The sequence below is a fragment of the Tamandua tetradactyla genome, chromosome 3 (assembly GCF_023851605.1).
Source record: "Tamandua tetradactyla isolate mTamTet1 chromosome 3, mTamTet1.pri, whole genome shotgun sequence".
Classification (NCBI taxonomy): Eukaryota; Metazoa; Chordata; class Mammalia; order Pilosa; family Myrmecophagidae; genus Tamandua; species Tamandua tetradactyla.
This window is the reverse complement of record NC_135329.1, coordinates 193316359-193548613: the sequence shown is the minus strand read 5'-3', so window position 1 is coordinate 193548613 and position 232255 is coordinate 193316359. Positions and strand designations below refer to the sequence as shown.

The following is a 232255-nucleotide window of genomic DNA, read 5'->3' as shown; positions in this document are numbered from 1 at the left end:
GCTCCCAGAATTTTGACAGAATTGTCAGGGGTGATAAAATATGTAACAAGTGATTGGAAGGGCCTGGACTGGGAGGCAGGAGCAGATTCGGGCCCCTGGTGGACCAGGAATTAGCCCTTTAATTGCTGAATTGAGGGGAGGCCTGGAGGGCCAAGGGAAAGACTAGGGTCATTGAGGTGGTAATTATTTGTTTCAGTTTACCCACAGGAACAGTATTTTTGTACCTTATAACTAGAATGGTTGTGTTGGGCATACCCATAGAATAATAGAATATCTGTTCTAGCTATAGTCTCCTCTCCTGAATCTTTTTTTTGAATCTTGTAGGATTTATGCTTTAATAAAAAAAATCCTACCCCCCCCCCCCTTTTTAGTGGGGGGTTTTGAAGGGAGTAAAAGTAAAGGAGTATGTTCAATCCACATAGGAGGATTCAGCTGGAAGTATCCAGCGCACCTGTGGACTTGGCTTGCCTTGTTTGCAAAAGTGCAGGTTGGGCAGGGAAGCTGGGATGAGCCACCAGCTGCCAGCTTGGTCCTCTGGCCTCCACAGCCTGGGAGCCGGTCTCCTCCCACTCGCTCCCCTCCTCCTTCACCAGTTATCTTAGGTATGGCCCTGAGGCCAGTGGCAGGACAGAGAGGTGTGAAGCCAGCTTAAGAACAACAGCAGAAGGCTGGCAGGGCAGACCTAAGGAAACACTTCCAGTCCTCTAAGTTGTGAAGCTAGAGAAGAGGATAATCTGGGGAGGCTGTGGGGTCTCCCTGCTGGAAGACACTTGAGGCCTGGAGGGGCCTGGTTGGTCTGGCCTGGAGGGAGGGGGCTGGCTGGGATGACCCCCGTGGAGTCTGCTACCTGACCCCATGATCTGTGCTCAACTGATCACCCCTTTGTCACCTCTCTTCCCCTTTCCATCAACAGAAAGCTTCTCCCCGTGGGGGCTGGGTTCCCCTTCTGTGGGACTAAAAGGGAAGCCCCCTATGGAAGAGGAAGTTTGTGGTAGGGGAAACAGAGAAATGAGGGAATTTGGGGGCCTGGAAAGAGACTTAAGGCCGGGAGAGGCCCCATGAGGTGGCTCACTGGGGGCCCAAGGCTGGAGGGAGAGAAATGCCTCTTCCAGGGAGATGAGGGGCTGGGGGGCCGGGTGGGGGGAAACCCTTACCTTACCTCCAGGGCAGCCCCCTACTGTCATCTCATTACAGTCCAGCACATAGACAAAGAATTCCCTGGCAAGCAACCTTATTTGCATCCTGTTTTGCGGCAGATTCACATGTCAGCATGATCATCTGGGGTCCAAAATGACCAGAGAGTTCCTTAAGCACCTGCTTTTCTCTTCTGGAGGGTACCAGTCTTTCTCCTTCCATTCTTCCCTGTCCTGATCCCCCATTCCTTGTCCCCAGGGCCTCCCTCCTTGGCCCTTTTCCTCCAGGCACTAAGCTTGCCTCATGGGGGACATGTGTTTTATGTATTTTGCATGCTGTAAACTATTCCTTTGTTTCCAGGCCCATTTTTGCATCCTTCCTTTAACCCTAAAGGAAATGTGTCCCCTTTCTAACCAAGCCCAAGCCCCTCCTTACAAATTTTGAGGAGCAATAATGAGCTCATCAATCCCCTAGTAAGGGGCTCCTCACTTTGGCCTGTGCACTTTTGGCTCGGTTGCCCAGAAACAGAGAACTCAGGGAAGGGGAAATCTAGACAGAATGAAGACTGAGTGGCCCAGGCGAGGCTTGGTTCATGAAGGGGCCTCTGAGAATTGAGGTGCAGATAACTGGAAGGGAAGTTGCCTCATACCCCAGGAGATCTTAGATGGCTGTGAATTGTAGGGATGGGCTTTTGGTTTCTGCCAGGAAAGCCGTGCAGGCAGTGCTGGGCTAGGTGAAGCTGGAGACCTTGGGACTGGAGAAGCAGTCTGGGGAACGTTTTCCTGCTAAGGCGAGTAGGGACTTCTAAAAATGAGGAATTATGCTGAGCCATAGAAAGTTGAAGACTTTAGGGTTGCTGTTTAGAAGAGGAAAGCAGGGAAAAGTAAGGTAAAAGCAGGGTCTCCCATTCTGGCAATGTGGTACCTCACCAGAAGTTCTGCCTGTTGTCTACCTTGAGTATTTCCTGCTTTACTCCTGGCCCTTTTCTTCTGGTTTGTCTTTGCATGGGGAGAGGGCTCAGGAAAGCATTACTATACTTCTTCTCTCATCTCTGTTGGTAGCTGTCCCAAGTGTTCTCCCTTCTTGGGTTCTAGCCTCTTTTGGGCTCACACACTCCCTATCCCACCTTTCTGGCCTGCTTCCAGCATCTCGTAACAATGCTGTTTTGGACTCCTGGCTCCTCTTCCTGGCTTCCCGGCTGGTGGCGTGAACAGCGTGTTCCAGACAGGTTGCTCTTGCCCAGGGTTCTGGTGGGGAGCCTCTGTCTGGTGGGGGTGGGGCGGGCAGTGTGCATCTGGCAGACCCGGGAAGGGTTGCCGGTGAACTTGCTTTTGCAGTCACCGCAAGGTCCTCCTCGCAGCCTCAGGTTCTGAGATATTTACCAGTAGCTTCTGAGGGGCACTTCTGATTCCGCCTCAGGGAGCATTTGTCCAGTACCTGCCACGAGTCAGGTCCCGTGCCAGGCATGTCACATTTAATTTAATTCTCACAACTACCCACGAGGTTAGGATTCATGTCTGCATATTACAGAAGAGGAAACAGAGGCTCAGAATAGAGGAATAATCTCCCTGGGTAAAATTATGGCCAGAATTTGAATCCTGGTTTCTTTCTGGGACTCTTTGCTTTGTGTCTGGACCCTTCCATGGGGATGGAGGGCAGTGCAGGAGCTGCTTCTTATACATTTTCTCCTGGCACCCTCCTCGGGGCGCTGTGCCCTAAGCTTAGTCCAGGGGGTTCCACCTGTTGGCCTCCTGGCCCCGCCCTGCCTCCCGAGGCTGTGTCCACAGCTGCCCAGGGGTGGTCCTGCCCTGACCTGCCCAGAAGCCACCAGGTAGAGGAAGAATAGAAGGTACCAGGGGCTCAGCTCAAGGGATCCCAGAAGGGCCTGGGAGCCTTTGGGGTGGAGGGAAGAGGAGCCAAATGGTCTCCTTCAGATCAGGGAAGAGTGGAAATCTGCAGGCATGAGCAGAGCCTCCAGCCTTGATTTGAGGGAATGTGGGAATTTTATCCAGTCTGATGCGGGGTCCGGCCAAGGTGCCCCGAGGGGCGGTCTCTCATGGAACGGTGAAGGTCTCACGTTTGGGTGAGCCTGAGGTTCCCAGAACTTGTACTTGGCCTGAGCCCTGAGCCTACTCTAGAGCAGGAATCCAGTGCCCTGATTTCCTTGGCCTGTGGTGTCTAGCTCTTGACCAGAGGAGTCTCAGCCTGTGCTCCCCTCTGTGTCTGTCTAAGTCCCTGGGAGCCCTTCCCTGCTTGTTGCTGGAGCTTGTGGACGAAAGGCCATTCCTCAGTTTCCCTGACTGGCTGCCCCTGCGCATTCTCTTCTCTATTCCTTTCCTCTCCTCTTGGCTGGTCACCGGCCCTTCACTGCTCTCTATGAGCTGAGCAGGAACTCTCCACCACCTTCCTCTGCTTCTTTTCTTCCCCCTTGCCTCCTTCCCTTTTGTTTTGCTTCTTCGGCCTTTTCTCCAGTCACATCAGCTTTCTCTCTCTCCTCTTTGACGCCCTCACCTCAACCCCCTCATCTTTTCCGTCTTTGGTTTTCTCTCTCAGAGGCTCCATTTCCCTTCCTCGTTCCTGTCCTCTTCTCGGTTTGGGGGTTCCTGCCACGTGGGGCTGGAGGTAGTCTGTCCTGGTGGTCTGGCCTCTCTTGCCCTTTCTTCCCAGTTCCTGGCCCATCTCCAGGGCACAGGCTGAGGGCTTTGGGGTTTGTGGGGAGCTGAAGTGTCCTGGGCTCCCACTCCCCCAGCCCCTCCTCACATGACAGCATAGTCTGGAGGGTGGACCCAGGACAGGGGCATGGGGTTGGGGTGGTGGCAGTGGATGGGGTGGGAGGAGGTTGGTGGGTGCAGAACAGGGGGAGTAGTTGGGGGTCTTAAGTGGGTGGAGAACCTGGTTATCCGGCTCTATCTGCCGAGCACTGTCTCTGCTCATCTCTGTGTCTTTTCAGTTTCCAGGACTGGGGCCTTTAACTCAGCTCCTCTCCTGCTGAGCCTCCCACAACCAACCACCCACTCTGTCCAGTTCAGGGGCTGATCGGCCAGTGGGCTGGTTTCCCAGTAGGGGGAGGGGGCTGTGATGGGAGAGCATGGGGGTGGGGTGAATAGTAATTGTATTAGCTGGTTCTGATGCAACTGGGCTTTCCAGCCTGGGGCCCTCCCTTGTTCTTCCCCCCTTTCCCTCCTCCTTCTTCCTCCCTCTCCTCCTGCACTCTCCATTCATCTTGCTCCCTCTCCCAGTTCCATCAGAATCAATTAGACAGTCCCGCTTTAATCTCATTGCAGGAGTCTGGGCTCAGACCCAGCAGCCCAGCTCCTAGGTCTGCAGTCTCCACATTGGGCCCTGCAACAAACGCCCCAGGGGCAGAGGGATGACCTGGATGACCTCAGGGCCTCTGTCCTTATGTAACCCCCTCCTCAGATGTTCTGGCTTCTCCTGAGCAGGACCCAGCTGCCCCAGGAGGGAGCCCATGGGACTCCCCAGTGGATCGATACCCACTGTCACTCCAGGCCTACCCTCTCCCCTCCCCCACCCACCGTTTATCACGTCAGCTGCTGGGCAGTGATGGAAGTTTGGGAAGGGGCCCAGAGGATCTGGGATTCTCAGCCTGGAGAATAGAGAGGAGTGGGGGTGGGGCGGGGTGGGGCGGGGGGCTTGAATAATGAGCTGCCATCGTCTGAAGGCATTTATTGTGCAGAAGAGAGTGACCAGGCTGTTCTCCTTCCCCAGGAAAGACAGACTAAGAGGACATAGTTTGGGATTTGAGAGGAAGGATTGGAGTTAGGTACCAGGAGGAACTCCCTGCCTGTCCGGAGTCAGAGACCTGGGTTAGTGGTGGTGAAGGGGAGAAAGAGAGATTACGGTCTCACTTCTTGGTGATATCTCTAAGAGGAGAGGCATTTTCTGCTCACTCCACCTTGCCCCCCTTCTCTACCCCCCACTGCCCCCTCCTGCAGAAAAGCACTGTCCCAGGAGTGGGGGGGCCTCGATCCAGTCATGGAGCTGCCATTTTCTGGCTGTGTGACCCCAAGCAAGTCACTTTACTCCTCTGGGCCTCAGTGTCTTTAAGTATAAATTGTGTATGTACTGAGGGGTGTCAGGGGAAGGGGTGGATCTTTTTCAAGTTTAGCTAGACTCAGCGCTGGGCATTGGGGAGCTTGTTTCAGAAGGATGGTGAGATGGGGTCTCTCACTGGGAGGGTGGGTGGGGTGGATATGTGTAAAGACCTCACATTTCTGGCTGCAGCAGTAACAGAATGCCAAAAACGACAATCCCATTGGCCCATCATCTAGGGCTGGATGAGGGACTCCGTGGATTTGGAAATGGAGGTGGCCTTCCTGCCTTCTTTTTCTCATTCATGCAATCAGCCAACCAATATAGCAAGTAAACTGCATTTATCCACCACATGCCAGGTGCCGTGTTAAGGGTTGGGTGGTACAACTGTGAGCGACTGTTAAGGTCTTCTAGGAGCTGACCTTCTGGTGGGTTGGGGGCTGAGACACTGAACAAGTGAGTGAAGAAGTCAACAGAACTAGTGTTAAGTGCTAAGAAGAAATGAACATACTGGGGACATAGCCAGGAACTGGGGTCTGGAGGGCATGGTAGGGCTTTGATGGGTGGTCAGAAGAGGCCTCCTTGAGGAGGTGACATTTGAGCTCATATGAAATGGCCCCCTGGGTCTCTGGGTCCCCCTATTCTGCTGCCAGGAGAGAGGACTTGGGAGCCGGGTGTGAGTTCTGGGTCTCATATATGGCTGGGCAGTTCACCCACCAGTGTGGAGACTAGTGAAGTCCATCCCTGATGAGGTGCTGAGTTCCTGATGAGGTGCCTTAGGTTCCTTGGGAACCCAGCTTGGGAGGTAAATCCCAAGTGAGGGCCCCCTGGGGTCCACAGGAGGCATCACTGTGGCCAGGTAAGGTGAAACTTTACCTCTCCAGTTGTGAGAAAGTGCAGGAGTGAGAGTGGGGCTTGCTGGAGCTGTCCCCATCTGATGGAGGAGAAAGGCTGTGGGGCTCCCTGGGGAGTGGCCTCTGTGCATCTCTCCCTGGGTGTGAAAGCGAGACCTGGAGCCTCCGATCAGATGCCCAAGCGATTCTTCCCTGACAGGAGCTGCCTTTGTCCCCCCACAGACAAAACCAGCTGGGGGCTGTGGCTCTGGGCGCCTGGGACAGAAGACGCTCTGTGCCTACCCAGAGCTGGACCAGCCTCCTCCCGTGGCCTGTCCCCAGCGGGCCTGTGGGCTGTGACCTGCCCTCTTGTTTCCTTGACACCTGTGCTCGGCCGCCTCTGGGAAGCTTCCCGTCCTGCTTCTGCATCTCAGGGGGAAAGGGGCCCCTCCTGGCCCTGAGCCAGGGAAAACTTGGGAAGAAGGACCGAGAACAGCCCCTTCTCAGCGAAGGTGGCCTCCGTCCCATCTGGCTGTAGGCTCTGGAATCTCCTTCCTGGCTGCTCTCAGAAACTCGTCCGGTATGGAGAAGGAGTTCCTCTTCTCTCATGCCCTGGCCAGACCCACAGTGGAGCCCCAGTCCCAGTCCGGACTCGGAACTGGGGAGAGGAGGGGGAGGGAGGAAGGAGGGGCTGTGCCGATGACAAGAAAGGCCGGGAGAGCCCCAGGCTCTGTGGACAAAGGCCAGGTAGCATGGACAGGGGACAAGGAGTCCCCAGCGGACTGGCGAGCCCTCACGAGGTAGTGATTAGTTCCCCAAAAGCGCCACTGGGGAGGGAGAGGCGAGGAGCTGGGCAGCCCGCTGGTGGGCACCCACAGGTAGAGAGGTTGGGGTCAGACATGAGGCCTGCTTGGGTCCATCCCAATCCCTCACTCCCTCCATAGCTTTGACTTTTTGGCCTTTATACATGGTCCCCTGTGTCTGAGCATCTGTGTCTGGCCTATTACACGGAGGCTTGAATCTCTGTCCTGGATGCTCTGGGGTATGGAGGGAAGATTTACTCAGAATCCACCAGGTGCTGGATACATTTTGAGGGAGAAAGGGGATTGAGATTGAGATGAGACCTTTTAGGATTATAACCTTCCCGCCCCCTGCCCCATGAGTTTTGGTGAAGGAGAAAGTTGAGTGGAACCTAGAAGTTTCCAGAAGGCTCTAGAATGGAACCTACATCCAGAGAGGGATACACAGGCTCTGCTTCCTGGGACCTCCCAGCCTTTTCCCGCCATCAGAGGGGAACAGCTCTGGGGATCCTGCAGTGGTTTCCCCAGGATTCTCACTTTCCCTGGTGATAAAAACGGAGGAGAGGACTTGTGACTCAGATGCGGTGCCAACCTTGCCGAGGGCAGGGCTGCGGTTCACTCATTTCTGTGTTCTGGCAGGGCCACGTGCGTGGAAGCAGAACTCCCATGACCTTCAGGAGACTGGATACCTGGCATGAAGCTATGTGGGGTGTGGGTGGGGCCAGAGTCTGGGAAGGGAAAGCTGGGAGGAAACCTCAGGCAGTGAGTGACGTGCCTGACTACACGCCTTGCCAGTCCCCCACTCTCCCCTTTGGAGGGGTCACCTCTGGAGGGTCGTCGTCTGAAGCACATCTGCTGGGTGGTAGATGGAGGTGAAGGATGCTCTGCCCTTTAGAGCCGGTTTCAGGGGCTCAGATGACTTGCCTGTTGGGAAGGGTTGGGTACAGTCATCACTTCTTTCTCTTTCTCCCCATCCTCCCTCCCTTCCTACCTTTATGTGTGTTGAATGTCTTTCATACTCAGAGTGTTGAGAAGACTTGAAGAATCTTCTTAGGAAAAGTCCTTACGCTCTGCTCTCTTAGTCTAAGCAGGGCTACATAGTAGCCAATCCTATCTGAGGAACTCCCCCCTTTTTTAAAAATTCAACAAGTGACTCTTTTCAGCCAAACTTCATTCCATTTGCTGTGGATTAAACCCTATTTCCTCTTGCCTCATGCTTTTTCATTTTATCTGGTACCTGGACAGGGAAGATAAAAGACACCAAAAAAATGTGGGGTTCCCCCCACTGCAGGACTGGAACTGAATTCAGCAGTGCCAGGCACTTCCCTGGAGATGAGGGGTATGAATAAGGGTGGGGAAGCTGCTAGAGATGGGCTAATGTCATTGGGGAGGGGCTGCACTTCTTCTCCACCTGCTTGCCTTATGCCCCTCTGCAGCTTTCACCCAGAGCCTGCATGGGAGGGGGTGATGGTGGCCCTCTCCCCGTGCTTGGGGGATTGTTAGGGGCTGGGGACCCTCATGTCTGCTTTTCCCCCTCTCTCCATGCACTCATCACCAGGACTCTTTCTTCTTCCTCACTGGTTGCAACCCTTTGTCCCCACCCAGTCTCTCCCAGTTTTGTCTCATGAAGTGGGTAATGGGATAAGGCTTGAGAAGTCTGCTGGGTTTGGGGAAGCTTGGGGGCAGGGTGAGCTAGCTGGGAACCTCTCAGTTTCCTCAGCCTACTCATCGGGGAGAAGACTGGCTGGAGCAAGGGAGGAAGGGGATGGAGAGACAGCATCACCTGGAAAATGGCCCTGAGATTGGAAACCCAGACAGGACCTGGGAGTGCAGGCAGCCAAGTCTTGGAGGAGGGGGACCCAGCTGGAGCTTCAGTGGCCTGTTGCTGCAGAAGTGGCCCTGGCAGTTCCTGTGGGCTGCAGCTCCCCCTCGCCTTTCTCTCTGGGCTTGGCTGGCTGCCCTCCCAATTTCTCTGCACCAATGAAACCAGGGGTAAATCTTGTGGCTACCTCTCCAACTCTCCCATAGTCTGGGGGTCTCCCACCTGTCTCTGCCTTTGCCTCTGTCTGTCTGTCTCTCCCTCTCCAGCACCTCCCTCTTCCCTCACCTTAGTTCCAAGGGTCACAGTATGGTGATCCCAGACAGTATTCCTGAAGGACCTCTGCCCCACTCACCTCAGTGTACACTGTGTGAGTGAAGCAGAGGCAGAGAAGGGCTCTGACCTCTGAACCTTCCTGCAGGCACTATGGCAGTAGTAGAGGATCTGGGGCAGGGGAGAAGGTCAAAGATGGGAAGTTGAGTTCCCTGAATCTGGAGCCAGAGGATTCATTAGCTGGAGGCTGCTTCTCCAGCTCTCATTTCTCTTTTTTGGTTCAGCCTTTGAGGTGGGGCCTCTTCCATCCTGGGCAGGTGTTGGGATGCTCAGAGTTCCCTCATTCTTGGAGCTGGCAGGAGAGAGAGGCAGCCAGGGGAGGGTGTGGCCAGGGTCAGAGGTTGAGGAGGAGGATGGGACCTGGTCTGAGTGATGTACAGAGCATTTCCGTGTGCATTCCCCAGGCGCATGATGTTTCTGCTTCAGTTGGGGAAGCCGGTGGTCTCTGTTTAAGTTAATCACATTATGCTCTGGACAGCAATATGGGAATTGGAGTGAGATCTGGAGAGAGTCCACATACATGCACGCGTGCGCGCAAACGCGCACACACACACACACACTCACACACACACACACTCACTGCAGCTTGGACCACACTGCTTCTGCCTCCACCGCCCAGGCTCCCATCCTTACTACTGCTTTCTCACAGGTGGATGCCTCAGCCCTGCCCCGGCCTGCAAGTGGCTGGGGTCCTGGCGCCGGCCGGTAGCAGCCCGCCCGCCGCTGCCGGGGAAGCTGGCAGGCTGAGGCTGTCACAGCAGGGGAGGAGAGAGGGAGCCACTGGAGGAAGTCCCCGAGGGTGAAAACGCCTGCAGCTGCCCGCGCCTGGTGCTGGGGTTGCGGGGGAGATGGAGCCACGTCGGGGCTAGAGGGGCAGACCCGCAGGCTGCTCCTTTGGGTTTGGGGATCAGGGAGATCCCGCTTGCCATCCCTCTACCTCCTGCCCTCAGCTCCGCGCCTGGAGCAGCCAGTCCTTCTCCCCGACCCAGAGCCAGAGGCTCCCACCTTGGCACCCAACATGACTCGACTGAGCTGGTGCTTCTCCTGCGTGATCCGATGGGGCAAGTACTTCTTCTCCTGCCTCCTGCCCCTGCGCTTCTGCCTCTGCAACCAGGTAAATGGTCATCTGCCTTACCTGGTTCTCTCCTACTCCCTCAATCTGTCCATTCTCCCCAATTCCTGATATACCACCCACCCGTCCTCAGAGGCACACCATTTTGACCGTTGCCAGCCTGGCTCTCATTAGAGTCTGGGGGCTTCTGGGGAGCTCCCACCCGTGCTGCGTGGACCCAGGGCGGGAGCGGCAGCCCCTCCCCCAGAGCACACCCTGGGTGTTTTGAGATTTGGGCCAGAAGTCTGAAGGACACCACCTGTATTTGTGGAAGAGCAGTGAAGATTTGGGTACATAGGTATGTTTCTGGAGGTTTTAAGCTTTCTTCCCAAGTTTCTGTGGACAATGGAAGGTAGGTTCCTGGAAACCTCCTTTTTGCCCCACTGGACTCTGGTTCAGCCCCAGAGCTCTGGCAGGGAGGTGACAAAGTGCAATGGAAATGGGGAGTGGAGCCGCTGGTGGATGTCAGGAGGGATTTCCGACCTGTTGAAGAGGATAGAGGAACCAGGGAACTGGACAGGGAGGATAAGGGATGGAGGGTGGGGGAGCAGGGAGGGGACAGCAGCTGGGTTAGCTTGGTGGTGGGGACGTCTAGTGGGGTCCTGCAGTGCTGTGGGTGAGCGTGTCCTGGTTGAGCATTTTTCTCTGCTGGGATCCTCTGGTTGGCAGAGGATGTGGTGTGTGTGTGCTGGGAGGGTGGGGGGCATTGGGGAGAGGGTGGAGCCAGCAGAGTAGAAAACTGGAGAAACTGCACAGAAGCTTACATTTGTCCAGTGGGTTGCAGGGACAGCTCCAAGAGCAGGGTCTAGAGTCTCCAGTGAGGGGGAGGATCTCAGGAGCTGGGGGTCCTTTGTGGGGGGGCGATGGTTTTCTGATCACTCCTTTAGGGAACTAGAAGGATCCCTGGCACATGGTGGGTGGGCAGTACCCCAGTATAAGTGCCAGCTTTGGAGCTGGTCTGCCTGGATTTGAATTCTGACTCTGCCACTTACTAGCTGTGAACCCTTGGGCAAGTTACGTAGTCTGCCTGTACATGAGTTTTCTCACCTCTAAAATGGGGATCAAAAAATATCTACATCGCTGGGGTTGTGGGAGGATTAAATAAAAGAATGCATTTAAGGTATTTTACCCAGTGCCTACACTAGTAGGTATTCAATAAAAATTATTATTATTATTCCTTTCCCCCAGTGGTGAACTTCCACCTCCCTCCCTGCAGAGCCTCAGGCAGCCAGAGCTGGGGCATGTTGGGATGAAGGGGTTTCTTCCAGTATCCATTCCTCAGGGAGGGGAAGGATCCCCCAACTCCATAGGAAGCTTGAACTTTCAGTTTTTCCTCTAAGGTGCTGCCTCTAGGCCTCAGTTTCCCTCTCTGCCACTCCGCAGTGGGGAAAGGTGCCAGCAGTCTCCCAGTCCAGTCACCCAAGGTGCGCTTTGAAATCTTCCAGCCAAATATATCCTCCCTGGGGATTGGCTGGGAGGCAGGTGCTGCAGCTGTGGACCGCAGGACTGGAGATCCATCCACATTCCAATGGGCTCCGAGTTCAGAAGCTGCAGAGTCCCAAGTTTCTGGATTTGGGAGACGGCAGCCTGTGTTGGGAAATGGACAACCAGGACCAGGTCAGTCGGACACTAGGCTGCTTAGTCGTTCCCCCTCCTCATTTGCAGAGGTAGAGGACACAGAGCGGGTGGGAGCCTCCTCAGCCTACCCCCATCTCCTCTGAGGCCAGGGTTGAAGCTGGGGGTGGGGGCTGGATGATCAGCTGCAGCTACCTCCCTCCAGCCTTTGAGGGACCTGAGTCAGACAGGAAATTAGAGCTGGGGGAGAGATCGAGATCACTGAGTTGCGCCTTGAGAAGGATCTTATTAAAAACTGTTGGGATTGGGCCCAGACACTGTTCCCACCCAGGGTGCTGGTGATGGGAGGTGGGGGCAGGAGATTGAGTGATGTACCTTCCTTTGTCAGCTGGAGAAACTGAGGCTCTGACAGGGTCCCATTGGATCTCTGCCTCCCCTCCCAGGGAGCATCCAGATTTCTGGCATGCAAAGGAGCAACCTCAGCCTTGTACCTGAGGAGTGGGGGTTATGGAGCAGGGGGGAGGGCCTCACCCAGCCTGCATGGTGCCTTGGTGGGAATGAGGATGAAGTGCCCCATGCTCTATGCTCCAGGCTATGCATCTCATGTCAGGGCTTGGTGAGTGGAGCATGGATGGGACCTCAGCCCCCACTTGCCCCTCAACTGCATGCTTGTGCAGTGACCCTCCTGTGCAGCGGTACATGGCAGCCCTGCCAGGCACCTGAGCACTCAAGAATTCAAAGGCCAAGTGTATATGGGGGCAGGTAGCAGGGTGAGATAGGATGGTCTACCTAAAAGGGTGGCCCTATGGGCAGCAGGGACCATATCCTGTCCTCAGGCAGACCCCAGTCTCCAAGGGTTGCTGGGTCTGTGGGCTTTTTCCTTATCTTGGCTCTTCTAGAACCACCCAGGAGCCAATAAGGCTTATCCTAACCCATACAGCAGCACCATCCCCAGATTCCCTCTACCTGCTTCCCCTTCCCCCCAAGCCAGACCTGAGTCTGGGCAGCTGCCCCCCATGGTGCCAGTTCTTGTATAAGGAGTAGGGTGGGCAGCTAACTGTCACCACAACATGGGAGCATAAACCCTAGTCACTGTGTGACTGAATTGCTACAGAAGCAGCAGGAAATTCCTGATTCCTATGAGATTGGAATCAGATTCCCTGGGCTCCATTCTCATGCTTATTAGCTGTGTGATGCTGAGCAAATTGCTGAACCTCTCTGAGTCTCAGTTTCTGCCTGTGTAAAATGAGGTTTGCTAGGAGGCCTGAAGGCAATTCCAAAGTCAAGTGTCTGGTTGGTTAAGAGTCATCTTTTTGGGGTCAAGGGCTGAGGGGCAGAGCCTGAGGGTCAGCTGGGCTGAAGGTCTTTGGTGCCAAATTCCTGTAGCTTGTGCTGTCAAATCTACAGTTGGAATTTGGGGAGGAGTCACAGCCCCAACTCTGTGCCCCGTTTGATGTGAGGCACCTGATACCACTCAGAGGCCTCAGGATGGGTGGCAGTGGGCTGCAGCGTTTGCAGGAGAGAGCTGGCAGCAGGACTTTACCGGGACCAGGGCCAGGCAGCAGGGTGCTTAGGAAAACACCTAGTACCTGAGAGTCAGGAAGCCAGGTCCCTGCTGCTGATCGGCACTGCGCCTCAGGCAAGTCAGGCCATCTCCCTTGACTGGGTTTTCCCATTTGGATTAGGTTGGAGGTGTCCCAAAGGTCAAACCTGACTAGTAGGCATGTTTAATTTAGCCTTCAGAGTGGTTTAAAACAGAAAAAAGAAGCCAACATTTAAAACTTTGAATTTTTTTTCATATTTCCTGTAAAAGATTTTATATAGAAATATAGATTTGGGGCTTCTCTTGACAGATAAAAAGACGAGGCAGTGTGGGATCATGCGGGCCTCAGTGACTGGAGCTGAGTAGTGGGCCTCCCCTTTATCTGGGGCCTGCCATCCGTAGGGGCCCACAGACCCTTTGACTCCTTCCTTCATTTCCGTTTGGTCCCGCCCCTGAGCTAGCTGAGCTCGGTGGTCCTTCCAGGTTCTGACCATGGGATTCTGTGACCTGTGGTGAGAGAGGAAAGGCTTAATGTCATAATAGGTGATAGGCCAGAAAGAAGAACTTTTTGCTGCACAAGTGCCAAAGGATAGGAAAAATGGACTGGAGGGGGCTTGGCCTGGGAAACTTGTGATGTTGCAGGAGGTGTAGCTGCAAGGGCACTTGGAGACCATCAGCCTCATTATTTTGCAGGTGAGGAAACTGAGGTCTGGAGAAGGAGATGCCAGGCTCAGGATCACTTGGCCTCATTCCTGCCCTCACTCGCCCTCCCTTCTGCTCAGCCCACCTCCGGGCTCACTGCCAGCCCCGCAGCCTAAAGTCCGGACTGTTTCTTCAGCTGGCCTCTGAGCAGGGAACTCGAGGGCCAGATCAGGGAGGTTTCTGTCTGCAGAGGGAAGGGTGGGGACTTAAACACAAACCTGCTGGAGAAATGGCCAGGGAAGTGGGATGGCACAGCACTGAGTGGTGGCCGGGTTTAGAAGAAATCCCAGTGTAGAAAACCCAGTTGCCTTCCCATCTCCTCTCCTGCCTCCCCGTGTGTACTGATGTCTGTCTGTGTGTGACAGGCAGACATCCCTAGGGGGGGATCCTGAGATGAACAAAACTGTTCCTGCCTCCGGAGAGCCTACAGCCTGAGAGAGGAGGCTGCAGGGCTGGGCAATGCGAGGAGATTTCAGGAGGAGATGGGGGCTGAGGATTGCACGGTATCACAGGCATCCCAAAGGCATGGAGGCATGACTGCCCAGGGCACTTTCAAGGGGGCCAGAGGGGAGAGAATGAAGGCTTGCGAAGGAGATAGTAGAAGCTAAGAGTGGGAAAATATGTTAGGACCCATTGATTGACTGATTGATTGGGTCTTCAGATGTGTCTGATACCTGTTGTTTTCCAGCGTTTGTGCTGGGCTCAGGACAAATTCTTGCCCAAGGATCTTTCCTTGTGGGCCGGGCCAGGGGTGGGGTGTGTCTCCCCAGGATGTGAAGGAGGGATAGTGGGGAGCAAGCCTGGAACAAGGTCATTACAGAGACACCTCAGGTGGCAGGGCTTAACTTCCCACAGGGAGGATGATAGCGGGAAGGACTTCCAGACTGGGAGAGGTTAAGTGCAGTACATAGGCCTGGAAAAGAGGGGTGGGCGGCATTCTGGGGGCAGGATTTCTCCAAGGGGACTCCCAGCTCTACTGGCTTCAGCTCTTATTTTCAACCCCAACTGAGAGGGGCCCGGGGGAGGGAGTGAGCCTGGGGGCTGCCGGGCCCACTGGGGCCTCATGGGAGACCAGCTGAGAAGGTGTCGCTGTGACTCGGTCTTTGGTCCAGTTTTCTAGCGTTTCTAGGAAGTTCCAAGGTGATTTCTCAGAACTCTTAGGATAGCTGCCGGGAGAGACAAGTTGGATGACACCAGCAACGAAAAGATGTGGGAGCAGACATAGAGAGGTGGGTGGGGGTGGGCTCTGGGATGTCAGGGCTTAGCTGGCTGAGCCCTTGAGCTTGTCAGGGGTTGGGGCAAGCTGGCAGGGCTGGTGATGGTGTGTAGGGGGCTGGACCCAGGGACTCTCAGAGGAGGGCTCCTGAAACACTCCCCACCCTCACCCACCTTTTGCTTTTCCAGCTCAAGGCAGTGGGGAGGGGGAGGGTTTGCAGGAGTGTCCATATGGACCATTCTCAGCACGGGGGCTGAGGACCGGTGTTCCATACTTGTCAATTGCAGTGTTGGCTGGACTGCCAGTTGAGCCCCAGCAAACTTGGGGCAGGGGTGGCTGGGGTAGGGGGTAAGGGAGGGGCGATTCTGGCAGGGTTGCAGGGTGGGGGCAGAACTTTTCCCATTACATAGCTCTGCAGAAGGACTTGGAGGGGTGTAGAGAGGGGACCCTGATTCCTTGCCCCATCTCCTTTACTAGAACAAAGACTCTTAACTTAGGCACCTGTGCCATGAAGAACCAGAATCATCAAAAGGATTGTCAGTCCTTTGTGCAGTGCACAATCTGCACATCTGCACATGACAGTCCTTTCTCAGCTGAGAGCATTTCCCTCTCAGGGATTCCCAGGTAGCTGTCTTGGCTGGACCACGGGCTGGCAGCCAGGTCCACTTGAGGTGAGAGGCTGGTCGTAGAGATGGAACCTGGGGTTGCAATGTGTGGGGTGCTGACGGGTACTGCCAAGGGCATCGTCTTGGGTGCCGGGGTGGGGTGGAGTGGGGAGGGCAAGGGATTTCCATGTGGCCTGAGCCTGGAGAGCATGCTTGCCTGTATGCGTAGGAGCCCAGCCTGGTCAGTCAGTCCAGGAAAATGGTCTTCATGTGCCTACTCTGGGTGGAGCGCTATCCTCAGCATTTGTGTGTTTATGTGAGTTGGACTACGTGTCCTAGTGTGTATGTGTGTCCACAGAAGGGCGTGGGGCTGAGCTTTCTCTCCCCCGGATGGCTCCAAAGAGCAGAGTGGTGATTCACCAGCCCTCACCCACCCTCGCTTGGTCCAGCCACGGCCAGAACATGGGGGGAAGCGAGACAGGGAAGGCTTTAGGAGGATTTTACTGGGTTCCCCTGCATTGCTCCCTGGGAATACACTTGAAAGTATACCCTGTTTTCTTCCCACCCTCTAGATCCCTGGACAAAAGTGGGGGAGAGGGGAGGGGAGGGCTGGTGTTGGGGGCAGGGAGACACTGTGGGGGAGAAGAGGCGTGTGGAATGGTGGGACAGGAGAACCGGGCCCAGGGCGGGGGAGGAGGGGCCGAGGAGGAAGTGGGGAAATGCAAACCAAATGTTGGCCCAGGGTACCGGCAAGAAAAACAGACTCTCGCGGGAGCCTGGAACCTAGCTCCCTTTAAGAAGGGCAGGAAGGGCTGGGACAGATGTTTGGAGAAAAGAAAGAAAGAAGGAAAAAAAAAAAAAGAAGTAGGAAAAAAATTGGAATGAAATCCACAGCCTGGGGGCAGGGCCATTCTGCCTCAATCCTGGGCTGGATTCTCCTGTGTTAAGGCCTGTCCTGGGCTCTGAGCTGGTCGCCAGGGCTCCAGGGCCCATCCTAGCTGTGCATGTATGTGTTCCCAGGGCAGGAGGACATGCTTCTGTACTCGGATAGGAGGCAGGGGGCTGAGGAACTCTGGGGCTCACAGTGCCGGGCAGACTGTGCCTTCCTGGGGCTGTCTGTCAATGATCTGGAGGCTCCTGGCATGAAGTCTCCCATACTGGTTTGCAGGGGATGAGAGGTCTGCAGTGAGGAAAGCGGACCCCAGGCCTGCCAGCCGCTGATCAGAAGACAGGAGGGGCCTTGGTAGCTCAAGGGGGTTGTGTGTCTTTGGTGGGGGGGTATGGCTTTGGGGAGCCTTGCCTCCAGTAGCTGTCTCTCTGCCCTATCCGCTTCACACCCTCTGCAAAGCAAGGCTTCTGATCCCCAAGGCCACCCAGTGGAGCTTGGGAGGAGGGAATGGAGAGGAGGCTGGGACAAGGGGGTGGAGTGGGGAGAGGAGGAGGAGGAGGGAGGGTGAGCTGGAGGCAGGCAGAGGAGAGGCCCGACAGATGCTGGCTGAGCCTGAGCAATAGCGGTTAACTCAGAGAGAGCTCCCCACTGCCTGCTCTGTGGGGGCCGAGAGCTCAGGGGGGGGGGGCCGGTTGCAGGGCTCCGGACGTGGTCGGAGGGACGGGACCCACCGAAGATGACGTGGATCTGTCTGTCCTGCATGCTTTGGGTAGGTCCGGCTGCTTTACTCTGGGATTGCCCTCCTCTGTGCTCCACCTTCCACCTTATCCTTAAACCGAGAGCCTGAGGTGGGTGAGTGGGTGGGGAGGGGTGTCGGCAGTGAAGGAGGGAGGCCTCTCTGCCACTGATGGACAGCAAGACAGACTGATTTAAGCAGACCCTCAGTCCCTGGTTCTATGGACCAGTACATCACACACACACACACCCCCCGCCCCGCTACTGAGTTCATGGGCTGTAAGTAGAAGGAAGCCATCAAGAAATTGTTTCTTTTTTTCCCCTCCCCACCCCTGCTCCCTTGCAATGGGGTGAAAATTCTCTGTCCCCCTCTGTGGCTAAGCCCAAGACTTTGAGGAAGGGGCAGTAGTGTGGATGGGGGCCTGGGGAACAGGAAATATTGACCCAGAAAATCAAATCTGGAAAAGCCAGGCAGAGAAGAATTCTGCATGGATCCCATCACTCGTATCCCTTCTAGACTGGATTTCAGCTCCCAACTGCTGTTATCCCTTCCTGCATAGCTCCCGCCTCCTGACTGGGAGGGAGCCATGGTCTCCTCCTTTTCCCCACTTTCCCCCCTTTCTCTTTTGGCCCCAGATTCAGGAAGGGGTGAGGGTGTCTGGGGGTGGGATGGGGAGCACATGGTGAGAGCTAGTCTGCTTCCAGGCCAGTGATGGTGGACAGAGGGTCCTGGGGTGGGGGAGAGGACCGACTGCTGCAGGGGGCCGGAGGCAGGGGCAGGACCAGACCCCTTCCTTAGGAGGAGGCAGCCCCGGCACTGTCGGGGCTGGGCAAAGGCATGCGCAGGGTCAGGCCGGCGGGGGAGTCATCCCTGGCTGAAGTTAATGTCCGTCTTGGAAAGAGTGATGGCTGGCTTGGGGGAGGGGGCTCCAGGCCTGGGATCCAGATGTGGCCTTGCCTGCCCCTTTCCGCCAGCCCTCAGAGGGCCCTCAGTCTAGGCAAATCCAGGCCGAAGGTGGTGTTGGGAGATCACACTTGGGCCACCAGGTGTGCTTCTGGCAGTGAAGGGAAGAGTGGGGAGGAGGCGCTGGCATGAGGGGGTTTGGGTGGAGTACTGGGCTGCATGTGGGCATGGGGTCTGACTAACAGACTGGAGGTGCTCAGAGCATCGTGCATGGAGGACAAGGCAGTGGTTCACTGGGCTGGGGTTGACACCTACACAGTGGGGCCCTTGGCTGAGCTCATCTCCCCAGTCCATTCCAGCTCCCTCTGACAGGTCCTGGGAGGTCTGAGGACTGTGTCAAGGATGTATGTGGGGCAGCAAGGCAGCCCTGCAGTGGGGAGGCTGGCCGTTAGGCTTCCAGAGCCCATGTGCTTTAGGGGCCACTTCAGCCGGGAGGTCTTAGGAAAAGTGCTTCACTGTAGTGAGCCTCAGTTTCCCCATGGGTGAAATGAGGATAATAAAAGACGGTTGTGTGGGGGGGGTAGCCATTAGATTCTGCATGGCAGTGCCTGGCACATAGAGTGCCTTAGAGATTTAAGGCCCTGCCTGAGGGTTGGAGGAGGGGTACTGGTGACCCAGGGCTGCTTCCTTGGGCTGCTTTAAGACCCTGCCTTCCTTCCCTCCCTCTGTGAGAGAACCTGGCAGACACCTGTGGGTGGAAATGGGAAAAGAACGGTGGGCCTTAGTGCTCATCCCCAGGGTGGGCTGCAGTCTGGAGGTGGAGTGGGAGCACGGACCAGACAGAGGGAGGAGTCCCAGCCACGTCTGGTTCTTGTTCCCCCACCCTCCACCAGCTGCCCGGGGTAGTTGTACCTGCTTTCTTCCTCCCTCCTGGGTGAGCTTCTGCTGAGCTAGGGTATGTGTATGTGGTGGGGAGTGGAGGGGTAGATGGAGGCCCTGGAGACTCCGCCAAAGGGGCTGCTGCTGCTTTGAGAGGGCATCTGGTGGGTGGGAAGTGTGTGGACTTTCTGGGGTCAAATCTAGTTCTGTCATTTACCAAATGGGAGACCTTGCACAGAATGGTTCCCTTCTTGAGCCTTGGTTTCCTGATCTGCAAAACGGAGAGAGTAGTACACAGTACAAATGGCTAGGGGAGAATGAGAAAATGTGTGTCTAAGGATCAGGTGCCCAGGCACACAGTAGGTGCTCAGTAAATGCCAATCCCTCTCCCACTCCCCAAACTCCTGTCTGGCCCAGGGGATCCTGGTTTCTCAGACTTGACGGGGGAAGCTCTCCCTGGGTGGAGTGTTGTGGGACAGGGCCTTACCCCGAGGCTCTGTGTCCTCTGACTGCCTGGATACTCTGTCCTGCTAGTGTGGGGACAAAAACTGGCTGGGTCTGTGGCCTGAGCGAGGTAAGCTGAGGCATAGTCTGAAAGAGGTAGGTCTTGTGCCCCAGTGTGAGTGGATATGCGTGCACATATTCTCACACAGGGGATGGCTGCAGACATTTTGTCCAAGAAGTAATGTATTGGCAATGCATAGTTTTAACAAGCTCTAGGAATAAAAATCACTTTATTAGCTCAGGAGCATGGCCATATTTTATGCATAACTTGATTTGCTCATCAAATGCTCCCATTTGCTGTTACATATTCAAGAATGTTTTATTTAGAAAATAATTACATGCCTATTAATTGAGGCTTTTTGTGGTAGTGCTGATGGAGTTAGAACTGCAGGCCTTTCTTTCCAGAGGGGCTCACTCTGTTCTCAGGGACTGGGGAGGGGCTCTTTAGGGAGGGGCTGAAAGAAGCACAAAGCAAGGGCTGGGAAGCAGATCCAGCCTTGGCCCTGCCCTGAGCAAGCTGCATGGCCTCAGGCTGGACACAGGACTTTTCTGGATCTCCCAGGGGCTCGTATGCTATCCTCTAAGGCCACTTCCAGCTGCAGACAAGGATATGTTCTGTTTTCTGGAGTTGGTGTCCTTCTCAGTGCTAAACGTACAGTTTTTGTCACAAGGGTCCCCATGAGCCCCCAATTTCTCATGTGCAGTTCCTGTCATGCAGGCCCCAGGCTGACTGTCAGCTTCCTGCTTCCTCCCTCAGGAGTTTCGGTCACCTGGAAGGGCTGTGCCTACTTGGGGCATCCTGACCATGGGTTTGGGGGCTGGGCTGGACTGCTTGAGACTAATCAGGGTCTGAAGCAAAACCCCCACTTTGCAAATTTTTTCAAAATAATATCGGGGCACTGCTTTTGGCAGTGTTGAAAGGAGGTGTGGTGCTGCTGGCTGAGTGTGCAGTGTCTGTGTCTGGACCTTGCCTGGATCTCAACCTGACCCTGCCACTTGGAAGCTGTGTGACCCTAGGAAAGTAGCTTCTTATTTCTGTGCCTTGGCATCCTCACCTCCCGATAGGGTTGTTAGGTTTCAAATGAGCTAATGTGCAGATACATTTAGATCAGTGTCTCTCATATAGCAAGGGCTCAATAAATGTTAGCACTTAGTTATATGATGGCACATTTTCAAGGCCATGCAGCAAGTTGGTGTGAGATTTAGGACCTGGATCTCCTGCCTCCCCATCCAGGGCTCTCCGGTCTGCAAAACTTTAGGGTAGGGCAGGTGGGTTAAATGGATGGGGCCATAAGAATGATGTGAATGGCTCAGAATGTGGGGTCTGGTTGTGCAGTCAGCCTGCCCAGTGGTCAGAACTGGGGCTTGATACTGGAGTATGAATCCTGGCTCTGCTACTTCCTTGCTGTACAGTCCTGGCAAGTTACTTAGCCCCTTTGTGCCTTACCTGTGGACATATCCTTGACTTACCTAATTTGCTTTGAGTCTTACTATAATTCTGGGAGGTGGGGGGGGGGATCAACAGCTCCAGTATACAGCGAAGGAGACCTAGGGAGGGAAATTGCCCAGTCCCCCCATCAGTGCTCCTGAGAGGGAGAAACTGTGGGTTGGGGGGTGTTAGAGCTCTGGGTTGAAAGAGGATTGGCGGCAAGCACCCAAAGGATAAGTCTGTGACATTGGGGAGGTTCTGTAAAGAAGAAACTGTCCCAACATTTGGCCATCCAGTTGCCCACCCACCCATGCACCCACCCACTCGTTTCACAATAATGATTGAGTTCCTGCTTTCCTCAAAGGGCCTGCAGACATTGGACAAATGATTGGGGGTGCGCTGGGCATTACCAGGAGGGCAGGGGAGGAGCCAGGAAAGACTCAGAACTCAGAAATCCAAGTGCAGGTAGGGGAAATAAGGGAGGGGAGTAAGACAGGGGTGACAGGGCCAGTCTCTGGCCCATGAGACAGAGGGGTCGGCCACTAGTGAATCACCTGATGACATAACTTGTCAGGGCTCCCTGAGGTTGCCACAGACAGGCAGGAGTCAACCGCCTTTTGGACGTGATATGGCCCTGAGGTCAAGGACTTGGGTGTCTGTTACAGACAGCCCTGGCTTTGGATCTTAGCTTGATCCTGCATGACCTGCATGAGCCAGGGCAAGTTCCTCAGCATCATAGGATGCTGGGGTGAGGATTAGTTGTGAGAATCCAGGTCAGTCTTTTGGCATGGCACCTCACCCTGTGATGGGGGCTGAGACCGTCAACTCTCCAAGCCCCTCCCACTCCGGGAGATCATTTCACTTCAGAGCAGACAATGGGACCCAATGCTAAGGAATGTTGGGGGTCTGCCTTGTCAAGGAGCCAAGGAGAGAGGAGCTGATGGAGAGAGTTGAGGCCACCAGGTTGTATCTTGGGCAAAACTCACTTGTCTTGAATCTCAGTTTTCTCCCCGGTCACATGGTGGATTGTTCTTCAGGAAATGTTGGCCCCTGCTCTCTTCCCCTCCCTGGGGATCCAAGAGTACTCGGAATCCAATAGCTTTTTCCTCAGCCAGGTGATACTAGCACCTGATGCCGGTGGATAATGAAGAGGGTGACCCCGTGTTCTCTTTTCCCTAAGAGGCCAGTGGAAATGGGGTATAATTGCAATAGAGGGAGCAGAGGCTAGGCAGCAACTCAACCCACTTTGGTGCTCCAGGTGTGTTTTGAGCTTCCACAGCACACGGAGCAGGGCACCCAGTGCCTGGGAATAACCCAGCGCACACTTGAGGCATGATAACACATATCATAACTCATATTTAGTCAGTGTCTACTATGTGTCAGGTTCTCTTGTAACTCTTCCACAGGCATTTTCTCATTAGATTTTCATGAACTCTATGGGGTGGTGACTTATTAGCCCATTTAACAGATTAGAAGGTGAGGCAGAGAGGGGCTCAGCAACTTGATCAGGGTCACCCAGCTAACAAGTGGGGAAGTAGGCGAGTCAGATTGCATCAGGTGCTACGATGGGACACAGAAAGCACAACAGAAAAAAAGCAGGGGATACCCAGGCAATATTCCTGCCAAAAACGGAATCACAAGGAAACAAGCAGACAAATCAAAATGGAGAGACATACTGCAAAACAGCGGGCCTGGACTCATCAAAGGTGCCAGTATCGTAAAACACAAATTAAACAGTGGAGTAATGTTTCTAGATGAAAGAAGATGAGACTCAGCAACAAAGTGATGGGATCCTGAATCCAAAATACAAAAACAGAGACCCAGCCTTATTGTGACAATAGGGGAAATCAGAATACGTACTGAATGTTAGATAGCTTAGATAACATTGTTGGTTGAATTTCCTGTGTGATGATTGTGTTGTGGTTATGTAGAGGGGGGAGACAGAGAGAGAGACAGAGACAGAGAGAGACACACAGAGAGAGAGACTTCAAAGGTGGCAAAATATCAACAGCTGGTGAATCCAGGTGAAGGCACATGAGTTTTCATCTTTTCTGAACCTTTTAAAATTTTCAAAATAAAAAAAGAAGACAGCAGGTGGGGAGACTGATTCTGACAGTGGTGGAGAGACCACTGGGAAGACCTCCCAGAGGGGATGAGGTTTGAATTAGGCCTTCAAAGGTGCCTAGAAACTTGACCAGCAGAGAAGGGGAGGAAGGGCCTTCTGGGAAGAGGGAACAGCACAACCAGGGGCTCAGAGGTGGGGCCGGGTGGTCCGGGGCTGGGGAACATGGAGCATGGGTGCAGGGCAGGGTGTTGGGGAGTGGTCTTGAGGACTGAGACTGGCTGGGTGGGCTGCGTATGTATCAAGGCAGCTTCCCCTGCTGGCTCAAGGCTGTGGGTGGGGAGGGCCCTGGTGGCGGGGACCCAAGAGGCTGTTGCAACTTCCCTGGTGAGAAGTGACAAGGCCTCAACTAGAGCAGAGGCATGGGGATTAGAAGGCACACGAGGGCCAAGAGAGTGTTTAGGAGGCAAAATTCACAGGCTCTGGCAACTGTTTGGATTGGGGGCTGGAGGGCAGGGAGGAGTTGAAAATGACTCAGAATTTTCCACCTAGGGCGACCAAAACATTAGCTGGCTAGGGGATTCAGTGGAAGGAGGGAGTGGGGGGAGGAGGAACTTTAGTGCATATGTGAAGGTGGGATGAGTGGGGGGGGGAGCTTGAATTTCAGGTGTCCTTGGGACCCCTAGAAGCCAGCCTGTAGCTCCATCAGGGATCTGAGTCTTCCCAACAGAACTGATGGCAGATGCCAGTCAGGTCCTAGCGCCCAACCTAAGGTTCGAGATATTGAAGGGTAGATGGCCAGGAGGTAGGGAAATGGTAGAGCTGACCCTTTAGACCTGTCCTATGCCTGCTGTTTGGTGACACCCCTCTCTCTCAGTACCAAGGCTGGGGAGCTGACTGCTGCAGACTTCTGCCCTCTCCCTATGATTAAGGCTGTGTGTTTGTCTATAGAAACCCTAGTGGGTACAGAGCTGGGGAATCCTTCTGGGAAGGGGTCAGGAGCTCATGAGCTGGGGGACCCCTGGGACTTTCATCCCCCTCCATCACCATCACGTGCCCTATTGCTGCTCTGGCCCCATGGAATGGGTGGGGAGGAACCAACAAACAGCTTTTCCCATCCCAGGGCCAAGGACTCCCGCCAAGGCTGCCCAAGCCAGATGTGCCGCACCCCTCTGGCTGGGCCACGGATTGGATCTGGCAGGCAGGGTTGTCTGGGAGGGAAGGATGCAGGGAGGGAAGGGAGAGGGTACCCCCGAGGGCAGAAAAGCCCTCTGATAATGGGTGGGGTTGTTGAAGGGCTAGAATGCTAAGCAGGGAGGGCAAGGAGGAATAACTTCCAGACTGGGACCCCCTCTCCTTTTCTGGGCTCTGGCTCTCCAGGGAGGTGGGTTAGAACCACCAGCTCTAACCTGAGTGTCTGTGTCTCCTTTGCCTCGAGTTTCCCCAGAGGTCCATTAGGAGCCAGCTCTCCCAGCGAGGGAGGGCCCTGGGGTGTGTTTTGTGAGTTTGTGTGCCACTTGTCGAGAAAAATGATGATCATTGTCATAACAAGCCATTACCCTTGAACGGCACTTTGCACTTTATGAGGCTCTTTCACGTCTTCTGCCTGTACCAGCAGAACAACCCTGGGGGAGGACAAGGTGGGTGCCAGATACCCTGTATTTTTTTTCTTAGTCCAAGTTTTACCATCCAATTGTTAAGAAGCCCTTTTATCCCATTGAGTCTAAAGATGCCTCGTTGTAGCTTCTCCCCACTTGTTTTTATTTTGCCTTCAGTAGCTTCAGAGATAATGGCTGGACCCTTCTTAAAATAACAGCTCCTTCAGATATCTGAAGATAGAGGGCTTATCCACAGTAAACTTTTCCCTCCATCATCCTGGGAAATGTTAAAATCCCTGTGGATGGCTCATTCCACAAGACGGCCCCATTTTATGGGGGGAGCCATGGCCAGTAGAGTCAAGGTCATGACCCTGAGACCACCAGGTCTCATCGGACATCAGCATGTCCCACCCCAGTCTCCCACCTTTCATCCCAAATCATCCCATCATTTCCCCCACTCTCTTGGCTGAACCCCTCATTTTCATTTGGAGAATATGAGACCCAGTGAAGGCCCGCTGATGTTCTCAAAGCCGTAAAGCCAGGAAGACAGGACTCCAGACTCCCATTTCAGTGCTCCTTTAGCTACAGAGCCAGGACAGGGGTGAGAGGCCATGAGTGAGGCCAGAGAGGTTATTGGAAACCCTGCTCCTGCTCCCAAGCCCATGGAGGGAGAGATTTGTAAACTCGGTTTTAAGGGGCCGGACAGGCAGGGAAGGCAAACCCGGGGCCAGGGGAGAAGTCTGGGTGTTTGCTTAACACTGTTTTCTTCTCATCTGTTGTGTGGGCAGTGAGGACTCTTTCCGGAGACTCCACTGCCTGACTGTGCTTTGGGGAGGAGGCCCCTTTCCCTGGGCAAGGACTGGATTTGGGTCGTGGGGAGAAAAGTCTGGGGGAAAAGCTGGAGTGGGGAACGCTGCCTGATTTAGTGGGGTGTGAGAGGCAGGCTTGAGGGGTCTACGGAGTTGGGTTTTAGGGTCTCTCTGCCTGCCTCTCTAGGTTAACTCAGCCCCAGGTGCCCACCTGCTCTTCCCCCACCCCAGGCCCGGCTGCTGCCATTGACCTTGGGCTGGGTACCCCTCTGGAAAGGCCTCCAGACAGAGGATGAGAAGGGAAAATAGAGGTAAGAGAACAGAATGGAGGGGTGGCAGATGCTGGCTCGACTACCCCTCCTTCTGGAAAGGGGAACACCTGGTAAGGCCCAAAGCTGGGCGGTGCCTGCCCCCCTTACCACGACCCTGGCTGAGATGTGGAAGCACAGCTGCTAGAACCCCAGTGCTGTGTGATATCAGAACCCAGGGGTGGCCGGCAGGACCTGCCCAGGAGAACCTAGCTGCCCAGCCCAGCCACCATGGGCCACTGCTAGGCCCCTGGCCCTCACTCCTGGCTCCCCATTCTGATCTCTAGGATGTTGCCTGGGCTTTGGTCTCTGCTCCTCCCCACAGTCCCACCCCCCACCTCCTCCCTGTCATCTCTGTCTGCCTCTCGATTTGAATTTTGAAACAATCTCAAACTTCACAAAATGCGGGGCAAAGAACTTTTCTTGGAACTTTTTGAGAGGAAGTTACCAAAACAATGCCCCCATTGCCCCCAGATACTTTCCTGATTTTCCTACAAGGGCTTTCTCCTGCTGAACCCGACACAGCCATCAGAATCAGGAAACTGACACTGATACATTGCGACCATCAAACACTTTCCCAGAGATTGTCTTGTATGGCCAAAGAACCCAGTTCAGAAGCAGCTATTGCATTCAATTGTCATGTCTCTTTAGTCTCCTTCTGTCTAGAAATCTCATTCTCTGTTTGACATTCATGACCTTGTCACTTTTAATGTACATTGCAGAATGTCCCTCCATTTGGGTCTGTCTGATGTTTCCTTGTGATTAGATTCAGGTGGAGCCTCTTTGGCAGGAATATCGCAGGAGTGATGTTCTATTCTTCTAAGCGCACCCTCTCAGTGGTTCACAATTTCAATTCATTCCATCGCTGATGAGACTAACTTTGATCACTTGATTAAAGTGAAGTCTGCAAGGAAAAGTTACTTTCTTTCCCCTTTGTAATTTATAAGTGTAATGTGGGAAGGTACTTTGAAACTATGTAAGTGTCCTGCTCTGTACCAAATTTTCAATTTATTCATTTCTTTCTATATGTGTGAGCTCATTTGAGCTATTACTATCATTACTCATTTTGATGCTCAAATCTTCCCAGACTTGGCCAGGGGGAGCCCTTTCCAGCTGGCTCCTATATCCTTTTCTCTGTCTGTCCCTTTTTGATCCTCTGGTCCCCTTTTGAGTCTCTGTGTGTCTCTATCTAATCTTTCTCATTCTCTGTGTGAGCTTGTTAGTTTCCCTCTGTCTCTGGTTTTATCTTGGCCTTTTTTTCCCCACCCTTTCTGTCTCTCGTTGCTTTTCTCTGTTTGATGTCTGCTTTCTCTCCCTCTCTTTCTGTCTCTCTATACATCTCTTTGCCTCTCTGACTTTCTGCCTCTGAGTCTCTCTCACTGTGTCAATTTTTTCTTTCTCTGTGTCTTCTTGTGCACAGTCTTGACAGCATCTTCAGAAGGAGTCCCGGACATGTCTTCACATAGAGTCCTGGACATGCCAAGTTTCTGGGACACTGCCATACATCCTCCTCTGAACACCCAAAGTTGAGAGTGGGGAGGCTCCTGAGCTGGGTGTAAGGAGAGCAACGTGCGAGTGGAGATTGCCACCTTCTCGCACTGCAGTGTATGTGATTCTGCCTCTGTGTGTGTCCTTGTACATGCAGAAGGAGGGTTAGGAAGTTCTGTGCCTGGGAGGGAGGAGGAAGCGAGCTGCTGGTGTCTGTCCTGCCGGCCCTGCTGCCGAAGCTGGAAACAAATCAGGTTAGACACCAGGGTGAGGCACCCGGAGAGTCCCCCAGCTTCTGCCCAGGTCTGACTGCTCTGCCCTCTTCTCCCACAGCCAGAGGATCTGGAGGCCCCCAAGACACACCACTTCAAGGTGAAGACCTTCAAGAAGGTGAAACCCTGTGGCATCTGCAGACAGGTCATCACCCGGGAGGGCTGCACCTGCAAAGGTGAGCAGCTGGTTGGGCTGCGGAAAGGACGGGGCACGTTCTCTGGGACGTCTGTCCTGTGGCCTGGCCCAGGTTAGGCTGGATGTCCTGGGGGTCTGAACCTGGTGCTTTGTTCTCATCTGGTGGGGATGCTGAACTCATCAGTGTCAAGCCTGTGGATGTCTGTGGATGACAGATGTAAGGTATGTGGATGGCATGAAGAAAGTCTGTGAAAAGCACAGAGATGGCATGTGAATGGCACAGTGTGGAGGACACGTGGTTGTGGGTAGTGAGTGTGTTGATGTGTGGATAGGTGTGGAAAATGTTAGTTTGTATGTGGTTGGTGGGTGGAGGGTGTGTGTGGGCCCGTGGATAGTGTGTCGTTGGTTTGTGGAAGGGGTGTGGTTGGCATTGGAAGGTGTGTGGGTGGCATGTGCCTGGCACTGGGAGGACTGCAGAAATGCCTGGCCCCAATCCTCCTTCGTGGTAGCCTCTGGGTGAGTTAAAGAGGTCCCACATGAGACTCAGTGGAGGACCTGTTGGCTAAGGGGTGCTTTTACAATCACTACCTCACGTACTCTGTTTGTTTGGCTGTTACTGTTGTCAGAGAAGTCAGTGTCTTGTTCCATATCACACAGTGAGACCAGTAGGAACTGACCCCGCTGCACCCCATGTCAGCAACTGGCACCATCACCCATCAGCTGCTATGCCAGAGGCCTGGGTGTTACTTTTGAATGCTCCCTCTCCTTCACCTGCCATCAACCAACAGGGTTCCCCAAATATAGCTCCAGTCATGTGCAGCTCTGCATCCCCCCTCCTCTTTCAGGCTGCCGTTAGCTCTCACTGGGACAACTGCAGCAGCCCCCTTTGCTGTTTGCTGACCCACCCTTTTCAATCGACCTCCCCAAACCAGCTTCTGGTGGGACTTAATAAATGTAAATCTAGTGACATCATTTTCCTGGTTAAAGCTTTGGGAGCTCACTACCCTGAAGACAAAGCACAGACCCCTTCCCGTGGCTGAGGCCTGGCAGGAGCCACCCCTTGCCCAGTTCTCTGCCCCATAACCCCTCTCCACTTCCTCCGCTCAAACCTGCTGCACTTCACATGTCCCAGGCTTTGCCAAGCATGTCAAATATGTCAATGGGCTGTGTTCTCTCTTGCCCTGGAGGCTTTCCTCACGTGGTTCTCTGCATTCTCCTTGCCAAAGTCCCAGCAGGACTGGTAAGTCAAGCACCAATCTAGCGAACGATGATTGAAGTGCTTACTCTGCCAGGGGCTTATATGCATGTTCTCGTTCAAACTTCTTGGGATCTGGAAGGTTCTGGTGTCACGTCCATTTTACAGATGAGGAAGCCAAGGCCCTGCCACTTGCTGAGGCATGTAGCTCCTGGGTCGGAATCGGGTTTTTAGGCCTCTCGGGGAGGGGAGGCTTCCTGGAGCTTCAGCTGGGTGTTAAAAGTAGGAGTAAATGGAAGTGTGTGAGTGAGTGTGTGTGAATGTGGATTCCAGGCAAGGCCTGCCATGGGGAGGGTTTTGCTCCCTAACTGAAGGGGTAGGACACCAAGGATGAGTTTACGGGGCCAGTAGGAACTGTTGCAATACCTAAAGTAGTCACATGGTGTCACCCTCCTCCCAAAAGGTCTGGCGGTGACCCGTGCTGGTTTTGGGTGGGAGCTGGGAGAATTGTTGAGGTGGAAATTCTGCATTTTGTTTGGAACTTCCAGTTCCGTCGGCCTACACACATTAGCCCTTGATTGTCCCCTAGTTTCTTTCCAAGTATGTCTCCCTCAACCAGTGACCCCCAGCAGTGCTCTGATAGGAGGCAGTACAGGGGTGTGGGGAGAAAGAAGTCATGGGACAGTCTCTGTGTGACCTTGGGCATGCCTTTGGACTTGGTCTCCCATGGTTCTAAGTTCCCCAGCTGACCCTGCCTGAGGCCTTTTGTTGAGGACGGGATCTGTCCCTGTGTGAGTAAAGTCTCCCAAGGTGAGGGAGAAATGGCCCTGTTTTCACCGGGATCAGAGCCTGGCTCCGCTGGTGTGAACTGGAGGGGAGGGCTGGCAGCTGGCGGCCAGCAGGTAGCCAGGCTGGTTTGGCAGCTCTGGCCGGTGTTGTCGGTGGAGGATGGGGAAGTTGGTGGGAAGAGGAGGGAAGAAGGCCAGGACCATCCTCCAGAGATGCCACCAGGTGTCAGGACTGGGCCACAAAAGGACCAGGTCCTGGGCCTGGGAAAAGAGAGTCTAAGGCTCCTATAGAGGGTGCATGTGCCTCCTCAGCAAGAGGGCTGGGGTCACTAGACCCAGGGGCAGGGCTGGGGGCCACTGAGCTCACTGGTAGGAGATGGCAGGAGTGGACCAACTCAACTGTGCTTTTAAGGGTTGTGGTAGCTTAAGATGGACAACACCCTTCATCCATCCATCCATCCATCCATCCACCTTTCCATCCTTCCCTCCCTCCCTCCTTTCCTTCCTTCCATCCTTCTATTGTCATAATATATGGTTATACGATTGTTCCTTGTTTGAGTGGGCAAGTGTGGACTGAGGTCCAGCCCTTGTACTACTCACCAAGCCCAGTTCAAAGGATTAACTCTGCTGCCTGTTTCCTTTTCTGGTCATCAAGTCTTGGGCTGCAACATGGCAACCTTCTGGATTTAGTGGCTGAGGGGTGATGGGTGGCGTGGAGTACATAGAATATCAAGGCTGTGAATTCAGTGCCCACAGGGCTTACGGTATTGAGGGAACTTCTGCTGGAGAAAGGGGGCAGTTAGGGAACTTCCATAGAACTAGAGAGACTGGGTCATTTTACCCTGTTCTCTAGCTTGGAACACTCTTCCACTCCCCACCTTTTAGCATTTTACTGTTCACGCAGGATGAGGGAACAGTGGCGTGAAAACCTCTGGGAGTTAGTCCTGGTTCTGGGAGATCCAAAGACAAAGAACTAAGGCAGCAGGACGCGTGGGCTTAACAGGCAAAGAGGTCACTGTGAGACTTTGGACAAGACTTTCCCCCTGTACAATGGGGTTGGTAGTAAACTCTGTGTCTGTAAGTGAGTATGAATGTTAGGGACCAAGGCTGCAAGTGAGGGTTACAGCAAGGTTGAGGCAATGGGAGGAGAAGAGGCACAGAGCCTTTGCTAGTGATCTGGGTGCTATTTCTGGCCTACTGCTAAAAGGCAGTGTGACCTCAGATAGGTCACTTCACGACTTGGGCCTCAGTTTGCTCATCTTTAAAATAAGGGGACTGGGCCAAGAATATTCATTGAGGACTAGACTAGGGCATGGAAAATGCCCTTGATGAATGCTGTTAAGGAGGGATAACTCCCTCAGTGTAGGCCAGTTACTTTACCTCCCCTCCATGCCTCTGTGCCTCCACCAAACAATCATGAACTGTGTTCTCTTCTGGACTGGATGCTGTGCCAGGTACTTGTGCTAATACCCATTTCCTGACCAGGGAAGTCACACATGCATTTAGACAATCACAGTACTTGGTGGCAAAGTTGACATAAGGGTGTATGTGAAAGACTGTGTTCTGACTCAGTAGATTGTTTTTAGTTTTCACCAGAGGAGGCATGCATAGGCTGGGTTTTGAGTGTAAGAGCTCCTTTGTCCAAACAGCAGGTTTCTCACAGGTCCCTGAGGCAATGCTCTAGGGGAGGCCCATGGGTACTGGGGTCTCCAGAGGGAGGTGGGATAGACTCAGAACTTTGGCTACGGGCCTAGTCTCCTGGTAGGCTGAAACCAAAGGGAAGAGACCAAAATGCCAGCTCAGAAGCCCAAATGACCTAGGTTGGGGCCTGATCTGGGACCCAGACTTAGACCACCTCCTTTCTCAATGTCTTCTGGCCAGCCTGGATGGCAGGGAGGGGCAGGAAGGAGAAGACAGTCACGTGCATTCTCATCAGCCCTTTATGGGACAAATCTACTCAGCAGCCCTCACTGGTCGGATTCGGGGAAGCATTATTTCAGGGAGCTCTTTCCCCTCTGTTTCCTCAAGAAGACCCTAGCTTCCATCCTTTGTCTGAGGACCTCCTGGGCAACTTGATAGGGTGAGAAGAACCTGACTCACACTGCCTGGCTGTGTGAACTTGGGTGAGACACTTAACCTCTCTGGGCCTGGCTTTCCCCTTTCTCTAAAATGAGGTGGTTGGATTAGATTAGAACTGTGCTCTGAAAGAGGTATAAGTTTCTTTGGAGGTATTTTAGAAGCCCAAAGGGATAAAGAAGAGGGGAAGTCTAAGGGAAAGCTTAAGGGGTCAGGTGCTGGGACCCTTCCTCCCTCCAATAGGAGCAGCGCTGCTATTTCTTTTTTTTAAACATTTTATTGTGTAATATAACATATATACAAAGCAAGAAAGAAAAAAGCAATAATTTTCAGAGCACTCTTCAACAAGTAGTTACAGGACAGATCCCAGAGTTTGTCATGGGCTACCATACCATCCCCTAAGATTTTTCCTTCTAGCTGCTCCAGAATATAGGAGGCTAGAAGGAATAAATATGTATTTTTGTATCATCCCATTGACTTTTTAAAATATTTATTTATTTATTTATTATTATTATTTTTGAAAATATTTTTATTGACATATTTTCACAAACATACAGCCCACATATGGTATACAATCAGTGGTTCACAATATCATGACATAGTTGTATATTCTTCATCATAATCTTTTTTTTATGAAACATAACCACATACAAGCACAAGCATTCTTACCATATGATCATTCCATTCTTGTTATAATATCAGTAACTCACAAAATCATCACATAGTTTTATATTCATCATCATGATCATTTCTTAGAACATTTGCATCAATTCAGAAAAAGAAATAAAAAGAAAACAGAAAAAAATTCATACATACAATACCCCTTACCCCTCCCTTTCATTGGTCACTAGCATTTCAATCTACTAAATCTATTTGAACATTTGTTCCCCCATTATTTATTTATTTTTAATCCATATGTTCTACTTGTCTGTTGATATGGTAGATAAAAGGAGCATCAGACACAAGGTTTTCACAATCACACAGTCACATTGTGAAAGCTATATCATTATACAGTCATCTTCAAGAAACATGGCTACTGGAACACAGCTCCACATTTTCAGGCAGTTCCCTCCAGCCTTTCCATTACACCTTAACTAAAAAGGTGATATCTATATAATACATAAGAATAACTTCCAGGGCGGGCCACAGTGGCTCAACAGGCAAGAATGCTTGCCTGCCATGCCAGAGGACCCGGGTTCGAAAAAAAAAAAGAACTTCCCGGATAACCTCTCAACTCTGTTTGGAATCTCTCAGCCATTGACATTTTATTTTGTCTCGTTTCTCTCTTCCCCCTTTTGATCAAGAAGGTTTTTTCAATCTCTTGATGCTGAGTCCCAGCTCATTCTAGGATTTCTGTCCCACGTTGTCAGAAAGGTCCACACCCCTGGGAGTCATGTCCCATGTAGAGAGGGCGAGGGCAGTGAGTTTGCTTGTTGTGTTGGCTGAGAGAGAGAGGACTCATCTGAGCAACAAAAGAGATTCTCTGGGGATGACTCCTAGGCCTAATTTTAAGTAGTCTTAGCCTATCCTTTGTGGGGTTAAGTTTCATGTGAAAAACCCCAAGATTGAGGGCTCAGCCTATTGCTTTGGTTGTCCCCACTGCTTGTGAGAATATCAGGATTCTCCATTTGGGGAAGTTGAATTTTCCCCCTTTCTCGCCATTCCTCCAAGGGGACTTTGCAAATGCTTTTTATTCACCGTTCAAATCATTCTGGGGTTTATCGGGGCATCACTCTGGACAAACCAACAACAAGCTCTACTCAACGTTCCATGTACTTAATGGTGTTCAATTAAGCGGTCCACATAAGTTATATTAGGAAATGCACTAGTCAAAATATAAATTTTGTACCAAATAAACATTTTTTGCTTTAGTCTCACACATAAGTTAAAGTTTTAAAATATGAATTAGCATCTATTTTCAACACCCAGCAGTATTGATATTCTTTTGTTCTTCCTCATACAAAACATTTTTAAATTTGTACATTTAGTCACTATCATTGTATACTCTAGGCATTCCTAGATTATACTATCTCAGTCTTTATCGTCTGCCTTTCCTTCTGATTTCATTTATCACATTGACTTTTTTTTTCTTTTTTGTGAAAAATAGTACATATACACATAAAAGCAATACATTTCGAAGCACAGTTCAGCAATTAGTTGTATAACAGATTTCAGAGTTTGGTATAGGTTACAACTACACAATTTTAGGTTTTTACTTCTAGGTGCTCTAAGATACTGGAGACTAAAAGAAATATCAGTTTAATGATTCAGCAATCATATTCATTTGTTAAACCCTACCTTCTCTGAATAACTCCACCATCCCTTTTGATCTTTCTTTCCCACTCTTTAGGGGTATTTGGGCTATGGCCATTCTAACTTTACCATGTTGGAAGGGACTGTCAGTAATATGGTGTAAGGGTATAGAATTAGCTGATGTTCTGGAGAGGCTGGGTCCTCTGTATTTCAGGACTTATCTGGTCCAAGGACCCATCTGGAGGTTGAAGGTTTCCGGAATGTTATCCAAGTGCATGGAACCTTTGTAGAATGTTATATGTTGCCCTAGGTGTTCTTTAGGATTGGCTGGAGTGGTTTTGGGTGGGGTTTGGCAAGTTAGGATAGGTAGCAATGTCTAACGCATGCTTGCATAAGAGTGACCTCCAGAGTAGTCTCTCGACTCTATTTAAACTCTCTCACCACTGATACTTCATTAATTACACTTCTTTTCCCCCTTTTGATCAGGATGGAATTGTTGATCCCACAGTGTCATGGTGCAGGGCCGGACTCATCCCTGGGAGTCATCTCCCACACTGCCAGGGGGACTTTCAGCCCTGGATGTCATGTCTCACGTAGTGGGGAAGGCAGTGATTTCACTAACATTGAGCTTAGAGAGAGTGAGGTCACATCTGTGCAACACAAGAGGTCCTCCAGAAGTAACTTGTAGGCATATCTATAGGTAGGCTAAGCTTTTCTGCTACCTACATAAACTTCACAAGAGTAAGTCTCAAGATCAAAGGCTTGGTCTATTGATTTGTGTGTCCCCAGTGTTTGACACTGTATCAGGGGGATTATCTGATGGTGAAGTTTAATAGTTCCATATTTTTTTCTCCCACCCCTCAAGGGACTTTGTCAATACTTTTTGATTATCTGCTTACTATACTCTAGGATGTATCCAGACATTACATTAAGCTATACAGGATTAAAGGCCCTCATTTTTATTCTGGGCTCCTTGTGTTTCAGTTGTTCAAATTAGCTATGCAGACAGACAGTTAGAGTATGTGTTACAGAAAATTTAGGTTCCAGACAAAATAAACCTTTCTTCCTTTGGTCTCAAAGTGTAGGTGATTCTAAAAGACAGAGAATGTCTTCCTTACCCCCTGTTTTGAATTACTTTAATCTCGACCTGTTCAACTTCATTCTTATCTCTAATTACCAGGTTATGAATATATGAAACAGATTCTTGAAATCCAGAAATAATAATTACCACTCTGGACTAAATGTGTCTGCTATAAGAACTTACAATCCAGTTCCCTGTTTTCTTATAAGCATTTTCTAAAGGAGACCATACAATAATTGTTCTTTCTTTTCTGGCTTATTTTGCCTCACCAAATGTCCCACAGGTTCATTCACATCATTGCACAGCTCTGCTTTTAACTGTTAAATTTATCAGAAAGCAGGGTGGTGTAGTTGTCTTGCATTGACTCAGACATCCTGGATTCAAATCCCAGCTCTGCCATTTACTAGTGAGGGCTTGGGCAGAGTGTCTCACCTCTCTGACCTTCAGTTTCCTCATCTTTAAAATGGGACAAACAGAAATACCTCCCCAATAGATTACTGCAGGGAGTCAATTAGATAATCTAGGTAAAGTTTCAGAACTCTAATGAACATCATTATTGAAGTTCCACATAAGAGGCAATCGGAATAAAAGCTTTGGATACTAAAACAAAAGTTTGAAAACCACTGGATAAAATGATCTAGAAGATTGCTGGCTCCAACTTTGAGCCATACCATGTCCACTTCCCTTGCCTGATCCTTGGGACACCTGCAGCGCCCCCTATGGTGACGAGTGAGCAGGGCAGGGCTGATGGTGCGATGGGCAGGTGGGCGGGTGGCCGGCCTGCCTCTGGGGCCTGCCAGGGAAGGAGCTGCGGCCGGGCCCCGCGTGCGGCTGTTATCGCGGCAATCAGGTGCACACCGAGGCTATGTGCTCATTTTCCAACCGAGTCCAGGAGGAAAAGGCCATTTAGATCCCAACAATGTTGGCTTCCTGTGTTCCTGAGAGGCAGGAAGCCACCCCAGGACAGAGAACGGGCTGCCCAGCTGAGGCGGGAGCGGGATCCAAGGACAGGGGTTGGGGGGACAATTCTCACCCCTCAGGTAGCCTAAGGACCCCTCCCCACAATAAAGCTCTCTGCCCTCTCCCTGGCTGCAGGCTGGGTCTGGCTGGGTTGTGTTGACACTGGCCGGTGATGATGGGTCTCCGGGTCTCCAAGGAGTTTTGAATGGATAGGGTCTTTGGCTGCAGAGGGCGCTGAAGGCGGGCCTGTGATGACAGGGCCTTCCGTGGGAGCTGGGGAGGGGCTGATGTCTGCTGCGGGGGAGGGTTTGACCCTGAGGTGTGTGTCCAGGGAGGACTCAGGCATCTGAGGGATGGCAGGAGGGGGGCGGTTTCCAGCCTTGGTCTCCCACCGCCCACTCCCACCTCTGTAAGTGGAGAGACAGTAGCGTGCAGAGTGTACTTCCCTGTCAACCATAGGCTGGTTGTCTCCTCAACAGTGTTTGGACAATTTCAGGGTCAGCACGGTTTTGGGGGGGGGGGGGGAGTGGCTGATGATTTGGTGGGGAGACTGGCCAGGGTTACCCACAGACTTTCCTAGCTGGAGGGGGAATTAGAGGCCATCAGGTTTCAGGAGCTTCCAAGCTTGGGCAGACAAATGGGTGTAACACACTGGGTGGGGATTGGGGGGGGGGATGCTGGGGAGGGGGCAGCAATCTGGAGAGGGCTGCTTTGCTCAACTTAGAAAAAATGTTTTTGTTTTTAAACATCTAGCAATCTAATGAAGACAAAGCAGCAGGCCACATTCCCCTTGGGGCTGCCAGTCTACTGTCTTATTTTCAGAGTAGAGTCTGAGAGTAGACCCAGAGAGCGTGAGTGACTTGCTTCAGATCACACAGCTGTATGTATGATAGCAGTAGGGACTAGATTCCAGGTCTCATGAGCAGGAGGAGGGGGGCTCTTCCACATACTAACAGTGATGCTCCCCCTTATATGGACCACACTCTGTGCCAAGCCCAGATATTACTCATTCAATCCCCACAACAACTCTAGGAGGTAGATGCTATTATTTCCACCATTTTAGAGAAGAGGAAATGGAGGCTCTGAACAGTTAAGTAACTTGCTCCATATCACACTGCTAGTACATCACATGCATCAAGAGCAGGGAGCCTGGCTACATGCAACCAGGTGGGTGAGTGGGTGGATGAACACCCAGGGAAAAGGGATCTTCTCCTCCTAAACCCCCTTACTACCTACCAGTCCCCCCACCCCGCCCCCACCCCCATCCCAAGCTTGATCACTGGTGGCATTTGCACTGTAGAGACTCGGGCAATATTGACTGACTCCCATGTTTCCTTGCCCAGGAGGGCCTGGAGTAGAAGACTGGGGCTCACCCATCCTTGCTTGGATTTTCTGTTGACCTTGAATGTCAGCCCCCATCCCAGGGCTTTAGGCTGGGAGGGTCCTTCTGGTTTCAAATGTAGTGGTCCTCATCTGTATGTCAGGCCCTGTGCTAGGGGAGGGGCAGGATACAAAGCTGCAAAGTTGAACATAACCTCCCTTTCTGCCTTTGAGAAGACCATTGTTAGATGCCAAGGGGAGAGCAAAACATAACGGAATATATGGCCCTCCAAGATGACAAGAGCTCTTTCAAGGGATATGAGCTGAGGACTTTGGAAGCACAGAGGAGAGAGGGACCACCTTTGAGTGTCTGATTACCCGGCAGAGGCGTTTGAACTGGGCTTTGAAGGATGTATATGTATTCATTATTCTATGCCTGCTCCTTTTGGTCTCAAAAGCCCATTTGGGGAGAAGCTAGGAGTTTGATGTGGCAGGAAAAGATCTCTTTTGGGGAAATGGTTGGAGGTGGTGGCAAGACCAGGCCATGTAAGACTTTATAAGATGTGCTAAGGACTTGGGCAGAGGGTTCTAAACATGGATGTGATGTGATCAGTTTGCACAATTTGCACTTGAGAATGGTCTATAACTCTATGGCCTGAAGGGAGACAGGGCTGGTGAGGAGATGGGGGCAGACAAAGTATAATTGGTCTGAACTGGTGCAGTGGTAGGGGACTGGGGAGGAAGTCAGGGATTTAATAGCCTTTCTGGAGTTTTTTTCTGGGACATGATGACTAATTGGTTGGAAGGGTAAGGAAAGGGAAGAAAGAGTTAAAGAGGGGAACGTGAAAGTTTCTGAGAGCAAGGACGGACTCAGGATATGGTCTCTGGTCTTGGTTCCCAGCATCAGCCTTTGGCCTCTTGCTACCCGAGTGATCCTGTGCTTTGGTTTTTATATTAGTTATCTATTGCTACATAACAAATGACCGCCAAAGTCAGTGTGAAACAAATTAAAAAATTACTGTATCAGATAGTTTCTGAGGGTCAGGAATTCATGCATGACTTAGCTGGTCACTCTGGCTCGGGGGTCTCTCAAGAAGTTGCAGTCAAGAGGCCAGCCTGAGCTGCAGTCATCTGAAGGACTTGAATGAGAAGCCACTTCCAAGATGACTCAGTCTCATGGCCATCGACAAGAGGCCTCAGTTCCTCACTGTGTGGACCTCTCCATAGGATTGCTTGAGTGTCCTCCCCAAAGCAAGTATCCAAGAGACCAAAGCTGAAACCAGAATGCCTTTTAAGCTTTAGCCTCAGAAGTCAAACAGTGTCATTCTAGGATATCCTGTTGGTTACATAAACTAAACCTGTGAGGGAAGGGCATGAGGCATGAATTCAGTAAGAGAGAAGCACTGGTTGCTGCCTTGGAGGCTGGTTGCTGCAGATCCCTTTGGATAACATATTTGGATGTGCCATTGATCTGGGAAGTGAGAAGCCAGCAAAATAGCAGACCTAAGATTTGACTGACAGCAAGAGGGATAGAGGTTAGAGAGGATGAAACACTGCCCCATGAGAGAGGACTTGAGAAAGAGGATCAAGCATGTGTAGACTCTTTCCTGCAGGGGACTCAGGCCAAGAGGGCTTCCTTGGGGTTGAGGCAGGTTGTCCTGAATGTATAGATATCCATTGACTGGGGTTTGATCACACCTGTCCTTCTTGGCCTTTACACTTGAGCTTAGTGTCTGAGCTCTTATGTCTTCTGGGCTGTGAGGTGGAGAAAGATCTTCCTTGCTTCCCACTGCAGAGCTTCCCAGCTGCCTGCATCCCAGCACAGTGGGAGCATTTATTGCACTGTACTGCAATTGCCCAAATGCCTCACCCTTCATGGGCTCCTTAAGAGCATTTGTTGAGTATGGGCTCACTAGGTGACAGGCAGGTCATTCACTGCCAACGGTGCCTGCCTGAGAGAGCAGTGGAACAGCCCACACTTGTCTCATCAGGTCTTGCACCCTGGCCCGGGACTGGGTTTGCCTACAGAAAGGGCACCTTCTTGTCATTCTCACAAAGTATTCTCCCCACTGCATGTTCATGGGGCTAGTGAGCCCTGAAGGCAGGACTTTTCCTAATTGGCACAAGGATGCTGTCTGAGCCTGCAACTTTGGAGCAAGCCCTGTTCTAGCTGTTGAGGACAACAGTGTGAATGTGGTTCTAGCTGTTGAGGACAACAGTGTGAGTGTGAGTGAGACAGGCATGCTCCCTTGCCCTCCTGAGTCTGATGTGAGGAGAGATACTGTACATAACTTAGCAGGAAATCACCTGAGAGGACTTCAGATTGAAAATCATGCTACAGAGGAAATAATGGGGTACCAACAGATAGTAAACTGGCGATCAGGGAAGGCCTCCTTGAGGAGATGGCTTTGAATGGATTCAGAAGGATAAGGATTCAGGCCTATCAAGAATGGAGTGCTAGACTCCCTGGCTGCGTGGGAGATGGCTCCCAGGGATGAGTCCAGCCCTGGCACCGTGGCACTGTGGCATCAACAATTCCATCCTGACCAAAAAAGGTGAAAAGAAATATAACTAATAAAGTATCAATGGCTGAGAGAATTCATAGAGTCGAGAGGCTACTCTGGAGTGACCTCTTATACAAGCTTCAGTTAGATATTTCTACCTAACTTGCCAAATCCCACCCAAAAGCATTCCAGCCAATCCTAAAGAACACCTAGGGGAATATATAACATTCTACAAAGGTTCCATGCACTTGGATAACATTCCGGAAACCTTCAACCTCCAGATGGGTCCTTGGACCAGATAAGTCCTGAAATACAGAGGACCCAGTCTCTCTAGAACATCAGCTAATTCTATCTCCCTACCCCATATTATTGACAGCCCCTTCCAACATGATGAAGTTAGAATGGCCATAGCCCAAATACCCCTAAAGAGTGGGGATGGTGGAGTTATTCAGAGAAGGTAGGGTTTAACAACTGAATATGATTGCTGAATCATTAAATTCATATATCTTTTAGTCTCCAGTATCTTAGAGCACCTAGAAGTAAAAACCTAAAATTGTGGAAAAGTCTGAAATCTGTTCTACAACCAAGGCTGAGAGGGGGATTGAGATGATTTGAGGGAGATGCACATAAACTCCAGGGGAGAACTTCAGTCAGGTCCAACTCAGCAAATATTTATTAAGCTTCCACTATGTACCAGGCACTGTGCAAAGTGTGTGTGTGTTTGCAAGGGAGAGAGAGCAGGTCCCTCCCTTGCAGGAGCTCAAAACACTACGAATAAAGGTGGTGAGAAATGTGTGCTCAGCAGAGAGAGCTGCAGAGGTGAAGAGGACCTCCAGACAAGGAATGCCGGGCTCCTTCTTGAAGCCTGGGCTTTGGTCAGCAGAGGCAAGCGGAAGGTTCTGGTCTGGCTGGGAGAGCCTTCCACACTCAGGTCACATGGCCTGGGGCTTTCTCAATTCCTTGTTCCTTGGCCAGGAGGCTATTGGTGTCAGACAGGGATTACCCTCTGGAAGGAAGCTGCCATCTGGGGTTGGGAACGGTGGTGGTGGGGAGAGAAGCATGGAGACTGGAAGGATTGGTGTGTCCTGATGTGGTCAGGAGTGGGTATGTCTCATTGAAACCAGGGGTGGAGAAGTCCCAGAGTTGGAATGGGTGGCTGGTGGGTCAGGGAAGACTTGCTCAGCAATGGCTGAGTCACAGGTCTGAGCTGGGGTCAGGACTCAGTGCTGGGAGGACAAGGGCCAGTGACCAGTTTACCTTCCAGCTTCTGTTCCACTCCTACTCAATCCATTATGCCAGAGACAAACCAGAAGCTCTTTTGGGGGGAGTGGAGCCTCTTTTGGCTTCTTCCAGCCTTAATTGGTGCCTCAGTCTCCCTTTCTGGGTTCTGCTAAGAATTAGGCTGGCTCAAAGCTGGAAGGAAGTTGGGTACTGTAGATACAGGTGGAGGGGATGTTGGCTTGTGACTCTGGATTATGGCTCGGGGTCAGAGTAGCTTCCTTGCCCCCTCTCCCCACTCCTGTTCTCTAACCAGTGCCCCTAACCCACCAGCCTCAGCAGGTCCTGGGCAGCCACCAAGGCCCAAGTCAGGGCAGAAACTGCTCAGGGAACCCCTTGCCTCATCTGTGGGACCTAGTAGGTTGAGGGGGGTTAAGTAGGAGGGGGGCACCATCAACCCCCTCAGTGGGGTCCCAGGGCTAATGAGCCCAACAAGGCACTGGGAAGGGGGATGGTGGATGAGGGGGGCAGGACTGGGGACATTCCAGACTGAGGGAACCTGATAGGAAATTTGATTCCAGCTTCTGGTAGTGGGAGGGTGGAGCGAGGCCTGTGTGTGTGTTTCAACTCATGTACATGAAGTCTGTGAGTCTGTCAACGTGTCTGTGTCCACGCATCTGCATGAGAGCTGGGCTGGGGAGGGTGTGCCATTCTTTGAGTCTATGCTGGTGCCTCCAGGTCAGAAGATCTACTTTGGTGTATGTGTGTGCGGCCTTAGGTGTGCATAGGACTGTGAGTGATGTATGTCTGTGTGTTCACTCTAAGAAGTGATGAGTGAGTGTGTGTATGCGTGTGTGTGCCCTCTCCTGGGCCAGGAGAGCCGTGAATGTGATCGTGGGTCTCGCGTGTTGCCTGCCTGCCCGTGTGTATTTTTCCGCGGAAATGTCTGACGCCCCTGGAGCGGAGGTAGAGGAAAGACCCCTTCCCTTTATAGCCTGGCCTGGCTGGGCATGGCGCCTGGGTTGCAGCCACATCTGCCCCTGGCGGGGGTCCAGCGCGGGGCGGGCCCCTCCCCTGTCCTCCCCACCTTCTTGCGCCCGGAGGGGCTCTGGCGAAGGGGGCTCCGCGCCTCCCAGCCCGTGGGTCCGCAGTCCCGGGCGCTCCCGCCTCGCAGGCCCCGGGGAGCTGCGGCAGCCGCACCCCCCTCCGCCCCCTCTCTCTCGGTCCCTCCTTCCCTCTAGAGAGCTGATTGCAGGCGGGGGTGGGAGGAGATTTCGCCGGAGTTTCCATTTCATACCTCGCGGCTACAAACTTTCTTTCTGTGTCTCTCCTTCTTGCAGTCTGCAGCTTCTCCTGTCATCGGAAATGCCAGGCCAAGGTAAGGGGCCACTGGCCGGTGGGCCTGACGTGGGGCTTGGGGACCGGGCTGGCTCGGGGTCCCGGCACTGGAGCGGGGGCGCCGGCGGGGCGGGGGCGGTGCCCCCGTCGTCCCCTCCTCCTCCCTTTGTTTATGCAAAGCGCCAGGGCCCGGGAGCGGGCGCAGGTCAAGGTGAAGGGGAGGGCGGGGGTGGGGGGGCGGAAGAGGGGGAAGGGCGGGTGCGGAGAGGATTCGGAGAGGGCAGTGGGGGGAGTCCGGGGGATCCAGGTGGGGGCCACGGCTTGCATTCTCGGCGGCTACTGGAGCTGGCGGGCTGGGTGTCTGCACTCGGAGGGAGGAGCCTTTGAAGGTATTTCCCCTGGTTCTCCAGGGGGTGTGTGTTGGGGGGAATGGCTTGAGAAGGGATGGGGGGGTTGCATGTCATTTGGTCAGCCTAAAAAATCTCCGGGTGGGACCACAGCTACAGAACGCCAAGGGCGGAGGAGAAAGTAGATTGGGGCATGGGGATGAGGAGGAAAATGGTCAGGACCTTGCCCAGCCTGGAACATCCACAGTCACTTTCCCACCCCTTTTCTTTGGCCGGGTCCCACTTTGATCCTCAGTTTCCCCATCTGTGTTTCCCGGCTCCTCTTGGTGGAGAGAGAAACTGAGGGAAGAAGACTAGCCGGATTGCTGGGACTGGTGGGCCAAGGCTGATGGGACCCTTTTCAGTCCATCCTAGCCAGGAGTCGGGGGGAGAGGTGTTGGCACCTGGATGGGTTCTGAACCTGGGAAGGAAATTGTGTCAGATGGGTTCAGCTCTCTCTGGATGTGGAACTGCCCTGCCTTCCATTTCATAGGCAGCCAATGTGCATACGTTCCCCCTTTATAGCTTATACCCTGCTTGACCTCTCACCCTCGTCTTTGTTTTCCACACTTGATCTTTCAAGAAGGTGGAGTTCAGTGAATGGAAGGAGCAGGGAGGATGCTTCAAAAAGAGCACTGAGTAGTTGAGTCCCAGGGCATCTCATGGTCTGCCTTTGATGAGCTGGGTGACCTTGAGCAAATCATGTAACCTCTCTGAGCCTCCATTCCATCCTCAAGGGTATGGGAGTACCAAGCCTGCTTTATGTGAGGAGTAAATAGGATGATGTGGGTAAAGTACCCAACCCACACAGTAGGTGCTCAAGTAAGTCATCGATTCTTATCAGTAGGTCTAGGTTGCTGGAGGGTTGACACGATGCAGCAGGCTGGCTTTGAGGGAGTGCTGATAGAGAAGGGGTGCTGCAGGCAGGCTGCTAGAGAATCCACTTCTTTCTGGGTGACCTTGCTTGAACAGCCTTCTGGGGCATCTTCCCATCTGCAAACTGCAGGTTGGAATGCTTACCTAGCAGGGGTGCAAGAGGCCTGGCTCGCAGTAGGAATGTCCTCTCAGTGGATTTACCGTCCCTTCTGTTGTCTTCTGCTTTTATGGCTCCTTCAGCCTTTTCTCTTGGTGGGGAATGAGTTTCTGTTCCTCTTTCCATCTTCCTCCTTGGTCCATTCATTCAGAGCAGAGATTTTCCTCCCTTAACTCCTGAACCTTCCAAGGTCCTTGCTTCTCCTCAGACCACCTTCTCCCTAACCCCTTCCCACACCTTTTTCTCTTGGTTACAATTAACATTTGTACAATGCTTTAGACCTTAGAAATCACTTCACATGCAATATCTGATTTTATTCTTTTAATTCCATCAGAGCAAAAAGCACAGGTTGAAAGTTCAGAAGGAGCCCAGAAATCATCTCTAAAGCAATGAGGAAACTGAGGCACCAACAGGTTAAGTGACTTCCCAAAGTTCTCACAGGGTATTTCCTCACCCATCTCTATCCCAGGCTTCATGCTTCTTTTTCATTGACCCTGATTGTCTACTGGCAGATATTTTTTTACCCTTTCCTACCCCTCTTCCTTTTGCTTTCCATCTCCTAGCAGCAGATTACCTTTAGAGACGATAAGGAGAAAAACTTCCTAGCAGTAAAGTATCTGAGGGGGGGGGGGGGGTAGGTGGCCCAGAGAGGCCCAGACAGGAGTGACAGAATATGGTCCCTTGTTGAGCATCAGCCTCTTGGGTGGAGCTAGAGGGATACCAAAGATGATCTTGAGTATGCCTGAGTTTGGGTTGCACCAGTGTGCAGCTCTCCAGTTCTGCCCAGCCAAAGAGACCAACCAAGGGGAAAGAGGGTGGGCTGGCAGGGTAGTGGCCAGATATACAGGGCTTTTTATAGGACTTTTCTCCCTAGGAAATGGGACCCACTGGTGGTGTGAACTCCAACCCGCTGACAAGAATCTCCTGGAATTCACAGCTCTTACTACTATCCCACCCTTACTTATCCTCCTGCTGGGAACTGTGACATGAGCCCTAGAGCACATGGGAGAGCTCTGTACTCTGGATTTTATACCCTGATCAACCTGGAAGTCATCTTGTTCGCACTGGTCCAGGCAGGGTTCATGCACTGAATGTTTACCAAGCCCCTTCCAGTTGCCAGGCACTGTGCTAGGTGAGCAAGACAGATACAGCTTTTGTCCTCACAGAGCTTACATTCTAATAGGGGAGACAGACAATCAATAGGCAGACAGGCTATGAAGGGAACCAGCTGACTCGGTGGGGTGGAGAGTGATTAGGCTGGGGTAGCCCAGGAAAACTTCTCTGAGGAAGTTTTTTGAGGTGAGAACCAAATTATGTTTCATGGTGAGCTGAGGGATGGAAAGGCCTCAGGTGAGATGACTTTGCCATGCTTGAAACCAGGTGGTGTGGCTAAAGAGTAGGGAGCTTGGGAGCCCACTGGGAGTGTTTGAGCATGAGACATGATTTGATTTCCATTTTGAGAAAGCCACTCTGGCTCTGAGCAGGGAGATGGGCCGAGAGGCTGCTGAAGCTGCCCAGGTGAGAGAGGATGTGGGCACAGTTCAGGGAACTTACAGGGAAGCTGATGAGAAGGTGTTACTATCTGGGATGTATTCCAAGTAGAACCCGAGAGCCTGATTGATGGACCATATACTGGGTGTGAGGAAAAGAGAGGACTCAAGGATGGCCCGCAGGTTTTTGGCCAGAGCAACTGGGTGCATGTGGTTCTGTTTACTGAGATAGATGAGGTGCGTGTGAAATTGCTGGGGAAGTAGGTGCCAGGATTTCTGCTTTGCTTGGTCTCTTATTTCATCGTTCTTTTCTGACACAGTGGGAATTTCCTGGTGACGTTGAGCCTCTCTTGTACTCTCAAGTTCGGCCCACTCTGTCCACCCCACTAGTGAGTGGCTAGTTTGAATGCCTTAACATGCAATCTTCCAAACTGTTCCTGTGACACAAGCCCATGGCTCTGAGAGGGACAGTCCTAGTTTTAGTAGACACACTGTTATTTCTGCAAAATCCTATTCATTGCCCAGGTCAGCTCTATTCAGTATGGGAGGGGCCTACATACAAGCACAAATACCAGAAGGCAAAAATCCCTGGGGGGCCATGTCAACGGGCAGCTACCACAGATGCCCAATGTGATGGGGTATCTGGCTTTTGGAAGGTTACGGGAATGGTGGGAAAGGCAGAGATGGGAACTCTGACATACCTTGGTTTGAACTCTCCCCCTGATGCCTTCCAGCTGTGTGAACTGGGCTGTTGAGGGATTAAATATACATTGGCATGGAGTGGTCACCTGCCTTGGAATGACTGATGGAGATTGAAAAGGAGCCCAGAGAGTCGGTGCCCAGTCTTTGCCTCTTTTTTTTTTTCCATCTGCCCAATTTTATTGGGAATGAGAGCACTGTAACTACTGTCAAAGAGAAGGGAGCCCAGGGGCTCTTCCCACACCAAGATCCTTCAGAGTTGAGCCAGGGAAGGGGATGTGGGCAACAGACCCCTTTCTCAGGCAGGGTCATGCTACCACCCTCAGCAGGACCTCCTAAAAAAGCTATATCCTTTAGCTCAGTGCTTGGCACTTAGGAAAAGGGACTGACGAAGACAGCATTAAGAAGATAAGCCCAGACTCATCATGATACCCACTCAGTCAACTGCTTTAGTGCTTCATCTTCATCTGCTTTGGGAGCTGGCTCTGCAGGCAGACGGGTAGAGGGTACACTAGGCAGTTCCACTGAGGGTTCTTCCTTCTTGTCGTCCACATTTAACAACTCTCGGGCTAGTTCCTCCTGCTCCAGCTCCTCTAGCTCCTCCAACAGTTCATCCTCATCCACATCATCTCCCAAGCCCACAGGCCGAGATATGGCATCTGAGATCTGCTGGGCCACCTCCTGTTGTTCCGTGATGTCAGCCATCAGTTCATCTACCTTGTCAATGTCCATGTCCTGGTAGGCCTTCTTCATGCCTCGGGCAGCAAGCTCCATGGTACAAAGCACTTCTGCATTGGTGGTGGCATTCTCCATGGCTTCACGCTGAAATTCCAGGGTAGACAACGTCCCATCGGTTTGTGCCAGCTGCTGTTCCAATCTTTTCTTCCTCCGCAAAGCCTGCAGGGCGGCTCTCTTATTCTTTGTCCCATGTTTCTTGACTATTTGTAGCTCCTGTTGAATCTTCTGCTCCAGAAACTCCTGTTTCTTGATCAGTATTTTCTCTGTCTCCTTTAGTTTCTGTATTGCCTCTTCAGGGGTTGGCCCCTTCTCCTTCTTCCCCCTCCCGAAGAGCCGGCCGAGACCACTCATCCCACTCATCGCGCCGCTCGCCTGCGCTCGCCCGTCCCGCCTCCACCCCACGGCGTCCTCCACACTTCCCCAGTCTTTGCCTCTTGGAGCTGCTTGAGAGAAGATGCTCAGTGCTGTCAGAAGGGGTCTCATGCTGGGTCATGGTAGATGTTCAGGAGATGTTGATTGCATAAAGAAGGTTGAGAGAGACAAAGTTTGCATCTCCAGATCCAGGAATGGCGCCTAGCACACAGCAGGTGCCAATAAAGCAATAAAGGGTGGGATAAAGAAATGTTGAAGAATGAGCAGCTCCTATCTAGGGAGGGCCTAAAGGGCCAGATGAGAGCAGGAAAGAAGTAATAGCAAAACCACTCTATTTTTTGGGTGCATGGTCCGGGAATCAAACCTGGGTCTCCCTCATGGAACGCAAGCATTCTACCACTGAACCACCCATGCACCCCAAAACCACTTAATTTCCCACTTCCCCAAAGTCATCTTATCTTCTGACACCGAGGATACTTCAAATAATTAACAGTCATTTATATTTTTAATGGTGTATAACTCACACAGCATCAAGTGTACAACATTAATATGCAGTTTGATACATTTTTCCATAAATATGATCCAGGCCAAGATCTGGAACATTTCCAGCATCCCAGAAACAGCACTTATGCTCCCCTCCAAATCAGCATCCCCCAAAGGTAATTGCTTTTCTTGCTTGTATACATTTTTGTCTATTTTTGAATTTCATATAAATTGAATTGTACAGTATGTTTGCCTCTGTGTCTTGCTTACTTCACTCAACATCACGTTTGGGAGGCTCATCCATGTTCTTGAGGATTGCAGTGGTTTGTTCTTTTTTATTGCTACGTTGTATTCCATTATATGAATAAGCTATAATTTATTTGTTCATTCCACTGTTGATTGCTGTTTGGGTTATTTCCAGTTTTGAGCTAGTATGAGCGAACCTGCTGGGACCTTGTAGCCACCTGGTTTTGCAGAGACCTTCACTAATGCTTTCTCTCATGTTCAAGTACTGTGAGGTGAGAGGGTATACCGTTTTACAGATACCGCATTTGAGTCCCAGTGAAGGCAACCATCTGGGCTAAGGGCGCTTTGGCACAGTGCTCTTCTGTGTGATCCTGGCACTCCCCTGGGATAAATGTGTGGGGAGCAGGTGAAAAGGGAAGAGAGTGTGAGAGCAGGTGAGAGAAACAAGAGAGAGACAAATAGAAGAGACTGATTCAGGCACTGGAAACTCACTATAGTTCAGGGAAACCCCACCCTGCAGCTCTCCCCTAAATCTCTTGAAGGAGAACTCTGAACTTCCCTTAGTCCCCTAGAGATCTTTATGCATTCCTAATTGTTTCTCTCTTGTTGAGAGTTTAAAATGAATGGCCCAGGGCTTGTCTTCCACCTTTACTTTAACACATGCTCAGTGTGCATGTACACAGATTTTCTTCTGGTTTGCTTTTCTTTTCACTCCCCGGTTATATGACTCCCCAACCCCCAGATCCATCTTATTTATTTATTGAACTCAATTTTAGAACAGTTTTAGAGTTACAGAAAAGTTGCAAAGCTAGTATCTCCTACCTAGTTTTCCTTAATCCTCAGATACATTTTTGAGAAATACTTTTCTCACTCCTGGTTTTCCCCCCAGTTTTGAAACAGCAGTCCTAGCTGACAACAGCAGCTCCTACCAGCAAAATGCTCTTTGTCTATTCCAGGCCAGACTATAGCTAAAGGAAAAGAGCAGGCAGTTGCTAACCAGGCACATTGTCCCCAGGCTTTAGTCACTCATCAGCTTCCTCTCACCTACTGTTTCCTTCTTAGCTCTCTCCCACCAGGCCTGCGTGTCCCAAGCACCAGCTTGGGTGGAGGCGGGAGCCTGTGACAATGACTGGGTCTCCTTCTCTGTGCCAAAGGGACTTAAGCTTGAAAGGAAAGGAAATCCAATAATTAACCCCCACCTTTCAGGCACATTACACATCACCTTTCCTGTCTCAGTAGAAACACCTACAACCTGCCTTCAGGCTTGTATTTTCCTGCTACAAGAATAGCTGGGTGGGAGCAGGCTTGTGGTTCCAGGAGGCTTTGATTTCTCTGAGACTAGCAAAGCATTAAGCTCGTGGGCCTTGGAAACAGACGGCTGAATTTAAATTCAGGCTATATTTGTGACTGATGGTATGACCTCAGGGAAGTTATTTAATCCCTCTGAGCCCCAGTTTTCTCATCTGTAGCATGGGATTATAAAATAGGAGCTATTTTCTCTAGGGCTCCTGTAAGCACTGGGAATGATAGTCTGCATAAAATGCTAGGCTCAAAATAAAATTATCACAAAAAGTTGTTACTTTGTATTTGTTATATGTTATTCTTCCTGCCTTCTACCTCATAAAAGGTGAGGAGAATCACAGAGAGACCAACAGAGCTTTCTGAGGGTGGTAGTAGCTGGACTAGATACTTGCATATGTTTTCCCTTCTCTCTCTCCATTATTATGGGAGAGTGAGGAAACTCTGCAGGTGAATACAGTGTGTCTTTTCCTTGTTGGTCTGCCTCAGGTAGGCACCTGAGAATCTCTACCAGCGATGCCCAACCTTGGCTACGTATTGGAACAAAAACATGTCCTCAAAAAGGTTTGTATATAAATGTTCACAGCAGCTTTATTCACAGTAGGCCAAAGCTGGAAACAACCCAAATCTCCAACAATAGGTGAATGGATAAACAAATTGTGGTTTAGTGGTACAGTGGAATACTACACGGCAATAAAAAGGAACAAACTGTTGTTATGTACAACAGTATATGTGGATCTCAAAAACAATAGCTGAGCAAATGGAAGCAGATATAAAGAAGTATATACCAGTGATTCCATTTATATGATAGTCTAGAAAAGTCATATATAGTGAAAAAACTAGTTCAAGGTTACCTGGAACCAGGGGAGGTGAGAGGATTTCAAAGGGGCTGAGAAAACTGTTTTGGCATGATGGAAATATTCTATATCTTGATTGTGGTGGTGGTTACCCAGGTATATATTTGTCACAACTCATTGAACTATATTCCTTCAAGAGACACATTTTTTATGTATGTACATTTTACCTCAATAAAGTTGATTAAAATAATAGCTCTGCAGGTGAATCCCCTATGTGGGTAAATTTTTTTTTTTTTTTTTTTATTAATTAAAAAAAGAATTAACAAAACAATTAGAAATCATTCCAATCTACATGTACAATCAGTAATTCTTAATAACATCACATAGTTGCATATTCATCATTTCTTAGTACATTTGCATCGATTTAGAAAAAGAAATAAAAAGACAACAGAATAAGAATTGAAACAATAATAGAAAGAAAAAAAAAACAAAAACAAAAAACCTATACCTCACATGCAGCTTCATTCAGTGTTTTAACATAATTGCATTACAATTGGGTAGTATTGTGCTGTCCATTTCTGAGTTTTTATATCCAGTCCTGTTGTACAGTCTGTATCCCTTCATCTCCAATTATCCCTTCTCTTTTTTTTTTTTTTTTTTAATTAACGGAAAAAAAGAAATTAACCCAACATTTAGAGATCATACCATTCTACACATGCAATCATTAATTCTTAACATCATCACATAGATGCATGATCATCATTTCTTAGTACATTTGCATTGGTTTAGAAGAACTAGCAACATAACCGAAAAAGATATAGAATGTTAATATAGAGAAAAAAATAAAAGTAATAATAGTAAAATCAAAACAAAACAAAACAAAACAAAACAAAAACCTATAGCTCAGATGCAGCTTCAGTCAGTGTTTTAACATGATTACTTTACAATTAGGTATTATTGTGCTGTCCATTTTTGAGTTTTTGTATCTAGTCCTGTTGCACAGTCTGTATCCCTTCAGCTTCAATTACCCATTGTCTTACCCTGTTTCTAACTCCTGCTGAACTCTGTTACCAATGACATATTTCAAGTTTATTCTCGAATGACCGTTCACATCAGTGGGACCATACAGTATTTGTCCTTTAGTTTTTGGCTGGATTCACTCAGCATAATATTCTCTAGGTCCATCCATGTTATTACATGGTTCATAAGTTTATCTTGTCTTAAAGCTGCATAATATTCCATCGTATGTATATACCACAGTTTGTTTAGCCACTCTTCTGTTGATGGAGATTTTGGCTGTTTCCATCTCTTTGCAATTGTAAATAATGCTGCTATAAACATTGGTGTGCAAATGTCCGTTTGTGTCTTTGCCCTTAAGTCCTTTGAGTAGATACCTAGCAATGGTATTGCTGGGTCATATGGCAATTCTATATTCAGCTTTTTGAGGAACCGCCAAACTGCCTTCCACAGTGGTTGCACCCTTTGACATTCCCACCAACAGTGGATAAGTGTGCCTCTTTCTCCACATCCTCTCCAGCACTTGTCATTTTCTGTTTTGTTGATAATGGCCATTCTGGTGGGTGTGAGATGATATCTCATTGTGGTTTTGATTTGCATTTCTCTAATGGCCAGGGACATTGAGCATCTCTTCATGTGCCTCTTGGCCATCCGTATTTCCTCTTCTGAGAGGTGTCTGTTCAAGTCTTTTTCCCATTTTGTAATTGGGTTGGCTGTCTTTTTGTTGTTGAGATGAACAATCTCTTTATAAATTCTGGATACTAGACCTTTATCTGATATATCATTTCCAAATATTGTCTCCCATTGTGAAGGCTGTCTTTCTACTTTCTTGATGAAGTTCTTTGATGCACAAAAGTGTTTAATTATGTGGGTAAATTTGAGAAGCATTGATCTGTAGCCTCTGAATATCCACGTGTGTCCTTACTCTCTTGGTCAGCACAGAGAACAATGCCATGTGCTAGTTCTTTCTGTGGTGGTTGGGTCCCTTAACTCTTTTTTTTAATTTGCAACAATTTTATTGCAATATAATGCCATTGAATTTAATGGTTTTTAGTGTAGTCAGAGAGTTTAACAATCACCACCACAATGAATTATTTTTCCTTTTTTAATATATTTTTTTATTACGCTATACTTCACATAACATAAAGGTCACTTCAATGGTTTTTAGTATATTCGCTATGTTATGCAACTATCATCACTATCTAATTACAGAACATTTCATCATTCACCAAAAGAAACCCCATCCCCATTAGCAGCTAGTCCCAATTTCCCTCTCTTTCAATGCTGTGGCAACCACTAATCTATTTTCTGTCTCTATGGATTTGCCTATTCTGGGCATTTCCTATATATGAACTCATTCAATATGTGGCCTTTTGTGTTTGATTTCTTTTACTTAGCATATTGTTTTCAAGGTTTATCCACATTGTAGCATGTTTTAGAACTTCATTATTTTTCATGTTCAAATAATATTCCACTGTATGGGCATACCACATTTTGTTTATCCATTCATCAGTTGATAGACATTTGGGTTGTTCCACCTTTTGGATATTATGAATAATGCTGCTATAAAAATCCATATACAAGTTTTTGTGTGGATGTATGTTTTCATTTCTCTTGGGTGGAATTGGTGTCATATGGTAACTTTTTTGAGGAACTGACAGACTATTTTGCAAAGTGCCTGCACCATCTTACAGATCCAGCAGCAGTGTATGAGGGTTCTAATTTCTCCAGTTTGTTATTTTCTGACTTTTTTAATTATAACCATTCTAGTGGGTGTAAAGTGGTATCTCATTGTGGTGTTGATTTGCATTTCTTTGATGCATAATGATGTTAAGCTTCTTTTCATGTGCTTATTCACCATTTGTACGTTCTCTTTGTAAAATGTCTTTTCAGATCCTTTGCCCATTTAAAAATTGAGTTTGTGTCTTTTTATTATTGAGTTATAAGAATTGTTTTATATGTTTTAGATAAAAGTCTCTTATTAGATATATGATCTGTAAAAATTTTCTCCCATTCTGTGTGTTGTTTTCTCACTTATTTAATAGGGTCATTTTAATTTTCATGAGGTCCAGTTTTATTTTGGTGTCACATCTAAGAATTGATTGCCAAATTCAAGGTTGCAAAGATTTAGCCCTATGCTTTCTCCTAGGAGTTTTGGATCTGACATTTAGGTCTTTGATTCATTTTGAATTAATCTTTATACATAATGGAAGGTAAGGGCCCAAATTCATTCTTTTGCATGCAGCTATCCAGCTGTCCCAGCACCACTGGTTAAAGATTCCTTTTTCACCATTGACTGGTCTTGACACCCTTGTTAAAAGTCATTTGACTTGGGTGCACGGGTGGTTCAGTGGTAGAATGCTTGTCTTCCATGAGGGAAGCCCGGGTTTGATTCCTGGACCATGCGCCACCCCCCAAAATTCAATTGACCACAGATACATGGGTTTATTTCTGGACTCTTACTCTATTTCATTGCTCTATGTTTATCCTTATGCCAGTATCACAGTCTTTATTATTGCTTTGTATAAGTTTTGAAATTGGCAAATGTGAGTCCTATAACTTTGTTGTTCTTTTTTTTTTTTTTTTTACAAGATTGCTTTTCTGGTTCTCTTGAGATTTCGAATGAATTTTAGGATCCCTTGTCAATTTCTACAGATTGCATTGAATCTGTAGATTAATTTGGGGAGTGTTGCCATCTTCACATATTCAGTTTTCCAGTCTATGGGCATGGGATGTCTTTCCATTTATTCAGACCTTTACTTTCTTTCAACAATGTTTTATAGTTTTCAATATATAAATTTGCACTTCATTTGTTAAATTTATTCCTAAGTGTTTTATTCTTTTCAATGTGTCTGTAAATGAAATTGTTTTCTTAATTTCATTTTGGGTTGTTTCTTACTAGTTTATATAAATATAATTGATTTTTTGTGTATTGGTCTTTTATCCTCCAACTTTGCTGCACTTCATTAGTTCAATTTTTTTTAAGTGGATTCTTTAGGATTTCCTATTTACAATATCCTGCCATTTCTAACTAGAGGTGGTTTTACTTCTTCCTTTCCAATCTGGGTGCCTTTTTATTTCTTTTTCTTAGCTAGTTGCTCTGGTTAGAATCTCCAGTATAATGTTGAATAGAAGTGGTAAGAGAAGACTTCCTTGTTTTGTTTCTGATCTCGGAGGAACATATTCAATCTTTCACCCTTAAGTACAATGTTAGTTGTGGGTTTTTCATAGATGCCCTTTATCAGATCGAGGAAGTCCCTTCTATTACTAGAAGGGTATTTGATTTTGTAAGGGCATTTGATTTTGTAAAATGCTTCTTCTGCATCTATTAAGATGATCATGTGGTTTTTGCTTTTTATTCTATTGGTGTGGTGTATTACGTTAATTGATTTTTTTTATATGTTAAATCACCTCACATTCTTGAGATAAATTCTGCTATGTTATAGTGTATTATTCTTTTTATATGTTGCTGATTGTTTGCTAATATTTGGTTGAAGATTTTTTGCATCTATATTCACAAGAGATATTGGTCTGTAGTTTTCTTTTCTTATGATTTTTTTGTCTGATTTTGATATCAAGATACTACTAGCCTCATGGAATGAGTTGGGTAGAGTTCTTGCTCTGCCTTTTGGAAGAGTTTGTGAATATCTGTTATTAATTCTTCTTTAAATGTTTGGTAGAATTCACCTGTGAATCCATCTTGGTCCGGGCTTTTTTTGTGTTTGGGGGTAGTATTTTGTTTACTAATTCAAACTCTTTACTTGTTATAAGTCTACTCATATTTTCTATTTCTTCTTGTGTCAGTTTTGGTACTTCATGTATTTCTAGGAATTACTAGAAATTCCATTTCATCTAAGTTATATAATTTTTGGCATACAGTAGTGCCCAGTTTTCCTTCATAATGTTATGGGACAAAGGCTGTTTATTCTTCTGCCCGACGTTCTCAATAACCTATTCCTGAGACACCGGGGTTTCAAAGAGAGAAAGAGTTTATTACTACACATATAGCAGGAGAACAGACAGCCTAAAGGCCCCAAATCTGTCTCCCTGAGTTTAGGGGGATCAAAGTGTTAAGAATTTTAGCAAGAGGAGATGAGGTCATTTCAGAGAGTTTAGTTTAAAACAGAGAAGGAGACACGTGTTATCATTATCATTTCAATAGGAGAACGTAAGATGAAAGGAGGGGAGGCAGAGCTATCACTTCAGTACTAAAGGTTTAAACCAAAAGAAAGAAGTAGTTAATGGCTGACTTCATTAGCATTAGGGCCTTTGCTTTACAAGAGAATGACCAGCTCTTACAATCACAAAGGCACAAGATAAGGGCTTTTTACACCCATTTCAGATATCAAGGCAGCTGGACTACAGTTCAGAGATCTCAGGTACTTCCCTGTCTACTCCAGCATTCCAGAAAATGAAAAGGAATTTTTATATAATGATTTACTAATCAAAACCATCCCTTATTTTAACTGATTTTTCAGTTACAATAATAATTTTTATTTCTGCAATGTTGGTAGTAATGTCCCCTCTTTCTTTCTTATTTTAATAATTTGAATCTTTTCTCTTTTTTTTCTTGGTCAATCTAGCTAAAGGTTTGTCAGTTTTGTCCCTATCTTCTCCCTTTCTCTGTTTTTGTCAAAGTAAAGAACAATATGTTTCAGATTTAGAGGTTACCACATGCCAGACTTGTGACTTCTGCTAAAAATTTGTCTCATGGTGAGAGTGGTCACACTGCATGGGGCATTGCCCCGTCCTGTGCCCCATCTAATTATGGTAGACAGACTACATGACATCCTTTTGGGGCTATCAGCAGTGCTTCACTACTGTTAACACTTTGTTCAGGTCATAGCTTTGAAGTTCCAATCCAGTCAGTTGACTCTAGTCATGCAACTGTAGCCCTTGAAACTAAGCTGTGCATGCTTTCAGCTTTTTGGAACATTCATAGTCTAATAATGGTGTACTCTTTTTTGTTGTTGTTGTTCATTCTTTTACTCATCTGTCCATACCATGGATAATGGGAGCATAAGACACAAGGTTTTCACAATCATACGGTCATGTTGTAAAAGCCATATAGTTATACAATCATCTTTAAGAATTTAGGCTACTGAAATACAGTTCATCACTTTCATGTACTTCCCTCTAGCCACTCCAATATACCATAAACTAAAAAGGAATATCTATATAATGCATAAGAATAATCTCTGTGATAACCTCAATTCTGTTTGAAATCTCTCAGCCACCAAGACTTTATTTTGTCTCATTTCTCTCTTCCCCCTTTTGGTCAAGAAGTCTTCCCCAATCCCATGATGCTGGGTCCTGGCTTATCTCTGGAAGTCCTGTCCCACGTTGCCAGGGAGATCTACACCCCTGGGAGTCATGTCTCATGTAGTGGGGAGAGCAATGAGTTCACCTGCCAAGTTTACTTAGAAAGAGAGGCCACATCTGAGCAACAAAAGAGGTTCACTGGGGGTGATTCTTAGGCATAATTAATTATAAGTAAGCTTAGCTTCTTCTTTGCAGGAATACATTTCATAGGGGCAAACCCCAATGTCGAGCCTCAGCCTATTGAATTGGTTGTCCCCTGCAAGAATATCAGGAACTCCCTAGATGGGAAAGTTTAATATTTTCTCCCTTCTCTGCAGCCCCCCAAGGGGACTTTGCAAATACTTTTTTATTCTCTGCCTGAATTACTCTGGGATGTATCAGAGCATATCTCTCTTTCTTTTAGAGAGTTCTTTGTTGTAATAACTTTGTTTAGAGCCATTGCTTACTGAGTATCCTCTGCATGAAGTCTCCTTGATGCTCATGTAGCTTAATCCTTCAATCACCACCTGCAAGGCAGAGGTAACTGACCACACTGTCAAAAGAGAAAATTGAGGTGAAGTGCTCTCCACCAGTCATGCAGCTAGCAGGCAGTGGAGGTGGAGTTCCAGCTCAGGTCTATCTAGCCCCAAAGCCAGATGGCTTTCCACTTTGGCAGGGGCCTCTTCTGCTCACTCTGGACCTCTCCTCTCCATGCTAAGGCCCATTTTTTGGTTTCCTCTTTGCTGAGGCTAAGATGCCATTGTCACTGTTTCCTCACATCACCTGTCATTGAGCCTCAGCATCACCTGGGGAGCCTGTTAAACATATTCCTGACACCCTGAACTTTGGTTGTTTGGGTCTGGGGTTAGGCCCAGGGATCTGCATTACTATGTTACACACCCAGTGATTCCGATGCTGGGGTCCCAGACGGCACTTTGAATAACCAGCATTTGCCCTGGAAACTCTCACCCTCCTGGGCCTTGGCTCCCAGGGAAGCTATGGACTTCTCTGGTCTCTCTGTTCTGCTGCTTTAGCTTGGCTCCTGTTTCCCCTGGGGTAGGGGAAGAGGGTGAAGTGTATCTCTGGTGTGAAGTCTTTTCCTCTCTGCTTTTTAAAAGAAAAGTTGCAAGAAGCCATATCCCCTCCCCGCCCCCCACGGCCCTTCTCCTGAAGTTCTGACTGGCATAACAAAGTCAGGACCTTCAGGGGCTAATAAGTAGCCTTGGAGCATGTCATATGCACACATACATAGACACACACTACTCCTCTACGGCAGGGAGGGGGGCAAAGCTCTGGGAGAAGGTGACTTCTCATTTTGTGGTTCCTGAAAGGTCTTGTACTTTTACTCTGGGCCTGTGAGAACATCACATGAGGGTTTGCTGCATCTGAGACACATGAGTTAGAAGGGAGGTGGGTGGGAACCCAGGAAGGGAGAGACGGGGCATATGGGAGATGGAGAATCACAGCCAGAGAGAGAGAGAGGAGAGGAAAATCCTGGGGGCCTGTTGAAACAGGAAATATGGTGAAATATGCTAGAGGGATAAAGACTGCCACATTTCCAGTGAATGTGAGGAATCTGGTGAGGGTGAGCGTCTATGCGTTTGGTGTCTCTCTGCACCTTGGCTGTTTCTAGCGCATACCTGCATACCTCGGGGGTCTGAGTTGTGTGCTAGAGCAGGCTGAGCAGGGGGAGGGCGGCTTTGCTGGTGGACTCCTCCTTCCCAGGGCATGGTGAGCCTGGCAGGTAGGAGTTGTAGCCCCCATTGCCTCCCGGGGCACCTGCCTTTGGCCAATAGAAGCTGCCAGTCTTCTGCTTCCTACTAAACTGCTGAGAACCCAGCCTCAGCTTCTGCAGGCGCCTCTGGGCTCTACCTGGAGGCCAAGACTCAGTCTTAAGGAGCTGGAGCCTCTCTGGCCTGAGCTTAGGGGGTCTGGGCTCTGCCATTTACGTGAGCCGTGTTATACCAGGCGAGTCATTTAACTGCTGAAATTTGCAGTTTCCTCATCAGTATACAAATAGTGATCTTGATAGCATGCTGCCCTTGCAAGGTGCAGATTAGATGTGAAGATTAGAGAAAATGTAGGCAAAATCCCACCATGTGATACGCTCTTGCTCAAGAGATAATTCTTATCCTGTTATTCTGAGAACCTAGGCCAACAGACAGCTAAATGTCCCAAACTCCAGCAGCCAACATACTGGGCTGGATCCATGAGAATGACCATGGCTTCCTCCTTGACGTCTCCCCCGCCCCCTGCTCCCTCCTGACCTCGCTGTCTGCAGCCCCCGGCTGGCACCCACGCTCACCTTCCTAGCATCTCTTCCCTTCCCCCATCTGCCCATGAAACCTCTGTGCCCTCTCTCTGGGGTTCTGGCCCTGGCTGGTGAGTCATTTTGCCACTGCCCCCTGCAGCGGCAGGCCAGGTGGGATGTTAGCAGGGGGCCATTAGGAGGAGAGGGTGTGTGTCCTGGGGCACAACAGAGCACAGAGCCAGTCACAGATTAACCCTCTGGCCCGTTTCCGCTGGTGCTGCACTGGGGCACCCATGCGAGGGTGTCCAGAGGTGTCTGGGTTCAACTCAGGTTCTGTTTGAGGAAGCAGGGGAGGAAGGTCACTTGTGGGTCACATGTGATTGGCCGAGCCCCAGGGGAGCTCCTGTGCCCTGTCCTGTTCGCAGGAGATCACGTTGGCATGAATTCCACTCCATGGGTGGCTTTGCAAAGCGTCTATATCCTTGCACACACAGGGTCCCATTTGTTTTAATCCTTAAAAGAGCACTAATGGGCCCTCATATAATCCCTAGGGTACAGAGGAGGGAGCGTGCAATACACTCACACAGCCTGGAAGGTGGTGACTCAGAAAAAGGCTTGATGAGAGTGTGAACTGGGGAGGTGACAGTGGTCAGTCTGGGCCAGTCTGTGATGTTTTCTCCAACACTTACTATCCCTGTCAGTTGGGCAGTTTTGCCCAATTGCTCAAATTGCTCAGCTTCTTTGTAACTTGGGTTCCTGATCTGTGAAAAATGTCTTTAAAAAGAATTGTGTCTTATAGTATTATTGTGAGAAATAAATGAGTTAATGTATATAAAATGCTTCCACACTATCTGGCAGATAGTAAATGCTTAATAATGACCAGCAATTATCACCACTGCTTCCCTGTGCCTGGAATCTCAAGACAGCTGTGTTTGGCTGGGTGGAGGGACTGTACGTGGACTGGCTCTTCTGTCTTCCTGAGCCAGCTTGAACCTCCAGGGAGGTCAGTTAGCATGGTCCCCACTGGACTGGGCTGCCTTTTGAATTGGCAAGCTCTCAGCAGCCATCTTGGGTGGGGAGGAAGGTTGGACCAGGGGCAGTCAAATTTTCCTTTGTTCTTAGATTTGGGGGGTTGGGAGTTGGAGATAGGTTTGTTTCTTGCTTCCCCTGTTACAGTTGAGTGGCCTTGGACCATTTTCTGGGCTGCCCTGTTTCATCTTAAAACTGGGGTCATAAGACCTTCCTGCACCGTGATGGTGATAATGAAATTAGCTAAGGTATGGAGAATACTTTACAGCTCCTGGTGCAGGTGGCCAGCAACCCGTGATACCTGTGGTCATAGTGGTTACATTGTGGTTGTTATCCTTAGATACAGAGTCTGGCTTTCTCCAGTTCAAGGGGAACATCTCCCTTGGATCTCGGAATACCTGCATATTCCACCTGTGGCACCTTGTTCCTAGTCCAGGAACAAGTATGCTTTGCTCCTCGAGCAGTCTGCATTCTTCCTCCCTCTGTCCTTTTAAATCTGTCTATCTCTCGTCTAATTCCCCAAGGCGTCGGGGGCCCAACTTTCTCCTCTGTTCCTTCCCAGGTCAACCCACTCTTCCTTTCTAAGGACCCAGTTCTTTAGCCATCCTCTGGCTCTCATTCTGACCCCTAATCTGTGTCTTCTTTAGGACCCACTTTTTATTTTGAAATGATTTCAGAGTTACAGAAGAGCGGCAAAATGAGTGCAGACTTCACCCAGCTCCCCCTCATGTTAACACTTTACATAATCATTGTAGAGGTATCAAAACTAGCAATTCACATGGACCTGATACCACAGCCCCACATTGCATTTAGTTGTCATGTCTCCTTGTTCTCTTTCAACCCAGGACAGCTCTTCAGTTTTTCTTGGTCTTGCATGACTTTGGCACTTTTGAAAAGTCCTGGCCAGTTATTTTGCAGAATGTCAGTTGAGTTTGGTTGATGTTTTCTTATGATCAGATTGAGATTATGCAATTTGGCAAGGATGACCACAGATGTGATGTACTTTGCCCAGGACATGTGTATGTCAGAGGCTACATGGATTTTTAACTTGGGGCATTTGGCTAAGGCAACCTCCTTCACTTTTCACCATAAAGCTACCGCTTCTCCCCATTATAATGAATAAGTCTCATGTGGGGAGATATTTTGAGACTATACAAATATCCTATTTCTCTTCAGACTTCGGCCACTAAGTTTAGCTTTCACCTGTTTCTTTTCTACAACAATGATCACTATGGCAATCATTTTGCCAAGTGGTGATTTTCTATTTCCATTACTCCTTCTACACTTATTAATTGGAATTCTACTGTAAAGAACTGTCTCTTATTCCCGATTTATTTATTAATTAAATTATTCATGGATGGCAGTATGGACACCTGGTTATTGATTTTATTCTGTAGGTTATAATCCAACACTACCATTTTTTTTTTCCATTGATCAAATAGCCCCACCTATGGCCATTGGTAACTCCTCCGAGTTGCTGGAATCCAAGGCCATTGGCCTCCCTTGTTTTTATACTAACAGTTACTCTGTAGGGGCATGAAAGCTGTTGTGCTTTCCCTATGCCACATGATTACTCAATACAGCCACACTGCTGGGGTGTGTGGGGTGGATGGAGGGGAAGGATTCCAGGGTCCCGGCAGGCTGACTTGGGGTGGAAGTCTGTAATTCTGTCCAGGCTGCCTTAGTTTTAAGATTTGACTTTTGATTCCTGCCCTCCACGAGAGCTTGGACAAGTTGCTCCTTTCATCTGTAAAATGAGAGAATCATCAGAGTTCTTGGGTGGGTGGAGGATCAGAAGAAGGATTTTAGATGTCTGCTTTGAAGCCAGAGTGAGAATGTCCCCTCCATAGGCCTGGCCTCAGGTACCTACGAGGACTTGGAAGAGACACCCCAACCTTGAATTTTCAATTCTTTTGGGGACACACCTGGGATTCACTGGCCTTTGTGGAGAGGCTGTTGTGGTGTCCAAAGAGCAGTTTCTCTCTCTGATCTGAACAGTTTGGAAGAGACTAATCAGAGAAACCAAAGTGGGTTAACCACATAATGCAGGCAGGCATTGCACACATGAGTGTGTGTGCGTGTGTTTGTGTGTGCGTATTGTGTGTATGAAATATCCTGGAGGGTGGGGTATGGGGAATAATTGGGGGTACAGGAAGACATCATTCTGGGGCTTGATGGACTTCAGCAAGTGGACTGAAGCTGCTGAGCAAAGCTCTCAACTTCCCTGAAGTTCTTTAGGCTGCTGGGGAAGGCAAGAGGGAAGAAGGAGAGGCAGAGAGAGGCCTGACTTTCCCAGAATTCTGGAAGATGTGAGAAGCCAGGGAGAAAGGGGCCTTCATGTAAAGGGAAATGTCTAGATGTATCCTCAAAGACCTCACCTGCTGATAGGGCCTCGCATTCCTTCCATGTCCCTATGTGTCACTTGTCCTCCTTTCCATGAGAGGAAACTGAGGCCCAGGATGGTTAGAGATTCATCAGAAGGGTGGGTACTAGACAAAATCCCTGGGGGTAATAAAATCATTTTCTTGATCTTTGCAGAGGAAAACTTAGGAGGAAACATGTTCAAACTGCAGCTAGAGGGAGTTGGGTTAGTTTTGAGGAGGTACCTTCTGGTAGTGGAGACCTGGGAAAGGAGAATGCAGGGCCTAAAGAGCGGCTGGGACATTTTACCTGGAATCTTAACAATAGCATCAGCTGCATTTGGCTAGTGGAGGGCTGAGCCTTCCTGCACTGCTGGACTGTCTGTGCATGTATATGGCGTGGGGGGTGTGGGGGGTGGGATGATGAGCTGAGCTGTCTGGCTCCTGGAAGGAGCATCGTTGGGTTCCAGCTTGCCCTGCACTGACCTGGGAGCAACATCACGGGCCAGTGGTGGGCCCCTCAAGACCCATCTGTTCTCTTGTGTCACCTTGGTCCACCCCTGTGAACCCAGCCTCTGGGGCCGTGACAAGAACCAGGAGATGGCTGCTAATATCAGCTGAGCACCTTGGGCAGTGACTCTTGACCATCCTCAGCCTCAGTTTCCTTATTAGTAGAATGGGTATAATCAAAATACTATCTAGCATGCTGGGGTGCTGTGGACAGCTTTGTAAGTGGGGTGCATGTCCCATGCATTCCCTGTTGGAGTGATGAATGAGGGCACCTGTCATGTGAAGCTGGCGCTCCTCCTGTCTCCCACTCACGGGGCGAGTTAGTGGAGGCTCTTGTGAGGTCTCCCAGGTCCCCTGAACAGTGTGGCTGAGGGGCTGTGCAGCAGTGGCTGTACAGGGAGACCTGCCACTGCCCTCTGCAGCTGCATCTCCTCTTCCTCCTCCCCTCTCCCCTTCTTCCTCCTCCCACGTCCCTCCCCCACCATGTGAGGATGATAAACACTCTGCCCCCTGGCCCAGGAGGCCTCTCTGAATAGGGCCTGACCTCAGCGGCGAGGCATCTCCCCTCACCCCCCACCCTCCCGCCGGCCCCACATTCCTGGAGAGGACAAGGTTGAGCTGCCGCCACTCACCCCTCTCTCCTTGGCCCTCAGCAGCTTCCAGTTGCCTCCTCTGTAACCTGCCAGCTGCTGCCCACCCTTCTGCTCCCTTCAGTTCAGCCCCATCAGAGCCCTGACTGCCGAAGGCCCCAAGTGTGGGTCTTTGATAGAATAGTTTAATAATAATAATAATAATACTTACCATTTATTAAGCAACTAGGGATCAATCTCCATTGTTAAGCACTTTATGTAGATTATGTTAGTAAATTCTTAAAAGAGCCCATGAGGAAGTTGCTACTGTCATTCCAGCGTTAGAGGGGCCACAGGTGTAAGGTAGGAAAGAGGGGGAAACTGAGGCTCAGAGAAGTCAAGCTGCTTGTCCAACATCACACAGCTAATAAGTGGGTGGAACCAGGACTCCTGTGCAGTGAATCTCCCGATGCCGACAGCCATAGCACTGAGTTCCCTCAACCCAGGAAACAAGACCCTGTCCTGAGAAAGAAGATGCAAGGGGGGCAAGACTTGCTTAGGTACCTGTGCCTCACTGGGACGGTCTCGGCTGCCAGGAGAGAGGGATGGGCCTGAAAGTGGTATAAATGGAGACTTGTTTCCCATATTTATTTCTTCTCAGTTTCCTAGAGTTGCAAAGTTAGAAACCCAGCACACAGGTGTCCCTTTCCAGGATACTACCCTAACCCTTTTGTCTTCAGGCCTGTTTCAGGCTCTGCATAGACAATATAGGGATTCCTTTATCAGTGCTTCCCCCATGAACTTCACATGTTGACAAATTGCACTCATTTCTCCATTTTTATTAATTGAACACATTTTGACTGCCAACTAGAGCTTTCAAAAAGTATGGAATAACCTACCTTCTCATAATGAGTTGGTATAATTCCAGCCCAAAGCACAGAAATGTGAATTTTTGAAATTTGATCAAGGCTCAGAGCCTTCCATTTCTATCATCCAGTTCCTCTAGTAGTCTAACCTCCATTCAACTTGCTGCAGTCATGTCCTTTCTCCTGTGTTCCGTATGGTAATCGTCTGGGTGCCCCAACCTAGTGTGCAGCCCAGACCCTCCTTGCCTTCCTCTCCTTCCTTTTCCTCAGACTCTATCATTCTTATCTTTCTAACTCTTGTTTTCTTACCTCTCTGCTGGACTCCAGTCTCCTGCTGGACTGGACTGGTGACCACCTGCTAGACAGGGTTCAACCAGTGCAGGCTTGGGGGTCAACGAGAGGTGGGCTCACATCCTGGCTCTGCCGTGCACCGTCCGTGGGACCTAGGGAAAGTTGCTTATCCTCTCTGAGTCACGCTTTCCCCATCTGTAAAATGGGCGTGATGATGTCTATGTGAGAGGCTGTTGTGGGGGCTGAAGATCATGGGAAGAAAAGAGCCAGCCCCGAGCCGCCCTTGATAAAGGGCCTCTCTTGTTATCACCATCATCACGCCCCATCCCAGGTTCCTGCTTACCCACCCGTAGCTTGCTCCAGCCTCCAAGACTGGGGTCTCAGGCATGGGCCTCATGCGGATGCAGCTCTGGGCAGGGGGCTGGGTAGGGGACCCCCACGCAGAGGGGAGTTTGGACGAACTCACTGTTTTCCAAACTGTTGTCAGTCTCCTATTTTTCCCATATCCACTGAACGCCACCTTGCACTATTGCATACTTCATATTTTAAGAGGTGGCTTGCTCTTTTAACCTTTTACTTATTCTAAGCAATAGCATTTATGGGTTTGACTTACATTTGCATATGTAAATTTCCCCCTAAATACATAAATACTTAACTAAATATTAAATAAATGTTATCTAAATAAATAAATGTTAAAATAAAAATGTTGGGCTGTGTTTTAAATTAAAATTATTTCACCACACATCAGGAAAAAAAAATCAGATGAACTTCTCTCCCATATATGATTGTTTTGATTCTTTATTATGGAAGACATATGCAGAAGCAGAGAGAACTGTGTAATGAACTTCCATTCCCCAGCTTCAACCATCAGCAACTCGGCTGTTTTTGTTTCGTCTCTCCCTGCACCCCCACCTCCTCTTTTTTGCTGGAGTATTTTTAAAGCAAATCCCAGACATGATATCATTTCACTGTAAATACTTTAGTATGTATCATTAACAGATAAGGACTTTTTATTTTAACCTTATTATAATACTGTTATCACAGGCAACACAATTAATAATACTTTCTTTTTTTATTAGAGAGGTTGTGGGTTTACAGAAAGATCATGCAGAAAACACAGAGTTCCCATATCCCCGCCCCCATAGTGTGGTACCTTTGTTACAGTTGGCGAAAGAATGGACAATAATTTCTTAAGATCATCTAATACCCAGTCTGTGTCTGGTTTTCCCTGGTGATCTCAAAAATGTCTTGTTTTAGTTGAAATCAGGCAGGTGAACTGTAAAACTGTGCTTGATTACCCATTTTCAATTTAGTTAATCCAAATGTATCTACAGGTCTCATGGTGTCATCTACCTGTCTTCTCGCCAATCAATTGGTGATAGGTGATCAGTTTTTCCCAGGGGTCCTTATTTCATACTTTTCTGTCCTTCTCCAACAGGAGTCTCTGTCCCGCTGGATGCAGGGTCAGGAGCCCACTGTCCGGCCCCTCCCCTTCCTCAGCCTCCCCCATCTCCCAGGCTTTGGCCTTTCTGTCCTACCTCTGTCCTCTTCCCTAACCCCAGGACGGAGAGGGGCTCTGGAAGGGCCTGGGTGCCGAGAGACAGCGGGAGGAGGCTGGCACCTTGGATGAAGTTGGGCGGGGAGGGAGAAGCTCACGTGGCTGACTCCCTCGATGCCTCATCCGATAAATATTGTGTCCCTGAGATGTCCATGTAAGGTGGCCTGGCTTACTCAGGCCTGGGGCCAGTGGACAGCACTGGAGGGGCTGGCCATGGAGTCACATGCTTCTGGGAAGCAGTCGCCCCGGGGTGATTGAGGCTTTGTGGGAACTCATGCCCCTCTTTCAGCTGCTCTCCCCACAGCGGCACCACTCCCCTGTGCCCCTGTGCCCCTGCTTTCATGGCCAGCCAAGGTCCTGCCCTCTCTGAGCTTGGCCGGCTGGTCTCAAGCTTAGGATGCTGCTCTGATCCTCTTGGCTCCTAGCTCCTTGGGGCTGGGAAAGTCACGCCCCGGGGTCCTGGTTCTGCTCTCTTCCTCTCCCCTCTTTCTTACAACGTCCCACTCTCAGCTCTGCTGGTTGGCGTGGTTGCCTTTGGGGATCCTGAGAGCAAGGGAATTTGGGCTCCTCTTCCCAGCTTTCTCCCCGAGCTCCTGGGCACCTTTGAGGAATCCACAGCCCTTCTCTGGGCTTCAGTGTTCTCACTTGAGAAATGATCTCAACTCTTGACTGCTTTATTCCCAAGAAGGACACTTGAGATTTAGGTGTGTGCGTGCGTGCGGGGGCGCAGACTGGAACGGCAGCGTTAGGACATCGGTTGGGCTACTGGGGGTGGGGGGTGGGGAGAAAGAGACTGAAGGACGGGACCGACAGAACTTTCCAGCTCCCTATGTCTCTATTGGACCACAACGCCTTCTCTCCCTGCCTCCTCTTTCCTCTAGTACCTCCAGTTCCACCTCCTCGTCTTTGTCTCTGCTTTTCCTCTTCTCTGTTTGACTTTTCGTTCTGTATCCCTGTGACTTCTCCCTTCCCTTGGGACTCCGTACATTCACGATGTCCTCAGGTCCTGCCCTGCTCCCCAAGCTCCAGCTCTTCATCCTAACCCCCCAACTCTAAAGTCCTTTCCCTCTTGACCCCACGGATGGGAGAGCCCCTTTCTCTAACCTCTCAGCTCCCAAGTCTTTTTCCCAAACCCTCTGTGACTCAGTGTTTTGAAGGCCTTGCTTCTTGTTGTCCCCTATTCCAGGGATCCCCCTTCCCCCTCGAGATAGTTGCAGATGCTCAAGAACAGCCCCCCAAAGCCTGCCGCCTCTTTGGGGTATCACCCGTGTGTGTGTGTGTGTGTGTGTGTGTGTGTGTGCGCGTGTGTGTTTTATCGAGAGTCCTTGGGCTGGCCTTGAGTCCCAAGCTTGTAAGGAACGCAAGTTTTTTTTTTTTTCTCTGAGAGGGGCACTGTCCCAGATCCATCCAGTGGCAGTGGAGATACATGATTCTAAGAGTAGGTCAGGAGGGAGGATTGCTTTGAGGTTGTGGAAAGAGTCCTGGCTTAGGAGTCTTAAGACCCGGGCTCAGGTTCCGGGACTCATCCTTCCTAGTCATGTGGTCTCAGTGGCTCCCAGTCTCCTGTCCCCGGCCTGGCAGGGGCCAACGCCATGACGTCATGGGCTGTGGTGAGGATGAGATGAGATAAGGTGCTGCAACGCCGCTGCAGGAGGCCTGGCTTAGCTCCCCTGCACCCCGGGCTCTGCCTGGCTGTGTGCAACCAGCGGGGAGGCAGTCCAGTGCGTGAGTGTGTTTGCCTGGGTTGGGGGCATGGAGGGGCAGACAAGTACAGACCTCCTCCCTGTCCTTCCTGTGTGGGTGTCTCCGAGGGGAAACTGAGGCCCGGAGCAGTCCTGGGGTCCCTGGTGAGGGAGATGCAGAGTAGAAGGGAGAGCCGCAGGCCTCCAGCCAAGGTGTCTGTCTGCGGCGCCGGCTTCTGCAGCTCCTCCAGGATGGCGCTGCGGGTGGGTGGAATCCACAGGGGTGAGACACTGAGTCCGGAACGTGCAGAGGATGCTTGAGGCCGCTTATCTCGGCCCAGGAATGTGCTACGGTATTATTAGCCAGCAGCCTTCTCGCCTTTGCAGTAACCACCGGGTGGCACGGCAGCCACCTGTCCAGCTCTGCTTGCCCAGACAGCCTGCGGGGCACTGTGCCAAACCTCCCGTGGCAGGAACTCAAGAGATTGCCCGTGTGCCAGTGTGTGTATTTGTGTATGTGTGCAAGCACGGGAGTGTGTACATGGGACAGTGTGTATGTGTAGTTGTCTATGTGTATGTGTCTGTATGTGTGTGAGTGTGGATGCAGGGGTGTGTGTCAGTGTGGCCCTATGGGAATCTTTGTGCATGGGAGTATGTGTGCAAAGGGTGTGCATTGCCTGTGTGTGTGTGCATATGTGAATTTGGAGTTTGAGTGTGCTTGTGTCATGTGTGGGTGCCTATGTGAGTGTGTACATGCCTGTGTCATGGGTGTGTATATATGAGTGAATGTGGGAGTGTGCATGATTGTGCGATGTGTCAGAGTGTGCCCCCAGGGAGCCTCGGGAGCAGGAGGGAAGCAGAGGACCGAGGAGAGGCCATGGAGAGAGGGACCTAGGGAGGCTGGCGGGGGGAGGAGGGGACAACAGACACAGCTGTGCAGCAAGACAGGACGGGCCTCTGAGGCTCCTGGCACGGGGGCCTGGGCCCTGCCCTCAAGTGGAGTCTCTAAGGCAGCATGTAGTCAGAGGGCTGCGTCCAGTCCTGGCTGCATCACTCATCAGCCGTGGGACCTGGGGCAAATGGCTTCTCTGCTCTAAGCCTCTGTTTGCTCATCTCTAGGATGCTGCTTTGCTTCCCTCTCTGACTGGGATCTGCCGGCAGGAAGGGAGAACCCCAGCTCTTCCCCCATCTTGTATAGCAATGAGAGGGAGACCCAGAGAGGGCATGAGAAGGCCTAGGGCCACCAGGGAGCCGAGCAAAAGCCATAAGGAACCAGCCCCCTGGCTCCTGGCAGCTCTGGCCACTGCACTGCATTGCCTGCTCATGTTGCTGAAGGGACAGTGCCCTGCCAGGCTGGGGAGGGAAGGAGTATCTGGCAGCGCTCGCCTGGACCAGCTGCTGTAGACAGCACAGGCCCTCTTTGTTCGCCACGCAGCTTCTTACAGACTGTCTTTTTACCTCGCTCCCTTAACACCTCTTCTAGGAGTCCTCAGCTTTTGGATTCCTCTAACCCAGCCATGAATTCTGACTCTCACAATGGAAAGCGGAGGCCAAGGCAGAACTGAAGCCCAGGAGAGGGACCCACGTGGAGCAGAAGAGCTGGCCACCTGGCTCTGGCCTAAGCCTCTCCAAGTGGTTGGACTGCCTTCTCCTCCCAACTCTGGCCAGACGGGAGTGGAATTCCTAGGAAGCACTGGGCCCATTTAGAGTTGGGCTCCCACCTGCCCTCCCTCTGCCCCTGCCAGCACAACCCACATCCTCTCCCTCTGACCTCTTAAGCCTCCCCAGACCTCCCAGGTGCCAGGACGGCGGGTTCCCTCCAGGGTAGCAGGTCCAGGGTGTCGCCAGGAGTGTGGAGGTGGGAGTGGGCACTTCAGTGCCAGGGCATGATGGGGTGGTGTGGGCAGAGGCAGGTGAGATCTGCCAGGATCCCCCAGCCAGGGCAGCCTGTGATTGCCCTGGATACCAGCCAGAGAAGACTTGTTTTTTTACAACCACCACCAACTACCCAGAAAAAAAACAAAAAAACAAAAAACAAGCAACAACAACAAAAACAACCACCAAACTTTTTTTTTTTTTTTAAATCAGCAGTTAATGGCTGGGTGGCTGTACATTATTAAACAGACAGCTGGAGATCTGCCAGGGTAGGTTGCTTGAGCCAATATTTATGGCCTGAACACAATGTTCCTAGGAAAAGAGTCAGCCATGGGGTCCCTGGTAAGGACCACCCAGAGGGAGGGGCTCCAGCTGTTGCCACTCAGCCTGATCAACCTTCATACTGGCCTCTGTTCTAGTCATCCTGGAGAAGACAGGACCGTGTGCACCTGGAGCCCAAGCATCGTTTACATCCTTCATCCAGGTCCTGTGGGTCACAAGCTGCTTGGCTTCCTCACCAGCAGGGGACTCGATCTACTTTTTCCTTCCTCATGCTTAAGTGAATAGGAACTCACTAGATACTGGGAGCTGAGGTTCCTGCTTCCATCCCCAGATGGGTTAGGCTAGAGTCCCCTCTCCTGGAGGCCTGTGTGGTTCAGGGGCCTCGGCATTTGATTGGGAGCCGGAGACCCTGTTCTGTGGCTGACTCCACTGAGTTCCTCCCTTTGGTGATGTTGAGAGAGCTGCCTGTCCTCTCTGGGTCTCAGTTTCCACATGGCATAGAGGTTAGGGTGCAAATTCTGGGTTCAAATCCCATCATCACTGCTTGGTTGAGGTCTGAACTTGGGTAAATGTCTTCTCCTCCCTGCCTGAACTCCTTCACCTCTACGCAGGTGTGTGGTGAGGAGTAAACGAGCTAAAGCACCCATTGGGTGCAACAGTGCCTGGCACCTGTGAAGTGCACATTAGCCGTTATGGTCTAAACGGATTCCCCCTCTGGTTTTCTGTTCTCAGTGTTCACAGCACTCAACACTCTTAGTGCTGTGCGTTTGTGTTTTGTGTCTTTGGTGATCACCTCCTCCTCTAGACCACGTGCTCCTCGAGGACAGAGGCACTGTCTGGTTTTGGATGTGTTCTACCTGCAGCACCCACCTAGGGCCTGGCCCACTGGAGGCACTTGAACAGCCATTGTTGAATGAATGGGCAAATGAATGAAAGAATGGGGGCCAACTGGAAAAGGACTAGATCCAGAGAAACAAGACCTGGGTACTTGGAATGCAGAAGGGTCCAGAAACTATGAGAAAGCTGGGAATGTCCAGCCTGTGAAGCAACTAGTCAGGGAGATGTGAGTGATTGGGTGTGATTTTTGAATGAAGCTTTGACCAGGAGCCACAGGAAGCATTGGGTGGTGTGAGTGCCTTGGGGGTAGGGCCTGGTGTGTGTGGGCAGAGGATGGTTGAGCATGTGTCAGGGCAAGGAACATCTGTACTGTGCAGGATATTGGCTTGCAAAGCCCTGAGATCCCTGCCCACACGATGATGCTGGTTCAGTTAGAAGAGGAACAGCTGGTGCCTCTGAACTTCAATTTCCTCATCTATGAAATGGGATCAACAGTGGTCAATACTTGTAGGGTTGTTGGGAGGATTAAAATGAGTGATTACCCACAAAGCTCTAAGAACAAGGCCTGGCACTTAGTAAGCACTCCATATATCTGAGCCATTTCCAGACAGGGACAAAAGGATAAGCAGGAAGGAGAGATTAATCCTAACTTGGGTGGGAATGGGGTGGCTTATTTGAAGGAGGAGATGTAGGAGGATCTAATGTTTATGTAGTACTGCTCTGTGCCAGACCCTGTACTCCAGGCTCTGAGGGGTTAAATGACTTGTCCAAGGCCACATAGCCAGTAAGTGGGGTAGCCTGGCCTCAAATATGGTCTGTGCACTTCCAAAACCTGGGCCCTCTCCCCTCCCCTCCTGGGCTTTGGTGGGATGGAACCAGCTTCCTCTGATTCTTGTATGCCAGGAGGGACTGCACCTCAGTTTACGCTGGAGCAAAGCGGTTGTTGTTACCCATAGGAGGGGAACCAATGTACCCAGGAAGGATGTCTTCCCCTCCCTGACCCTGAAAGTGCTATATAATTAAAAAAAATAAGTCAATAAAGTGAGGGTGGGCTGAGGAGTGAAATTATTGGTATCCCATTCCCATGGAGCACAGGGCAAGGAGAAATGGTTAAAAGTAGCCAGTGGGGTTAGATATTAAGGAGAAGGAACAATGAGGGTGTGGATAGCCGAAGGACAGATTGTAGGGGTGAGGGACAGAGAGATGGAGACAGGGGAGAGTGGAGAGGAGGAAGAAGACAATGCAGGTGATGAGAGAGAGGAAGGAAAGGGAACAGGAAGTAGAGGAAGAGGAGAGGAAGAATGAGGGACCAAAAGTTTGGTGGAGCCCAGGCCAGTGGTCAGCTCCGAGCTTTGGATATGGGTGCCTAGCTGGGGCCAGTCCCCTGGGACTACTGGGCAGTAACATGGGGGAAGGGTTAGGGGGGAGGCTAGCTGGCCAGCACGAGAAGCCACTGGAACAGCATGTGCAAGCCAAATGTTCAGCCACCCCCAGCCAGGTAGTGGGCACGGCTGAAGGTCAGCTCTCTGGAGTGGCCGAGAGTACCCCACTGATCAGCACCCTCGGGCCTGGGCCTGTCAGGATGCTCTCCCATCCCTGGCAGCCTCTCAGTTCCTGGCTGTTTCTGCCTCTTGGACACTCAGCAATGAATGGGAAATGGTCTCAAGCTTTAGGAAATTTAGAGAAGGAACAGAGAGTTTGTCCTGGATGCTAGGTGGAGCTGGAGCCTAGGTCCCTAACCCAAACAAAGGACCAAGAGGGAGAAGGCTTAGCTGAGGAAAACTCTTTGGAGGAAGTGGCACTTAATGCTTTGTAGAAGAGATCCTTATACTAGAAAGAACTTTGAAGGCTCCCTGGTGCCTTTTCCGTAATAGGCCTGGTGCATGGACACTTGGCCTCTGTTTTAAGGGTCCTGTAGGACTCTAAGAGGTCAATTGCACAACTTCGATTGTTATAATGACCTAAAATTTATGTCCTTCCCTCCACACATACCCCAGCCCACTCTATGGTGCTGGTCACATCCCCTCCTCTCTCTTTCCCAAGTCAATTCATCAAGAATTTGATGATGCATCCTTTCTTTATCATTTGAAATAAATAAACATTTATCATCCAAAATGAATACAGAGGCTCAGTTTCTTTAACATTTCTTTATACTTTCACTCAACAAATATTTGTTGAGTGCCTCCCACTGTACTTCTCTGGATGCTCTTTGGTTTATAGAGTTCCAGTATAGAACCCAGCATTTCTCATGGTGTCCGAGAAGCATGGAGCAGACCGACCTCCTTTGGTCCAGACTCTGTACCTCTATTAATGCAGTCAAAAGTGCATGTGGTAAAAAAAAAGTATGTGTGCCTTTCAGGGGCAGTTGTTACCTACTGTCAGTGGAACTGTATTTCCATTTTCATGAAACCTTAGACCTTTCTCTGCGTGAACCTTTAGTATGGGTTTTCAATGACTTTCTTTTTTTGGTTTTCAATGACTTCTGAACCCTAATTCAGGCCTTTATGTTTAACCTAACCCCAGAGAAACGTTCCCTTCCTAATTCTGGCCCATTTCAACAATCAGATTTGCATTTCAATTCCATTTGGCATCTTAGCTTTTCCTTCTGCCTTTTTCCCTCACTCTGTACCTGGTAAGCCTTCCTTCTAAGTCTTCACCTAAGTTACTGATAAGCATGTCGAACAAGCCAGGGCAGAGGACAGAGCCCTTTGGCAAGTCAGGAAGCTGACATTGATCTATTAATCAACACCCTTGTGCTTGCTGGCTAGGAATCCACTCCGCTTTCTATCTTGTCTTCAAGAATTTCATCACCGGTCCTGCCAACACTTTTCTGAAATCCAGATAACCTAAGTCTGGGGGATTCCCCTGTGTAGGTCTAGTCTAGGAACATGGTGGACATGGGGCTAGAATGGTGGACGTGGTCACATAAGGAGGGGTCACAAGCTCCCTGGAAGGATTCAGGCTGATGCCGGTCACCATCTCGGGGGTAGGCCTGAAGACAAGCTGCACTGGAGGCAACTAAATCCCAGCTTTAACGTTTCCCATTCATCTATGAGTGTCCCAGGAACTGACTGGCTGCCAAGGATGGGACAGCATCCTGACAGGGCCAGGCCTAAGGGTGCTGATTAGTGGGGGTAGCGCTGGCCTCTCAAAGAGCTGACCTTTAGCCATGCCCACCGCCTGGCTGGGGGAAGATTCACGTGGGAGATGAGGGGTTTGTGTGCAGTGAACTGGCACCAGTAGCAACTTTCTGCTGAGGACCATCATCTGTGGAGAAGCATGCTCCCAGGAATCTCCCAGGGGACTTTAGAGGTCATCAGATAAGGAGACCGAAGCCCAGAGTGACTGAGATTTACTTGGGTCACAGACAGCATTGGCGGCACCCCTCCTGGCTGGAAACTGTTGGGGTCAGGGAGGGAGGGACTGCCAGCTGTGTTTTGGGGACAAGCTGTTGGCAGGTCATGTCCTCCATCCTTTCCCAGCCTATCCAATCCTCTGTCCTCAGAGTGCAGGACAGACCTGAGAGTAGGAAGCTGGAAAGTAGAAGGCCTGGCACTCTTCCCTCTCTGGTTGAGTGTGTGGCAAAGGGCCTACATGTTGGGAGATGCTGGGAATGCATGCAAATGAGATGCAAATAGAGGTTGGCTGGTGAGGAGGGGGTGCCTTGCTCCTGCCTCAATGTGGCCTGAGTTTTAAGGATGACAAATAGCAGAGGAAGCCGCCAGAGCTTGGACTGTGGAACCAGCAGAGGAAGGAAGGAGAGAGAGAGAGACTTTGCAGGGCAGCAGGGGTAAGGGTGTGGCCTCGGGGGTCAGCTCTGGAGGGAGTCCTAGTGAGGGAAATGCCAGAGATGATCCCGAAATGGAAGCTGCGTGTGTGCCTGGGGGGCAGTTCTAATTCAAATCTGGCTGCAGGAGGTGTAGTCTGTGGGGAAAGATGCACCCAAATGTAAAGGCATTGACACACGCCTAGGGTAACTCCCAGAGCCTGCTCCCAGTCAGCTGTGTGTTGGGCCCAGCAGGATTCTGAGGACCCCCAGGCCCTCATGGGAAAGAAGAGCTGGGTCCAAGTGGCCTCTCCTTTAGGGATCTGGGTCTGTGGCCCTGTCTTCTCTGTGACGTGCAGAATAGAAGAGAGTGGGGGCCAGCTCCAGCGACTCCCTTGGAGACCAATTCCACATCCCCCTCCCACCAGGTCCAGTCATGGGAAAGCTGACCCCACCCTGGTGCTATGAGGATGCAAGAATCTGGCCTCAGGAGAGAGGGGGGTTATGGTGATGTCAAGACCTGGATTCAAATTCTTCCTTTTTTATCAGCTTCTCTGTGATTTGGGGTCAATCACTTAACTGCTCTGAACCTATCTGTAGGACTGGGGAAAGAATCATATCCAATCTCCAGTTTTAAAGGGGAGGGGGCTACATGGGAAATGTTGGCACAGGATAGGCTCTTAAATATTGATTAGAATGAAATGAAGGAACAGACGAGGGGCAGCTCGGAGTTACCCTCCCTTGCCGTTGCCCACCTTGTCTCTGGGACTGAGGGGCCCATGGCGCCATCTTCACAGGCCTTTGAGGGGAAATAAGTGGGACTCTGGGGCCAGGGACAGCTGGATTGGGCCCTCCTGGACCTTGGCCATCTTCTCTTGGCTTTGTCCTTGCCTTCCCTTCTCTGTGTCTCTGACCCCTGTAGGCCCAATGGAAGGGCCTAGCTTGGCTCCTGGCCCCAACACGCACTGTTTGTGTTTCCCTGCTCCCTGCACTGACTGTGCTCCATGCTGCTATCCCGCCACCCCCAGCTCCGTCCCCTTCCTCCTGGGTCTCCGTTTCTGACCCCTCTGTGTCCCAGGCTGTCTCTTCTTAGCTTTTCTGCCATCTGCTTGTCCTGCTCTGTCTTCGTTTAACAAGCATCCATTGAACGCTTATTAGATGCCAGGCACTGCCTTCTCCATTCTTGGTTCTGTCTCTCCTCACCTCTTTGCTGTCTTCTTCTCCCCTTCCCCCACCCCTTCAGCCTCCTGCCCTCCCTTCCCCCAGCTCCGCCAGGCTCTGCCGCTGGTATTATTCAGTTTTATGAGAAATCCCCAGGCCTACCCCTGAATGGACCAGCCACAACTGGAACCAGATGTGCAGTCCCGTACAAGGGAATGGGAGAGAGGGAGGAGGGAAGGGACAGGGTTGGCTTAAGGATGTAGGGAAGGGGTTGGGGGATGGGAGATGGGAAACCCTGGAAATCTTGAGTTCTCATTGGCCAGGAGAGGAGAGGCAGATTTGGAGGAGGTTTGGGGAGAGGAGAGGAAGGGGGCTGAACAAACTTCTTCAGAAATCAGTTCTTCCTGCGTGTGTGTGTGTGTGTGTGTGTGTGTGTGTGTGTGTGTGTGTGTGTGTGTGTGTGTGTGTGTGAGAGAGAGAGAGAGAGAGAGAGAGAGAGAGAGAGAGAGAGAGAGAGAGATTGAGAGTGTGTATGTGACTGATAGTGGGACTGATGCTAGGGAAAGCCAGGGGTGGATGATGGGCTGTGGGACAGCTCTTGGAAGTAAGGAGGAAGACTGCTGTTTTCTTTGAAGTCCTCCAACCCCTTGATTTCCTCTCTGTGTGGTTTCCAGAGACTTGCTGAGTTGTGGTTCCACATCTAGGTACTGGAACCAGCAGGAAGGAAAAGAGGGCGTGATGGTGGGATGGGGATGGAAACTGTAACCTCCAAGAGCTCTTTGAGAACAGCCCGAGGAAGGGGTCTCTCAGAGCTCTTTGGACCAGCCGCAGACCTGGGAGTGGGTAGGACACCTCCTGTGACAGCCACATCTGGGTATCAGTCTAATCTGTTGTCTCTAGGCTGTAGCAAAGACAGTTGTTTCTGTCTGTGATCAGATAGCTTTGGAGATAAAAGTCTACATGTAATTATCTTAGTACAGCCTTGTGCAGAATTAAGCATTGTAAAAACGCCCGTATATTCTTTTAACCAATCATCCATCCATCCATCCGTCACCCACTCATCTATCTCTCTGTCGTTTATTTATTCATGCCATATTTATTGAGAATCTACTAGGGGCTTACTTTGTGCTAGGCAATGGACAAAGTAGGAAAAGGATGAACTAAGTTTTGCTCAGCCACTGGAGAGGCAGAAGGGCACCCAACCAACTGTATTTCATGACATTACATGAGCAGAAGCTGTGGGTGCCCAGAGGAGGGGACAGTGCTACTATGTGGTGAGGCTGGGAAAGAGTCCATGGAGGAGATGCCTTTGGAATTGAGCCCTGAAAGCTTATAGGCAGGAGAAGGAGTGATGCGGTGATGAAAGGTATGGAAGTCAAAGTTGGTTCCAGAGCATGGGAACTTGGAGGGATGAAGGGAGAGAAACCTTAAGAGGCACGGAGTGCTCTGAACGTCCTGTTACGGAGCTTGGACTGGATATGCAGGTAGCGGGGAGTCAGGGACTATTTGATGTCAGTTACAATGATAGAGGGGGTGATATGAAGGGAAAGGATGGGGAGGAAAGTGCTTCCTGCTCTTCTGGCGACCCGAGAGTAGGAGGGCGCTTCTAATTTTATAACATACTCCTCTACCTCATTCCTGAAACAAATGAAAGAGCTGAAACGGACACAGAATCCTCTAATTTTCCTCATCTGCCCCGGGCCAATCCAAGCTGCTGGGGGGCCCTTAGTTTGCAGGGTCTTGTGTGGGGGGGAAGCTGTTAGGCAGAATAAGGCTCTTAGGAGGCACCCATGCCCCAGATTTGGGGCCAATGAGTGAGGACGCCAGATTTGGGACTGGGGAGGAAGGGCCCAGATTCTCCCATACAATCCACCAGTTCTCATGGGTGTGTTGGGTCGGACCACAGTTTTTCCCATCTCTGGGCAGTATCCACACTCTCTCTGATTGAGGCTACTATCCAGGCTGCTGGGTTTTGAGATGCAAGAATCTGGGACTATGGGAACTCTGATTGTCTTCCTTTCCACCCGGGAGGGGGTGAAGTGAGTCGTCTTGCCTTGGGTGCAGGGATGGGTGACTGAGGCCTCATCTCTCCCTCCCCCATAGTAGTGTCCTGTGAAGGCTCTCCTCCCCCTCCCCTTAGGGCTTCCCTGTCACTGATGGGGAGGGAGGCAGCTCTCCAAAGTGCTGACCATCTCCCCGGGGCTCTGGCCCCAAAGGGAGCAACACCTTTCCCTGAGGCAAGGCTGCTTATCTATCCCCTGTCTTTTTTGTCATTAGACAACTGAATGAATAAAATGAGTGAATATTAAACTGGAAGGGTCCTTAAAGACCATGTGTATAGCAGGGGACAGCGAGATCCAGGGTATCACACACAGGGCAGCAGGGATGGGAACAGGCGGGATGCTCAGTCTCCGGACCGGCGGGAGTGGCTAGGGGCTCAGCTCCCTGGGGACAGCCTGGGTGTGAGCGCCACCTCCACGCCATCCTGCATGGAATTTAGCAGATCACCTGGTCTCTCTAACGTTACTTTCTTCAGCTGTAATAACAGGGATGATTAGAAGATTAAGTGAGAGATAATATGCATTTTGTACCTGACATACAATAGGCACCTAACAAATATGACAGTTCTTTTTCCTCTCAAAATAAGCCAATGTACTTCTTCGCTTTGATCATTTATGTGCTCAATTTTCAATTCACTTTTCCCCCAATATTTTTATTATGGAAAATTTCAAACATATAGAAAAGTTGAAAGGATTTTATGGTAAATGTCCTGGATTCTACCATTAACACTTCGGCATATTTGCTTAATCACATATCTTTCCAGCTCTCCATCCGTCTATCTTACTTATTGTTGCATTTCAAAGAGACTTGAAGTGTGCATTTCATTAAGTAGAGTTCAATTCACATCACTTCCTTTGGAATATACAGTCACAACTGTCCTAACCCAGCTGAGAAAAAAAGCAAGGATTGTTATCTCACATTTGACAGATGCAGGAAAAACTGAGGTTCCGAGGTGAGATTCCTTCAGTCATGAAATGAGTTGGGAACACCGTAAAGCAGTGTTTCCAAAGTCGGGAGCTGTTATAGTTGTTGTTGTTATTATTATTTTCTTTCCAAGCATCCTTTCCCATCTAGCAACCCTCTGGCTGTTTCTCTGCAGCTGTGACTCCTCTATGGGGTCCTGAGCCTGTAGACATCTTGACTCCTTCCTGCTCCCCTTTCCCTACCTCTGCCCCCCAACCCCTCTGGCCCCTCGCAGGGAGGCTGCTGGGCCGATGGCTGAAGAAAGGGTGCGGGGAGGTCAGACTTCCTGGTACATCCCTATCCATGTGTGTGCACCCAGCCTGGGAGCCTGGCGGGGCTGGGTGTGTGCATGGCTGATGGAGTGCCGCAGGGGTTAAAGGAGGCGGCGGCGGTGGCGGGGGCTGGCTGCTGGCTGGCTCCGGGAAGGAGGCGGTGCACCACTTGCTCGCCCGCCCGCCAGGGAGGGAGACTGGAGAGCAGAGCCGTCCACTCAGTTGCTCCCAGCGGTGGCCCTGGGACCAGCTCTGCTCCCCGCGCCCCACTCCCCAGCTGGACACAAGGCTCACTCACCACCTTCCTCTTGGCAACCAGCTTCTTGCCAGTCACAGCTGCTGCCCCGGCCACTGTCCACCTCCCCTGCCCTGCTGAGCCCCTTGGCCCAGACACACACCCCACCCAGAGGCTTCTCTACCGGAAAGGTGAGTGTGTGTGTGTGTGTATGTATGTATGCGTGTGCACGGCACACGGAGTCTGCCAGCCTGCTGGGCTGTTAGTACTGGTGCTGTCAGCCCACTGATCTGGGTGTGAATTAGGGGAAAGTGTCACATGTCGCTGGGCTCACAGGTCCCTCCAGCGGCCAACCCTGTCAGTCCCCTGCCTTTGGAGGCGTATGTGGTTCTCCGCAGAGATGTCTGGGGTGCGGTTGTCACAGCTCTGAGAGAGAGAGAAGAGTCAGGAGTTTTGGTTGCTGGGAAAGTTGCTGGTGTCAGTGGCTGCTTGGGACTTAGAGCCAGCAACTTGGAGTGGGGAGGGATACGCTGACCAAGGAAGGGGACAGGGAAGGGCTCTCTTCTGCTATCTGCCTGCCCATCGCTGGCCGGGGCTGAGTAAGGGCGAGGGTTGCAAGAGGGGTTGTGTATTTTCTCTTTATTTATTTCCCTGTCACCCACTGGAGCAGCTCTCCAGGCACCTTCTCTTCTTTGGGGCTCTCCTACCGTAGTTCCTTTGTGTGGTTTATGGACTTTGCCACTTGCTCCCACCCTTCGTTTCCCAGGGGGCTGACCGAGGCTGGGAAGGTTAAGTTAAAAACACTTTCTCCCACTCCCTCCAGCTAGGGTCCCTGTGCCCTTGCCCTTGGGCACAGGCTGGCATGAGTGTCTCCTGCCTATCCCCCACCCCCAGCTCCTACTCCTTCCTTACCCCTCTCGGCAGAAATGGCTAATCCAGGTGGTTAATGAACAGACACATGCAGCTGCTTTTCGCCCCCCTCTTCTTCCTCTCTCCCCAACCCATCAACTCCCTGACCCCCTGCTTCCTTGCCTGCCACCCCTTGCCAAGCTGGAGAATCCATAGAGAGCTAAACTCAGGGTCTGTCCCCCAAGTTCGGGAATGGGGCCAGAACTGTCTGCCCAGATGTTTTGGGCTGACCACTGTCCTAGAAGAGGAAATTGGGAGGCAGTGACCAAGGGGGGGTGTCGGAGAGGAACCTGCTGTGCTCCCCAGGATGGAGGGGAGGGGATAGAGTGGAAACTGGGTGGGGGAGGAACTAATTTGGGTAGGGCAGGGGGGTTGGTTGTGGGGTGGGGTTAGAAGGGGCAACTGGAAACTAGGGTCCCCGCATCTATTAGTGACAGAGCTTCTCTTTTCGCTGTCTCAGCTGCTCCTTCCCCGAGGAGTCAGACGGGGTAGGGAGGGTGTGGGGTAGGGAGCTTCCTGAAGCTGTCTGGGTGGGGTGGGGACCATTGTGGTTCAGACTTGGCCCTCAGTTGTTCCTACCCCTTGTTGGCTGCTACTCCTGTTTCCCCCACCCCAGCTCTCCCCCAGGACCTCAAAACTTGCTACGGATGAGCCATCTTCTGCTCTGGCATCTCTGGCCCAAGGGATGTGGGAAGGGGGTCTGTACTGGGTTCTGAGTTGGGTGAGAGTGCACTACATGGGATCAGCATAGGGGATCCCAGCCTGGGGCTGGCCTGGACTTTCCTGCCCACAGAAGGCAGGAGCTAGAGAGCAGGGACTGGGTTGTGTCTTGGCCTAGTCTATGAGAACCGCTAGAAGCTGGGGAGCCAGGATTTTTTTTTTTTTATCAGGACTATGAATTCTTGGGAGGTGGAGGAGGTAATCTGGGAATCTCTGCTTCCAAACTCCTGGCCTTGAACCCTTCTAGTGTCTTCCACATCCCCTTATCCTAGACCTCTTCATAATTCACTTCTCTTAAAACCCTAATTCAGAATTTCCCATGCGGGTGGCTGTGTCCAGGAAGTATAAACACAGAGAAGCTGGGGGCTAGTTGGGGTGGGGATGGATTGGGATGAGGATGAGTTCAGGGAAGGGGTCACTGTTTTGTGACCGTCTTCTCATTCGGATACGCAGTGGCTGAAGCCTTGGAGTTTGAGGACCCTTAGTGCCCTGCTTTCACCAGGATGGCAAGTGGCAGATTGGAGTTTTGTTTGGTTGAAGGAAGTGGGACCCCAGTAGCGGGAAGCTTGGCTCAGTTTAGCAAAGGGCTTTCCGATAACTCAACCTGGTCTGTGTGAGATTGGGCTGCCTTGTAAGGTAGTGAGCTGCTCGTTCTGGAGGGAGTTCAGACTGAGGCTGGACAACAGCTTGGAAGGATTCCTGAACTGGGATGTGGTTAGAAGAGCCGACCTTTAAGGTCTCTTGGGATGCTGAGGTCCTGGGATTCTTGGAGTCGGGGAATTCTCTGACACCAGAATGGGGGACCAAGGAAGGCTGTGGCCTCTGGCCTGGGGCGTGGACACAAATGGAGGACTTGCAGGTTTCTCTTCCCTCCCCAGTGTTTGGGGAACAGAGAGCTTCTTGCCTGGCTGGCACTGATACTGGGTCCTTCCACCCGTGCTCCCCGCCCCTGCATCCATTGCTCAACCTGCCCACGAGGTCTGCCCCCAGCTGCTTCCTGAGAAGGTTCTGAGTCCTTCCGATTCCTCTTGTCCCACCCTGAGCCTTGCCCTGCTGGTTAATGCTGGTAAGGCTGGAACAGACCTGTGGGCTGCATGACAGGGAGTGGAACGGGGGGCGGGGGGAGGGTGGACAGCAGCTCCACACGCCTCGCCCCCTGCCCCCTGTACGGTTACAGCCCATACCCCGGATGAGGCGCTAACTGGTGCCAGTGTGCTGGGCACGTAAGTGGGTGCTAAGGTCGGGTCTCTCCAGCCCCTGCACAATTTGGCCTCCTCCCAGTGTGCCCTCCCCAGCCCGTCCAGAGATGCCGGGCAGAGGAGCAGTTATAAGTCCTGAGGTGTAGAAAAACCCAGGGCCATGCTCCTCTGAGCCTCACATTCCAAATTTATAAAATAGAACTGGGTATCCTCCAGTGGTTTATGTAAGCAGCAGTGGGGGGTACAAGCCAAGGGCGCTGTTCTCAAGGGCCTCTCAGGCCACCTCACCTCCTCCCACCGCACCTCCTCCCACCTCACCTCCTCCCACCTCACCTCTCCAAATCTGTGTCCCCGTGTTGGTCAGTGAGAGGGGGAGGTGTGGGGGGTGGGGCTGGGGGGTGGTTTAAAAAAGGTTTCTGAAAACGAAACCCTGGAAGGGTGCGTCATGGTGGGCTCAGGATCCACACTGGGTTCCATCCGTCCTATTCCAGGTCTACCCCAGACCCCCTGCAGCCCCTTCTCTGCGGATGCCCTTTGACCCCTTTTCTCCTTAGAGAAGAAGGTGAAGGGATTTGAGGTCACCCCAGTCAGCCCCCTGCCTCCTGTCCAGGTAGGCCTCCAGTCCTGGCCAAAAGGGGTTTGGTTATCATCTGAAGGGAAGCCCTTTCCAGTGTCTAACTTCAGTCCTTTATCTCGAGCAAGATGAGGCTGCTTAGTTAGGCCACTCTTCTCTCTGGTTCCCATGAGACCTGGTTTGGGAGGGAGGGGTGTGGGGAAGGAATGCCAGTGTCGAGTATGCTGTTGGCCCCCAGCAGGCAGGACTGAGAGGGGGTGGCTGGCAAAGCCTCCCTGCACAAGACGCTTCTGGCTCTTGGCTTATTTCTGGGGCCATGAGTCTCTTTGAGCCCAGAAAGAGAAACTGAGGCCCAGTCAAGGGGTGTGATGGGCAGAGAAGACAGACAAGGAAGGCTCCTAGTTTGGACTAAATTAGCAAATCAGAAATGGGCTGGGGGGAGAAAGAGGATAGCTTTCAGAGGCTAAGGAGGTGGTGGGAGGGGGAAGAATTGGCTTCCACTTCGTCCCCAGTCGCCTCTGGCTTTGTGGCTGGCTGGCTGGCTCTTAGCTTTCCCTGAAGCTATTAGGTGTGCAGAGGTGTGAGCACAAGCGAGCTGGAACGAGAGTCGTGGCGGGGGACAGGATTGCCAGCCTCATAGCCTGTGCCCCACTTCCCTGGTTGCCCCCTCCATTATGCAAGGTCATACTTGTTCCTCCTCTCCTTCCTTCTCTCAAAGTGCCTGAAGCACTTTCGCAGCCCCTGAAGCCAGAGACTCCCAGGGTGTAGGGAGGCCTCTGCTCAAGTTGGTGGCCTTGGCCATCTTCCTACTTGTTCCGCCTTGGTTTCTTCACAGAAGGGTGGCTGCTCTGGTCTCCGTGGAGTTGGAGCTCGTGGTGGGAGGCTGGGGAGGGAGAGGCAGGTGGGCCCGAGCCAGTCCAGGGTACTGCCTCCTCAGGGCCAATCTGGGCTCTGTAATCCCTGCCTTTTTAGGGCTGGAAGCCTGTAGCTCAGGCCTGGGTGTAGAAGGCAGGAGGGACTGGCCCAAAGGGCACGGTCCGGGCACATGAGGGAGGGTGAGGGGCCACAGAAGTGTCTGGGTGGAATCTGTGCCCTTCTGCCATAGCAGGGGTCCCAGTCCTCATCCCAGACCCCCAGGAAACTTCCCAGGACCTTCTCCAGCAAATAATATGGGACCTCTCAGCTTTCCCCCTCCTTGCAAGCTTCTGTGTGCTCACCTGCCTTCTAGCTGCATCCCAAGCTCCTGGAGAGCCAGCCTGTGCCCTGTGGCCCCCTGGCCATTCCTTGCTGAGCTGGATGGAGTGCTGCTGCCCACACATTGACAAGTGAAGGGCAGGGCCTTGTGGAAACTTGTGAGACTGGGAAACAGAGCAGTAGCACTGGGTTCATGACAGGCAGAGGATGTGGTGCTGGAGTCAGAATGCGGGGCTCAGCTCGTGATGACCCTGTTCACTAGGCTATGTGGCTTTGGCGGTGTCCGAACCTCTCCAAGCCTCAGTTTCCTCACCTGTAAGGTGGGAGACTGATGTTGCTGTTGTTCTCCCAGGGGCCAGAAGCTTGATTGAGCTTTTTCTCCCTGCCTGTGGTTATTCCCTTCTTAAGATGGGGAGAATGGAGGTCAGCCGGTGGAGGAGGTGGTGGCATGCTGGCATCAGAGCTCAGGGAAGGTGTTTCTTCCTCCTTCACTCCGTCTCTCTGAGACCTTGTCCGCCCAGGCAGCTGACGCGGATCTGTGTTTATGGAGGACTTTGAGGAAGTTGCCATCCACTATAAACAAGATGCATTGTTATAAACCAGCCCAGGCTCCCCTTCTTGGATGCCATCCCATCCCTTGGTAAGAGCCACTGACTCGGAGACTCCCAGGCCTGGCAAGGACCTGACCCAGCCTCCAGGCAGGATACCCTTACCAGTGGCCTATACCCAAAGAGGTGGCATCTGCATTTTAAAGTGAGGCCCCCAAATAATTGCTGCAAACTCCTCAGATACACTTCTAGGTCTCCCTGAAGTCTAACTTGCATCCCTCTTGCTGCAACTTCAGTGCAGTCCCTTGTTCCATCCTCTGTGGTATTGGGAGTGTTGAACTATGCCCAGCATTTTCCTGCATAACATATAAGCTGGGAGCTTTGAACGTGTGGTAAGGAGGGCTCCTGGCCCAACTCCTTCCCTGCCTTACCTCTACCCTCTAGGCCTCTGTCTTCTCTGGGGTCCTCTGCTTTCTGGTGCCCCTGACATTCCTCATTAGCAGGGGTCAGCCTTCAAGGCCTGCCAAGCTACACTCTCCACCCAGCCCTGGTTCCCACCCAGGGAGGTTAGGGTTGCTCCAGGTCGGGGGTGAGCTCCATTTCCGCACCCCTGGCCCGCCCAGTTGCAGCTGCAAAAGACATCAAACATTTTTTTTTTAAGAGAAAGAATGGTCTTGGGGTTGATGATGATGACAGCTGGGGAGGGTTCCTGAGCTCCCTGCCCTATCTTCCTTCCCCTTCTTAGCCCCTGCTCACCTCTGCCCCATTACTAGACCAATGCTCACCTTGAAGTGGGCCTCACCTTTGACCCTTGACCTTGGCCAGCCCTGAGCCATCCAGTGGTCTACCATGACCCTTTATGGGGAGCAGCCCATTTGTTCAGCACTGGGCTTAGTGCTAGGGTGGTGGTGGTGGGATGGGACCAAGAGCTTCATGGGCAGGGGGAGAGCAGTGGCAGATTTGAGCCTAGCCCTGGCTCTGTCTCTGGGCTCTAAACAGGTCTCTTCCCTCCCTGAGCCTCAGAGTTCTCACCTTTAAAACAAAGGACAGGGGAGGCGACAGGTTGGAAGAGTCCATCTCTCCCCACCAGAGCCTCCCTTGGTTCCAGACTGCAAACTTCACCTTGGATTGACCTTGCTTCCCTCTCCTACCCTGCCCCCACCTCTGGCAGTCACTGGCAGGAAGTCCTGCTGATTAGGGCTCTAATCACCGGCTGAGACTCCCAGAAACAGCCTAGCTGGTTGAGCAGAGAGGGGCCAGCAAGCCAGGAAGGGGGTGGGCACGGGAGAAGTCCTCACCAGTTGGGCTGGGATCAGGGACCCTGGAAGCCTGCCTATGATTGGGGGTGGAAGAGATGGTCCTGAGCCAGGCGTCCACTCCTTGGTCCAGAGGCATTGCCCATGTGCTCACTCTGGAGGCTGTGAACAGCAGTTGAGCCCAGCTGAGCACATAGGGCCCCCTGATCATTTGCTTTAAAAACCTCTCTGAGAATCCATCCTGTACCAGGCATGGTGCCAGGTGTGGTACTAGGAAGGCCAGGGAAGCATGGTCTAGCAGGAGACAAAGCAGGTGGGCAGAGGGTTCTGCCAAGTGCAGAGGATGTACGTAGCAGGGAGCAGTTCGCATGTGCTGATGGAGTGGAGAAGGCTTCAGAGAAGAGGTGCCATTTGAGGTGGGTTTTGAAGGTTGAAATGCAGCTTTGCAGGGAGGAAAAGCTCAGGGAAAGGCATGTGCAAATGCCCAGTGGCATGCATGGAGGGATGGCTATAATGGCTCCAGTCCCATGTCTGAGTCAGACAAGTTTGGGTGTCTGTCCCAATTCTGTTTCCCACTAAACAGAAACAGTCACAAAGCTATGTGACTTTGGGCTAAGACTTAACTGTCTGCATCTATAAAATGGGATTAATGTACCAACCTCTTAGTGTAAGACTGGTGGTGAAATGAGTATTCAACTCAATGTCTGGTACAGAGCAAGCCCACAGCTTAAAAATGGCATGCGTGGGAAAGAGTGACTTTTGAGAAGAGGCTGGAGGTGTTGCTTGGGCCTTGGCTGTGGGGAATTTTCTAGATCAGGTTAAAGAGGGAAGCAACAGAGTTCTCTAATATAGGAGAAACATGATGAGATTGTTATTTTGGAAATTGTTTTGAGCAGCTGCAAAGGCTGTATTGAGCAGTGGGAACCTGGGGACATAAGCCAAGGTCAGGAGCCAAGACCTGGGTCCCCGGAGTCCCTAGGTTTCAGATTCCTTGGCCCCAGGGCTGGGAGATCCTCTCCTGAGTCACTTCATCTCTCTGGGCTTCTTTCCTTTGTGCTGCCCTCACTTCCTGGATCCTGAGGCTGAGCAGGCACTGAAATCTTCTTCCAGGAGATCTTTGGGCCAGGAGAGAGCGCCCTCCTTGGCTCTTCACCCACAAGCTTGGAATGGAAGGACTACAGCAGGCAGGAGGAGAGTGGACTGCAGGGAGTATGTTTTTCTAAGGAGCCAAAAGAGGGTCCTTTTTGGGGAGTCTTTTAGCATCTGCCTGGCACACAGTAGGCCTTCAATATTTTCTGAATGAATGAATGAAGAGGAATATTCTCTAGCAGGGGTGGAGGAGCCTACCTCTTCACTGGCAGAAGGTGCCTGGCCAAACTGTAACTGACCTGGTGAGTGTCAGGACCACGGCTGCCTCTGCAAAGCCCGGATGTTGTGGAGTATCTCACAGGCCAGGTGCCTGGCTTGGGAAGAGTGGGAATTTTAACAGCTTTGTCTTCCTGGATCAAGCGCCCATCATGAGGCAGTGTGGTATGAGGGCTCCAGTCATAAAGCCTATGGCCACACAAACTGTGTTTGAATTCTTCCTAGCTGTGACCTTGAACAGCTTACTTAAGCTGCCAGTGCCTCAGTTTACTCATCTGTCCAATGGGGAGAAGTGTCTGCTTGTACCACATGCTGTGTAACCTGTGGGTTTTGCTGCAGCTGTTACTGAGATTGCGCTGATTGGGGCAGGGGATAAGGACCTCTTGGCAGGGGTGAGTGCAGCTGTCCTGTGGGGGATGGGCTAGCCCCAGAGATAGATGAGGCTCCTCTGGAGGCCTGGAAGTAATTTGTCAGTGGCTCATAAGCTGACTCTGCCACTTCACATGTGGCTGTAATGCTGAGGCCCTCGGAGCTGAGCTGAGCGTGGGAGTGGAGGCAGCAGCCAGGCCCAGATTCCAGGCTGGAGCCCAGGGAGAGCCAGGGAGGGGAGAGGGAGGGGAGAGGTGAGCAGAGAGAAGACCAGGGCTCTCCCAAGTCCCTGGGATCCTAGGAATTCCTCCTATCATCTCCTGCTAGAAGTCCTGACCTTTTAGCTCGAGGGCCCTCAGAGGTCATTTGGATCATCCCTCTGCCTCCTGAGCAGGACTGTTCTAAGTCTGTGGCTGGAAGTCTAATGGCCCTTCCCTGTTAGAAAGTGATTCTTCTGCACTAATGTCCTTGCCTTCAGATCTCCCATTTCCAGTGTGGCAGGATAAGTAGCTGCTTTACTACAGGAGGATAGACTTCAGGGGCTGATTCCTAGAACAAGTGTAGCTCTTTTAGTGGGGAAGGACCAGTGGCCAAGAAGTCAGTTGGCTTGTTTCTAATCCCCTTTCAGCACTGTGTGATCTTGGGTAAATCACCTCCTCTCTCTGGGCTTTACTTTCCTCATTGGTGAGATGAAAGGTCTGCATTAGATGCATTCTCTCTTTCCATGCAAGTGCTGGAACTCTACAAGTTCCATGAATCTTCTAAGAGACTTCTGCCCTGAGTGTCATTGGAGGGGCTATTGAGCATGGAGGTGGGGGCCCTGCAGGGCCTTGGGGCATCTGCTGGAAAGTCAGCTGAGATGCTGGGAAGGTCCCTTCCAGTCCTGGGGTTGGAAGGTTCTTTCTGTCCAGTAACTTCCAGGTGCTGCGTGGTTTCTTGGAACAGAGCAGAGGGCAACAGCTGTCAGGGTTGAGCAGGCCAGAATCACCTGAGTCTCTTTCCCAGTAACTCAGGTGGGGATATGCTGGCAGGATTTGAGCAAGTGTAGGGAGCTGGGGAATGGGGCAGATCTGCTAGCATCCTCCTCTGGCTGCTGTAAGGGAATTAGAGTGGGAGGAAGTGATGTACTGGGGACGGGGGACGGAGACAAAGTGAGTAACAGTTCTGAGTAATGGCTCAGTGTCTTTGCTGGGCAGGTGTCTCCTAGACTGCGTACAGCTGTCTGGGGCTCCGGAAATGCCCCCCAGACACTTAGCCATTGAGTCACATGGCCTGAACTTCCCTGGCTCTGCCCTTCTTAGGAGTTGAGGGTCCAGTTTGGCCTGTGGGCGCATAGGCCCCTCCATGTTAGCTCTTCCTTTCATCTCTATATTCTGACAGTCCTGGGACCCATTGCTGCCCCTGTGTTGCCTTGTAAGCACCCGGGTGACTTGGCTTCCCTGAAGGAGCATAGTATTTATAGTCTGGCTCTCCTGGGTTTGAGTCGCAGCTCACCAATGCATAACAGTGTGACCTTGTGAATTTCAATGGCCTTGTCTGGCAAAGGTTATTGCCTGTTGTATATATAGTTATAAGGATTAAATATGATAAGGATTAAATTTGAACTACAGTGCATTGTAGTTAAAATAATATGGCTGTCCCACAAGCCCTCAATTCTGTTTTCCTCTCATCACCTTCACCCCCCAAATTCCTGCTCCCGTGCCTCCATCCCATAATTGTTAGGTTGTTTGTTCTCCAGATAAGCTCCACCCCATTGGTTGTGCATCTGTGCCTCTTATTTCTGACACCTCCTACCCAGCTTCCCACCCTGTGTGCTGTATCCCACAACCAACTCTTCCAGGATGGGCAAGAGGCTGGATGGGTTGTCCAGGTGCCAGGGGGGATTTGTCGCTTGCCCAGGCCCCAGTGGGGTGGATAGCCTCCTGTGAGCACTTTGAAATGACACCCTTGGAGATCTCATACACTTCAGAGACCCAGGGCTGCTCCTGCACCCAGACTCCTGCTGATTCATGTTCTCCCTTCCTCCAGCCTGTACCTAGTCTTTTGGTTCCCGGAAACCGGCTGTGCTCTGGCTACGCACACTGCCCCTGTGAGTGGGTGCACTGGGGCCTGGTGTATTCCTACCTGTGTCTCGTCTCGGGGTGGGGCAGGGGGCTTCAGGGAGTGACTTTGCATCTGGAGCTGGCAGCGGTCCGGCCTCCTCCTCACTGTGTGCCTCGGGGTGTTCGGAGCTGTGTGCAAACACAGCAACCCTGTCTCCAGGTCTCTAGTCTCTATCTGATCTGACCTTTCTCTGTCCATTTAAAATCTGCCTGTGCTTTCCTAGCTAGATAGAGCCCGGTCTTCCGCTGCCCCTCCCTTCGCTGTCCCCCTCCCCCCTTCCCTCCAGACCTGGCTTCAGATGCGTGCATCTCGGAGGTCCTCCCAGGAACAAGGAAACGTTGCAGGGGGGTGGATATGCGTCAGATGGAGCTGAACAATGCTGGTGACAGCGGCCGCCTCTGTCCTTCAGAGCTGGCCTCACTTCAAGTCTGTGCCGCTGGCTAATTGGAAATCAGAGGGGGCTTCCTGCCACTTGGCCACAGATGGCTAGAAAGAAGCAACATGGTTCTGGACTGCCCTGCCCTGGGGACCTCCTGCTTCCGGGGACTTCTGATGCAGCCTGGTCCAGCAGAGAAGATGGTACTCCAGGATACCAGGACCTGACATGCTTTCCTTATGCCTAACAATTGCACGAACTCCTCCCACGGCTGGCATTGCGGCCCAGGAATTTTCTACATTAGTCACTTTTCAGATAACTGGAGCTGATGCCATGTAAAAGTTGGAAACCAGAAAGAAAGGTGGATTTTTAATTTTTTTTTATGGTGAACTCTTCCACGTTGTATTATATTGCGTCAAGTTCTCTTTGACTTAAGGTAGATGGGACCTGAGAAATCAGCTACCTCCTCTCATTCTGTTGCTGTTCCTCAGTTCCTCCCTCTGTAAAATGGGGAGAAGAATAGAACCTACTTCAGGGTGGAGGTGAAGATTAAATGGGCTGGGATACTTAAAACACTTAGACCTGTGGCTGGCACAGAGTTGGCACAGTACCATTTATTCCTCTAGAAATGAAGAGGGTGGGGCAGAGGGAGGTGAAGAGACAGCCCAGGCTCAAAAAGAAGGGAACTAATGCTAACTGGCATTTTCTCCAGTGTCATCGTAATCAACTTCATTTGGTACTTCCAACCGCTGTGCCAAGCAGACTTCCTTATTCCTATTTTACAGATGAGGAAATTGAGACTCAGAGAGGTTAAATGAGGCCACAAGAGTTGGTCTGTGGCAAAACCAGTATTTGAGCTTATAACTGACTTCCAGCCCAGTGCTTTCCCTCTCACCTCTTGCCCTTTAGTTGGAAACTCATGGCCCCTCAGTGTGCTCAGGAATTTGGAAATGAATATCCCCAGACGGAAGGTCTCATGATTTTTCAGAATTTGGAGTTGCTCCCCATACGGGGGTTTGGGTTAGCTGCAGAGCAGTCTGGAGTCAGGTGATGAGACAAAATGACCTTTGGAGGCTTGGAACAGAAAGGTCCCAGGTGGACTTTGAGAATACAGATTTTTCTCCTGATATTATGAGGTTGGGTTTGATTTTCACCCTAAAACAAAACAAAACAAAAATAATAAAAAATAAAAAATAATAAAAAATTAAAAAAAAAAAAAGATTTTCACCCTGTTCCTTCTCTTGGCAATCCCTAAATTCTTTAGAAGGGAGTTAAGTGGACACTGGGAAGGACTTCCTGATCATCTGCAGCATCAGGCAGCAGAATGTCTGAGGAGGCCACAGCAACGTAAGACATTTCTTCCAATCTGAGATGTCTTTTTACATTTTATGCTTCTGAGATTGATATGCATCTTGCAATTGATGTGTGCCCCCTAGTGCAGCATTTTCTCCCTCAAAAGCTGTCATCAGATGGTGTCCCTCAATCATGGGAATCTTTGAAATGAGGATACAGGGTAATATTATGTGAGAAACATATTATCCTGGTCCCTGAGCAGAGAATGGCCTGGTTTAAGAAGACAGGGGAACCCCTAATGCCTGTGTGGGGTTGAGCGTGGCCCCCAGCCCTGGGCTTCTCTGTTTGGGGCCTGGCTCAGCCCTCACCGTGAAGGCCCCACCCCCAGCCCACTCTATCATCACCCGTGGCCTGCTGGGGCAGGCAGGCATTCCTCAGCAGTTCCTGAGACCTTTGGCTCCTTGGGTTTTCCCACTGCTCTTAGAGTTTGTTCCCATGCATCCTTCCTGCCTTGCTGCTCTCGCACAGCTTAAGGTCAAAGACTTTTGTCCCTTAAAGTTCTCATTTAGGGACAGCAGCCCTCAGTGGGGGATGGGGGTGGGTGGGCAGCCTCCCTCTGGGTGCAATTCCTGGAAAAACAGATGGACTTGAATCCCAGTGAAATAATAGCCCTTGTCATCGTGCCATTATGGCAGTTACTGGGCTGTTTTATAATTCTCTGTTTACATGCCTGTCTCCTCCACTGGACCACAAACTTCCCTCCCAGGCAGGGGCCATTCTTCTTTACTGTCTCCCAAGTTGAAGTCCAATGCTAGGCCTGGCACTAAGGAGGCACACAGTAAATGCTGTCCAATGAATGCCTGGTCTTCCTTCGCCTACCGGTTCCCTCCTTACCCCCAGTTCCACCAGAACCTTGACCACAGACCACAGCCCTTTCCTTGCCCAGGTTCTTCTAGGAACTTCCTAGAAGTTGGGTTCTTGGTACTTCCAGTAGGAAGTTGCTGCCAGGGGCCACATCACCCAGCACCCTGCTTCAGATGGAGCAGCCCTTCTCTTGGCTTGGAAGAAAGGGTGGGATCTTCCCTGCTCTTTGGATCTCAGGAGAAGGCAACTCAGATGCCTAGGTATCTAATTGTCTGCTCCACACCTCTGCTTTTGTAATAGAGCCCTGCTTCCTTTGGGTTCCCAGGCTGGAGGCCTTAGTGCTGTCCCACTCTCCTGACCACCCCCCCCCCCCGCCCCATTCCTCCATCTTCTTAGGTCCTCTTGAAGCGCCCTCATTATTGCCCTTCCTCTGCGTCCTGCCCCAGCTTAGAGCCCCCCTATTTTCCCTTCAGCTGCAGCAGCTTCTTCCAGGAGGAACTTGTGGCCCCCTCCCCTGGCACATGCCCTCCTCACAGCTTTAGGGCATCAGGTCCTCTCCAGGGCCCTGGACATTTGCCGCAGCCTGACTTTCCAGGTCACGTACAGTGTGGCCACCAGCCACCGCAGGGATCTGCTCTCTCCATTTTGCCATGTGCACCCTTGGCCCAGCCAGCTGTTCCCCTCCCTCTTTCCCACCCCTGGCAGCTCCCTGGCCTAGCCCACCTCAGAGGCTGTGCCTACACCAGCCTCTTCCTAGGGTCCCCGGCTGGGCAAGGTGCTGTGGTTGGGGAGGGGCAAGGTAGAGGGGAGACTTTGGGCACTGTCAGAGTGGAACTCTGGTTCCGTTCTTACAGGCGTGGGGCCTTGGGCTGAGCTCATGATCTTTCCAGGCCTTGCTTCTCCATTGTAAACCGGGGCTGATGATCCCTACCTCAGAGGATAGAGTGTTGACTGAAAGTGAACCTGAATCTGGCTTTCTCTGGCTGGAGAAGCAGTGTGGAGGTGGAGTGGTGGTAAGGCAGATTGGAAGGGGAGACCCAGCCAGGTCCCGGAGGGCTCTGACACCGTATTAGGGCATTTGGACTTTATCCCAAGGAGCTGGGAGTCACTGGAGGGCTTAGGTGGGGAGAGACACAGCTGGGTGTGCCTTTTAGAAAAATTCCCTGGCTGATGAGTGGAGAAGAGACTGGGAGGAAAGAGGAGGGCAAGGAGCTTGGTGTAGGGGGCAGTTTGGATAATTTATCCTATGATTAAGGGGACTCGGCTGGGAGGGAGCACAAAGAGATGTTTAGGGGAGGAATCCACCAGGCTGGGTGGGAGGGAAGGGGGAGGGAGGAATCAAAGAGGATATTCAGGTTTCTGGCTTGAACAACTTGGGGTGGTGATGTGGGGATTGTCACTGGCCAAACTGGGGAGCCCAGGAGGAAGCAGAAGTGGGGACAGGACTGTGAGTCTGGGATGCTGACAGACAAGTCCTGGACCCAGCTGTGCCCTCTTGCTCCTACTGGTATGTCCCTTTGGTGCTGCTTGGCCTGCTCTTGGCTTTGCCTATGGCCCATCTCCTCTCCTGCCATCCCTGGCTTGCTCTCTTGAACTCCCAGGGCCTGGCATCCAGCTACACTGGTACCAGTTTGCTGAGGCCAGTTTCTCTGATTCTTCTGCCCAGTAGGATTTCTCTTAAGAAGTCTGCCCTAGTTGTGCAGCCTCAGTCCTCAGCTTCACTGATCTTGGGTGTGGGTGAGTGTGGCCCCAGGGCTGGGCCCTTGAGGTCTCAGCTTGGCTTTCAGGAGAGGCAGCTCTCTAGGGAAGATATTCTGCAGTCTAAGTCTCCAAGGTGGGCTAGTCTGGGTGCCCTCTTAGGCTAGCTGCAGTGGTCTAGGCCCCAGGGTGGAGGAGCCCACAGCTTGGTTTACTCACCCTCCGCCCCTTTCCTGTTGCCAGAAGCTAGCTGAAGCCCACATGCTACAGGGCTCTCGAAGGAGTGGTCACACCCAGCTCTCCCTTTCCTCACTCAGCTGGGGTTATCGAGTGGCCCTTGTGGCAGGGTTGGGCCATACAGGTCAGAGCTGCTTGATGTGGGTGTGGTTAGAGGTCAGGCTGGTGTTTGCCTGAAGTGAAACTTCCCTGTCTGGATTGCCTACAATTTGAGTGGGTTGTAGAGCCTAGAGGCTGGCGGTGGGGTGGGGTGGTGAGTGGGTGGGGCCTGAGAAGAGGGTCCTCGAGACAAGAGGGAGCCCTCGGAAGAAGCAGAGGGCTGCTGCAGCTTTGGGGGCAGGTTGATTGGGTCAGAGGAGCAAGGCCCTGGTGGGTTTGGGGAGGGTGGAGCCTGGGGCTCTCTGGGGCTCCCTGTGCAGTGTTGCTGAGGTGCAGGGTCTGAGCCTGTCCTGGGTTTGGGGAAAGGGCCAGGCCTCTTCCTTGTCGCTGCCTGGCCTCCTGGCTCTGGGAGGGACTCTGCCCTAGGCCTCTCCTCCCATCCCTACCCCCCCCCCCCCTGGGCTCGAGGTGTCCCTGGGAACAGGCCCCTTCTTGCCTCCAGGAACTCCATGTGCTTCCTTTCCTGGTCCTAAGCAGAACTCTATATAAGGGAAGGAAACAGGCTGGGGAGCAGGAGAGGCTGAAGTGAACACTGGGGAGGGTGTGTGGCCTGCTGGGGAGGGCATGGGCTGGGGAGGAAATGGAGCCAGGGTAGTGGCCATCTCCCCCGACCCCACCCCCCACCCCAGGGCCCCTCCTGCTTTGGGGCCTGAGGCTCAGCCCAGGACGCCAGTGTCTCTGAGTCATGCTGGGGCTCCTGGGGCTCCTGTGTGGCCCCTGGCCCTTTAAAGGCAGAACTAGTCCTTGTCCTGGCCCCCATGGACTTGGCCTTGTGTAGCCACCTGTCTTTTGAGCATTCTCAGGTCCTGAAGAAGGCACACCTGCCTCTCACCCTGCCCTCCAGGATAGCCACTGTCCACTCCGCTCCTGGCTTGCCCTTCTCTGGCTTGCGTGAACCCCAGTGCTCACTGCCAGGCTGTGCACAGGTGAGGGGAGTCTGGCTGTTCCCTCAGTCATGGGGCATGACAGGTGAGGTCCCTCTGATGTCTTATTGTTTGGATCATTCTAGACCCCTCTAGTGCTGCCTCAGTGACCAGGGCTCAAGGTCCTTCGGAGGGGCCCAGAGGACAAGCAGTAGGCAGAGTGTGGGCAGGATGGACACACTCTAGGAAGGACAGGGGGACAGCTCTCTAGGGGGGGCAGTGGGGGAGTGGTGCCCTTGCATGAGCTGGGTGGGGACAGGAAGTAGGCTGGAGGGGGTCTCTGCAATGTGTGTTGGGGTGAAGATGTGGGCCTCGAGGTTTCCGGGTATCTCATGGCCCCTTGCCTCTGGGCTTCAGGGCTCCTCTTCCCCTGCCCTTTCTTTTTCTCCTCATTATGGTATTATTATTATTGTATGTCTCACCCCCTTCCCACCCGAGGCGGACCAAGATTTCACCCCCCAGGCCCTACTCGAGGCCTCTTTACCTGGAGTACAGCCTCAGCCTGACCCCTCTCCTACTCCGGGACCTTCTGTGGCTCCCTAGTGCTGAAGGCTAAAAGCCTTAACTCCTTTTCTGGACATTCGAAGTTCCCCATTGTCAAACCTGGAAAGACAGTTTGCGGCCGATCCTCTTCTGTCCATTCCCTTTGATGCCCCCTCTTCCTTCCCTTTACCCATTTTGTAAAGTCCCAGCCAAAGGTGACTTTCAGTGGTTCTCTCAAGAAGCCAGGTGTTGTCTATGCCTCATTCATGTGGTTATTTCCACCCAGAGTGCCCTTTCCCCATTCCCATCTCTCCAAATCTTACCCATGTGCTGACTGGGCTGCAGACTCAGAGCAAGGCTCCCGGGGCCCTGAGTGAAAAACACTGAAATGCTTCCCACCCTTTTGGGGCTTATGAGGTGACTAGGGAAGACACACAGCTAATGAAACAAGGGCACGGTGTCCTCGAGACCTGGCTCACACGCCCTTCGCTCCATGTAGCCCACCCGGGACCTCGAAGCTCTCTCTGCACTGTGCCCTCCTGGCCCCAGCACTTCGCCACTGCATGTGCCTTCTTTGGCCGTGGAGGCAGTGCGATATGCTGGGAAAAGCAGGTATTTCGAATCGGGCAGACCCAGATGACAATCCTGGCACAGTCACATGGCAGCTGTGCCATTTCACCATCTCACAGGCTTGTTGAGGAGACTGACTGAGAGCATGTCAGATGCTAAGACCTACCTCCCCAGGGTCATAAAGGGATAATGAGTACCAGAGGCTTAGGATAGTGCCTGGCAGACACTAAATTCCGTCATCTGCCATCACTTCTAGTACTACCAGCTGCTCAGCCTTGAGCAAGTTACTGAACTCCTCTGAGCCTATTCATTTCAAAACCTTCAGAAGTAGATTAAATAGAATAACGTGTGGAAAGCATGCCCTCTGCTGATGCACAGCAGGTGCACTACAGCCCCAGTCCCTTCCCTTTTGTAGGCCCTTGGTGCCACTTGGGGCTGGGCACTGGGGTTGCTGCCTCAGGAGTCAGCAAGACCATCTCTGCCCCAGATGTTATTCACAGACCTGTCCTGTCCCCAGAGCCGGGTGGGGGTGGAGTGGGAGCTCTCTGCAGGGGTTCTGGGCCCTCATGTGACCAGGGCTGAGACAGACCTTAGCTCTTCCTCGGGGCCCTGAGAATGGAAGTGCCACCTAGTTGGGTCCAGGTCCTGCCATTGTCAGGGTAGTGAGGTGAGGGGGGCAGGGCTAGGCAGGCACCTGGGTGTTTTCTAGCTCTGCCCAAGGTCTGATCTGGGGCTTGTTTGCCAAGAATACTTGCCTGGAGGCTGGAGAACAGGATTTCACCTCTTGCTGGCCTCTTCTCAGCTGATGGACACAGCCCAAGCTGTGCTTCTTGACCTCTTGGGGTTCCATTTCTTCATCTGTAAAGTGGGAGCAATACTGTGCACTCTGCAAGGTGGGGTGGTCTCAGAGATCTCTCAGAGATGGCGACATTAGCCACACTGGTGGCGCATAGCGGGTACTTAACAGACAGCAGAGACATTTATCACTGCTGGCTACAGGCTGCTCTCTTCTTCAGACCTTGAGACTCTTTCATTCTTTCAGCATCCATTTAGTGTGAACCTACTGTTCACCAGTAGGTTCTGTGGCCAGGCTCTGTGCCACATGCTGGGGCCACTGGCCACCATGATGAACGGGACATGCTCCGTGCCCTCTTAGAGGGGAAAGCAGATCCTGGACAAGGGGACAAGCATACCTGTAATTACGAATTGTATTTAGGCCTGTGAAGAAGAGATTTGGGTGCAGGAGAGAGAAAAATGTGACTGTGTGTCTAAGGGAATCGGGAGGCCTTTTTTGAGATGGTGGCATTTAAGTCACAGTCAGAAGGATGGGGAGGACCCACTATGCAGAGAGGGAATAGTGTTTGCAAAACCCCTGAGGAGGGAGAGAGCTTGGGGTGGGAAAGGACCTTGGGAAAGGACCCCAACCCTTGCATCTGGCTTTGCATCCTGGACAAAGGGGATGGGGCACTGCATAAAGACAGGGCTCGGGTCATGCAGGGGGCTGCCTATCTTGGCTGCCTCTGGTCTGTTTTAGACCCTTGCATGCTGGGGGAGTCTCTACGGGGGATGCCCTGTTGTCGACCCTGTGTCCAGGGACTTTTGAAGTTCAGGAAATACTAGTGGGTGGGGGTGCTGATGAAGGGCAGTCATCGGAGACTGGTCTGGGTCTGGTTACAGTTTCCCCTTTGTCATCTGCACCCCCAGTTTTCCAACTTGGGCTCCAGAGCTAGACAGCTCTGCTGCAGTGGCCTTGGGCAAGTCAGGACTGTGACATGTATGTACTTCGTCCATGCTTTATTAGGAGCGAATGAGTTCGAGCGAAGTGCCGGGCGCAGGAGCACACGCCTCGCCACAGTCACCGAGCACTCTGACTGTCGTCATCATTAGTGACTCTCGCAATTAGTGTTTACAGGAGAGTCAGCGTAACCGAGAGGGCAAGTGTCCACAGCCAGGCTGCTGGATTTGCATCCTGGTCATTCTCCCTAATTACCCTGTGACCCGGCACAATGCCTCAGTCTCCACCTCTACAGAGCAGGGATAATAATCTTTGTGTGAGGCTCGTTCTGAAAATTAAATGAGTTAATTTATGCTAAATGTGGAGAGCAGTACCTGGTATAAAGCAAGTTCTATGTACGTGTTTGTTGCTATTGCTGCTTTTACTATTATTATGTTATTCAGAGTGGGAAGCTGGAGCCTAAGTTGTACCAGCTCCCTGGGAATGGATGGCTTGTTTCTAGTGCTGCAGGGGAAGGAGGCTCACCTGAGGACTGGTTTCCTGGGTCTGTGCCCTGGGGAGGCACTGAGACCCCTGCAGACACCCCAGAGCCTGCCCCCTCGGCAGAGGCTGAGACCCCGGTGGGCAGTAGGGGTGGCCTGGGCTGACACCAGAACTGCAGAGTGGCCAGGGGCCCTGGCACATTCCAGGCTCCTGAGAGGGTGGCCAGGGGCCAAGGTGCCGGAGGGAAGGAGAGAGCCTTTTAAGGCAACATTTCTCTGCTTAAGAAAAAAAAAAAAAGAGGGATACAAGAAACATTGAACCACACAACAAAGTTAGTGGGCTGGATGGCCGGCCGGCTTGGAATGTGCAGCTGTGGGTGGAGGGTGGAGGGGCCACTGGGGGACAGCAGGCCGTGAGGGGCACCCAGGCATCAGGCCTGTAGCTGGGGCTTGACAGTTCCCTCTCCGATTCAGGTGTAAGGGGGTGCCTCTGCTTTGGGGTAGGGGGGGACAGGGAAGGGATCTGGGTTCAGGACACTTGGGCCCCCATTCTTTCTACTGCTTTATGATGGGTCTTTGAGAGAAGCTTTTGTCTCAGGGAACACCCATCCATTCTGCCTCCACCCCAAATGTGCCCATTATCCTCTACCTCCCTTCCTCAATCCCCAGACCCAAATGGAGACTAGAAACCCATCTTTATTGAACTGTGGGGAAATTGATGGGGATGGACAGGATGTGCCTAGATGGGGGGAGGGGGGGGGCTGGTGGCAGGAGTAGGCAATCTCCTTCCTCTTGCAGCTTGTTCAGGGTCCCAGCCCAGCCCCAGCTCAGAAGGAAGGAAAAGACCAAGGCAGCTGTCCTGAGTTGCTCCCTCTCCCACCCCAGACCTGAGGGGCCCACGGATGAGAGAGTGAGTGGGGAGAGGGAGCACTGGAGAGCTGGGTCTGCAATACTGAAACCTCACAGTCCCCAGAGTGGGGTTTGGGACCGAGGGGTGGGAGGTACCAGAAGGTTGCCAGGCAGGGACAGCAGTGACAGCAGGGACAGGCTTCCATGTAGGAAGCCACATGGGCCACAGCCAGCTCCCAGGACCCTCCTTTCTGTCCCAGTCTGTTGCCTCCACCCCAAATGTACCTATTATCCCCTGCCCATCCCAAATGTACCCCCATCCCACTCCTGGACCCTCTCCCCATAGTGGCCTCTCAACACAGTTGCTCATGGCTGGTGTTTAGGTGTGTTCAAACCCTGGGCATCTAGGGGCATCCCCTCATGCTTCTTCATTCTTCTGAAAGGGGGCCATGAGTGATGAGATCCCCTTTATATCTTGTCTTGGGATCAGATTGCTTGGGTTCAAATTCTAGCCACTTGGCTGTGTGACCTTGGGCAAGTTGTTTAACCTTCCTGTGCCCCATGCACCTCAACTAGGGATAATAATAGTAGCATGAAAAGATTAAAGTTAATGCAGGTAGAGCAGTTACAATCATCTCAGAGAGTATGTATTCCACACGTGGTAGATATTGTTCCTTTTTTTCTTTCTGGTCTCTCCCAACAATCCTGGAATAATTTTGTGCGAGGTCGATAGATACTAAGACTTAACCCAGCCTCTTTGTTGGAGAATGAGCTGGGCATGAGGCTATAGCATGACTGGGTCAAGAACCCAAGAGTGCCAACTCCCAGCCACCTCCAGAACTTGGGGCACCACGTTAAGCATCCTGGTCTGGGCTGCTGGGACAACAGAACAGGGTTCTGGATGGAGAGAAGACCCAGCCCAAAGTGGTCAGCCTGCGGCAGCCAGGGCTGGGGGTCCCTCCATAACTGTTTTGCCGGGATGATGGTAGTGGGTGTTGCCCACTGACTCTAGAGGCAGCCATCCCCTTCTTTGGCAATCCACGGTTCATGCCCAGACACCCTTATGCCCCCCCCCCCCCCCGCCCCCTCGATCCCCTCTCTGGGCCCCCTGCCTAGTGTTTGGGTCGTGAAATTAGAGCCAAGGTTGAGGACTGAGCTCCAAAAAAAACGTGTCCCAGCTAGAAAGAAGGAGTGCGTTGAGTCTCTGATAAATGGCCCTGCTAATTGTCAGGGTAGTGGTTTGGCTGCCTGGCCTGGCAGCGGGAATGTTATCTCAGGGAAGGGCTCAAGCAAGCCCTCCTTCCCTCCCTGCCCTGCTTGTCCTCACCCTCTCCCTCCCTCCCTCTGTCTGGAGGCCCAGGTTGCCATCTCCTCTGCATGAGAGAGGAAGATGAGGATAATGAAGTTGATAACAATAATGGCTTGCCCATATGGGGTGCTTTTGCCCCCTCAAAGCCTTCCACATTTATCTGTGACTCTGACATCTGTCTCTGGCAGAGCTGGCGAGGTCCTTCCCCGACCTGTCAGAGCCGGTAGGGGCTGTCTGCAGGGCTGACCTCTAATGAGATACCTTGGCATTGAGGAGAGCAGAGGAAGTGACTTTTCCTTTTCTAGAGATCTTAAACATTTTTGTTAATTTGGATTTGAAACAAATCCTACTATATTACAGAAAATTTAGAAGATAGAATAAAGTGAAACATCTTTACTAGTAGTAAATTATCACTACCTTAACCCAACAATTATTACAATGCCAGTGCACTGACCTCCATTCTTTCAGCTTATGTCTATTATTTACAGAATCGTCATAGTGATGTATGTTTCATTTTTGCCTTTTGTCCTTCCCACCCCTTGCTAAACATTATTACCTAAGCATTTTTCCGTGTTGCAATGTAGTCTTCTGAAGAACTCCCAAAGGGGAGGTCTCTGTGTGTGAGCCTGGGGAAGGGCAGTCGAGCATGGAGGTGGGGGTGGAATGACTTCACAAGGTCCTGGTCTGAGAGATGCTAACCTTTCCCTTTCTCTCTCCTCCCACAGGTGGCTGCCCCCTGCATTCCTCCTTCCAACCATGAACTGGTGGTGAGTGACAGTCATTTCTTGCCCTGCAGGCCCTACCTCTCCTCTTTTCTCAGCTTCCCAGCAGCTGCGTAGTTTATATCCAAGAATCCTGGTAGCAGGGCTGCCGGGCAATTAGGGAAGAAGGAGGAGGGGGCGACGTCCCTGTTCTGAGGCTCAGCTTGGAGAAAGTGAATCATGACTTTCTTTCTGATGAGACATGGAGACCTCTATTTCCAAATCTTGAGACTGAGGCCCTCGGAAAGACCCATAAAAGGGCATCATCTTGGGTGCCTCCAGGGCTGGGGAATGCTGTGGTGTCTTCTTCCATCTGCCAGGTCTCAGGTCAGGTCCCTTGAGTTGGGAGGGGGGGACAGATGGCGTGACCCAGAGTCCATCCACCTGGGCAGTGGCCTCTGTTCCACCTCTGAGCTCCTTGGCTTGACTCGCTTTTCTTCTTGCTCTCCATTACCCCCAACCAGGCATCCAGAACAGCGTGGACAGGGTCACGACTCCCCTAAGTTGTGGGCTCTGGAGAGGGGGCCTGTTCCAGACTGAGTCCAGCTGTGCTGATTTGGAATGTTGGGAGTTTTTCCTTCCTGCCCTCTTTGCCTTCTTTCCTTTCAGCGGCTCTTCCTGCTCCCTGACCCACTGCTGGAGGCTGGCAGGGCTCTGGAGGCTGGTGGGGAAGGGTCCGCATGTGCACGTGTGTGCGCGTGGGGGTGTGGGATATGTGACAGAGGGTGTGTGGGCCGAGAGGGGGCCCCAGGCAGCTACAGGTAAGTGCATACCTACGTGGTGACTTGCTCACCCTGGACACCGGCCTCTCTCTCAGGTGCCCGGCCTCCAGCCCTGGCTCTGGCACTTGCGTGCCAGGTAATGAGGGGCCATTCCCACCCTTTCTGGACTTCAGTTTCCCTTTCTTTTAAGTAAAGGGGTTGAACCAGCTGCCCCAAAGGCCTTTCCAATGCCAATAAATATTCCCCGCTCAGGGTCATCAATGGAATGAAATGATGTATGAAGGGGCTGATAATTTCTTAGACCCTATATGGGCCGAGGGCACTGCTACTGCCCCCCGCACCCCTGACCAGGCCCTGCAGAGCAGCGGCCCCTCCTCCCCATCCTCACCACGGGCAGCCCTTCTGGGCCTCAGCTCTGCCCAGCTGTGGAGTGTTATTCGCACACAGCCCCACTGGCTGGGGCCATGACAACCATGGGGGTGGGGCCAGAGGGCAGGCCTAGTGTCTTCTCTCATTATTCCAGTTGAACTACCACCTCGCTGTTGAGAACAGAATGTCCTTGGCTGGTCTGGGGAAGCTGGGGGGTCCAGGGGTTAGGGACCTCCAGGCAGAAGCCAGATGCTTGTCTCATGAGCTTTGTTTACGTGAGGAGGGGTCAGGAGTTGGGACAGAAGGTTGGCATTCCAGCTGGAAGGACTGCAGTTAGATACCAGAAGGTTGTGGAATGCATGTGTCTCTGTGATGTGCAGGGGAACTCTGTCCTTCCTGGGGGTGGATCTGCCACCCAGAGATGAGGGGCTGTGATCCCAGATCATGTTACCACGTTCCCCCAACCTGAGCCAGAGACTACCTCTCCCAACCCCGATCCCCACCTCCCATCCCCACCCTGCAGTGATGAAGAGCGCAAGAGTTCGACTACCTTCCTCTGGATTCCAGAGGATTCCGGCTTCCCCATCTGGGTGTGTGGCCTGGGATACATTGCTTAATTTCTGGACCTCGGTTTCCCTCCTTCAGAATGGAGTTAATAATAGTCCCTACCCATAAGGTTATTGAGAGAATAAAATGGGCAAATTCATCTATTTAATTAAGCCATATTCAAAACCCTCCGGTGGCTCCCAGTTCCCTGAGAGTAAAAGTCCAGGTTCTCCCATTGGCCTGCACAGCCTTACCCGACAGGTTCTCTTTGACGTCATCTCCTTCTAGAGACTCTCTCTCTTACTCTGCTGCAGCCACACGGGCCTCCTTGCTATTTCTTGGACACCAGCCATGATGCTACCATGGGGCCTTTGCACTTGCTGTTTCCTGTCTTTAACACCCTTCCCCCAGATATCTGCCAGGATCTTTCCCTCCTCCAGGCCTTTACTCAAATGTCAGGCTTTCCCTTCCCCTGTAACTCACTCTCCCTCTCCTGCTGCCTTGACCCTTTAGCACTTATCACTATCAGATCCACTGCACAGTTTACGCATTTCTCTTGTTTAGGGGCTGCCAGACACACACAGGCATGCTCTCCCCAAGAATGCAAGTATTGTCTATATGTTTCCTTTGTGGCTGTGGCACACAGTAGGGGCTCAATGCATGTTTAATGAATAGCTGGCACACAGCAGGTGCTGAATAATCGGGGCTGTGATGACTTATTCCCTGGCCGGCTGGTGAACCGGGCCAACGAGTTCTATAGGCAGCGGCTAAGAGGGGAGACCTGCTCTGTCACTGTCCCTGGGAAGAGGGAAAGTGGCCCAGGGGAAACCCAGAGAAAGTTTGGCTTCCCTTAGAGAGCACTCAGCACCTGTTTCCTCATGGGTGGGCGAGGCCAGCGCTTTGAACAGGTTCACAAGAGGGAGGAAAGGGCGGGTTTGCATTTTTCCTTCCTTTTCCATTTGCTGCCTGCCCTTCAGCCTCGTCGCTCTGGTCTCTGGCCATCCTGCTTCCCCCATCCCCCCATTCCCCTGCGCTGTGTGTCTGTCTGTTGTGCTTTCTCCACACCTCAGTTTGGCTGGGGCTGTCCCTCTGGCCTTCTCACTTAAATCCTTTCCCCGTGGGTCTGGGATCCTGCATCCCTGAGGATGCTTTCTGCCTAGCCTCTGGGCACTGCTGGCCAGACATGTTTCTAGCTTGTGCCCTGGCCAGCCAGGGCAAAGTGGCTTAATCTTCAACCCATACTTTTGTCTTACTCAACAGATGTTGCCCAAGGCCTTGGGTAAATGGGTCCTAGGGTCAGCTGCCCTCTGTGGGGTCTAGCGATGGGGGCAGCATGGAACGGAGAGAGGGCTTGTTTGCCATGGGACACTCCTGATCCTTGGAAAAAGCTGAAGCAGCTTTACTCAACTTCTGAAAAATAAGAGTCAAAAGGCATTTCCCGAGGGTGATGGCCAAGGACAGTGGCTGCCAAGGCTGGCCAAGACCGAGCTATTTTGCACATGCAGTCTGGCATCCCAGGCCTGGCACGTCTGGGCTGGGGACAAACCGCATGTGCTGCTTCTCCTTGCATGAGGTTAGCCCCACAACATGTGCTCAGCACGTCCTTGTGGTATGACTCGGAGGTTGTGGGGGGTACCTGGGGGTGGGAGGTGGGGTGGGGGATGGGACATGTCAAGTTGTTTTCACTCTTAACAGTGATAATCATCACTAACAGTGATAATAGCAGTAGCTCAAAGTTAACCCTTGTATAGAACTTGTTATTTGCCAGGCTTTGTTCTAAAAGCTTTGCACAAATAAACTCATTTAATCTTCAGCGAAGGAGATATTATTATTATCCCAGTTTCACAGAGGAACTGAGGCCTAAGATCACAACCCTATTCTCAAGGGGAGCTGGGATTTTGACTCCGTGGTCTGGTACTAGAGTCTGCTCCCCACCTCAACCACTAATAATGACACATGTCACTCTCACCTGCAGAGCCTGCTTGCAGTTTTCAAAGCCTCTTTCCTGACATTGGGTCATGTGGAACCCACAGTGGCTTGTGAAGAAGCCTGGGCAGATGGGATCCCATCTTGGGCAGGCAGGAGGAGCAGATTGTACCAAGGAGCACACTGGAGCTCAGAGATGCTAGCAAAGGGCAGGGCTGGATCAGGAATGGTGTTTTGAATTCCTGGTTCTGCTATCCCTCCTGGTTCCCTCAGCGCTTGCTCCAGATAAAATACCTGATATTGCCAGGTGGTCCCTTCTCTCCGTACAGAGCAGACAATTCCAACTAGCTAGATTCTCTACTTGCTTGGGAGCCTGGAATTTAGAGAAGGGTCTATTCATCTGTCCATCCTGCCAACAGACACTTATTAAGCATCTACTAAATGCTAAGCACTTTGGGGATGCTAGGGTTAGAGGGTTCTTTTCTGATAGGGTGTCAGGCCTTCTTGAAAGTAGGAGGTGGCGTAGACATGGGGTCACAGAGTTGCCAAGACTTTAGACGCCATCTAGTCCAATCCAGCTCTTTTGTAGATGAGGGACCTGAGGCTTTGAGGTTTGCAAATGACTTTCCCAAGGTCACCAAGGGTCAGGCCCAGAACTGGAAGGCACTGTGCTGTCCCATGGTAGGAGTGGGGGTGTGATGCTAACCGGCATTGGAGAAAGTACCTGGAGCTGCCGCATCCCGAGGCTGCCATGTGCATGTGCTCTTCCTCAAGGAGACGGGTGTCAGCTGAATTTGAACTCCAGGCCCTGATAAGCTTCACTCTAGGGCACTGAGTGGGCCACGGTGGGCCTTCTTTGAGAAGTCATGGCAAATGGGAGTGATGATCCAGAGCCTTGATTTTCAAAAGGGAAATTCTGGGCATTGCATTCTGGAGATTATCCACAGAGTAGTGAAGAAGGCTGCAGAGCCCACTTTCTCAACACCTGGAGCTATTCAGTCCAGAGAGGGCGTATATGAGGCAGGTACAGGAGGGGACAAGAGCACACTGAAGGACGAATGGACTCATTTTTTATTGTTCTCCAAAGTGGAACTAGTAGGCGCTAGTAGGTGAAGGTTGCTATAAAGAGGGGGAGGTTAGGAGGTCAGGAGGTGCTCCCTAACATCTAAAGCAGAGGTGTCGGGGGGAGTAGAGGTTCTGTCATTGGATGGCACTGAGCCCTGTAAGGTGTAAGGCAGGGTGCTGATAGGGGACTCCCTTCCTGGGGGGAGCTGCTGGGTGGGCATCCACTGAGGGCCTGCCCTTCGGGTGGGCTGGGGAAGGATGGGGTCACGGGGCCAAGGCATTCCTGAGGTGCTGAGAACCTCCCTGGTGAGCATAGGCGCTTGTCCTCCGGCAGAGAGAGAGAGAGAGAGCTCCAGAGCCATCACGAAAACTGATTAGGTGCCCACTTCTGGGACTCTGACTGGATGCAGCCTTGGAGTTCAGGGAAGGGAGCAACCTGTTTGTGCTGAGAAAGTGGGAGGAGCTCACCTCCTCTTCCAACTCCAGGGTAAGATTTGAGCAAATAGAAGTGAGAAGGGTTGGAGGAGGCAGGGTGTTCCAGAAGGTGGCAGGACTGGATGTCCAGCGACGGGGTGGTGGATCTTGTCTCAGCAGGGCCTGCCACATTCTTGATGGCAGGTGGGTGATAGGGACAGCTTGAGTACAGGAGCGAGAATGACCTGGGCTTGTGTGGTGGGCAATGAGGAGCAGTGAGCAGGGGCTGCACCTGGAGAAGAGAGGGCAAGTCAGGGCAGGGGGTGAGCTGGAGGAGGATGGAGTCAGTTAATGGAAAAGTCTAAAAGCCAGGTGGGGGAACTCGAACTTCATGTGCTAAGCACTAAGGGACCATTATGGGTCCTTGAGTGAGAGAGTGTCCCAACGCAGGGTTTTAGAACTGGGGGTCTAGCTCGCTGTGGGGTGGCTTGGTAGAGAGGAGGCTGTGGGAGGCAGGCCTGGCCCCAGTTGGAGGCTGATGCAGATGTTCAGCATGGGGTGGAGACGATTTATGTGAGATTGGCCAGAGAAGCCTGGAGGAGGGACCTAAGGAAGCACAGCCTGGGCCCCTGGCTGAGTGAGGGAGAGGGCAAGAGGAGGTGTGAAATATTCTACCCTGGCCCAGGGCCAGGGCTGATGAGAGCATGTAAATCTCCTGGGGTGGGGGTGTTCACAGGTGCCCAGCCTTAGCCAGGAGTTGGGTGCTGGGCCCCTGGGGGTTAGTGGGGGGTGGGGGCTGAGCACAGGAGTGTGCTTGCCCAGGCCCTTCCTCGCAGGGGGAATCACGTATAACTTTCCACTGAATCACAATGAGCCGGTTCTTTTCCTCTGGAGGCCTCCGCCTGCCTGGGAGAGGATGCGAGCCCTGGAAAACGTTCACCCTAATCCTTTGGGTGACCCAGGCCCTGGCTGCCAGCTTCCCCTTTGCCCTGCCTGGCTCAGCTCTGCCTGCTCAGCCCCCTCGGCCCTGCCCGTGGCCCTCTATGCTGCCGCCCCCATGCACTCCTCCTCTGACAAGATGGTGGGAAGCAGCTTGCAGGGAGGGCAAAGCACTTTGAAGGTGCACACCTGAGCTCACACTGACTTCCCCTTTTGTCAAAAGGGGTTCAAAGTGACTCCTTCTAGGGCCCTCATGCCAAAGAGATAATGCTCTAGGACGCACTAAAGTACCCGCTTTTTTCCTCTGCGTCCTTCTCCTGCTGCTGCTCCTAGCTTGTTTTTGTTATTATTGCTGTCGATTGTCCGACCTCTCAGGGTCCATAACAGCGCCTGCCACACTCCCTCTAAGTGCCCCTTAAATGGCATTTCCCTGCCCTTCCCATTTGCTTTCAGCCCCCTCCGTCCATCTGCTTATGGTCCTATTTTTGGAACAAGTAAGCCTGGAATAACTTTCTCTGGGTCCTAGGGCTGAAGATATTCCAGCACCTGCCCAGCCCTGCGCGGCTCCCATCTCCTCTCCTTTCCCATAGGCAGTGTTGCTGTGAACTCATGGTTCCTTGCCATGGCAGGAGCTGTGATGTCACGGGGTCTTCTTGGCCTGAAAAACTGCCTAGATTCCAGGCATCCCAGGGGGCAGGAGCACCGAGAGTTGGAGGGGTGAAAGGGGGAGGGTGCGAGGAATTTCTGGACGGAATGTTCCTCCGGAGGCTGAGTCCGCATTCTGACCATCCCCCTCCCCGTAGCCCAGCCCTGGGCACCTCCCCCCACCTGCTATGGGCCTTTCCCTTCCTCCAAAACACCAGCCTACAGATACATTTCCCCAGCCCACCCACCCTGTAGGCCACCAGCGTGTCTGACTGCGTGAATCTGCAAGCTTCCTCGCAGCCACTCCCCAGCCTCCTGCAGAGGACAGTAACGCATGTGTGGAGAGAGCATGTGGGCCCTTTTATTGGAAAAAAAAAATAAGGAAAGGATGTGCAGCTTCCCTTATCCAGCCTGTGGTTCACAACCCCTCAAATTCAGGAAGTTCCTGTTGATGTCTGATCTCAGTTTCTCCTGCTGCAGCTCATTTCCTGCTCTTCCTAGGGAAGGGTATTGAAGAACCCTCTTCCAGCTGAGGACCTGAGATGGAGAAGCTGCCGCAATTAGTCAAGTATCAGAAAGCTTGTTCCAAACAGGGGGGTGGTTGATAAAGAGTGAGGGAAGCTGAAGTTCATCTCCAGGGACAAGAGAGGGAGATAAAGGAAGCAAAGTTCAAATACCAGCTCTCCTATGTTTTAGCTCCATAGCCTTGGCCTGGGTATTTGGTCTTTTGGACCCTCAGTTTTTTCAACTGTGAAATGGGGCCATGCTAACTTCACAGAGAGGTATTGGGGATGGATGAACATGGGATCCAAGAACCTCCTACTATACCTAGGACAGTGCTGGAGCTTAATGGGTAATTGCTTTGCATGGCTATTATGAAAAGGCATCTCTAGACCAGGGCTGGGCCAGGGCCATTGCCTAAGGATGCAAAATTTGAGGCGGTGCTCGCCCTGAGAATTGGGCAGGTGCACTTGCAGGGACCTGAGAGAGCATGCCTCCTTACATTCTAGATGTAAGGTTGCCTCACTTGCATCACCCTAGTCCTTGCCCTCCTCCTGGGCTAGAGACCCTGGAGCAAAGTCCAATTAGCGCTAGGTCCAACCCTGCTCCCTGCTCCCAAGCTGTGTTCAGAGTTGTCCTAACCTGGGGGAAGTCTGGAAGACCCCTGGCAGGGCCATCAGTCAGCTGCCCTCAGCTTTAGAAAGGCTGAGATCCTTCAGCTCCAAGGTTTTGCTCTGGGGCTGGGCGCTGGGGTAGGTCAGGGTGGGAGTGGGAGGGGTGGCTGTCCCAGCTTGGACGTCCCCCTGTGTGAGTGAGCCTGAGAGGTAAGGAGAAGAGCCTGCAGGGAGGATATGGGGCAATGAGGGGAGCTCGGCAGGGGGCGTTTCCATGGCCTGGGTGCCAGTTCCAGCCCTTCTGTAACCTGACTGCGAGAGACTGGCCAGGTCAGACCTGTCTGCACCTGTTTGCCCATCTGTGAAATGGGGATGGATGGAGGAAATGCGGTCTGAAATTCCTCTCAAAGCTGGTATTTTGAGGGGTGGCATGCCAAGAATGTTGTGTTTGCATGTATGTGGGTGCGTGCTGGGTGTAGGGAGGTACTGGCCAAAAGCTCAGCAACGTGGATGCCAGGGGCTTTGGTTCTAGGGGTTCCAGGGTTGCCAGATGTTTCGAGTCAATGCTGAACATGGTAGCAGGGCAGGGGACGATGGGGAGGGGACTCTCTGGGTTATTCTTTCAACACGCATTTACCGAGGGCCTGCAGTATGCCCGGCAGTGTTCTAGATTCTAGGGTAAGAGGAACTTAGTAGGGAGGTGGACTCAAAACAAGATAAGTACAATGTATTTGTATGTTGGAGAGCAATGAGTTATAAGAGGAAAATGAAACAGGGAAAGGGTGAAATGTGTGTGTGTGTGTGCGTGTGTCTGAGTGTTTGCATGGGGGATTGCAGCTGGGTCAGGTGACAGTCGAAGCTTAGTGAGTCTCAGCCAGCAGAGCTCTGGGGTTGCTGCCTTGGGAAGGGACAGCTCTGGGTGGCCTGGAAGTTTCTAGTCAGCCCCAGCCTCCCTGCAGGGCTGGGGTGGGGCAGCCTTGGGGGAGACCCCACCCTCAGTTTCCTTTACCTTTGAGTCCCTGGCCTTATTCGTTCCCAAACAGCCCCAGGGCTGGCAGCTGTGGGCACAGCTCAAGAGAAAGGGCTAGTGAAAATCAGGACTTTGCTCCTGGGAGATTGAAGGTTCAGGTGGAGGGGAGGGCTGGGGAGCCTGGCAGGCATGTTGGGCTGTTTGTAAACAATGCAGGAAATCTCTGATGTTTAGGTCTGGAGGGATTTTGGAAATTTTTAGTTCCTCCTAAAGCATCTTGAGCAGTGAGTTGAAGGTATCGGAGAGGATTGCTGGCAAACATTGGCCTGTGGCTGGCCTCCAGCTGGTACGGGGAAGGGGGCAGAGGGGATGGTGCTCGGATGATTGCTGGCAGAAGAGAAAGTTTCTCTTGCACTGCTGAGGCCAGAGGTTTCGAATATTGACTCTGGCTCCCCTGTCTGGATTGGGCCAGACCTGGGAGGGGTGGGGCAGGACAGTCAAGACGGGGCAGGGTGGGCTGGGAGGGGGCATTTGAGGTGATGCCTTGAGGTTGGGAATAATCAATAGTAACCATAGCAAATATTCACTGCGAGCGTGCTGTGTGCGGGACCCTCTTTTAAATGCTTTATCTTGTCTAATCCTCACCCTGGGCTGTAAAAACTGCTTAGGGCTACGGCCTAAACTGACCTGCTCTAGGCCACACCGTGAGTAGCAAAATCAGGCTGCCAACACTCATCAGCTTAGACCAGTAGCATAAGCTTCACCTGGGAACTTATTAGAAATGCAGATTCTCAGACCCCCCACAGACTGCCTGAATCAGAAGCTCTGGGGAAGTACCTGACCACCTGTGTTTTGAGTCCTGGAAGTGACTCTGATGCATGCTCCAATTTGAGACCCCCTGGCTCACACTTGGAGTTGGGGCCAGTTAGGAGCTTTATCTGGAAGTGGGGAGGAGAGGCTCCCCAGGGACCTGAATGGCCCAGGGCAGGCAGGTAGTCTGTAACTTCTTCGTCCCTCCCATTTCTGACCTTTCTGGTTCATCCTTTTGATGGAGGCTGGAGAGCAGGGTGGTTGAGAGATCTGGGTTCAAATCTTAGTTTTGCTGCATAGAGTCTGCACATAAAAGGTCACTGTGACCTGCCTTCCGGGAGTTTCTGGTCCCCAGGAGATACGACAAGTTCAGACAGAAGAACATTGGACCATGTAGCAACGCCAAGGTATCCACATGGGAGTCACAGTGTCCTGGCCAAGAAGAGCTAGGCTGGGGGTGGGGAGGGGCGGGGATGGCCAGGACCTCCCCACCACCCTAAAGGACCCCTCAGGGAGGGATGGGAGGGGCTGGGTTGTTGTAGGAGGCTGAGGGACGAGCTTCAAAATGAGCTGGAGAACCTGGTGGGGACTAGCAGGCACTTTCTAGAGCTCAGGACTCAGGACCTGGGGGGATTTACTCGCTGCCCAGTGGCCTGTGGCTCAGGAGTGGAGGCTCCAGGAGGTGCCAGGATTAAGGTTAGGGTTGAGCTGGTGGATGGGTTGGGATTTGGCAGTTTTGCTTTTCCATCCTCAGACTCGAGGAGTGGAGAGAAGGGTATACTTTGGGAAGAGGGAAGGGAGGGGCTGGGCTGGCTGCTGGGCCTCCCCACACTCTGCCTTTCCTGTTCTGTTCCTGGACCCTGTCCTCTCACTACCATCCCGAGCTGGTCCTGCGCTACTCAGGCAACCTGAATGAAGTTTCATTCCCTGGAAAGAAGTCGGCCTCAGTCTCCCCTCTTCCAGGCTGGAGGGGTGAATGCGACTGGGCCATTTCCAGAAAAAGCCCTGCTGCTTCCATGCCCATCTTGGCCCATTTCTCCTCCCTGAATGCCAGAACCTTTCAGAGGTCATTCTGTCCTCCCCCTGTGTTTAGACACCAGCAGCTCCTCTTTTGGTCCGAGGGATGGGGTTAGGGGACAGGGGTTTCCTATTCTGTGACCCTCTCTCTTATACCTGCTCCATGCTTGCCTTCCCTTTCCATTTGTTTCACAACCTTTACAGTTGTTTTCACATCTTTCTGCATGATTCAAGAGCTCCTTACCCATTTACTGAGTTGGAAATGGAGCCCTAGAAACTGTGGTCCACTTGGTCTGGTGAGTCAGGAGGTATACCTGTAATAGCAAGTTCCTCTTCCTCTTATGGGGGAGCCAGAGGAACCCACTTTTCGGGGAGCACTTCTGATGGTCTGGGCAGGGGAAGGATGGCTCTGGTGCAAGAGACAGAATCAGTCTGCAAGTGTTTATTGATAATCTACGAGGCATGAATCATGGTCCTGGCGTGGGGGTGCTTGTAGCTGGGTTGAAAAAATGCTGCCTTCAGTTTGTTTCAGAGACAGGTGGTATAAAAATCACAAATAAAACAGGACCTGGGAAAATAAGCCATATGAGATTATTTACATGCTAAGGACCAGATAAGTGGTGCAGACAACAAAGCTCATTGTGGTTCAGAGGTGGGGGAGAGATTCCCACTTGCTGAGATGGTCTGGGAGGGCTTCATGGAGGAGGAGGAGAGCTCATAGGTAAAGAGGAGAAGCCATTCCAGAAGCCCAGGTTTGGATGTGGGAATAAACAAGGCAAGTTTAGAGGGCTGGTGTGAGTGGAGCAGAGCCTTTGTTTATGGTAATTGAGGTCTGTGAGGGGGGATTGGCCAATGGTGGGGGTCTCTACATGCCCTCTGAAGACTTAGGACCCCGGCAGGCCTCTCCCATCCCAGGCTGCAATGATTTTGTGCAAAGAGCATGAAATGTAAAGCCCCAAGGCTTGTGTTCGAATCCTGGTGTTCCTTTTACACCCGAGTCTCCTTGTCTGTAAAATGGAGCTAAAAAGTAATAATGGCACTTGCCTCACAGGGTTCTCATCATGTCAGTAAGGCAGTGTAGGCAAAGATGCCTGGATCATAGGTATAAAAGCAACTCTTTTAGTTGCTCCTTGATCATCTTTGGAGGGGCCAGTGTCTGTGAATCAGAGACAAAGTGCTGACACTTAGAGTTGGGCCTTGGTGAAGGTTTATGGAATTGGATCGTTCTAGTCTCAGTAGTGTTCCTTCTCATTTTCCAAACTCTGCCTCCCAGGCTTGAGACCAGCCAGGCTGTGTCTGAGTCTTGGGTTGGCATCGTCATCTCTGAGACAGATCTGGTCCTGCCGATGTGTGCTCCGAGGGCTCACACCTCCCCTCTCTTTGTCCACAGCCCATCAACATGGAAAATGCACCGAAGAATGTAGTGGGCACGGTGAGTGATGGCGAGATGGATGGGTTTGGGGGCAAAGCATGGGCAAGAGTGCAGAGGCTGGAAAGCAGAAGCTGGGTTTGGGGTAAAGTGAAAAGATATGTTTGGGGAGATTCTTCTGGAGTAGGTTTGGGGAGCTTGTGGGGAGGTGATGGGGTGAAGGTTCCCATCCTTCTGGGTTTGGAAATTGGTTGCTGAGGGAGAGGGAGGGCTGGGTGTGGGATCTGCAAGGAGAGGCCAGTGATTAAATGTGGGCCTCTTTATTAAATATGTAGAATGTGAGAAAATGAGGTGGATCTTTCCAAACACATCTGTCCAACTGAGCGAGACAGTTTCTTCCAGGCTGTGTGGAAGATGAAGGGAAGGAAATGGGTGGGCCCAAGAGTAGTGAAACTGAGGCTAGCAGCTGCAAAGAGTCTTCTGGCATTGGTTGGTATGTCATCATGGGCTGGGGTTCAAATCCTGGCACTAAAGGTTCTAACTGGGAGGCTGTAGGCAGGTCAGGAGCCTGCTTGAGTCTCAGTTTTCTTATCTGCAAATCGGGAATAAGATGACTTCCCGGAAGAGTCATTGTGAGACACAAGTGATAGGGCTTGTCTACCTCTGAGGGTCATTCATGGGCAAAGAAATATTAAACACACACAATTTTACCCCCCCCTTCTCCCACACCCCCTCCCATTGCCAAACCCAGCAGATGAGATGCCTGGGCTCCCTTGATTATTTTCCCTGATTCTCCTCTCTGACTGCCCTTTCTCTCTTTGTCTAAAGGGAGAAGGAGCCTTCCGGGGTGGAAACATGCAGAAAAGCCTTGAAGAAGACGTAAGTGGGTGCTGGGGACTGGGTGTGGCTGGGCCCTGGTGTCCATGGGTACTGGGGTGGGAGGTAGATGATGTCTCAGACCTGTCTTCTTTGGTGGGGCTCCTTGCCTCCTCTCTAAAAGGTGGGGTGGTAGTAGTGGTGGCTCAGCATGTATGAAGAGGGGAAGAGGGGCTAGGGTGTGAGCAGGCATGCTTACTGGGCCGCAGTCTTGATTTTGGCTTCTGGCTGAGCTGGATTCAGAGCTTGGAGCTTAGCGCTCTTACTCCATCACTTTGTCAGACCCCAGTGTTCCAGGGTAGAGGGAGGAGAGAAGAAGGCATGCTGCCTCACTTGGTGATAAGCAGTCATTGAAAGGATAAGGGAAAAGGGTAAAGGCCCCAGCAGGGGGTCCTGAGGTCAGAGAGGAAGGCGGCCCCCTGGACTATGATGGAGTCATTATACTTTGGGGAAACTGTGGAGTCTGCTTCTTTGAATAGAGGAGCCTTTGGAATGGGAGAATCCTTGGTGTGGCTTCATGCCATGATTCAGGAGAAGGTTGGAAGCCAGGCTAGTTGTACCTCCTGGGCTCTTTCACCTTGCATGTTTGGTGGGGGCAAAAGGGCAAATTCTTCAACTAGAAGGATCTCAGGGAATGGCAAGGGGGGTGCTCTCCCAGGACCCTCCTTTGAGCAGTGTGGGTGTCGGGGCTCATCTTCACACCCCAGGGCCAGTCCCTAACAAGTCGGGCTTTTCTCTGCCTCCCCGTCCCTTCTGGGACAGCTTGCCGCTTGCTGGCCTCTCCACCCTTGCCCGCCCAGATCTCCAGAGGAACAGGGAGTGGTTTTGGCGGTTGGCACAGGGGGAGCCGTTGATGGCATGAGGCCCTATCATCTGACAGCTGCCTGACCCACTGTGGGGAGGGCTCGGGAGGGAGGTTCTGGGGGAGGAGGAGGGGCTCCCGCAGGCAGCCACAGTCCCCTGGGGAGCACACCGCTGTCACCACATTCCCCTGGGGCAGCGGGGTGCTCCGGGCGCTGCTGAGCAGAGTCATGCTGAGGGCCGCGCAGGCCCGTCCAGGAGGAGTGGGATGCAAGCCTCGGAAGTTAGGGGGCAAAGCTCCAGTCAAGGTACATGTGGCATCCTAAGGGCGAAGGCGTGCATGCATTGAGGAGGGGGTCCTTGAACGGGTTCATGATCTTCCTGGGGCAGGGTGCTGCGGGGGTGTCTAATTTTGCGTGTGTACTACTACTGAGGATTAAATTAACTTAATGTCTGCAAAGCATATAATACGTGCTCAATGAATGTTACCCATTCTTATTGCAGTCGTTTTGACTAGGAATGAGGAGCTGAGCGGTTTTAGATCTTTGTGCCACACAGTATGGCAGATGCTGTGACCTCCTTTTATAGAAGAAACAGAGGCTGGAGTGGCTCGGTGGCTCAGTGACTCAATGAATGTCTTCTCCATCCCTTTCTGCGATGGCTGTTGGGATCTGTTGTTATCTAGGACTCCCATCCCTTGGCTGGGGGTGGGTGGGGGTGGAACAGGGTGATTTCTATGTGAACCAGGCCCTTTAGCTAATGGTCTGGGCACACTTACAGGCCAAGTCTTAGAGGTGCTGCTCTGGGCCAGACTTACACTGCAAACTAGAGCTGCAGCAGGAGAGAGTGAAGTTAGACATCATGCAGAACTTTTTTGACCCAAAAGGTGCTTATGACCTTCATTGTGGGAAAGAGGTGGCATTTTAGTTGGGACTTGAGTTGTGTTTTTTTTTTTTAATGAAGAAGAAAGTTTTGTTGATGTGAGATAGTGCCTGTGTGTGCATGTGTCCTGGGTGGGTAAGAGTACTGTCTGGTCTGGATACAGGAGGGAGAAAATGAAATTTGGTCTGCTTTGTCTAGTTAAAGGTGCACATGAAGGGCCCATCCCATGAGCAGATTCCAGAATGGCCTGAATACTGCAAAGGAAGAAAGAAAACCTAATTTTTAAGGTTGCCAGATACCTGTCTCGTCACTCTGGGATCGTTGAGTTGGTGCCCTCTCCTAGCCAGTTGGCTCTCTGTGCCCCACCAGGGGTGAGGGGCCCCTGATTCCGAGGCTGCGGTGCTGAGATGGTGCTCCCGCATGTGAAGCCTTTCTCCTGCCTCTGGCTCCGGGCCAGGACTCACAGCGGGAATGGCCGTTTCCCTCTGCTGGGTTGGTGTGTAGTGGAGTTTGTGGACAGGGTGCTGGGTCACACTTTGTTTTGGAAAAATCTAGGCTGGTGGGCAAGAAGGAGAGAGGAAGGGGTGTGGCTGGAGGGGGTTGGGGGGAGGGCAATGACCACAGGCCCCCAAAGGGGATGTAAGAATGGGGATGGGCCCCTGACGTAGATGGTTCCCCAGTCCCTGGCTGCCTGGCTCGGCTCCTGGTGTTTGCTTTCAAACCCTCCTCCCAACTGTGCCCCCTTGGGGACCCAGGCTTGAGAAGCGGCTTTTCTTTTGGTCCAGAGCTGTTGTGTTTGGTCTGTGGACCTCAAAGGAAGGCAGGACTCTTCCCACACAGGCATTGCTCCAAACCTACCCTACCCATGTCCTGGGGTTCCTGCTCCTTACTGCGTGGTGAGGAAGACACGGGGCCGGGGGTTGCACCAAGGATGGAGCAAGGGGTCCACCCGAGGGCTGTCTGAGCAGTGATCAGCTGCTCCCTGCCTGCATGGAGGCCCGAGACAAAAATCATTGGCTAAATCTGCAGCAGGAAAGATTAAGGATAGATACCAGAGAGAAGTAAGACAGTGGACGTTTTGGGGAGGCTGTGGAATCTCCTTTCATGGCATCCTTTCTGCAAAGGAGAGACCGTGTTTTGGTGATGAGGATAGGGCTGCAGAGAGCTGAATCAGAGGTCCTGTTGTTGGCCCATATTTTGGTGGCTGTGAGGAAGTTCAAAGTCACATGGGTAAGGGGCTTTGACAGCCCCAGAGAGGAAAAAAGTGGGATTGCAGGCAGAGAGATGCTTTTTCTTCTTAAAAGAAAATCTTGGTACTACTGTTTGTAAAACTCTCTAAAAATTTTTCCCGTGGTCTCTAAAGAGCAGGGAGGGGTGACGTCAGCACTGTCCTCCCATTTTGCAGATGGGTAAATCACTTATTTCTCACCCCAGGTTTAATGATAAGCATCTTCCTTAGCAGAGTATAAGCTCTCTGAGGCCAGGGATGTCACCTCCTCTGCTCCCTGGTTTCTAGAACCTTGCCTGGCTCGCAGGAGGTGGCCCTCACATGTTTACCTAGTGAGGGAATGGACATGGTGACCCATGGGACAGAGATGACGGGATATCTCCACTTCCTCCAGCCCCTCTTGAAAAATCAGGCGTACGTGATGTGCGTGTTGTGTCGCCCATCTCTAGCCTGGGTCTGAGGTCACCTGTGTTTTCTTGGCGCATTCGGTTGTGTGTGGTTTGTTTGCTCATGCGCCCACCAGCGCGTTTGCCCTCTGGGGGGGCTCGTGCACACCAGTCCTGGCATGCGTCACCCTTGCTTCTCTGCACGCTGCCAGAAAGCATCACATGCCCTCAAACTTTGCAGAAAACAGGAAGCCCTGTCAGTCAGGGGGCAGCCCAGTGATTCATCAGGGAATGACAGTCCAGCTGTTCTCCCCCATCCTCTGTGCACTTGGGTCACTGTCCAGGGCAGCTTCCTCCCCTGCAGCCCCCCTTCCCCCCTGTCCCCTGCCCTGGCCAGCCTGGGGGAGCAGAGAGATCTTGGACTTTGTCTTATCACCTCTGGAGGCGGCATGGCCAGACTCTGTTTGGGCCAAGTTTTTATTTATCTTGCCTGGCTTTTTTGGGGTGGGGAGGCTAAGGAATGTGGTGTGTTGTAATGTTTGGAAGAGGGGAGTGGGGAAACGGGAGCCAGGTCTCCTGCCTGTTCATCCTTCTCACCCCTGTGCCTTTGGAGGCTCCCAGTTCTCCTTGGCTCCCCAGTTCCCTCGCTGATCCCATCTCAACATATCCCATTGTCTCCTTCCTGCTCCCTGGGCCTGGACCCATTTTCCTGGCCACGCCTCCAGCCTTGGCTCTGGTTGCGGCTTCCAGTTGTTCGAAGCGGCTGTGGTGGCCTCCTCCAAAAGTGGCTGTGAATCGGCACCAGATGAAGCCCAAGGGGTTATTTATAGCAGGGTGGCCCTGGGGCCTGGAGCAGGGCCGAGGGCCTGGGGAGGTTCAACAACTCCTCATCAGGGAGCAGAGGAATGGAGACGGATGGAGTGTTGGGTTTCTGCATTCCTCTGGGTGGGTAGTTTTGGAGCAGCCTGGTTTGGGGCATGAAAACCAAACACAACCCCTCCTTGCCTTCCCCTCTTCCCCACCCACCCCTGGCCTGACTCATGCAAACCCAAGTCCTTGGAATCAGAGGAGCTGTGGCTACGGAGAAACTTTCCACCCTGACAGCCCCACTTGGCTGTTTCTTCTGCCTGCTGCCACTCCTGATGTGGTCCAGAGCTGAGAGGCAGGTCAAACAGGGGGAACTTGGGGGCAGCCTTCTCCCGCGTGGCTGAATGGAGAGTCTTGCTTTTAGCAGGGCTGCCTTCACTGCGGGCTCAGCCCGGAGCGGGGCCTCGAAGCCCACCCACCCCAACTTGTAGGCACTGCAGGGCCAGGGGAAGCAGGAAGGGGGAAGTCGGGGACCCTGTTTTCAGGGTCCCGGCAATAAAACCTGAAGTTGGAGTGTGTGTCCTGCTTGGTCATCAACTTCCTGGGGATTTGGGGTGAGTCACTCCGTGCCACAGTTCCTCCTCTCCTTGGCAGATTGTTGTCCCATCCTCCCCAAAAGGGGTTGGTGGTCGGGAAAGCCTGGTTTCTGGGAGGCACAGGAGAGTCTGAAAGGTGCTGATAAGCTCAGAGCCTCAGGCTGGACCTGGGAATCTAAGAGTTGGGAGTCCCAGTGCATCGTGTGAGAGGTTGCAGGGGTGGCTGCTGGTGGTAGAGGTGATTCAGGGTTTTGACTTTCTATAGAGGTGACTGTTTGGCTGTATCTTTAGGTAATCATCCTTTTAATTGTACTTGATATAGTAAAAATAACCTCAGCTGTCGTTTATTGAAGTGCCTTATCTGCATAATTCCTCTTATCCTCACAACAGCCCGGTGAGAGTTGCCCCATTTTTGCACCTGACATTGCCGGGGCTCAGAGTTGAATAACTTGCAGGGCTTCCCAGTGGGATGCTGGAAGTCATACTCTGGAGTTGTGACTCTGTGTGCTTCCACCATGACACAACCCTGCTGTCCTGGGATATTTTTGGCACAGAGGGGCCTGGGACTCCAGATGGGCTCAGTTGACCTAATTGTGTACAAGTTGTCAACCCTGGAAATGGCAGCTGGGTCGGGGCTGGCTGGGTGGGTGAGGTAACAGCTAACCGGGCGGTCGATCCTTGGGAGTACTACCTTTGCTGCCCTGGCCCTTGTCTTGGTTCATACACTCGGTGCCTGGCTGGTCTCTCTCTTGAAGCTTATGACTGGAGATCTTGAGGCTTCTGCTTTAAGGGAGAGGTATGTGGGATGATGGTGGTTGGAGATAGATCTGGACAGAGCGGGCCATTATGCTCGGCTTTTCTTATTTCAGGGTTGCAGTTATAGTTGCACTTGGGGCACTATTCCAGTGGTCCTGTGAGCAAGGTCAACGTGCTCTCATTCATTCACTGCCTGATTATTGAGTGTGTTTTCAGAGCAGATGGCACCAGGCATTTGGGAAGGACACGCAGGCACACTCACCATGTGGATATGGCATTGTTTTTGGCTTTGGGTTGCTGTGTTGTTGGGTTGTTCGAGTACCAGGACTGCAATGTTGCCAGAGAAAGGAGAGCATCTGTTTCTCGCCACAGCCCAGAGCAGCGAGTGGACAGCCCTCTGTGGCTTGCCCCCCCATCCTACCCCCCCACCTCCATAATGCTTCTCTTCTCTTTCTCCCCAGAGCCCCACCAAAGTCGCTCCAAGTGTCCAGCCGCACCCCCAGCCCATCAGGTATGCCTGGTTCATGGGGACTGGGGGCAGGAGGCAGGTACAGCCGTTGTATCTCTGGGTCCCGTAGAGCCACTGGGAGGGAGGATGCAAATGCTGAAGCCGTGCGAGATGGTGCAGGTTAAGCTGTCACTTGGAAATGTCATGCTTTGAGTTCTCTCTCTTAGCTGGATTCTTTATTCATCTGTACCATCTCATTTAGTCCTTATAACAACCCTTGCAAGGAAGTATTTTACTCCTCTGGCAGGTGAAGTTACTGGGTTTCAGAGAGATGAGGTGACTCATTAAAGGTCACACATCTGGATTTGAATTCAGGGCTGGTTGGCCTCAAGGCCTGGGCTAGATCCCACTCTCCTTTGGCAGAGAGGAGTTAATGAAGTTGGAGGGTCACTTATAAAAGGTAAGTTCTCTATCTGGCTAGGTTGGCAGGGAGTGGGGTAAGGGGATGGACAAAGGACTCCAAGAGTCTGTTTTCCCTGCATCCAGGACCTATGGTTTGGGTCTCCTCCCTCTCTGCTCTGACCTTTACCATCTGAGGCTCCTGGGGTTTGTGACAATGACAGCCTGATCTGGCCATACGGAGATGGAGCTCCAGCCAGAGGGGGCCTGGAGTGTAGCCGAAGCCCTGGCAGTTTGTGGTCCAGCCCTAAGCCTGCTGCCAGCTGCCCCACAGACCTGGACCTTCTCTTTCCCTGACAGCTGAGAACAGACCTGCTGTGGGTGGATGTGGAGTACGATGCCAAGTTTGTCCAGGGGGTGGTGCTGTTCTGTCTTCTCAGGCTCCCTGGGCTGAGGACCGGGTGGGTCCCCAAGCCCAAGTCCACCCTGTCTGATTCACCCCTCTCACCATCCTGCCTGCTGTCCCCTCTCACTCCCCCTTCAGTGCTGAAGGAGAGGCTGGAAAAGTGCGAGCTCAGCTTGCAAGGTTTTTTGACACTCTAGTCTATTCCTTAGAGCCAGGACAAAGAGGGGTTTCAGAGGGTGGAAGCTGCAGCTAGCTGATGCTCCCTGCCCTTATTTCCTTGCCCTTGGGGTATATGTGTAATTGTGGGAGGGAGCGTCTTGTCCCAGGTTGGTCGCCCCCAACAGAACTGTCCTTGGGCAGGCAGTGGCCTGAGGTAGGAGCCGCACCCCAGTGGCTGTGTTGGGCAGCTGACCAGGGGACAAGGGACAGTTGGGGCTCAGAGGTTGCACTCAAGCTGGGCTCCTTTCCTCAGGCCGCTGGCCTCTCTCCACTCAGCCTTTCTTCTTTCCCGCCATGGAGGAGCCGTGTCCCCTCCTCAGCTCCCTCAGCTCCAGGCCCATCTCAGCAGCTGGGCTTGGGTTTCATACTAAGGGAGACATGGATTCTGGCATGGCGCCTCCTGTCTTGGGCCTTGTGCTCCCCAGTGCCAGAGAGGCACCCGCACTTCCCACTTTCAAATATCCTGCTGGTGTTCCTCCTGCTGCCCTTCCAGGCTCAGCCTCACCCCACTGTTGAGTCAAAGGTTATCACTGTGAAGTGTGAATGTTGTGCTCCCTGGATAGAGGGGAGGCAAGTTGCTGGGAGGTTTGGGACCAAGGAGGTGTGGGGTAGGGAAAGTAGGAGGTGCTTCCAGAAGCTACAGGTGTGCTTTAGAATGCAACTCCAGAGTCCTGAGGTCTGTTTCCTCTTCCTGTCAGCTCCTCATGGGTGCTCTGACCCCTTCCCCTGGCAGAGACAGAAGCTGGGGAAGGTGTAAAATGTGAGTCCCCCGCCAGCACCCAGCAGTCCTTTCCCAGCCCATGGGCTCCCCACTTCTCTGAGGAACATAGGTAGCCTCGGAGTGTCTGTCTGCCTGTCACAGCAGCAGCAAAGGCTCTTCCCCTTTAGAGATCAGGGATCCAACCACTGAGAAGCCACCCTGGCAGGTGGTGGGTGCTGCTGGAGGTGGGGAAAGAGCCAGGGACCAGAGGGCGGAGGGCTGGAATGTGCTCTGTGCTCTGGCTTACCTGGAACCCAGGTGAGTGTGTCACCTGAGCTGCCCCTTTCTCCCCCGAGAGGCCTCTCTGCCCACTCCTTAGCTCGAGAGCAAGGGGAAGGCAGGAGAAGGCTCAGCTCCAGGATGCTGGAGAGCACACATGTCAGGTTTGCCTCCTTCTAGAGCAGAACCCGGATCCTTCTGCCTTACTGGGAGGTTGTGGTTTGTCTGGGAGCAGAGCTGGACTCCCTGCTTCCTGGCCAGTTCTAGCCCTGGCATTCAGCCTTGGAATCACAGGTGCCAAAAGAATTGATGGGAAACTTGAACTGCTGTGATTATTGTTTCTGAGATGAGCCGAACCCTCACCAGCCCCTACTCAGCTCTGTTCTCTCGGGCACACTTAGGCTGGCCTTGCTGGCTGCTCTGGTCTTGGCTCCGGCTCTGGGAGCAGTTTTGGCCTCTCCAAGTTGGTTATGGGGTCATGTATGATGTGTAAGTGTACAGACACCTGGGGCTTGCTCTGAGTAGGGGGTCTAGATTCTGATCTGGCCCTCCTCCTTCACCTCCTGCCTCCATAGAAACATGAGTGTGAATCGGACCATGGAGGACAGCTGTGAGCTGGATCTGGTGTACGTCACAGAGAGGATCATTGCCGTCTCCTTCCCCAGCACAGCCAATGAGGACAACTTCCAAAGCAACCTCCGCGAAGTGGCCCAGATGCTCAAGTCCAAACACGGAGGCAACTACCTGGTGAGGTGCAGGGCCTCGAGCCCATGTGTGCAGTGCTCCTCTACCCTTTCACTTACCGGCCACTTCTTCACTGCTGGCCTCTCTGCCAACCTGCCCCTGTCCCAGCCTCCCTCTTTCCTCTTATGACCTGTCTTCACTTTCCCTCCAGCCCAATTGTATTTTACAGAGTGTATCTGCAGCTGGAATTCAGCCTCTGGACCCAAAATCTTGTGTCTGAGCGTGTGTTGACTAGGAGAAGAGAAAACTAACAAAAGCTCAGTGTTACGTGCTACCTCTGAGCTTGGTTATGCTCTAAGTGCATTCTGCATATTTAACCTTCACTCCAGCCCTAGAAAGCAAGTACTTGCTAGAGCACAGAGAGGTGGGGTTATTTGCCGAAGGTCACATGGTCAGGAAGTGGCAGAGCTGGCATAATGTTAATCAGCGCCTCTAAGAAGTTTTAGGGCAGAGTTGCAGCAACATGTGTCCTAAAGGGAACTTGGGTTGCTGACCCTTAGCTCAGCTCCTTTGCTTAACAAATGTGGGTGAGGGCAGCTGGTGGTGGTCTTTTCAGTGTTGGCCAGGCTGAAGGAGGGATTGGACCTATCCATGGCTCCAGGGTAGGGTTCAGGTCCATTTTAAGGGGGGAGCATGTTGAGGGGGTAACGTGTGGATCAGATCTGTGAAGCTTCTAGAGTTTGCCCCCAGGATATTTGAGTAAAGCTGGGATGTAAGAGGCTGCATTCATTTGCTAGGGCTGTCTAATCAAATTGCCAGATATTTGGTGGCTCAAAACAGCATAAACTTATTTTCTCACAGTTCTGGAGACTAGAAATCTAAAATCAAGGTGACCGCAGGGCCATGCTCTCTTCATGGCTTTCAGGGAGCATCCTTCCTTGCCTCTTCCTAGCTTGTGATGGCTTTTAGCCGTCCTTCATGCTCCTTCGCTTGCAGCTGCATTGCTGCATTCTCTGCTTCTGTCGTGGCCTTCTCCCCTGGGTCGTGGCCTTCTCCCCTGGGTCTCTCTGTGTGTCCTCTCCTCTTTTCATAAGGCCACCTGTCATTAGAGTTAGGGCCCATCCTAAATCCAGGATATTTCATCTTGAGATCCTTAACTAATTACTTCTGCACAGATTATTTCAAATAAGGCCACATTCTGGGTTCCAAGTGGACATGAATTTTGGGGTGACATTCTTCAACCCATTGTAGAGGCCCACTTGTCAGCAGTGTTGGGGCATTGTTAAGAGCTTGTCTTTAAACGTCAGAAAGCCCTGGCTTCAAATTCTGGCTCATTTCTTGCTAACTATATGATCTTGGGCACTTAACCTCACTGAGTCTTAAGTCCCCTATCTGTATAATGGGTCTAAGGATACTATCTACCTCTTATGGTTGTTGTGAGACTTAAACCAGCTGTTAGATGTCAAGTCCCTAGCACAGGACTGGCATGTGGGAAAAACTTGCTGAATGGTAGCCATTGTTAATTTATTAAAGCATGTTCCTCTAGGGGTGAGAGGGTGGATTAGAAGCTGTCTAAGATCCTTTCTGATTGTAGGAGTCCAGAAATCTGAGGGTCTCTGCTATGCCTACCCACCTCTATGCTGCCACCCCAGGCTGTGCTGCCCTGTCTCAAGTCTTGATTATCCCTCCAGGACAACTTTGAGTTTCCCAGGCACTGGGGTTCATCATGACGTCCCATCCCTACTCTGCTCTGGGTAGAGCTGAGTGGGGGTGGGAGTTCTGTACATCTCTTCAGAAGAGGAGACAGGAATATAGAGGCTGGGGGGAGGGTCCCCTAGGGGTCAGGGGCGGGGGAGTCCATGGGAGTATGGTTAAGGGTCACAGGGACTCTGATGGAAGAGGGGTGCAAAGCAACTGAGAGTCCACACAGCATGGTTTGTACCCTGTGGTGGAGAATGTCCAACCACAGAGAAGTTGTACGTTGCAGGGGGTGAAGGTCTTCTAAAGCCAACACGTCCGGTGGAAATTAGGGACAGCCAAAATACTTACCATTTAATCCCAGATTCTCATTCTGTGTGTGAGCTGCCCTCCTTGGGGTGGCATGTGGGACCTGAGGTGGGTTCCACTCTCTTCCCATCTTCAGTGCACAATATCCACTTACTCTGGGGAATGGCTGTCTATTTCTGTCTTCTTCTTTTCCTGAAAACCCATAGTTGAGCTCTTGTAAATCAATGTGTGTCTGATCATCTAAGAGAGAAAGAGAGAAAGAGGGAAGGAGAAGAGAAGGAGAGAGAGAGAAATGGACAGACATAAAAGAGAGAGAGATATAGGCAAATGGAGAGAAGGAGAGAGAGACCGAGAGATAGATGGCCCAGGAGGGTCGTGGCTGTGGAGTAGGCCCCTGGCTGTGAGAGGACAACAGGTTCTGGCCATCAGTGGAGGGCTCTAGTGGAGGAAGCTGAGCCCCTGCATGAGCCAGTGGGTTTCCTTACCACAGTTCTCCTGCTTTACCTCATCTCCTCGTGATCTCTTCCTTTTTCTCTTTCTAGCTTTTCAACCTCTCTGAGCGGAGACCTGACATCACCAAGCTCCATGCCAAGGTGAGCCTGTGAGCCCATCTGGGAGAGAGGGAGAGCAGATGTGCTTCTGTCCCTGCAATTCCCTCTGCAGGGGACACACGGGACCTCGTTGGGGGTTGGGGGGCTGGGACAGTTTGAAAAGTCTATTCAAAGTTAAAATGCCATCCTATATTTGAAAAGTGGAATATAATATATTTATTTTTTTCATAATATAAATTACAGAAAGTAAAGCTTGGAATAGTGATTTCCTGCCCTGGTTGGTGTTCTACCCCCACCCCCCAAGGGGAGCACATGAAATCTCTGTGTGAGGTGGAGGTTGTGAGAGTTTTAGTTCTTACTTGAGAGTATCTTGGATTTAAAATGGTTGGATATTGCTGCCTTAAACAATTCTTCTGCCAGCTTTCTTTTGTTGGCTCAGTGGGTTGTGTGTGTGACTTTGCCATGATGTTTGCTCCAAGTTCCTGGGACTGTGGGCCCAGGTGCTGTGTGACCCTGGTCAGGTGACAGACTTCTCTGGGCCTCATGTTGTACCTCCCAAAGTGGATGGGATGGATTAGAAGGGCTCTACCACCCTTCCAAGTAGTTCTCCTTTTCTGTGAGCGTAAGCTCTGCCTTTCTGTCCTCTTCAATCTTCTCTTGGTGGGCCTGGAAATTTCTCATTGTCTCTAAAATAGATCATGGTTTGTTCAGGGCCTGGAGAACACCTGCGGGTACCCGGGAGCCCTTTGCTTTTCCCGCTTTTGCCCCGAACCAAGCGTCAGGGCAATGCTGAGTGGTCCCTTAGCACATCTGAAAGTCAGAGTCATCCTTTACTCACATATGAAGAAACTGAGGCTTGAAGAGGAGGACATGACTTCCTCAAGACCCTGCAGTGACTCAGCCTTAGAGCCGATCAGGGTCTCAGCAGCTGCGGTCCTGGGAAGTGCCCTTTGCCTGCCACCCCCACTGCCCAGCTGGCCTGACAGGCAGGGCAGGAACCACAGTGTGGCTGCTGGTGGCTGCTGTTTTTGATTCTGGCTAAATGTTGCCTTTGCCACTCCTGCTGCCCTGGTCAGCCCTCCAGGCCTTCCATACTCTTCTCACTCATGGCTTGGACCACAGGTACTGGAATTTGGCTGGCCTGACCTGCACACCCCAGCCCTGGAGAAAATCTGCAGTGTCTGTAAGGCCGTGGACACTTGGCTCAATGCTGACACCCACAATGTGGTCGTTCTGCACAACAAGGTCAGAGCAGAGGGGTGAGGGGCATGTGCGTCTGGGTGTGTCTTTGGGTGTGTGTGTCTACCTGCCGGAGTCTTTGGGTTGGGTCAACATGCACATCTGTTTGTGTATTCTCCTTTCTAGGGGATGATAGATTCTGTCCTAGGGGGCACACTAGGAAATGAGGGGGATCCATTTGTGGGTCCCTCTAGAGCAATGAATGATGTTTCTTTTTCTGTTTGAGACTTAGCCCCTCTACCCTCCCTTGCTTCTACCTTCTTTCTTTGATGGTCCTTTACAACCACACCCCTCTCTCCAGTCCCTGTCCCCTTTCCACCAAGGATTCTGGGTGGGTTATGTGAAAGTAGGGTCAGCCTTAGGAATAAATAAAGGGTTTGTGTTTTGGGCTCTTTCAGGGAAACCGAGGCAGGATAGGTGTGGTCATTGCGGCTTATATGCACTACAGCAACATTTCTGCCAGGTAAGAGGGACCCTGAGCCTCCCATCCCCTGAACTTCGACAGCAGGGACCTCTTCCTTCCATGGGGTTGGAAGGTGAGAAAGGGGATGAGAGTGATATGGATGGGGTAGGGGAGTCCCCAGAAGAGAAGGTGTCTGTCCAGCTCTGAGGCAGAGAGGCCTGGACGTAGAAGGCAGAATAGAGGAGAGTCCCTCCCTCTGGGCCCTACCAGAGGCAGCCTCGGCAGGCAGGGCCAGTCCTGGATGTCCCATTGGGTCAGCTTCTTTGGGCCACTTTTCCTTTGCCAACTGCCTTCTGTTTTCCTGGGTGAGCAGGGAGGGAGTCAGAAAGAAATGTTGGGTCAGATCTGGGGCCAGCAGAACTACCTAGCAGTTATCTCTTCTATCTCTCTGTCTCTGGCCTGCAGCACCCTCATCCCATCTAGATATTTTGGGGTAAGACTAGGAAACAACCAGTGGATGAATCTCATTCTGATTCTATTTTGCTGAGAGGAAGAGGGATTCATTCATTCATTCGTTTACTCATTCAATGCTTGTTGGACCTCCCCTGTGCCAGGTGGTGGTCTAGGTGCTGGGGATGCAGCACCGGGCTAAGCCAGGCCCCTGCCCTCATGGACATTCAATAAGTAAACACATGCAATATAAGATTGGGTGACAGGTACCCGAATGAGTGCAGAGAACCGAGAAGACAGTGGGAGGGGGGTGATGTGGTCACAGGCCCCTTGAAGAGGTGGTATTTGAGTAGAGACCTCATTAAGTGGGAGGGGGTGGGGAGACTGGGTCTATAAATCTGGGGAAGAGCCTTCCAGGTGGAGAGAAGAGGAAGGGCAAGTGAGATTGCGAGGGGGCCTCTGTGTCTGGGGTGAGAGGAAGAGCAGTGGGGATAAAGCTGGGGAAGGCGGGAAGGGTCAGCAGGGTCTTCACGAGAACCTGGGGGTTTACTCTAAGAGTGATGGAAGCCATTGGAGAGTCCAGAACAGGGGAGCCATGTGATCTGTCTTTTAAAACGATCTTTCTGAGCCCTCTGTGGGCATTGCAGTTAGGACAGTAGATTTATGACTAAGAAACCCAATCTAGCCTAACCTTATCTTTACATGAACATTTTCTGTGTTCCTTGTATGTGCCCCATGTGCCAAGCTCTTTATCACACTCAGTCACCATAACAACCTTTGAGAACAGTGTGATTAGCACGCTCAGTTGTCAAGAGAAGAAAAACGAAGATCAGAAAGATTCAGTTACATGCCCCAAGCACATGGCTAATAAGATGGCTATTAAGAGGTAGATTTCTCTTGCTCCAAAGCCCATGTGCAGGGTGGAGAGATGCTGGCGCATTTTGGGCCCTTTTCCTGAAAGCTTTTCAGCTTGGGATGGCTGGAGAAAGAGTCCTGTTCCGCACCAGGCAGTGGGAATGTCTGGGGGGCTCTACAGGCCTGGAGCAGCAAGGGTGGGGAAGGGCCCTTGGATGTGGGAGTCATTTTCTCCGCCTTTCTCTCCCTCAGCGCGGACCAGGCGCTGGACCGGTTTGCAATGAAGCGGTTCTACGAAGATAAGATCGTTCCCATTGGCCAGCCATCACAGAGAAGGTGGGTCTCTGGGCTCGCGGCCCAGTGCATGCATGTGTGTGCTCACTGTACATGGAGACTGGATTCGTGTACCCGCAGGGGATGCAAAATCATGCCAAGGTGGAGGTGTACCAAGCGCATGTGTTCAGATGCCAGCTTGTGTGCACTCGGGAGTGCGGGGAAGCCCAGGGGCCAGCCTGTGAGGGGAGGTGGGCTGACTTGGCAGGTAGCTCCTGAGGCGAGGTGGAGAGTTTTGGGAGAGGCATTGCCTGGAGGGTAAGGAGGTGGCTATTTGAGGATTCCCATGCTAATCTCGGCTCCAGTGGCAGGACTGTGTCTGTACTGTGAGTCATCAGAAGGCTGATGTCACTGCCGCCGGCCCTGGGGAGGTCACAGGGATTCACAAGGAGAGTCACCTTCTGTTGTGAAGGCTTTACATTTTTTACTCAGGGCTCACAACATGACCTCATTGGAGTCTCACAGTGTTCCAGGCAGGAAGCAGGGCAGGGGTGGCTCGCTGGCTGGCTGGCTGGCTGGATGAATGGATGGATGGATAGACTTATTTGGCACATTTTAAGCTCTCTGTTATGTTCCATACACTGCAGGGGAACAGGACAAATTCCATGCCCTCATTAAGCTGATATTCTATTGAGATGGACATTGAACAAGTAAACACACAAACAAGACCATTTTAGATAGCAATAGGTGCTGTGAAGACAAGAGATGAGCAGTGCAGAGAAGGGAGTGATGGGACAAGGGGACTCTGATGAAGGAGATTGGAGAACAGCCTTCAGAGGAGAGGAATTTGAGCCAAGTCTAAATGATGATGAGTCCCCACTTGGAGATCTGGGACACCCCCATTTACAGACAAAAGTTCTGAGCCCAGAATGGGGGCATGGCATGGCCAGGGCCCATGGTGAATGGTAGCAGAGCTAGAATGTTTGCAAAAGCTCCTAACTCCTGGACTAGGGCTCTGTCCTCGGGTTGTGCTGCCCACTGTCCTGAGGGCTGCCCCTGCATTCTGCTTGTTGGGTCACTTGTTGAATGTTGTCTGATTGGAGGGAGTGGGAGCTGGAGCGGTGGGGATCCTAAGCCCAAACTTCAAAACTGGAGGGCGGGCCTCAGGCCCAACTCCTTTTGTAGCCAGGAGTCATGGACCTGTCGTCCCCCAGCCTGTGATGTGGCAACACTGCTCTGTGCACTGTGGTTACAGCGCTGAATTGTCAGACAGGGTCTCACAGGGCTTACCTTCTGGGGAGCTGGGGAGGGGACAGGATGGATGATACCCAGGTACACAAAATCAAGATCATTTCAGAGACTGATAAGGGCTCAGAAGGAAAAGAAATACACAAAGTTGGGTGATGGGCTAGAAAGTGATGGCGTGGACGTGAGGGGCCATGCAAAGTGACTAACCTTTCAGAGAAGGTGACATATGAAGTGAGATCTGAGTGGGGAGAAGGAAGCATCCTACTGAAGGTCTGGGTTAGAGGATCAAGGCAAAGGGGATGGCTTGAGGAGACCACAAGCGTCCCTATGAGCTTCTTGAAACACTAACTGGGTGAGCAGGACCCCAGAGCTGCAGGGCCCCAGAGCTTTCCAGCCTCTCTATTGAGGGTCCCCTTTGTGCACCCCCCCGCCCCCCCCCCCCCACCTTGCTTGGCTGGCCTGAAGTGAGCTGGTCCAGCTAGCAGCTGTCTTGGACATTGTATTGGGAAGCCCAGGAAGAAATGAGTGAGTCCTCAGGCACCCAGGAACCTTTCAACTGGCACAGGAGACCTGATGACCTGCCCTTGGGTCAGGGATCAGAAATGGGATGTCTTCATTTTCAGAAAATTGGGGCCAGGCCTCCAGACACAACAGCTGTGGATATTGAAAGTCTTCCCAAGGAAGATGTCTCAGGGAGGAAGGAAGTAAATAGGTCAAGAGCTGGCTGGCCAGAGTCCCTGGCTTGCCACATGTGGCTGGTTGGTGGTCTTGGTCACAGGTGTGGCCTTTGACCTAGAAGGAGCATGAGCATGCTGCTACCATGGCATAATGTGGCTGGGAGGGAGTGGGCAGAGCTGTGGAAGCCTGGATATGAGGATCAGCATCACCTCTCAGGAACAGTATTATTCAGGAATTCCATGGTGCTCAAAGTGTGCTTACAAGCATGCCATTGGTGGGGAAGGGTGTAGTTACATTATCTGTGCCTGCCTTGCAGCTCATATCTGAGCCATGGGCGGGGAATTCTGTCTGTGCCCAAATGTGAAAGTGCAACTGTTGGGTTTGTTATGTATTTGTTGCCACTTTCCCGCCTTCTGAATGTCAGTGTCACTTGCAGAGAATGGAGGCGTTGGAGGAGAGGAGGGAGGGGCTTTGCCGGCAGCTCCCCCATTCATTGTCACCCCACCCCTGGACTCATTGTCCCCAAGCACACAGACACATCCTGTTGGCACGATCAGGGTAGCTGATAGGAACCTCACTTTTCCAGGTTTCCGGTTTGAGTAACGGGGCTGGGGGCTGGGCAGGGGCCTGAATAGGAGCTGGTGGTGCCCATCAGATTATCTTGCTTGGGGAGTCCGAGGTGGCTCCACCCAGGCCCAGGGACAGAGGCTGCAGGCCTGGAGGTGGTCCAGGGAGCCAAGAGACAGGAGGGCAGCCTCGTCATGGTCACGCGGGTTCCATTCACCCACCTCAAGGAGTTCCTGTTGGCCCCTGCAGCGTCACAGGGTGCATTCCGATTGGTCTAGTTGACCCAGCTGGACATTCTCTGGCCAATCAAGAAAGAAGAAAGGTCCAACCAAGCAAAGGATTGGTCTGCAGTTCAGGCGGATGTGTCAGAGTCCCAGACTTCTTTCCTTCTCCTGCTCACCCACTCCTGGCTTTGCAGCCTTGAGTGTGTGTCTTTGCGAGGCCAGTGACCCTTTCTGGGTGCAATTTTCTCTCCGTCTAGGTTTGGGGCCAGGTTAATCCTTCCATGCTTTCAGCAAGATCTATGTGAAAAAAATTGGGGCAATGCTGACCCTAGAGGTTCGGATATTTATTGGAAATTGGTTATCAAGTGGAACAGCCTATACAGAGGGACTTCATATATTGCAGATGAATATGGGAAAATATAGGATTATAATTATTAAGCTCTCAATTACTGTTTTCAGGACTTCAATGTGCCTGAGGGGTCTTTGGGAGCAGAAATAGGGCTGGTGAGTTTGGGGCAAGAATGCGGAGCTGTTTTATGGTTGACCAGCCAGGCTTGCACTGTAGTGAGCAGATTAGTGACTGACGCATGTCTGGGATGTGTGGAAGGGACTTCCGTCCTGACAGATTCTTGAGAAAGGACTGTTCCTGTTGGCCACCAGGGGGTGCTAGAGAATTCCTAGTGGGATGTTTGGCGCGATCCAGTTCCAGGTGTAAGGTACCAGCTTGCCCTCCCCATCTGGAGCTCCAATCAGCCCAGACAGATGGGGTCTTTCAGTTCGTGAGGCTCCCTGGAGAAGAAATTACAGCATGACAGACTGATGGAGATTCCTTATGCCAACCCGGGTCTCCAGCTCCCTTAGCCTGCTGTTATCTTTGCACCAAATTTCCCTCTGCAAGCTTGAGAGTCTTCCTAATGTCCAGCCCAATCCCTTGTCTTTCCAGTTCTGGCCCATTTTTTAAGACCCTAACATCGAGGGTAGGAGGGATGGGGTTGGGGGACATCTTTAGCCCTTAGAGAACCAACCGCTGGGATTCTGGCTTTGCAAGCTCCTTTTCTTTCCTCTACAGGAGCAGAGCCATCCCTCTTCCTCTTTCTCTAAGAGCACTGCCCTAGGCTGACCCCTCCCTCCCAGGCCTCATGGTGGCTGGGGTCTTGACCCCAGGACAGGCCCTCCCTTGCTGAACTTGTCCCTCTTGATGCTGCAGGTACGTGCATTATTTCAGTGGGCTGCTCTCCGGCTCCATCAAAATGAACAACAAGCCCTTGTTTCTGCACCACGTGATCATGCACGGCATCCCCAACTTCGAGTCTAAAGGAGGTACCTGTCGGAACTCTCTGGCTTCCCTTCTCCACCAGCCTCCTTCCCGCAGTCTTCCATCTCCCCTCAGGAGCAGCCTTGGGTGGTGTAAAAGCATGCTGGCTCCAGGACCAGGAGGCTTGGGTTGTAGTCTCACCTCCTGAGCCTTCTTTAAGATCCAGTCTGCTCGTTTGAAAAAATACAGGTTTCATATTTGCAGTGCCTGCTGGCACGAAATGTGGGAGATGGCACTATTTTGGAGACTTAAAATGCCTTACAAAGGAAAAGTTAGTATTTCTTCCCCTTTCTGTTTTCTTCCTTCCTCTTTTTCTCTTTCCTTGTTTCCTGCTTCCCCTTCCTGCCCCTCCTTACCCGATTCCTTCCTTCTTTTGTCTCTTCCTTCTCCCTCTCCTCTCCCCTTCCCTCTGCCCTCTCAGCTAATACTCATCCCTCCCTTACAGGCTGTCGGCCCTTTCTCCGGATCTACCAGGCCATGCAACCTGTTTATACATCTGGCATCTAGTAGGTATCCATGGGAACCAGAGGCCAGGGATGTCCACGGCCCCAGGCCTAGGATTGGGGCTGGGAGATGGGGAGTAGGGGCCAGGCCAGAAGTCACCTGAATCTTCCTCCCGAGAGCACTGAAGGGATGGAGGGGTGGGGTTTCCCAGTCAGGCCTCTAGAAGAGGGGCAGCAGGGAGAAAACATGCTCCCTATGTCTGCTCTCAGTTGCCTTCTCTCCTTGGCCCCCCTCCCCCCGACAGCAACGTCCAAGGGGACAGCCAGACCAGCATCTGTATCACCATCGAGCCAGGGCTGCTTTTGAAAGGAGACATCTTGGTGAGTGCCACCAGCTTTATTTTGACCTCCATCCTCATTTAATTTTCCTCCCTTCTCTCCTCCTGTTCCCTTCTGCCTCTCCAGCCAGCCTGGTGGCCTGTCAGCTTTGAAATTGTAGGCTCTCAGTGCTCCTGCAAGGCTTTTCAAGTGGTCTGTTGTCCTCTCCCCGAGCTCTGAGTTAGACTCCTCTCCTACAGGCTGTTCTTTTGTTCTGGAGCATCTATAATGCTTCCTGTTGGGGACAAGGACTCCCTCAATGTCAACTTCGATCATTTCTGTTGCAATTTCAATCTGCTCCAATGTCTCCATTCTAGCTTATATGCAGGAACTTCTTGGGAGGACTGTTTTGTCTCCTTAGGGTGAGACTGGACTCCAGCTCTCTACTATTCTAGAAGAGTGTCGTTTTCCTCACTGGGCTTGGGGTGAACCCAGTTGGTGGAGCTAAAAAGAAGGGTCCTCAAGACCTGATTTCCCACCTCCAAGTCCTGACTGGCTCTGCTACTTTTCCCACCCAGCTCAAGTGCTACCACAAGAAGTTCCGGAGCCCAGCTCGTGATGTCATCTTCCGCGTACAGTTCCACACTTGTGCCATCCATGACCTGGGTGTTGTCTTTGGGAAGGAAGACCTTGACGATGCCTTCAAAGGTGGGCTTCTGGGGTGGGACCAGGGCTGGGGCTCCTGTGGCAGGGAGAGTTCCCCTGTTGAGGGTTTGTGGAGGGCATGGTAGGGGACCATCTTTTCTGAGTCACACGGTCTACCATGTCTCAGGGTGTTTTTGGTAACAATGGGAGGGAATGCTTGAGGCTGGGATGGTCTGGGGATCTGGGTTTTCAGTGAAGTGGGATAACTATGATCTTCACTGCCCCGTTCCCCTCCCCCTCCCCCCTCCCCCGAAGCCCTGGGATGTTTTATATCTTGCAGCCTTTTCCTGCTGCTTTCCCTGTATTTATTTCATCTCGTTGACCAGCATTTTTTTCAATATTCATGGGGTATCTACTTTGTATCTCATGAGTGGGGAGGCAGACCTAGTAAGAAATGATTATCCTGCAAGGTGGAAGAGCAATAGTGGAGGGGCTGTTGGAGCAGTGAAGGAAGAAGGAGATGTTGAAGGGTCTCCATGTGAGGTTCTAGGTGTATCACAATCAGGCTCAGGGCATATCCACATCCATCTACCCATCCATCCACCCAAAAAGCATCCCTTGCATGGCTCTTTGTGCCAGGCATGTACTAAGTCCTGGAGAGAGAAAGCCATCAGGTCCTGCCCTCAGGGAGCTCACAGTCTCATGAGAGAAAGAGGCACACAAATATGATTCTCTGAAGTGATTCCCGCAGTAATGGAAGTCCCAGGGAGGGTCCCCAGTCCCTGCTGTCACTCCTTTTCCTAAAGCTGGTGATCTGTGTCTGGACTGAATCTGGGCAGAGAGCACAGAGGGCCCTGGGGCTCCAAGGCCTGGTCCTTGCACTGGAGCCAGGGGCCAAATGCAGAAGAAGCAGTCACAATCACAGAACCGAGTGTAAATGTTAGTAGTCCTAAGGAAAACTCAAGGTGTAGCTGACAAAGTATAGGTAGGATTGGGGAGAGGTAGAGGGAAGGGAGGGAAACAAATTTCTTCCCCTTGCTTGGTAAGAATCAAGAGACACTATCTAAACTTGACACATCAGGGCATCAAGGTTTAATTATTGTATTTAAAGTTTCAAGGGCAATCAATAGATTGATACCTTTGTCAACTTAGTGATGTCATTGGTGGTGGTAATGATGATGATGATGATGAGCTTTAAGATGAAGGGAGGTGAGAGTAGTATATGTGAACCAAATTATTACTCTTCATGGTGGCAACTCAGTAGACATTATTTCAACTTGGTGTATCTAGAAATATTGGTAGAGGTTATTATTTAGAATCTTGGAGGGAACCACTAGTACAACAAAAACAGGAAGGGTTAGAAATGGAGAAATAGACAATAGCTAGGATAAGTTGTAGTTACTATGTTTAAATTACATATTACATATTATCATATGATACATTAGTTTTTTAAAGAAGACTTTTTTGGTGTCCTTTTTGGGAATTAATTGTCCATTTTTGTTTCTCTTTCTCCTTTGTCAGATGATCGATTTCCAGAATATGGCAAAGTGGAATTTGTATTTTCTTATGGACCAGAGAAAATTCAAGGTATAAGCTAAGTTGAGCTCTGTTCTGCTCCTTCCCTACCATCCTGACTTGTCCCATCCCACCCCACCATCCTCCCTCTGGCCTGCTTTATGATGATTAAGTTACCTGTGAGAGGCAGGTCAGCAGTAAAGGATCTGGATATCAGAGTAGACCCCAGCTAAACAAGAACCAGCGACTTAATCTCTGGATAATAAAAATAAAAAAGCAGACAGAGAGGCTCAAGGATGGATAAACTGTTCTGGTTCCATTAGGTCATAATCCTGTTATATGCAGAGGCTGAGTTCTGTGGTGTTGGAGGGAGTGCTGGAGGACACTCATAGATGCTGGGTGGAGGATGAGTATTTATGAGAACTAAGGTGATTCAACCTGAAGACAAGTAGACTGATTTAATAATAACCTTTAAGCCTCCAGACTGGTTATATATGGAGACCAGTTGTTTCCTACCTTATTTGAGAATGGAATGGGAGGCGATGATGTTAGGTTACCAGCAGAGGACTTTGGATAGAGTAAAGAAAGGGCTGCCAGGCCAGGGAGGCAACTCACCCTTGAAGGCCTGCCTTGCAGCTGGTACCGTTTTTGTTTTGGGGGCTTTCTCTGGATGGGTAAGAGAGGCTCCCCTTCTCCCCTCAGGTCTCTGGCTGGACTGCAGAGTATCTTGGGTGAGGGGCAGAGGGATGGTTGAAATGACCTTTTAGCTGTGGCTTCTCTGCTGTCCCTGACCCCATGCCTTCCCAATACTCCCTCTCCTGACTCCAAAGGCAGATTCCTAGGTCTCCTGGCACTACTCTAGGGACTCCTGGGATGGAGAAGTGAATGAGGCAAACACCCAGCCAGAGGGTACCCCTAGCTTTCTCCCAGGGGTCTTTATTCCTAAGTGCCCCTGTCCTGATTTACCCCCAGTGACCTGGTATGAGCCTTTTTAAGAATACAAGAAACCAGACTCCTAGTTTCTCCTTCCAACTTAAGCTGCTGGTCCCCCCTCCTCCCCCTAATGCTCAAGAAAATGAGAAGTCCCTTAGGGAGCCTACTTGGGGGAGTTAGTTGGCTGCCTCAATTTTCCAGCTGCTGATTTCTTTTTCCTTCTCCTCAATGCTCTCCCTTCCCTTGCCTCCCCTCCACTTAGGCATGGAACACCTGGAGAATGGGCCCAGTGTATCTGTGGACTATAACACTTCTGACCCTCTCATCCGCTGGGATTCTTACGACAACTTCAGTGGGCATCGAGATGATGGCATGGATGGTAGGTGGGGACCAGTGGCTTCTAGCCCAGTCCCTCAAACCCCACCCCTCTCCAAACTGCTCAGCCCCTGCTCCACTGCTTCCATTTTCTCAGCTGGTCTGAGGGGAGACAGAGTGGGTAGCCCAGGGCAAAGCAGAGAAGTCAGAGGCACCTCTGAGAGCTCACAGTTCAGCGCTGGGAGATAAGGCAAAACATATGAATGTGTTAAATAATGAGGACAGTGCTAAAGAATGCAGCAAAGCAGCCAAATGGGGGTGTCCCAGGGGCTCACCATTGGTGCCATATGAGTCCCACAGACAGTAAGCACTTGGGTTGGATTCTTGAGAGGTGGAATAGCCAGGGAGGGCTCCTTGGAAGGGGTGGCCTTAAGTGGAACATGAAGGATCTTACTTGCCTCAGAGATACCCCAGTGTTGCAAACACAGCATTTATTAGATTTCTTTTAAACCTTTTGTTGGATTTCTCCAGGTTCGCTGCCTGAGTTCTCTGGGGTCAGAGTACTAGGAATGCGGGCACAGCATCTTGGGCCCCCAAGCTTTCATCAACAGCCAATGAAAATGTTTGAGTGTCGAAAACAAAGTGATAGTCTCCAAAATTTGAAAAGGAAGCAGCAGAATTAAAATTAATACATGTTTAATTTAGCTTCCAAACCTAACATTATGTCAAGTGGTCAACTGCAGCTCAATTCAACTCTTGAACGAGCTCTAGATGAGTTGTATTTATTTGTGGCTCATTGAAATATTTGTGATGGGACGTGGGAGGGGGTCAGATCCCAGTCATGTCTTGAGATGCCCTGTCTGGGGTTTGGATGCAGTTTGTTTTTCTGATTTGGTTATAGACCCACAGAATATTTGAGCTGGGAGGGACCTCGGGGTGTCAGGTCCACCCCCTGCCCCACCCCCAAACCCATTTTCACTTGGGGTAGGATCCCCAAAGTAAGGAGGGTATCTTGATTTATCCCCATGACGCGGGATGTGCCTTTTTTAGAATACCAGAAACCGGCCTCTGGACTTGTCCTCCAGTTGAAGCCAGTCCTGGGATGGGGCTGTGCCCCCCTGGGACCTTCAGCCCAGGCCTGTGGCCTCCCTCTTCCTCCTTCCTTGACACCATCTGCCTCCCACTTCCCTCTCTGATGTTTTGGATGTGTTGATTCTACTGTTGAAGTCTCTTAGACCTTTTCTTGAAGGAAGCTGCTTCTTTGGAGGTACAGAACAAGCAGTGGATTTAGGAGAGAGGTGGGAGGAGGGATGGTGGTTAGACCAGCGTGTAGGAGCTTGATGAAAAGTCTTCACATACAACAGTGCAAAGTAGGTGGCTTGTCCTCATAGCTGCTGTCATTCCTCAGCCCAGGCGCCTCCCCCCACCCCAAGCCCTCCCCACTCCACCGAGGCTGTTCTCCTGAAGCACTCCTCTTCCCCCCTCCCTGGTGCCCTTGGGCTGAGTGCTGGGGAGAAAGCAGCTGGTGAGACGATTAGTTCTGTGATACCAATGGCTGCCAGCCTAATTGTTCATCCTTCTGGGATGTTTGCATTTTTAACAAGAACACTTGGCCATTTGGAGGAATTTTCAATGTCTTTCCATCTCTCCCTGGTGTGGGTTCAGTGTAATGATAAATGTAACAACATTTAGTATACTATAAAGTGCCAGAGCAAATAAAAGGTAAAATAATTAAGGGAGGAAGAAGTAGACATGGGAAAGATGGGGCCTGAGACAAGAGTCGGCTGTGAGGGAAGGAAGAAGAGCAGATTGGCTGAGCCAGGGGTGACCCTGGGGATAGCGAGTGGTAGGGAAGAGGGAGCTAAGGCTGGGGTAAGGGAGGGCCCTCTCCTACCCTCTTGCCTTCCTCTCCTCTCCCCTCTGATCTGATTTGCACCCTCAGGCAGGGGGAATGGAATCAGTGGGGACTTTTAGACCAATTAAAGTTCAGCTTGTCTTGCAGGGACAGAGGGGCTCCTGTCTGGAGGCTGAAAAGCTGACCCCATGCCTGGAGGTGGGAAGAGAATGCAGGGAAGCAGCTCATAGCTCTGCTGGCCTCTTCCCTGGCCTGGCCTGCCTGATGGGGCTGTGCTTGGATTTGGGAGCTGTGCAGGTGGTGGTCACCCAGGGAGAGCCCGCCTCTGCTTCCCTGGCTTGCTTCCTGCTGCCACTGGCTCTGTATCCTCCACAGGGACAGGAAAATAAGCCAGGCCAACCCTGGGGCAGGAGGCCTTGGTGGAATGGGCTGGAGCAATGACCTTGATCCCAATCTTGCTTCTGAAGGGCTTGAGATACTGAGGCCCAGAGGTAAAAGCATCTTCCTCTGGTTAATTCTCTGGTCAAGAGAGAAGGAGGTGGGGGGCCTGCATCTCTCTCTGTGGGGACAAGTCTCCCATGTCTTAGCTTCCACATGTGCCATGTGCTAGCTGGGGTAAGGGCGATCGGTCGCCAAATCCCTAAGACTTGGGCCGGAGGCTGGGAGGGCTGAGCCTTCCACTAGAGAGGTCCTGGAGTGGATGGATGGTTCCCAAGGCGGCTTTGCCTGCCCTCTTGGAGCTCATGCACCAGGAAAGGCAGACGTCGCGTGATGCATTGTAGTGCAGTGGTTAAGCCTGTGTGCTTCAGAGCCGGGCTGCTTGGGTTCAAATCCCAGATTCCTGTCCTTTTTGGCTATATGCCCTTGGGCACATAATTTATCTTTTCTGTGTCTTAGTCTCCTCGCCTACAAATTTGGGACAGTAATAGTTTCTATTTCACTGGATTATTATAGCAGGTTTTGGTGACCGGCCCCTCAGTGTGGGGGTTAAGGATGTGGCCTCAGGGGTTGGAGTACTGTGGTTCAAGTCCTAGCCTTGTGTGACTGTCCTTGGGCAAGATGCCATCCTTGGGGACTCAGTGTTCTCCGCTGTAAAATGAGGATTTGGCGCATACATTTGAGAAAAACTTTTTTTATTGGAACAATTGTACGTTTACAGAAAAATCATGCAGAAAGTACAGATGATGCATATTCCACCTTGTCACACACAGTTTTCCTGATTGTTAGATACTTTGCATTAGTGTGATACCTCTGTTAGAGTTGGTGAAACAATTTTATTATAATTATGCTGTGAACTATCGTTCATAGTTCATATTACAGTTCACTCTTTGTGTTGCACAGTTCCTTTTAGGAAAATTTTATCTGGGTAATATAAATATAACCTAACATTTCCCGTTTTTATCCACTTTCAGTTATCCAATTAGTGGCATTTATCACATTCACAACGTTACACGACCGTCACCGCCATCTGTGACCTAATCTTCTGCATCTCCCCAAACAACTTGGTACCAATTAAGCATTCGCTCCCCATTCTCTCCCCCCTCCTAACCTGCCTTGTAGTTTTTCACTCTATGAATTTAACACATCTTTTTGAGCACCTGTGGGGAGCAGGAGCTGAGGAGGGGCTGCCTGTTGGGTTTCCAGTGGGGTCCACATCTCATGGCTGCAGCCATGGCTGCGGGAGAAAGTCCCTGGCTTTGAGGGCCATCTCTGGATGTACCACATGCCAAAGCTCGATCTGCACAAACTCATTTACACTAGTACATTGACATTTACATGACAGTACACAGGGTGGGCATTTGAGACAGATAGCACCTCTGGCCTACATCCTTCCAGTGACCTGTACCCCCCACTTGGGCCCTCTCCAGGCAGTGTGAGTGGGCCAGAGCTGCCCTAGGGAAGTCCTCTGAGTGCCCTGACTTACCCACTTAACCACCAGCTCAAGAATCATTCCCAGATGGAGAAGCCGGGTGGAGTGGCCTGCCCAAGGTTGAGAGCTAGTGGAGAGCCGACCCGGGTGGGCAGCTGCAGCACTCATGGCTGTGTGTCCCGGGAAGGGAACAGACAAGAGGTTGTGGATGGAACCTAGGCTTGGGATACCAGCAGGTGCCTGGGGCAGGTTTTCAGCAGGGCTTTTGTCCAGGGACAGCTGAGCACAGCCTCTGTTCCCCGCCACCCCCCCACCCCACCCCCGCATAGGAGGCCTCATGCAGGAATTCCTCTTGTGAGGGGCTGGCTGCTCAAAATAGGGAGAGGGGAGTGTGTCGGAGGTGAGACTGGGCATTTCTGGAAGTGGTCCACCTCTTCTATTTCAGGCCTGCTAGGGTGGGGCGAGGAGAGGCCAGGCCGGTTCCTCTGGAGTCCACTGGGTGACTCAGAAGGGAGTGCAGGGGACAGCAGGCCAGGCACTCTGGACAGATAACATCTCTGGCCTGTATCCTTCGAGTGACCTGTGCCCCCCCACTTGGGCCCTCTCCAGGCAGTGTGAGTGGGCCAGGGCTGGCCTAGGGAAGTCCTCCAAGTGCCCTGACTTAACCATTTATCTACCGGCTCAGGAACTGCTCTGAGTCTAACCTCTCCCTTGCTGCCCGTACACCTCCCGCTCCCCCAAAGCCATTTGAGTTTAGAGCTAGCAGCTCCCCCAAACCCATTTGAGTTTAGAGCTAGCAGCTCGGTGATGCTTAAAGTGCTCTTCCATTCCCTGGGGACCTCCCAGACCAACCTCAGCCACAAAATGAAAGAAGAAAAGTCCTATGGGGGGATTTCTGGTTTTCTGTAGGCCTATCATACTGCCTTCCTGATGCCCTCCTTTCATAATGAGGAAACTGAGGCCCAAGAAGGACAGGGACTAGCAAAGGGGAAGGAAACCCCCACCAGTGGATCCCAGCTTTGCATAATCTCGGCTCATGCAGCACCAGCCCCATTTTGTGGATGAAAAACATGGAAGTGTGGTGAGGGAGCGATCATGCTGTGGGTGATGCTGTAAGTGGTGGAGTTGATATTTGAATCCAGATTCCTTTCCACCTTCCTTGGAGCTCAGCTGCTTCAGCTCCACATGTTCCCTGATTCAGATGGCCCCTTTAGAATGCTCGTCCAACTCTTCCTCACATCCTTATGATGACAGGGAGCTCACTGCCATGCAGTGCAGCCCTTTTCTCTGTTGGTCCAGGAAATAGAACCTGGTCTGGTCTGTCGGGTCCAGGAAATAGAACCATGGAGAAGAGGAAAAAGGGACCAGTGCCTCTGCATGGACAGTGATGCTGTCGTGGCGATGGAGGCTTAGGGGCCGTTGTGTCTCACCTGCACTTACACCAGAAGGAGGGGAAATGATGAAAGGTTAAGAATAGAATGGAAGCTCAAAATCAAGAACTTCCTGACCAGACAAGGTTCCAGGTCTGGGACAGCTGGCTGGGGAGCAGAAGAGTGTTGTCATCTCAGGTCACCTGACTTTTGGAGCAGTACCCTTTGGTGAACCCAATGTCAGGGAAGAAATTTCCTGGTTTGTATGCAGTCAGATGCCCTGGGCCTTTGGTCCTGAATGGAAGGAAGTGAGGATCCAGGGGTGGGTCTTGGGGAGGGGTCTGGTCCCCCACCAGCCTCCCCTCCTTACGGGCTCTCTCTCTTTCTCCAGTTTATTCTGGAGTCTGCCAACTCAGCGCTCTGGCTGACACCATGTTTTGCAGTCTCCAGAAGCCCCATTAGCTCTTTGGCCTGAGTTTTGAAGCCCCATGCCCAGATCCCAGATCCCCAAGGGTGGGAGTGGGGCCATGTTTTTGCCTATGCTGCACAAAGGAGGCTCCAATTCCTTCTTGGAAGCCAGCCCCGAGACCAAGGGAGGTGGACCGCCTTCCACCTCTGATAAGCCCAAACACTGCCCAGTCCTGAGTTGCCTCATTGTCCACCCATGATGCCCCCTTCCTTGGCCTTGCACGTTGGGTTGTTCAGAGTTTCTTATGACTTAAAGGAGTATTTTAGAAGGTGGGAGATGAGTAAATGAGGGATTGAAAAAGAGATTGTTCAGGGCTGAAAGAAAGAATGGGGGAGAAAGACAAGTCTACTGGCCTGGCTGGAGATGGCCAGGGGGACCCAGTGTCCACCCCACTTCTGGGTTTCTTTTCCTACTTGGTGCCTGTCAGCCTTTCCTATATCCGTGGGCATCTACCAGAGATGGGCTGGGAACCAGGGGCTTGGTTTTGTGCCCAAGCTTCTCTGTCCTCAAGATCTGAGGAGAAGCAGTTCCCTTCCTCAGAGGAGAGCGTTCAGCAGTTTCTTTTGTCTGAGCTGGATAAGGACCGCCTTGCCTGGATCCAGGAATCCCTTGCCTGTGGCAACTTCCCATGAGCTAGGCTTGTCCAAGGATTCTCTGATTCTTTTTGAGAGGAAGGAAAGAGGGAGGGAGAGACAGACAGCAAAAAAGGAGTAAGAAGGAGAGAGAAACCAAATGAGAGACCTGGAGAGAGAGACAGACAGGCAGAGACAGATAGACATCAAACTGGGAGGCAGGAGATTTGGGTCTAGGTGTCCCTAGTAACTTCTTTGTCTTCTTTATCCCCTAGAAAATGAGGTTGAACTAGACAGTGATTTTTCCAGTTTCTTTGAGGTCTATCATTTGTGTGTGTGTGTGTGTGTGTGATTTGTGAGGAGCTAAGATGGGCCTGCTGAGCTTCCCTTTCGGCTCTTAGTACCCAGTGAGTGTGGACTGGGAAGCAGCTTAGCTTAGATTGATGTATCCTTCAGGAAGGGCTTGATTGTGTTGCAGTAACAAGCAATCCCAAATTCTTTTATGGGCTTAACCCAGCAAAAGCATATTTCTTGCTCATGCTATATGTCCATTGTGTGTTGGCAGGGGTCTCTGGTCAGCATAGGCACTGTAGACTGATGGTGGCTTCCTCTCATATAGCTTCTGTCATTGCTGCAGCAGTTGGAAGAGGACACGGTGACTTGAACATTGGTCCTTTAAAGACTTCTGCCTGGAAATGACACACTTTACTTCTGCTCATATTTCATTGGCCCAGACAAGTCACATGCTATGCCTAACTTTAAAAGGGGCAGGGAAGTTGTGCACTTGGAAGGTGGAAAGCTGGAAATAATGGTGATTACGCTACTTTCTACAATAGATGTTAAGACTGTGGAATTTGGAATCAGCTCTGGTTCCAAAGTTCCGTTGTTTATAGTTGCATTCCTTGGTCAAGTCACTTTGCCTCTCTGAGACCCAAATGCCTTAGCTGTAAAATGGACATGATAACAGTACCTTCCTCATAGGATTGTTAAGATTCAACCAGGTTGCTCCTTTTATCCAGGGTATGGATAGATGAGTAAAAAATATGGATAGGGCGGGCCGCGGTGGCTCAGCGGGCAAAGTGCTTGCCTGCTATGCCGGAGGACCTCGGTTCGATTCCCGGCCCCAGCCCATGTAACGAAAACGGAGAAACAAAATACAATAAAACAAGAAAATGTTTAAAAGATGTTTCCCTTTCTTCCTCTCTTCCTTCCTTCTATCCTTCCTTCCTTCTCTCTGTCTTTCCTTTAAAAAAAAAAAAAAAAAAATATATGGATAGAAAATAAATAAATAATGGGGGGGGTAAGGAGTAAAATAAACTAGGTAGATGGAATACTAGTGGTCAATGAGAAGAAGGGGTGAGAGATATAGTATGTATGATTTTTTTCTTTTTGTTTCTTTTTCTGGAGTGATGCAAATGTTCTAAAAAATGATCATGGTGATGATATTGTGAGCCATTGGTTGTGCACCATGTATGGAATGCATGTGTGTGAAGATTTGTCCATTAAAAAAAATATATATATATATATATATATATATAAAGATTCAATCAGGTAATGTAGGTGAAATATGAAAAGTAGAATGCCTGGTGCTTACCAGCTGGCAATAGTTTCTAATCACTATCATTAAAGTGCTGGGGAAGAGGAGAGATAGATATGATTTCTTTTCCTTTTATTGTGAAAAATAACATGTATACAAAAGAATAACAAATTTCAAAGCATACTGCAACAATTAGCTATAGAACAGATTTCAGAATTTGGTATGGATTATGGTTCCACAACTTCAGGTGTTTCCTTCTAGCTGCTCCAAGATACCAGAGACTAAAAGAAATATCAATATAATGATTCAGTAGTCATAATCATTTGTTAAATCTTGTCTTCTCTGCAATAACTCCACCTTCTCCTTTAATCTTTCTCCCAATCTTTAGGGGTATTTGGGCTATGCCTATTCTAATTTTTTTTCATGTTGAAAAGGGCTGTTGATAATATGGGATGGGGGGTGGAACTAGTTGATATTCTGGAGAAGTTGGCCCTTCTGGGTTTCAGGACTTAGCTGGCCTAGGAACCCATCTGGTGGTTGTAGGTTTCTGGAAAGTGAGATAGATATGATTTTGAATGTATACAGGCCCTCTCCTCTTAATAAAAATCCCCATGTCCCCGTGCTACTGTACTCTCTGGGAACTGTGTAGGGCTGGCTCTATTCTCACTGGAGTCCCGTTTTTGGGAGTCAGGAGACTTGTACTTTTAGACCTGCCTCTGATACCGACTTGCTGTGTGACCTTGGAAAAGTTACTCCCCCTTTCTGGGTCTGTTTCCTTATCAGACCCAGAATTAGGAGAATTAAGTGAATTAAGGAGAATAGATTCCTAAGGGGGTTTCCAGCTCTAAAACCCTGATGAACAATGATGAAGATGATGATGATGACATGATGACATTTATGACGATGATGAGATGGTAGCTAGCACTGTGTACCATATGGGTACAAGGCATGACTGAATAGACATTTTCCCCAGGCACCAGTAGGCAGGTACCGTTTTGTAACTGTTAGGTTGAACAAACAGAACTCGCAGGGTATGATTATAGAGCCACTTTCTTTTGCCCAGCACTGCCCTTTAAATCTATTCTATGCTTCCTCTGCTCCTGAATGATATCCAGGCATGTCCCATGCCTTTTCTTGTTACCTTCAGGCAATAAAAGGTCCTCTGGCCTGTAACAAATCAACCCAGGTCAGAATAATCGAAACTTGATACTTCATTCAAATTTACTTTCCATCCCCTTGCCAGCTCCTGCCTGGCCACCAGCCGTGTGTATGTGTGTTTGTGTGTATGTGTGCCTGTCTGTCTGTCTGTGTAGGGAGCTCAATAGGTTTCCCCTCTATTTCCCTGACTAATGCTTTTAAGAGTGGGAAGAGTCCGGAACATTCTTGCTTGACTGGCACCATTGTGAGGTTGCACAGGCACCCCACCATGTGGAGACAAAGGCACGATGATATGGCCTCTTGGGTTCTTTGTCAGTGGAGGATTCTGAAGGCGTTGAATGTTGACTCTTTTTCTCCTGTGCACTTATAATTTTTCAAATGTATTTAAAAAATTCGAACAATGAGAAATACTTTATACTTACCAAAAGACAACTTTTGCCTACCCTCTCCCTAGCTCCTGGTCACCTGTAATTTACTTTCTGCTTCCACAAATTTGATATTTCCAGATATTTCATATCAGTGAAATCGTATCTTATTTATCCTTAGGTGCCTTGCTTATTTCGTTCAGCATATGTTTTCAAGAGTCATTCATGTTGCAGCATGTCTCGGAAAAATAACATTCCGTTGTGTTTACAGATCTCGTTTTATTATTTACCCATTCATCTCTCAATGGGCACGTGGGTTGTTTCTGCTTTTTGGTTACTGTGAAGAATGCTGCTATGAACATTGATGTACAAGCATGTGAGTCCCTGTTCTCACTGTCTTTGGGTATATATACACAGGAGTGGAATTGCCGGGTTGTATGGTGATACTACATATAACTCTGAGGAACTGCCAAACTGGCTTCCACAGTGGCTGCACCATTTACATTGCTACAGTGCAGGAGGGTGCCAATTTCTGCAGTCCCTCACCAACACATGTTATTACCTTTTTTTTTTTTTTTTGAAATAACAGCTGTCCTTGAGGGTGTGAAGGGGTATCTCATTATGGTTTTGATTTGTCTTCTGTGCACTTTTGTGGGTGTTTTGGAGACCCCTCCCACTTGCCACCATTGCCAAGAAGTTGCTCCCTCACCGTTCCCTGAAGTGGGTGAATGTGGCTCTGCTCGAGCTTGGAGCCGGCTCTCAGCCCAGGCACCCCGCACTCCCTGCCGCCTCCTGTGGAAATCCTTCCTCCCTCCAGGTGGCTGTCTGCCCCCAGCCCTGAGAGAGCCCAGGCCGCTGCCCTCACCTTGGCGCAGGGCAGGCAGGTGCGTGAGCATTCGCCTCACCAAGGTCTGGGATTGACCTGAGTGGACAAGCGCTGCCCTGTTTTTTGTTCCTGGCCACACAGCCAGTACCTGCCTCTCACCCTTGAGGCTTTCCAGACCTGAGCCAGACCCCAGTCTTTCCTGTTCTCCATCCCCAGTGGACCAAGGTCCAGTTCTGAACAAGGGCTCTCTCTGAAATCCCTCTCTCCAAAATTGCTCGTATAATCTCCCACTTCCTCATCTTTTTACATGCACATGGGGGAAGTTGGGGTGGGGTGGGGAGTATCGTTGGAGTCACAGAATTCTTTTTCAGTCATCTCTCGCTCTTTAGTTCTAAAATTTAACAGCAATATTGACATAACTTAGTATCATACATCCACTGTTTCAATTATACAATTAATGGATTTTGGTATATTTAGACTTGTGCAGCCCTCAACATAATCTAATTTTAGAACATTTTCGTCACCCCTGAAAGGAATCCCATACCCGTTAGCTGTCACTTCCTCCCCTCCCCCACCCCACCCCCGCTCCTAACCTCAGACAACCTCTAATCTACCTTTTGTCTCTGAAGATTTGTCTATTTTGAACATTTCATATCAATGGAATCATGCAACATGTGGTCTGTTGTGTCTGGCTTCTTTCATTTAGCGTGTGTTCAGGGTTCATCCATGTTATATCGTGTATCAATATTTTGTTTCTTTTTGTTGCTGAATAATATTCCATTGTGTGTATATTACCATACCGTGTTTATCTCTTCATCTGTTGATGAACATTTGGAATGTTTCTGCCCTTTGGCTATTATGAATAACACTGCTCTGAGCAATCACATACAGGTTTCTGCGTAGATGTATGTTTTCATTTCTCCTGAGTCATATCGTAGCGCTATGACTAACATGTTGAGGAAAAGAACTGCCAAACTGTTTTCCAAAGTGGCCACACCATTTTATATCCCTCCCAGCAATGTTGGGGGGGGGGGGGTGTCTAATTTCCCTACCTCCTCACCAACACTTGTTATTATCTGACTTTTTGATTATAGTCATCTTAGTGGGTGTGAAGTGATATCTCATTGTGGTTTTGATTTGCATTTCCCTAAGAATTAAATGATGTAGAACATCTTTTCATGTGCTAATTGGCCACTCTTATAGATAAATGCTTATTCAGATCTTTTGCCTAGTTTTAAAAGTGGTTTATTTGCCTTTTTATTATTGAGTGGTAAGAGTTCTTAATGTATTCTGGAAACTAGTTCTTTATCAGCTAGCCGATTTGCAGATATTTTCTCCCATTCTGTAGGTTGTCTTTTTACTTTTTTGACCTCAGCTATCTCTGTTTGCAAGCCCGGTGCTCTCCTACTTCACTTTTGGAATGTGGCAACCATCTTCATGGATCCTCTTTTAAAACTGAGACCCAGATACTTCTATATTAGCATTCACTTAACAACTTTTGCTCTCATTGTATGATGAGAAAAGTTAACGAAGTAACTGAGAGGGTAAGGACCTTCTCCAAGATAATATCCTGAATAAATGGTGAAGGCAGGATTCCAACGTGGGAGGTCTGAAGACAGAGTCAGGGATCTGTACTGCTCGCTATCATTTTATGAGATTCTTCAGGCTGTTAGGTCTGATCTCTCTCCAGCCTTAGAACGGATGCTTAGCGTGGCCTGGACTGCTTGTTCCATTATGCAGAAGGAGAGGCAAGGTGAGCGTCCAGATTCCTGGCTGGCAGAGCAGCAAGAAAGCCCATGAATTCTGCCTCCCAGCTACCCCAGCTGTCTGCGCAGCCCTGTCTCCCTTCACCTTCCGGGGTCCAGGCAGGATGAGGGAGGGCAGTGAGATGGTGGCTCCTTTTGGGTTGGGAGTGAGGCAGTTAGGCGGGGTGGGGATTGGGGTAGGGGACCAGTCTCCATGCCTGCTCTGGGTGAGGAGGAAGAGTGGGAGAGAGCACGTGTCCCATGGTAGATGTTTGCCCTTGACGTATTTTTACAGGGCTTGACATTCTTGCCTTCTGAACTTTTGAGTAAGGTGTGGGAGAAACCAACAAGAAAGAGGAGTGCAAGATTGCAAGTGGTTCCAAATACTTAGGAAAAGGGTCTGAGGACCCTGGAGTGTCCGTTGTGTCTGAGCTGAGGGTTTTAGCAGGTGATGGGCTGGGTGTGGAGGCCGCGAGCCTGAGATTCAGAATGAAAGTGATTTTTGTTGAGAAATCCTAAACTGACTGCTGGAGGGTGCAATCTTCTGGTCTGTGACTTCGAGGTGGATGTGGAGAAGTGCAGGGGGAGGAGGAATTCAAGGCTTCTGTACCTGTTCTGTCATGTCATATGGGACAAAGAAGCATATGACATGACAGAACAGGTACAGCAGCAGCAGGAGGGGTTTGAGTTAGTCACCTGGTCAAACTACCCAACAGTGAGAGGGTGGGTGGACTGTGGCAGGGAGATTGGCTCCTTGGCCCTTTGGGCCGAAATGTTGTGAGACGAGAGGCAGATCCTGGTGTGAAGCGGACTCCACAGAGACAGGGATGGAGGTGTGGAGGAAGTGGCTTCTTGAGTGGGATTCTGGGGGCCTCCTCCCCAAGAGGGAAGCCCTTTTCTGTCTTACTAGAACGAGTACTAAGAATGAAAATACAAGGTCGGGCTGACCTTGTGGCTAGAGGAGCTGACACATTGGCCCCACATCTGCCCGCCACCTGCTTAGCGCCGTTCCCTGCTGGCTGGAGCTGGGTTTGTCCTGATGCCCCTGGACCCCTAGCTGGCCCAGCTCAGTGAGGCAGCTGGCAAGCTTGGGAGGCAGCCTCTGCCCGCGGAACACCGAGTAAGCGTACACCCTCCTGAGTGAATGTGCCTTTGGTCCTCTGAAATCTGTGCCATCAGGTAGACTGAGGAGGGCCAGAGCCACTCAGAGTGGATCCAGAGCCCTCGCCAGCGGCCCCGGAGGCACAGTCGGTCCCCTGGCGTTCAAATATCATGCTCTTGGCCAAAGGGGAAGATAAGAACGTGTGCTCTTCCCCCCTCAACCACCCTCTCTTTCCCTCTCCTGCTGGACCTGGAGACAAGTGCAAGGAAGCTGGGCCTGCCAAGGTCCCAAGGTATCGACTCTCGTCATATCCAGGAAAGGAAATTTAAGCTTCCATTCATCAAATTCTTTTTTCTTACCCACCTGAAGCTGCTTTTTACCAATCATTCCTTCCCCTCCTTTTATCGTTCTGTTTCTTCTTCTCTTCTTTCCCTAGATACCTACTGAGCACCTCCTGGGTGGTGGGTGCCGTGCTGGCCCTGGGGGTATAGGAAGTCAGCTCTTTGGTTGCCCCTAGACATCCGGTGGGGATCAGGCAAGGGCATCGTCCACTCTGACCCTTGGCCATTTGGGGAAGGCTCTCGGGAGAGAGGCCTTCAGACATGGAGCTGCTGGGATGGTGATGACTGGGGTCGATGCTTTGCAGAGGAGGTGCATGTGGACTGAGCCTGGGAGGGTAGTGGCACTGGAAACAGAATGCATTTCAGTTTAAAAGTGATATAACAACTTTGCTGGGTCAGGGCGGACAGAATTTTCACAGAATGTTGGAGTTGGTGATTGGGGAAGGGGGAGGTGAGATTAAGAGATGGGTGGAAGGCACCACACTTGTGAGGATGAGGAGGTGACAGTGGACACAGGGTGGGGCAGATGGAGGAGACGGTGTTTCCCGGGGTCCTCTGGCCTGTGCTGTCACAGCTCCCTGGAGCCGAGCTGAATAGGCCTCCTCAGCCCCTGCCATGCCTTAGGGCTCTTTACTGCTATTGAAGGGGAATAGAGGCCTCTTCTCCCTCAGAGGAAGTTGGGATTTTCACCTGTGTTTTCTGTTTTTCAAAAGCAACCTTTACCAGGAGAGTAAGAGAAAAGAAAGCACACTCACAAGCCCAAAGGGGACGAGCCTGCAGGGTCAGATCTCTTGCCCTGATTGGCTTGACCAACTGATGGGCATTCGGCACAGGCATGGGTCTGCTTGCTTCTGCTCACCTCTGCCTGCCTGATGTGCCCGGTGGGGACTCTGCCAGCCTCTCGGAGTGCCAGCCGAGGTGGGGGGGCATGTTGATGCTGCCCCAGCTAGGTGGGGTGTGGACTTCTCATGTCCACATCCAGCCTTGGTGCTAAAGTTTCTCTATTTGGTTCTGGATTATTCCTTGCTGGATTTGAGACTGCCCTATTCAAACCCTGGGCACTGCCGGAGGCCTCACTGCTTTTGGAGACTTGCCCCTTTCTCCCTGTTCAGGATAGTTTGCCTGGGGCTTGTTCACACGTGCTCACTGAGGCTGATTTGCTCTTCTGCAAAGTTTAGCTCCTTCACCAAGTGTCCCGGTTTGGAGGCCCATCTCTCCTTTCATCTTCGAGGGGCAGAATCCTCCTTTGGAGCTTATCTGCCTCCCATCCACTCCCTCCCCTGCCTGCCACCTAGGGCCCTTCTCTTCCCGCAGCAGAGGTCCCTTCCTTCATTCTTGGGCCACTGTTAGGCCCTGCTTTCTGTCCATTTGATGGTTCCGAGGCCATTTATAGGCAGAGATTTCAATGCACCTGGGATCTGGGGAGCGATCAGTCCCTCTCTTCTCATGGTACTCTTCCCTCTACTTCTCTAGCTTCTTGGGAATGATTCATCTCCTATAAATCTCTTCCTTTCTTTTCTTTTCCCCTCTTTCTGGCAAGAAACCTTCTAAAATCCTGACAAAGTCGCTGTGCTCACATAGCTTCAGGAAGAGGCAGCTTCCATTGAAGTTAAGAAGGACAGTGTCCTGCAGTGCCCTGAGAAAGGGCTAAACCACGTCCTTGGTGGGGGAGGAGGGAGACACCCTTGTGTTTAGAGCAGGGGTTGGGACTCAGGCTGCCTTATTCCTCCCCAGCTCTGCCTCTCACCTCCTGTTGACAAATCATTTGGCCTCTCTGAGCCTCAGTGTCCTTACCTGTAAGATGAGGATAAGAAAAAGACCTGTTTGAGAGGGTTGTGGTGAGGATTTAATGAAATGAGAACCTCTGTGAGTACTCAGCTCAGTAACTGGTCTAGAGTAAGTAATTGATCATTGTTAGCTGTACTAACACCACTCCTGACCTTGGCCTGCACGTTAGCAAATGCTTTCCCATGTGTAAGTCAGTTCCCCTTGCAATCATCCCAGCTGTGGAGCTGGCGTGTGAACCAACCCATCTTTCTATAACACCGAACCTGGAGCTTCTTCCTCTTTCCCTGTCATCATCCCTATGTCAGACTCCATTCCCATGTGTGACCCGCTCTCCCTGCTCAGGGGTTGAGGGATGTTCTGAGGTCACACAATTCGTGAAGTGCAGAGCTGGGGTTAGCTCTCGAGGTCCTGCTAGGATCTAAACTCCATAGGTCTTGCCTCCCTGACACTGGTCATCAGTGATACCCAGGCTGTGGGTTACGGTGCCTCCTGGAACAGCTTTACAGCTTCTTCTTCCCATTTGAGAAAATATCAGAATGCAGGAGAATGAGAATAATGTGATTAGAGGAATAATCTTGAATCCATTCTACTGGAGAAGAAAAAAAATAACAAATCATCTGTGTTCTCCTGACTGTGGGCTGTCCTCAGTTACGTTCTCTCATTCATTCAACAAACATTTATTATGTGCCTACTATGTACCAGTTGCTACTCTAGGGGCTGAGGCTATAACAGTGACCTCAGCAAAGATCCCTGTTCCTATGGTGATCACATTCTAGTGGGGGAAGAAAGACAATTAAAAAATGAGCATAATGAGTACATGAAAGAGCATGTTAGGTAATCAGTACCCTGGGAAAAATAGAGCAGAGTAAGGGTGATTGGGAGTGTGGGGGTTGAGGGGTGGGTTGAAATTTTTAAAAAGAGTGGCCAGCATGGGCCTCAGTGAGGAGTACACAGTGGAGTGAAGACAGGTAGGAGGTAGAGGAGTCAGCCAAGCAATTATCAGGGGGAAGACATTCCAGGCAGAGGGAAGAACAAGTGCAAAGGCCCTGAGGCAGGAGTCTATCTGACTTGTTTGGGCTACAGCAAGGAGGTCAGTGTGGCTGGAGTGGAGGTTGCAATAAGACATGAGATCAGAGGTAATGGGAATGAGATTACTTAGGGTTTGGTAGCCATTGTAAAGATTTGGCTTTCACCCTGAGCTTTTTCATCTAATGATGTGTCATGGAGAACTTTCCACAGTAGCAAGTAGTACTTGGTTTTTTTTCCAATTGTGTAATAGTCTCCTATATACATGTTCTGTGTTTTAACTAATTAGCATTTTATTTAACTGTATTTCAGCAACATGGATATTTAGATTGTTTCTTTTTTGCACTTTTCAAAAACGTGATGAATAACCTTGTATAGTCTCTATTTTCACCTGTGCAGTTCTATCAGTAGGACAAATTTCTAGAAATGGAATTGCTAGGTTGAAGAGTTTATGTATATATAATTTTGATAGTATGTTAAATAGGCCTCTGTACGGTTGTATTAGCTGACACTCCCAACTGGTGATTTAGATAAGGACTAGGGAGAAAATCTACCCTTCCCCTTTTCTTGTGCTCCCTCCATATGTGAGATACTGTTATGTGCCCAGTATTTCCCTTATTCCTTATGACTCTCCTGTGAGTTGAGTATTTTGGTTCCTGTTTTACAGATGAGGAATCAGGCACAGGGAGGTTAAGTAACCTGCCAATGTTTGCACCACCAGTTAGGGGTAGAGTGTGAACTGTAAACCCCACTGTTTCTCCATGTGGCTTCACAAGGGCAGGCATTCTGAGGGATCTCCTGCAAGCAGGCATGGGGACACTGCAGCTAGAATTTGCAAGCCCTGGTGATGAGTTAAGGGGCTGAGTTAGAATGAAAAGCCTGCCTACCTAGCTTGGCTTATCAGTGGGCCTGGGCTCTGAAGACCCTTGCAGGCCAGTGGCAGGGTAAGTAGAGGCCAACTTGGGGGACCTGGAGTCATTCTAGCTGGGTTTGTCCACCCTGACCTCTGTCTCCTGCCCCCCTCCCACTGTAAGCCCCAGGGGTGAGGTCTCAGAGACTGGGGGACTGGCTAATTCTGTTCCGGGCGGGGAACTGTGCGCTGCCATCTGCCAGGCCATCTTGCTCCAGAGATTGGGTTTCGGCATTTCACTGATGAAAATAAATCAGCCACTATTGCCCTGCATGGCCATGGAACCTCTGCAGCCTGGCATGTATTTACAGACTTCCTGTAAGTCACTGTTTCTATCCTAGCCCCCAGGGGTTCTGTGGCTGCTGCAGAAATAGTCTTGGACTAAGTTTGCAACCTGGAGCCACCCAGGCGGGAGAGAAGAAATGTTTCTGCAGAGTTCAAGGGCTTGGGAGTCCAAACATTGCCTAGCTGAGCATCTTCTCTAAGTTGGATTCTTGAGTGTTTAAAGTTGGTGTGAATCAGTTATCATCTTGTTGTATCTTCCCATTGTGTGGAGGGGTAAACTGAGGTCCATCCAAGGTCGTCCCTTAGAGCACTAGCCCCTTGCTTCCCAGTCTAGTGCTGATGCTGCTAGACAATACTTTCTGTAGGTCTTTTTATTGTGCAGCCGTTGGTTAGGAACATGAAGACAGAGTTGGAGAGAGTGGACCAGCTGCAGCGGAAGGGTTAGAGGCCTGACATCCAGGAGAACTCTCTTGTCAGTGAGGGATCAGAGGAAAGGAAACAGGTGACAGGACTAGATTTTCTTGAAGTTGGGGAGAAACTTTGCACCCCACATATCTGTCTAGGTGGGTTGTGTGGCCATGGTGCATGCACATGGGAGAATGAGGCAACTTCTAGAGGGTCCTGACAAGGCCCCAGAACGTTCCATTTGCAAAGGGGACTCAAGAGTCTCTTGCCTCTCCCTTTCCCTTCTTGAGCATTATATACACCCACAAACCTCTCCCACAGGGACGTGGGCAGTCCTGCCCCAGATGGCAGGCCTGTTGGACTGCTCTCCTACCCTCCTGGCTGCAGGATGCTAGGCCTATGGCCTGTCACATTCAATGCCAGAACCGTTCATCAAGGCTGGAGGCAAGGGCTTCCTGTGCTGGGAAGCAGCTGGAGTGCTGATGGGTGGGTGGGGGCCAGGAGCTTCTGACTCTGCCTTTCTCTCCACCCCCCCAACCCAGTCCTTACATCTTTGCAACTAGTCAATGTCATGGTGCTTGTCTGAGAGTTTTGCTTTGGAGTGCTTTGATTGCTTTAAAAAAATACTGTTAGCAGCAAAATGTTCTTTGATGTTTGTTCTTCTTCTCCAGAGGCAGTGAGATCAGATTGTGAGATGAAAGCTCAAAGCTTCTCAGATCGTTCCTTCCTTCCTCTCTCCCTCCCTGCCTCCCTCTGCATGTACATTACTTGAGAACTTTCCAGAACCAAGCAGGAGCTCCTCCTGTGACCCAAGGAAAGTAAGAGGCTTGGGGGTTTCACCCTGGCTCTTGTCTCCTGTCTCCTGTTCAGGCCTGTACCCCTAGTGTTGTAGCCTTATTTGGGTCAGGGGGAGTCACTTCCAGTGTGTTGCACTGCAGCAACACTTTTCTGGCTCAGGTCCTGTTCTCTGGGAGTGGCTGCTTAGGTGCTCTTCTATGTGAGCTTGTACACGAGTGTGCAGGAGACCCCCACAGAAACACCTGTGTGAACCCTCCAGCATTCATCCACATTGAAGGATCACTTGGGAAAGGAAGCAGAGATCCACACAGATCCTCCACCCATTCCCTTATTCACTGATGCAAAAACCACATAGACCCTCTGCACACCTACTCCCTCACTCATAGAACACACAGGCCCCTCTACACACCTGTTCCCTCATGCATAGAACCCCAAAGACCCATACCTCCAGTGCACACCCACACACAGCAGTGACAGGAGCTATACTTATAACACTGCATGGCCACATTGGTAATTGGTACTTACCTGTGGATGCTGAGAGAATAGACTTGTTTTGGGTCAAGAATGGGGACACCCTTTAAGTATAGGAATGGACTTATTTGTGTGACTTATGAACCAGCTCTGAGGCAGTTCTCTATGAGTTTCCAGAAATGCTTTGAGCCCTGGAAACATCATTAAGATGAATGCATGGATTCTTAGGGGGCCACTTTGATGGGGACAGCACTCATTTGGGCATCGGGGTTTGGGCAAGTTATTCTCTACCCATGTAGTGATTTTATTGTCCTTCTCCACTCCTCTCTGCATGATGCCCCCTCCATCTCCACTGTTCCCTTTTCCTCTCTGGGAAGTAGAAAGACGTTGAGCATCAGAGTCAGATGGGCAATATAATCTTGAGTAAGTGACAACCTCTGAGTCTCAGTTTCTCTTTTGGGAAGATGGGCATAATGATATTTACCTCAAAAGCAGTTGTAGAATCAAATTAGAGAAAGTCTGTTAAGTGCAGGCACATAGTTAATAATGTCCCACCCCATTCCATTCTTCCTTACTCCCAAGTCCCAAGGCTCCTCTCCCCATTCTCCCCCCAACCCTACCCCATGGGAGAACTGCCACTGAGATGGCGTGCATGCCCCAGGAGGAGTCAGGGTTGGGAGAGGTAGGAGTGAGGCGAGTGCACATACCCCGACCCTCATCCGCCTTGGACATCTGCCTGGGAGTTGACAATTCCCTTCCTGAGTAATCCTTCTGGCACACAAGGCTTCTGGCCTACTTGCAGGGACCATGCTTTTGAGTCCAGCCTGCCTCTGCCTTCCTGGGAGGGGCAGAATGGAGACTCTCAAGTCTGAGGCCATGGGAGAGGGGGGTGCCCAGAGTCTAGGGGCCTGACCTCCCAGGTCAGCTCTGCCTTCCTTCTCCCAGGGCTGAAAGGCAGGGAGGGGTCCTCCGGAGGCTGGTGAGCCTGCGTTTCCATTGCATGGACAGCACCATGCCCAGCCCAAGCAGGGGCCCTGCCTCCCTCTCTCCCAGGACCTTTGACATGTGCCTTTCTTTGGGATACCCCTTTCCTTGCCCACCTTTGGGGTACCCTGGCTTCTTTCCATCTTTCAGCCATGACTGTCTCTTCCTTAATGGCTATCAGAAGTTTTAGAGTTCAAAACTATCCTTGTTCTCCACTCTCATTTTACCACTTGGAAATTGATGCCCAGGGAAAGAACATGACCTTGTCCACGGTCAAATGGCGATTGGCCCACCTAGGATTGAAACCTAAGCCTCCTGACTCCTAATCCAGAGCCCTTTTGATCACACCCCAAGCCCCCTCCCCTTCCCCCTAGCTCAGCACTATTGACATTTTGGGCTGGATAATTCTTTGTCCTGGGGGCTGCCCTGCACATTTGTAAGACACTTAGCAGCATCCCTGGCCTCTACCCACTAGATGCCAGTAGCTCTCCCTCTAGTTATGAACGTGAAAAATGTCTCTAGACATTTCCATGTGTCCTTGGGGGATGGGAGGAAGGCACATCTCCCAGGGTCAGGACCACTGCTCTAGCTGGAGGTGCCTCCCTGCCCTTGTTCTGTCCTGATCTCACCTTTCCCACTATAGGGCATGAGGCAGCCCTTCCTTCACTTTGGGGCACTCTATTCTGCTTCCTGCCTCTGTTCTAGAATTGGGCTGTGTAGAAACCAAAAAGCTCAGCCATTTTGTCCCCTGAAGAGCCAGGCTGGAAGGTGCTGCCACACCTGCCGAGGAAAGAAAGCACCTGACAAGAAGGGGTGAGCCCCAAGGAGGTGGCTGAAGTGGGGCTGGGCTCTCTCCTTCTAGGTGAGAGATCCCTTGCCATGAGGGAGTTGCCCCCACCCAACCAGCCTCCAGCTGTGGATCTGCTAGAGTGTATCCCAAAGGGGTGGCTTAGTTGTTTGATCTACATTTGGGGTGTCTTTATTAGCTGTAGAATTGCCCTCAAATATCCAATTTTTGTGCTCTTTACGTGATGGGTCTCCCAGTGTCCCTTCTGAGCAGCCCCTTGTGGCATCTAACCCAGCTCAGGCAGTAGGCAGGGCTTTCTTTTGGGAGCCCGGAGCCCTGGGTGGCCGTCTCTGCAGCAGCGCTGACCATCGGTGTGACCTTGGAAAATTCTCTTCCCTTCTCCGAATATGATGGATGACATCAGGGTGGGTGGTTTAGACCCGAAGGACTCAGGGCATCTTGCAGTTCGTGAATCCAGGTATTGGGTGGGCTGGTTGCCTATAGCTGGGCTCACATGGCAAATCTTGGGTCTCAAGGAATGCAGGGCTTCTGAGAGTGATCCAGGGGTTGCCAATCTCACCTCCTTGTCTCTAGATCTCTGTTTCATGAAACTATCCTGCTTGGGATTGTCTCCTTTGTTGTTAGAACCTGCAAAGTTTCTGGACCCCCAGGCTCCTCCAGGGAAAGCATTCCAGTATCTCATAGCCTCTTCTACTTAAGTTGCAGGTAAAGAGAGGCCATCCAGCTGCCTCTGAAGATAGAATAGTACCTTTATCTCTCAAGCTTATTTTAACCTGTTTCCTATCAGGACAGATTTTTGCCCCAGATATCTTCTGCATTTTGTTTTATTTTTTTCCAAATGGAGAATATGATAACATTTTCAAACCAGACCTGCTACCCTCTTCCTGCACCCCTGCCCAAATCCCCAGGATGACCTTTCTTGTCTGTATAAAGGCAAGGTCTTGCCGTTCTTTCTTCCCTCATGGCCCTTGGCATTGGAGCCATCTCTGCAGGTAGAAGTGACAGTGGCATTTTAGGGCATTCTGCTGGCATATCAGTGCTGGGACAGTCCCACTATTTGTTAGTTGAGCAATATTATAGCCCCAGAGTTTGGGCTATTCACGAGACTCTTTGCTTTGCTGGACATCTGGTGGCATGGTTTTTGAACAGAGAAAAAGCAGGCCAAAGTATATACCCTGAAGCTTACGTGTTGTGTATGATGAATATGAACTCAATGAAATAGGGTCACAAATGTTGGAGAAGGAGGAAGGGAAGCAGATGATGCTGAGGTTGTATGTACATGGCTGCCTTGTCTGGTGCACATTCTGCATACTAGGGGCTGAGCTTAGGCCAGCATGATATAACGTGTTATTTCACTCTTTATAACACCCTCTGAGATATAACTATTAGTATACCCATTTTACAGATGAAGAAACTGAAGCTCAGAGAAATTAAGTAATTGGCTCAGCTAGTAAGTGGTAGTGCCTAGATTCAAACCAGTGTCTGTTTGACCCTTGGGCCGGGCAGATGCTGAAGTATAGGAGTGAGAAGGGCTAGGAACAGCCTTAGGCTGTGTTATCAAGAGGCTAGTTTCCAGAGAGTGGAAGCGATAGGCCTATGGTGCTTCTCCTAGGTTGGAAAGCCCACATGGGTTGTTTCTGGTCTCTTGCTTCAAAGTGATAAAGAGCGACTGGAAGAGAGTGCTCAGGACGGTGCAGACAAGCAAAGAGGGTTTGGCAGGTTCAGGGATGAGAGCTGTTTGTCTCTGAAAGGGAGGACATCACATCATATTAAGTGTCTGAAATGCTCTCAGGTGAGAGAGATTTGGTTTGTTCTGAGTCACTCCAGAAAACACCATAAGGCTGGTTATTGGAAAAGACAGAGAGCCGGGGGGTGTTTTCTCTTTTGGTTGAGCTAAAACCTACTTGTTACAGCTACCCAAAAGTGAAATGGGCTATTTGGGGAGATAGTATGGTTCCTTAAACTGAAAGTAGTTGTGGAGAGCTAGTTTTTGCCAAACCTGGCTGCCTATTGTTCTCGCTGGGGAGCTTTTTAACATTCAGATCCCCAGGACCCACCCTTGACAATTCTACCTCTCTGCGTTTAGGGTGGGGTCAGGGGGTCAGTGTTTTGGTAAAACTCCCCATGTGTACCTGGTGTGACCAGTGCCCAGATGGTAGTGGAGAACCATTGGGTTGGGTTGCCACTCTCAAGAGCTGTTGTATGATGCTATTTTCCGAAGTATGGTACGTGGGCCAGGCTGGTAATTACATATGAAGTGGTTTTAGGATTATATTTAGATACATATTAGGAAAGCATACAGCTTAAACACCAAATCTGTGATATGGATATAGATGATTAGAACTAGTTTGAATTAAATATTTGTTTAAAAAATTTAGAGAATAATAATGTAGGGGTATTCTGAGATGCAAATAAACCTGAAATATGTGTGTAAATAAAATCTAGGATGACACTGTTGTGGGTGGGATAAGGGTAGGGAGGGCAGTGGGTTGGACCAGGAGACCTTAATGCTTTCAAGAGCCTGGGGTTTATTGGTTAGTTCTAGAAAAGTCTATGGAGGGGAAGGATAATTGCAATAGTTTGTCTAAATTATGGACTTATAACAATCTTGCCCTGGGAAAGCTGGAAATCCTCTCTCCCCCAGTTTGGAAACTGAGGCGATGAACCCTTTCCTGACCCTCCCCTCCCCATTCTCAGAGGTCTGTGACAGTGGGCTGGGGTTTTCCCACCCCTTCCCCTGTCATCAATGACGATACATGTAAGATAGGAGCAGAGGCCAAGTCACAGGGCCCTGAGTACTATTTTTGTCCTGCCCCTTGTTTTCCTTCTTTACTCTCAGAAAGAAGCAGACAGAGAGAGTGTGATGCTGGCACTGGGGAGGGGCTGAGGGATGAGGTGTCTGATTTCCTGGCACTTGGGCACAGAGGGAAAAGTAGGAAGCCTATACCTGGCTTGGTTCTTCCTTCCTATCCTTCAGTGCAAACCTGGCTGTGAAAGGTCTGGGCACCAGGGTGGGGTGGCTGCAGACCCTGGCAAGCCCGTTTCTGCATAAGCACTTTTGGGGTTGCTAATTAATGGGGGCCCTCTAGGGAGACACAAATCATGAGCCCCATGGAGTGCCTGTAAACACCAGGCCATCTCCTATCATGTCAGCCAGTTGATTTGGAAGATTCAATTGATATGCAAATAAGTCACAAGCAACCTGCAAGTGATAGTAGGGATTTGGTATCTCATTATCAGAAGGCACTTTTTAGGACACACTAGGAGAGCAATAGAAACTTTAGGGCAGCGCCTGTACTTTCTGACTAAGCCCGTTCCTCAGACCTTGGTTGTTGAGGGTGACAGTGGACCTCGCTGATACCCTGTAAAATGCTATTCTTTCTGTCATTCATGATTTTCACAGATGGGAGAAAACCAAATCCCAATAACCAGTCAATTGGAGGCGTCTCAGATGGCCTGGTGGATCAATACCAGGGCTAGACGCCCACTGGCCTCCCCAAAGTTAGGCCTCAGAAAACTGTCAAAGTTGCTGGGCCAGAATCCAGAGATTCTAAAACCTCCTCTTGGGGCTCCTGTCCATCCCTGAAGCCTGTCCAGGAGGCCCGCAGTCATGTATTCTGGTCCTGTGGCTCCCCTTTGGGGCAGTTTTCCTGAATGGGATGCAGAGGGTACAGCAGCTTGTGGGGATATTTAATTATTATTATTATTTACCTTTTCCAAGCCAAGAAAGGGTCCTGGTTCCTAGACTCTGCCCTGGGGGCGGGGGTAGGGGTGATGGTGTGTGGAGGGGTGAAGCTGAGGGGGTGGGTAGCTTGTGGGGGTGGGGGGGGGGAAGGATGAGAGAGAGGAAAAAAAAGACTTCCACCTTATTGTTCGGCAGCTGGAAAATTGTTGTCATCTGTTCTGCCTTTCATTTGCTGAGAGTGGAAAAAAAAAATGTGGAAAAATTGGGGGAAATAAATCTCAATACCCTCTTAGGCGCGCTCTCCCTTCCCTCTCTCACCCTTACAGCCCCGTCTTTCTGTTCCCAGCTTGGTCTCGCTTTGCTCCGGGGTTCAGTCTTCCCCCTTCTCCTCTGGAGACCAAGCTCCAGCCAGGCAGGGGACTGCACTGGGACTGGACTGGACGGAGCAGGGCCTGGGGCTGGGCCGGGGCTGGGCCGGGCTGGCCACTTCCCACTCCCAGAGTGGAGGGCTTGGGAAGCCACTGTGATGTCATTCAAGAACTGCATAGCTACAGGATGATAAGTGAAGCCCTGGGGACCCAGCTGGCTGAAATTACAGACGGAGTTTTTATCCCACTGGCTTCCTACAAGTCAGAGTGAGGCAGAGCCAGCCGAGAGGGGGAGAGCGCACGGGGAGGGAGGCGGGAGGGAGTGGTGTGTGCCTGTGTGTGTGTACACGGGCAGGAGCCGCTCGCCCCTCCCACCCCTGACAGTGGAGCGAGAGAGCCCGAGTGGGACGCAGACGGCGCTGGGAGCTGCAGCCATGTAGGAAATTATTTGAAGCTTGAGGCACGAGGAACGGAGATCAAATCAGAGCAGTTCTTTCCCTCCCCTATCTCCCTCTCAGTCCATCCAGAGGGTAAGTGCCGGGCAGTTGTTTCATTTGTGTGTGTCCTTGTGGGGCTCTCTGCCAGATCTGGGGTGAGGGTGGTGGTGGTGGGGCCCCCTGGGGCTGCTGGGGGGCACCTGCCTCTGGATGTGGTTGAACTTGATGTCTCCCGCCTGGAGCTGCCGTCCTAGGACCTGCGCGAGAGCCGGCTGTCAGGAGCAGGGGCGCAGTGTCTCAGTTGGTCTGACTCTTTTAGGGTAATGATTTATCCCAGATGAGCACGGGGTGGGTAGGGGGAATTTGGCAGAAGTCCCGGGACTTCAGGAACCCCCTGATCTGTGGCCTGAGCTTGGTGATACCCCCTACATCTCCCCGCCCCCAGCCCCCATTCTCACCGTCCCTGTCCCTTTGCTGCCTCCTGTGGCCTCCCATTCCTGGCCCTCTCCTGACTTTGGCAGGGCTCTTGGCGGCCCGGCGGGCCCCTCTGGCCAGGGATCGCTGAATGCCCAGGCGGCACCCCGGCCTGGCAGAGAAGGTCTTTGGGTTGTTGTGGGTTGAGGAGCTATTTTTACCGTCCCGAGTGTGCCCGTGGAATTTGGTGCCTGGAGGGCCGAGGGTGGAGAGGTGGGAGTGCCAGCTCTGGTTATAGCGCCTGGTGTGGGTAGCTGAAGGCCAGGCAGGGGTCAGGAGGCTGGTCCTCCAGCCATGGGCCGTCCCGTGACTCGCAGCAGGTCACTCGCCCAGCAGGCCTCTCGACCCACGGATCTGAAATAAAAATCACAATCAGATCAGGTTTGCTGCTCCTAGTCCCATTCTCAGGAGGGGGGTGGTATGAAGTCAGGTTTGATGGTATCTGTGGAACATGCCAAGGGTCCTTCCTGAGGAGGACCTAGGGACACATCCGTCATCGTCACTTGCCTGGAGCCCCATATGTTATGAGACCTCCCACCTCTTCCTCCGACCAAGCCTGGCACCTCCATCTTCACCTTGAAGCACCATCAGGGGAAAAGGGTATTGAATGCCGAGCCAGGAGGATGAGTGTGGTTTGCACTTGGTCTCCTTGTGACCTTGGGCTGTGCCAGGAGCCCGCTGAGCCTTCACTGCCTTTCCTGAGCACTGAGGGGAGGGCGAGGGATTTAGTGATTCTCTCGGGCCCTTCAGCTCCCAAACCCCCATGGCTTTTGAAAAGCCCTCTTGGCTCAGCCCTGTCCCCTCTCTCTCAGATCCTAGCTCTGCTGCCCCACCCAGCGGGAGGACACTCTTTTTTTCATTTCAGTTTCAATGCCCACTTTCTTCATCTTCTGGCTCCTCGAGACCCACAGGCTGAAATTCAGACTCAGGCTTCGTTCGGACATTGGACCTCGCCTCTCCCTCTTTCCTTCTTGACCTCAGTAGAAACGACCTCAGTGTCATTTGGACATTGGCCCCCGCCCATACTGAGTCCCTAGAGGCAGGTCACAGGTTCCCTTGTATACTGGATAGAGCCATCTGTGGAAAGACTGACAGTGGCCCTGAGAAGGATTTTGTTCTCCTCTGTTCACTCCCTGAATACACGTAATTCCCTCTGATGAGTGCAATTTGTGGGAAGAAACACAGGTTGATTTTTGTCTTTTTTGCCTCAACTGGACTCATCTGTCCCCTACTCACAGGAACCCTAGGAACCCATGCTTGTCGATATTGCAGCATTGGGCACCTCCCAACACTAATCTAAGTCCCCTCACTGCCCCATAGCCTGCCCCCTTCACCAGCTCAGAAGTAATATCTCTCCTCTGTGCGGGTCCCCTTCAGAGGTTTGGAGACTGCTCTGCAACCCCCTAAGTCTGCTGAGGGAACCTGTTTCTCTTTACAGAAGTTCCAGAGCGTTCTGCAAGCTGTGACTAACAAAGGGCTGGGCCAGTCCCTGGTTGACCTTGAGATGGGAAGTAGAGCATGGGCAGGGACCAAGAGAGGGCTGTGTCCCAGACGAAGCCACGGAGGTCCTGGCTGCTCACATCAGGATGTCTCAGGAGGACCTTGGGTTTGGCTTGACCACAGAGGCTGAGGTTCCCACAGCCCTCCTCCTCCCCATCTCCCTCCCTGTCCCTTTTCATACTCACCTCCCTCAGGCAGGTTAAATCCAGTGGGTTGCTCTGGGCTAGGCCACTTCACTGCTTCCTCCAGCTGCAAGGTGCTCCTTTCTGTGTGTGCTCCAGTTTTCTCTTTGATGGAGCCTGGTATTCCTCACAGAGGTCCCAGGTGACAGAGCAGGAGTCCCAGAAGCAGCACCCTAATTTTTAGCTTTACACCTTGTTGTGAAATCTGCAGTTGGATTTCAGGGTGTCCATCCACTCCCTGAAATTATGTACAAAATTATGTATGCATGTGCCTTTTTCTGGGAAATTAGTTGAGGGCTTTCATCAGATAAGCCAACAGGTCCTTGGTCTAAGAAAGTTAATATCCACTGGACTGGAATGTGGTTGGGGAGGCCTAGGGGTCAACACCATAGGGTAGACTCTGATTCAGCCAATTTACAGAGACCTCTATTGTGCCCAGCCTGTGCTGCAGACAGCGGTGTGTAGTCTGCTCTTGCAATAGTTTGTTGCCCTCTACTGCAGAGCCTCTCTTTTTCCTTCTGTTTAGGAGAAGCTTGGGGGCTACCTTGAACCTCTAATTTCCCACCTTTCTGGGTAGTAGTGGAAAAGGAGTGTCTCAGTGGCTCACAGGGCTGTATAAATCTTTCTGGATTACTTAATGTTATGCAAGAAGCATTTATGGACCACCTAGCGCATGCCAGGAAGGTTACGCACTGAACTCTAAAAGGCACCGTTTGCATAGACCTCGTTGTGAATGGCACTACCTGGGAACCAGGCACTGGGGAGAGAGGAGAAATAAGACCCTTTCTCAAGGAACACTCAGTTTAGTGGGGAAGACAGACATGGACATCAATAATGCCTGTCCAGTGTATGATCAGTGTCACAGTAGAGATGTCTATGAGTGGCAAAAGGAGCATGGTAGAGGGGATTGCTGAAATCTGGAGGACTAAAGAAAGGAGTTAGGTCAAGGGAGGCTTCCCAGAGAAGTTCAAACTGAGTCTGAAGAAGGAGGAAGAGGTTTGTCAGGGGGGTTTAGAGGTGGGGGTGACGGTGGGGAAGAGCATTTCAGGTGAGGGAACAGTGTTTGTCAAGGCGCAAAATAGCGAAGAGCAGATAAATAGTTTGGCCAGAGTAGAGTGGAAGGGGTTTGGGGGTATTGAGGACAGTGAAGATGAGGCTTCAAAAGGCAGGCAGGGACCAGATGAGAAAAGGTCTGATATGTCTGGCCAAGGGATTGGGCTTTTCCCTCTGGGTGATGAGAGCCGTTGAAAATGGGAAATGGGATGGAGCAAGGACAGTATGTAGAGTGTTTGGATATGTTAGGCCTAGCTCAGGGTACTTAGCTCCTGAATCTTCGCACTCAGCAAAAAGCATTGACGTCTTTGCTAACGGACTCGGAGGCCAGGCCCTGAGTGGTTAAGGGCTTGATGTGCTGACTTAACCATTAAGATGGGACGGTTCTTCTGAGTGCTGGGTATGTCTGGCTGCAGGTGTGAGGTGTACGGGGACACTTCCCCTCTTTCTTGTCTCCAGAACCACATCCCCAGGGCCTCTCTGGTATCTGTCCCCATCCTCTGGCATCCACATGGCATTCTGCCTCAAAAACTGTTGTCCTTCCACAGCCCCTGCCCTGGTCCCTGCCCCAGCCCTAGCCCCTCCCCACTGCCTCCCAGCTGGGGTCGAGTCTGTGGCTACAGGATTCAAGTGCCCAGAACTTGCTCTTTCGGCTACCTGTTGGCCAAGCCTCAGTTCTTGTTTTTTGCCAGCACTAGAAAATTGCAAATAAAAATTTAATCTCAGAAATTGAACTCGCCACTTATAAATACATTAAAACATAGTCAGTGCAAATTTAGATTAAGCGCAGGGACAGTATTTTAACAAAATGACAACTTTTCTTAAAAAAATCATAGGCAGGTGAGTGACCTGTTTCACTCAGAAGGCTTAATCTGTTTGATTCAGGAAAATGAATCCTTTCATAAACGTGAAAGCAAAAACTGAAGATATTTTGTAAAAATAATCTGACGTCAAAGACTTCATTCTGATGTCCTTAGGATTCTAAAATACTCCAATAATGGCTGACTCTTCCTAATGAAAAAGGAAACTCCTAAACATCTAAGGCTATTCTTATAATTGTACTTTAATAACCTTTCCTGTAATAGCCATCTCTTCTAAAAATAATTTTATGCATATTTTAATCAAACTGGGAATCAGTGCACAATTTTTGGGGGGAGGAGTGCATGGTCTGGGAATGGAATCTGTGTCTCCCGCAAGGAAGGTGAGCATTCTACCACTGAACCAGCCTGTGTACCCAGTGCACAATTTTTACAAGATAGCTCCATGGCACAGATTTGTTAAAACAGAGAAATTTAATAAACTCAATTTCCGTTGCAAACTTGCCATATTACGCACTAGTTAAATAGTAAGCATGAACTTACCAACTGAAATTAGCATTTCAGAGGTGCTCATTATCAACAGTTGGGGTTTCTCTGAATTCTCTGACCATGTAGAACCTGAATGCAAGCACACACGGGACGGTTTTCTTGACCACGTTCCTATAAGCCTCAGTTCTTGATAAGCTCCTTTCCTCTCTGGAGGCACACGGCCTTTCCATTCCTAATCCCACTCTTAAGGAGTTCAGATTCCCTTTTTGCCTGCCAGGACCCGAGTCAGCCTCCAAAGTGCCTCTGTCCAGGGTGGGCCTCTTCCTATTGGTTCTGCATTGATTTTCTTCCATGTTGGTTGGTCATCACTGTTCTGAGTAATGTATTTTAATGAATTGTTCTTCTGCTGAATGTGGACCCAAAGGACTTTTTATCATGAAGGGCCCCATCCTGAGAACCTTAATAAATCATTCGCTATTCAAAACAGAACTGCTGAATGGACAGGGCGGGGTTCTTCAACTTGAGTCATCTCCAAAGAAGGAGAATCATTCCTTTCTTGAGTCAACCAGGCTGGGATCTTTCTTTCTTCATGGTTTCGTGATCGAAATAAGTGAAATCTCTTCACTTCACGTAAGCAGGAGAAGTGGGGGGTCCGAAGCGCTTATCACCTCAGTTAGCATCTCAAGATGCTGTCCACCTATGGGTGCCAGATCTCCTGGAGAGCGAGTTAAAATGCTGATTTTGGGCCCACCTCAGAAATGAAAATCTCCCTGAAGAGGACCTGGGAGTCTACATTTTTAACAGTTCCCTGGAGGAGATTTTTATCAACATCAAAATTAGAAAACAGCTGCCTTAAAACCAACCGTTTATCCTTAGCATCCCATCTGTATTCATTTTGCTCTTTTTTTAAGTACATCAGTTGGATGTGTCTCCCTTTCCTGCATGCTGGCCGGTGCTTGTAGCACCATGCACACCTCCGCATGGTTTCCGGGGAGGGAGGCTCAGGGAGTAGGTCCACATCCAAGTTAGCTGGGGATTTTCCTCAGATGTTTCCAAAAGCATGACTCGCACATCTGGATTGCGACCGCTGCAGAATAAGGGCCTCTTGGTGCAATTGAGCTCAGTGTCATGGGTGGAGCCTGAGGCTTCCAGCAGCTGCTGAGAAGAGCCAGGAGACATATCCAGACAAAGCAAATGAGGCCTTGAAGAGAGTGTGGATGCCTCAACTGCCCTAGAGAAATGGCCCATGATAAGATGTCCATGCTGGGCCTGGGTTTGGTACCTGGGACCTTTCCAGCTGGTGTCTTTTGTTTCTGCTGCAGTTTATCCTTCTAATCCATTGTCACCCCTGCCAGTTCCCATGATCCCTAACCTTGCAGATTCCTCCCTGTATCCCATGGCCCCCTCCTGCTGGGTGTCCAACTCCCTCTCATCCAAGATGGTTTTACCTGAACCAGCCACTCTCAAAGGTGGCTGCTGGGATTTGGAGATAGATATGGTGGCCCCTTAGCTCAGAGCCTCCAAGCCTTCTCTCTCCTTCTCCTCCCCCACTTCTATTTCACTACTTCTCCTCAGTCTGCCTGCTTGCCTTTCTCTTTTGCCCTTCCTGTTTTAATAGATTGAAACCGAAATTGTGTTCCGGCTTCCTGTGGTCTCAGGAAATGGCTCTTAATGTGGCTGTGGTGGATGGTGGGTGGTAAAGTGGGAGAGTGAGGGTGTGTGTACCTGGGGGGGGGGCACTTACCTTTCATCTCTGATGGGAGGAGTCAGGCTTTGAGACCCACAGGTCATGCTGGTGCACTGGGGAATGCAGAGGCCTCATGGGGGCTGGGACAGGCCTGGAGCAGGCCTGGGTGTCCTCAGCTTCTTCCCTTGGTAGGAGCAGGAAGACGACGGCTCAGTGACAGTGTAGGATGACCTGGAAGATACCGCCTTTGCCGTCAGCAGGGCGCTCAGAAGCAAAACTGGACCCTTCTTTGAGGACAGAAAAAGACATTTCTATTTGCTTTTGGCAAATAAGATTTAATTAGAGAGTTCATACCATTTTGGTTTTCTTACTAAGCCTTAGTGGCGTGGCAGTTATTGTTTCTGATGCTGTAGCCTGTGTGTGTATGTTGGGGGGAGGGCGGTAAATTACATGGTGGCATTAATTTTAGCATTGATGTTTTCAAAATTGATGGTGAGTGGCACCTGGCCAGAAAAGGCAAGAAGGGCCAAAACATCAGGTGTCAGTAATCGGTGTGACTTCTCCCTCTGCAACTTGGAGGATGCATTCTTAGCCCTCTTGCCAAGAAGCCAAAGGTCTTTTTATGGCCTACACCTGAGATGCCGGAGTGGGTCTGCTTTCTTCAAGGAGGAAACGAGACTCTCAGATTTGACCTTTTCATCCAGTAGTTCTCATTGGCTTTTGTGTCAAAGTATAAATGGGGAGGCCATTGGACACTCCACCCTTTGCTTTGCTGCTCCCCCCACTTCCCAGATCATGTGACCACAGACCTGGAGGACTGGTGGGTGTAGGGGATTGAGGAGGTCACTGACCTAGGAGGGGTACTCTGGGCCTCTTATAGAGCAGGCTGCAGAGTGGGGCTGGGGCCAGCAGTGGGCCGGCTTTCTCCAGGGCCAGTATTTTCCTGGTACAATGAGAAGCACAGGCAGTTATTCAGATTCCCATTAACTGAACAGGGGGCCCCATTCTCAAGGGAACAACCCCCCCAAATCTGAGTGGATGAGACAGGCTCCTGTCTTCAATAGTTTTCCCTTCTGGAATCAGCCAGCTGGGGTGTCATGGCGAGCCTGGTAGAAGGAGTCCAGTTCTTTGGGGGACGGGGAAGGATGTGGCTTGAGGGGCAGGCTATCTCACCCGTCAGCTCCTTTCTTTTTACCCCAAAAGCAGGAGTACTCCTCTTTGGAGACCTGCCTACACCTCAGACCCCTTTAGAGACGATGGCAGATGAGTTGGGAGAAGCAGCCCTGCAGCCTTTGGGGACCAAGCACAAGGAACAGTTTCCTGGAAACAGAGACATATCTCAGCCCAAATCCTTTCCAGTTCAGATCAGTCCCCATCCTTGGAAGCCTTGGCCAACGCTGTGCTGCTTGGGGCTGCCTACTGGCTGAGGTGCCGGGATCCCCGGGAAAACTGGGGACAGAGAATGGTTCCCTCGGTTCCAGAGGGCAAGTGGGAAGGGGACTGTGTGCCTGGCGGGCTCTGTGTCAGCTCCCTGGCGACGTCATCAGGCTGGTCTGTGGTTTGTATGTGTGTGTTGATCAGGACGTTCCTGTTTTGCGGTTGTCTGATCACTTGTTTTTGGCCGTGGGTTTCTAGATGAGTGTTTATTTTTAGAGGTTGCCACTTCTGGCCTGAGGGCTGATCCCAGGGCATGGTGGGGCGTTTGTATTTTCTGACATGTTTGTGGCTTTCAATTTAAGTATTTATTTGGGTATATTTCTGCCTTTTATGTGTTTATTCTGTGTGTATGTTATTCTGTGTAGGAAATGTGGGAGGTGGTGTGGCATATTAAAAAGTGCGTGGTCTGTCAGGTACATTCGATCTGATATTAGATCCCATTCTACGAGGTACTAAGTGATCACAAATAAATGTTTTCACCTCTCATTTTATAAAGGAATATTACCTGTCTCACAGGATTAGAAATAATTTGTGTACAGTGCCTAGTGAAATGTTTGACATGATAGCTGTTATTATTATTATTATTTATATACAGATATGTACAGCGACCCCAGCTTTCTCATTGTGACTCTTGGTGCTATGTGGCCCGCCGTCTGTTTACCCTGTGAGTGTACATGTCCGGGTGTTTCTCATTTGGGTGATTTCTGGTTTGCGTGAGTGTCTCTGGGCGTCTTTGTGTCTGATTTTCTGCGCATGTGCGTGTCTGTCTGTGACTCCTGAGTGTCTGGGCTGGAGATTGTGTGGTGTTTGGGAGGGGGCTTTCTTTTCTCGCCAGCTGGGGGCCTGAGGGGAAGGGCAGTGCGTACGTGTGCGCGCGTGTGTGTCCGTGTGTCTCGAGGCTTGAGGCTGACTGCTGACTGAACAGGGTGTGAAATCACTGAGTTCTGGGCGGGGAAAGTTCTTTGCTCCTGAGTCAGCCCTTTGGCCCTGAGCCACCAGCCACTCACTTTTTCCTTTCAGAGAAAGTGTTGCTCGTGGGGTCCACGGAGCTGTCTGCAGACTTCAGGACACAGGGGATACCTCTCCTTGATGGAAACCTCTGCCTTTGTGTTAACTGTTCCCGATCTGCTTCCCATATATAGACCTGGTCCGCAAACCCTCTGCTTTGGCATCCGCAGGGGCCCCAGCATTGAGAGGGAAAGTGTTCCCCTCATCCCTGGGTCTTCTGGCTTTGCTGAATCCCACCTTTGCCTGGTACTTCCAGGGGTCCTGAGGCTGGCTTGGAACAGGGGGGATTCAGGACACCTGCTGAGATTCTGCCTGACTTACCTTTCCTTAACTCGTGTCCCTTTCCCTTGCTGGTGGTGGTGCAGGGGCAGTGAGTGGGGAGCGGGTCTGGGGGTGAACAGGGGAGGCCTTTGGAAATGTGGTGATGTGTGGGATGAATGGCATTTTATTTGTGAATGGTTTTAGAAAATTCTGTGTGTTGAGCAAGAAGCAAATTCAGACGTGAGGCACAAAGGCGAATTTGCTTTAGAGAATCTCAGCTTGGCTTTCAGCCTCCTCGCCCCCCACCCTGCATGGGCACAGTGAACCATCACTGCACCCCTACTGCATCCCCAGTCTTATATCGCCTGTGAGGTCAAGGTGATGGCTACCTCTCCTGGGGTCCAGCCTGAGCTAGTGAGGGAATTCCCGGAATCAGGGAGCAGGGGTGGGATGTTCTGCATTGAGGAGGGGAAGGGGACCGGTTATGCTTTGCATAGCATCGTTGAGGGGTTAATGAGACTTATACTAGCATGGCTTATGGCTTGCAGTGATTGAACTCTCATCATTTCCTGGGCCTGGGTCTCAGCACGTGGTGTGTGTCAACCCTTAATATTGTATGTCCAATGAACAATGACTTTCTGTATATGGTTCAGCCTAATTCTGTGATAATCCCCATTTTTACAGATAAGGCAATTGAGGCCCAGAGCATAATTCATTCATGTGTGTGGTCAGGTAGCTAATAAAATGCCAGAGCCAGGCTTTGTATTGGGGCCATTTGCCCCCTGGACACCCACCCAATCTTAGATTCTGCTGCGTGGCCCTGACGCTATGTGTTGGTGAGGGCTCTGCCCCAAAGCCTGGGAGGGTCCTTGTCTCTTCCCTCTTTCCCTCCCTGCTCTTTCAGGGCTGTGTTTGAGGGGAAAGGTTTTAGGATCCACGGAGGGAAGGGCTTGGCTCTTTTGCTCCTGCCTCCCACTGACGCTGCTTTCTGCTGTCTACCCCCTGCCCTCCCCCCAGCAGAGGTGGTGGGCCACACCCAGGGGCCGCTGGATGGGAGCCTGTATGCCAAGGTGAAGAAGAAGGACTCCCTGCACGGCAGCTCTGGCACCGTCAACGCCCCGCGCCCCGCCCTCTCGGCCACCCCCAACCACGTGGAGCACACGCTCTCCGTGAGCAGCGACTCAGGCAACTCCACAGCCTCCACCAAGACCGACAAGACAGATGAGCCTGTCCCAGGCCCCGCCAGCACCCCTGCTGTCCTGAGTCCCGAGGAGAAGCGTGAGCTGGACCGCCTGCTCAGCGGCTTTGGCTTAGAACGTGACAAGCAAGGCCCCATGTACCACGCCCAACACCTCAGGTCCCGCCAGGCGGGGGGCCCTGGCGGATCCCCCTCTGGCCGCCATGTTGTCCCAGCCCAGGTTCATGTCAACGGCAGAGCCTTGGCCTCCGAGCGGGAAACAGACATCCTAGACGATGAGCTGCCCAACCAGGACGGGCACAGTGCGGGCAGCCTGGGCACACTCTCGTCCCTGGATGGGATCACCACCACCAGCGAGGGGGGCTACCCGGAGGCCCTGTCCCCACTGACCAATGGTCTGGACAAGCCTTACCCAGTGGAATCAATGGTCAATGGCGGGGGCTACCCCTACGAGTCTGCCAACCGGGTGGCCCCTACCCAAGCTGGCCACACGGCCCCCATGCGACCTTCATGCTCTGCCCAGGAGGGTTTAGCTGAGTACCGGCGGGAGGGGCCCCGCCAAGCCTGGCCACAGCCAGTGACCACCTCCTACTATGGCCATGACCCCAGTGGCATGTTCCGCTCTCAGTCCTTTCCGGAAGCCGAGCCCCAGCTACCCCCAGCTCCAGCCCGGGGTGGAAGCAGCCGAGAGGCAGTGCAGAGGGGCCTGCATTCATGGCAGCAGCAGCAGCAGCAGCAGCCTCGCCCACCTCCTCGCCAGCAGGAAAGAACCCACGTGGAGAGTCTTGGGCCCAGCAGGCCCAGACCCCAGCCATTGGCAGAGACACCAGTTCCCCATCTCCCTGAGTTCCTGAGGGCGGCCTCCCAGCAGGAGATTGAACAGTCCATCGAAGCACTCAACATGCTGATGTTGGATCTGGAGCCAGCCTCGGCTGCTGCCCCACTGCACAAGTCCCAAAGCGTCCCAGGGGCCTGGCCAGGGGTATCCCCACTCTCTGCCCAGCCCCTCTCTGGATTCTCCCACCAGTCCCAGCCACTGACCCAGTCCAGATCTGGCTACATCCCCAGTGCACCTTCTTTGGGAACCCCTGAGCCGGCCCCACGTGCCTCCCTGGAGTCCCTGCCATCTGGCAGGCCTTATTCGCCATATGATTATCAACCATGTCCGGCAGGGGCTAACCAGAATGTCCGTCCAAAGAGCCCAGCCTCCACCTCTTCCTCGTCTGCCTTCGTTCCAACAACCCAGGGCCCTTCAGGGCTCCAGCAGCCTCCTGCCTCTCTGCCTGGCCTCACTGCTCAGCCTCAGCTCCCATCAAAGGCGGTGACTTCAGACCCATCCCGAACTCCGGAGGAGGAGCCTCTGAACCTGGAAGGGCTGGTGGCCCACAGGGTAGCAGGTAAGAGCTGCAGGGATTATGACTCCTGAATAGTTCCTCCTTATCCCCTCGGCCTCCTTCCCTATTTGGTCTTGCTAAGAGGAGGTGCAGACACAGCAATCACTTTGGGAGGTGTTGCTTTGGCCTGGGGAGGAGGCTTCAGGAGCCAGCCCCCCTGCCTACCCCTTCCTGCATGCATGATGTCTCCTGGGCAGCAGGTCTGCACTAGATTCTGAGATGATGTCCCTTGGTTCCTGCCCTCCAGGAGCTTACAGTCTGGTCAGGTCACAGGCACGTAGGCAGAAACTTCTAACAGAATGCAAAGTGTGTGACAGGTATGGACTTCCACAGGCCCAGAGCCCAGGGGAAAGTAAGGACTACCACTAAAACAGTCCAAGGACACTTCCTGGAGGTGGTGACTTTGGTGCTAGAGTACAGATTTTCTGGATTGAGAAGAGATGCTTCCTGTGACTCCTTGCTGTGCCCTCTGTCCTCACACTTAATTTCCTTGGGGAAGGCATGCAGAAGGATGGAGGGAAGCCTCTGTAGGCTCTAATTTCCTCTTTAGTCCCCTGCCCATGGGCTGAAGTGAAGTCTGAGAGCATATCCTGAAGTCCTGAGGCTCTAGCTGCCTCTATACCCCTGGTAGGGCCTTTCAGGATGCTTCTCTTTGGAGAGAAGGGAAGGCAAGGTCTCCTTCTTGGTCGTATCTCCTTTTAGCTCCTGTTTTAGGTCCAGCTCTGTTCAGGAAGCAGGTCTGAGAAAACTCTGTCTTTCTATCAGGATGGGCTTATATTCTGGAGAAAGGAGAAAGCAGATCTGAGAAAACTCTGTTTTTCTGTCAGGATGGGCTTATATTCTGGGACTTGTGCAGTGGGGCAGCGGCCAAGGCTGGCTCCAGATCCAACATCAGCATGTGGAGAGTGAGACAACCAAAAGAGCTTATTAGGGAGATCAAGGCAAGAAGGCCCCCAGCAGGGCAGAGTGTCCAGGACCATGTTGGGAAGGACAGCTGTGGAGCACCCTTCCTTCCTGCTGACCTAAGCCCATGGCCATACCCCCTGGGATGGGGGACGCGGGGCAGGCAAACTGGGTGGGAAACCCTGTGGGCTGATTTTTTTGTGAATGTGAATCCCAGGCCGAGGAAGACCACTAGACTGGGGTCAGGCAGGCCTGCATCAAGCCCCTCAGCTGACAGCATGGTGGAAGCTCAGGGAGGAGAAGAGGAGCCTGGGCAGCTGGCTCTGCCCTCCACCCCTTTACCTAAATTTAGGAGAATCTGAGTCACCATGCCAGCTGCAGGGTGGGAAAGAGACACCCTCCCTGGGGATGGACAGTGGGTTTGGGCAAGCAGCTGAAGGACAGGCCAGCTGACTCTTGGGCCAGGTCCAGGACCTGGATGTGTAGTGCAAGGTACCCAGTTCCAATCCTCCCTCCCTGGCTCTTGCAAAGAGAGATTTAGAGAAAGAGTAGGCCTGCCTTGGAGCTTCCTGTTCCCTAGGTCACTGTGGACCTTTGGGGTAAATGCTGTGCTCAAGCTCCAAAGACTATGGGGCTCTTCAGTGGTTTGCTGCCCTTCCTCATCTTTTCTTTTCCTTCTGGGTGATAGGCATTGTTACAGAGCCACCAAGACCTCAGGGTCCTTGTCCTTAGAATCTGCCTGTCTAATCCCCTGCCTCCAGGTAGGGTGGGCTTTCCCCCACCTCAAACTAGCAGTGGTCTCACAGGTCCTTGAAGTCCTTCAGCTATGCTGACAGCACCAGGGCCTTCCCTTAGAGTCAGAGTTCATTGGAACCATCTCTGGAAGTTTATCTGGTCAAAGGCACAGAGAAGAGGAAATATCCTCTCTTTTAAACCCAAACATTAGGGATCAGACATTTGTCACCCTGAGAAGTCTGACCCACTTTTTTTTTTTATTATCAATTTTTAAATTAAAAAAAAAAAAACCTAAAAACACCAAACAAACACAAACGTTCTTAACTTTTGATCATTCCGTTCTACATATATAATCAGTAATTCACAATATCATCACATAGTTGCATATTCATCCTCATGATCATTGCTTTGACCATTTGCGTCTATTCAGAAAAAGAAATAAAAAGAAAACGGAAAAGAAATCATACGTACCATACCACTTACCCCTCCCTTTCATTGATCACTAGCATTTCAATCTAAACTTATTTTAATAGTTGTCCCCCCTATTATTTATTTTTATTCTGTATGTTTTACTCGTCTGTTGATAAGGTAGATAAAAAGAGCATCAGGCACAAGGCTTTCACAATCACACAGTCACATTATGAAAGCTATATCATTATACATTCATCTTCAAGAAACATGGCTACTGGAACACAGCTCTACATTTTCAGGCCATTCCCTCCAGCCTCTCCATTACATCTTGACTAACAAGGTGATATCTATTTAATGTGTAAGAATAACCTCCAGGATAACCTCTTGACTTTGTTTGGAATCTCCTAGACATTGACACTTTATTTTGTCTCATTTCACCCTTCTCCCTTTTGGTGGAGAAGGTTTTCTCAATCCCTCAATGCTGAGTTTCAGCCCATTCTAGGGGTTTTCTCAATCCCTTGATGCTGAGTCTCAGCTCATTCCAGGATTTCTGTCCCACGTTGTCAGGAAGGTCCACACGCCTGGGAGTCATGTCCCACGTAGACAGGGGGAGGGCCGTGAGTTTGCTTGTTGTGTTGGCTGAGAGAGAGAGGCCACATCTGAGCAACAAAAGAGGTTCTCTTGGGGGTGACTCTTAGTAGTCTTAAGTTTTAAGACTCTTAAAATTTAGTAGTTTTAAGTAGGCTTGACCTATCCTTTGTGGGGTTAAGTTTCTTATGAATAAACCCCAAGATTGGGGGCTCAGCCTGTAGCTTTGGTTGTCCGCACTGCTTGTGAGGATATCAGTAATTCAACTTGGGGAAGTTGAATTTTCCCCTGTTCTTACCATTCCCTGAAGGGAACTTTGCAAATATTTTTTTATTCACTGTTCAGATCACTCTGGGATTTATCGGGGCATCACTCTGGACAAACCAACAAAATCTCATATCTGATCCACTTTTGATCTGGCCTGGGGATGCACATTTGGCCAGAGGAGAGGAACATCACAGAGGTCAGGTTCTGATCAAGGCCTCTCAAGGCTCCCGAGAGGGCAGGCCCAGTCCTTCATCTGTGGGGAGGCCAGTGGGCCCTCCACATGTTAGGCAGAAAGAACAGACTGGATCCTGCGGTGTTGGTAGAGCCGCATTCATATCATTAAAAGTCACCTTCAGAGTGTGTGCAGAGGAACCGCATGGTAGGATGTGGATGGGATGAGGTTTTCTTGCCCCAGGATTCAGTCCTATTGGGAGTGACTCTAGGTAGTTAATATCCCAGTGCATGGACCTCCTTTCCCCTCACAATTCCCACGTCCCTCAGTCTGACTCTCACGTGGGGACACAGGGACCTCAGCTGGAGCCTCTGTCTTACCTCCTCCTCCCCTGTATCTGGGGGATGTATATAACACTTGAATGGGGGTTGTTTTTTCCAGTGGAGGGCTGAAGTCTGCTCCTACTAGCTTGCAAGAGAAGACTAATAAATATTCAGGAATTTTCAGAGCCAGTTGTTAAACTATTGGTAACTTGAAATTGGCCGTAGAAGGACTGTTCACACCATGGAAATTGGCAATCAAGTCTTCACCTCCTCAAAGAGCTCATCTAGCAGCCCATCATTGTTTTTATGAGAATCAAAACACACGCTAAGAAGTTCTGTAGCCCTGGAAATGAAATGCTACAGAGGGTGGTCCAGGTGGGAGTGCTGTGTTCTGCTTTCCTCAATGTCCAAACCCCTGAGATAAGGTCTCTCCTGAATTCTTTGTTGGAAGAGACCCTTTCCCTCCTGATTTTGTTGAGGGAATGGGGTTATCCAAATTCTATGGATATTTAGTTCCCTGCCCAATATTTTACAGAGTTGGGTTGGTGGCCTGAGGGATCCAGAGCACTTCTTTCTGGGGAAGCAGGATGAATTTCCTCCTCCTACCAGGACCCTTCCTTATAGCTCTCCTGAAGCTTGCTCAAGAGGATAGCATAACCCTAGTGGCCCCTTGAAGGATGTCCATCTTGTAGTAGCTCTCTCCTCAGCTTCTTCTCCTACCAGATTCTGAGGTCTGGACTGATACCTTTTTATCCTCTAACCTCTCAGGTTTTTGCTACCTGGAAGTCATAGAGAGAGAGGGATATTGTTGGCACATATTGTCTGTAGACACCACCAGCCCTGCTGCTATCAAACCAACTGAGAGTGACTCAGTCAGGAGAAGGGATGGAATATATAGAGGGCAGTTATATTTGGCCCCTGGGGCTATAAAGTGACCTCTTTGGCTCATGCCCTGTCATGAATGGATTTCTTTTAAGTTTTTGCTTGCACAACCCTTCAGGGTTTTGGCATTAGTTGTGTAGATAAAGGAGCAGAGGCAGACTCTGGGATCCAGTGAGTGTAGACTCTAACACCACCTCTTTCTGCTTATTCTACATTCTGTTGCAAGAAGCTGAAATATAAGCTTTACCCTGAGTAACCTGAGAGGCTCAGATCTGAAGGAGAACCTCTTCATGGCCATGAACTTAATCTAGTTTCTCCTGGCTTTTCTCCCTCAAGTTTGCTGTTTCTTCCTTGACTATCTTCCATACCTCAGCACCATGTTATGGTTCATTCCACTGTGATCACTACCTCTTCATCTTAGATCTTAGAGAATCTAGGGGCAGTTTTCTTAACTCAATAAAGGGTAGGTATCAGAAACCTATAGAACATATCACACTTTCTTAAGAAACATTAGAAGCATTCCCCTTATAGTCAGGGGCAAGAATACTTGTCATCACCTCTATTATTCAACAGTGTATTAGTTACCCTAGTCAATACAATAAGATAAGAAAAAAAAATAAGAATCAGAGTTGTTGAGTCCAAACCATTTATCTTAAGTTTCTCTAACTGGTCTGATCTCAGATATCTGTCGTGGTAGATATTTCAATCCATGCTGTGAATCATATACGGATCTTATCCTTAAGATTTCTTGAGCTTAGGAGTGGAAAAAAGAAATGGAATTTAACATGAAGTCATTTGTAATAAGAGAGGTAGGTAGAAAGTTCTGTGGGAGTAAAGAGAAAGGAGAGATCACTGTCAATTAGACATTGAGGAGGCTTTGTGTTGAGTGTGACTTTAAAACTTAGCTTTGGAAGATGGGTAGGATTTTGAAAGTGGGTGGGATCATTGGAGAGAGGGTTCATAGTGGAGATAGGAAAGCAAAGGAAATGTTTGAAGAACAAATAGACTAAGTGCATTTAGGTTATATGAGGGAGGGTTGGAAGGGTAGTCTGGGGCCTACCTCTGGGAGGCATTAAACACCAGACTAAAGAGACTGAATCTTACTTAGAAACAATGTGGGAAGCCATGACTGTGTTTTAGTGAAGGGAATGTGCCATGATCTGAGCTGTAGTTTAGGAAGATGTATCTAAAGATGGTGGTTCCATTAATAGGTTGAGAGTCAGGCAGGGGAAATGCTGATTTGGTGTGAGATGTTAGATATGTTGAGTTTGAGGTGACAGTGGAGCCTCCTGGAAAAGATGGGTAGAAGACAATTGAACACATGAAATTGGATCTTAAGAGAGTGGAAAAAGCTGTAGATTTTGGAGTCATCTTTCACAGAAGTAAAGAATCATATTTTGGGTGTGGATGAGATCTCCATGTCAGAAGACATGGGAAGAAAAAAGAACTTAAGATAGAACAGCCACAGGGGGAAGTGGAGACCATAAAGGGGACTGAAAATAAATGTTTAGAGCAGTGGAAGGAGACCAAGATGGTGCTTTATCGCCAAAGTCAAGATAGTGAAGAATTTCAAGGAGGAGGGGTTTGGGGTTAGCAATGTCACTGTGGAGAGGTCATGAGGTGGAGGATTGAGAAAAACTTATTGGGTGAATTGCCACTTCAGTGGCCCCTGGTAATTTTCAAAAGCCTTTTTTCTGTGGAATGATGGTGAGACAGACCAGACTACAAGAGATTGAGGAGTGAGTGGAGAGGAAGACAACGTGTCAACTACTCTTTCAAGTGGTTTTATGATAAAAGGAAGAGGATGGTATCTAAAGAGCATTGTGGGGTATTTTTTTTGCAAATATGAGAGTCATGAGAATCTTTTCAGCTAAAAGAGAAAGAGAGGAAAAGCTTGAATATGGGGGGAGGAGGGAGAAGAAAAATACATAAGAAAAAGAAATTGATAAAATAAGGTCTCTTAGGAGCCCAAGTGAATAATTTTGGTTCAACCAGGAGGTGAGATACTGCTTTGTGATATGAGAATAAAGGATAAAGATAAAGAACAAAACAAAAAAAAAGATGTCAAGATTTGAGAGATTGAATTAAGAACCCATCTTTTTTTTTTTTTTTTTTTTACATTTTATCATGAAAATAGATGAGATCAAGGCTTGTTCTATCATTCCATTCAACATGATCTATCATTCCTACATGTAGTCTAGATGATGGGAAAATGGTGGCAAACAAGCCAGATAAAAATCCTTGCCCTATGGGGCTTCCATTTCAGTTGGGAAACTATAAACAATATAATAACTAAATTTAAAAAGTATATATAGGGAAGTACGATGGTGGCTCGGTGGCAGAATTTCTGCCTGCCATGCTGGGGACCCGGGTTCAATTCCCGGTGCCTTGCCCATGCAAAAAAAAAAAAGCATATATAATATGTTAGATGGGTGAAAAGTGTCATGGAGTAAAAATTAAAATGATGAAATGCCAGTGAGGGGTAGAGTGTGGGTGGGTGGTTGCATTTTACGTAGGACAGTCAGGGGAGACCTCAGGTGAGGAAACGTACCATATGGAGTAGCAAGTGCAAAGGCCCTGAGGTAAGAGGGTGCCTAGTGTGGTTGGAGCAGAGTAGATGAGGGGAGTGTAGTGAGGCATGAGGTCAGAGGGAAGTGAGAATGTGGCTAGCTTGCAGTGGATTTTTGTAGGTGAACGCAAGAGATTTGGCTTTTACCCTGTGTGGCATGAGAAGCTCTTGGAAGGGTTTGAACAGAGGAATGACATCATCTGACTTTCTCTGAAAGGATCAGTGTGGCTGGGATGGAAGGAGGAAGAATAGCTAGCAGGCTGCTGCTGTTGATCAGGGTGGTAGCAGTGGAGCTGGTGAGAAGTGCTCAGTTCAGAAATATATTTTGAAGGTGATGTTAACAGGATTTACATATGGATTAGATATCAGTGTGAAAGAAAGCGAAAAGTCAAGGACAAATGTAAGATTTTTTAGCCCAAGCAACTAAAGGATGGATAAAATGGATAAAAATGTGAAAAGAGCATGTGTAGAGGGAATAACAGAAGTGTGATTTTGTCCACATTAGATTTGAGATGCTCAGGTGATATCCAAGATGGTTAGATACATGAGTTAGGAGTTTAAGGGGGAAAGGAATTTGGAAGTTGTCAGCATAAGAATGTCATAGAAGACCTGGTTCTGTATGACATCACGTAGGGGTTGAGTACAGATAGAGGAGAGGTCCTTGGATTGAATCCTGGGGCTGCCTATCTTTTGAGGTTGGAGACATGAGGAGGAACCAGCAAAGGAAATTGGTGTGGAGTAACTTATAAAGTAGAGGAAACCTAGATGCCATGACAGGAAGCATTGGCTGCTGGAGGAGAATGAAAAGTTAGGGCAGTGTCTGTGGCATGAAGAGGGGTTTGGAGTCAGCAAGGGTGAGTATAAGGGTGGCATAGCAGGTCTTTGGAGAGCATCCCCGGGGGTTCTCCTAAGAACTTTCTCTGGTGGTGCTGGGCAGCTTTGGGCAGTGATGGAACATCATCATGGTAGGGACTGTGCAGAGAGGAGGGTGATTAAGGTGAATGGGACTGATGAGCTGAGGGATGCTAGAATGCTAGGGGATGAGACCCTTGGGTTCAGACTGGATAAGGCCACAGTTGAATCCAGGAAGAGGCAGACAACATTGGAGAAGGAGGTGTCCTGGGAAGAGGCTGTGAGGCCTGTGAGGAACTGTGAGGGTGGAGTTACCAGGACTTAAATTTCCCGGTCCCAGGGCAGCATCTTCTTCCTCCCACTTTGTTCTTAGAAAAGAAAGAGACAGTGTCCTGCTGGACAGAAAGAGGTCTACCTTCCTTTGGAGAAGTGAGATCCTAGATCTACTCTCTCTTCCTGTCTGACTCCCTCCCTACCTCCCTCCAGTATGTGGCTATATCCAAGACTCAGGACACCAACTAATCTTGATTTTTTTTCTTTGTTTTTGTTTTGTTTCGTCTTGTGGAATGCTTTGCCCCTGTGTTCTCCATGTGTCCCATGTCCACCTGTGTGCCATGGGTGGGGTACCTGCCTTGCCTGGTATATCCCCTTCCACCCTGCCTTGCCCTCCTGCCTGCCTCCGCTCCCTGCCGGCTCCCCCTGGGGTGGGGTCGGGCAGCCTACAATGCCAAGCTGCAGGACATTGGGCACAAGGTCAGCTTCTGGCACCCTCCTCTCCACCGGCTCCGATCCTCCTCCATCTCTGGTTGGTTCCTCTCCTTCTTCCTTCTCTCTCTTTAACTCTTGTCCCTTTTCCTTAGCTCTCAGTCTCTCTCTCCCCTCTTCTTCATGTATGATTCCTTCCAAACTTTTGCTAGCCTTCCTCTTTATTTACTTTTCTCATGCATGCTTCCTTCATTTCCATTTCCTCCTCTCCCTCTCTTGATGGTCTCTGCTTTCTATCTCTTTTTTACTCTCTCCCCTCTCCTCCTTTTCTCACCTTTCCCTCTTCTTCTCTTTCCTTGCCCACTGTCTCCTCCTCCCTGTCCCCACCCCCTCCGTCCTATCCTCCTTTCTGCATGAATGAGTGTTCCCACTTCTGCATGAGCACAGGCCTGATGCTTCCAGCCTTGGCCTTGCCCTCTGGGGTCAGGTTGTGGAATCAGTAGACCACCTTTTGGGGTCCCCCAAAGAGATGCATCCTTTGCAGTGAGGGAGCCTGTTACCCTGCAGTGAGGGCTTGGACCAGCCTAGCACTCAGCCCGGGCTGCAGGGCTGGGAACTCAGGCAGGAGGCCAGGCTGTGCTCTGCAGGGGACCACTGGGCACAAGACAACAGGTGGCACTAGCACCTGCTGCTCTTTCCACACTTGGGTATGGCATACCCCAGAAGTGAAGCACCCCCTCTGACCCCATCCTCATCCTAGGACCCATGGCCAAGACTCAGAAGCCCTGGTTATGGTCCTCGTTCTGCCTGTGACCTCTTCTGTGACCTTGGGCATACCTCTTAATTACTCAGACTTGAATTTCCTAACCTGAAAAATGGAGGGCTGATAAGCCCTGCCTCGTGCGTTTTGCAAAGTGACTGTAACATTCCCAGACATGGTGGCCCCTTCACCAAGGGTCCAGTGGCTTGATTTGAGGCTGATGTACACCACTTACTCCTACCCATTTTTCTCTTGGACTTATAGACCCATAAGCTTTTGTCACTGGAGAGAACATCATTGGTCCTTTCCCTTGCTCCTTGAAGCTCTGGGGCAGGGAGGAGATGGTGTGCTCAGGCTTGTTGTGCCATGCATGGCCCTGAGCAGTCCCGGGAAGAGGCTAAGGGGGCTCTGGGAACCTATTGACCCCCAGTGGCAATCTCTGTTCCTCTTTCTCCCAGTCCATGGGTAATTGGGAGATGGCTGGAGTAGATTGTCCCCTCTCCTTCTCTCTTCTCCCTTTCCCCCTTTCTCGGCCCAGTGGTGGGGAGTGCAATGTCCAGCTGGGCCTGAGGGGTTGGGGCAGCCTCTGGGGTGGCAGGCCTGTCCTGAGGGGAGCTGGCATGGCTTGTCCTGGGGATGCGAGTGTGATTGCCATGTGGCTTTCTGGTGCCCTGGCCCAGCAGGTGGCCTTCCGGACCCCTCGCTTCCAGAGCCCCAGGCATGCAGTCGGACACCCAGCCCCACGCCTGGCACTGAGGAATCCGGTCTTTTGGAAATCGGAAGGCTGGACAGAAGAGCTGGATCTGTGGGGGTAGAAGTGGCCAGTCTGGGGCTGTAGGGCAGGCATGTGACGACGCCTGGCACCGGACACCAGAGTATTTGTCCATGTGATCCAGGGGCGGCAGGGGGAGTTAGTGTTTTGGCCAAAGTCTGTGCATTGATTTATATGACAGTGACAGCTCTCAGAGCTGCAGGTGTGGTGTGTATGCTGTGTGGACTGTGTGTATGCCCTTGCGTGTGCCTGTGACTGTGTGTGCATGCCATTGTGTGTGTGCCCCTATGTGTGTGTAAGGAGGGGAGCACGTGGACGCAGAGGCCCTGAGGGAGACATCTGTGCCAAGAGACCGAGCAAGTCCTGGGGCTGAGGGATGGGGAAGAAAGCCTATTTTTATTATCGGCCAGTCTCTGGGCCATGAGGGAGGGGAGTTCTCGCTCTGACATTGGCTGTCAGCTTGTGTCCAGACGTTCCAGCTTGGCGAGGAACAATGGAGCTCTCTTCTTTCCCCTCCGCCATGCCCTATCACCCCTCCTATAGTAAAAGAAAAGAAAGAGTGAACATGGCTCTCCAGGCACTCTGGGACAGATCTGGACTTGCCAAGGGGTTCAACAGTGAGATACTGTTTTAAGAATGTGACATGTCGCTGGCCGGCCACTGATGCCATGGGACGCTCTGTGGGGGGGAGGGGCCCTGTGGGAGTGGAATGTGGGGTCGCCCCCATTTTGCAGAGGGAGGCTCTGCCCTGCCGCTCCTTAGCTCTTTGGAGGTCATTCTGTGCGTCCCGCCCCTGCCTTGGGTCAGAACACATCTTACACATGCCAGGCAGATGGTGATAGAAAAGGGGAATTGAGACGGTGCTGCTCACAGATGTCTCTACTGCCTTTTCCAATGTTTCAATCCTTGATGTTTGGGACACCCCTCCAGCAGCCTGGCAGATCCCCGCTGTTGCAGCTACCATTGGTTGCACCTGAAGCTATAGGTGTTCTGGGCAGTTCCAGGAGAATGTTTTCTGGTTCTCTGGGAAATACAGTTTCTCAAAATGAAGTAGACCTATTTTTCAGGGACAAACACCAATCTCCCAAACAGGGAGACTGGCCACCCCTTGAAAAGGCAAAGGAATCTGCCAGAAAGCAGCTACCAGGAGGGGCGGGAGAGCCGGGCACCGGGACAGCCTGATGCATTTCTTTTAACCTTGCGGCTGAACTCAGTTCCAAACCCCGAGAGCCTTTCCCGAATGGGCCTCCTTTGTCACAGTTATCATTAGAAAATCAATGGCTATGTCTATTTCCCTCTAATGTTTTTGCCAGGAAAGAAACCGACAGCAACTCCTGCCTGGGCGGCCCAGGAGGCCTGGGGGGTGCGGAGTAGCGGAGAGCGGGTCTGGTGGGGGCCGAGCAGCAAGGCCATGGTGTTGGGGGGACCCTCAGCAGGGGCAGGAAGCGCAGCTGCTTCTGTGTGGGTTGCATGCCCAGAAGCCCAGGATTGTGTACCGATGCCCGTGGGCGAGCAGCCTCTCAGGGCCGTACCCATCTTTCATCTGGCTTGATGCTTGTAGTGCTCCCCGATTGAGAATAGTATGACCCCCATTTTTCTATTCTGAAAATAAAGGCACACCAGGTAAGGAACATATTTGCTTCCAGTGAAGCAGTAGAGTGACAGCCTAGTTTACTCTCTCCCCTGGCACTCTTCCTTCTGGGTCGAGATGGCAGGGCCACCTCTGAGTATAAAGAGCCGAGTGGAGCCTCAACGCACACCTGGTGCCTTCTGCATTTAATGTCCAAAGGCCTTGCTAGTCCTACTGCTCACCCGAAGGGGACCCCCCCAGAGCCCCAAATTATGGGAGGGTCTGAGTGCCTGCCTCAGGGTGACTGTGTGTGTCTGGACTTGGCAGCTGGGACCTGCTGTTCGTGACAAGTGGAAGGCTTCACAGCATACGCCTGTCACAGCAGCCTTCTTGGCTGTGCCAGGTGGGTGCTGGGGGCTACTGGATGGGGCATGCAGGCCCCGAAGTGGATGATTAAATGTTGCTTGGTAGGAATGAGGATGGTTTCTGCTTGGCTGCACTGGCACATTCCTAGGGGCCAAGAGAGAGAGGAGAGAGAGAGAGGAGAGAGAGAGTGTGTGTGTGTGCACGTGTGCCATGGGGCAGTATTCCCAGATCTGCTGGTGCGAGACTGGTGCAGCCAGGGTCCCAGTCCCACATGGCCTTTGGTGAGTCCCAGCATCCCACCAGGCAGCCGTCTGCCCTTCCTGCCTCTTTTCCCCAGCTCTTCTCCCAGAAGATAATTGAGATGAGACCTCACCCTTCAGGCTGGCCCAGAGGTGGTCTTGGCCTCTGGGGCTCAGGGAAGTCGGTTTTCTAGGATTCTGGGAGGCAACCCAATCAGGCAGTGGTTCTGTGCCTCAGCCCAGCGGTGGGAAGAGGGAGTGGGAGGAAAGGAGGGTGAGATTAATAATATCCCCAAGCTTGTGGAATGGGAAGGGAGGTACAGAAAAGCAGATGGAACCCATGACATCAGGGCTCTCTTTCCCTGCTGTTTTGCTGGGAGGGGTAGTGTGAGAGCCTCAGCCATCTTTGGGGTGAAAAAAAAAGATAGGTAGTTAATGGGCCAGTAGAGGGAGGCCAGTAAGAGGTTCCAGAGGGGCACTGGGTAAAAGTTGGGAACCCCAGAGAAGGCCAGCAATATCCCAGGGGCCCATTGGGTCTTGCGGCCAGGAACTCCCTAGCTGGAGTTAATCATTCTTTGTTTCTCCTTGGGAGCACCATTTGCAAGATGATGCATTCTTAGCTCTTTCCAAAAGTTCTTCCCTATGGGTTTGATGTTGCTTCTTGGTTGATGCAGTTGCCTTGGAGACCGTCTCCCCCTCCTTCCACCTTCCCTCCCTTGCCTGGAAGCTCTGGCCCTCTGCCTCCAGGGGTTGGAAGGAGTTGACATCTGTTTCTTGCATCAGCCCTTTGTGCTCTTGGCCCTGAGGATGTATGGTGGGGAGAGTCCTGGTGAAGACAGAGCCCAATCTAAGCAGGTCCCCCTCCCTGCAGTGTGTGGGCAGAAGTGGGCCGAGGAAGGCTAGGGGGAAGTGTTGAACAGAGGCAGGTGCTGGCCGCACTGGGGGGATTGGGCTGGTGGATCATTTCTTGCCCCACGTGTTCATCACCTTACCCCCTGCCATTCCTTCCAGGGGTGCAGGCTCGGGAGAAGAAACCTGCAGAACCTCCAGCCCCTCTCCGAAGACGGGCAGGCAGTGATGGACAGTATGAGAACCAGTCTCCAGAACCCACGTCCCCCCGTAGCCCTGGGGTTCGCTCCCCAGTCCAGTGCGTGTCCCCGGAGCTGGCTCTTACCATTGCTCTCAATCCTGGAGGGCGTCCCAAAGAGGTCAGTCCTGTGCTTCTTCCTGGGACCGCTGTGGGTATTGGGGCCCACACTAAAGCTCCAAAGAGCAAATGGTCACCTGGGTGGGGCCAAGCTCTCGGTAAGCCCCCTGCAATATTTCCCTGCCTGTGTCCTTACCCATAGACCTCTTTGCTGGCATATGGAGACCGGAGCCCATTTCTTGCCCCCATAGTTTGTATGGTCCCAATATTTGATACTTACATTAATATTAAGACTGAGGTCCCTATCCGGACTCCTAGAGAGAATGTTTAGGAGGGTGGGAAGATACTGGCTGTGACATAAGTGACGACAACCTCTAAACTTCAAACTGGATCAGTCGGACCAAAAAAAGTTTTTTTGAGCCTTTTCCAGATCTAAGGATTTTCCTGGGAAATGTGATTTAGGTGCTAAAATATTTGCATTTCTGAGACATTTCAGTAGTTTGAGGCAGTGGGTCTCAGGCTTTAGTGTGTGTAATAATCACAGGGGAGTTGGTTAAAAATGCAGATTTCCAAGTCCACCTGCAGAGATTCTGATGTCCTAGATCTGGAAGGGGGCCCAGGAACCTACACTTTGGACATGCACCCTGGATGATTCTAATGCAGACGGTCCAAGGACCACACTTGAAGAGGGATTGTATTGTCCTATAAACATCAGGCTAACAGGTCATTCTAGGTATCAGTGACTTTTGGACATCTTTTCTTGACTGCCTTCTGGCAGGACCTAAGCTCCCCACCCTCAGCCCCTTTTCTTTGGCCAGCTTCCTGTTCTGAAACATCTCCAAGGCAGCTGCTCCACATTTGACTATAACTTTGCTTAGCCACCAGCTCATTCTTTCAACTGCAGCCATTGTTGGGGCAGTGACTAGCCAAGATCTCACTTTGGTCTCTGAATTTACCTGAGGGGCAGTGGGTAGTCAGGCTGGCGAGGTGATTGGTGGGCTGGTTGACTCGCTGTCCCTCTTTCCCAGGCCTTCCGAAGGGGAAATCCCTCCTTTTCAGGGCCATAGCCACCAGTGGATGTTCCTTTTTGCCTAGCCTTTGTTCTCCTTTCCCGCAGCCCCATCTGCATAGCTACAAGGAGGCCTTCGAGGAGTTGGAGGGGACCTCCCCAACCAGCCCGCCGCCCAGTGGTGGTAAGAACTCCCTGCCAGACCTGTCTTTCCTGTGTCACTTCAAACCCCTTACTCACCCTCAGCCCGTATAAGTGCTTCAGGTTTGGGTGGTAGAGGGGGTGTGCCTGCAAAGTTAGGTGGGGGCCCAAATTTGCTGCTTCTCACCTCCCTGGCTCATTTTACTGCATTCTCCCTCCCTCCTGCACTCATTCTCTCTCCCATTGATTGCAGGTTACTGTCATGTCCTTTATTTGGGCTCACACATCCAGCAATTCAGTAACCCCAGTCTTAGGATCCAGACCAACTGATTGTGGGGTTCCTAAGCTTCCATATTATGGGAGTTCCCTAATTGTCAAAAGTGTTTTTGCATCCTACATGCAAAAGAAAATGAAGATTTTACCTCCTTCATCCTAAAGTGACTCTTTCTAATTTGCTGGTGTTATCTCCAAGACACTTATTGACCTTGTCTCTGCACTGGGGCACTTTTTGCATATCAGATGACCTATTTAGCTTCCACAAAGAAAAGAGAAGTCCAGAGCCCTCAGGCTGATAGTGTCCCCATCTCATTCACCTTTGGCCTCCAGGTGGGGATATTTAGCCTGCCTCTCCCTGATGGCACTCACCAGTACATCAAACTCTCAATGAACAGAGACATTTCTGCCCAAAGGGAGGTCTTGAATGGGCTCAGGAGTGGGGACAGGGTTCTTTTTATAGTAGAAGACATTTTAAGAAGATCTAGAGGTGGCAATCTGGGGAAAACGGTGAAGGAACAATACAAGGGTTGAATGGTCCAGGGTTCATAAGATAGACCCAGGTCAACAGAGGAGGGGGAGCCTTGCACTATGTTGGCCAGGTCTGTTGGTTGGTTGTCCCTGGAGAGACGGGAGGTGGAGTGAGGAAGGAAGACTGTGCCTTCTCCTAGTGGCTGGCCATCCCTCAAAGGGCAGGAATGTGGCAATAGTACTTGGTCCTTGTGCCAGTCAGGCTTGTGTTGGCTGCCATCTTGGGCATGCATGGTGCTGAAACTGTGACTGGCCGGCCCCCAGAAACTGTAGTTTTCCCTAGAGCAGCACTGTCCAATGGAAATATTCCATGGACCACATTGGTAATAAACATTTTCTGGTAACCACTTAAAAAAAGATAAGAAACTGATGATATTAATTTCAATAATATATTTTATTTACCCCGAGCATCTAAAATATTATTTTGATAGTTAAATCAATAAAAAATATTAATGAGATATTTTATATTCTTTGAAAATTATGTAAAAACATCAGAGAAACTAATTTTAATGTTTTATTTAATCCATGACATCTAAAATATTATATTTAATATGTAACTGATATAAAAATATTAATGAGATTTTTGCATTCTTTTTTTCATACTAAGTCTTTGAAATTAATGTGCATTTCACACCTGTCTAGCACATCTCCATTCAGCTAGCCACGTTGTAAAGGCTCCATAGTCACGTGGGGCTCATGGCCATTGGGTTGGACAGTGTAAGCTGGGAGCAATCTACCCAAGAGATAGCTCTTTAAACCTCTGTTGCTCCATGGAAACTCTCTTTCAAGTCTTACACACCTGCTCCTGTTCGCTCTCTGGTCCAAACAGCCAAGGTCCTCCTGCCACTGCCGTGCTTGGATTGGAAGCCATTACGGCTGAGTTAGCCTTGGGGATTGCCTCATGTGGCTGTTTCCATTCTCCTCTCCTTCCCCTTGGCCAGCCTAAGTGCCCCAGGAGAGGCGGTGGAGGGGAAGGGGTGAGTGAGTCAGAGGTTTCATAAATGCATAGTGTTGGGGAGAAAAGTAGGAAGGCGGAGAAATGTGGGGAATTTTTCTCTTAGGAAGCAAAAGCCTTGCCTGGTTTCAGTCCCACCCACTCATCTGTCTCAGCAAAAGGGCCAGATTGCTTGGGAACTGGGGAAAGAGGAACCAGGGAGTTGAAAGTGGGTGAGAGGGAAAAAACCTTAAAGAGCGAGTCCTACAGAAAGTGCCCACCATCTCTTGTCCTCTCTCTCCCTTCCCTTTCTCTCACTGCGCTGTCTGGATCACTGCTGTACCTGTGGGGCAAACATGCATTCTCATGGACTGGAGATGCTTTGTGTCTGTTCCACGAACAGTGGCCTCTGACATTGGGTTCCTTCCTCTATAATTAATTACATTCAACCATCCATTCATATGGCAAATATTAATCAGTTCTTAGTGGATATCAACAAACAAGACCCCCATAGTAGGTATTTGAAGGGGGATGAAAACAGAATCTGTGTGTGCCTAGAGAAAGAGGGAGGAGGAGAGATAAGACATAGACCTAGACTGATTCCAGACCTGGCTGGGTGTGTTTGTACACACGCATCACTTATGCCATATTTGTCCAGTGAGTACCTAAGGACTGAGTGCAGGTGGAGTGCAGGTCCATACATCTGGACTGCTGGGATGCCTGTGCCCATGTACACATGTGTACACGCCTGCACATGTACAGAAAAGTTATGTATGTTGCTTGCATTGAGAGATTGCATTTGCTTGTTTATCTAGTAGGTCTCAACGTCTTTTGGGAGAGGAGGAGGGGCCGTGGAGCTGCTGTGGGGGTCTGGGGCATCCACAGACCACATCTAGTCTATTGAGGCTGCAGACGGTAGAGTGGGCAGCCTAGGGCCTTGTCAAGTGTCCTCAGAGACTGCATCCTGTGCAGACTCTTAATTTCCCTGATGGGGACACAGAGCTCACTTCTTTTTTTACTTCTCCACCGAGGTCTGTTAAGGGACATGGCAGCTGCCACTGAGAAATCTCATGACTGGACACAACAAACACCTTTTAGATCAACTGAATCTCTTTGGCTGATGGGAAAAAGCCTGATAGGCTTTTTTTTTTTTTTTTTTTTTTACCTCATGTGTTATGTGACATTCCTAACCTAGATGGGAGGAAAATGGGTTTATGTAGGGAGCTGGTACTCTAGGCCAAGGATTGTGGAGATCAGGCTTCCCCCTCTTCCAGAAAACTGGGGATTGGAGTATAAGGAGTCCCAGACTGAACAGTTCTCTCTTCCTGGGGTTTCCAAATAACTGGATATTGGCAGGGCGGGAGCAGGTGTCTCAAGGTCTCAGGGCTAGCATGGTTCTAGTTGATTTTCTCCTCCATCTGTCCTTTACAGGTTGTGTCATCCTGAGTCTCCATTTTCTTTTGTTGTCCTTTAAGTCCATCACTTGCAATACTGTAGGGGGAGGCAGTCAGAGAAAGGGGGAGGAGGAGGTAAGAGAGAAAATATTAAAAAGAAAGAGATAGCCAAAGTACTGGGGTATATATTCTTAAAATCATGGTGATCCAAAGAGACCATAGGGAAAACACCAAGAGCCAAAGGACAGAAATTATTTTCTTAAGGTTGAGGGTCAGGGCCCAGAGAACCATTTTCTGATTCCCAGCCCAGGGCTCTTTCCCTTTATCTTTTAAACTGCTAAGAGGTGGAGAAGCAGGTACATGAGAAAGGAGCAGTGGAGCCAAAGCAGCACCCCCTGGGCTGCAAGTTGGCTCCTCTGTGCCACCGTTTGCTACCTGCCCCTCACCAGCATGTACCCTCACTTAAAGAACCTCCTGCCCTCCAGCCCCATCCATCTCCCAGGACACCCCTCTCCCCTTTGCCTCACCCCTGTATCTCCTCTCTTCTTTCTGTACAGTGCGCTCCCCTCCAGGTCTGGCCAAGACGCCCCTGTCTGCTCTGGGACTGAAACCCCACAACCCAGCAGACATCCTGTTGCACCCCACAGGTGGTGAGTACCTCTGGCTGGAAGGGAGGTGAGGCAGGGAGGTGATGCAGTGGAGGAGGAGATGGGGACCTGGCAGTTGTGGGACCCAGAAAATGCTCTAGAGGCCGAGGATTTGGGGGACCCTCCTGGAAACAAGATGGCAGCTTGACCAAGGTCAGGCCTTGGTGGGGGCTTCCTGCACGAATTGGGGGTTATCGATACCATTGCAGTCTTCCTGCTCATTGACGTGGGGTGGGCCACACTCCCAGCTTCCTCTGACTCAGATTCCTTGGTCAGCGCTCTGCCAGAAGTCTGGCTCTCCCAACCCCCAGGGCTGAGACACGTGGACACATTTACATACACTTCCGCACACATACGCAGCCAAAGATATATGACCCCATTGCTCTGCGTCAGGGTTCCCAGTTCCTCCCAGCCAGCTGTGCTCAGAGGATCCTAGCAATGCCATAGGCCAGGCTGCTGTCATTTGGGGTGCTCTTCCCTTCTGCCTCTTCTGGCCCCCACACAGAATCCTGCCTGAGAAACCTGGGACTCAGCAGCAGCCACCACTGTCTGCCGTCCTCCCACCGTCTGCCTCACAGCCCAGGGGCTCTGCCTGCCTGCCTAAGGCCCCTGCCGCACTGGGCATCTGACTCTCCCCGGCTTCTGCCGGCCTTGTCCCCTCCTCCACATCCGTGATGCTGGCAGCAGCCTGCCCTGCTGCTAAGGGTGGGAACTCAAGGCTCTGGGCTGAGGCAGGAAGGAGGCTGGCTGCCCAGGCTGCTTCCTAGCCCTGCCTAGGGCCATACTCCCTTTCCTGGTTAGAGGGTAGAGGTTAGAGGGTAGAGGGCCCTGTTGGGGAGAAGGTCCTCTTTGCATGGACTGCTGCCCCAGCTTCACACCTCCAGCTTCCTCATCGTGTTTCCCAGCTCCTCTCCTTCCTACAGGGAATGGGAAAGTGGTGGGATTTGAAGGCCTGGACTTCCAGTGGGCCCTTAGTGTCTATTCTAGACAGACTGAGTCCAGGAAGTTGCTCCTTAGCTTGGGTATTAGGGCTGGGCCGGGGTTCTTGGAGTCAATTTTGCTTTTTCTCCTTAGTCCCCAGAAGACTGATCCAGCCAGGTAGGCGGAGTATGGCACGCCCAGGTGACCCACGTGCACTCAGACCTGGGCACAGCCCTCCCACTCAGGATGTGTCCGCATGGCCAGGGGCACAGATCACTGGGGAGCCGAAGGGAGGCTGGGGAGCCCGTACCTTTCACCAGGCCACACGCTCCTACTTGACTTGGCCCACGCAAGCTGTGGGTGCTGCGGCTCTTAGAGGGACGGCACGGGGATGGCAGGGCTGGGGCTTGCCCCGTCCCAGGAGTAAGGGCCTTGTCTCACTGCCTCACCCTAGTCCCGGCCCTGGAACCCTAGAATCCTGTATGGGGTGATGCTTTACCCCTCACCTGGGCTGTCTGTGGAGAGTCCATTTCTGCCAGAGCCTCACCCCAACCTTCCTTCCTCCTTTTTCTCAGCAGTCTCTTTCTCACAAAACAATCCCTGTTAACTAATCTCTCTCTCTCTCTCCTTTTTGCTCTTCTTGCCATCTTTCACCTACTTCTCTTTCCTGTTTCTCCTTCCTTCCACCTCTCTTCCCATCTTCCCTCAGAAGAAGATGAGGGGAGGGTGGTTACTGAACCTTCCGAAGGTAAGTGGGCAGCTTCCTGCTCTCCAGGTTTGGGGAGCAGCTTTGCATGTGGAGCTTGATCTGGCTGGCTGTAGGGCGGCTCTCCTTTTTGACTGTGTCTCAAGTGACTGGGCGCGAGGCCTCCCTTTCCCTACCTCTGGCGATGAGCTATCGCCCTGGACACAATCCAGATCCCACTGAAGCACTCACAGCCACTGGGGCACGAATTCTGGCACAGCAAGTGCCCAGGCACTTGTGCTGTGTCACCTTGTTGACCAAAAGCCCTTCCCTGCTGCTTTGTCTCCCAGCAGCACTTCTGCCAGCCTACCTGGTTTGCAGTGAGACCCTTCTGAGGGTGAGGGGACAAGGGAGCCCCACACTGAGGTGGTACTTACTCCACATGCATATTCTTTTTTTTTTTTTTACATGGGCAGGCACCGGGAATTGAACCTGGGTCCTTTGGCATGGCAAGCAAGCATTCTTGCCTGCTGAGCCACTGTGGCCTGCCCCACATGCATATTCTTGACCAGGGTTTCTCAGCCTGGCATTTTGGAGTGGGTAATTGTTTGTCATAGGGGGCTGTCCTGTGCACTGTGGGATGTTTAGTAGCATCCGTGTCCTCTACCCCCCAACTCATGACAGTCAAAAATATCTCTAGGCATCACCAAACATCCCCTGGAGGAAAAATTGCCCCTGGTTGAGAACCACCATTTTAGAACCGCTATTTGACCCCTGCCAGGTTTCGTATCACCACAGAAGTAGGAAGTCTGCTTTTCCAGGGATCTCAGATACCTTTGAGAATCTCAGGAAAGCTATGAAACTACCCCCTACAAAAATGCATCAGAACATCTTTGCACATCACTTTGCAGAGTTTCAAGGAGAGAACATGTCTGTGGGTCCCAGCTTAGCCCCTGCATTGTGCACCTGGGAAGCTGAAAGGGGACATAATCTAGTTGAAGGCCTTAGATTCACTAGGAACAGAGCTCCAATGAGGACTTAGAGCAAGAGAAACTAAGGGGGTACTCATCTGGGGGGTCTGGGCGTGGTTCGGGAAAGTCACTTGAGACACCTGGGCATCAGGTTCCCCACCTCCACCTGAAGAAGACGGATGTGGAGTGGGGCACTGAAGTCCTTTCCAAATGATGAGATAAGTCTTCTGACTTCCTACTTGCCATCTTTGAGTCTGCAGTTCTGTGTGGACTGGTTTCTTAAAGGACTACGTCTAACTTTCTTAGGCCCACTTCCCACTTTGCTTTGCATTCGCCACCTTGATTTTTTACCTCCAAAGAGGGCATGGCCTGTGCCCCTGTGAGTCTGCTATTGCCCAGGTGAGATGGTGAGAGCCTACCAGAGGGCTTTGCCTGCTTCTGGCCAGTCGAGGTTTGGGCAATAGTATCAGGCTTCCTGGGGGTTGCAGAACAGGGCAGTCCTTGACAACAGATTCCAGAATAAGGGAACCATGGCAGGTTCCCATCTGCTGGCTACGGCCCCTCCTTGTGCCTCCCTGACTTCATACTTGGGGAAAGGGCTCCCTTCTGGCTGGAGGCTGGCTGCAGTTCCTGACTAGACCTTGCAGCTGGACAGAAATCTAGAATAAGCTGGAACCTTGCCGCCACCACTGTGTGGCCAAGAGCATGCATCAGACATTCAGCTCTCCCCGTGGCCAGTCAACTTAAGCAGGCCTGGCAGAAGCTCCTGCAGTTTCCAGCAGGAAGGCCGGGGGTAGATTATCTCATAGGCCCAAAGGCCCTGGCTGTGTGCGTCCCACTTTGGAGTGACTCTTGAGAGACAGAATTGAACTGAGACCTGCCACACGGACTTCAGGAATAACTCTTAACCCACAAAGCCTCAGGTGTTCTGTCCCCCGATCTGTCCCAGAGCAGGGGGCTTGGAAGGGGAAGGTTCTTAGGAATCCATGCAGCCACACCCATCATTTCTACAGATGTGGAGCCAGGGTCCATGTGGCAGGGAGATCTGCCCAGGGTCACCGTTAGGAGGCAGCAGGGGTGAGACTTCAATTTCTGATCTCTTGTCTCCTGATCAAGTTGCTGTTTTAGAGCCTCATTACTGCCTCCAGGAGTAGTGCCCTGGGATTCCAATGTGGGAGTCGGAATTGCTGCCTGTGGCCTGGGGAGGAGGGGTTGGTGAGGGGCAGGGAGCAAGGCTGTGGGCAGCTAGTTCTGCATTTCCTGACTCATGCACCACCTCTGGGTCAGGCTTAAGCACATTCTTTGCTGAGCCTCTGGAGTGCTTCATGAATGTCCTGCTTTGGTGGAAAATTCAGAAAAATATGCTTACGAAGAAAAATGATCAGAGGACAGATTATTTAGCTGAGGGAAATGAAGACTTTGGGGGAATATCTACTCTGTTCAAGGCACTGTGCTAAATGTTTTATATTTACTTATTGATTCATTCATGAATATTTTGTTGCCTGCTATGTGCCAATCCCTGTGCCAGTCTCTGGGGACATAGCGATAAGCTAGATGAGATATGGTTCCTGGTCCCGTGGAGTGTACACACAGGAGTAGGAGCCATAATTAAATGGTCACTCTTAATTAGGCATTGAGGTAAGTGTTCTGAAGAGAAGGAATATAATTTTGTGAGAGTTTATGGCAAAGAAACTGTCCAGGTTGAAGAAGTAAGATGTGAGGGTGAGTGGACATTAACTTGGTGAACCTGGGATGAAAGGAGAGCATTCTATGCAAAAGAAAAGGGCATGTGCAAAGGCCCTGTGGTGTGAAGGAACAGCATGTTTTTTTCCCAGGAACTACAAGTCGGTGGGGCTGGAGCATGGAGCAAGGGGGAGATGGAGGCTGGAGCAAGTAGGAGAGTGGCATGGAGTGATGTTAAATGGGCAGGGGCCAGACAATGTGGGTCAGTCCCTGTTACATGTCGCAGAAGTCCTGAGAAGAAGGTGGTAGGAATCCCATTTTACTGATGAGGAGATGAAGTTTAGGGAGGTTGCATGGTGTGCCCAGGCCTACATGGTCATCAGGGGTACTGTGAGAACCTCCACCCACTCAGGCTGTGGAGGCTGCCTCTCTCCTCACAGTTGAACTGGATACATAGTGGCATTCACATCTCTAAACAGTGACTTTCTAGGCTCGGGCCAGGTGGCTCCTTTCTTGGAGGAAGGAGATGAAGAGAACCTGCAGTCAGAAGGTGTGATGATGAAAGCAATGGCTGAAAATTCTTACCCCGAGGAATTAGAACAGGAACAGGGAACATTCCGGTTAGGATCTGTGTGCCCAGGTGATTAGATATGGACAGATTTGGCAAAGGTCTCAAAATGGCCCGGCGGGGATTCTCCTGACTCTGGGATCCTTGATAATGTGTGTTTTAGGGCAGGGCCATACAATGTGGATTGAGTGAGCAGCTACCATGTGCCAGGCCCCGTGGCAGGCACTGAGGATCTAAGGATGAATGAGACAGCCTGGTGAAGGGGAGACACTGCAGATCTTTCTACATAAGGTGGAAGTGGTCACTGAGGGAAGAAACAGGATGTTATGGGACCCCTTGGATCTGGGACTCTGGAATTTCTTTACTTCTTCCCTTCTCCCCCACCCACATATATTTATTCGACATGGGCAGGTGGGCCCCTTTTCTCTAGGCAGAGAGCCTTTTCTGGGAGACAGGTGGAGCACAGGCTCAGGGTGTGGGTGCAGAGTTGGCAGGGCCCTGATCTAAGGTCTGTGGTCTGTTGGGGTCAAGTTGCCCCTGTGCTTCCAGCTGCTCTCAGCTGCCAGCAGTCACTTGGGCTGGGCTCCGGCTCATGGAATGTTCTACATGAAGCACCTCCCTGGCCTCGCCCCTTTCGCCCAACCTCATCCTCCTGTTGCAGCTGCTCCAGGATTGAAGAGCAGGAGAATACAAGGAAAAGGGTAGAGGGAGCCAGGAGCACCTAGGGGTACAGGCAGTTCCAAACACTGGCACTGCAATCAGCAAGAAATAATTTGAGAAAACTTCTTCATCTCTCATCACCTGATCCAGCTGGGCAAATGGCTATTCTCATTCCCATGTTATTGATGAAGGAACTAAGTCACAGAAAGTTCAGCAGTCTGCCCCTGGTCACCCTTCTAGAAAGTGATAGAAGGGGAGCCCCCAGGCTCCTGAGTATATTGTCCTGAGTATGGAGATAACAGCCCCCCAGACTAGCATGTGGTCCTTGGGTGAGTAGGAGAGAAAAAGTCAAGAAACAGACAGGAAAAGGAAGCATTCTCAATTTGGAAATCTGAGTCTGAAAACTTGGGAAAATGAATGATTGGCCCAGAGTTGGCTTTAAGTAGTTCTGGAGATGAATTCTGGAAACCAAATGATGGCCCAAGGTGCCCTCCTGCTGTGGGTGCACAAAGAGCTGTGTTTGCAGGAAGGGGCAGGGAGGGGGCGTCCATGGAGCAGATGTCTAGCAGACCACCAAAGAGAAGATGAGGAACTGATGGGAGAATAAGGAGTTGGAGAGCAAGGTGAGGGGCAGGGTGGCATGGACTAGGTCTCTGAAACCTACAAGCACTGGCCCAGGAGACAAGCCCTGGAGTCTTGTTGTGCTGGCCTTGGTTAGACCAGCCACTGAGACTTACCAGGGCTGTTTCCCAACCTGTAGTAAGAAAGGATGCTGCTGCTTCTCCCTGGTAAGTGGTCTTGTTTCCCCACGTTCAGGCTCTGAGCCCTTTACGAGCTCTTCTGGCTTTCTGTGGCTTAGGTGCCAAGGAAAGTGGGGCAGGAGCCGATGGGATTGATGCCTTAAGCATGTGGCCATTCTATAGCCTTCTCAGGTTTTCTGGGACATCAGATATTCTGTTCCATTGACTCTCCATGCTGACTTATGCTCAGAGTCCAGCCTGGAGCTCAGGCCGCCATGTTCAGGCTAGAGGTAGCTGGTGGGGACTCAGCCTTGTCTGATGGCCATCAGGCCGGGTTGAGTCAGCACCCACTGGTCCCAGGTTTGGCTGCCCTGACTCTTGGACAGGTGGTTGTGGCCAACCTTATCTCAGTTTTACTGCTGGTGGAAGTGTTCCCTTTACTTTCTTGACCTTTACAGGGTAGGGTATAGGGTAATGTGAGTTGTTTATCCAGTGAATGGATCAGAGTCCTGGCAGGATGGGGCCATCGAGGAGCATTCAACAGTCTATTGAAAAGGTGTAGGCAAACCAACCAGGGATGCTGAGGCATTCCCTGGTGCTCCTTTGTGGAAATAGGAGCCATCCTTCCAAAGGCATGAAGGACCCAGGAGGGCACTGAAGGATAGAGACTGTCTGGCCCACCAAACTGAAAGCATTTCCTATCTAGTCCTTTACAGATAGAGTTAGAGGGTCTTGGTGGCATCTTCTAATCCCAGCAAAATCTTGTATTTAGCTGCAACAGAACCAGTGCCTTTGGAGGGAATTTGGCCTGTGGCTTTTGTGTAGAGAGTAGGGTGGGCTGGTTGAGGGAGACTTTTGAAGAGGCCTTGCTGGCTTCTGCCCACATAGACTCCAGCTTTGGGCTCTGAGGCATCTGGCTTTGCATTGCTCTTCACCTGGTACCTGGAATAGACCTGCATATGCCTGCCCCTTTGCAGACATTCTGCCTGCAACCTCCACCCATACCTCACTCTCCAATCCATCATCACATCGGTTGGAGGGAGCTCTGTGTGGAAAGACAGATGACAGCCTCTGGCTAGAATTGTATACAAAGCCCCCATGCCAGGCTGCCCTCTGTAAAGGACGCTACTCTAAACAGCTGTCCTCTCCAAGCCTGGGGGCTACCTCAGAAGCTACACGCTTGAGGCCGTGTACCTAGGACTGAGGGCAAGTCACACCCCCTTAAGCCCTGGTGATTAATTAAGCATCTCCCAAATTAAGATTTTCTTTGGGCCAAAGGGCGGGGGCTTAATTTAGTTGCCTTGACCCTGTCCTTGTCACCCCAGTGGACCTGCAGATAGGGTCCTCTTTATAGTCTCAGGGGCCTCCACTGTCCTGGCCAGCAAGGGACTCCAGGGGCCAGCCTCCCTTCCAGTGCCGCGCAGCTTCTTCAGGTTCTCACTGGTTTTGGCAGAATCCTGATGGTGGTCCCAGGGCAGAGTGTGCTCAGATGGCATCCCTCCCTCCAGGGAGAGACGTGATGATGCGGTTTGCATGTGATGGGAGCATCATCCATCCCTGATGGTGTGCTTGGAGTGCCCTCTTCTTCTTCCTGTTTCCCTTGCATTAGTGTCCTGGCCTCAGAGGCCATGGGGATGTCCTAGTGCCGGACTGGAAATCAGGAGGCCTGGCGACTGGCTGTGCCACCATCATTTCATCTCCCAAGGCCTCTGTGTCCTCAACTGTCAGTGGCTTTTCTGACACATGTCCTTCCTTCTGCTTAGGGTATTTGAACACTAAATGGAGAGAATGTTTGTAATTGTCGTTTGTAAACTGCTAAGTGGTACCGAAATGCAACAAGTGGGTGATAGACTGTTTAGTTGCCTAGGGGAACAAGCTTCCCAGATGTCAGCCTCAGGAGGAATGTTAAGTGTGTCAGGCAGAGAAGTAAATGGGAGTGTCCTGGCATCAAAGGCGCAGGGCTGGCGAGTCTGCTGCAGCCAGCGCTGCTTCTGGTTTCCAGCTGGGGTGGAGACTGTGTGAACTCGATGAGGGCAGGCTGGGGCTCCCATCTGCTGTGAAGCTTCTGACCTGAGGGGTCCCTGGAGGAATTAGATGGGCCTGGGAGGCTAGGGAGCAGTGTCCATCAAAGAAAGAAGCAGCTAGTGGGGATCCATCTAGGCACACGTCCTAGTGCTAGGAGGGAAGAGTCTCTGATGGCTGTGTTCAGAGGCAGATCCAGAACCCCATTTCCGGGAAGCTTCCCAGAGGGGAGGCCCAGGTGAAAGGCGGCTGAGAGAAGGCTCTCCAAGCTTCTCTAAGACCCTGGGAAGAGGAATGTGTATGGGCAGGTAGGACCCCCAGTTCAATTGCCCTTGGCATGCTTGGCTTTTTGGGGCTACCCCTGTACATGTGGTCTCTTCCCCTGTGGCCCAGACTCTGTGGAGGCTGTGTTGCCTGGCAGCTTGAAATCCATACCTGTGAATCTGTGCTCAGAGTTTCTGTCCCCTTGCCCCTTTCAGAGCCCCGGAGCTATGTCGAGTCTGTGGCACGGACGGCTGTGGCCGGGCCCCGAGCCCAGGACCCTGAGCCCAAGACCTTTAACACCCCGAATGCTCAAGCCTATGGCCACGAGACATCCCTGAGGAACGGGACGCTGGGCAGTTCTTTTGTCTCCCCCAGCCCCCTCTCCACCAGCAGCCCCATCCTCAGCGCCGACAGGTAAGCAGCACGAGGAAGATGGGAGTCTAAGCTCATGCCAGGATGGGCGAGGCCGCTTGGATCTGCCCAGGGTGTGGAGGAGCAGAAATCTCATCCAGATGGCTGCCCCTTGTCAACCAGTTCATCCATGTACGTTGGTGAAACATCCCCTAAGTACTGGGTCCCGTGGAGGAGCATGGGGATGAGTAGGATGTAATTCCCAGGCTGGATTCAACTTCATCCACCCAGATTGTGCTGGAAGGATTAGGGGTACCAGGGTGAGTGAGACATAGGCTTCCCTCAAGTTTAAAGTCTCACAACTGGAATTGCTAATCTGTAGCAAGTGTTTCCTATGTGCCAGACTCTTTGCTAAATGTTTCATGTGATTATTTTAAATATCCTCCCAGCAATCCTACAAGGTAAGTACTATTATTCTTCCCATTTTCAGACATGAAAACTTGAGGCACAGAGAAGTGAAGTAGCTTGCTTAAGGTCATACAGCTAAACAGTAGCAGAAGGTACCTTCAGACACAAGGTATCAGGTTCTAGAGACTACCTCTCTAGCCCCCATACTTCTAGCCCCCATACCTCTAGCCCCCATACTTGCATTGCCATATCTCTCCCCCTCAAGGTGGCAGCCAGACATGCCCAAGGCAGATGGAGAAGGGAAGTGTTTGGACTTCAGGGCAAGGACACGTTTCTGACAGGGGATGCAGAGGAGTTAGGGGCATGTTTGTAGTGAGTCTAGAAGGATGAGCAGGATGTTGCCAAGTGAAGGAGAGGGTGCACTAGAGGGAAAGCATGACCATCACAAATGTCTGGAACTGGGAACAGACTTGTTGGACACATGGGGCTGTGGACCAGCAGCTCATGGGAGAGGTGTGAGCTGACCTGTGTGAGGTGCAATGTCTTGGTGGATGGCAGGGTGTATTCTGAGTGGGTCAGACAGAGAAAAAAGTGCCAAATTGGGCAGGTGGAGGAGAACAGTTCCTGCTGATGAAGGAAGGACTCAGAAGAGGAAGGACTCTAAAATTTTGGGGGTGAAGGCTTTATGTCGGAGAAAGGGGGAGATGACATAGGAGAGGAAAGTCACGATCAGTTTAGGCAGGGTTTAGAGTGCAGGCATGGGAAGAGGGCCGGGCTGGCTGCCCTGGCTGAAACATGGCCCCCTGGAAGGGAAGACTTGGTCCTTGGCCACCCCTTCCTGTGCCCACTCCCTCTCTAGCCTGGGTTCCCACAAAGGCCTGGAAAACTCTCCAGCCGTCTCTTCCTTCACATTCTTACAGGCCAGGCCTAGGGACCTGAGTTGGCTCTGTCCCCTAAATTGACTCAGTGTATTGCACCCCCTCCCCACCACACACACACACACACACACACACACACACACACACACACACGCACACACACACATATGCTTTCTTCCAAGGTGGTAGGGATCTGAGTGTACAGGATGAGAGATTCTTGGGATTTTCTTGGGATTCTAAGAATTATGAAACTTCAAGCCAAGTTTGCATCACCTAGTACACCTTACCTGCTCCCCAACCTCTTGACAGGGCAGATGGTTCCATTTCTGAGGAGGTCTGATTCTGGGCAGAGGGTGTGCTCTCTGCTTTAAAGAATGGGGATTTTCCTGACTTGCCTCAGCCACCCACTGGTGATGTCCAGTAACGCCTAGTGTTGGAAAATTCTTCACTTTTCTCACCCAAATCCCTCTTGCTGTCATGTTGGCCTTTTCCAGGACTCAGGGAACTAGTGTTGGTTCTCCAGGTTTAAACTTCCAGAACTCCCATTTCAGAGTCCCCCACCCCTGCCCTGCTTAGCCTGCTGTACCTCCCCTTCCTCAGAATCCAGTTTATTCTGTACCAGGAAGTCACATTCCACTCTGGTCCCTTCTGGAATGCAAGGTAGATTTTGTGCTGGCTTAAACCCTGACCTTCTCCCTGACCTTGGCTCTTAACTACCCCAAGGGCCCTTGCTCCCCACCTCCCATCACCCAGGGGACCCAAACTTATCTGACCCAGCCAGGCATGACGGCCACCCTGATGTCTGCAGCTTCCAGCTGGGGCTCGTCTGATGTAAGACCCTTCCTTACAAAGGGTTCCTGGTGCTGAGCCTGTCTGCTGCCTCTCTGCAGTGATGGTTAACACAAGGTCCATGCCAACTGTGGCCTCTCCTGCCACATCAGAGATGGATGGAGGTTGGGCTTGGAAGAAATTGGAATCGTCTAATTCTGCCCCCCTCCCCCCCATTTTCCATAAAGGAAAACTTTAAAGCAGGCAGAATCCAGGTTTCCCAGTTCCTAGGCCTTTGCATTATACCACAGTGCTCCCCATGAACTTGTACTTTTCTTTGGAGAACCTTTGATTGTGACAATTCTCCCAGGTACAGTCCCCTCTGAACTGAATTTTATCTGTCTTAAGATTGGAAACAACCTTCAAACTCATCTCATCTAACCTCCCTAAGGAGGAAATTCCCTCCACAACCTCCAGGTTGAAAGGTTGGTCAGTGCTGGCTTAAATGCTCCTATTGATGGGAGCCTCATGACCATGTGAGGCAGCTTGCTCCATTCGTGGCCAGGTCCAGTGGCTGGAATAGCCTTATTTGAGACTGCCCTCATGACCCCTTATTTTTCCCTCTGGAGTCATCCAGGAGTGAAAGCCCTATTTGAGCTTTAAGATGATATTTAAGTATGATAAGAACAGAATGAGGGAAACTGAGTCAAGACTGTGCTCTTCCCATTAGGAACAGGAACCAGGTGGTTTGACTCCCTCTCCAAGTGCTCAGTTTCCATGATGCTGGAGGCTAGAGCTGGACATTCCCCTTTAGTTTCTATAGGCTAGACATCTTTGCTTTGACTATGGTTCTGGAGTTATCAGGGTGTAGTGGAAAGAACATGAGCTTTGTGATCACACACAGCTGAGTTGAAACCCTGATTCTATCTTTTATGAGCTGTGTGGTCCTGATCCTATTGCTAACCTCTCTGAGCCTCAGTTTCTTGTGTAAAATGAGGATGCTAATGCCCACCTTGTAGGCTTGCTCTGGGGGTTCCAGAAGGTGAGGTATAAAGGATGCCTAACATCCTGGCATGCTGTGAGTGGGGCTATTATTGCCACTATTTGTGTTGGAGGAAAGGGCTAAGGGCTCAGTGCAATTCTGCCCTGCAGTAGGTGCCAGCTGTTGATGTCTCAATCTGTCCCCTCTCTCTAGCACTTCTGTGGGGAGCTTCCCATCAGCGGAGAGCAGTGACCAGGGACCCCGCACACCCACCCAGCCTTTACTGGATTCTGGCTTCCGCTCCGGCAGCCTGGGGCAGCCCAGCCCTTCAGCCCAGAGAAGCTACCAGAGCTCTTCTCCTCTCCCAATGACTGGCAGCAGCTACAGCAGCCCTGAGTATTCACTTCAGCAATTCAACTCCTCTCCAGAAAGCCAGGCACGGTCTCAGTTCAGTGTGGCTGGAGTCCACACGGTGCCTGGGAGCCCTCAGACACGCCACAGGACAGTGGGTACCAACACTCCCCCTAGTCCTGGTTTCGGTCGGCGCGCCGTCAACCCTGGCATGGCTGCCCCTGGCAGCCCCAGTTTGAGCCACCGCCAGGTGATGGGTCCCCACGGGAAGGTGGGACCTGGTTTCCATGGTAACATTGTCGCCAGCCCCCAGAGCAGTGCAGCAACCACTCCTGGGAGCCCCAGCCTGGGCCGGCATCCAGCAGGGGCCCATCAAGGCAACCTGGCCTCTGGTCTCCATGGCAATGCGATAGCCAGTCCTGGAAGCCCCAGCCTGGGCCGCCACCTGGGAGGGTCTGGATCTGTGGTTCCCGGCAGCCCCAGCTTGGACCGGCATGTGGCCTATGGTGGCTACTCAACCCCTGAGGACCGAAGACCCACGTTGTCCCGGCAGAGCAGTGCCTCCGGCTACCAGGCTCCTTCCACGCCCTCCTTCCCCGTCTCGCCTGCCTACTACCCTGGCCTGAGCAGCCCCGCCACCTCCCCCTCACCGGATTCTGCAGCCTTCCGGCAAGGGAGCCCTACACCGGCCTTACCAGAGAAGCGGAGGATGTCAGTGGGGGACCGAGCAGGCAGCCTCCCCAACTATGCCACCATCAACGGGAAGGTGTCGTCCTCACCTGTCGCCAGTGGCATGTCCAGTCCCAGCGGGGGCAGCACTGTCTCCTTCTCCCACACTCTGCCTGACTTCTCCAAATACTCCATGCCAGGTGGGTCTCTCCTTCCATTTCCACCTCTTCTGCTGATGAGTGAAGTCTAGGAGTTAAGATACCTGGAATGGTCTCTGTTCTTGCAACCCTTTGGTAGACAACCTTGGGTGAACCACTGCTCCTCAATGTGCCTTATCTGTGCAATGAGAGTTGGAGGTATCCCCAAGTGCTGTGGTGTGGGGGAAGCTGTGGGAGCCGTGATGAGGGTGAAGATGATGATGATGATGATGATGATGAAAATCTTACTATTGTTGTTGCAACTGGCATCCCCATCATAGCCCCTCCCATGGCTAAGTTGAGCACATACTGTGTACCCGGCTCTGAGCTATCATGTGTAGTCCTCATGGCTACCTGGTAAAGCGGTATTATTGCCCTGCCCTCCCCCCCCCCCACATGAGCAAACTGAGGCTTAAAGAGGCTCAATCATTTGTCCCGGGTCACATGGTTAATAAATGCCAGAGCCAGGATGCCACTCCAGACCTGAAACTAATGTTGAAAGTGTTAATGGCGTTGTCTTTATAATGTGTCCATATCTTGAGGGTTACTGTGAATTAGCAAAACCTTGAAAATATGCCTTCCAAACCTGGCCTTCTTTACCATTTGCCAGCCTGCAGTCCTTTGTTCCTGCCTTTTGATCCCCTCTGTGCTCATGCTCACTAATAATAGATCTGGCAGCCAGAAGCAATATAGGTCAAGGCCAAGGGGTTGGAGTCTAGTTTCTACCTACCTGGTTTCATTGAAAACCCATGCAGGTTTGCACAGCGAATTCTTTACTCATCACCAGAATGTGACATCTTGGTTACCACTTAGATAGCTCTTTATCTAAACACAGAGGTCAAAGCCTCAGCTGATTTGCACCTTCTTGGCCAGAACTTGAACCTGACTGTGTGCAGAATGGCTCTGAGACAATTCTGTTTGAGGCAGATCTAGAATTTTTCATGCAGCCTGGGGTGGACCCCAGCTGGTCAGATTCTCAGTGTGTCACTGTTAGGTCCTGCCCCAAGCCTGCCACTCTGGGACACCTACCATGACCTTCCACGCCACTGCTTCCTGCCGCCCACCAGGGACATCAGGTTCCCAGCCTCTCTCTTTAGAGGTTGCAAAACTTCTAGTACTTGGGATGCTTCCTGTTTCCCACCATATTCCCTGCTTAAAATAGCCATTGGAATCAACACAGGAAGGCACGTGGGATTGCAGCCGCCTCTGACGGCTCATTAAACAGAACATAGCAGCAGCGGGAGCCTGGGGGGTTCAGGGCAGAGAAAGACAGTGTGCAGTGGTTGCATGGGCCAGCTGCCTAGCCCAGAGGCCACTCTCCATGTTCAGCTGCTCAGAAAGGGAGCTGACCTGCCCACTGACTGTCCTCTAGAGACACATATCCCAGAAGCCTAACAGACTGTAAACTCCAAGTTGAGATTGACTCTTGATTCATAACCCATGTTGCCACTTCTGCTCCCATAATTTCACAGCATCTTTAGCACCGCCTCCCTTTGCTCTAGTCTCCTTCCAAATAAAAGAGAGGGAAAATGTAGAATTGGAATATTCCTGTTTTTCTACTTCCTCCTTTTCCTCTTCTCTCATCCCTCCTTTTTTTTTTTTTTTTTTTTTGGTGCCAAAAGGTGAAGGAAGAGGTTGGAGAGGGAGTACCACATATTCTGATATCTAGACAGGAAGATATGGTATAGCCAGCACTGGACTGGCTGCTGGAGTCTTCTTACCTGGGAAGGACTTCCACAGACTTTCTTTTATCCATCTGCATGACCTGGGCAAATCACATCCCCTCTCTGCTCCTTACTTCCCTCATTTGTAAAATTAGGTGGGTGGGTTAGATGCTCTCCAAGCTTCCTTCCAGAATCTAATATTCTATGAAGGCATCCATGGTCTGCACAAGGTCTAGGGAGAGGGGCATCTGCCAGAGAATGGAGCACCTGACACACAGCAGATGGCCTATAAATTCTAGACCAGTACTTCAACTGGTTGTCCTGGGACAGGAGTGATTTTTTTGTCTGTGATACAGAAGTTGGTTTTCAAGTGGGCAATGAGGAAGGCCTTTGGGGAGAAATGGACAGAAACACGTCTTTGGGAGGATGGACAATGCTTCCTCAGGGTTGTTATGGTGAAGTTGGGAAATTGAGCTTATGAAAGTGGGGCTAGGAGGTGGGGGCGTCTAAGCCTGTAGGAAGAGCTGCAGGAAGTGTTCTAGGATCTTCTGGGATCTTCTAGGGAAAGGGGGAGGTGGGGCAGAGGGAGGGACCTCCATCAGCATCTCAGACCTATTTTCCTTTCCTCTCCTTTCCTTTAGACAACAGCCCCGAGACGCGGGCTAAGGTGAAGTTTGTCCAGGATACCTCCAAGTACTGGTACAAGCCTGAAATCTCCAGAGAGCAGGGTGAGTGCTGGGCCACACTGAAGGCCTTTGGCCATCAGAGGGCACATATGGCTGCTGCTCATCCCCTTGTCTTCTGTGAACAGGGAACACAGGCAGTCTGCAGTAGGTGATGGCCATAGAGACGGGGTCAGGATAAATGCTAGATAGAAGCACCATCCTTCCCATGATGAAGTATAGAATTGCAGGGGCAGCGAGTGTAGATGATTCTCTGAAGGGTTTTTAAAAGCAACAAAACCTTGGTTTTTTTTTTTTTGGGCAAAGTTAACTCCCCATTTTCATGAAGTTTCCAGATCACACAAAGTAGGGTTGTGGGAATGGAGCTGAGAGTCATCTCACATTCCCAAAGAAAGTCTGTGTGGGTGTTGGACAGGCATAAGCAACTATGTCTTGGGGATTAGATCCTGCCTACTGCCTGTTTTCTGAAATAAAGTTTCATTGGATCACAACCATGCCTATTTGTTTAACTGTTGTCTGTGGCTGCCTCACACCACAGTGGCAGAGTTGAGTAGTTAGGGCAGAACCTGACCTTTCACAAAAAAATAGTTTGTTGATGCCTTGAATAGGAGGATCCTCAGTAGTGTTTAAATTCTAACTTTAGAGAATCTTATTTCACCTAAGAATGAATGAGATCTGATAGGCCTAATGCAACTTAAGTAAAGACAGTGCCATCTGTTTCTCCTTTTCTCTCTCTCTCTCTCTCTCTCCACAATCCAGCCATTGCACTCCTTAAGGACCAGGAGCCAGGGGCCTTCGTCATCCGTGACAGCCATTCCTTCCGAGGAGCCTACGGGCTGGCCATGAAAGTTTCTTCTCCCCCTCCCACCATCATGCAGCAGGGTAAAAAAGGTAATGTTGCCCCCCCAGAATGGGGGCTGCAGAGCTGGGCTTCCTTACAGTGTCTTCAAATCCTGAGGTTCAGAAAAGACCCACGGGGCTGACCTGGTCCTTCATTCTCATTGCTGCTGTCTCTACTAAGTCAGTGCTTGGTGTCAGATGTCAGGGTAGTAGAATATGAGGTGATTTGGACTCTGGGGTTGAGTTTTCCTTAAGGGATGGGAAAGGGTTAGTGGTCTCTCCATTCCAGAGGTTCTAGCCATATTATATCTAGGAAATTTTAACCCATCAGAGCCCTGCATGTTGAAGTTATGAAGCATTCTAGGGAGGTGGTGGGAAGATACCATGAGAAGTGACCAGTCCTTATTTCATTTCTTTCATCCTAGGAGACATGACTCATGAGCTGGTGAGGCATTTCCTGATAGAGACCGGCCCAAGAGGAGTCAAGCTCAAGGGATGCCCCAATGAACCAAACTTTGGTGAGCTGTTCCCCTACCTCTGTCTTCAGAGTCTGGCCCTAAACTCTTGGCCCTGTCCTGGGTTCCTCCAGGGATCTGACCCCAAATTCTCCCCATTGCAAGCCCTGCCCAGTCCCTCTTGTCATATGCTCAAAAGAGAAAATGAATAGTCACTTCTTTTTTTTCATATTGTGGCTCCTTAACTGTGAAAGTCCTTTCTGTACTAGCCCTATTCAACTGAGACTTGTTCTCTCTATAACCTAACTAACAACTATAGTATCAGCCACCTTTATTGAGTACCTATTATGTGAAAGTTGCTGTCTAGGTGCCTTATATTATTTTAGATCCTTATAACAAGTCTGCGTGGTAGATGTCGTTGTCCCCATTTGACAAATGAGGAAACAGAAGTTCATAGAATTTGGACTTACCTGAACATGCTTAGATCATAAGTGACTGAGCTAGGATTTGATCCCACAATTCTTGACCTCAGAGCCCCTGATCTTCCTATTGCACTGTCCTAAGAGGTGCCTTAAAGCTGGAGGGATTTAGGTTAGAGAGATATTAAGAGGAACTTTCTGTAAAGGGAAGTTGTTAGGTATCCTTATTACTGCTAGAATGAGCCTTTGAAAACTTTTTCCCTGGATCTTGCTAAAAAAAAAAATGGTAGCAGATTTTCAGCTTTGTGGGTGGGAAGAAGGAGAGGTAATAGAGAAGCTGAAGATTATGTACAGCAGGGAGTAGTCTCCACTCGCATTAATGCTGCCCATGATGTGCTGTCTTTTCCTCCCTGCAGGGTCGCTATCAGCCCTAGTGTACCAGCACTCCATCATCCCATTGGCTCTGCCCTGTAAGCTGGTCATTCCAAACCGAGGTAGGAATATGAGACTTCTTGCTCACTGAGTGTGCCCTTGAACTGGCCTCCTTCCATGTCTCAATCCTGCCAGCCACTCCAGAATATGGGCCAGGGGGTGGAAGACATGGGTCTTTTGCCAATCTGGGGAAACTCAAAACCACTCTTCTTTTTTTTTTTCTAATAAAAAAGAAGGAAAAGTTAATTAAAAAGCTTAACTCAGGCAGGCAATGGTGGCTCGGTGGCAGAGTTCTTGCCTCCCATGCTGGAGACCCAAGTTTGTTTCCCGGTGCCTGCCCATGTAAAAAAAAAAAAAAAGCTTAACTCCAGGAACATGCATAATTGACTTGCCAGATTGTGTTGGAAAGTCCTTTGGGGTCTTCATGAAGTTCATAGTGATTTCTCAGAATAAGTCTCATCCCAGAGGAGGTACTAGAAGCAGAAGCTATTGGCCATTGATCGCATACCATGTGTGGACTATATGTATGTGAAGATTTCTCAGTAAAAATATTTCAAAAAAAGAGAAGACAGCTATGGGAAGGGCCAGGTCTTGGAGGATGTGTTTGGGTAGTTGTAGACAAGGCAGAGGGAATAGGTGAGTTAGAGGCAGATTTAGGTTATGGTGGGGCATCCAAGTGTTAGAGGGTTGGTCTGAACAGAGAGGAAAGAGATATGTGGTGGCTGTTTTAGAGGAAGATGTGGTGTGTGAAGGAAAGAGTGGGTTTAGATGTCCCTGGAATTTCTAGTCTATGTGGCTGGGAAGGTTGTCCTTGACTGAGAGGATATTGAGCTATGGGGAAGATCGTGGGATGTTTGAATAGAACCCAAGAGCACTAAGATATGCGGGATGAGAGTTTGAGTGAGATGCCAGGGCTGGAGAAGCTTTGAGCTTCTCTCATAGAGGTGTTCTAACCCTGGCGGGTGGGGGACGGACCTCCTGGACTCTTCACAGCACAGGCTTCTATCAACCTGTCCCCAAGTCTGCAGGGCCCAGTGAGGATAATGGTTTCCAGCCCTAAACTGGGAACTATGATGTCTTCTCATCACCCTCTCTGGTCAGTAATAGGACATTCAGAAATACCCTTGGGCTCTGGCCCCAGGTTGCTCTTCCAGTCTCTCTTGAAGCTCCTGAGGTTGTGCTCACACATGTAGCCTCCAATGTTATTTGATGATTTCTAGTTGTCCACTTTAATTCATTGAATTATTAATAATAATTGACCACCAACATTATTAGTTTAATTCAAAGTCAACTTCAATAGCATTATTATTTAGACACTAATTAAAATCTGTTTTTAATAAATTTACCCACAGTAGTTTAACAGTGATAAAAGTGTTTGATATTTAAATTGTATAAACCAGCAGTTTATAAGTGCGGTCTCCAGACCAGCAATATCAGCATCTCCTGGAAACTTGTTAGAAATGCAAATATTCTTAAGCCCAACTAATCAGAAATCCTGGAGGAGGGGCCCAGCAATCTGTGTTATATATAATAAGCCTGCATACTCAAGTCTGAGAAACATAGGTATAAGCAATACTCAGTTTTTATTAACACTGAAATAATGTTTGTGCTTCATTAATGGTTTAATGATTTAAGGCATTAATTGATCTTTGCAAAGACACATCATTGCAAAACCCAACAACTATAACAACGACTACCACAACAACTTCCATTTGAACATTTGCTTTCTGCTAAGCCTTGGGCTAGTATTATACATGGGATACCTCAAAAACCCAATGAAGTGGGTACTATTATCATTATCTCCAGTTTATAGATACTAAACAAGTACTTGGGTGAGGGTTTGAACCCAGTTCTGTTGGACTCAAGAGCTCTCAACCGGTGTTCTCAATACTTAGAGTAGCCATCAAATATTCAGAGTGAATTTAAAACATAGTGCCAAGTGCCAGGCCTGTTATAAAAAGCAGTATCCTTTGCAGAAAGTATTTGTAGTTCTTGACATTGCTAGCTTTGGATTCAGTCAAATTTGTGCTTCTTTCCAGCTCTAGAGTTTTAATGACAAGCTGAATTTTTGTCTCAGACCCCACAGATGAATCGAAAGATTGCTCAGGCCCTGCCAACTCAACCAGTGACCTGCTGAAGCAAGGGGCAGGTAAGTGGCCACTGGACCCAAGACCCCTGTCTAGTCTTTTGCTCCTGCTTGCCCTATCCCCTCCTGCTTGCCCTATTCCCTCCTGCAGGTACAGACTGGAAGTCTCTACCAGACCCAGATATCTTTGAGCAGAACACATTTCCATGTGTGGATGCCTTGTCCTGAGGCTGGCCTGAGATTCATCTGCTGTCCTTTCCTAAATAGTGGACCTGAGGCACTGTCCCCACCCAATCCTCCTCCTCATGACTCTTCCCTGGGTGGGTTTCTTCCAGCCTGCAATGTGCTCTTCGTCAACTCTGTGGACATGGAGTCACTCACTGGGCCACAGGCCATCTCCAAAGCTATTTCTGAGACGCTGGCTGCTGACCCCACACCAGCTGCCACCATCGTTCATTTCAAGGTCTCTGCCCAGGGAATCACACTGACCGACAACCAGAGAAAGTAAGAAAGAATCTTTACTTGCTTCTTTGTTGAGATCTCTTCCCTATTTTCTGTCCATCCATCCATCCAGCTACCTACCTACTTACTCAAGAGATTCATTCCCTGCATACATCTACCTCCATCCACCCACCCATCCTTCTTCCATCCTTCATCCATCTACCTAGCCCCACTCATCCATCCGTCCATCCATCCATTAACAACTATGCCTGCAGCAGGAGTACAGTTGTAAATATGATTGATAAAAGTCCTTGCTTATTAGGAGCTTACATTCTGCTTTCCTATCCTTTGGTGATCTGTGGGCCCAAGGCCAGTGTCTCAGCTCATCACTGCCCTTCACCTCAGGCCTTTTCCTAGCAGTTTCCCTTCCTCCTTCAAGGTTCCCCCATTTCTCATTCCTCAGTGCTGATCTCTTTTTCCTTTCTCAGCCTTTAGCATTTGGGAGATGTTTCTGTGACACATTTATCTGTCCCTGTGCATTGTTTGTGTACCTGATGTGAGCAGCTTGGACCCTTGCTCACACACTGACAAAGAGATTGCTTGCATCATAGAAATAAGGGAGAGTCTGTATGGACCCACGACAGTCACAGATGGTGGAGGATAGGAAAAGGCAGAAAAAGCAGTCCCTTCAGCACTTACTTTCTATTTCTCTGATGTCTGTGCCACAGGCTATTCTTCAGACGACACTACCCCCTCAACACTGTCACCTTCTGTGATCTGGATCCACAGGAAAGAAAGTAAGTCTACTGTAGACACCTTCCTCCTTTCAATTCTATAATTTTGAAGTCTCTCTCTGTGTGTTTTATTTGGTTCAATTGGAAGATCTGCCTATGTTTGTGTGAGTAATCTGGTTGGACATCCATTTGAGTTTTTCCCAAATATGGGACTCATATGTCACCTTTACATCTTCTGCCATATCCCTGACCCCTCACTCTGCTTTTCCTTTCCACACTGAGGAACTGACCTTGGAAGACAGGCCACAGTGTTTTCTCCACTTATGTGTGGTCTTTGGCTCCTGTCCTCCTGGAATTAGGGCTCCACTGACATCCCCCAAAAGGTCTGGGCAAATGGGGTCAGGCTTCAGGAAAGAAAGGGCAGTGATTTACTCAGTGCCAACTTTCTCTCCACAGATGGAGGCAAGTGGAAGGAGGTGCCCATGCTAAGTAAGTGTGACTTCTTTACTCCCCACCCACACAGTTGGCTGGTCTTTGTGCTTCATGGGGAGGGGTCACAGGGGCAGATGTAGAATCCAGAGCCAAGCAGAGAAAGGAAAGCTAGAATCTTTGTGCTGAGGCTTCTCAGTTTTAGAGAAAGTTTTACCAGTGATCCAGGTCTTTGCCTTCTTCTGCCTCAAACTCAAAGGCCAAGCTTCTAGTTTTGCCCACTTTCCCTCTACTAGGACAGAAAGAGCAGAGATCTGAACAAATGAACCAAAAGCTGAGAGTATTATTGGAGGTGATGGCAGTAGAGTGGGGCTGTTTAAATGCTCTTTTCTGCCAAAATCCTGGCTTCTTTTATTTCTTGTTTTGCTGTTTTTGTGGGCTTCTATGAATCTTGTGGCAGGGCTCTTAGAACATGAGAGCTCGGAAAGTCTGAATTCTGGGATGTACCTGGCACCTTTTGGTTGGTTCATCCATCCATTTAGCATCTCATAAAGGCCTTCTAAAAACTCGGCTCTGAAAGGGTTCAGAGACAGACTAGAACATTGGCTCTGCCCTCAGGAGGCCTGATAATGGCACGGCAGATGAAAGTGTATATGAGGAGCACTAAGATACTTGAGTGGTTTTCAACTGTGTTCCAGTTCCAAGGAACTCTAGCATTCAGGGGCTTCCCACACTTTACATTTGAATTTCATTTAAAGATATGTAATTTAAACTATTTTAAAAACAAAAATAAAAATCACGCACTGAAATCTTCTCATACCAAACTTAAACATATCTAGGCAACTATTTACCCTTTAACATTATTTTTTTTTTTTAAATTTTTATTGTGGTAACATATAACATATTTCCATTTTGACAACTTTCAAGTATACAATTAATTGATAGTAATTATATTCACACGTTGTGCTAATATTACCACCATCCATTACAAAAACTTTTACATTACCCAAAACAGAATCTCTATACCCATCGAGCTACCTTTTAACTTTTGCTACCAAGAAAGCTTGTGTTTTATTCAGGTCTCAGAATAAAGCTTCTGTCTTCATCTCTCTTTATTTGAAGAGAATGCTCAGTTTACAACTGAGCTGTTAAGAGGGGACATTAAAAAAAAAACAACAACAAAACCAGTTACCATTTGCAGTTATTCAATGAACATTTGCCAGCCCCTCCCATACACAGACACAGTCTGCCCTCACCTTGCACACAGGGTTTTCTCAATATCACAAAACCAAAATAAGGTATAGGAATAACCTGGATACTGATGCTGAGATAGATTGTCACTCTGATCTATAATTCACATTTCTCTTTGTCGGGCTCATCAAAATGCCCCAAAATGTGATGCTGTTGAACTGATACCCTCATAGGAATAAGATACTGTTTTTGTCTTCATATGTTTGGACTGCATTTAAGATTGCCTTAGTGAAAGAAAACTTTCACTGTTTAAAAAAAATTAAACCTAGTGTCATATAAGGCATGTCACGAGTGAGCAGACCCTGCCCGTGGGTGTTAGCAAAGAAGAATGCATCCAGACAGGGAGAAATTAGGAAAGATCTGAGGCAAAAAGGCTCATTTAAAAGTGGGTCTTTCCCTGGATAAGTCCTGAAATGCAAAGGGGACAGCCTTTCCAGAACATCAACTAGTTCCATCCCCATCCCCATCCCCATATTATTGACAGTCCCTTCCAACAGGAAAAGTTAGAATGGGCATAGCCCAAATACCCCTAAAGAGCGTTAGGAAGATCAAAGGTGATGGTGAAGTTATAGGATTTAACAAATGAGTATAATTGCTGAATCATTAAATTGTTTTCTTTTAGTCTCCAATGTCTTAGAGCAGCTAGAGGTAAAAATCTCAAATTGTGGAACTGTAACCTATACCAAACTCTGAAATCTGTTCTACAACTAATTGTTGCAGTGTGCTTTGTAATTCATTGGTTATTTGTATATATGTTATTTTTTCACAAAAAAGGAAAAAACATTGATGGTGATGATAAATGCACAACTATATGAAAATCGATAAATAAATAAAAGTGTAGTAGGACCAAAAAAAGTGGGTCTTCCAAGTCAGGTGCAAATGGACAGGTAAAGGTGAGGATGAGGGACGAGGGTGGGGGGAGGGGGTGGCTAGAGACTATTTCAGGGGGAGGGCACCATGGCCACCAGCCCGAAAGCAACGTGAGGGCAGGACTGTGTCTGTGTATGGGAGGGGCTGGCAAATGTTCATTGAATGAAGAAATGAGAAAACAGAAGCAGTGAGGGGAATAGAGAGGAAAAGGCTACTATGAGGCCAACTCAGTCAAGAATTGAACTGGTTAGTTGTCTGTTGCTTGATGGTCAGTGGGGACCTCCAGAAGGGACCTTGCCTTGCCTGAGGTCACAGAGAGTTAGTGGCTGAGCTGAAAGGAGGTCCCAGGTGTTTAGCCGTTGCAGAGCTTCCCTTCTGCCTTTTCTTGGGTTCACTGGTCAGTAGGTCACAGGGTGCTCACTTCCCTCCATTGAATCCGTGTGCATCTCCCCAGGCCCTGTCAGTCCACCAGGTTGACCAGAACCTTGTGTTTGAAGTGGGGGGCACTGGGTGCTCACACTATCGCACCACTGGGTCCTGCAAGGGGGAGAAGGGTCAGGGATAGAAGTAGGCTAGTCCCTCAGGCCTAGAAATCCCACTTCTCAAGTAGGGGCTGGTTTGGGCCTGAGCTTCCGCCTTGCTGGGTGAGGCCAAAGCAGCAGGAAGAAGCTGTGGAGGGGCTGGGAGAGAAGGGGCTTGGGGCCCACACCAGGGTGAGGTAAGTGAGGCAACTCAGGTGCAAGATTTAAGGAGGCATTGCTGTCAGGACTGTGCATACTTCCCCTCCTGCCCTCAATGGGTGAGGTTTCTTGCCTGGATTCATTCCTTGAGGCAGGGTGAAAGGAGTTGGCTGTTGTTGAACTTGACCTGGGAGTTGGAAGAATGGCTCCTGAGTAAACTTCAGGGGAGGGCAGGCAGGGTTGGCTGTCTTCATCCTAGCAGAGATGTACAGGCCTGGGCTGGTGTGCCTCCCCCACTCCCAGGAGCTTGGAGCCATTCCTGCACCCAACCCCAAATGCTAAGCCAACTTTGAAAGGGACATTCTGGGGAATTGGTCTATTGACCCCTGGCTTCCCCATGGCTTGGGCAGACTATGATCCCAGGCCTTTGACCCTGTTATTCCTAGGTCTTCATACATAGTTGTGGGGAGCAAAGCTTTAGGAAGCACAGAGTCCATTGCTTGTGTGTGCATGTGTGCATGTGTGCATGTGCGTGCATGCATGCGGAGGCAAACTGGACTCAACTTTGCTAATTTTAGCTGTTGTGGTCCAGTTCTAGGGAGAGGGGTTTCCATCGGAATCTCCAGCTGTCCTGATTTCCCCATCTTGCTCTAATTAGCAACATGCTGGCTGGGAGGGGACCGGAGCTCACATTCTGTTCTCTGCTTTTATATTTTTAACTCTGTTTTGCAAAGAGAGAATGCTAGGTCACTCCGGGCTTTGGAGTGGAAGGGAACTGGTGTGGGGGTCCCCTTCTCCTCCTGTTCTCTGGGCTCCTGATTCTCTCAGGCACAGGAGAAATGTGTGTGTGAGAGAGAAAGAAAGAGAGAGATGGATGGGAGACATGGGGTACCCTGCTTGCCCTTTCTCCCCTTGACCTTCTCGGGATGTCTGAGAGCCCAAGCCTCTGATAGGCAGACAACATTTTATTCATTTGCTCATGTGTTCTGTGTAAAAACAGGGGTGGGTCTGGGAAGAGCTGAGAGAAGCTCATCTAGGAATGTTCCCATTTTATTTTTGGTCTCATCCCCACCCCTTACCATCCAGTCTTGCCACTTCTCCCCTGCCCCATCAAGGGGAAGTCTGCCTGCCCCCAAAACGAAGTGAGACACTGTTTCCAAGACGTGGCTTTCTTATCGGTGGAATGGGGAGAGGATTCTCTTATATGCTCCGCCTCAACCCCCGATGCCCTGGGAGAGAGCCTGGTCACTAAAGCCTGGGGTTCCTCCTCCCCTCCCCTCCTCCCTGACCTGCTTCTCCTGCTCCTGCAGGCTCTTCGGCTTTGTGGCACGGAAGCAGGGCAGCACCACGGACAACGCCTGCCACCTCTTCGCTGAGCTTGACCCCAACCAGCCGGCCTCCGCCATTGTCAACTTTGTCTCCAAGGTCATGCTGAGTGCGGGCCAGAAGAGATGAGCTCCATCCCTTGCCCAGGGCCAGGGCAGTGGGGATGGGGCATGTGAGGCGGGGCCCCGTGAATCCTGACCATCCTTGAATCCAGGAGGACTTTGGGCCAATTTTGGAGAAGGAGAGAAGAAAGTGCAATGCAGGGAGAGGAAAGTGAATTGCAGAGGGGGAGGAGGGGAGAGAGAGACAGAGAAAGAAGAAAATGGAGGAGAATAACTCAGATTCCACTAGATAGATGGAAATTGCAAAACCCCCAAAACCTCTGAAACTAACCAGGTCTGCCTAACTCCCTCTTACCCCCTCCCATAGGATGGAGTTCCACAAAGGAGCTGGAACAAATCTTCTTTGTGTTCCATGTTTTGGGGGGAAACTCCCTAACCCAACTGCTTTGCAGGGAGAAATCAAGCTGAGAGTCTTTTTCTGGCCACTTGTAGGGTAAAGAGTCAACATGGGATATCAAGCAGTCGTCCTTCCTTTTATTTCTTTAAAGTATCTCCAACCTGAGGTACCCCAAGGTCTCATTGCTCTGGTCTGCTGTGTTTGTGGTTGGGGTGTATGTCTGTCCATACCCATACCCACAAACATCAGTTTATATTTGCCTCCATCAGCTAGAATTATAAACAGCTATATATATCTGTGTATCCCATGTGTTTGCACACACCTGTGCATACTGTCCAAAGAAAGTTAGAGATGGGGGCATCAGGGCAGCAGGGCAGGGGAATAAGTCCTCTTCTGCAGTTCACTCCAGATCATGGGGTGATAGAGACTCTATTTCCTGGTTCCTGCATCTTCCCTCTAGCAGTCCTGGGTACTGCCAACTTCTCCTCTACAAGACCCTAACAGAGACAGGCAGCCATCCCTGCAGCTGTACCCCTGTTCTGCCTTGGCCAGGAGACTGGGGGATTTGGTTTGAGGAGATGGAGCTTTGAGGCCCCATAGCTTTGGAGAAAGAGATCATGAGGAAGGGCAGCCACTGAGCTCCGGGCATCTCTCCGGGCATCTCTCTGGGCAGGTTGCTCCGCCCAGTTCCCTGGAACTCTGCCTTACCTCCCAAACCTCAGCCCCATTCTTGGGTCTTGTGCCCCAGAACCAGCCTTATCTCAGACTTGCTATCTGCATGATGCCTTTTCAGGTGCTGGGCATCGAGCCTTCCTGCTCTGCCCTGCTGGATCCCCATGTTGGGCTCACCTGGGGAACTTGCTTCTAAAAGCCCTATTTAGCAAGGCCAAGGAGAGAAGCCTGTTCTCCCCTCTGTCTGTGTTTTGGGGACTGACTTTTGCAGGCATCTTCTGGCTGGGCCTATCCAGGAGGACATTGGAGCTCTTAGGGCTGCTACTGGTTCATCACATGCCAAATCCTCTTGATTCCTCCTTCTGCCTTTGTTTCCCCAGCAGAGCCAAACTGCCCAAGAAGCAGAGGGCAGAAGGCATGTATTTAGGCCATAGAGCCCAGAGTTTATTTGGGCAGTTAGGAAAACCCAGTAAGTGCTTCACTTTTGCACCCCTTCTCCCCCTCAAAAATAATTCTAAGCCAGAATGGAAAACTCACGAGGACTCCATTCTTGAGTGATTTCTTAAGCCTATGTGGGTTCTCTTGAGAGAGGCATTGTACTGATATATAAATATATATAATATATGAGACATACTGACAGAATCTGTAAGCTAATAAAATTTAAGAAAAGGCAAAAAAAAAAAAAGGTAAAATTGACAAGAAGTATTTATTGTTTTCCCACATTGCCTTTTTGCCTCCCCAGCCATAAATCCTCTTTATCCTTTTCATATGTATAACCAAAGCCTGGGAGGTCTGGCCGTTTTATCCTTGGAGTAACCCAGGGCCCTCCCTTGACTGGCCTTGGCCTTCCTGGACTCCATCTCGGGGCTTAGGGAGAGGAGTGCGTGCTCCATTCTTTGGGCCCTTTTGTTTTCTGGCATACCCAGGGCCCAGCAGTCAGCACCCAGAGAAGTATGGGGAGCAGCCCCCATCACCAAGGTCCAAGTGTGTGTGTGAACTCCTAATCTAGTAGATATGGGTGATGTGTGTATCTTTTGTATTTGTTCTCCTCCAAGAAGCTGTGTCCATGTGGGCATTCTGTTTCAGGGAGTTGAAAAGGAGAGTGTCTGATGAAGACAGGGAGCAGGGGCAGAGACTCCCCCAGTACCCACTCCCTTCCCAAAGAGTGAAGCCTTGTGCTTGGAAACCAAGGTGACTCTAAAGTGCTCTTCCTTCTGAGGCATTCAAGCCAGATGCCTGTGTTTCCCCCTCTCCTCATTCTCTAGTCAACCCCAGAGCTCTGCCCAGATACAGAGAAATATTTCCCCATCTCCTTCCTTTGTACAAACTTCATTCTTCCTCTGAACGGCCCAGGGAGTTTCATCCTTTGGTCTGGATATTCTCTCCACACTTGAGGCTGGATGGAGCGTCAGACCCAGGCCTAGGACTGACCTGGGGTCAGCCTTCACATTTGCTTCCCACCTCCTCGCCGCCCACCAGCAGCCCACCTCCCCAGCATGGCCAGCCCTACCGCCCAACTCCAGGCTCGAATCCTGTGGAGCCTGTGGGAAGGACCCAGGTCACTGAAAGCTGATCCCTGCAGTCTTCTGGAAGAAGTTCATTTCCTAGATTTTGAGATCCCTGATGTCGACGTGTCTTGGCATTAGTTTGGCCTTTCCAGAAGAATGATGGGAGGGGTACCCAGTCTCCATGGTGGCCCCACCTTTGCACCGTCGCCCTCCCGTGCCTTGCAGGTAGGCCTGTGCACCCAGGCACACACAAACACACCACATACAGCACTGCAGTATACTCTTGCCAAAGATTTCCTTTAATAGAAAGCACTTTGAATAATTATTGTTATTATTTTGTAAATGCTTATCCTTTTCTCCCTTCTCCTCCCCCTCCCTCACGTTATTTTGCGGTTGTTTATTGTTGAATCTGTGTGTCAGCCAGGAGAGTGTTGTCTGGTCTTGGAAAGGGGCTAGGGAAGGAAAAGGTCTGGAAAAAGTTGGTGGGAAAGGAAAAAGAGTAGGACCCGGTCAGCTGGCAGCACAGGCCTCAGGTGGGCTCAGGCCCCAACCCTCAGGCCCATCTTGCCTCTGGCAGTTCGGCCAGGCCTCTGAGGCAGACCTTGGGCCTTGCCTTAGCTGGCGCATGTGACATATGGAGGGAAGATGGTGGGGAAATAACATCTCTCCAATTCTGCAAAGAGGGAAGCCCAGCAAACTCCATGTGGCTCTTTCCAGGTGGAATAAGAGGGAAGGACTGGGCATGGGGACGAATAGAGTGGTGACCCCATATGGAATATAGGGAGGGCACTAGCTGTTTCATCAATTCTGGGACTGCTGAACTTCCCCCTCCCTCTGCTCTACCATCTTGGTAGCCTGGCTCCCTATCTACCAGATGTTTGAGGGACAGACAGATCATGCCTTGGGAAAGGCTGTATGACCCCATATCCTCCTTGAGCCTGTCCCTCAGCAGCTCTGAAAGCCTGTGGACACCAATTGCTAGGCCCCCTTCTCCCCTGGGTTTTTTTTTTTTGAGGAATCCGTGGGTGTGTCAGGGTCTGGCCAGGATGCGGAGTGAAGGGGCAGTGGGGCTTGAAGGCTATGTGATGCTAAGAGAGGGCAGCCCGCTGGAGAAGTGTGACTCTTCTATAAGCAGAATCTCAGGAAGAAGGAGAGTGGGGCGTTCTTCTGCTTCATTCTGATGTGCCTAAGCAGAGGCTGGGCAGCAACTCAAGCTGTACAGGGGGATGGTGTGGAGTCTGTGAGCTTGAACGTTTATTCTTGATCCAGACATCTATCCACCTCCCCCGCTTCCTGGGTTTTTTCCTCCTCCATTGCTCTTCCCAGCTTCAGGACTTGGGAAAATCAAATGGGACAATGCCTGTTCCAGGGCTGCCTCCCAGCTTTATCCCTCCCCATACTCGGGGTCCTTGGAGAGCTTGGGGACCAGAGTCCTGGAGTTCCCTCATCACCCATGTCCAGGCCCAGGAATGACGAGGCTTGAGTTTCCTTGGCCAGTGGTAACATAGGACGTGTGTGTGCGTGTGCAAGTGTGGGTTTGTGTGTGAGTATTTTGCTCATCTCTTTAGGAAACTTGGGGGTGGTGTCAGAGGTGGTAGGAAATGGGACAAGTTCAAGATCACTCAGCGAAAGGAATTGGGAGGTGAGGCCTGTAGGGCTACCGGTTGGTGGAGTCTCAGTCCTGGTGATGATGAGGTCGGGCCACATGGAGTGGAACTGGGGCAGGCCTGTTCCTTCATTACTCGTTTGTCTTCAAACCTCTGAAATGTTGGAGGACCTCAGTTTATTTCCCACCCCTGGGCTCTTCCCGATGGTGAGATTGTTATGGAGGGATGTCCTGAGTTTGTTTCCTAATCAGTGTTAAACAGTTTGAGGCTCTCCTGTGTGTTCATGTTTGGTGTGTGTGTGTGTGTGAGAGTGAGAGAGCACATCTGTGGGTGCATGTTATGTTCTCCCATTTTCTCTCCTTCTTTCTGACATGTCATTCAAAACAAACGTAAGAAATTCCTCACCACTCCCCTGCCCTCAGGCCCTCTCCAGGAAAAACAGAATAACCTGGCCTCCTCCCCATCCTCTGGCTGTGTATTTATATAGATGGAAATATACTTTATATTTTGTATCATCATGCCTATAACCTTTGCCACCTTGTATAAATCCTGATGGTATGCTACTTATCCTGGATATGAATGTAATGTACACTGATGCTGTCCCCATTCCCTGTACAGCTGCTTTGTTTCTTTGCGGTCATTGTATGGCTTTATAAATGATAAAGTTAAAAAAAAATCTGTGCTGTCATCTGACTGTGTTGTTTGGAGAGGGGTCTGCCAGGTGTCTGGTGGGCAAAAGGGGGCCTCTCTCAGGCACCGGGTATATGATGGGCTTTAGGAATATCTCTGGTGGAGACTCACCCTCAATCCTCCCAGCAGCTTCCCCAGCTCTAGTTCTTGTTCTGGTCATTGTGAGTTATTTGTGTGGACTCTTTCAGCTGAACAGAAATGACTCGAACTGATTTAAGAAGAAAAGGAATTGATTAGCCCAAGTGTCTGAAAAGTTCAGGGACATATGACTCCAGGGACTCAAATGGTGGCATCGGGAATCTGATCACTTGGTTCTGAGTTGGTTTAACTCTCAGGCAAGCTCTATCCAAGTGGTGGCCATCAGCTGCTCCAGGCTTTGATCCTACCAGCTTGGCAAACCCAACAGAAAGAGAATGCCTCTCTCCTAATGTTTTCAGCAAAGCCTGGGACAAATGCTCATTGGCTCTGCTAAAGCCAGCTCAGCATATATCTAACTTGAGCCAATCACTCTGGCAGATCTGGGTCCCACCACTGTCCCTGGAGCCAGAGGCTCCAATGGGCCTTAGAATAGGGGAGTGTTTGATGGTATTTTTCAGAAGAAAAGGGGAATAGAGGCCCTCAGGCAAATCTATGGAGGCTCATGAGCAGCCATGTATAGCTTCTTGTATACCAGTCCCAGGGTTGGGGTGAATTCTTTGGAATGGAGAAATTTTGGGTGTGATAACTACGAAGGTGTGCCTAGTACTGTGCAGCTTCTCTGGGAGCTACAGACGACTCAAATGACATAGCTTCAGGTCTCCACTGAGCTTCCCAGTATAGCTGGGAGGGCATCCTGGAGCAGCCAACAGAGCAAGTCTCTGCTGAGGGCATTCTCTGTGGCCTGCCCAGTGAGAGTACTGTAGGGCAGTGTTTTCAGGACCCCTTTACACTCTTAAAAATTATGGAGGATCCCAAAGACGCTGTTTTGTTTATATGGGTTATATCTTTGAATATTTACCATATTCTAAGTTAAAACTGAGGAGCTTTTGCAAAAAGGGCTTGGACAATGCCTTTGAGGCTGGTTCATTTGACTCCCACTGAAGTCCCTCTTCATGAGGATTGAAATTGAAGTCAGCTTTCCTCTTCTAAAGGACTGGATTTTCCTCATTATCTGTTGAAAATGACTCTGACTGCTTAGTAGTTTGTAAGCAGTGCAGAACATGGAGAGGGTATGGTTCTAAAACCACAGAATGTGTAGGACCAAATGCATAGGTGTGTGCACTCACACACATACATGCACTCACACGTACATACACACTTGCACGCATATGCTCACACACATGCTCACACATACACATGACAGTCACACTCATACATTCTTCACATTTACTTTCACTCACCCCTTCACCACCCCGGACACAGAAGACCTAGGTATGTCTTCCTACCTCCAACAGGCCACTGTTCTGGCCTCACATGCCCCATGAGCCAGTCCCTGGGTTGTCCGGGCAGTCATGGGGCAGGGCTGCTCACACAGTGAGCCGAGCCCTAGGGACCATCAAAAGCCAATGGCACCATCAAAAGCCGTGAGAGAGCACCGGGCCAGCTCTGCCGTTAAGACCACCTGAGGGGCTGGGGCCAGATGGGCCTTGGGACGGGTGGCAGAAAAGGATCAATGGGTTGGGGCCCGGACGACAGCTGGGCTTGGAAACCAGAGGGCTCACGGACTACACTCCTGCGCCCTAATGCGTGCAGGTCTGAAGTAGCTCCACTCCTAACAGGGCCTCAGGGAGCCAGAGGTGGGAGGGGCTGCTCCAGGATGGAAGGGATGCTTTGGGGGGTGGGGAGGTGGGGCTCCCGGTCCAGGAGGAGCCCCGCCCCGCCTCCAGCCGGGCCACGCCCACCGGCAGACGCCGCTGCGCCGGAGAGCCGGACTGCCGCCTCCTGAGGTGGGATCTGGCCTGAGGAGCCGGGGTCTCGAAACCAGGCACGCCTGCCCCGGTTCTGGCTTTTCTGGGACCTTGGGAAGGGTTCTTTCCTCTCTGGGCCTCACTTGCCTCGTCTGTAAAATGGGACAATACCTACCACAAGGACCGCTGTGAGGGAGGAGACCAGCCGGGCCCAGCATGGCGCCCATAATGCCGCTGTCAGCCCCTAAGAAATACGCCTTTCATTCCTTTCACGCTGCTTCTCGTCTGCTCCACACCATTTCTTCAGGCCTCTGGGGAGACTTAGCGGCAGGAAGGGGCCGAGGCAGAAAATCTCCAGGATGATATTGATCTCGTCGTCTCCTGATGCCAAACCACAGTGTTTGAGGCTGGTGGTGGGGCCGCCTCCCCGGCTCCAGCGTTTATGGGGTTTGGAAGATCATCTCTGGCCGTCGAGAAAGGATGTCTGGGGTCTGGGCTCTCCTCTCAGCCTCCTCACCATCCCCCGACTCCCTGAGATGGTTGAGTCCCCCAAAGCCAGGCGGTGTCTGCAAAGCACCCCTCTCCCCACACACACCTTGCATGGACCGAGTCTGACTGGCAGCCCCCATCCACTGGCCCTTCTTCAGAGGACTTGCGCTGTTTAGGATGTCAGGAGTCAGGGCCACGTGGGCCAGGGGCAGGGGATTCATGAGGAGGGCTAAGAAAACCACCAGGAAGAGATGGAGAAAGCCATGGAGTTGGAGCTGGTGGAGAGACCTCCAGGCTACTTGGGGTAAGTCAGTCACGCAATCAGTGAATTAATTCAACAGATATTTATTGAGCATATACTGTGTGCACACATTCTACCTGGTACCAAGCAAAACCAGTGTGTTTGCTTCTCTTTGTGGCACTCTGGATTTAATGAAAGTGGGAAAGAGAAAGAGGGGGCCAGAGACATAAATCAAAGAATTGGCAAATATATAAATCCCGGGTGACAAGTGTGCTGGAGGAAAACCAGACCATGCAGCAAGAGTTTGTGAATGGACCCGGATAGTTTGGGGAGAGCAGAGAAGGTGTCTTTTAGGAAATGTTTTTGTGCCAAGATCCAAAGGATGAACAGGGGTTGCTTGGGCAAGAGGGTTGGAAGGGTGGTTCAGGCAGAGGAAACAGCACATGCCAATGTCCTGGGGCAGGAGGGGCAGGGCGTGTTGGAACCTCATGGACCTGTCCTGGACAGCACGTTTTATAGCTGAGATGTTACATGAAGTTCGAGGTAGGAGAGAATAGTAGTGACGTGCACAAGGGTGGTGTCAACCTGCCTGGATTCACATTCTGACTCCGTCCTTACTGGCTGTGTGGCCTGGAGCAAGTTGCTTCACCTTCTTTCTGTTTCCATACTTGTAAATTGTACCTAACTCCAAGGGTTGTTGCAGGAATTAAGAGATTATACTTGTAAAAACAGTTTGGAACAGCACCTGGCAAGCAATGAATGCTCAATAAATGTAGATATGTGCATTAATTATTTATTTGATCAGTTTTTTTTTTTTCTCTCCCCTACTAGAATGTGAAGCACCTGAAGGCAAGTGTCTGGCATGCAGGACGCACTCTGTATGTGTTTGCAGAAGGAGTGAAGTCACTGTGAGGTCTGTAGAGTTGGTAGAAAGGGGAGGGAGCTGGGGAGGGGGTCCACAGTGAGTTAAGCAGAGATTTTTGGTCATGTGAAGAGTTTGGGTCTTTGATGTAAGGTTAGTGGGAGCTGTTGAAGGTTTTTTGTTTCATTTTGTTTTTTAACTCTGTATTGCAGAAACCAATATAGAGCACAAAATTTCCCATTTTAATGACATTCAAGTGTACAATCAGCTGTATTAATTATATTCACAATAATGTGCTGTCATTGCTGACATCCTTTACCCCTCCTTTTCCATCTCCCTAAACAGAAACTACTACTATTAAGTTATAATTACCTTTTCCTGCCCTGCCCTCCTCCCTGTTCCCTGCCTCTAGTAACGTATGAACCGTTATCTCTCTCTATGAAGTTTGGTTCTTTTAGGTATTTCATATGCGCAAGATCAGACAATATTTACCCTTTTGTGTCCAGCTGATTTTGCTCAGTATGATGTCTTCAAGATTCATCAGGTTGTAGAAGGCATCAAAACTTCACTTCTTTTTACAGCTGAAGAATATTTCGTTGTGTGAATATACCACATTTTGTTTATCCATTCATCTGTTGGTAGACACTTGTTGCTTCTACCTTTTGACTATTCTGAAAAACACTGTTGTAAACATTGGTGTACAAATATCTGTTTGAGTCCCTGCTTTCAGTTCTTTTGGGTATATACCAAGAATTGGGATTGCCAGGTCATAAGGTAATTGCATTTTCAGTTTTCTGAGGAACTGGCAAACTGATTTCTGTAGTGGCTGCACCATTCAGTGGTGCTACCAGCAATGTGTAAGGGTTCCTATTTCTCTGCATTTTCACCAACATTTATTATTTTCTGTTTTTTTTTAAATCATAGCCATTCTAGTGGATGTGAAACAGTGTCTTAATATGGTTTTGTTTTGTATTTCTTTAATGATCAATGATGTTGAGCATCTTTTCATGTGCTTAATGGTCATTTGTATATCTTCTTTAGAGAAATGTCTATTCAAATCCTTTGCCAATTTTCAGATGAGGTTATTTGGTTATTTATCTGTTTGTTGTTTAATTGTAGCAATTCTTTATATATTCTGGATATTAAATCCTTATCATGTATACGGCTCATGATTATTTTTTCCCATTCTTTAGGTTGTCTTTTCATGTGGAAGTGTCTTAATAAAGGAGGCAGTGGGATTAGGTTGGCATTTTGCAAAGGGGCTGTTGAAGCACAGTGCATGCGGAGCAGGTGGCAGGAGGCGAATTTGGAAAGGACAGGCCTTGCGTACCATGCTGAGTCTTTGGACATTTCTCATTTTCTGATGAGGAAATGAATCAAACCCAAGATTTAGAAAGAGGGCCACAGAAGTAGTAGAGGATGCATCTGAAGAACAGGCTGGACCAGTCTGGAGATTGTTTAAGATGAGAGGGGGTGTTTAATAATTGTTGAATCCCAGCTATATCTTAGATATGGTATTAGGTATTTTACAAATATTACCTAATTTAATTCACAAAATGACCCTGGGAAATAGGTATACAGCTAAGGAAACTAAAGTTTAGAAACTTTAGAAAGTTTTTTTAATTTAGAAAGATTAAGTACTTTGCCCAAGATCTCATGTTGGAAAGTGCTACATACTTAAGATTTTTTCTTGCTCTTTATCAGTTAGGATATTCATTCAGTTTCTATAACACGAGATTCCAAATTTCCAACTGCTTAAAAGTGACAGAAGTTTATTTCTCTCTCAGTTAGAGGCCTTAGGTTGTATAACAGCTTTCCTCCATGAGGTTGTTCAGTGATTCAGGGTCCTTCTCTTTTGTTTCTCTGGCATCCTCAATATGTGGTCCATTGTGGCTGCTCCAGGCCCTGCCATTACAGCTGCATTCCATGCAGTGAGAAATGGGAAAAGTGGAAAGAAAGGGCATGCTTTCATTTTTAAGGACACGGTGCACTTGTATACATTGTGTCTGTTCACATTACAATGATCACAACTGTCACATAGCCTCAAATAGCTGTTAAGAAATGTCACGTTTGTCTTGCGCAGCTATAAGCCCAGCCATTCTTCTGGGAACTTATTACTAAAGGGAAAAAAGGAGAGTGGGAATTGGAAGTTTCTGATTCACATTCCAATGCCAGGAGGGAAGTAGGATTCTCTATCACTGCAGAGGCATGCTCCTTTTTGGGGCCCCCCTCAGGGATTTAAGGATTTAAGGAGACAGAATCAAAAGCTCAAAAAATGATTGAATATTGAGGGTCAATGGAAAGAAAATGGTTGAGACTGACTGTTTGCACACTGAATACAGTTCCAAAATATTGATTTGGGCAGAATGCAAAGTGTTTGGAATTGGATATGATGAAAAAAGTAGTTGTGAGATTCCAGGTGGAAATGTTCATATGGCAGTTAGAAATGAAGGGTCTGGGCTGAAGAGAAAGATATGAGAGTCATGGTAGCTACACTTGGCATAGCTGCACAGCTCAGAATGGTGGTGTGTGTATCATCTGTGTTTTGGGGTATCCTGGCCCCATTCTCTTGGTTTTATAGCTGGCAAGTTCAGGGATGTGTATTTGACTCAAAGTTTGACCAATTTAAGTTTTTGTCTGTCTGGGGAAAAGAAAGGACATGGGGGGGTTGGTGGTGGGGGGGGTAGTGCATGGACTTCTTAATGTTATCCCCGTAAGGTGATAAGACCCTAAGGATATGGAAGGCCCATGTATCTCAGGCTCAGAGGACGAGGGCTGGGGCAGCATAACAGAGATTCCTGTAGTCCATGTGTAGCCCAGAAACTAAAAAGGGCAGTCTAACTGGCATGGTCACATAGACCCTATGATGGACATCTCAGGGGTGACCTCTGGTGACAGAGAACTAGAGGACCACATGGGCCTGTCTTAATGTTTTGGCACTATTAAGCTCCAAGATAGAGTTCCACACAACTTGGCTTCTTGCTAGTTCAGTGAAGAGGGTTATGTGACATAAAAAATAAGTTAAGTCACAGAAAGATTATTATGCATTTGTGGTCTGAGATTCATGCTAACATGAAGGCATTGTAAAGCAAGGAAGGTCACTGATGGGACCTGGGGAACATCATGTGTAAGCAAGAGGAGGGGTAGAGGAAGAGGGTCCTGTGAAGAAGACAGAATACTTAGAAATGGATTAGAGTTTGGAAGGAATGGTGTCTTGGTAGGCAAGGAAAGTGAGAGTTTCTAAAGGGAATGGCTAGTCAACAGTCCATCCACCATCTTGGAATGAAGTTGAAAGCCCTGGGAGAAGGTCATTGAACTTGACCATCAGTGGGTCCTCCTTGTCCCTTCCCTTGGAAAAAGAGGCAGAGGGTGAGAGAGTGGCTTAGCACAGGTTATGTTTCATAGAGGCTTACCATCTTTGTAGAACTGGTGAATCAATGGGTGAATAAGAAATAGAAACAGACAACAAATATAGATAGACAGCTTTTTCAAAAGCCTTGACTTCTTCCTATCCTTATTAACTTCCTTTCCTGAGCTTCTTTCTCTTTTTTCCAGTGGATCACTTTGATCTAGGTTTCACCTGCATAAAAGTTGGGATGGGGAGAGCTGAGACCAGGAAATGAGGTGGTTTGTCCTGGAAATGTGAAGCCCCCTTGGGATGGCCTTTCAGAAGAAGCTGTCTGATACCTAACCTTGATCTTTCCAGCTGCAGTATCAGCAGGTGTCACCTGGGGAAGGAGACGCCTTCGCTGAATGACAGTCCTTCAGATGACTAAAAACAGCTGAATTCTACCCGGAGTGGAGATAAGAGAGGTGAAAATCAGGTGAGAGCTGCAGTCAAGAAGGGTGTCCTGCTTTGTGTGTCCCTGGTGTTCTGTTACAGTCACCTCACCGCACTTCCTCTTCTCCAGTTCCTGCCCCAGGATCTTACCCTCCCTAGCCTCTCATAACCCCAAAGCCTGGAGTAGCTTTTGGGAGACTGCGGCTGGCTGAGGTTAACAAGGCAGGCCTGGGAGCCGAAGCTGATCTCAAAGGGAGGAGTCTTGGTCTCTCACTTCGTGGATGTTTGGGACTTGTAAAAGGGACGATCTGGAGGACGTTTAATCAGATTTTTCATCTTAGGGTCCCCCGGGGGTCTCCTCCTCCTTCCTTCCTTTTTCATTCTGCCTGTCTCCTCTGTTTACCTCCTCCACCTTTCTCTTCCTATCTGTTCTTTCCCTCTTCCTCTCCTGTTCTCTGTCCCCTCATTTCCCATCTTATCTCTTTTTTCATCTCCCAAGCAACCTCCGTCCCACCCAACCGAGTCACCAGTAGAAAGGGCTTTGGTAGCAGTTGCAGAGAGTGGTCTTCAGTTGAGGATGGAGGCCTGGGAGCCTCCCTTTCCAGGGATGTTAGAGAACAGGAGGGGCCGAGGTTCAGGGTAGGAGTTGGGGAGCTTAGGAACTTGGGAACATCCAGGCAGTGCTGGGATTCTGTGATTCTCCAGTTTTTCCCTTTGCCCCATTTAGTCCACATCAGGGAGGTGTGTTACCGGCCTAAGGCTCCCTCCAGTGACTAACCTGGAAACTGCAGCTACTCATTGAACCTTCTAGAAGAGGTCATAGTGGGCAGCCGGCTGTGCCAATTTTCCAAGGGCCTGAGAGACACAATTAATTGAGAGCTGGAAGTTGAGAGTATTGGGCACTTAGAGGCGAACCGTTTATTAAAAGCTCCTGGAGAGTGGTGAGGACAGAGACCTGGTGGCCACCTGTTCCCATCATCAGTCACCCCTCTTGGTAAATTGGAGCTGGTTTGAGCTTCTCAATAACTGAAGCTGCCTGTATGATATGCGGGAGACCACTCAGGTGGTCATAAGAGTGGAACCAGTGAGTACATGGCCCCAGGCTGGACTCCCAGCCAGGAGATCTGGGTTTATGCCCTGTTTGTGCCTCTAGCACACAAGGGGTTGGGGTGAGAGCATTCCCCTCTCAAAAATTTGGGTCCTCTTCTTTATCGTGGCCCTGTAGGGTCAGATGATGTCTCTAGGGTGTCTTCTCATAGCCCTACGCAGCTCATCCCTGTGTGCTCACTCCCTGGATCTGCAAGGTCAATCTGTACATTCCCCTGTAGCAGGCCTACTATCCACCCTTGGCATCAAGCTAGCCGGGTGCGCGAGTGTCTCACCTATGCCCACCAGTGTAGTCTTGGGTTTCATTTGCCCTTGTGAATAATTTAGCATGTAGGAAGTTCTATTCTGCTTACCCTTGTTCCTCCCCCTTTAAATGTGAGCACTTTTCTGGTGGTTCCAGCCCTTTCCGAAATGGGAAACAGCTGCTTCCTGTCCTTGGGGACCTGGATCTGAGAACCTGGAATGCTGGCAAGTTTATTCCCGGGACTCAGTTATTTCACATCCTCCCTCTTCAAAGTCACTCATCCTCAGAAGAGAATCTTGAGCATCAGCCTTTCTCTCAAGGACCCCAGGCCTCTGTTCTCACCATAGTGGCCCTTCTCATCTAAGAAAAGGAAGTGGGATTTGATTGAGAATAAAAACCAATGAATAGGCCTCTTTTACCTGAATGGCAGACACAGGGTCGAAGCACTGATAAACCAATTGAAAAATTACAGGAAGACATTCTCTGTTAATGTAGACATGAAACATAGAGGCAGAGAACCACATTTGGGGTAGCATTGGCCTTCAGGGCTGCCCAACCTGGGCCAAATTTTGGCTCAGTTACTTTCTAGCATGTTCCTCTGGTCAAGCTATTTGGCCTCTCTGCGCCTCAGTTTGTTATCTATATAATGGGATGGTAATAACTACCTGACAAAGCTATGAGAATGTTAGTGATTATATGTGTCGAATGTCTGGCTGGGAGCTCATGTGGAATCTCAGGAAGGAAAATAACATCTATTGTCCATGAACGCTTGTTTATGTGCCAGGGCCTGGAAATACACAGGATCTTATGTTCACGTGGGGATTATCACTAACCCCCTTTCACAGATGAGAAAGCCAGGTTTTAGAGAAGGTAAGTGGTAATCCATTTAATAAGTGAGGTTGGGTGAAGATTTGAACCCCTGCCTGTCTGATTCCAAAGACTATGGACTTATGGGGCCCTGCACAGAAAGGTGCAGATGAGACAGGGGCCGGGCATGCTGGCGGGGAGACACATCTCATTGTGCCCTTCGTAGGTGAGGAGAGGGAACATCCCCGAGGTCACATGGTCTCTGTCCGAAGATCCAGTGCTAGAGAATCCTAGAACCGTGACTGAAAGGCTGCCAGGTTCGGACAGTCCCCATGATGTAGTTAAGAAGACCCCAGGACCTGGTACCATGCTGGTGAGAGAGCACTGAGTGGGTGGCAGGACTCCAGCAGGCGGGAACACCCGCATATAGCGTGGTATGGAGAAGCCTGAGGGTCTGTGTGGAGCTTGGCTGGCCAGCCCAGAGCTGGGAGGGCGCGAACACAGCACTGAGGAGGGGTCATCTGACCCCTCCTGACTCTGGAGGGGATGGGACATTCCTGGGCCCAGCGAGGTTGCTCCTGCCCAATGGGTCTACGATTGATATAGAGCCGTTTCAGTGGAACACCCATCTGCTAGTCAGTGAGGCTGGTCTGGCTAGAATCCTCTCCCTCATTTAGGAAGGGGAGACGGGGCCTTCCTTCGGCCTTCTGCCTCTGCGTTGGTCCTGAGGCAGGGGACTAGTTTTGAGGAGGCTGCAGAGGTATTGGAAAGGGGATGTCGCCCTCTTGTGTCCCTGTAGCTGTAGTGCCACCAACAACATAGAATTGGGTCATTTTTAAAATTCCTCTCTGCCAGATTCTGTCTTTTAGATGGTGTATTCAGACCATTTGCACTAAATGTAATTATTTACATATTAAAGCTTAAGCCTGCCATTTTATTTTTTGTTTTTTGTTTGTTCTTTCTGATTAATTTTTGGTTCTCCATTTGTTCTCTTTTTGCTGACTTCTTGTGGGTAGATTACTTGAAGATTTTTTAATGACAATTTTTAACTTATCTATAGTGTTTTGAGTATATCTCTTTGCATAACTTTTGCAGCAATTGCTCAAGTTCTTTACATTATAGATAAACATAACTGATTACAATCTACTGATGTCAACATTTTACAAGTCTGAGTAAAACATAAAAAACTCCCCTCCCTTTATATCCTTTTACCTTCCTCCATTTAGAATAAAACTGTCTTGATGGTTTTCTCTATATACACTGAGAACCATGTCAGACAATGTAAGAACTTTTGCTTCAATTGTAAAACATAGAGAAGGAAAATCTATTGTATTTACTAAAATTGTAATTATTTATATTTTTCTTCCTTCCTTCCTGATA

At 50.5% G+C, this 232255-nt stretch overlaps 1 protein-coding gene, 2 long non-coding RNA genes and 1 pseudogene across 26 annotated transcripts in view; 2 read left to right on the top strand and 2 right to left on the bottom strand.

The window, feature by feature from the left end:
• The first annotated feature begins 17238 nt into the window (after positions 1 to 17238).
• Positions 17239 to 217007, top strand: TNS1 (tensin 1). Of its 14 annotated transcripts, none has more exons than XM_077155081.1 (36): positions 17239 to 17382; positions 27663 to 27777; positions 42473 to 42510; positions 100840 to 100881; positions 112804 to 112845; positions 113611 to 113661; positions 119576 to 119625; positions 122141 to 122312; positions 124799 to 124849; positions 125930 to 126052; positions 126445 to 126509; positions 128007 to 128090; positions 131952 to 132064; positions 132505 to 132565; positions 132808 to 132883; positions 133399 to 133528; positions 134987 to 135052; positions 136176 to 136292; positions 171333 to 172907; positions 181325 to 181411; positions 186030 to 186226; positions 187283 to 187358; positions 191005 to 191097; positions 192169 to 192192; positions 192725 to 192763; positions 199824 to 200022; positions 203209 to 204215; positions 206518 to 206604; positions 207319 to 207450; positions 207825 to 207917; positions 208690 to 208767; positions 210783 to 210854; positions 211127 to 211295; positions 211961 to 212029; positions 212423 to 212455; positions 216507 to 217007. In XM_077155081.1, the coding sequence occupies exons 1-36, from the start codon at positions 17350 to 17352 to the stop codon at positions 216649 to 216651; spliced, it is 5604 nt and encodes a 1867-aa protein (XP_077011196.1). In that variant the 5' UTR covers positions 17239 to 17349; the 3' UTR covers positions 216652 to 217007. The 14 variants fall into 14 exon arrangements, with proteins under 14 accessions (XP_077011196.1, XP_077011197.1, XP_077011194.1 ...); XM_077155082.1 differs by having other exon boundaries at positions 171330 to 172907; positions 192728 to 192763; XM_077155079.1 differs by having other exon boundaries at positions 171330 to 172907.
• LOC143678082 (charged multivesicular body protein 4a pseudogene) lies at positions 46240 to 47173 on the bottom strand (annotated as a pseudogene).
• On the bottom strand, positions 124181 to 135291 carry LOC143678083 (uncharacterized). Of its 8 annotated transcripts, XR_013173052.1 has the most exons (6): positions 135158 to 135291; positions 134604 to 134751; positions 132069 to 132226; positions 130742 to 131041; positions 126717 to 126810; positions 124181 to 124448 (listed from the first exon to the last, which is right to left on the bottom strand). It is a non-coding gene; the product is annotated as an uncharacterized LOC143678083 (long non-coding RNA). The 8 variants fall into 8 exon arrangements; XR_013173051.1 differs by lacking the exon at positions 132069 to 132226; XR_013173053.1 differs by lacking the exons at positions 124181 to 124448; positions 132069 to 132226 and adding an exon at positions 124861 to 125493.
• Positions 217008 to 227449: 10442 nt separating the features above from the next.
• The window catches only part of LOC143678080 (uncharacterized), an 86177-nt gene continuing 81371 nt past the window's right edge, over positions 227450 to 232255 (top strand). For all 4 annotated transcript variants that reach the window (XR_013173048.1, XR_013173050.1, XR_013173049.1 and 1 more), the window contains exon 1: positions 227450 to 231248. This is a non-coding gene — a long non-coding RNA (uncharacterized LOC143678080). The remainder of the gene's footprint in view (positions 231249 to 232255) is intronic.

Bases quoted from the DNA above. Each gene is read 5' to 3' on its own strand.
- TNS1 (XM_077155079.1), top strand. From the start codon at position 17,350: ATGACGTGGATCTGTCTGTCCTGCATGCTTTGG. The intron at 204,216-206,517 runs GTGGGTCTCTCC...CCTTTCCTTTAG, and splicing joins CTCCAAATACTCCATGCCAG to ACAACAGCCCCGAGACGCGG. The intron at 210,855-211,126 runs GTAAGTGGCCAC...GGTTTCTTCCAG, and splicing joins CCTGCTGAAGCAAGGGGCAG to CCTGCAATGTGCTCTTCGTC.